Raw genomic sequence first — 288,358 nt, forward strand, 5'->3', positions numbered from 1 at the left:
GACACACCCAGAGAGACAAACTTCAGTTATTGTTTTTCTCCAGCTCAAGAAAGACATTTTTATTATGTGGATCATTTCAGAACTGCACAAGAGTTCACAAAACGATTGATGTCAAACGGGTCCGCACCAAAACAGCCCTAAAACAGCACTTTCCCAGTGATATCAAAATCATAGGGACTCTGAAGCTGAAACCTAATCTTGTTTCATTTTAGCAGAGAAGTATGTAAATCAGCTGGTATCAGTGGCATCTCATCACCTACTGTCTGTCTTCATTAAAGTCTACAAAAACCTGTTGGGGTTTTAGATTGAAGCTCATTGTGATTCAGCGATTTCATTGGTACAAATCTGCGCTCATTATACTTTTGCTAGCACATCTGTCACACACATCTCCACACCATCCTCAGGCTTGTGAACAGCTGGAAATAACTGTGAATCAAAGCTGAGCAGACTCCAGCGCTTAGTCGTACGTCCTTGATTTAGAAAGTGTGGCTCGTCTGTCAGTTTGACTGTAGCTTGAAGCAGGTAACCTGTGGCTTTGAATACAAATGCGGCCAGATTTGCCAGTTCTGTTTAAACACCCCCCTCCCAAAAGAAAATCTGATGAATAACTGTAGGCTACAGATGCTCACGATTGCCTGTGTACTGCACTGAGTGCACTGCTTGCATTTGTAAATTGTAAGACGAGCTGCGTTCTGAAAACTAGTGAACTGCTTCCACAGACATCACAGTCACACTCCAGACATTCTTTTAAAGTCGTCATGAAACAGGAGTTGCGTTAGTCTTTTCCTCTCTATTGTGACGTATATCTGAGTGAAGCGGCTTGTCGAACAAGAAAAGTTGCGGTTTGCTATTGCTGTGATCTCATGTGATTGACAGGTTGTCTCGCCCTCAAGCCATGTAAACCAACGCATTCTCATCCTAGGGCGTCATATACTGACGCTTTTGAAATTTCTTCAATATCCGACGCAAAGGGCACCCTTTAGCGTCAATATGAGACGCCGGTTATGGGTAGGTTTAGGTCTGGGGTAGGTTTAGGGTTAGACCGCTAGGAGGCGCCTCCTAGACTCATATTTATCTGCGTCTCATATTGACGCCTAAGGGTGCCCTGTGCGTCGGATATTGAAGAAATTTCAAAAGCGTCAGTATATGACGCCTTGGGATGAGAACGGGCTGTGTAAACACGTCATCAGAGAATAAGAATAAGAATAAGAAGAGAAGAGATGAGATGAGCTGCAAGAGGGATTGGAAATTATTGGTTTAAAATTACAAGGTCCACATGAATAAATGTCAATTTTGATTTCATGGAGACTTTGAGATATTTTGTGGATACAAAAGAAATTATGATTATTAGATTTATAATTTATTTAATACTGAAATGTATTGGTAAAAACAGTTTAAATTGACAGTAAACTGACAGTTATGGAGGGACAGGACATTTCCCCAAACACACGCCAAGCACTGCCAATCACAACAAACTGGGCCAGCTAACCAATCACAGCACATTTCTTATTTCGGAAGGGGCTTAATCGAAACCGCAGATAAACAACGCGTTCAGGACAGACTGGGAAGAGAGGAGCTATGTGAAAAATTTGTTTTTTGAACAATCCAGCATGAAAGCATATTCTAGTACACCCAAAAAACTAAATCAAAACTTCGTAAAAGGGCATTATAGGACCCCTTTAAGATTTTTGTAATTAAAAATGTCAAATAGAAATAGTTGGACAAAAATCCACAAACCGGATATCAAGAGCCTAAATGTATAAAATGCTAAATGCATAAAAAAAGACAATATAAATTAATAAAACACAATATATATCATTTAATTTTTATATTCTCATAATATCACATAGGCAGCTCTATCCCAGCCTTACTTGTGATTGGTCTATTTTTATTAGGAAACTAATATTTTATTTCCACCACAGTCGAATCCACCACATTTCACAATGCATCATTTGAGATGTGGTAAAAATGGTAAAAACTGCCCCTTGTGGCAGTGCTGATAATGCAACATATACTTGTGAACAATCAAAATCTGAACTGAATTAATCTTAATGAAACTGTCTTCAGTAGAGCTACTTCACTGCAGAATTTGAAGCTTTCTTTTACTTGAAGTTTACATTATTGGTTGCTATTTTCCTATACCGTGAAGCTGCTTTGAAACGATCTGTATTGTATAAAGCAATACAGAAATGACTTCACTTATACTAATATAAAAATATGAATACATTTTGCATTGACTGTGTAACACATTTTGAAATATGCTTGTGTATCAACAAGTGTTTACATTCGTTAAGTTGCATAGAGCAGAACTGAATTATTATAGGCTTCAGCAATGGTGTGAGTGCTCAAGAACGACATGACACTCTGGGCTTAAGTTCAGGGAAGGGAATATTCTGATAGAGATGAATGGGTGGAACATACCGTACTCTGCCGTCGCTGCTCTTATTCACATGGGTCAGGATTCATCCAGGCTCAACATTTGTTCTGTTTAGTTTTGGGCAGCTGGGGAATCGATACACGTGGGCCCGAACAAATCACTCCTGAGCGTATTACCACCGAGGATCATTTAGCACTGTCACATAGGCGGACACACACAGGCACCGTGAAGCGCATCTCCCTGTATAGTTTACACATACCCCTTGCTGAGGAATGCTGGGAGGAAAGCTATCTTTTAGGGACTCTGAAAAGGCTACGGCTCTTAGCAGGATGAAACATGGGAATAGCCACAGCGTGGTGTTGAGGAAGCAAGCCCGGTCTGAGGTAGAGATTAATAGGAGAGGGAGAGAGGAACATTACGAGCAGTCAGGGATAAATAGATGAAGCTTGTATGTGCTGTAAACTTTATTAATCTACCTCACCTGCACAAAAAAAGCAGCCCTGCAAAGAGCCGTTCATCAGAGGCAAACCGTATCTCCTCGCAAGGAGCAAAGCCAGGGAATCAGCTATGCATGTTACGGTGTTCCTCTTTTGGAAGGTCAAGTTATTACTTCCAGAGGGCACGTAACGTGAAGGAGCACTTAACGGTCAATAGGGGGGAAGTGCTATCTGGGATGAGAACATGTTCAGGGCAGGCTGGATAAGGCACCTCCTGTGTAATCCCCCGTAGGAGCACATAGACAGTAGGATATTAAGAAGAAGAGGTGGAATTAGAATGAATGCAACACATTAGTTAGACACAAGAGCTTGTAGAGTGGATCTTCAAGGAAGGGAAGTGGGGTAATTCCTCTCAAGAGCATTTAACATTTGAACCAGCTCTAGTTCTAGAGAGAGAGATGCTTGACTCCAATAAGAACAAATGAGGGGACAGGTAGGAAACTTTGAGGTGGTCACAGGTCAATGCGGAAAAACAGAGGGAGATCTTGCTGATGAGAAACAACTCAGACTAGCCTAAGATTGTTTGGTAGTTTTTAGAGTAGGATCCGCACCGATGCCACTAGTCGGATCACTGTCAGTGGCTTTTTAGTCGACTGAGAATGTTGAATCCGCAGTCGTTGGTTAGCGATACCAACTCTGATTGGCTGTTCAGATTAGCGAACCAGTGCTCAAGAAGGAAAACTAAAGTGACAAAAGCGAGCTGACGACATAGTCAAGAAGGCATACAAAGAAGGTTCTTCTAATTTTACAACTTCTGAGCATTCCAATATTCCAATATTTTCATAATGACATGGCCGTCTGGAACGAAGAAAGTGAAGAACAACTACCCTGATCCTTTTTTGGAGGGTCAAGATTCTACTTCCATTCTACTTCCGGAGGGCACGTAATGTGGAGGAACACTTAATGGTTAATAGGGGGAAGTGTTACCTGTGATGAGTATATGTTCAGGGCAGGCTGGTTAAGGCTTTTTCTGTATAATCCCCCATAGGAGTGCAGAGACAGTGGGTTTATTAAGATGAAGAGGTGGAATTAGAATAAATGCAGCTCTTAGAATGGATCTTAAAGGGAGGAAAGTGGGGTAAATCCTCTCAAGAGCATTTAACATTTGAACTAGCTCTAGTTCTGAGGAGAGACGCTTGACTCTCCAATAAGAACAAACAAAGTGACAGGTGGGAAAGGAAACTTTGCGGTGGTCACAGGTCAACGTGGAGGACAAAATAAAGGAAAATCGTGCTTAGAAAAACAGCTCAGACAACTTTCTTTTCATTTTTATTTATGTCCCTCTAATAATATCAATTAAAAAATATATATTTTTTAAAAACATGTTAATGATATAGTAGAAGATGTGTATTCAAGTCATTACATAAATGTGTTTTTATTACATATACAATGTTTCTAAACTCCAGTCCTCAGATCCACCTCCCAGTATGTTTTTGATATTTCTTTTTTTACACACTAACAAGCTGATAAGTTGAATCAGGTATTTTAATTAGTGAGACATCTATAACACCGAGCTAATAGACATGGATTAATAGTCACCAAATGCCAGATTTGATTTAATGGATTCTTTAAATTATTTTGGACAGCTTGTAAAAGAGTGTAGGACGTCAGATCACTGTGTCTATTCAATATATCTACAAATGCACCAAATTCAGTTTCACCCATCACTGCTCTGAAATCTGGAATCAGTAGAAGCGCAACAACATTTAGAACAACAAAAGGGGAAACTCAAAGGGAAAGCAATAATCACGTTCTCCCCAAAAAATGTATATATATGTATATATATATATATATATATATATTAATTACTTGTATTAATATTTTGAAAATAATGATACAAGTATACCCTCACATTAAATTTCAACTTCTCTTGTAATATATATATATATATATATATATATATATATATATTACTTTTAACGTGCAAAGCTGTCATCGGGGAAAGTCTTCACCACTGTATAGAAATGCTATGTCAATGCACCTGTTAATGGGCACTTTTTTTCAAATGAGTTCAGTTAATTCCCCCACAAAACCCCCCAAAAAACTGGGACCCCATAATTTACAAATTAAGCAATGGCTAGCTGCCATTCTACACTGCACTCAATTACACTGTACAGAGGTGCCGAGGCATGTCACTTAATAAAGCTAATACATGTCTGAATGACTCCAAATAGCTTAACCACTGCTATTTGAAGGAAATATCAGTGGAAAGTGCCATGCGTTAGTAAGAATATCGCATATTAATTGTGCCGGCAAATTAAAGACCTCACACATAAATTTTCACATTTCTAAGCTGAACTGGAAACTAGTGTAGAAAGAAGTCTTTATTTATGCTTTTTCACTACAAGAGAAGTTCACATTAGACCAGGACGGAGACTTGAAGACCTCATGAAATCCCAATCTACCATGTGTTGAAGTACTGTAATTCCAATTGAAGTTTGGGTGGGACATTTCAAAAGTCCCTTTTTATTAAATAAATAATAAAGCAAATAGACATTCAAAACCATGAACTATGATAAGCTAATGGTTATGATTAAGAAATTGAATGTTGTATTTTTTGATAATACTGTTGCTGCTGTTTTATAAAATAAAAATTGGTAGCACTTTATTTTACAGTCCTGTTCCGCATGTACTTACTATGTACTTATTTTTAACTAGGTACTTAACCCTGAACCTATCCCTAAACCTAAACCATGTAGTTAGCTAATATTCCCAGTACTTTCTTTGGTAACTACACTGTAAGTACACATACTGTAAAATAAAGTGTAACCTTACAGTGATTTTATAACTGTTGAAGGGATTTTAAGCATGGATGCCTTATTGCTTTAATAAAATTGATATAGAGAGCAACCAGGCACATTTAATACACTGAAGCAGATCAAATCCAGTCAGCCTACCATGAAATATTTTAATCTCCACAAGCCTTTCACAAAACTCAATTTCAAGGTATGATACAGAAATACAACTTCACTTTCATGTAAAAAAAAATTCCATGCGTGGAAAAGCACAAAAATGAAAATGTCTTAAAACAGCCAGTGATGAGCCAAATGAGCCTGAGGTCATGGGACAGCCGTTCCAATACTTTGCAGACTTAACAACTAGGTATTCTGTCAAAAATATCAGTGTATTAAGTGAGATTTCTAGCGACAAACTCACAGTGGATGAATAAAAGGTCAAAAAGCAGTCACCTATGAACATATCTTCTCTACGCAGCAGCCTCTAAGACACTGGCAAAAAATGAAAGTTCAAGTTGTTTTCTAATGCTCTGTACTCTCAAACTTGACTGAATGAATGATACAATACGATATCTAGTACTAGTACACTACCCATGATTTGAATCAGATCTGCTCTTCCATGTTCGCTACTACTGCTACCGTTACCATGAACCTTGACCAGGCAATTCCCACTCCATGCAGACCTGCACACAGTCATATCAGACAAGCGTGGTACACTGCTGATAAGCCACACCATTTATGCTTCAAGGACTTTTGTTGCACCATGGGATTTCATTTACCTTACCAGTAGACCCACAACTTCTCTTAAAAAAAGTCAGCAAAGCAAAACAACCCAAGAAGAAGCAGAAAAGGAGTCTGATTAACTTGCAATGTGAGGAAACACTTGACCGATTCTTTCAGGTTGTAAAATGTCATGAGGTGCGAATACTGTAAAACCTATTTTTGTGAATAATTATGAACTAATAATTAATGTGTAGAAAATACTTTTAACCTCAAAAAAATATTTTTTACAAATATTTTGAAAATAATGATGCAAGTATACCCTCACATTAAATTTCATCAAATTTGAACTTTTCTTGAAAATGCTATAAAAAATGTCAAAACCATGAAACCAACATGAATAAGAAAAAGAGGCTTGCCTGAATCACGAAGCACTGCCAGTGGATTAATGAAGACTGGAAGAAGGGAGAAATATTTGGTTTATCACAGTGATTACAGCTGTGATCTCTATCAAGTAGACAAAAGATGGATGGACTCTCACTGTGTGACACTAGTGAGTGGCATTCTGAACCCAAAAGACCAGTGTCCCCGGATATACACCTAGATCAGGAGTTCCAACAGCACGATAATGACCCCATATATCTAAAAATCTACCTTACTCTTCAGAGTCCAGACCTAAGCCCAATCCAGCTGGTTTGAGGAGAAAATGTACAGAAAGCAAAACATGTGGGACCTTCTACAGTTGATTTATCCACGTTTTAATATAACTGGCTGTAGCATTGTTTTTCAGAGAAACAAGTATGTGAACTCAGCATGTTTCCTAAATATCTGCAAACATATTATAGTGTTTTATGCTTTAGTACAGTAAAAATACAATTACATTCAGCACATTTAATGATTAATCAATCAGCTCTAATGTGTTGCCAATGCCTCACAAACAATGTTCCCGTTTACCATCTCAGAGTCAGATCCTGCCTTCTAAAGCACCCTTAGAAATGCTTTAAACATCATAGAAAGTCAGTGGAGAAAAGCCCTAGCCTGCACGTTGACAGGATTGGGTTACGTGTTCGTGACAGTAGGAACTGGGCAGTTTCAAATCGCATTTTTGTGACTGTTTTTGGTACACTGCAGTTTTAAGGAGAAAACACTCAACAATGGTGCTGACTGATGAATTTGCACAAGTTTTCTCTTAAAGCATATTAAAAACACCACATAGACCTACAGAAATCTTGATTCAAAAGTTTAAAAGTCTTTAAAAGTCCCTCTATTTCCAAAAGAGCATGAACAGTCCAAAAGTGAGAGACACTTTTGAGAAGACAAGCTAGTATCATGCACAACAGGAAACTATTGATCATGTTAATGATGAAGTGGAAAAAGAAGAAAGCCATGTATGAAATATGATACGGTTCAAATATGATCGGTTTACACTTTTCCAAACTTGGCACAGAATTTTGTTGTCAATTAAAATGTTATACCCATGACAGATGGTCTTACAACTATGATGAAAACGAAATATCTCAGAGCTAGCGGAGTGCAAAAAAATGATAAATGGACAGCGGTATTTGTAAAATTCCCCTATTGGCAATGAACTGTTTCAAATACATTCTGAGTCATTTCATGAAGATTATACGTCTTATATCCTCTCTCCTCTGTGAGCCCATGCTGCTGCTTTCCGATGCAGCTCAGGTGCCAGGCGGCTCGATTCTCACTTAGTTCTTCCTGCTTTCAAGCTGCTCTCATTGGAGCGTGGCGGGAACGCATCTGATGTTGAAATAATCCATTACATTTGATCCTTCACGCAGTGCCGTTCGTTGTGTCGGAAGATTTTACAGTACTTCCCAACTGTATGTTCAATCCAAAGGACATCAAAAGGAACGTCAGACCAGCAAGCATATGTATCACTGTCAAGAAACCATTTCTCAACTCCGCCGGGACAGTTTTTATGCCTACACTGCAGACATAGCAACCTCTGCGTGTTTTATATTCAAATCAGGGCGGCTCTGGTTTTAACTGTGAAGTATGGGAGTATTATGGTGTGTGCAAATGCATCTTTCCTACATTAATATGGTGCCTTAGTTAATCTCCCCACATCTGGCACACCATAAGGCGGTGCGCACCCGACAATGTGTTTGCTTTGCTCAAGTGGCTCTGAGCCGTGATTAATTGAACCTCAGTGAGAGGGTCCGGGCTCCACTAATGTAGTCACCTCATCACCTTCATCACCTCAGCCGCACAACTTGGCCCCTGAACTGAAATATCAATGCCCAACCGCCCAGCCACCCACAGCACTTTACAGATTAAAAAACGTTTTCATTCAGACAACAGGACAAAGTGTATAAAACTAGTTTTTCATATTGTCAGAGGCGAAAAAGTAAGGCATAACTTACTGTCAGCCGGTTATTATTGAAAATTAAACTGAGGCCAGGTGATCAGGACTTGTTAATTTTGCAATAATAAGAAGAAATGTTGATTTATGTTGGCATGATTTATATTATGCTTTCTCCATTACAACATATAAAACCAACTGCTCATTAAAAAAATTAACACTGCAACTATATAGTATTCATTTACAACATTACAACTTAATTTATGGACTAGCTAACATGTGCTAACAATGTAATGTCTTCTTCTATTTTAAGTTTCAATTAGGAATGCACCATTTATGAAAATTCAGTCCGATACCGGTAAAAGCCGATAATTGTTTTTATAATATATAACCAATAAATTGCTGATATTAAAATTATTTAACCATGTTAAATTATAAAAAAAATCCTTAAATTAATGTAAAAATCATATAAATTAATTTATTATTGAATACTAAAATGCTGAAATAATAATTATTAGTAAAACTAAGTAAGTGTTATGATGACAATGGTCTAATGTAAAAATTAAACTATAATCTTTCTTTATTTGAAATGGGGGGGGGGGGGTCACTTTTTAAAAAATAATTAGCACCATGTAACTTCTCACACACTGGAAACATTTAAAGTACACCTTTCACAACTAAATGCATGCAATGTCACATATGTGCTCAAAAGGCAGCCATTTTCTGTTTGTCACCTATCAGATTGTGTCGCAGGGTTCCCAAGTGGCATTTTTCACACAATATCTCAATCACACTTCATGAAATAGGCAATTACGTTTTCTTACATGCAATAAACTTAAGACTTGTTGCCATGGTGCTGATGGGAGCGATTTGGGAGTGTGCACGGTTCTCTCTGCCTCTCTGTGGGCTCAGTTGGCTTCACGCAAAAGGAACCAAACACTTAAGAAAATCACCGTCATCTCTGCAAGCAGGTCAAGTGGAAGCCTCTCCGGTGTGATTAGAGATGCTTCCAACAGTTATGGCATGTGCACGTTTGATTGATTGACCTGCACACTGACTGAGCATGCTGGGAGAAAAGCCTGCAGGTGGGTCAGTCCTGTCTGACAGCCCAATGTTCACATACTGCATATGCTCAAAGCTATCCAAGTGTATTTATTTGCTGCACTTTGGGATTTGATGCAAAATATGTTTATGACTTGAAAAAATGTTTCACTCAAACTATAAGTTTTCGATTTGAACAAACCCATAACAAAAAGTATTTAACTTTGATCCAACTTTCACGCCTCTTTTTAATGAATCATTCAAAAGACTAACATTTTTTAGGAAATACTGGTTTAAATTGCTTTGAAGAGTGAACTCACTGATTCCACAACTGAATCTACATCTCACACAACTTAAGCCGGGGACACACTTAACGACTGTAAGGCCGATTATGAATGCAATTTGATACTTACGACTGATCATGCCCAAACGCGCCGGGTCACGTTCAGTTAATGTTCACAGACTTTAAAATCTGCAGCAGTCGATGGAAACAGTCTGTAAGTGTGTTCAGTTCAGATGTTTCAGCTAGTCGTTCAGTGTGTCCCCAGCATTACTGGAAAGCTTTTCTTACTTTCACTCATGAAAATAAGTCCAAAATAATAACAAGAAAGCACTTTTTTATACTAGTTCAATTCACCATAAATAACTCTTATGAGACGCTTATTTTTAATGAATCGTTCAAAAGACAAACAGGCTGCATCCCAGACAGCAACATAGTGTCCGGCCAGATCCGGCCCACATCTGGTACGTGTGGAATCTGGGCCGACATTATGTTGCTGTCTAGGATCTGAATATGCCTCCTTCCCCATTGTAGGTATGTGAAAAAAACAGTATGTGAAAAGAGTAGGCTATATCTGAATTCACAGTCAGCGCCGTCATTAGAGGGGAGAAAACTGGTGACGATTCTCAGTATCAAAACAGGAATAGGTAGAATAAACAGACCTAATCACCATTATCTTGTTTATATTCAAAATGGACTCTTTGATGTCACCATAATGTCCACAATGAAGGTTGCGTTGTAAATTTCCATAAATGCGTGTGTGTGTGTGTGTGTGTTCAGCTCTTGTGGGCAGACCGCATGCTTTATGAGGTGGCAAATAAAGCAGAGAGACTTTGCAGCAGCCAGTAAAAAGGGCCAGTAGCTGTGTCATAAGACCAGAACATGGAGGCGGTGATTACGGCCTCATTGGGCTGTTAGCAGGAATGGGCCAGCCATATTTAGAGAGCCATAAAACAGAGGCAGGCTGTGACAGCTTTACAGCATGTGGTAATGCTTAATGGAAGCTCTCCTCCACAGGCTTATTACAGTAAAAACATACACCTCACAGCAGGTGATGCAGCCAAATAAACACTCCAACTTCTCTTTCAGTTTCTAGAAAGTTAAAAATAAGTTAAAATAAATAAAAATAAGGCATCAACGTAACATGTAGGCCTACCCACTTTCACTATACCAAAGTTCTCTTTTTTACAACACATTCCTATTGTTGTTTACCAGAAAACCGTGAGAAAGATTAGTCAAGTGGATACTGATGACAAGAAATTTTAAGTTGATATAACGCAGGCATGTTTTACAAAGTTTTTATTTATTTATTTATTTATTCTTGCATCGTCTCAAACCTCCTCCTTAACTGGTTTGAATGATCAGATTTTTTAATCCGTCTCGAATACGTTTCGGAATGCATTTACACCTGGTCTTTTCAGGCCCTAGATTTCATTTTGATTTAATTTCATAGATCTCATAATTCCCATAAACTCCTATTATGGCTATTATGTCAGCTAAACTTATGTCAATTAAACTTACCCTCATGTTGTTGCGTATTTGTTTGAATTTCTTCCGTCCATGAAATGGTGAATTTTCCACGAAGCTAATTCAAAGGAGAAAAGCACCATATGACTTTAGCCCGTGTTTGCGGCACCGAATGCGTCTTCTTCTTTTCTTTTTTTTTTCTTTTTTCTTTTTTTTACATTCTATGGTTTGCTGTCTGAACTATGTATTTCGATAAAACATAGTGAACCGAGAAATAATCACATGAAAACATGTCTCTTGCGTTGAGGGGTGCGTGCGAGACGAACAACGAAACTGTAGTCCGATTCCTAACAAATGACTCTTGTGAACCGGTTATTTTAATGAATTGTTCAAAAAGACTCGTTTACTGGTTTGAATCGGTATGGCGGAATGAACTCACTCAATCCATAAAAGGCTCTCCTAAATCCGTAAGAGCAACTAAATCTATTAAAATTAATTTAGAGCCATATGTACTTCGTTAATTCCTGATTTTAAGTGCTTTTTGAAGCTTTAGTTGCAATGAATTGTCCTTGGAAATGGAAAATAGCATAGTTACACATCTTATGAGTTCAATTAAAGGAACACTCCACCGTTTTTTGAAATAGGGCTTATTCACCTTCTTTCCTACATTTAGATAGGTGGGCAAATGTATTTTTGTCTCAGTGCATGCATTGTTTTAGTTTGACAGGGTCGGCGCTAGCTTAGCTTAGCATAATGAATGGAATCCTTTGTTGCCAGCTAGCATTTCCTGAGTAAAAGCGATATATATATATATATATATATATATATATATATATATATATAAAATAAAAAAAACACCTAATTACTTATTGTGGCCTGCGTATTCACAACAAGTACAAATAGCGATGCAGATCAACACTAGGCGATTTCCTAGGCAGATATTGACTTATATATTAAGGACTATATTAGGGGGAAGCACAGGCGAAGCACTGCTACTTCTGCACCCAAGTAGCAGTGCTTCGCCTGTGCTTCCCCCTAATATAGTCCCAAGTCAATATCTGCATAGGAAATCGCCTAGTGTTAATCTGCATCGCTATTTGTACTTGTTGTGAATACGCAGGCCACAAGAAATAATTAGGTGGGGGGTTTTTTTTATATCACTTTTACTCAGGACATGTTAGCTGGCAACAAAGGATTCCATTCATTATGCTAAGCTAAGCTAGCGCCGACCCTGTCAAACTAAAACAATGCATGCACTGAGACAAAAATGCATTTGCCTACCTATCTAAATGTAGGAAAGAAGGTGAATAAGCCTTATTTCAAAAAACGGTGGAGTGTTCCTTTAAAAGATAGGCTATACAGGTTTAGAATGACATGAGTGTGACAATGTTCATTTTTGGGTGAACTATTCATTTACTTACTGTGGCCCCTGAAACTATTTTAGTTTGAGGAGTGGAAACAGACCTTGAATGTGTGCACGTGATTGTGCGATACAAACAAAAAGACAAGACGTGATGAGTCTAGGGGCATTGTTCCCATCACTGCCAAAGGCATAATGAGTTTTATTTCAGATTTCAGCTTTAATCAAACTGAGAGAGAATAATAAAAAAGGGTTGCTAAAAGTGTTGAAAATAGCATTTTTAGACAAGACAATGAAATGTTCAAGTTATATCGGATAAGCAATGAAAGAGAGTAAACATGTTTGGATTTCTGTCCTCAGTGGAGCATGAAACTCAACTCAATTGCCAAATTGAGTGTTTATACGCCCTTCGTGTTGTGATTGGTGGGATTATATGAACATGCTCCTCCCGAACTATCATTTGGAACTCAATTTAACGGTTTATACAGATCTCTCACTTTCTTTCTCTGAACCTCTTGACTGGCTGTCTCATTCCCGGTAGGACCAGTCAAGGGTGAGAGCAACTCAACTGGGTCATTACCCTTTGGCCCACGACAGCACACACCAGACACAGATAAGTCTGGGCCAGCAGAAGCGTGAAATGCAGTTCAGATATCACTCATACAATGCAATCACACACTTTCTATCTCAGAGCGTTGGAAACAATTGATGGAAGAAAATGAAATATCTGTCATCATTTACTCACCCTCATGTAATTCTAAACCTGCATGAATTTCTCTTTTTCTTTGAAACACAAAAGGTGAAATTTTGCAGAACAACCATGCGTTTCCCAAAATCATTGTAAGAGTAATTAGAAACCGTACTAAGGTCTCTATTCGATTGACTTAAAATGTTTTTTGGAAATGTAGCCCACTCTGTTTTTCATGCAATGAAAGAGTCAATTTTACTGGCAAATACCAAAAGGACAAAAAAAAAAAAAAAAAAAGTAAATATGTCTTGGTTTCATCTGTTAGGCTAACATACTTTACTTTTAAGTTTTTGCTAAGGGTGTACTAATACTAAAATTCTGCATGATTATTTTTCTGTTATGGCCGAGAACTAATCAATGACTGAAATAAAAATGTGTATGCTATTTTTACACACAAATAAATAAATAAAAATGAATCATTGTAAATGCTACAAGTGAATTTAAGCATTACAACATTATAAAGTACAGTATGAAAATGGATATTCATTATGAGATTTGCCAAATTATATTTGTGTTATTAAATTATTACTGTTTTTTAGTGAGGGTAAGATTATGCCAAATCTAATAGGGGAAATGAGCATACATAAATCAGTTGATATGGATAAATGAAAAAAAAAATCTCTAATATAATATGGCCAATATCCAATGCTGATACAACCTTTTTTTTCTTCTTTTGTTATGTATCTGTCGCCCATGATTCATGCATTTGCTGAACATCTTGTTGTTTCCTCAGTATAACTACTGAACTTCAAAACAACAACAACAGTGTTTTCAGTGATGAGCGAAACAAGTTGATCAATCCATGCATCCGTGTAGAAATGCAGGTAAGTTGTTTGGTTGTCACTTTAAATTTAGATTTTCTATCATACACTGAGGTAAATTGGACATTGCGGATCACATTCAGTCAGACAATGCAAAATCACTTGAATGTTTTACATATGGAGACTGACATTTTATTTGTAATAATGGACATGACATTTAAAGTGGTGACAGCTCATTATTACACATGCTGTTTTATAATAACATCATATTAATTGAGAGAATACATGTGGAGTTTGTTCTTTTTGTGCTCCTCCATGACCTGTTCTTCTCTGTTTATCAGAGTGTGTTAATACCGCCTGCTAATGTGTTGCATTTACATACATTCTGCAATAAACACTAAAGACCTAAAAAACTGGCCTTTACACTCCATACAGTTTTTTTTTACAGATATCAGATTAGTTAATCAGCATCAAGCTGCTGCCAGATGCTGTGATACAAATTACAATCTTTATTTTCAATGTGTTGCCGGAAGAATGGTTTCAGCCCTCATCCTCAATAAAGCTTAATTCGAAAAGTTGGGTGATAATTTTACCAAGCACAACAGTATAAGACGGTAAATATCATGATTTTATTTTGGGTGAATTATTCTTTTCATATTGCATCACTTACGTATTGATAGATTTATTTTAGGATATTGTAATGACAATTTTTATATAGTATATGTATAGTATACATATAGAAATGTATGTATTTTATTAGCGACACAGAAAGTATACAGAATTTGTTTTCGCCATAAAAATATAAAGCTGAAAGAAAATGCAGTTAATGTATCAAAACATTTTTTTAGGATTTGTAAGTGTCATCTATTAAAGGGTTAGTTTTTATCCCATAATTTACTCACCCTCAAGACATCGACTTTCTTCTTTCAGCCAAATACAATCAGAGGTATATAAAAAAATATCCTGGCTCTTCCAAGCTTTATAATGAGAGTGAATAATGAACGGTACCTTAGATTTTGAAGCCCAAAAAATTACATCTATCCATCATAAAAGTAATACGGCGTGTGTATATATATGTATATATACATATGCCACAGTTTCTGTTTTTATGTGCCATTTTATTACCACAATAACAGACTAGTGTAAAAATAGAAGTTCAAATAATGGCACAAAAGTCTCCCCAAACTGTTAATAGAAAAGACTAATTTACTTTAAAAGCTAATTTATCTAACTTCTACCTCCAGTCCCATCTGGTTACTCCTGTCGACTGACTGCTACCTCGGGCATTGAACCCTCTTTAGCAGTGTGGACTCAGAGAAAGTCCCTTCTCTGTGTCTGTCTCATCACACACATTAACCTGAGAGATAGTGCCAGCGAGGTCAGCGCCAACCAGACCTGATGGAACAGAAAGAGCCGAGCACAAGCTAAGCTCCATTTGCCAGTATCAACCCATCTGAGCCACTGACATGCTCAGAGGATGTGATTCAGTAGCTTGCTTATGTGGCGGTGCTCCAGTGGTAATTAACTGCAGTAAATCTCCATATTGTCCAAAAGACCAGCGGTAAATGCCTATCTGTGATGAACAGTGTTTTTAGCATGCTGCCATGTGGTTGATGGGTGTTCAGCGTAGGTGTTGTGGTTGCTTACAAGCTCAAGTCAAAAGATCCCACTTTCAAGTCTCAATCTGGTTTCTAGATATACAGATATGGGTAATGACATCTCAAATTATGTATTGTGTTTAATACCATTCCATTGTGGAAATGTCTTTTTTTTTTTAAATGGTTAACTCTCTTGTCTTGCTAAGGCTAATTTCACAGATAGCGTTTTACAATTACAGCATTTTTGACAATTACAGCTTGTTTGCAAATGACGCACATTAGCTCAAATTATGTATTGTTTAAAACCATTCCATGGTGGAAATGACGGTTGTGGAAATGACATTTTTAATGAAATGGCTAACTCTTTTGTCTGGCTAAGGCTAATTTCACAGCAAGCGTACAAACAATTACATCTTTGCATAATTTTACTAAATTACATCTTGAGTGGATGCAAAATGTTATCTAATTATTATATCTGATAAAGAGATATTTACTTTGTTGTTGTTTTTTCTTCACGTTTCATGTTGCAAATATATCAATTAATTCACTGACACTAGTCTCCTTGGTAAACAAGTACACTCATTTTTGAAAAGTAAAAAAAAAAAAAACTACTGTACATTAGGGACAAAATAGTTTGTTGTTATGGAAATGACGGCACAACTGCGTGACAGTCATGATTTTTAAAAGAAACCGATATTATTTTAACAAAATTAATATTGAAATGGTTTATTTTTTTACTTGTTTAGATTATCATAGCTTTGACCATTATTCATTTTCAGTTTAAGATTACATGTCTGGGTCTGAGACAAGAATAAAACAATAAAATCAATAAAGAAACATTTTCATTTGTATATTCAGAGCTACATAGGCATTTTAAGTGGAAATCAATTTAAATCCCTTTTACAATCTGACCAAAAAATTATGCATCTCTTGATGGAAATAACATCAAGGAAAAATAACATTTTTGGAAGCTCACGCCAATAAACACTTCATCAGAGAAGAGATGTTGCTGCAAGAGGGAAGTTATTTTGATTAAAGATTACAAGGGCACATTAATAATAAATAAATAATAATAATGGTGCACAAACAAATAATTTATAAGCAATACTGAAATATTCCATAAAAAAAAAAAAAAAAAGAATTGTCCATTTTGATTTCATGGTGACTTCAACCCATGAGACATTAAAGTGCCTTTCAGAAACAATCAGAAATAGTGATGTTTGCCTTAGCAATCCCCACTTATGGCATGTAAGGGAATAACCATTTGACAAATTTAATAATGGTCTGTCGCCTTGAACTGACACTTGACCTTGGCGTAGAAGGCAGAGGGTTGGAAATAAAAGATAGATGTCGTAAAATAATGTGACGATACAGTTATTAAGTTTGGTGGCGTTGTTGATGTGGACGGGGAGGTCTATGGGACCGTGAAATATCACATATGGTCAAAGATCAAAGCTGTGCTGATGGTTTAAGGAGCCGGTCATAAATCAATCTTTTAGAACATTCACGCCAGACGGCCAGCTCTGTTTTGATGTTGTTTCCCTTGGGGCCAAAAAGCTAATCAAATTGCTGACTGACTTTTGGAAAATAACACATGAGGATGGAAAAAGCTCGAATCAGAAGATTATGTAGCAGTTATTAATGGGTCAGTCAGGATAATTGCATTTGCTACCTCAATTGTGAATCTTACACTAGCAGACGGTGTGATGAAGGCCGTTACTGCACCAGTGATTGAGCAGGTTCAAACGCGGCCTGATTTAATGAACCACTTATCTGGTAAATCTAAATCCATACGACCAATTACAGAGCTGCTGATTCACATGGAGTTTGAGTCATCTGACTTCTTCCAGTGAGATACACATTAAGAACAGTGAGCTGGTCAGAATCTTCCTTTTTGTGTCGGTTACATGACTGGAGGTGGCTGAACTCCATACAGATTTCAAGGTACAGATCACCGAAAAATTAAAATTCTTTCATCCATTACTCACCCTCATGTCATTCCAAAACTGTATTTCTTTCTTCTTCGCCATTACAATGAATGGTGCCTGGAGCTTTCAAATTTCAAAATGCAAAACCATTCATTCATTTTTTTTTTCTTAAACAGTTTTAACAGCATAAAAAAAAAAAAAAAAAAAATATTTGATTATCAGTCAAAATACTCAATCAAACAGTTTTATAGTTAACCTTTAAACGCATGCCTTGGGTCTTTATCGACCCGGGATGTCATTCACTACCCTTCCCCTCATTCATTTTTTAAAGGTAGACATCAGGTAACAAAATTCTTTTGTAATATTATTAAAATATCAGAAGAGTTTTATACTATCGCGGCAGTTAGAGATCCATCCGAACCGAACATGTAATAATGATTCATGCATTTAAGTGTTAAATCTGAATCTGTTTATCAGTAAATGGTTTGAATCTTCATGAGTGTATATCCCTTACATCTGCGCACACTGTGTGTTTAATTCTGTTTGCTATCGAGGTGGTCACAGTGATGTCCATTCAGAAGTGCTCTGGGCGATGTAAGCTGTATCTCTTATGAAGCCAGCCCACTGTAATGAGCTCATTAAAGTCATGAAATGTGGTTATGAGGCATGACCAAGTGGAAATTGAAGAACATCTCTCGCTCTCGGATTCTTGGCAAGCTCTCAAACAAGTGAGCAGATTCAAATGTTGTTCTTCACAGTGGCCCAGTCAAAAGTTTGGAGATGTTTGCCCTGGAGCTGTTGTGATGTGAAGCTTGAGAAAGCGACTTCATAAACAGCTCTGATGAGCCCTTGCATTTTCCAGGCATCAATGCCGGTAATCCTGTGTTCACAGAAAATGAGAGAGACACATTAGAGAGTGTGATTCAGAGAGAGGAAATGTGGAATGATACGCTGCACTTGACAGGGGGAAGACAGCCGAGGCCTGTATACATCACACATTATAGCTTTAAAATCGACTTATGATGGTAAACAGGATTTTCTTGCTATTTTACATTTTTACAGTGGTTCATTTAGCAGATGCTTTTATCCAAAGCAACTTTTAGAGTCAGCTAACTCTCATTAGGGTATTAGTTGAGTAGTGAAGTTCACAACGTAATTTCGGGAGGAGTGAACCCATAATCTTTCAATTACCTGCCGGAGCATATAAGCAGCCGCTCACCTTGCTCTGGCATCAGCTGTTTTGGCATCCCTCCAACTCCCCAATTCCACCAACATAATTTAGGCATCTTGCTACCATTATCATCATCCAAGCATTAGTAGTCCCACTGCGGGGTGTATCTGAGCTTGAGTTGAAGCTGCTTCCTTGACCCCTTCCATTGCGGACAGCAAGCCAAATACGCTTAACCTTATTAGATTAAAGATTATATGGGCAAAGGAACTCGTGAATTAGTAGTAGTATAGGGGTAGGGTTAGTACACTCTAAAAAAAATTGGTTCTTTAAAGGTTCTTTACACGTAGTAACAGTTCTATTTAGTACAGTATCGTCCTGAAGAACCCTTCATATGCTGAAATGGTTCTTTGTGTTAGAGTTCAGGGTTCTTTATTCCCACCTTTTTGTTTTTCAAAACTGTCAAAACCTCCTTATTACTGATTTTCTGGAGCTCAGCAATAACTACAGTAACTACACAGACTGTCAACATACTCTCAACAGGTAAATGATTTCTTTCTGAAAAACACTTAAAACATGTAGTATGAGCAGCTCTGTTCAGTTAAGGATACTCATCTTCTCTTCTACACAAAGTAAGTAACAGAGATATGGAAATTATGATCCATATTGTTTGATTTTTTTTTTTCTTCACTTTTTCCTTGGTAAAGGGCTCATTCTGTCCATTTTTGCTAATTTTGGCCATCATGAACATAATTGTTTTTACATAATCAAATGAAAGAGACACAAACTCTAAACTCAATTGTATATTTCAGATTCTGTCACGTACCATAACCTCATCATCTGAAGAGAGAAACTGCCACTCAGAATACACACATAATGAAGGCCATAAAGACATCATAGAGGATTGTGAAGATTTTTTCACTGGAACTTGGTCTTCATTACATCTATATCATGTTCATTGGCAAAGTTACTTACAGTACAGTCAACAGAACGTCTAAAGGGGACCATCAAAATAAAGTGTTTACCTTTTAATCTTTAAATGCATAAATGTTTCGCCAAACTTTTGGGTCTTTAGCGACCCGGATCTATATCTAACACGGATCTCTAATTCAAGCTCTAATTCTAATCTCTAATTGTCGCGATAATATAAAATTAAAAATGAAAGCATATTTTGTTACCTGTTGGAGCTTGGAAGGGTTCAGTTTGAGCAGATGTTTTATCACTGTCCTCCTCAGAGCTCATTTCCCAGAACAATCAGCATCCGTCTCGTATTCATTAATGTAACCAAATTATAGATAATTGCTTAAAAGAAGAAGTTACTTAGCAACTTACATTGCGATGAATGGGAAATCTAATCTATATTTTTCAGTCTGTTAGCATGCAGGTGTTTTTGTCAATCATAACAGGTCATTTATAGAAGATAAATTAAAGGGGTGGTATAATGCCCTTTTCACAAGATGTAAAATAAGTATTTAATGTCCCCAGAGTGTGTATGTGAAGTTTTAGCTCAAAATACCCCACAGAAATTTTTATATAGCATGTTAAAATGGTCACTTTTTGAGGGTGAGTAAACACGCGCCGTTTTTGTGTCTGTCCCTTTAAATGCAAATTAGCTGCTGCTCTCAGCACAAGGGGTGGAGCTTCAACAGTTTGTATCCTTGTACCTCACACAGACATGCACTGAAAATTTCAATGTTTATGTTCAAACCAGAGTCAGACAATAATGGAGAGACTCAAGAAGAATTGACAACATGTAGAATGCAACAGGACATTTCTGAATGGTTAGTTGATGAATTTATGTAGTTTATGTGTAGTATCTGACTTCTAGTCATTGATTAGCATATTCTGTCATGATAATCTATAAATCGCGTTCCCGGGGGAGGGGTTTATGTTAATTTTAGGGTTGGTGATGTCACTAACCCGGGAGGAATGTCCTGTAGTCCTTACCAGCTGTTTGTTGTAGTCCTTAAAAAAAAGGATTTCTTTAAAAGCAAATATCTTCCTTTGCTTTGAACTTTGAGCGTTGTAACTTTGCAGATGTTGTTTATGCTCAAACAGCAACATTACACACTAAATAAAGTTAAAAAAGTGAAATCATAATCAACCACCCCTTTAATATAATATAACAATACCAACCAAAAATGAAAACTAAATTACAACTGGTAGTGTACATAGGTGGACATGCAGCAGTTCTGCTACAAAAATGCATATTAGAGTATTACAATCAATGGCACACCAGTTAGTTTCTGTGTCTAATTACAGTGGTGGAATAAGTGTGTACATCACCTATGAATAGAAGAGTGGTTAAAATAGCCTAAAAAACATGATTTTGTCTGAAATCATGTTGAAATACAGTGTCATAAGTGTCATTTCCATATGACCTAAGAACTAAAAAGCACTGAACCTGAAAATCAGGATCCCTAAACCCCACAGTCGTGTTTCTCATCCACTTATCATGCCACAGCTCTGAGCTCAATTATTAACGCCAGTTTTATTCGTTGAAGTCCATTAGGTACATTTGTTGAATGCTAGCCTGCACTTATGACTAAATCTGTTCATATTTGTCATTATGCAACTGAGGCTTTTCTAAAGGCCCTAAATGAAGTCCATTTTCCACAAGTCCCTCTTACTTTAAAAGCAGCCAAATTCTATATTAATGGGTAAGTGAGCAGGCAAATTATTTTGGTCTTTGCATAGGATTGCATAGGATTTTTTCAAATCATGCTATGGCATAAATAGTACGAAATAACGAAATACCAGCATGTGTTGTATATCGCCATTTGGCCTGTAAGATAAGATAAGATAAGATAAGATAAAATATAATATGAATGAAACCACAAGACAACAAATGTTCATAAATGTAAACATTAATAAAACCGCAATAAAACAGAAAGTGACAAGTGTTAAATAACAAGTAATTGTATTTAATGTAAAATCATTTAGTAACTGTAAAATCATGTTAAGTAATTAAATAAATCTATTTAGACATACTACTCTTTTAACATACCGTTTATAGTAGGGAAGTATTCTATTTCACACGCACTGGGAATGTCCAAAGATTTTGGCCGTGACTACAGCACAGAACATCACAATATATATACCAGTTCTGCACCGCGACTCGACAGGGTGCTTCTTTGTTGAGCGAGATGAGGCACTTACATTTTTCCTGCATCTGTTTTGTTTTTCAACCCCTTGCCATTTTCACACCATCCCTATTAAAATCAATGGGTTTGTGTGTAAAGCCTGAGGCTTGAACATTTTCATTGTACCTTAATGAATAAGACTAGTCTACCCTGAAATATATAAACTAAGAAACATAATAATAGCCTAAGAGTGATTTAAGCAGAAGTTACGTTGATGGTCCAGTGGCTTGTTCCTCCATCTCGACTTCAGGCTTTCATATTGAGATGAAAGCATATTAGAATGAATTATGAAGCATCATGTGACACTGAAGACAGGAATAATGGCTGCTGAAATTTATCTTTTCCAAAATTATACAGTCATGGTCAGAACTATTGGCAGGCACCCTTGGTAAATATGATCAAAGGCTGTAAAAATAAATCGGAATTGTTGATCCTTTTGATCGTTCATTCCAAAAAATCAATTAAGTAAAATAATTAAAAGTGGGGGGTTAAGTTTGGTTTTTCTCCAAAACATGTTGGCCACATTCATATTCACATTTTTTAGCACACCAGGGTGACTAGGAAAATGAAATTATCCAGCCATGACTTTTTGTTTCACAGGAGTATAAATATGAGATAACACAAAGGCTAAATTCCCTTAATCATCCATCACAATGAGTAAAACCAAAGAATATAGTTCTGATGTGCAACAAAAGATAGTTGAGCTTTACCAAATAGAAAGTGGCAGTAAGAAAATAGCTTTTGAAAATTGAATTGAAAGAATTTAAAATTTCCATTTCCGCCATCAGGGCAATAAATAAAAAAAATTCTAATCAACTAAAGATATAACAAAGATTTTTGTGATGTTTTTAAATAAAAGATTTTGGGCCAGATTTACTAAACAGGGCTAATTAGCATGAGAGTCCAATTACATAAAAGTGCCAATGGGAGTGGAAAGTTCTGCGTGTGATCTACTGATGACGTGGAAATTAAAGAACACAGATGCAGCCGAATCATTTCCATAACGACCAACACAATCTACCAAGAGCAGCGCAAACTAGCATCTGGTTTAAGACATGCTTTTTTGGGTGGTAGATCTTAGTAAAAATCACCTTGCATGATTCATTTAAATACTCTCCTACCATAATTTTGCATCTAAAAGGGAAACAATACAAATGCATATGCAATAAATAACCCTGTCCCACACCTTTTCAGCACTAATTCTTCACTGCGTGTCTTTAATAAATCCTGACTGTAGTTCTTTAACGCTAAAAAAAGTGCTTGAGCTGGCGCAAGCTGTCAGTAGATCTGGCCCTAAAAGGATTAACAATGCAGATTTATTTTCACAGGCTTCTTTGTTCATAATTACCAAGGGTGCCAATAATTCTGACCAGGACTGTATTGTAATAATATTTTACATTACTGATTTTTATTTATTTATTATTATTATTATTAAATAAATGCATTCATGCTGAGAATTAGAGACTTTAGAAAAAAAAAGAAAAAAAACATTTTAAAACCCTTACGGACCCCAAACCTTTGAACTGTATTGTACTGTACTGTGTGTGGAGTTATATTATGTCAACTAGATTTTTTTAAAGTGGTGTGTGCTTGTTCAAAACTCACTGCCACAGGGTTTGTAGATGGTTGTCATGGCATTGCTTTATGGTTGCTATGGTACTCTAGGTGGTTGCTAGGGGGTTACTCACTGGCCAAAGTCCAAAGAACCGCTTCCATCAGATTTGAGATATAGCTTGATTTAACTTGTGTCTGCTGCATCACTTTTTGCCATCTGTCTTTCTTTTTTCTTTTTTTTTATTCTTTTTTTTTTTACTTGCAGTTTATTTTTCCCGTTTGCCTCTAACTGTACCAAAAATTACCATAATTATCCTCTTGAAAATGGGCATCTTACAGTTCATACATATTTAACACCAATACAAACCGGCATAAACATCTATATAGTGGTTCCATTATTGAAGGTTAAACTGTTATTGCTGTTATCACTGTTAAAAACCATGATAAATGCAGTATTCATGAAACAGTAGGTGAACAATCCCTAAGGTACTGAATGCACTGAGATTCTCAAGTGTGCAACCAGTGGAAATTTTGCTATCTCATAATTACGCTGAAGCTGAGAGGCCATCAGATTGTCTAAGCTGGAAAAGAAAAAGTCAGGAAACTGTGCCAAGAACATCTAACAGTTATATTTGTATAAATTAAACCGGCATGTGCATCTGAATGGGTGAAGTGGAAAATTACCTACATTCTCGAGTGTTGATGTCATGCTTAAAGCGCAAAGAAAAGGCTCATTTAATGGAGTTTGTGTGAATTTGTGCGTGCTGCAATTAAAAAAATCAGTCCTGAATGCATGAGCCTCAGTGAACTGCTGGACGCTGTAGGTCGGTAAAGATCGGTGACCACTCAATTGGTGCATCCCTACAATTTCTGTCACTGCATCAGAGAGTAGGCTTTCAGACAACACTATAGAAGAAAAGAGGTGGGAGGAACATTGCAAATGACAGTAACACTTCTCCAGCCAAGAGTCTGCTAACATCACAGCAGCGGACAAGGGTTTGTTTGGAAGACACAGAAGCCTATTAGAATTTGATAAAAGGCTTCAAATGAAGAGTATAATTACTGCAATGTTTGTGAAGTGTGTGATGTACGTCTGTGGCATTAAAGGTGTGAAATTGTCCGTAATGAGCAAGAATGGACGTCTTTTGTGGTCAGAAAGATTTAAAAGCTTGGTGAAAGCTTTAAAGACAAAAATGGGAGTTGTGTGTTTTTCAGTTCATGGTTGTAAAGATTATCTACAGTTCTAAAAGTTAATCAACTTATAGCAGATAGCGTTTTCATTATGACACTTTTAAATCCCATGGCATGGGTCAACAGATTCTATTTTTTTTATTATTAATTCGTTTTTGTTTTTTTTTATGAACGATTTTTAATATATGAAGATCAAATTAAATCTGCCTTTTGTTATTTGAAACTTCAAACTTGATAAAACTTTGAAATTTTATATTTCTTTATAATCATCATTTATATTTGCTAAATACATTTTATAATATATGAATTAGTACATTTAAAACTATGATAATCAAAACAAATTGTGAAATAAACAATTAAAAATGACGACTGTGCTAAAATGTTTGTGTGTGTGTTCAACAATTGAGATCCAGCACCAAACCACCTCTGCCTGTGTAATTCTGTGTACAACACCTAGAATAAAGTCATTTTAATTTCATTCCATGTGTTCCTATGATTATATACTATATAGAATGTGATTTTCATAGGTGTTAAAAAATAATTAATTTAGGCTTATACTACCAGGCTGTTAAATGCTTGGTTCTGATTGGCTGATGACCTCACTAAAAGGTGCACAATTGTTTTCAGGGAAACGCACAGCTATAGTTCCAGGTCTTGACCGCATTACAGTTTCATATCACTTCGCCAAATGATTTCATTTAGGCCTATTTCAAAGCTCCTAACAGTCTACACAGGGGAACCGTCAGGGTCCTCTCGGCCCTCAGAGTGGGCCTAAACTGTTATAAAATTAATATTTACAAATGTTTAAATAATAGTTTAAAAAGTAACAACTTTTTTAAATAAAAAGTCATCAGTTCTAATGTTATTTTAGGAATTTATAATTTGACAATAAACATCCTAATCTTTTTGAGGAAATAAACCCTTCAAATCTGCCTCTTCAGTGCGAGTTGTTTTGTAAAGACGTCCGTTTTCTCCATAATAGGATTTTTCCGCCTGACACTTTCAACTCTGTGATTGGTGGTCTAGCTGTGAAATTACAGAGGGCCAAGCCATAGCAAGTTAATGAGAGAAGAATTTCAAATAACAGGAAAATTGACCAATCGTATCGTCCCTCTAAATGGGTGGGGCTTGTTATCGCTGAGTGAATAGGCTTGTTCGACTTCATGCACCTCTGCGTAGACCGATCGGCGGATGACTTGAAGCAGTGCATGCTGGTTAGAAATTTTGTCCGATTTGATACAGCGCCAACGCCACGTGACTGTGACGCCATGTGGCCATCAAAGTACTGCGAGAGCAATTCGAGAGTAGCCGGAGAACTCAGCCAGCGCAGCTTCTCAAGAGCGGCTACACGAGCTCTGATGACGACACAGCTGTTCCACAATTGGCCGGATTCACCGCATGACAACGATCACGTGTGTTTCGTGTTTATTCTCCCACCTTTAGTTCCACTAAAGCTCACAAATCAGTTTTTTATAACAGTAAACACTCTTTTCATGTAGTCGCAATGTTATATTGTCATGTTTATCAAAATAAAACTGATTAAAAACTCCACTACATTGATATTAGTTATAGGCTTATGTTGAACTTTGTTCTTGTTCAAACAGACGCTGTATGAAGCAGTACATAAAGTACTGAATGAAAATGTCTCTGAAACATCTGTGTATTTGGCAAATATTGCATTTATTTCACTTCAGCTGTGGTAAAGTATGCAAACACCACGTGAGCGGGTCACTACGGGAACCAGAAAGTGTCCGACTTTATGTCTCCGTTTGCAGCTCCTCCCCGTCTGCACGCGGCAACTCTCACCGATCGTTTACATCCAGCCGCAGCCGATGTCGAACAAACCTTATGACTTGTTCCGTCCGCTGTGAGGAACTCAATCGGAGAAGAAGAAAAAAAACGCTGATAAAATAGCTAGCATTATTCGCTATGGAAACTGCAAGCAACATTAGAGTAGGACATCATTGCTAATTTATTATCCACACAGTTTTCAAGATGAACTTTTAAAGAAAAGCTGGAGTTAATTGGCAAAGGAAGACCTACACCAGAGCTTAATTTTGTGCAGAAAGCCAAAGCTTTTTAAAGTACTTCAGTTCAACCACAGTAATTAAGCGATGCCCCTGGATGACCGCATCAATCAAGAAGCTAAAGCTTTACTGCTGGAATTGTTTGCTGTTTGGGTAAGTTATTTATAATCTGTTACGTGACTGATTTTATTCTGGCCATTATATGTTAAGCTTTACTTGAGAAAACAGTTTTGCAGAATTATTGTTCAAACAACATTGATTCCAACCACAGGTCGAGAGCTGTAGGGCCAACCACACAACTTTATTCTGCTGTTTGCAGGAACATGCTTTCATGTCCTCGATTGCTGCATTCCTACAGTTTTTGTCACTGCATCAGAGAATAGGCTATCAGACAACACTAGAGGAAAAGATATGGGAAGAACAGAAAACACTGCAAATTACACTATGACAGTAGTTTTTTTGGAAGACACAGAAGCCTATTAGAATTTGATAAAAGGCTTCAAATGAAGAGTATAATTACTGCAATGTTTGTGAAGTGTGTGATGTACATCTGTGGCATTAAAGGTGTGAAATTGTCCGTAATGAGCAAGAATGGACGTCTTTTGTGGTCAGAGAGCTTTAAAGATCCCATCAGAATTGGAGTTGTGTGTGCGCCATGGGTGTCATAATCTTAACAAACATGTGTGCCATGTTTGTTAAGATTATCTAGGTAGTTCTAGAAGTTGACCAACTTTTAGCAGATAGCGTTTTCATTATGTCCCTCCCCTTGTTACCACCTGACATTTTCCGCTTCATTCATATGAACATCACTCTCTCCATTTACTCTCCTTACTCTAAAAGTAGTACTTAACCTATGAAATGGCAAATCTGCAATGTAGTTTGTAAAGATGGATAAAAATATTCAAAACACATTGACTTGCATACATTTTTAGCTCCAGAGAGGTACTGAGTGCTGGAGAGACACAATGGCTTAGAGACTGATGAGGCAACGATCTCGTGACACACTGGCATCAGACACGTCCATCGTTCCCCTTTGCATCACCCACAGCTTCACCTACTGTGCCAAAGCCCCTTGTCTATTCCCTGTCCATCATACCTTCACATGCATGCACACATTCCCTTGGGGCAGTGCCACCAACACACTCAGTCAGGGTTCACTGCTTCCCTCTGACTGCACCGTCTGTCTGGCCCTGCTGGAGATATACACACACACACACACACACACACTTATACACTTCAGTGCTCTTCTTTAAAATACATCATGCAGAGAGCTTTGAGCAACATACACTCTCTTATGACCTCAGCCAGCAGGAAGGAAGAGACACATGGGAGTGAGACTGTTCTGAAACTTCTCTATCTCTGTCTCTCACAATCACTCACATTCTTTTCTGTTTTCTACTTCCATTGGAGCAACAACAAATAATCGGTAATGAAAATAATCGACGATGGATTTCATTATTGATTAGTCTGTCTTTGTGATGTGTACAAGAACCTTCATCAGTGACTCCACTTTAGTGTAAAACACATGAAAAACATGAATGTACATTTAGTGTAATATTAATTGTAATAGTAATATATTATTACCATTTTTATTTTTGCAGAACAGCCATCCTAACACCAAGTGACTGAAGAGAAATACTGTAAGCAGCGCATATTTATTTCACAGGCTATGGTGGTAAAATGGCACACTGTCAAATCATGTCAAGTCACATCTATTTAAATAGCACTTAATTCCGATTGTTTTAAAGCAGCTTCACATTAATAAACATGAAGACTTTTTGGAAGGAGAGGCTTCGGGGGAACTGAACAGAGCGTTACATACAGACTGAGAAGAGTACCCTAGTACCCTACAAGTATTTAAAATGTAACAAGTAGTGTAAATATTTCCATTACTTTATTAAAGTAACTGATTTATTTTTGATTACTTATCTAAATTTCTAACTGTTCATGATTTTCAAACATTTAAACCATGCAGGTTAACCTTATTGTAGTAGCCTACTCAACACTGATTACTATCAGACTTTCAAAATCACTTGAATTACAGTTTTTTACAATCGCTATGACAATTTTTTCAATACTTTTAACAAATGTCCGAAACTCTTAACGCACCAACACACCTACAACACACAATTGGCAAAACAGTTAATTTCATGCTCAAAATCACACATTGTAAACTAAACTCCAACACTAATTTTCAAAATACAATAATACACTAGCAACAATACACTATGTCTACCAAAACACTGCAAACATGTCTCAAAATCAAATATTTTTTCAAAACACTAACATGTCTTCTCGTCCAACAGGAAGATTTAGTCAATCATAGCACAATGTCATAAAAACACTAACATCAGATGGAATTACAGAAACTGCATTATTTGATATGTGTCAGGTATGCCCTTATACAACAGACAGTATATTGTATTGATCATAGATTGTGTTTTGCACTGCAGTTTCTTTTGAAGCCTCTCTACATTTTTGTTTTGTTGGGTTTAGGTCTTTTGCTGCAGAAATTCAATAAAAAAAGATAAAAATATAAAAAAATCACGACTTGCTTTACGGCACAACGTCACATACATCAACAATATATGAAGCAGCCTCTATGGAAGACACTAGGATGCATTTCAGACGTGAATCATGGCAGAGTCGACGAAGAAAACGAAGAAAGCGCAGTCGGAAGAGTGCAGAGACGGCTCTGCGTGAGTGGTATTTACGACAGTAACGTTAAATACAAGTACTCTAGGGGTCGCTGTTTGAGAAAAACAGAAACTGCATAGTGTGCCTTTAACTGACAGTGGCAGATTACATCATCCCATCAGTGAGGAGGCATCCTCAAACATCTGGCTGTCGATTTGTCATGCAGATGCAAGCTGGAAAAAACTTAAAAAGAGAGCCAGAAGATCAAGCGCTTCATGGGATCTTCCACTCCCTAAGGAGAAGACTGATGCCTTCGGGAGAAAAAAAGGCAGAGATGGTTCTGAGGTAGAGCTCTACTGTAGATTCAACCCCTTCATAGGTAACATCTTTTTATAGTGTCATGTATTACAGATGTCTGAGTCATTTACACTTGAATTCACTATTTTTCACATCTCACTTTAGCTGACTACGTCAAGAGTCACGCCGTTCCAAATCCGTGTCAGCTCTCTGAAGCACAGCTACAGTTCCTTTGACGTCGCATCCTCAGGGAGACGCTTGTTAAACTCCAACAGCCAACAGGATTATTTCAGGTAAAGCAGCATTGGAGCTATTCACCCGAAAGTAAAGCCTTGCTTGACGTGGCGTTTAACATCTTCATGAGTAAGCCGTGCGTGTGAGCTATGTGGGTAAAGGGCATCTGAGGAACATTGTGACTTTACAAAAGATTACAGGTGGGCCATCTGCTTCTCAAACAATGGCAAGACACATTTTCCAAAAAGACCACACAGAATACGCATATAACAAAGCATTATGCACGACCGAGAAAGTGACGAGGAAAGGAAGGCAATGAAACTGCATCAGACAGAAAGGGAAAGTGAGTTAAAGTCATTCCCTCACGTAAAGCAAAGCAATATTGATCCAGTTGCCTCAATGAGATTTATGGCACTAAAACCTTCCAGTAAAGTCAATAATCATACTACACATATGAACTGACACTAATCCATATCCATAAAGGTAAATTCCTCTCAACATGACACTTACATTGTAAATTTGTTCGGACCACAGAGTTAGAACTCTGCCAATGGCAACATATTACAGAAAATGTGTTTACATGAATAAAACTATCACTTAAAACCTCATGAAGCATCTAGCTATTCATCGACACTTTATTTTATACTTACACTGTGTATATAAATCTCATTTCTACCTACAGTATCCAACTGAGATGCATCGCTCATGCTGCATGCCTCTATTTTCAGAAAACAAATGAAAATCTATTATTCTGGTATCAGGTATGAATTTCAGATCAAGTCATTGAAGAGTATCTATTACTCTGGTCAATTAAACAGAGCTTTCCTGAGTTACTGTGTTAGGCAGAACACACTGCAAAATGGACTATGCATGTTCTTGACATGAAGCCACTTCCAAATGGTAGGCATCTTAATTTTGTTGCCTTCTAAGGCAATGGTTCTCAACTGGTTTGACCTATGAGACCTACATTTAAACACTGAACACAAACACTGATGATTAACAGTATGAGGTAAGGCTACTAAATAGCAGCCACAAACTAGTATTTGTTAATACAATAAAGTAAGTTGGTATGAGCCATTACAGTCCTAAAAGAATATAGAATATAACAAAATATGTGAACTGACATATACTAACATATGCTTGACATCTCATCTGACAGCACTAAGCAACGAGACAGTTTGCTATAAGCTTCGGAACAGAGCCATTGTTTCCTGCCTAGCCTGACATACTGGTCTGACAAAGTTGGTGTGTCTGGATGCTGGCTGTATTCATCATGTATCCCCATGTAATAGAGCCGAGTCCCTGCTGGAGCTTCTGGAAAAGTAGAGCTGGAAGTTGGCCTAATCGGCTGGCATGGAACGGTGCTATCACCCCCAGTCATGTGCCTTCTGCAGTCCCATAAAAAAAATTGCCGTTTAGTGAGAGAAGGGAATCCATTTGTGTGGCTCCAACTATTGTTCTCAAACTAATTATCACAATCACATTCACAGCAGGTACCTACACAGATTATCTCAAATGCATCTTCCATGTACGTCTGTTACATGCTATTCACAGTGGTGATGCAGTGGTAAAGTCTTGTCTCTTGTCGTTTCCACTGTGTTATCGTCGATCATACTTATGGCACATCTATATTAAAAGATAAAGACACAACACTTAACCCCATTAAGCCAGACACTCAATCACTTGGGTGTCAGAAATCCCAATTTGATAAAATTGCATCAAAGGAAATTGTCCTCAAACCCCTCTCTGGAAAAAAGCGAGTCAATGTTCTATGAGGTTTCTAAAAGTCAAGCTCACTTTTCTGGCTAAATCGAGACCCAAGGTGACCCCAAGGTCTTTTACCTGTTGAAAGACACCTGCAAACAGTCTGAAGTTCAGGGTTATAAACTATTTTCTCTGCGAAAAGAACTATGTCACGTCTAAGTTCAGATACTCTTATTTTGCAGCTCATTTTATGTTGTTTCTGTTGTCACTATTCCTGTGGTTTATGCTGCCTACATATGCTATTGGAATTATCGTAAATATGAGTTTCTTAGTTCAAAATTGGACATGAACAGTCTTTCACGTCCTTTTTACCACTAGGAAGCTCGGGATACTTTTGATTCCAGAGTTGGGCGTGCCATAAACTTTAAACATGGCGGAGGAGAGAATGATTGCTGCAGTGATTGGTATTCTTACATATATGAATAATCAGTGTATTGTATGTTTTACACACAGAGAAAGTAACCTGTATTTGACCGAAATTCCAGAATCGTCAGCAAGCTGCGACGAATGTTTATATGGTTGTCAATAAATGGAACGCTAAATATAATTTTGGCTTTAATAAGATTTTCACAATAAATAAATTAGGCAAGAATGGTGTCCTCCATGATTCCTGTTATTGCCGACAACAAAGCACTTGAATGCGATAAGCTCGTAATCACAACTTCAGAAGTGGGAAGTAGGAAATTTCCGATAGCATGTGAAGGCAGCATTAGTTCCAGTTTTTCTTAGGAACCACATTGCTGTTTTTCTTGGGAACCAGTGTCTTGTCATTGTCTTTGTACACAAAGCTGTTAAATTGCATACATTGGTGTGTTTTACCATATGGCTGTTACCTTCGATCCACTGATCTTAGGCATTAGACAAAACTATATACAGGTGCTGGTCATAAAATTAGAATATCATCAAAAAGTTGATTTATTTCAAGAATTCAACTTAACAGGTGAAACTAATTATATAGACTCATTACATGCAAAGTGAGATATTTCAAGCCTTTATTTGTTATAATTTTGATGATTATGGTTTACAGCTTATGAAACCCACGGAATCAAAATCCCAGAAAATTAGAATATTACATGAAATCACACAGTAATTACACAGTAATACCATGGTCATTGAACCAGGTTTTGGTTCTTTTGGCAGTGTGGGCAGGTGCAAATCCTAATATTCTAATCTAGATGATATATTAGATGATATTCTAATTTTATGACCAGCACCTGTATATGGTTTTATATAGGAATGTATTCCTTTGATGGCAACGCTGAATTGTTAGCATTAGTACTTCAGTCTTCAGTGTCAAATTTGTTTACTGTCTTGACATTACCCCAAACCTTTGAAAGGTAGTGTATACATATATTTTAAATATATATAGGCCCATATTAATATATATAATAAATAAATACATACTTCATCCAAAAATATGTTTGTGTGTGTGCGCGTGCGTCCAGATGGTGTAAATCAAAAATAACTTGCTCCTTTGATCCATAGAGGTGAGACAGCTTACAAATAGAAAAGAAAAATAACCAGGAAATCTTACAGAATATTTAAAAGTTGGGTCAATGTGGGTTAAGGGACTTTGTTTTTGCCTGGGATCCTGGATGCATTGGTGCAAATCAATGACCAGAGCCAATTTCCACAATGTCACGCCTGCCATTTTTGTACACACTCTTATCTTTCAACATTCTCAGGATGAGAGTGGCCGGTGCATTTAAGCTCTTTACTTCTCAAGTCTTTAGGCTTTAGAGATGAAGGGTTCAGTCTGAATGGACCATTGGTGAATGTGCAGGGTGGATATAGTAAAACCCTTGAAAAATGTACATGTAATGTGTCTGCGGGATGCTGGATTGGTGTTAGTTGGATTGGAATGAGTACGGCTGGTCATATAGAACTGACCCTGATGGGATGACAGGGAAATATGCAAAGCCATCCCATCATGAGAGTGAAGTGCGTTCCTCCTGACACCAATCTCTTAGCTTCCCATGCAAAATAAACCATGGCCAGTTCCCTGCAGTTTAGGATTTTACAGTTTGTCAGTCTAATCTGACCCGGCTAAAACACGCTGATACAGCTGCCTGCCTTTAACCGCATGTTGGAAACCATTGTGCATATACCAATCACTGTTGGTTTCAAGGTGATTTTTAGTGGCTATATAAAGTCAGTTCCCCTTAAGTTCACACATGTGTCATAGCAGAGTAACCAGTTATAGTTCATCACATTAACTATAAATATGTTCCTGTCCATGTTTTGACAATCAGAAGTGTATAATACTTTTTTCCCTCTTTTCTTTCTGAATGCTATTGTTTTATCGGTTAAGCTCTAAACAATTAATTTTATGAAGTGTTCTGATTGAAAGTGTGCTTAAATTATCTTTTTTTTATTACTGTTTTTATAAATCAGTTAATTTTTTTGTGTGTGTGGCAGTGACAAAAGTTAAAGGGGTGGTTTTGATTTCACTTTTCTAACTTTAGTTAGTGTGTGATGTTGCTGTTTGAGCATAAACAATATCTGCAAAGTTATAATGCACAAAGTTCAAAGCAAAGGGAGATATTTTCTTTTAAAGAAATTGCTTTTTAAGGACTAGGCTACTATATCAGCCCGTTCTCATCCCAAGGCGTCATATACTGACGCTTTTGAAATTTCTTCAATATCCGACGCACAGGGCACCCTTAGACGTCTATATGAGACGCAGATAAATATAAATAGAGTCTAGGAGGCGCCTCCTAGCGGTCTAACCCTAAACCTACCCCAGACCTAAACCTACCCATAACCGGCGTCTCATATTGACGCTAAAGGGTGCCCTTTGCGTCGGATATTGAAGAAATTTCAAAAGCGTCAGTATATGACGCCCTAGGATGAGAATGCGTTGACTATATATATAAAATGTTATTTCTTTCTGTGATGGCAATGTTGAATTATTGCAGTGCCCCTGGGTGCTCAAGTAACATTTATTATTCTTAACATTTCTTACATTATCATTGTTAAAAACAGTTGTGCTGCTTAATATGTTTGTGATTTTTTTTTTTTTTTTTTGAAGAACAGAAACTATTTTAAATAGATTTTTTCTAACAATTTAAAGGTTTCACTGTCACTTTTGATCAATTTAATGCATCCTAGCTAAATAAAAGTATTGATTATTTAATTGATTGATTGATTATTATTAAGATCTTTCTGACTCCAAATGTTTGAAAGACATTGTAATACCATGATATATATATCTTACATTTTAAAAAATATATAATTCTTTGTTTTTTATTTAATTTTTTTTGCATTACGGTAATGAGAATTGTGGTGTAAATTTACTTAATTGTAATGAAAATACCGTAATGTAAGGTTGCATAAGATGCAGCCAAAAACATCTACTTTTACATCTACTTAAGAACAAGCATCCTTCCCAATCACAAACGTTGATACGCATACAAACACATTGAATCACACACCCTCCATATTAATCATCTGCTCAGCCTCCCCTGATTTTAGACAGAGCTTTTAGAGAATGATATGCTTCCTTAGCCAACTTGATATTAAAAGCTCAATCATCCCTGCAGGCATATGTCCATAGAGAAACCCCACTATGGCAGAGCTGTTTGCTATCCTTGGCATGTGCCTCTCTCACGACATGCATCCAGAAGCCCTCCCCTGCCATTACCAAAACAGACCCTCACTTGCTGGAGAACGTTTGTCTCCGTTTCCTCTTTCAATTGTCACAAAATTGTCACAAATCTCAGACAAGCGAAACCTTCAGGGTGCATCTCACACAACCTACATTATTATCCAAATTTCCACCCCAATTCTCATTACGGTAAGGCAAAATCTATTTTTATTACTGTAATGTGAAAAATCTGTGATACATTATTTAAACTGTAAAATGGTAGCATTTCTATTGCCTGTGGTGTATGCTGATTTAAATACAACAAAATAATTGTATTATAATTTTTTTTTTTTTCAGTAACAGATAAAACAATAATAAAAAACACTGACACATGTCGGTCATTTTGTAAAATCTTATATATTTGCATATTTTCAATAAATAAATGGCACAAAAATTATGTATTATACTGTTTAAAAGTTTGGGGTCTGTAAGATTTTGTAATTTTTTTTTAAGAAGTCTCGCCTGCTCACCAAGGCTGCATTTATTTTATCATTACTAACAGTAATATTGTGAAATATTACAATTTAAAATAACTGTGGTATATTTTAATATATTACAATTTAATTTTAGGTTGATATAACAATATATTACCAAGTTGAGCAAAGAGTTGTTGGTATTTAAATATTGGTATTATTATTTTTTTTTTTACATTGATGCTAAAATTACATTGTCAGATTTGTGACATCACTTTTTATGTAATGCTAAAACATTGCTGTTCACTTTCAAAAGTTGTTGTGAGGCTTCCTTTTCCCAGAAAGAATCTGAAACATGGTTATAAAATTTTGAGTTTTAAAATATTTTAAAATATAATTTACATTTATTTTACACACTTAAAGCAATATCGTATCGCATATTGAATATCGCATTATTTACCAAGTTATCGCATATCGCATTTTTCTTCAATATCTTGCAGCCCTAATGCATGTAGTTTATTAGATCCATGTCGTACAGTGTGATTTGTAATGATCTTATAGGATTGCCAAAATTGCAGAGTCTGTAGCAGGCATAAGGCAAACGGTGACCAAGAGAACTACTGAAAATGAAACAAGACAGAAACTAAACATGAATGTGCCAATAGCAGGGATACCTTCAAGGTCTCCAAGTTAAGGACAATATTTTCTCTTTCTTTTTCTCTGTTCTCACTCTATCTTTCTTTCTTGAAATGGCATTTTGAAATAAACAAGACGAGTACAATGCACGAATACAATACCAGTGAACCTTGGCTTTTTTGTTAGTAGCGTTTCTCAAGCACACAACAGTGAGGCTGTCAGTTGTCCTTTGTGATAATTGTGTTCCAGCCCAACGCTCAGCCTCCCGTCCTCTGTGCCTCCGCATGTGAGCCCTGCGGACTGCTTTGATCGTTTCGTGTTGTGGCTGTTACACATGGGAGCATACCTTTATTTCATCACGTAAGCTGAGTGTTGATGACTGAATCTTTACTGTGAGGAATGACAGAATGAAAATAGGGTCTGAGCAATACAAAATAACTTGGGCCTGAATGTGAATCTGATGAACGTTGCAATTCAAAGAATTTCAAGTTGCTGCGTTTCGGGGTTCTGTTGTCATCAGTGAGTTTTAATGGGTGATTTTCTGTATCTCTACATGACTTGAAGTCAAATGAAGTACTGAGTGTTTATTTTAGGGATCATGGAGGTACTTCCTGGTACATTCAGCACAATATCAATGGATTAAAGTAAAGAGTTAATATACTTTTCCCCACTGTGATCTACTTGCAATGTTAGTAAAGTTCATCATATTCTCATGGCAATTCGGAACAATTTCACATTTTCGTAAATTGGCAGTGAATTTGTATAAATTCGTCTGATCTCGTTCGCACATTTTTAAAGATCTCCTTACAGCCTGCTTACAACTGAGGGTTGTGGTGGTAGACCTTCAAGCTTAGTTTTTTTCTAAAAATCATTCATTTTCATACGACTAAAATTAAAATTGTAACGTTTTTACGTAAAGTTTTGTCTTTTAGTTTCTAGCTTTCATTTTCCACCAAGGTTTAGCTTTTTAGCAAAGTTAACCCATTAGCCCCTAATGGTAGATTTATGTAACTACGCAATATGGTTCTATACAGTCTCTTTTTCTATTCAAAATTAGCTGCATACTCTGACAAAATTAATATTTTTGCATGAAACATATCTAACACAGCTGGCGCCAACGCAAACCCTCTTTTTGGTGTTAAAAAACTACTGTCAGGATTTATTAAAGACACAGTAAAAAATAGCACAGAAAAGGCGTGGACAGGGTTATTTTTGTGGCTGACCTTATCACATATGCATTTGTAGGAGTTTCCCTTTCAGACTCAAAATTTAAGGGAGGAGAGTATTTAAATGAATCATGCAAGGTGATTTTTACTAAGGTTTGCGCTCGTCAATTTACTGGTATTTGCGCCATTATTTACCACCCCAAAAAGCATGTCTTAAACCAGACGCTAATTTGCGTCTGGTTTGCGTCTTGGTAGATTGCGTTGGTCATTATGGAAATTATTCGGCTGTGTATGTGTTCTTTAATGTGTGTGTCGTCAGTAGATCACACACAGAACTTTCCACTCCCATCGGCGCTTTTATGGAATTGCGCTCTCACGCTAATTTGCCCTGTTTAGTAAATCTGGCTCTATATTACACGTTTTACCATGGCTGATTCTTTTTGGAGGGCTCTAAAAAGCATTATGTCATTAGTTTTCTAAAAACAGCATTATAAGATCACAAAACAATCTGTGTTGAAATGTGCCAATTAAGCTGTTAAGATCAGACTGAAATGATCAGATAAATTGATATGCAGAGCTTGTTGTAGTTTATTGTGACTTGACGGGTTAAGTTTCTGATCTCCCAATAAGTATCACTGACATGTAAACATGGATGTGTGATATCACAAAATTGCAGAAGGTCAGAACAAGTCATTTTTTGGAGCTCAGTTTAAATTTGAACTTTTAAGTGGGCTGAGGAGGAAGTTTTGAGTTCTGAAAGTTACAATGTGTTTTCATAGTGCGTCAAGTTCTTTTATCTCAAAAGATCAAGGAAGATTAGATTTCTCAAATAACCCCTTAAACCACAGGAGAGGAATGAGCGTGGTTTCATTAAGCAGGTTAATTAAAAATATGTTCAGGTTCTGATGACTAAATCTGAATCAACTGTAGAAATTCGTAAAAGGCTGAAGAGAAAAGCCACCAGTTTCTGCATGAAAACTCTCTCTCTCGCTTCATTCACCTCCCCTTAATTTCACCTTTATTCTCTCTTGTTTTATCTATCTGTCTGTCTTACATGATCGACAGCTGGTTCTTGAGAATGGGGAGCTGGAACAGTGGAGGGGTTGAGCTGGAACAATAGAGAGAAAAGTGCAAATGTCAGTGAAACTGTCTGCTTCATTTACCCAGGACCAAAAAAGTGGCTTATTACAAAAAAATTGATTTATGATAAAGCTCTCAGGAGACCTTGAGGACCTACAATGAGCAAGGACTTCCTCCAGCCGAGTCAAGCTTCCTATAGAACAAATTATCTCTCCATTGAAGAGACTCAACACAACTGTTTGTTGCTTTTGACCTAAAGCTAATAACTGATATAAAGGGCAGAAATTAGGATAGTTCACCAAAAAAATGAAAACCCTGTCATTTAACCACCTCATGTAATTCAAAACATCATTCTGTTTGACTCCTTTCATATATGAAACACAAATCAAGTTATTTAGAAAAAAAAAGTAATTACACGCTGTCAAATTCAGTACACATTCAACATCACAGTAACAGTTCCTGGTTTATTTTGCATCAGACATAACTTTCATGAAAAACTATCAGAAAAACAACTCTCATTCTTTTCCTGTGTGTCATCATTATGTATGACTCCTTTCATGTGTAGAACACAAATAAAGCTTATTTGAACAAATGTTAATTACACACTGTTATATGAGTCAGAAGACTGAAATCTCACAAACCTAAAAAAAAATAAACATCACAGTAACAGTTCTCGGCTCATTTTGAATCATGCATAACTTGCATGACTCCTTTTCTGTACATCATCATTCTCCTTTCATATGACGAACACAAATAACAAAAAATGTAATAAATGTTAATAACACATTTAACTCTATGACTGAGTTAGCAAATAAACTGAAGTCTCACAAACCTGAAATATACATAACGGTTCCCGGTTCATTTTGAATTGAGGATAACTGAAATATGACACGTTAAATGAGGGACTAAGTTTGATTCAAACTGCAAACTTACTAACAAGTTAGAGAATATTTTGTAGACTAAGCATCACGTCAACTTTGTCATAATTATGATCAAAGCATGACTTTTTTTTCTTAAGTGGTGAAAATCGGGAATACCATTAGTTCTACCAGAAAGACTCGGGAGGCAAGAGAACGTATGAATAAGATTTATTTAACAGTTTGTATGCAACATGAAATGTTAAAGTTCTTTGGCGTAGGCCCCGTCCGTAATCCAAATCCAGAGGGTAGAAGACACTTGCAGTTCCTGCCTGAAGATGAAGGCAAGGGACGGAGCCTATACCCCAATGGATGGACAGGGACCGACCTGGTGGTGGTGGGGAGGATGGGGGTGAACGCCGGTGTCAGTTTCTACGAACGTAGTAATGGGTGTTAACCGGGCTTAAATACTCCATATGTCGAGTGGTTATTGGCTAGATCTGTGGTTAATGAATGACGTGATATTAGAGTCTTCCCGGTAGAACTTGCACTAGAGCTCCCATTTCTAAATGACTCATAAATGAATATGATGCGGCACACACCAAGGTTGAAATGTGCAAACATGAAAGAAATCACAGAATTTTGCTTGGATGAATAAATCATTTAAGGCAAAATAACCTCCATCATGTTTCAGGCTATGCTATGAGAAGTATGCCGCATTTTCTTTAAGATCATCATACAAGGTTAAGTCCTGAAATGCAGTGCAATACTGACCTTTCTAAAAGAATAAGGCTATTCATGCTCATCCCAGAATATAGTAAAATAAACGAAGGAACATTATTTACATCATATATCATCTACAATGGATAGCAAAGCTTCAAACCAAATTATTCCTCAAGAAGCCCTTGGGAACCCCCAGCAGGTTTAGCAGCTGGTCACAGATGTGAACCAACAGCATTCTTTGGCTTTCCCCAAACATAAACCCTTCATGGTCGAGAAAAGATGACACAGGAGACCATATTAGGCAATGCGATTTTGTGCTTTGGATTTGAATATGAGCGATTTGCCGAATGGCAGTCCTGCCACAAATTCCCCAACTCCATGAAGTTGACAACGTAGATTTGAATGAGTTTAGGGTCACAAAACAGCTGATTCAGGAAATTTGAAAGTAACTGAAAACATTTTGAGCATGTACTTCTGTGCAGTGTTGGGGGTAATCAGATTACTTTTTCAAGTAACAAATAAAGTAACACATTACTTTTTAAATTTACAACAAAATATCGGAGTTTCTTTTTCAAAAAGTATAAAATCGGAAGTGTAGATTTGTTGTGTGTGCTCATTTCAATTGCACAAAAACAGATTCAGTGTTCCTCAAAATGAATAAAAACAGTAAAATGCTATTTAAGAATATTATGCAAACCTGCGATAATTAAATATGTTAAATAGTAAAAACAAACTTTATGTATTTAATCTCACTTTATTAACACTTTATTATTTATGTCTTTGCTGCTGACCTAGGAGTAACACAATATTGTTAGGATTAACTTTTGAAAGTAAATTTCCCCAACACTGCTTCTGGAATACAACATCTATACTGTAAGGTGTGTGTAAGTTTATGTATGTGAGCTTCAACTTGAGACCAGCATTCTTACTTTTTCACTAATATAATTTGTTCATTTTTGCATGTGCTTTAATTATTTCATGTGTTGTTTTGTAACTGTTACTGCACCTACAATTTAGCATATAGCCCTTCGGCGTCTGTTCCTTCATGTGGTTTTGAAAACACGTCAAAGTGTTAATTGTCACACCTCCTCTGTTGCTCACATGCGCTACTAGTTGGCAGTCATTGTGACTGAGGTTAGAGGTATCAAATTTATGAAACATATTCAGAGTTTTATAGAAGGCATTTAGTAGCAAGTAAACTAGATGTCCATGAGCAGAACTGTGTATTTGTTTTTGCCTGTGAAATAATCAGTATTGCTTTTAGTTGGACAAATTACTGGTTACAAAATCTACATATTTTTTCTTAATGTGTTCTGTACAGACATTTGTAGTTGTGAATCATTATTGTGGTAGCCTATCATACATTTAAGAAATATCACACTCACAAACATGATGTTCTTCCTAATTTCATAAAGGCTGAGCTTAAACCAGCAGCATGTATACAGCAATTCAATAAACAATGAGTATTTATTTTAGACCCAATATTGGCAATTACTTAGTCCATTTTTGCTACGCCAACAAAAATGAAACCAAACCATGACGGATGGGCAGCTAAATCTGCAAAACAAAGTAGTGGTGCTTCAGAACGAATCAGTGTGTTTGAACTAATCAGCTGAGTGAGTGATTCAATGACTCACAATGACTCAAACAGTCACTTGTTTCATTGATTAATGAATCAATGAATGTTCACTTAGAAAGACAGTCACTTGTTTGTTACCTGCAGATCCCCACCACTATTGCAGTCTGTCTGGAAGAAGCAGAGTGACAAACAGTAAAAGTCCCAGAGCTGTCTGCTGACTGAACGTGCAAGGAGAAAAGTGCTACCTGAAAGAGTGACCGTAGTCTAATGATGTTGCTATGCTAATTGTTCTGGGCTTTAACAAAAAGGTTATAAGTTCAGTCCCAAATTGGTGTGAACCTTGGACTGAAGTTAATTAGATCGCAATCCTTCTCCATCACCACTGTGCCTTTCGCACTCATTTAACCCCAGGTTACTCCAAGAAGACTGTCCTAGCAATCAGTATACTGTCATTTTCACTGGATTAACAGCATTTGCTTAAAAGACAATTAGCTAAATGCATAGTAGAATAATATAGAGAATAATATGAAATCTAAAGCGGGTAAGGTAAAAGATAAAGGTAATCTATTTTTCTGTTTGGTTAGAACTGATATTTAAGACATTCGACAAAGGCTTCTGTCTTCTGCTTCTTCCATTTTTCTCATTACTTGTTCTCATAATGTGTCAACATCATTAGAAAGTTGCTCATCAGTGAATATATACAACCCCCTGTGTGTGTGTGTGTGTGTGTGTGTGTGTATAATTATTACTATAATTGAATGTAGTTTAAAAAAAAAAGAAAAAAAAAAGAAATTAAATGCATGCTATAAAAAATGATTTAGTAATTAATCCAATAAAAGTTTAAATTTAGCTATTTTCACAATGGCAAGCAAGATATATCAAGAATTGTTGTTGTATTCTCACTAAGCAGTACACCAACAAACTTTAAAAGCAGCAGAAAGTCTAGGCTTAGAACAGCTCTGGCATCCGGCTTTTGATTTAAATGAATTTTGCAAACATAGCTGCTCCATTTTTCTTTGTGGATGTTTCCCACGTCCTTTTACCCTTTCTGCAGCATGATGAAGATAAAGTAAGACAGCGGAAGAAGAAAATTGCAAATTATTGCTGCAGAGTCACTGATGAACACACGGCAGCATGTCTGCTGTTATCCTAGTGGAGAAATATACACCCAAACACCATTAATGGGGGAATTATGCGTGCCAACAGCCAAGTCATTTAATGACTTATACAGCAGTATAACATCTCGGAGCATTTAAAATGAGACTCTGGAGAGCTGTTCATATTTATGGATGCGTCAACATCATAGACGTATACAGATCACATAAATGTAAAAATACTTGAGACATTATCCATCGTGCTATTTGAACTGTTGCACAAGCAAAGGTGACAGGCAGCTTAACTGAGTTGTATGCTTTCATGCTCAACATAGAGACAGTCAAAGTGACACAGATCCATCTTGCATACAGGTTGTTGAAAAGTTGGAATGCTTGAAAAAAATCTTTTGAGGCTAGTGGCAGCAAAAAAAGCCCAAAAGAGCTCACTATGAAAAGCGATCGTCTGGAGCACCTCAGCCGGTGGTTTGAATATTTGTAGAAATAAAAATATTTTAATCTAAATCATGTAGTAAATTCATCATACAACTTTAAATAGCAGTAATGCAACAAGAAAATGTTTTATGGACAACATCACAGTACTCTGCCTGGGGACCTTCATCTTCAGGAAAATTGTATTTCTTAAGACTTTCCTTTTATCTCAGGAGAATTAATATATTCCCATGTTCATTCTCCAACCTAATGTTTCTTTTAAGTATCGACTTTGTCTGTGATGTTTCTCCTAAAAAGGCTTTGGAGAAATTAAAATAGACTCAAATGAGACAATTGTTGACATACAGTAAGACTGTAGGTAATTCGGCCAGGGATTTTTACGTGGGTGGTGGGAGAAAAACACTGACCTTCTGGTTTCGGACGGCAATAAAATCATAGACAAGCCCCTAGCCCCTGACCCCATGAGAAACAATTACCGTCCGAATAGGGTTTTAGACAAGGAATACGGACCCATTTCTGTGATCTCCTGATTCTTCTGTGCCTGTATATAATCTCCAGCATACTTACCTGCGATTTCTCCCTCATGTGTCTTCAAGTGTGTGTTCTCCTCAGCGTCACCATACTCCATTACACTGAAGTGTGTGCTCCACCGGACTACCAACCACCTCTATCTGTAAGACAAAGACTTTCATTAACGTCATTCAACAACCATCCATCAACTGCCATAATCAGTATCTACTTGCCTGTTTATCTTACCATCCTTCTCAATGTATATTTCCTGACACCTGGGGCTGAAAGTACATTTGGGGCTTAAGTCAATCTTAATTATTGACTTAAGATTTGAAAGTTAAATTACCATGGTTACTAAACAGATATGAGAGGATTTTGAGTTAGGATGGTTCCGTAATACAGCCCCTGGAAGTGTAAATGCCATGTGACTAATCATTCTACAACAATGACATCATGACAAAGTTGATTATCACCACCTGTTCCAAGTGCCTTCAGTACCAACTATTCTGAGCTGTGATGTGAAAAATATTTTAACTCCAATTACGCATTTAAAATCCTTCCAGTAAATAGTCAGGCACTGGTAAAATGGGTTTGTATTGTAATAACATGTGTGATTCATATTGGATGTTGCTCACAGTAAATAAATTGTCAGAATACATGCCCATCAGTGCAGAGTCTTTTGACTCCATAATGGTTTATTTATCAGCACAGACTAAAGGGTCCGTGCTAACCTGCCAAATCTAGTCCCAGAATTAATACTGAAATGTATCATGATTTGAAATGTTTTAATCTCCTTACTAAACACGTGTAACCCCAGTGAACAGGAAAGGGTCTCTCTCTATATTGAGAAAAGTGGAGAGATTATTTTTAAGAAACTGACTTCTGAAATCCAGGGCTCATGTGATATTGCCAGTGCTGGGGCTGCATTTTTGTGTTAAACCCTGCTGTAGGCTACTGTACGAAAACTCAATGCAGCTCTCTAACACCTTGCCGTCAGACAGAATTTAAGTTTCAAAGCTGTATCCCGACCAAATAAAGGTAGTGTAACCTGTGAAGTCTATTTTACTGTGCATGGAAATGGAATTACTGCCATTCAGATTGATGAAACCTTTAAAGAAGAACACAAATGTTTTTAGGGTTTAGGCCAATTAGTGATGTTTTTAGGTGTAATGTTTAACGTTCTAGGATTTGTGTGTGTGTTCTTGTTTAACCTACAGTGAGAGGACCAAATGTCCCCACAAAGATAGTAAAATGTGAAAACTTTGACATGATAGAAAACAGCTTATAAATCATACCAAGTGATGTTTTTTTTTTAAAATGTAAAAAAGCAGAAGGTTTGCTGTGATGGGTAGGTTTAGGGGTAGGGTTAGTGTAAGGGGATAGAAAAATGTGTATGGAAAGTCTACATAAAGATATAAAAACAGGTTTGTGTGTGTCTGTGGTATTGGTAACCCTATGTTATGGGACAAAATGTACTTATAGAGATGGGCGGATCAGCTCTAACTCGAATCCACTGTTAAAAACTAATCATTCACCATGATTTTCTCTCATTTAGATATCCGCACCCAATCGTCACATCACAATTATTCTACTCAGAGTTAAGCATGATGATATGGTAGCATATCACACTGCAGTATACCGCTTTTAAATGAACATTTATTTAAAGCAAAAGTTCCTCTTTGGCGAAATTACACTTCCTTAACTAAACCAGGGGTCGGCATTGGCAATAGGCAATTGCTGGCAAGTAAGCAAAAGCGAGAGATGTGTATTTAATTCAGATAAAGTACATCGCACCTGCATACAGATCTACATTTTGATGCATTAAAGCATGAGCGCTGCACATCACGCGCACACAAAAGTTATACTGATTGACAGCTTACAGCTTGTTCTGCTCTATTTGTTGCGCTTAGCTTTGAGAGAGAAAAGCAAACTCCACTCATGTTGGTCACTTCATGTGTTTCGAATCCTGAAGTTCAACACACAGTAGTCTTCATTAAAAGTAGCGAAACTACATTTTTATTACCAGTGTTGATGCCTATTATTTAACACAATTATAGGTGGGTGATATGATCAGTCTTCTTTCATGATATGATTAATTTTAAACGTCAGTGAAATTTCACAATTATCAATAGCCTACTTAAGCCTACTAGGTTAATTAATGTAAGTAAAAGTCCTCAAAACTGTTACAGAAGACAAGTAAACAGTCGGCAATACAATAAGAACAAAGAAACTAAATTACAAACAAAACCGACAAAAAAATACAACAGAACAAAAATACAAATTAAATAAAAGGGTGGTTGATTATTATTTCACTTTTTTAACTTTAGTTAGTGTGTAATGTTACTGTTTAAGCATAAACAACATCTGCAAAGTTATGATGCTCAAAGTTCAAAGCAAAGGGAGATATTTTCTTTTACAGAAATCGCTTTTTAAGGACTACAACAAATGGCTGGTAGAGACTACACGAGCTTCCTCCCGGGTTAATGACATCACTAACCCTAAAATTTACATAAACCCCGCCCCCGGGAACGCGATTTATAGATTACCATGAAAGAATATGCTAATCAATGACTAGAAGATAGTTAACTCCACATCAGCTACATAAATTCATCAACTAACCATTCAGAAATGTCTTGTTGTCCACCCTCCGTGCCGGGAGCAGCAGCTCATTTGCATTTAAAGGGACACACACAAAAACGGAGCGTTTTTGCTCACCCTCAAAAAGTGACAATTTTAACATGCTATAAAAAATTTATCTGTGGGATTTTGAGCTAAAACTTCCCATACACACTCTGGGGACATCAGATTTTACATCTTGTGAAAAGGGTATTATACCACCCCTATAAATAAATAGTGCTTTAGGTTGTTCATGTACTAACAGTGATATTCAGATAAGTAATAGCACAACAGAAATGAAATAAAGTAATCAAATGTAAAATAACACTGCTGGATTCATTTTTAATGCTTAGCTCAAGGAAGATGAGGACGATGAAGACAATGATGCAATAACATAAGGTTTACTATAATTCTCAGAGTAAACAGCCAACATGAGAGTCAGCATGCTAACACAAACAATACCAGACAAGGAGAGCAGGTGAGGGAACAACTTAAGAAGGAATACAAATGAGGATAATTAATCACATACAGATGACATATATGAAATAATGATAACGGTAACCAAGGAGACAAACGAGTGGTGGGAATCTGAACAAAGAAGACACGTGACAAATGAAAATAAATAAAATAATGGTCCATGAAAATGAAATTAAACTGAACAGAATGGTGAAAACATTAAATATAGACTAATGCTTGTTAAAAGAACAGTTTATTCATTCAAGAGCAGTGAGTGATTTTATCACTTGTTGTTTGATTAACAATAATGACTGCAGCAGATTTATTAGGATGCTGTCATTTTAAGAGTTAACGTACAGACCAAATATACTGTTACACACGCACTCTTTCTCAGTGTTTACATTCACTTGAGACATAACCTGTTGTTGCGTTTTTATGAGGATAATTGCCAAAACAGCATTTTGACATATTTGTATGTAGGCTATTTGACCGTTTAGGCGCGTATCTGTTCCGCCCTGTCTCGGAGCTCGCACACAAGAGGCCGCCTAGTTAACAGTATCTCTTTCGCAGCTTAATGCGCTTTTAATAACACGGTTTAATGTAAAGCACGTCCCGCAGATTAGCATCAATATACCACTTTTTACAACTCTCACTTATTTGGTTGTTTTAGATGTCATGTTTGGGCTTTAAGAGAGGAACGAAAGTGCACCGTGAAGGAAAAGAAGGTGTGAGACGGAATGCGGCAGCGGCGCAATAATCGTTTCACATCGATTATCTTGTTTTCATAATCGTTGGAAGCCAAAACTGATATTGAAATTCAATTACGATTAATCACACTTCCCTACTATCCAATGAGACCACGGGAGAGGATTTGTGAATGGTAGTGAAGCGACGTAACTGTCCCTGTCCCAAATGGCACCCTAAACACAGCCTTTTCAACGGCTCTGGCTCATGCCATACACAGCACCAAATAAAGCAATAAGCCCCGCGAAGCCGCGATTTACTGTGAATTTAGAACAGCTAAGGGGTGTTCCGCATAGTGCCTAAAACCCCCTTAGCTGTTCTAAACTTAAAACATGGGTTCAAGGGGCTTATTGCTTTTATAAAACGGTTACTCCATAAAAATATTCATTTTAATATTTTATTCATAAAATAAACACCAGCAACAAAAAATACAACGTTATAACACATTTATTCCTCCGCCAAGCAATGTAGTTCCAAAGAGGTTGCCAAGCAACACATGCAGCAACAAAGAATCACAAACGGCAGTTGCGCAATGCGCAGTAATACTATGTAAAGCGGTCACAGGTGTATGTTTGTTGAGTAATATACATAAACAGTATATAAACTGGACACAGCGACCCCATTGTATTCAACGGAGACAGTGAAGTCAGTTAGAAGCACTCACTTCCTGATGGCTGAGCGTACTGCGCAGACTCAAACTGAGCTTGACGATGTAGATGTGACGTGAGCAACCCGTCTGTCTGCTAGTAGCTGTGCCCAGAGAAATCTGAATCATTCCCTTCTGAAACTTGCAGAGACGGAGAGTGTGAGTAGGAGGTGTCCATGAGCTTGGAGCAGGATAAACTTTTGCTAAGTATTCTGATTAATTACTTTGTCATTTTGCCTCCACGTCCCCCCGATTGCCCGCAAGCTTCTCCTCCTGTCCATACGGTAATTTCTCTACTGTGCGACAGAGAGTCGCGTGGTTATGACGCAATCGTTAGCCTATTTTTACAAAAATTGCTTCTACGGGGCCATAACGTAAGATACAAGGTAATAGAGCCTTTTATACATTTTCGTGTTTCTTTAGAAATAAATATTGGACAAATGGAGTGTTTAAACGCCTCAGATACAAGATTCGCTGTCAAAGTGACGCCAAAATGAATGGGAGTCAATGGAATGTTAACAGCAAGTGAGGGTCCGCTAATCAATGGCGGCGCCGGGGAAGCTTCAATATTTTATGAAAACCTGCCCCCCTGGTAATATACAATGGCTATATCCAATAGATATATACTTTATGAATGTATAATCCGTTTAATTTACTTTTTAAAATTCCGTAGTAAAATAGGCAGAATTTGAAATCTGAGACTTTGTTTCAAATCAAAAGCAACAAAGCTTACTATTATTGGATGGAAGGAGCCCTAATGTCCCGCTCTCATTCATCAACTGAAAATAGGATAGACTCGATTCTTGAAATTTGAAGGTCCAAAAGCAGTGCTTTGCAACACAGACGGGGTGAATTTATGAATGAAAGTGTGAAAGTTCTGTCACAAAACGATGTTGTTACGTATCCTCGCGCTTTTTTAAGTGGGTATACGGAAATCCTTGACCTTTCCTAGTGGGTAGCTAGGCCTATACTACTGCGTATAGGCGTACCTGCTTATAGGCCTTTCGCGTAAAATATACGGTTTGTAGGCTACTGTATAAAAACTATTACGTCTATGGAGAGTCCCCACTCCCCACAAAGATAGCGAAACCGTGTGTGTGTGTGTGTGGCCTACCGTTCGGTTCCTTCAAGCGCAGTTCCAGTGTGGAAAAGTAACACCAAAGCAACATCAGTACAAACAAAAGTCACACACCGCCATCTGCTGGCCAACTAGCCTATATCAGGAGATTCAAAGTCACTGAAACCTTGTGCTAAATCTTTCTTTAAAAATGTGAAATGTGAAAAAAGTGAACAAGTGCATTAATGTCTTCGAGTGACTCTATTATTACCAGATGAGAAAATTACAAAGTGTAGCTGACAAAGCCATTTCTCTCTCCTCTCACACGGACCTCCCATCTGAATGAGATGACAAGACAATTACACCGCCAAGATTGATCTTTCAAAAGGCTCTTCACTTCTTCGGTAATTACATACTTGATATGACGTCTAATGAAGATATTGTCAAGTTTGCAATGTATTTAAGGGGAAAGGAAAGAAAGTAACCCCTCCGACTATTTCTTTTCTGTCTCACATAAGATGCTGCAGTCTTTTTTTTAAATATACATATATTTATGTAGCTATGTATGTATGTTAAAGATGAATACACTATTTTGGTATACACTGCAAATTATTGTTTGTAAATATAGTATCTGCCATGCAGAATAGACCTATAGACTAAGTTCACAACATCCATTAGATCTTGCTTCTGTAAGAGCATAAAATTAAGCCTCATTCTAATTAACTAACTCTAAATAACATTTTTGGGTTAAATAAAAAGTTTCTACATCAGACCAAATGTAGATAGTTCACAGTTATAAAACATCATTTATGTCTTCCTCAGGGCTACTGTACAAAAAGTAGATTTGTTGTGAATGTCCATTAATAAGACGCTGCTGTCTTGCAAGTATTAGCCTTAATTGCATTCATTACACAACATAATTCAGAGGAGATTTTTTCCTCTCTTCTGCTTCTTTGATTTCACATATGGAATCGTCCAGGAGATTAATAAGCTTACACTGGATTTATGTGTGAAAATGTCAGCTGCGACTGCAGACCTGACTGAACAAACAAGTCACATTTCCATATTTCATCAGTCTGTGGTGTAGCTACCTGCCGTGGCATCAGGCATTATTGGGTTTTTATGTCTCTAGCTTCTGAAAAAAATAAATCTGATGCAGCATCTCACTGCTACAATCTCATTAGGAGTGAATGCAAATGTGCTTCCAACCAGTTAGAGACATTTTGAAGGTGGGAGTAGAGCATGTGCTGGATGGGCTCTAATGAAGTACGGCATAGGAGAGGAGACACTTTCATTGATGGAACTGACTCATTCGCATGAAGAGCACTTTATCTCATTAATCTTAACAAAAATACATGGGAAAATAACCACAATTTACCACATAAATACTCATACAAATCTGTCATGATGGACAGGAGAAGAATGAGAGCTGGTGCGAAGAGTTAGTGCACTGTCAGGTAGATTAATGACCACGGATGAAAACAAATCATGTAGTTATGGTGTCAGCTAGACCCCCTTTTGCCTTCAGAACTGTCTTAATTCTTCGTGGCACAGATTCAACAAGATGCTGGAAACATTCCTCAGAGATTTTGGTCCATATTGACATGACAGAATCACGCAGTTGCTGCAGATTTGTTGGCTCCACATCCATGATGCGAATCTCCTGTTCCACCACATCCCAAAGTTGCTCTGCTGGACTGAGATCTGGTGACTGCATTTGAGTACAGTGAGTAACTCATTGTCATGTTCAAGAAACCATCTTGAGATGATCTGAGCTTTGTGACATGGTGTGTTATCCTGCTGGAAGTAGCCATCAGGATGGACATGCAGCAACAATACTCAGGTAGGACATCAGCAATAATCAGGCTGTGGTGTTTAAACAATGCTCACTCGGTTCTAAGGGGTCCAAATTATGCCAAAAATATCTCCACACCATTACAGCACCTCCATCAGCCTGAAACGTTGATACAAGACAGGATGGATCCTTGCTTTCATGCTGTTTACTGACCCTATTATCTGAATAGTGCAGCAGAAATCAAGACTCATCAGACCAGGCAACGTTTCTCAGATCTTCTATTGTCCAATCTTGGTGAAGCTGTATGAATTGTAGCTTCGGGTTCCTGTTCTTATCTGTCAGGAGTGGCACCGACCGGTGTGTCTTCTGCAGCTGTAGCTCATCTGCTTCAGGTTTGATGTGTTGTGCGTTCAGAGATGCTCTTCTGCAGACCTTGGTTGTGACACGTGCTTATTTGAGGTACTGTTGCCTTTAGCTCACACCAGTCTGGTCATTCTCCATTCTCCAAGGCATTTTAGCCCGAAGAACTGCCTCTCACTGGATATTTTCTCCTTTTATACATGAAAATCCCAGTAGATCATCAGTTTCTGAAATATTTAGACCAGCCCATCTGGCACCTACAGCCATGCCACGTTCAAACTCACTTAAATCACCTTTCTTCTCCATTCAGATGCTCAGTCTGAACTTCAGCAGATCATCCTGACCATTTCTACATGCCTAAATGCATTGAGTTGCTGCCATGAGATTATTTATAAATTATTATAGCCTATATAGACTATAATACATTTGAGTAAATATGTAACCATTATAACAATTATTTAAATGATAAAAACAATTTATAAACAAGTTATTTTCTAAGTCCCTGAAAAAGTGTGAGTTCAAATTATAAATGCAGAAAAATTCTAGTTGGAGAAAACTAGAATAAATAGGCTAATCAAATGGTATTTTACATTTGCTAGAAGTGACAAGTTTTTTTATGTCAAAAATCAAATGATTAGTGTAGCTTATTATGTGACACTGCGCACTGAACTCTAGAATAGTGTAATTGTTGAATTAGGCTACACAAATTCATCAAGACCTACAGCATGCACTTCATTCCAAAGCATCTTCCCAATAAAATATAAATGACTAGGCCAACTTTCAGTTTATAGACACTTAGCTAAATAGGCAGATGCATTTTCAAGGCTTATAGCGCCTCCTTTAGGAAGCATAGTGATTTACATACATTTGTAAAACTGTAGGCCTATAATTATCTTACAATTGTGAATATTAGAAAATTAAATTCAAGATTAATTTAACCAATTGCAAAGAGGCTGGTGTCCTGGTGCTATTTGTTTTATGGATTAAAATTTACTTCAGAAATAAAATCGTAAAATAAAAGGCAATAACGAAACAAAGAAAAACAACGTAGGCTAAAATGTTTTTCCAAACCTGTATTACAAAAATATGTGAGGAACTGACAGCGTCAGTCATCGTTCACGGTTTCCATAGAAAGATGAAGAACGTTAACCTAGAAACGCATATTTTACTATTGTACATTTTCCTCAAACCCACAGAGCAAACGAAAATGAGCGGAACCATTGTTTCTGGGTCTAGTGTTACCCGTGCCATTCCACTGCTGCGCTCTTACAGCAGGCGGCGCTGAGCAGTCGTGAAGTAGTTTGATGCTGGAAGTGTGACAGGGCCATTACGAGAAGACCAAGAGGAACGACATGGCACTAAACTTGACTATCAACAGTAGCAACCCACCTCTAGGTAAGTACACATGCGATGTGTTCAATATATTACAAGCTACATTGCATTTAGCCGCTGAGCTCGCGCACCGGTTCAATGGACTGACACGCAGAACATCCTCGTGCCGTCGTGGCATAATCTAAAATTAACAGTCTGCCATTCCCAATGTTCATTAGGCTTTACTTGCCTTTCACCGCTTTACATTTTAATAGATTCAAAGCTAGATCTTTTACTGTAATAGTTTGGGTCTGCTTCCCTAAAAGTGATTCAGAAGTGTGGCTAATTTGTGCATGTTTTGTTTTCATTATGAGGGTAAGAGGGAGTTTTGTGGGTTTTGCAGTGATTACAGGGCAAAACCAAGGTTTTCTTGGTTTTAGAGCCTTTCCACCATATAGTTAAGATATAGAAATGTTGTTTTAACTGCAGAATGGTATTTATTATTTGGTAAATGAATTGAAGTGCGCCATCCAGTGCTTGGGGAAGCTGTGTCACTGGCTGATGCAAGTCATTTGAAAGAGCTGTCTGAATCTGTTTACTCCACACCTGTCTTTGAGCAGCAGGATGATCTAACTCCTTCTGTTATAAATCTTTGATTGTATATGTGTAGTAAGGTGAAATCTTTTTAATGGTCTCATGTGATGGATTCAAATTAGAAATGTTGAATCTTTGCAAAACCAGTGGGAAATGCGATAAACCAAAATTGGTGTGACTGGTTTTATGCAGTACAGTAAATGGGTGTCTCAGACATTTGTTGACAAACCTTAATTAGCAAACCTGATTTTCATCTTAAATTAAATTCCGAGAACGAACATGCATAAAGCAGGAAATACCATGCATAAAATGCTTGCATAAATTAATGCAGATATGCAAGTCCTGAATTGAGGCAATAGTATCCAGCTGCAGCGCCAGCAGTTTCAGGTTCAAGTTCAAAGCTTAATTTTAAAATATCAAGATATGTATATGAAGAAATGCTGTAAACAGTGCTTATTGATAGTAATTGAATCCATTTTGTATTTAACTAATGTAACCCTGTTTTAATTTTTTTTCCATTTACTGTATTATGTGATATTATTTCCTTCATGTTCATATTGTTACAATCAGTACTAAAGATAGAGTATAAATATTTTGTATTTAATCATGCCAAATTCAAATAAATATTTAATACAAAGCCTTGAAGAAGTTGATTGTGGTCAAGCCAAGCTCCTATCCGCATCTGTGCCGCTGGTTTTCGTTCCTGAGCCTCTCAGGTGAAAACAATCATTTTAAAAACGTATAATTAAGCTCATAATTAAATAGATGTAAAATTCATCAAAAGAGATTTTTTTTTTTTTTTTTTGTCATGGCATTCCTGCAGAAAGACCTCCAAGGTTTTTTGTTTGTTTTTTGCTTGCAGTCGCGTGCAGTCACTTGTGTAACCACAAAAATGATTTGCACACAATCTAGATGGACCAGTTTGGTCAGTTTCTTTTGAGGTCATCTCATAATATAACCTTATAATGAAAGCAAATCTGTTTCTGTTACATTTGAGGTTGGGCGTTTTATTTTCTGCTCTCTCAACCCTTCACAATTAAATACAATTTGCAAATTAATATTATTGTGAGTTGTGACTGTTCAGAGAATTTGTTTGCATCAATTAAATTTTTTCAAATGCATTAGAAAGGGCAACAATGCAGTATAAACAAGGATGTTATTTTTAATTGCATTTTGTGTGTGTGTGTGCATTTCTGTGCAGAATTATATCACAGGATTTGGAAATAATTGCAACTTAGATTTGTGTTTGCACACAGCAGGTATTAGATTTCTCTGTAATTCACCTCTCTGCATGTAGGGGCGCTGTTGACTGCCGAACACGTGAAGGGCAGCGTCAATCTCTCTGTGAAGGAGGGCAAAGACACCATGCTCCGTGTCTCTGAGTGAGTATATGGCCTGTATGAGACTACAAGTACAAGTGTTTTATGGACACATTAGGAGGACACACCACGTACACAATTTTTCTTGTATTTTTATTTATACACATTATTCTGTCTAATTTCCCATTTCTCTCATTCGGTGCGTCTCCTTCAGTGAGGTGCAGTTCAGTGACGTGAACTCCATCACCCGTTATCTTGCCCGAGTGGCTCCGGCATTGGGACTGTATGGTTCTAACATGATGGAGCAAACTGAGGTTAGATTTGGGAATCATATACTACATTCCACTGGCTCTCTATTGCATATTACAATCATTTCATCGGTTAGCAATGTTGTTGATTATGTTCTGTCTTTTGCAGGTTGATCACTGGCTGGAGTTCAGCGCCCGTCGTCTCTGTGGTCAGTCAGATCCGTCTTCTGCTCTGGCAGATCTGGATAAAGCTCTGGCACTGAGAACATTCCTGGTGGGTCACAGTGTGACACTGGCTGACCTCTGCATCTGGGCTGCTCTTAAAGGTCAGTCATCTGGCTATGAGAAATATACATATATACATGCATATCAGGGTTTCCGTTGTCCGGTAATTGCCGGACATTGGCCGGGAAAAAAATGAAATGTCCGACAAAATTAAATATCTCCGGTCAAATTGTCCGATTAAAATTGCCTAATAATCCCGCCCCCCTAACACAATCTGAATTTGAGAATAAGCCTAAAATGTATAAAGCAAAAATACACCGACCTTTGGCTATATTATAAAGGAACAGGCTCTACCGTTTGAAAGTTATTAAACATTATTACATGGCTTGGTTGAATTCCATTGTGGAATGCGGTCTGTTATTTCTTGATATCAGACCGCTGCGAAGCACTAGCGGCGCCAGGATTTTGATTGTAGGTGGGCCTCCAGAAAACTGGATAAGCCAAAAAATAAAAAATAAATAAAAACGGGTTCCCCTTCATCTCCATTTCAGCGCTTTTCTGGACACTGAGGACAGCGACTAAAATTATAGGCCTATTATTTTTAGTTTATTAACAGCAACAACAGCTGTAAAGATGAAGTTGACGATCGCCATCTCCGTAGTGAACGCGCCTATAGAGAGGAATGCACATCATGGATTACATAATCAGAGAGTAGCCTATTTCTTTTCGTTTTAAATTGTTAAAAAGACATTTCAAGCTTTCTTAAGATATATTTCATGTCTGTGAGGCCTACGCGCTGAGTTTCGTTAAATTAGGATGAGATGCGCTCCCGTTCACGAGCAATGCAAGTGACCGCGCGGGCACCGTCATGTAGGCCTATCGTCTGCTATATTAAAAATTATTATTATTTTATTAAATTTAGGCAATTGGTTGATACATTTTTTTTATTAAAATTAAGATACAATTTATACAAAACGAAATTCACTTCAAAAAAGGCTTTCTACAAAACAAAAAACTTAATTAAGTGGTCAAGATCATGTCTGACCCACTCCATTTCTCTCGATATTGCGCATACTATCTTACACGTGCGGTTCACTTTTCATAATCCACATAAATTAAAAAAATAATATTATAATATTTGAACAAATATTAAACTAAATGAGCTTATTTAATGGCTACAACACGTATAGTAGACCTAGACTCTCTATTTGTACAAATTGCTGCACATTCATTTTATTCTGAATTTTGCACATAAGTTGAAAGGCATTTGTTTGTGCATGCATAGCAATTCTCGCTGCAGAATCGGATCAAGACGAAGCAGCGAAGTCGCCTTGCGGAGAACAAGGTTACGCGGCTTATGCGCATTGCAAGTTGTGGAGAGACACTGGGAAGTTCGCTTGAGTAAAAACAATAGGCTTCAGATAGTTTATGTGGGGAAGGGGGATTGGCAATGGTTTGTTAAACTATGAATGTGAAACCATAGTAAAAACAATTGGCGTTGATTGACGCCAATCGGACGTTCATGTTTTTTTTCCATCTATTTGAAAGTTAGGCTAATAAACATGTTGCATTCTATATGGCCTGATTATGTAATTTTTTAAGTTAGCCTGCCTCCAGTTTTCCTCAACTTGACTAATTAAGAGGCGATATTTGACCGGCATATTATCAAAATGTCCGGAAAACGAAACCTCTGCCGGTCACTTTGACCGGCACCATTTTTTTCTAGCGGAAACTCTGATACATATATATGAAGAGTTCAGATGCAAAAGCCTCTAAGTGCCATCTGAAATTTTCTTCTAGAATGATCATTTTTATAAAGCTTGTATATTTAAGTTAAGTAATTTCACTTAAATGACAATTAAAGGTAATTTGCATTGCCATTTAAGTGAAATTATTGAACTTAAATATGAGCTTTATAAAAATGATCATTCTAGAAGAAAATTTCAGATGGCACTTAGAGGCTTTTGCATCTGAACTCTTCACATATATATATATATATATATATATATATATATATATATATATATATATATATATATATATATATATATATATATAAATATAAATATAAATGTGTGTGTGTGTTATGTGTGTGTGTATATATATATATGTATATATATATTTTGGCAAGCCGTTCAGGAAATAATTATATTTATAATATGAAGTCTGAATATATAGAATGAAAGTCTGAATATATAAAACGAATGTCTGAATATATATGGAATGAAAGGCTTGAATATATATATAGAATGAAAGATATAGAATGAAAGATATAGAATGAAAGTCTGAATATATATAGAATGAATCTCTGAATATATAGAATGAAAGTCTCAATATATATAGAATGAATGTCTGAATATATAAAATTAAATTCTGAATATATATAGAATGAATGTCTGAATATATAAAATTAAATTCTGAATATATAGAATGAAAGTCTGAATATATATAGAATGAAAGTCTGAATATATATAGAATGAAAGTCTGAATATATAGAATGAAAGTCTGAATATATATAGAATGAAAGTCTAAATGTATGTGAAAGTGTGAATATGTGAAAAGAAAAGTGTACATTTGACAATTCTCACTGAATAATGTGTAGCTTTTTTTTTTGCCTTATCAATTGTGATTCATTTAAAAATGTCATTCCCTGAAATTTTCCAATACTTTGGTGAACTGTTGACTTTTTTGCAACAGTTGGTCATACTCCAAACAACATAAACAATTTGGAGTCTACATCACGTCATCTCGAGGATCATATTTCCATTCTTGCAACATTCTTAGCACTTATGGGCAGTCATGTTCAACAAAATGTTGCTGAAAGAACATTATGCATCATTCTCGAAGGAATTTATGAATCTTATGAATTCACCGCATTCGCTCTTCCGCGATGAAATAGCTAATTAATTTCTTCATCAGTAGAACGATGTTGAGTACGGTTGCCAGTATTTTGGCCCGTACACACATTCGCCAGGGTGTTAATTAGATGATCGTTACTTAAAATTGCTGCTACTAAATTTCGTGCGGATTCGCTCATTGTTCAAAATGTGTATAAAAAATAGTAGATGAATAACACAAGATGGCGCTGATAACATCAGATTTTCATTCCATATATTCAGACTTTCATTCTATATATATTCAGACTTTCATTCTATATATATATTCAGACTTTCATTCTATACATTCAGACTTTCATTCTATATATATTCAGACTTTCATTTCATATATATTCAGACATTCATTCTATATATATATATATATATATATATATATATATTCAGACTTTCATTCTATATCTATATTTCCTGAACGGCTTGCCATAATATATATGTCCAAAATCAAGACAACTTAACATTTGTGATAATTCTCAAAAGGAAATGGCGAGTCCCAGGTCAAGCCAAGCTCCTATCCACATCTGTGCCGCTGGTTTTCGTTCCTGAGCTCTCAGGTGCCGTTCAGCTCTGTGGGCAGTAAATGGGCCAGCAAGATTGCCACCAACAAAGCCACTGTGAGTTTGTTACCAACCCAGGGATATGTTTTTGGCTTTCTGACAGACTACTGCAGACTACTTCTTTTAAACAAAATAAAAAGTTTGAAACAAGTCACATTTATGTTTTCAGCTAAAATTAACTTTGCACATGGAACATGCCTTTAAGTGTTAATAATGTTGTTCTTTTGCATGATTTTTTTTAGCCTGTGGACAAGGAAAAAAAGCAGGATGTGGGAAAGTTTGTGGAGCTCCCTGGTGCTGAGATGGGCAAAGTAATTGTGCGGTTTCCCCCTGAGGCTAGTGGGTAAGTAGTGTTAATGTATACAGTGAAGGTCTTTCACAATATACTAACGCTCAGAAGATTTTTTTTTTTTTTTTTAAGAAGTCTCTTTTGCTCACCAAGGCTTAATTTATAGGCTAGATGCACAAGGTGTCACCTGTGAGCTTCGGGATGCGAGTGTTGCATGTTTATTTCCATTCATATTCTTCCGGTCTTAGCGACGTTTGCATTTACTGTAAGGAGAAACTTATAATTGAAACTTGCCTGGATACACCAAATGTTTTTTAAATTAAAGAGAAATTGGTGGTCTATCAGAGACAAAAGAAAACATAATTAATAGTATTGTGTACCTCTGTGCAGTAATTAATCTGTATTATTTAATATGTTATTTGATTGTTATAGATTTGCATATGAAGTTCATTGTTTGTATTTTCCCTGTGCATTTCTATTACTGTATTTATTGTTGTGTAAGTGAAAAGATTAAAGAGCATCTGGTGTCTTTAAGCAGCACATACAATGTTTTACTGAGTAAAATATACACACAACTCTTATTGTTACTAAGCTATACTGTTTGCATTAACTACAGTTAAACAATAAATTAATCACAACTATTTAAGATTATCTTTTTACAGCCCTTGTTTTTATCTGTTGATGCAAAGAGAACAGGGTGCAAATGTAAAATAAGTGGGGGCTATGTTGATGAGGCAAGTTGATGTAAGTATGTGAAAAATATGTGCAGAACTGAGAAAATAATATTTATGGAGATCAGTTGTAGCCTTTGTCTCACAGGGCAAATGTGTGAATGTTTACGTGATATTTTAAAACAAATCTAATGGTTATTCCTGTAGTTTTAAGCTTTCACTTGAGTAGTCTGTTCTCAGGGAAGCACAAAACATATTTTTCTGATCCAGGTAGGCTACAGGTTTCAAGTGTATAGGTATAACCTTTTAAGATATTTTATACATGTTTCATTTAGAATGTTACTTAACAAGTGCAAGTAATACGAATATTATCGAGAACTAAAATATTTCTTTATGGGTGTGGATGCATAGCTAACTGGGCTGTGTAATGTCTTGCCTTGTTTTTACACACATTGTTTTGCTATATTTTATTTTTTAATGTAGTTATATTTACATATTTGTATATTTACAGTAGGCATAATTGGTTTTGGAATAAGACATTGTGTATGTGTATGCACTATGAGTCCAAGTCAGTTTTCTCTTCATGGACAGAAAAGTGTCCATCGATTCTATCGTTATTGTCTTTCTAATCTCCGGCACTATGCACTGGCATCAGGCAAACCTGGAAGTGTCCATGCACACACTCGCTAGATAGAAAAGCCTATATGGTGGTCATATCATATGCAACTAACCCATTTGATAAAAAATAAACTTTTTCAATTTAAAATAACTTTTCTATTTTTATACATTTTAAAATGTTATTTATTCCTGTCATTGCAAAACAGAATTTTCAGCAGCCATTACTCCAGTCTTCAGAAATCATTTTAATATGCTATGGAGCTCAGGAAACATTTCTTGTTATCATCAATGTTGAAAACAGTTGTGCTGCTTCACATTTCAGTGGACATCTGCTGATGAATAGATAGAAACAACATTATAAGTGTCATTTTTGAAAAGAATGAATTTATTTCAACAAAAAAATCTTAAAAAGGAATTGTAGATTAGTGTCTCTCTAAATGATCTTTCCATCTCCTCAGATACCTTCACATCGGTCATGCCAAGGCAGCTCTACTCAACCAGCACTACCAGGTCAATTTCAAGGGCAAGCTCATCATGCGTTTTGATGACACAAACCCTGAGAAGGAGAAAGAGGACTTTGAGAAGGTATTTTGCCTCGTTTCATACACTATTATTGCCCATATCCTCCCCCCTCACTAATTAACACTGTATTTGAACTGAACCTGGATCTTTGGCATGGGCACCAAGGCTCAATACATGTCTATACATGCAACTTTTACACTATAAATGTAACAAATTATTATTAATAACTTCCAAAGAATTATTTTTCGACACCCCTGGCTAAGCTAACACTTTTTCTACAGGTCATCTTGGAGGACGTGGCCATGCTACAGATCAAACCAGACCAGTTCACCTACACAAGCGATCACTTTCCCACTATTCTGCGTATGGGGGAGAAACTTCTACAGGAGGGCAAGGCCTACATAGATGACACTCCTCCAGATGTCATGAAACAAGAAAGGGAGCAAAGGGTCGAGTCTCAAAACCGCAGCAACTGTGAGCATCACCAGTTCTGGTCTTATTATATGTCACAGGAAATGTAATTTGAGGTATTATAATGAACATGTTGTGTCCGTTTCTCCTCAGCTGTGGAGAAGAACATGCAGATGTGGGAGGAGATGAAGAAAGGCACAGAGTTTGGCCAGACCTGCTGCATGAGAGCGAAGATTGACATGAATTCCAACAATGGCTGCATGCGTGACCCCACACTCTACCGCTGCAAGAACGCTCCTCATCCTCGCACCGGCTACACTTACAAGTGAGTGGACATCATGCTAGTGTTACTTGCATACTAGCTATTTTTAATCAGTCTTGGTCTTGTCAAATGTCGTTTTTAGTGTAGTGTTTTTTTTTTATTTGATTTTTTTTATATATATTTAGTCAATCAATCATAAATTTAGTCAAGTTTTATTTGACTAATGCCCGGTTTCACCGACAGGGCTTAGATAAAGCCAGGATTAGGCCTTAGTTCAATTAGGGCATTTAAGTAGCTTTTATAAACGTGCCTTAGAAAAAAAAAACATTACTGGTGTGCATCTTGAGACAAAACAATGGCACTTACATAATTTAAGATGTATCAGTGCAAGTTGCTTTCAGTTAAAACAGCTCAAACATGCGTTTAAGTCTGGGACTAGGCTTAAGCCTTATCTGTGAAACTGGGTGTAAAAGTCTTAGAATTTAAGTCTAGTTTTAGTCAATGAAGACTTAGTCATATTGTAGCCATCGTTTATAACGGTTAAACTGATATTTACAATTATTTTACTCAAAATTGTAATTGTGATTACTAATCATGATCGTAGTCATTTAAGTAATGTTTTTAATTTTCATCAAAATTATTGCTCTCCCTCCTATAGACCATTTCAAGGACATAAACAATAACAAACTCTAAAATCTAAACACTTTAATTTCCAAAAGAAGGTTAGTTTCGGGTCAGAGGGAGGACCCAACTACCGAGCAACAAGGACCTAATTTTAATTTTGATATTTTAAATAGCAGGATTAAATAAATGATCGCAATACCACTGTACATCAAGCGCATCCCGCCATTGTTTTGAATGCGCTCAACAACTAACCGGAAACATCCAAGGAACAAAGGCGTCACTTCCTTAGACCGACGAATAGCTGTTGAAATGGTCTATAAGCACAAATAAAGAGTGTCAGTTCATACGCATGATTTATTTTGCTCATCATTGTATAATATTTTCTTCTTTTTTGTTGAAGAACATTAACGAATTTTACACTACATGCAGTGTGTTACCAAATATGGCTAAATGACGCTTCCTCATTGATGTTCCTCTTATATTTTCTTTTTTTCTCCTTCCATCCAGAGTGTACCCCACGTATGATTTTGCGTGCCCCATTGTGGACAGTGTTGAGGGGGTGACTCATGCCTTGCGTACCACTGAGTACCATGACAGAGACGACCAGTTCTACTGGGTAATAAATGCTATTGGTCTGCGTAAACCGCACATCTGGGAGTACGCCAGACTCAATCTTAACAACACTTTGCTCTCCAAGAGGAAGCTCACCTGGTTTGTCGACCAGGGCTATGTGGATGGCTGGTGAGTATCATGAGAGTCCTCACTGTCTTTACTTTATAGAAAAAACTCTTTTGGATTGTATGGTAAAATGTTTTTCTTGCTCTCCCCATCTTTCCTTTCTGTAGGGATGACCCTCGTTTCCCCACAGTCAGAGGTGTGCTCCGTAGAGGAATGACTGTGGAGGGACTCAAACAATTCATTGCTGCTCAGGTATGTGTATTTCTTGCAATTAGAATGACTTTTGGCCAAGAATACAAAAGCCACAGAGTTGTTACCATGATTTTATCAAAGCAATGGCTGTTCTTTGCTGTGGCACTGGTAAAATCACTCTTAATTGCACACTTTATAAAATAGCACAGACAGCAATTTTATGAAAGACATCATTGGTCCATAAATGTAGCTAGTATAGCTATTAAAACTTAACTTTATAGTTATAGTGTTTCCCCACATCTGCAGTCTTTACAATTCAGATTTAATTCCTTAACCAATTTGATTCACATCCTTTTTTCTTTTCTGCCCATTCCACTGTGTTAAAGGGAGGCTCAAGATCTGTAGTCAATATGGAATGGGACAAGATCTGGGCGTTCAACAAGAAGGTAAATATTAAAATCACGTCCAGGGTCCATCATGGCTGCACCTAATCTCCAGCTGGTCCTTGTCATCCCATTCATTCACTAGTTAAATACCTTGAGCAGCTGGCTTACATCTCTACATTCTTTCAGCCATAGTTTGTCAAGTAAAACTTAAATTTGAAACTAATTTTCAAAACTTTAGCCTCTAATCTCTCCAGTCCCTCGGTACGCACCAGATATTCCGTTCACCTTTTGTGCTTCACTCTGCTTTTTACGTTTGCACGTCACCCTCCCTCCCACTTTCTCATTCTCTGTGACTAACTTAAATGCACTTGCATTTACTTGTTTATTAAAATAAAATAAAAAAATGGAGTAATTTCTTAATATTAATTAGTAATAATTAAAACAGGAGTTACTTGTTCTGTGTTGCTTTTAATTGTGATTTAATGTTTTTATTTCAAGTCTTTATTGCCACCATCTTTCAAAAGCTACACACGTTTGTAATTCTGCATCTGACCTGCTATCTACACCTCATTTCCTGCATCAAGCATGACCTGAGCTCTTTAACACTCTGCTCATTAGCTGTAAGCTTTAGTCTTCACTTCTTTTCTTGATTTGGCACCATTCATTTTTTTCACCCATTTTTTATTTTATTTTATTGAATACTTGACCCAAAAATGCAAATTGTTGTAATTTACTTTAGTTTTTATTCTTAGGTGAATTATTTATTTTAAAGGGCTAATTCACTCAAAAATTTAAGTTCTGTCATCAATTACTAGCCCTCATATCATTCCAAACCCAACCCCAGTACTTTCGTTCATTTTCAAAACACAAATTAAGTAATTTTTTTTTTAATGAAACCTGTTTCTGAAAGTCTATTCTAACAAAACCTTTGACCCTTCAAAAAGTTCATAAAGGCATTGTAAAAGTAATCCATATGAATTGAATGGTTTATTTTCACATATAAACATTGATCAAAGCACATACTAAAATGATGCACAGAAGTTGAACACATGAAAACATGCATGATTAACATGTGTGGCACATGAGAACAAACCTCAACCTCAAGCATGGGTGTTTTAGTAGCAAGGAACTTTAAAACCTCTTAAAGGGGTCCTATTATGCTTTTTCACTTTTTCAACTTTAGTTAGTGTGTAATGTTGCTGGTTGAGCATAAAAAGATCTGAAAGGTTACAAAGCTCAAAGTCCACTCCAAAGGGAGATATTTTATTTCATAGAATCCACTTTTCAAGAACTACAAAGAATGGCTCGTTTGGACTACAACATGATTTTTCCGGGCTTTATGAAGTCATAATGCTCCTCATTTAAATACCCCCCACCCACGGAATACTTAGAAAAGCAGACGAGGCCTGGGTGATCTCCTGCAATGTTATAGAGACGCTGTTTTTTCCACATCTCATTTGTTTGAACTTCCAAAGGCTGACAAACTTAGAATGGTTAAAATTTATTTTAAATGCAGTTCCTGAACATTATAATCCTGATGCTTCCCTGTGCTCTGCACATTTTATGGAGAATAGCTTCCAGAACCACAATGCAGGCTACACATAAAAGCTTCTCCTAAAATGGAGCAGTTTCCACTTTGTCGGGACAATCTGTTGTTAATGAATCACAACTTATAAGTATGACTTATTATTTGTAGTTGCGTTTTCTATTAACAGTTCTAATTATAAGGTTTATGTTGTTGCTATATGCTCTCCTGGTAGCCAACATTAGTGTTGATATAGTGTTGTTTACTATAGCTTTTGTAAGGCTGTTCACCGCCCCTTAGGAAAATTGAACTTTTTTTGTGATCTATTACTGTTTGTATAACCATAGTTTTCTGACAAATGTCATGATTAAATGGTGGATAACATTGTATCAAGAAAAACATACCACTCTGAAACGTCCTGTGAAATCCGTGCTTGCTAAGTCTGTGCATGAAATCCGTTCTTGATGATTCTCATGTTTGTTGACATTGTCAGGGTCTGAATCGGGTTTGAGATTGACGCCATCCTTTATATTTACACTAAAGCATAACTCGCGGTTAGGGAGAGGCGGGAAATTTACCGAAGCACTGAATGAAATTTGAGAATGAAAGCACTGCCAATCACAACACACTGGGCCAGCTAACCAATCACAGCACATTTCATATTTCGTAAGGAGAGGTGTTCGGGACAGACTGGGGAGACAGGAGCAGTAATAATGTAAAATATGTGAAAAATGTGTTTTTTGAACAATCAAGCATGAAAGCATATTATAGTACACCCCAAAAACAAAATCAAGACTTTGTGAAAGGGCATAATAGGACCCCTTTAATTTGTTCAGAGAAATTTTAGCCATTGCCTCTAGGGGGTCAACTTCTGGTTAGAGTTCCCTGATTTAGGTTTGCACAGGAGCGGTAATCGAGTGCTTGTGATATCATATCACATTGAAACACTTCCCGTTCTGTCTGTCTCTGAGCTCTGTATCCCCAGTTCTACATTAAACTGCATCTCACTCTTCTGTTTACAAGCTGCCAGTTAGCTGTAAAAAGGTACTCCTACTCCTCTTCCTCTTCCTCCTTCCTCTTGTTCCTCTTCCTCGTGTTTCCCCTGCCCCTGTGTTGTCTGCTCCTCCTTTCCATCTAACTTTCTATTTCCTGATCTATGGCTTTCGCAAAAGTCTGGATTATTCATCTGGCAGATTGATTCTTCACTCAAACCTGAAAAATCTCTCATCATTTAGACGTCCCAAACCTTATGATTTTCTTTCTTCCATGGAAGACACATATTTTGCAGTTTCCTGGCTGCTCTTTTAACATATAACAAAAGTTTGACCTCACAATCTGATATACCTGCTGTCTTTTATGAAGTCAACATGACTATGAGAAATCAGATCGCGTCTCCTTTCTTTCTTTTTAGTCTGACTAGAATAATTACATGGGGGGGAAAAAGCCAAATATTGGCCAATATATCTGCCTTGTCGATATATCGGTCAACCACTATTTACTTGTATGTTAGTTGTTGCTGTTATCAATGTTGATCGTTAAGAACTGTACAATTTTGGTGGTATTGTATCGCCTACTGAAATAATTGGTATTTTGGACAACCCTGGTCTGTAATCTTTCACCTCGGATTCATTGAAGGCACAGATTTCTTCTCTTTTTTTTCCTTCTGACTTCCTCTCATATGCTGCAGCTTCTATCTGTGTTTATCGCTCATTTCCAGCCCTCATACAGCTTCTGGCAGATTCTATAGAATGTGAAAATACATTAATTTTGAGAAATTCATGGTGTTCAAACTTATTTAGCTTTAGTGCTCCCCAGTGACTCATTTTAAACTTTTTACTCTTGATTTCAACTCTTGTTGTGAACTCCCTCATTTCCCAGTCAGAGAACATTGATAGTTACTGTTGATGTTATAAACCTACTTAAATAAAGGCTCCAAGCAGTTTTGGGCAGTAATTATGCACCTGTGTGGCTATTACAGTCTGTTTGGTACAATGTTTGGCTTGCCCTGCTCTTCATATCACTCTTCTCTACCTGTCCTTGCTCATCCTGTTTCATTATTCGGTCTGACCACCATTCAGAGCAATGTGAGAGCAAAGAAGCTTGATTGACATATCTAAAGAATCATTTGTTCCCCCCTCTCTCTCTCTCTCTCGCCCTCCCTGTATAGGTCATTGACCCAATAGCCCCAAGATACACTGCCCTACTAAGCTCACAGGTTGTGCCAGTCTTCATTTCTGAAGCTAAGGAGGAAATGAAAGAGATTGCCAAGCATCCCAAGGTAATAGAATCTGCATGCACGCACCCCTAAAGAACTTGTCAGTACCATAGAAAATATTCTCATTAATTCATATGTAGGTAGGTAATATATAAAGAGAGACGGGTATATAAATTGGGCCTTGTCATTTGAGTCACATCCTATTTCGTGGGGATTTGCAGAATGCAGATGTGGGAATGAAGCAGGTGTGGTACGGGCCAAAGGTCTTTATCGAGGGTGCTGACGCAGAAACTTTCACTGAGGGTGAGACCGTGACCTTCATCAACTGGGGAAACATCATCATCACCAAAATCCACAGGTAAAACTTAAAAAAAAGACCCCTTACTTTGTGTGCTCTGGCGCCAACTCTTGTTACAATTTAACATGATTGTTTTCTATTTTAATACATTTTAAGATGTAATTTATTCTTCTGGTAAAAAGGCTAAATTTTCAGCATCATCCTTCATTTGCATTATCCTTCAGAAATCATTCTAATATGCTGATTTGGTCGTCAAGAAACGTTTCTTATCCTCATCTGTGTCTAAAACCGTTCATTTAACGGATCATTTTATGTGTCATTGCTAAATAAAATATTTCAAGGGCTGCCCCCTAATAGTTGACGAGAAGAGACTTAGTTGACCAAATGTTAATTAATCAGCTAGTCGCAGGAAAAATAAAAAAAATAAAGTGGCAAAGTCACACAGTGCACAACGGACTGATCATTAACACGACTGGTCCATGTGGTAATTATTTCGGTCAGGAAATCCAAACGTTCACCTATCATTCATCGACCTCATACATGGCTTATCATTTGAAACATGTTAGTAGTAGCCTAATGTTAGCCACACGGCTGCTTGCTCTAAGGTTAATGGTAACAGATAAATGTGTGCTATTATTAGGTGCATATCCAAGTGTTCATGTGGAAGCTAAATTAGTACCGCGACATGTTTAACTTAACGTGCTTGTCTCTCAATTGCCACTATCCTGAGATGACGAGTCAACTTCATCTTTGCAGCTGACACTGAACCTGAAAACTCTTGTTTATTAATAGATTATTAAAATATTGGTAACACTTTATTTTGATGGTCCCTTTTGAACGTGCTGTTGACTATAAGTAACTTTGCAACTATATGTCAACTAACTTTCACTGGAGTATAAGTAGACTGTCTGCTTAATATCTGCAAACACTTTATTGTGATGTTCCTCCAACAGACACTCTACTGACTATAAGTAATTTTGCAACTACATGTCAACTTAATCTAACCCTAACCCTACCAGTCTATTAATACTTAACTAACACTCTAATGAGAGTTAGTAGACACGTAGGTGCAACTTTACTTATAGTCAACAGAATATGTTAAAGGGACCATCAAAATAAAGTGAAACCAAAATATTCAGTCAAGTCTCCATTCTGTTTTTTTGTTGACCTTCATAATCACTACTTTTGCCGGTGAGCCTCGGCAAGTTTTATGCATGCGCTTGAGCTTAATTTATATTTTAAAGGCTCATTAATATGGTTTAGTATTACACGGTCATGTGGAACTACTAGTATGTAAGCAATGGTACACAGGCCTATATTATTCTTTCTCAGCCCTATACATGTAGATTTACTGCTGATGTCTTCTGTCTTGGTGCATGCAGGGACAGCAGTGGAGCGATCTCGTCTCTAGACGGTCGTCTGAACCTGGAGAACACTGATTATAAAAAGACCACTAAGATCACCTGGCTCACTGAATCCAGCCGTGCTCCCCTCCTGCCTGTTGTGTGCGTCAACTACCAGCACCTCATTACCAAACCAGTCTTGGGCAAGGATGATGATTTCAAGGATTACATCAACAAGAACAGCAAGGTGTGGTACTCAAGTCTGTTGTGGGGTGTTGTCTCTGTTTCTGTGGTTACATTTGTGCCACAGTTGAGCAGTTTTTTGGGGGTGTGAACAGCAAATAAATAAATAAAAATCACATTCTCTCGCTTCCAGTTCTGTTCTAGGCTACTTTCATTTATTATTTGAATAGAGAGTTCAAAAGGACAGCATTTATTTGAAATACAATTTTTTGAAGCATTATAAATGTCTTTACTGTGACTTTTGACCAATTTAATGTGTCCTTGCAGAATGAAAGTATTAAATTCTTTAAAAAGACCCCTAACTTTTGAACAGTAGTGTATAAACTGGTTAAAATCTGATGTGTATTAGTATTTATTTATTTTTCAGATAGAGGAGAAGATGATAGGAGACCCTTGCCTGAAGGACTTGAAGAAAGGTGACATCATACAGCTGCAGAGACGGGGTTTCTATATCTGTGATCAGCCGTATGAGCCAATCAGGTTGCACCTCTAATCTGTTTAACACAGTATTATGAATCTTTTGTAACTATAAACATTTAAATATATTTTTTCTGGTTTTATACTTCGTTTTAATTCTGTACTTTATTTGATCTATTCATTTAGCCCCCACAGCTGCAAGGAGAGTCCCTGTGTCCTGCTCTATATCCCAGATGGACACACAAAAGAGATGCCCACTGCTGGCTCCAAGGACAAGAGCAAGAGCCAGACAGCCGCTAAACCTGTGAGCACAGAATTGGATCCATTTGTTCTCCTAACAAATCAAACATTGAACAAAATGATCACTCTTTTCATATTGTTCTTCCTCCAGGTGAAGGCTGAGTCTGCTCCTCTGAGCAAAGCCAAGCTGGCTCCTGTCTCCAGCCCTACTCCAGCAGCAGCAGGAGACGCTTCCTCTCTATTCTCCAGCATTGTGGCTCAGGGAGACCTGGTCAGACAGCTCAAGACAGACAAGGCCCCTAAAGAGCAAGTGGACGCCGCATTAAAGCAGCTTTTGGCCTTGAAGTCTGAGTTTAAACAACTGACCGGACAGGAGTACAAACCTGGTATGGCCCCACCTACTTCCACCCCAGCACCGAAGAGCTCTGCCCCCACCCCTGCAGCAGGAAGTCCAAGCCCTGCCTCCACCGGTTGTCCGTTCACTCGTGTTGCTGAGCAGGGCGAGGTGGTCAGAAAACTGAAGGCTGAAAAAGCACCCAAGGTCTGTTGGTCATTCAGTTGCTTATAAGGCTCTGCTTCATTTAGGGTGCTATCTTAAGGGGCGGTCTGGTGCGAAATTTTACAGGCCAAAAAGTCCATTGTTAAAGTCACCTTGAAATCACAATTGACAATTGTGGAATATTACAGTATTTATTATAAAGGATTTATTCGTGTACCCTCGTAATCTTTAATCAAAATTACTTCCCCCTCCATCTTGCAACGACATCTCTTTTCTGGGTTCATGTTTTCCGGTGCAAGGGTGGAAAAATCTGTCACTCGCATGAGATCACAGCAATAGCAAACAAATTTGATCCAACTTATCTAATCAATTCACAATTGACAAAATCAAGTCCGCCCTACATTTGTTTCACTCAAATATGTCACAATACGGAAGAAAAGAATATCGCAACTTCCATTTCATGCTGACTTTAACAGTGTATTGTCACATAGAAGTCAGTTTCAAATTAAGCAGATTTCTCTTCAGTCAATGTTGCAAATTTGCAAAAGCAACTTGAAATAGTGAAATGTTCTCCACCCTCACGTCCTTATTGCACAGATTCCTATTGAAATTTCCTATTGGATTTTATCCATGTTATTTTGCAGAGCAGAGATAAATGTGCCTGCATCTTAACAAGGTAGCTGCCTCTCTAAGAAGTATACGGTAAAGCAGCTCACAAGGCTTTAGGTCAGACATCATGTTAGGAGTTTAGTCTTTCCTATAACTGTACCATCTTTTTTTTTTTTTTTTTTTTTTGGTTTATTTTGGGGTTTCACTGCTGACCACGTCATCTTCATTTTACAGGAGCAAGTAGATGCTGCAGTAAAACAGCTCTTGGCTGCCAAAGCTGAGTTCAAACAGCTCACTGGTCAAGACTACAAACCAGGCATGGCTTCTCCCACATCATCTCCTTCACAGCCCGCCCCTTCATCTGACTCCTCCCCTGCTGCCATATACGGGCACGTGTCTGAACAGGGGGAGGTGGTCAGAAAGCTGAAAGCTGAGAAAGCATCAAAAGTGAGACTATAATTACATCTTGCCTTAGATTATGGTGAAATTAATATTTCCTTCAGGATTTTGTTTTTGCACTGGGGCCACCCTAAACAGTACTCAATACTTTTTTTTTCTAACATATTTTTTGTTTTATTGTACTCAATATTTGTTGCAGATATGCATCTTTAGCTAGCCACTAAAATAGTATTACAAAATGTTTTATATATTGCAAATAATTGCTTTATATTATATATGATTATATATAAATATTTGTTATTTAATTTATATAAAGTTACATCATATAAATTATTTATTTAATTATGTATGTTTATAGTAAAAATATAATAGATTTTTATTTTTATATATATATAATTTTTATTTATTTATTTGCTATGGTGATTTCAGGAAACATTGTGTTTAATTTGTAATTTACTTGTTGGTAAAGCACCATGATTTTTTCCCCCTCCTCAGGAACAGGTTGATGCAGCAGTGAAGCAGCTTTTGGCTCTGAAGGCAGAATATAAGCAGGTGACAGGGCAGGACTACAAACCTGGAGTTCCCCCCGCTGGTGCTTCTCCATCAACTCCAGCTCAGCCTGCCGCCACCACCCTTACGCCGTCTGGCTCCTCTGACAGCTCTCCTAAGTCTATTCATGATCGAGTCACTCAACAAGGAGAACTTGTGAGGAAACTGAAAACAGACAAGGCACCCAAGGTTTTTGACTTATCTCAGCTTTGGTCAAAGTTTTTAAAATATTACATTTTTAAATGATTCTAAGTAGTATTCAACAATTGTTCATATGTTTACAGGATCAGGTAGATGCGGCTGTGAAGCAGTTGCTGAGTCTTAAAGCTGAGTACAAGCAGCAAACTGGACAGGAATACAAACCAGGCGTGCCTCCTTCCTCTGGTCCCGCCCCTGTACAGTCTAGCTCCACCCCACCTCAGTCCAGCTCCTCCCCTCAGGCTCAAGCACTGTTTGCAGACATAGCCCAGCAGGGTGAGCAAGTGAGACGGCTTAAAGCAGAGAAAGCTCCTAAGGTTTGTTTGAATTTTGTTTGCTGACAAGTTTAATAAATATTACATTTTTGAAGTGATTTTATCACTTCTCCTGATTTTAGTGACCTCTCCTGATATTGTAATTAAATTTTTTAGGATCAAGTTGATAAAGCAGTGAAGACTCTGCTTGAGCTGAAGGGTCAGTATAAAGCCCTCACTGGAGAGGAGTACAAGCCTGTGACTACCCCAGGAAGCTCAGGGAACACAGGGGGGGAAGACAAGAACCGTAAGGAGCGGGAGAACAAATCTGAGAAGCAGGGAGGAGGAGGACGTAAGCAGCAGAAGGGAGGAGAGAAACCTCAACAAGGTCAAGACCCTGGAGCAGGTGGAGCAGGAGAAGGCCAAGGGCCAAAGAAACAGACACGGTGAGAGGCAAAACCGCAAAGTAATCCATATAGTGTCAAATGCCCTTTATTTATTTCCTTTAGACATGAGGGGCTTTTGCACCGGAGGAACCTTTTCATAGTTCCTAGAACTATTGGTGAAAGTACCCGGATGTCGGCGTGTTTGCACCACAGGAACTAGGAACGATTTTAGTTCTAGGAACTCTTTTGGAGGAGCTAATTTAGCTCCAACTTCAGAGTAGGGTCTAAACCAGCACTATAGGAACTATCCATGACGTTAGTGTACGGACTGAACGCACGTGAAACACCAGCACCTGCCATTTAAAAAAAAGCTGTGTAAACACAGATCATAGCCTATATATTTACTCCACAAACTAACTATACAAACATGGAAAACAGTGATAGATGGGCCTCTAAACATTTACGCTGAGGAGAAAATCCAAAGTGACTTTTGAGGGGACCAAGACAAACATGATTATGTATTTCTGCTCAGCTAGCAACACTGAACATCAACCACACAGCATAGGCTAATAACTTTTCATATATTGTCTACTTTCTATGTATAACAGTTCTATCTAATAACATATTAGACAGGACTGTTAGACAGATCGTAAACTAATGAACACAGAGAATGCGAGCATTGTTTGCTCTGGTGTTCTCAGCGCCGTCAAAATAAAGGTCACAACAACAAGCTCGGCTTGCGTCACTTCAGAGTTCCTACTGACGGGAATGCAACAGGAAAACGTTCCTATGGGAACCATCAGTTCTCGGGGAACCATCCTGGTGGTTAGTTCCTAGAACTAAGTTCCTAAAACTATCCGGTGCGAAAGCCCCTATGGATAAATACTTAAATGGAGGCTTGAGAAAGTTCTGCAGTTGTTTTAGTACTGCCACAACTGGTTTTCTCCTCCAAGACTAAACCCAGAAATACAGTCTCTTTTGTCTGAATACGTTTTCAGACTACAAGCTGTGTTCATGGACACTTCACTAAAGGCTATTCAATTATGTATTAAGTATACTTTGCATTTACCAGCAGGATCTATAGATTCACTCACTTATTTTGTGTTTCTTAAATGTAGGCTGGGACTGGAGGCAAAGAAAGAGGAAAACTTGGCTGATTGGTACTCACAGGTACACTGTGCTCACATGATTTTGTAAACCGTAGAAGAACTATCTTTTCAAAGTTATTTTTATTCAGCTGTTTAAAAATGTTTGTATTTGCTGTTTTCAGGTGATCACTAAGGCAGAGATGATTGAGTACTACGATGTCAGCGGCTGTTACGTGTTGAGGCCCTGGTCTTACGCTATCTGGGATGCCATCAAAGATTTCTTTGACCGGGAGATCAAGAAGCTGGGTGTGGAGAACTGCTACTTCCCCATGTTTGTCTCTCAAGCTGCCCTTGAGAAAGAGAAAACGCACATTGCAGATTTTGCTCCAGAGGTGAGAAGCTGGAAAGAATGTAAGATTAGAAGTTTAGGGTCAGTTAATACTTTTTTTTCAGCAAGGATGCATTAAATAGTTTGAGTCACAGTAAAGACATTTATAATGATAATATTAGTGCACACACATTAGGAGTAGTGAGTAGTGAACACATAGATTCACACACACACACACACACACACTTCAAACTGTGGACACACACCCGGAGTAGTGGGCCGCCATTTTTGCTGTGGTGCCCGGGGAGTGATTGGGGGTAAGTTGCCTTGCTCAACGGCACCTCAGTCATTTCCTGTCGGTTTTGAGAATTTAATTCACAACCTTCGAGTCACCAGTCTGACTCTCTAAACATTAGGCCACGACTTCCCCCTAAAATAGGGCTGTGACGGTGGCAGTTTTTTACCACCGCGGTGATTAGGGGGTTGTTTTGAAATAAGAAAAACAAAGAAACAACACACTAAAGCCTGTAAAGCATTGAAATAAATATCAGTAAATAGTGGTAACTTAAATAATATAATAAAGTTGAATCTTTAAAAAAAAACGTTACTCCCTTAATATTTCCACACAAAGACGCGTGATTTTTTTTATATATATATATATATATATATATATATATATATATATATATATATATATATATATATATATATATATAATGTGTTTATAATCCCCTTCGGAAATGGGAAAAGAAACAAGAGATTCCTTGCAGGGATGAGTCACGATTTTTGAATATTCGATTAGTTGATTTAATTATAGAATATCTAATATTCGATTATTCTCTAAAATAAAATGTTTTCGGTGTTGATGCGGTGATGACGCGTTCATGTAACCAGATGACGCTGCCAATAACGCACATAACAGCTGTCACAAAGAACCGGCAAAAGTAATGATTATGAATGTGTCAAATATAGCAAGGAGACATTTGAATTGTTTATTAATAAAGTGTTTTCTGTGTCAGTGTCGGGCTGCAAAGATGAAGTTGACGATGCTGACTCGTCATCTTCGCAGTGAACGCGCCTATAGAGAGAAATGCACACTTCATATGGAAAACATAAGTATATGCTAGTCGGTTTATTTTCGTTTTGAATTGTTTTGTTTAAAAGTAGACAATTCAAGCTTTCTATATGGAATAACTAATGGAATATTGTTAAATTCGCTGAAAATTGGGTGACCAGATCGCAAACCAGAATTCAAAGCCGACAAAGTTTAAAGTTTAATTGCTAACCTATTATTTATTTTGTAAACAAAGCTTTGTGCTTCACTCGTGTCATAATATTAATGTTAAACAGCATTCACATACAAAAAAATTGTTTTGGCGCCCTACCCTAAAAATTAAAATAATACGAAATTTTACTTGAGAATTAATTCAGCATATTAGAATGATTTCTGAGGGATCATGTGACACTGAAGACTTGAGTAATGGCTGCTTGAAATTTAGCTTTGCCATTACAGAAATAAATTACATTTTAAAATATATTATGATTGCAAAAAGTTATTTTAAATTATTTTCTTTTAAATTGTGTTTTTAATCAAATAAGTGCATATTTTTTTAAATTATAATAATGGATGATTGGAACAAGATCATGTTATGGTGGATTGTATTTGGGGCTTTTCAGTGTGTGGATAATAAATATGTATAAATAGCCTTTCAAAGATTTGTGCTTTTTATCTGCAAATGTCTTTAGGTTGCTTGGGTGACAAGATCAGGAAAGACAGAGCTGGCGGAGCCCATCGCTGTACGTCCCACTAGTGAGACAGGTGAGCAACTGCAGCTGTATCTGAAATGGACTGGATTCTTATCTTTGTATTATTTTTTCAATACATTTGCATTCTTCTTACATTGATGCAGTGATGTATCCTGCCTATGCCAAGTGGGTCCAGTCACACAGAGACCTGCCAATCAAACTCAACCAGTGGTGCAATGTTGTGGTCAGTTTCAGCATCAGTCGTACACTTTTACAAACACGTCTCAATTAAAGGCCTGTGTATTTATTCAGTTTCTTGCTGTTCTCAGCGTTGGGAGTTTAAACACCCGCAGCCCTTCCTGAGGACCAGAGAGTTTCTATGGCAGGAGGGACACACAGCGTTTGCCACCAAAGAGGAAGCTGTAGAGGAGGTTGGTTAAATGTGATCAGTCACGCCTCACTCACAACTTCATATTTGCAATTTGCAGCAAAAAACATGCTGATCCTGAAATAGTTGTAGCATGTTTCTGACCCACTCTTTTAACCATCATGTGTGCAGGTGTTGCAGATTCTGGACCTGTATACACGGGTGTACGAGGAGCTGATGGCCATCCCTGTGGTCAAGGGCAGGAAAACAGAGAAGGAGAAGTTTGCAGGAGGAGATTACACCACCACTGTGGAGGCTTACATCTCAGCAAGCGGCAGAGCAATTCAGGTAAGCGTATATCGAAATTATTTTACTCCTAAGTGAAGAACTAAAAAGAACTTTGCCGTGAGCATATCAGGGCCTTTATTTTACAGTCATTGTTTAGTAGGGCTGAGAATTGCCATAGACCTTCCGATTCAGTATTATAACTATATTTAGCTGCCATTACAAAATGTACTGCAATACGTTTATTTAATTTTTTTATGCATTTAGCATTTTATGCATTTTGGCTCTTGATGTCCATAATGTTTAATTCTGTTTAATTACTTTAATTGTTTAATTATAAACAAAATTGAATTATAAAAGTACTGTTTAAAATAATAATAAATAAAAAAATTGATGATACATTTGTGCATAATAAAGTATTTTTTACAAATATAAAAAAAAATACAAGGAGTAAATAACAGAGAGACATTCCCCTCTGTTTACAATCCCTTAAGACTGAATGGACTGTTTACATATAAACATAAATTTTCAAAATGCTTGTATAATGCGCCAAAGGTCAATACATACTAGAGCATGTGTCTGAGACTTGTATTTTTAAATTCAAACTTATTTAGCATGCAATGGCATCTTAAAAACACACATACGCTACAAACCACACAAGACACAAACGCAACATTCAAAGACAACTAGTGCATGTTTATGTAAAAAAAAAAAAAAAATGGAAAAGCCCTGTGGATTACAATGGAAGTCGGCCATACCTCTGCTGCAGAAAGTTACTTTTTTCTTATTGTATCAGCCATTATATCATCATCTCATAGATTTTTCATTGTGACAATTTAAAAATCGTTTGTCTCAAGAATGGCTTTTTTCCTCCCAACTCTATTGTTTAGTAGTAGTGCTTGCTAAGACAAGAATCACTATTACGATTGGTTATATTTTGGGTTAGGGATGTGAAACATTTTAAAAGCACTCGGAACACCTTAACATCCAGAAAAATGTAAAAATGTACCTGCAGGGTGTGTAAAAGAAGTATTGTAGTAGTATCAACGTACTGCAGTAAGATCTAAAATTCCTTATTGCTCTCTCAGGGTGCCACATCCCATCACCTGGGCCAGAACTTCTCCAGGATGTTTGATATTGTTTTTGAGGACCCTAAGAGACCAGGCGAGAAGCAGCTGGCCTACCAGAACTCATGGGGAATCACCACTCGGACCATCGGAGTCCTGACGATGGTTCATGGAGACAACATGGGCCTGGTGCTGCCACCCAGAGTAGCATGTCTACAGGTGTGCTGGAGATCCATCATTTCTTGTTTATAATGGATTATAGCATTGTATGCAGACTTACACTCTGATTTGCAGGTCGTCATCATTCCTTGTGGAATCACAGCCACTCTGCCAGAAGCAGAGAAAGAGCTTCTGTTGGCCCAGTGCTCTAAGTATCTTTCCAGACTACAGGAGGCCAATATCAGAGTCAAGGCCGACCTGCGGGATAACTACTCACCTGGCTGGAAGTTCAATCATTGGGAGCTGAAGGTATGTAGGTTCTTCATCTACATGAAATAAACAATGCTTTAAGTATTTCATGTAAATCTATCTGACAGTATTCGAGTAATAGCTTAACTGAATAAAGCAATCAAATGTAAATAACACACTGCATAGTCTTCACTGTATTTTGTGCTTTGTCTGACGTCCTGTTTTCTGAATGAAGGGTGTGCCCATAAGGTTGGAGGTTGGGCCGAAGGACTTAAAACAGGGCCAGTTCGTAGCAGTAAGGAGAGACACGGGACAGAAAGTCATCGTGCCAGAGGCTGATGCCGTGAAGAGAATCCCAAACCTTCTAGAAGAGATCCAGAACAATCTCTTTAAACGGTACAAACAAACTCCTGCTCTCTAGTTCTTCACCTAGTATCACTACATTTGAGATCTGCCATTTCCATCAGAGGCAGAATGATTTACTATTTTCAACTTGTCACAGGGCCTCTGATGATTTGAACAAACACATGGTTGTGGCCGATACGATGGAACAATTCCAGAAAGATCTGGACCAGGGAAGGGTAAGTAAACTGTGTGGATCCAGAGCTCTTTGGATACTATTTATTTTCAATTAAAACCAGAAAGGTGCCTAATTTATGTCATTTCTTACAGATTGTACAGATTCCCTTCTGTGGAGGCATTGAGTGTGAGGACTGGATTAAGAAGATAACAGCCAAGTAAGAGACTAATCTATGCTTTGGGGTTGTTTTTCCTAGATAACCAGTATTTAGTTTAGTATTTTTTTCTTTAAACATTTCAGTGCCAAAATCTCCCAAATATGATGATCGTCTGCAATGGAATTATTTTCCTACAATATAAAGGCAGCTATATATTTTAATGTATAAAGACCCAAAAATATTACATGTGATATAGGACACAGGAGGTCCTTAAAAACTCTTAAATTAAGGGGCCAGTTGCATAAATTAGTCATGTTTTTTTTTCTTTAAGACCATTCATAAATGTCAGTCATTTACATAAAAACATACATTTGTCTAATTTGATACCAAAAAGTAAGATTAATTGCCCTTTAACTAACTGCTAGTTGGTCATAGTAGTACTAGTTTATGCAACTGGCCAGATGTATCAAATTTAAGGCCATAAAAAGTCTTAAATGGTGTAAGAAGTCTTAAATTTGGGGACAGAAAAACAGGAATGGCAATAATGCAGTGATTTAAAATTCAGAGGGCAGTGATGTAATGAAATAAATGTGAGCACTGCACATTTCAAAGTAAAAACGTGTGCTGTGGCATCTTTCTTTGGCTCGTGGTTTTAGAGAAATGCAATCAATGAATACTGCACATTTATGCCAAGCAATTTCTTGATTATCATCTACTGTTGCTGAATCATGACTGTTTACTTTATGCCATTTATATCTCTTAAAAATGGTTTAAAGGCTGAAATGGTAGGTTTTATAGAACATTTTATCAGGCTATTTATTAGGCAAAAGATTTCATTTGTATTAGACTATTTGAACTAAAGTTGAACAAATCATAGTTTTTTGTCTTTCTATGGTTTAATATGTGACCATAGATCTTGCTCTACCTCGCCCAAATGGCATTTTATTTGTGTAAAGTAATAAAATATATATTTTTTATTTTATTAATACATTTTGATTTAAATATTTTAATTTCTTGTATATTGTTACTACTAAAGGCGAAACTAATTCTAATATTGGAAGTTGGTAGCATTCAAAGTTGACAGCTTTTTTATACAGTTACTGTTTATTTATTTCTTAATATCAAATTCTGTAATAGTGTTAAAAATTGATACATTACACGTTAATACATTAACCAAAGATACACACACACACACACTTTTTTTTTTTTCATGGACCCCAGGAAGCCCTATTTAAAAACCTCTGGTCTTGAACACTAGAATATAATTATATCAATTCAAAGAATAAAAGATAAGATAGAAGTGGGTACTCTTAACACACACTTTTTCCTGTGTCTTCAGGGATCAAGACCTGGAGCCTGGTGCACCTTCAATGGGAGCCAAGAGTCTGTGTATCCCCTTCAACCCGCTGAAGACCCTGCAGGCCGGCCAGATGTGCGTCAGCGGGAAAGAGCCTGCTCAGTTCTACACGTTGTTCGGTCGCAGTTACTGAAACCGTCTGTCATCCCAAAATAGTGGCTCCCCTTATCAAATGCACTAGTAGGATAACTGTAAGACATCTGTCATCATCTCTAACCACTCTAAATACTGCTTATTACTATATTTTGGAGGAACCCTCTATTTTTCTGGTCACAGATTTACTAGCTGACAGGCAGAGTTTTAGGCTGAGATTTGATGTTCTATGTGACCATACTAAACCTTTGCACATCTTTGTCCTAAATAAATTGCTGACAATTGTAAACAAAACATTATCTGTAATAAAGGGATTCTTAATTTCTATTGTTTTTGTGCTCTTTGTGACTTGTCTGTTATGTTTACATGAGGATCAGAAATTAAGGTGTTTTCTTGATTATGTAACACTCCATAAACCAAGGGACTCTTCTTTATATACATAAACATTTACTACACTACAGTAGTGGCCAAAGGTGATGTCAGGAGGGGATAGTTTTTAATGTCCTTACAAGTTCAATTAAACCATCAAAAAATAAGAAAAATATAATTTTTTTTTTTTTTTTAAATATGAGGGAAGAACAAAACAATAAACTTGGTTTATCCATTCCAAATCCGATCTCCCACCCCCATGATGAGAGATGTTGATGTAGTGGCTTAAAAGATGCTGATTCTATTATGTGTGTGGATGGAGCATAACCAGCATCAGATTAAATATTTATATTTGGGTGTTTTTTCATTTTATTATGATAGAAAAGTATGTAGGACAGGAGGCAATGAGGGAAAGAGAGGGGGACCGGATCAGGAAAAGTTCTCAAGCCTGGGCTAGAACTCAAGAAACTCAAAGTGCAACTGTGCTGTAGATCAATGTTCTAACCACAAGGCTATCGGAAGAACCTAACCAGTGTTGGTTTTGTAAATATTAGAACCTCATTGTGTAAGAAACACGGGGGGAACGGAATCCGACAGCAAAAAATCTAGCTGTCGAAATCCGTTCCCCCACTCCCATGATGAGAGATGCTAATGTAGTGGCTTAAAAGATGGTGATTTTATTGTAAATGGACTGCATTTATATAGCACTTTCACAGACCTATGGCCACCAAAGCGCTTTACATAGCCTCACATTCACCCATTCACTCATTCACTCATACACCGACGGCGGTGTCAGCCATGCACGGCGCCATCCAGCTCATTGGGAGCAGCTGGGGTTAGGTGTCTTGCTCATGGACACCTCAACACTTGGTCAGGTGGAACCGGGGATTGAACCACCAACCTTCCGGTTTGTAGACAACCTACATGAACCACTGAGCCACTGCTGCCCATTGTGTGTGTGGATGGAGCTTAACCAGCATCAGCTTAAAGATTTATTTTCGGGTGTTTTTGCATTTTATTATGATAGGACAGTATGTAGGACAGGAAGCAAAGAGGAAAAGAGAGACTTGAAAACTTCTCAAGCCTGGGTTAGAACTCAAGTCACTCAAAGTGCAACAGTGCTATAGATCAATGTTCTAATCACAAAGCTATCCCAGACAGCTAGCTTTGGTTTTGTACACATTAGAACCTCATTGTGTATGAAACATTGGGAGAACAGAATCCGATGGCAAACAATTCAGCTGTCGGATTCCGTTCCCCCATACTTATGATGAGAGATGTTGATGTAGTCATAGTTCGAATTACAGGGGGTACTGGGGGGTACTATACCCCCCAATGAAGACCTAGTACCCCCCAAAGGGACAGAAATATCAGGTTTGGGGGGGTCAGATAATTTTTATGATATTGTGAAAAAATATAATTACAGTTACAATACAAGTCAACTCCTATTTTCACTGTAGGAACATTTTAATGTAAAGCGATTTCAGACACCCCTATTGTGGACCGTACCATTTTTAACCACTGTGGCGCTAGAAGCAACAGAGATATAGCCTGGCAAGCCAGACTACATCAAGATGTTTAGTCTGGCAACTGACCATAGACACGCTCAATTCGAGGGGCGGGATAAACGGCTGTCTTTCAAATTCCCTCTGCACGCAATAGGACAGCGCTACAACCAACCAGAGCGTTTTCCCAACAGCTGAGCTAACGTTAGATGATAGATTCAACTTTTGCCATATCTGACAGGCAAAAAAAGCATTTCTAAACAAACGTGCCGTAAATAGGCCTACTTCACCTTTGGCTTATAGTCAGAAGTTATGCTGTTTGCGTAGATCACGGAGCACGCAGTGACAACCGCGCCCACTACGGTCACATATTATGACGGTCACAGAATCTGGTGTAACACCGGCAAAACTACGAACACATCTTCCTTTTTAAAGAATGACTTAAGTGCCGTTCTTTGCTCTTTTCTTAAAGAAAAACTTAACTCCAAGTCCTCCAGAGTCGCGGCCAAAGCCGATTCGAAAGACTGTTCGCCAGCAGCCATTCTTTGTTTTCAAGCCAGGGAACGTCACATCTCTGTCTGTCGTCATTATGTTAAGCCCGCCCCGCCTACTCTATACGCGTTGTGATTGGCCTGACCCAATTTGGGTTTTTGCAGCTAGAAGGTCTATTGAGAGTGTCTAGACCCACCAGGCTGCAAAATAATTTTTGCTGCCGCTAGGGTGCGTCTAGTTTCTAGGCTAACAGAGATATAGAACGACTTCAACTTCTCAAGCAAGTGTCAACGTTGAATGACAAAACGCTAGTTTCATAAAGTATCATTCTTTTCAACATTCCTTATTTGTATATTCAAAAATATTTAAAATAATCTAATTTAATACAGTTATAATTTTTCAATGAAAATTATTTAATTTTATTTGTAACAGCCTAGTGTCTAATTATTTTAATTGAATATATTTATCAAATTAAAGAATTTGAAATGAAAGATGGAGCATACATTTAATAAAATTAGGGGAAAATGCCCTTTATAAAGGTACAAAAAATTATTCTGAGTGTTTTCAAACAGTGATGTAATGAAACAATTTAAGTTGTTTAGGCTATTAAGGAAATGTAATTTTGCCAAAAGAAGAACTTTAATTTTAAATAAATGTTCATTTTAAATCAGCCTACTTCAGTGTGATATGTGGTAACATATTATCATGCTTAACACTGAGAACTTGAATAATTGTAATGTGATGATCAGATGCAGATATCTAAATCAAAGAATATGGGCGGTTTGCGGGTGGATTATTTATTTTTAACAGCAGATTCGGGGGACTCAAAGTGCACCAGATTAATGAATTTATCTTTAAAATGTACAAAATTTTCTTACGGGGGGGCATGCCCCCGGACCCCCCTAGAGATACCAAGCTCCACCAACAAAATAATGTGGGAAACACATTAGGCTATATGATGATCTACAAAAAAATAAACATTTAATTATCTTATTAATAAAATAGCCTACATTATTAGGATTTTACCACCTCCCCCTCATTTTAAGCCAGGAAAAACCCTGAAATAGGCAATAGGCTTCTTGTAAAGGTATTACTTTTACTTGTAATTAGAATGGTATTTCAGTGCTCTTAACTTCTAACTTTGGGGAGTTGATCAAACCAGTTCTCTTTTGGAAATATAATAACAATGAGATATTCTATAGCCTACTGATTATCAGTTTGTCAATGTCGCATGTTTAGACCTTGTATGTGTGTTGCACAACACATGTTGCACTTGGCGATCACGGTGGGGATTGATATGGTAGTGGACCATGATGGTCATAGAAGAAGTGAAGGAGCAGTACCCCCCAATTATGGTGGGTTAATTCGCACTCTGGATGTAGTGATTTAAAAGATGCTGATTCTTTGCTGTGTGTGCATGGAGCTTAACTAACATCAGTTTGTAAATATTAGAACCTCATTGTGTAAGAAACATGGGGGGAACGGAATCCGACGGCAAAAAATCCAGCTGTCAGAATCCGTGGTGTGGATGGAGCTTAACCAGTATCAATTTGATAAACTTCTTCCTTAAACTTCCACATCATAATCCTCTCCAAACTTCATAACAATGCAGATTAAGTTAACTGGGCGATAGTCATTATACTCTTCAGGACTGTTTTTATTTTATTTTGGAACTGGTATGATAATGTGTGAATCAGTAGACCTCTGAAAAACGTCCACCCATGCAGGGGCTAGAAGCTGATTCATAGGCAAGCAATTCATCACCTGTAAAGCAGTATTTTCCAACGAGAATTTGTTTTACAAACATCATAAAGGTTATTTATAAAAAGCATTATTTAATTTTTTTGAATAAACATTATTTATTATACATACTTTTTCACTCAAATGCAAATACTGAACATACGAGAGAGAGAGAGAGAGAGAGAGCGAGAGAGAGAGAGAGAGAGAGAGAGAGAGAGAGAGAGAGGCAACTACCAAAATAAAAAAGTGTCAGTGGGTAATAATATAAAAAAAAGAAAAAGGTATAAAAATATTAAATAAATACTTTGCAAAGGTCACTAAAACTCTCACAAAGTCGTTATAACATTCTTTATAGCTTTCTTATTCATAGTGACTCTAATAATGATAGGCAGCCGCAGTAGTGTCCATGTAGCCTTACCTCAGTCAACAAAATCATTAAGTTGGGTTTTATTTATAAAATTGCATTTATGAATGTGAAATTGGTTTAAAAAAATACAAGTAATGAAGGTTATGAGAAAAATATAATAATGAGCCGAGATAATGTAAGTTACTGTGAATCTCGCGAGACTTTTGCAGTAGGATGGTTACCCTTCTAGACACAGCACGTGCTGGGCGTGATGTTAAACGTACAGGTGCGCACTTCACTCTCTCCGCCTCTTCGCGTGACGTCAGATTTGTGGAAGAAAATTGCGGAAATGCTACGTGGATAAACTATTATAGGCAATCAGCGTTTTATTACATCTATTGCTGTTTGTTTATGAGGGTAAGTGTGATTGTCGTTTTATTGCGTATAAGTCAGTTTAACCACAAGACGTTTGTTTACTGTTAGAGAATGTATCACACGGTTTATTTACTGTTAATCTGTTTACTGTGTTGGTCTGTTAATCTGACCTCTACATTGTTGAAAAGGCAAAGCAACGTTAATAAAAATACGATTAAGTGATAACTGATTGATAAAAAATAATAATAAAAAAAATCATTTATTTGTGTCAAAAAGCAACTTTTTGTAATGTAAGCTATGATTTTTAGTGGTTTTCAGACTGTAATATTCTTTATATAACATCATATAGCGCTTATAAGAGATTCAATTAATATTTAAATGTAAAAAACTTACAGAATTTTTACATAACATAATTATTATTGGTTATTGCTGTAAAAAATTAGTTATGTAAAACTGGAAAGTTAGAAAATACATAATATTTTATATCTTTAAGGTGTTTACAACACATGGAATAGAAATACAAACTACATCTCAATTCAATTCAATACACTTTATTGTAAATTTGTCTTGGACTCTGGTGCCCACATACACATACACTGACCAAAAACATAACAATCCATAAACCATACACAAGCACATAAAAAAATGTAAATAAATAAAAAGTATTGCTTATTTAAAAGTCTAATCGACGTAGGTACAAAGGATTTCTTAAAACGATTGTATCTACACATAGGCAGCCTATATCGTCTGCCAGAAAGCAGCAACTCATAAACAGTACTCATAAATAGCAACTCATAAATCGCTTATCTAAATAGTTGTATATTTTCGTTTACTTTTGCACAATTTTTTTATTCTGTTCAACTGTTTTTATTAAAAATGTTAAACTGTGTTTAATGAATGTTCTATAACCAACAAGATACAAGTGCCTATGAAAGCTTGTTTTCCACCACAGAATAAAAAAACAAAACAAAAATGTACTTTATATCTCACAATTCTGACTCCCCACCCCCCATCTAGGGCTGTGAAACGATTAATCGCGATTAATCGCATCCAAAATAAAAGTTTGTGTTCACATAATATATGTGTGTGTACTGTGCATAATTATTTTGTATATATAAATACACACACATGCATGTATATATTTAAGTTTTTTTTTATTTATACATAAAATATTTATATTTATATATAATACAAATTATATATACAGTATATTTAAGCAAATATTTCTTAAATATATACATGCATGTGTGTGTATTTATATATACAAAATAATTATGCACAGTACACACTCATATATTATGTGAACACAAACTTTTATTTTGGATGCGATTAATCACGATTAATCATTTCACAGCCCTACCCCCATCATAATTGCGAGTTTATATCTCACAATTCTGACTTTATATCTCACAATTCTGACTTTATGTCTCGCAATTGCGAGTTTATAACTTGCAATTCTGACCTTTTTTTAAGAATTGTGAGATAAAAGTCAGAATTGCGAGACATAAACTAGCAATTGTGAGAAAAAAAATTATTTACCTTTTTTTCCACAATGAAACCAAGCTTTCATAAATACCTCATATGTGATTGTCCTGTAGGGATTAATAAAGTGTAAATAAAATATAATGTTTATGTAAAATGTAATATTTTACTCCACAGACATTCGTTTCTCCCTGTCTTCAGATTCCTCGGTCCTCTTCCTGGAAATCGAAGCAAAGCAACTGAGGAAATGTCTTTGGAAGGAAGCATGTGTCATCTAACCTGCCTCTGAAATACAATGGGAACTCCCTGCAAACTGCACACTGCCAAAAGCGTAGCTTCAAAGACGACAACAACAGAAATTAGGACAATATAGAGGCAACCCCTGCTGATCCTGCTACAGCTTGATCGAACAACTAGATGTAGACACAACTGTAAAAGTGTCACGGGTGTTATTGGATTACGTTGTTGTGTGTAATGGGGGAATGTATGTTGGACCTCTATGGTGAAGATGGTTTTCAAAGTTGTGAAGGGTTTGACGAATGGTCCACGTTCAGTTCTGCGGACTGGACAGAACCCCAGCAAGATGATAAAGGGGTGTCAGGCTTGGGCGGATTACAGGACAAAACCAGGAAGGAGGAATTATCAACCATACCTGTGACAGAAACAGGAACTTTCCAGTTTCCTGAAAACGTACGTTTTCTGCAGTTTTGCATATTTAACTGTGTTTACATGATACTAAAATCATTTAGAGGTGAACCGTTATGTCTGTGCTAAGTGTTATTGTGATATTAACGCTGTTGTTTTACAGGCTGAAAATGGTGACAAGGTAAATCCCTGGTTCTGCTTTCAAGTTGAGGAGGCAGAGAAAAATCTTATCATGATGGAAATCCCTACATTGTCCCAGCTACAACAGAGCACATTAGACATGCCCTCTCAGTCTGCAGCAATATCAAGGTACAAGTCTATTGCTTTTGCTACTGTTCACTATGAGATCATGAAACCCAGTTTCATGTGTGTCATTACAGCAGCCATCTTTACTTTTTTTGTTTTTAATTTGTTTATTCACAAAATCAATTATAAATGCACATCATACAAACAATAACTTGAATATAACTTGCCATAATCTTTAGATTTGCCTTTTATCTTTAGATTAGGTTCCAATTCTCACTATTAACTACGACTTTTGCCGCTTATTAATAGTTAGTAAGGTAGTTGTTTAGTTTAGGAAATGAGTTGGATTAAGGGATGTAGAATATGGTCATGCAGAATAAGGCATTAATAAGTGCTGTATAAGTACTAATAAACAGCCATTATCCTAGTAATATGCATGCTAATAAGCAAGTAGTTAATCGTGAGAATTGGACCTTTAACAAAAGTGTTACCTATTTTATTATTATGAATATGTTTTAGAAAAAATACAGTGAAGCAGTTTTGCTAAGGCGTTATAAATATTTGAAAACTTTTATCTGACAACCAAAAAAATAGAAACATACAAAACATAAAGCTGGAAATCATATCGTATAGAGATTCAGATTGTAAAACTTTATGAATCTTTACAAAGTCCTGATATTTGTAAAAAAAATTATCGTTTTATCTTGGAAAATCATGATATTATTATTATTATTCATGCAGATGTATACACTCATTAAGCATGTATTCAAGCTGTATGGAAAATATCATTTTTACTTGTTAGTTGAAAAACATTTGGCAACATTTCTCACTTTCGTTTAATTTAACCTGGATTACTAAAATAACTAAAACAAACTAAACGAAAACTTTCTTATCTTCTTGTACAGTGACCTTGAGCTTGGGAAAGGCGCTTTATAAATAAAACGTATTATTATAATTATTAAAAATGACAAACACAAAGCCAAATTTCTAAAACTTTAACTAAAATTTAAGTAAAAACAGAAAATGTAACATTTAAATCTAATAGTATGTGTGTACATTGTCATAATTTGCCCTGATTGCAATGCGCTCAAACTATTTTTGCACAGTAAAATGTCTGCGCAAAAGCCTGTTTTAAATGATGGAATGTCATTGTCAAAAGTCTCTCTCTCTCTTTCCCATCAAGCCAAGCTGCAAATTTCTGGTGTCATCTACAGTCTGGGTCAAGAATTCTGAGTCTGTCCGGTCCCAAACCTAAACTATACTCCCATGAAGGCCTGCTGAAATCACTTCAGCTCAGACACCCCGACGCACGCGCTGACTCACAGGTGCGCAGAGAGTGACATGGCTGTGGACGGAGTATTCAGATTTAGCAAATCACTCGACCCGCATCCTTTGTGCTACAGATATGATTGATACCTCATGTGGCTTGTTGAGGGGAGACTTTTGTGGTGCTGTTAAAATAAAGCAGCTTTCATTTTCTATTTTCAGACCACAACTCTGTCTGATCTTGAACTAGAAAATCCAGAAGACCCTCCTGGAGCTCTTATTCAAACCAAGGTTGGTGATGACATATCAGTATGATTTCAGTACAATCATTTTTCAAAGAAAGTGTTTGTTTGCTTCATATTCTTCATAACTGGTATCAAAATAGTTTAATAGTTTGCCAGGTCTTCTTAGGTAAATGTAAAACCTATTTAAAGAGGTTGTTTCACATTATTAAGCAAGTCACAGTTGCAATATGGGGAGGAAGAAAGATCTTTCTGAAAAGCATGAAATGTCTTGCAAAAGGCATACAAACAACTAATATTTGGCAAAAACTGAATAGAGATTGTCAGATTAAGAGATTGAATCACAATAAGATGGCAGTCTACCAAAATTATGGACTGCTAACAATAAAGATATTTCAATATTTACAGTAGGAAATAAACTAAGAATGATTTTTACACTCCTTAAATGAATAGTCCAATCAAAAATGAAAATTGTCATGAACACAAAATATATTTTGAGACGTTGTTTGGACATTTCATAGATGTCAAAGTTAACCTAAATATTTTGGTTTCCAACATTCTTCAGAATATATTTTCTGTTCCACAAAAGAAAAAAATCACCATCTGAAAATGGATGAAAATCACTGATTTAGAGGAAATGAATTAAAGGTAAAAAATGAACAGGTTCATTGACCTTTAAACTTTTTTTTTTGTAGCTGATGCCATCATCACACTGTCAAAATTCTCCAGGATTCTTCTATCAGATCTCACGCCAGTGGCTCAACCAGTACAACGTGAACCTGCGGCCCAACCAGCACAAGAAAGATCCTCTGCAATAAACATCACATGTACACACACACACACAGTACCTGGGTAAACTGTCTCTTTAAACAAAGTACAAACTTTGTCCTTTTTTCCTTAATATATACACAAACAAGCACAGGTAAGGTCTTCACGCACTTTCACAAATATATCCCGGTAAAGCCTGCTTGACAAAAGCACAGGGATGTACTATGCACACTAGCTCAGGAAGAATTTCCTAACTTACTTGACATACACACTTACTACTAACGTAAATAAGAGGCTGTTAACATAAGCATTAGAACAGAACTAACAAGTGCCTAATGAGAACAAAATCAAACCTCAAGTATATGAAGTTAACAGCCATATCATTATTTATATATTCAATTGTCTGTTGCTGCCTAAGCTCATTGCTTACTGTTCTTAAATCTGTTATTTTTATTGAGAACTGATATCTTAAATGTTTGAATGTATTTGGTATATTTATATTGGAAATATTTAAACAAGAATAAATTAATATACAGCTCTAATAATTTGTCCTGCACTTTAGATCAGTTTGCCTTTTATTATTATTTTTTTTTAATTTTTTTTTTAAAAGGACTGAAAAATGTAACTCAAATGTTTAATAAAAAAGAGAGGTTTAAACTCTTATGGAATGATATTTATTTCTGGTTGGGTGTGTCAATGAGTCTTAACAATAGATTATTACATTTTCTAGTACATTACATTTTTCAAGTCCTAGTGGCTTTTTAGACTCAGTACATCAAATACATCAGTAGTAAACAGATTAAACATTTTTGTCAGTCACAATTTTTGCATATGCTTTAACAAAAGTATATCTTATAACTCAGTCAGGGTTTTTTTCATGTGTCAGGGGAGGCGCGGAGCAGGGTTGGGCGATATGACGATATCGATAGATTTTTCTATATTTTCTGTATGTAAATATATCCGTGCAGAGCAGGACAGCTTAAAAATGATAGAGCAGAAAATAAACATGGATGCATGAAAAGAAAAGCGGGATATGCTTGATGATTTATTAAAAAGCAGAATAAATACTGTACAGTACTGAATTCGGTACTGACAGGGAATGACATTGTGGCTTGAATGCTTAAATATACACATCTATGTATCAAAATGGCCGTCTTGTTGAGTATTCACCTAAACACAGTCAGTTATGTCTAAATTGAAAGTAGAAAGGTGAAATTATTATTATCCAATATTGGATTCATTCATAAGGTCTTAAAGTGACAGCAGCCTCATATAGGCCTACCTGCTGCTGTCTATGTCGTTTATGTTAATCAAATAACAAAAGAAAAGAAAACCATTCACTGCTCTTGACTGAATATCTTACATAGCTTTATTATGAATAAAATGTAGCACATCAAATGTTAAAGGGCTTCCTGTATGTTATGTTAGAAGGGATGCCTTTGACTTTGTAAACTCCTGTGACTTACTATAGCTCATTTCAGTTTAGGGCTAATTTGATATCAAGCTTATTAATTATATCAGCACAATTTATCACCAAATTAGTCAAGTTTAATGTTCATCAGTTTGAACAGTTTGCCTGGTTTAGTCGACTGACACATTTAGCTTTACGTGGCACTCCTGAGTTATGTGAAGCTGAGTCTGTCCCACTTCCTGTCATTGTGCTTGTGTACAAACAGAAAACAGAACTACTCTATATTTGGTCAAACCTAGCAAATAGGAAGTTCACTACTAGTTAAAAAGGTCACAGAAAAAACAAGTTAACACATTTGATCTGAGCATCCGTTCCCACGCTAAAAGTCCTCACTGCAACACAATAGTAACCAAGAACTATTCAGGGAGAACTGATTGATTACTCAGTCTTACCATCTGTTATCAGTTCTTGAACAGGTCTCTTTATATAGATGTGTATGTATTATTTTTGGAAACGTTTTGCATTGATTTGAATCTAGAACATGAAAAGCTGATTATGTGAACATCAGATATGGCAGAACCACATTTACCCTTAAATGCACCATAAAATGCTTTGAATAAAAGCATCTTCCAAACACACAAACTTCACTTTCGGTAGTTCTAGAGAGCAATGCATCACCAAACTGATACATTTGACCACCTTTATTTATAAAAAATAAGCCTTTTATCAGCCACATGCGTTTGATTGTGTAACTACGTGTCTTTATGCAGGCACAGTCCGTACATGTCTATGATTCTCACCTGAAAGCGGACAAAACATCCTCTTTTTTTTTGCACATCAGCACCTTGCTCTAACCATTTCCTCTACAAGTGTCTGTGGCGTCTCGCATCATTTCACCGACAATTGCATAACGTTCTCCTGAAATCACACTTTGGCAAAATCTTTTCAAAATCTCAAAGGTCTCTTTGTTTATGGCAGGTTCATATTGTTTTGAAAACTTTTATAGTTTCAAATGAATGACTCTGAAAATGTCATTTGGTGTAACCAAGTAATAAATAAGGTTAAATAAGGTTAAAGTATTTAAATTATTTTATAAAACTTTTTAGAAATGTCATGCATTATTAACTTAAATTATAAGAGACATTGACATCCTTTCTATGATATAATTTCCTGCTTTATGTTAGTGACACCATTTGACTTTGGCAGAAAAAGTTTTTCAAATATTAATAACTACTTAAGGTTTTCACTTCACTGTATGTAAAGATGCGTCCCATTTGCCATTGTTCGACTTTTTTTTTTTGTGGGCGAAGTCCAGCAATTTCAATAGGAATCCATGCGATGTGGAATTTCGAGTGAGCGGAAAAAATATCCCAACGCAGCTACGCAACGAATTAAAGTTGGTAATTTGAATAAAAGAGGTTGGATTTATGCAAACACAACTATTTGAGAAGTCTGCTATACGTCACCAGAGAGAAGTTGTTTCACCGTAAGAAATCGAGTAATGACATTTTGATAAAAGTCAAAACATATTCAGGGATGAATCTTTCACAGTAAGATCAATGAAGTGTTACTGTAATGATATCAAAGGTATGGATGATTCATTTTAATATAACAAATATAACAGGAACATTTCATATTTGAATTCGGTAACACTATTTTAAGGTGACGTAGTTACACGTTACCACATGTACTTACGTAACTCTATAGTAAGTACATGTAGTTAATTAATATTACTCAGTAAGTAAGTACAATGTAACTGCGTCACCTTAAAATAAAGTGTAACCAAATTCTAAATTCTATTCATTCTTTAAATGTTATACAGGCTTCAGGAAGAGGAAAATAAAGTCCCAGTTGAGAAAAAAAAAAAAAAAAAAAATCACACTAAAGAAGAAGATCTTGAGCTGCTTCGTAACCCTTGCAGGCCTTTGCTGATCCTCTTAAGAACACTGTCGCTGGTGAGAACGTAGAAAACTGGATTTATGGCACTGTTGATGGTAGACAAACCCAGAGAGATCGTATAGGGTGTGTAGACACTTCTTTCAAAGTCACATTTCCCCTTCAAAGAGTGATTGATGGCGCGTAGCAAAAGGATCACATGGTATGGCGTGAAGCAGACCAGAAAGAACAAGACGACAGCCACGGCCAGGTTACGAACTTTGACTTTGGTCCGTAGCTTCAGGCCCGTGCTAGCTTGCACGTTAACAAGGATGGCCAAGTTGCAGACTATTAAAATGCACAGCGGGATGAAGAAACCGATGAAGAAGCGGGCATAGTTGAGTGCCGTCACAACATCAGAGGGGTTGCTTGGCTCGAAGCACCGCTTCTCCTCCATTTTCTCCGAGTTGCCCTCTGTCATGATGAAAACCGGCATGTGACCCACAGCAACGACTACCACAATCACAACAGTGATGATCACGGCATGCCTCATCTTTCTCAGACCTCGAGACTCCACGGCGTAGACCACCCCGACGAAGCGGTCCATGGAAATGCAGCACATCAAGAAGATACTGATGTACATGTTGTTGAAGAACACATAGCCGGTGACCTTACAGGCCAGAGAGCCCCATTCCCAGTGATGGCCTCTGTTGATGTAAATGGCCCAGAGCGGAAGCGTACCTAGATACATCAGGTCACATACTGACAGGCCGAAGAGGTAGATTCCTAGAACGTTCTTCCGACACACTTCAATGAGAGTGAAGAAGACTGTGATCAGGTTAGCAGGCAGACCTACTGTGATGACTATACTATAGAGAGCCACAAGTGGAAGTGGGTTTTCTTCATCGTAAGGCGGCTCACAACCGTTTGTGTGGTTTGGGGGTATTGTTGTACTGGTTGTGTTCATGGTCACTGGGAGGCTGAGACTATCCAAAAAGATAGAAAAAAGAATAGTTAAATTGGCATTCATTTAAAGAAACATGGGGTTAGCAGCAGTAGTATGGCAATAGTATCTTAAACAGTGCTACCTTAAAGCTACACTGTGTAATTTTTTTAAGTTGATTCTTTGCAAAAAACACTTTGTTCTTTCAAAATGATATGTACTCATTAATGTGTAATTACTTCTACCAACTAATCAAGTATTCTCGTAAGCGTAGAATCTGCCATTTAGAATACGAGCGAGTCGCTCGAATGGTGGCAGCCATGTTGCGCCTCCATCTTGAAAATACATTAGCCAAAGAGGGACATACCTGGAAATTCAAGCTTCGCCTTTCGCGTTTTGACACTCAGTGGCACCGTGACGAATGCAAGGGGGAGATTACTCGCGACTGCCGGCAGATTTGAAATAATACGGCCACCGTAGGAGTTAAAACGCCCTCGGAATGGGAGGGGCTAGAAAGAAATATTCAGTGGGTAGTCATAAACAATTTCACCGCTAGATGGGAGAAAATCCTACACAGTGTAGCTTTAAGTATAATAAATACATTTTCAGAAGCATGTTATCGTTTTCACTCAGATTATTTCCCACGGCCACAGCAAAGTCAAATATTATAAAATACTATATAGGCTATATACAGGACATTTTTATATTAATCAATGTATTATTATATTGGACAAACTAAACTCACAATTTTTGAGATGGCCATTTTAATCAGAGTTAAGGTGCAGTCACATTGTTCAGGGAATTTTCGCAGGTGAAATCCAGTCCAGAATCACGCAATTGCGAAATTTAAGTGAGGGGAAAAGATTTCCTCTCACAGATTCTGCAACAGGTTTTTGTCCAAGAGATTCACCGCATTACTAGCAGAAAAGCTGCTTGGTTTGAAACGGAGACTTCTCTGCGAGTTGTGCGACATATGTCACTACACTATTGACAATAGACCACACACCTTTTATGCCTGCAAAATTTTGCTCAAATTTCACTAATGGGACCACACCATTTAGTTGAACTTACAGAAATAATTGAATGAATTATGAAGCCACTAATCGTCACGTGACCTACTGAAAATATGGCGACCACCATGAGGGACCCACACCATGGTAAATAAAACAGATTATTAGGATACTGATAAATGATTTTAAACATTTTTAAGTACTATTCATTTCTAGATGTGTAGCTTTTAATGAGGAGAAAAAAAGAAAGAAAGAAAAAAAACCCACTACACCCAGCTTTAAACAATGACTATTATCAAAGTCTTTTTATCCATCTTTTAACAAAATCATAAACATTCGATCCTGATAGAGAAATGAATAGAAAGTATATAATATCAATATAATATAATATTTTGACATCATAACAAAAGTATGATGTCAAAATGTTCTATAAGTAGCTCTTAAAAGATGATATGCTGCATTAAAAAGCGTTCTTTTGTAGCATTTTTTAAGCTTCAGAACAGTAGCTATCTGTAGTTTTATCAAATTCGATTTTACAATTCAACAACATGATGTATTAGTTGTTTCCCTTGAAGTGGTAAGTTGAATCCACAACTATTTTGCATAACGAATAAAAGTTACCTCTTCCAGGTGATCTCGGAAACTCTACTCAGTCTCAGTGTTCATATCATCAATCTTTTTTCCTATTTGTCAAATTATATTATATAATACAAGACCGAACGCTCTCTTTCATCCCCACGAATGCGTTAGATCCGTCCAGCAACACAGCCAAAAGGAAATGAAGTGATAATGATGAGCAAGTGTTCAGTTACTATCTGCAGTTACGTGTGAGATGCTGTAACTCACGTACAGTGTAGACAGAGGGTAAATAGTAGGCTATGCAAATAGTATGCGGTTTGTTACCTTTGTATCAAATACGTTTGAGACAGCAAGCCATCTGAGTAACATTTTATTTTACATTTCCTTAAAAAGGCGACGTCGTGGACATTATTATTATTATTTTGGTTTTTTTCTTCACATTATTTTATATTTAAACACGTGGTGGCTGAACTTACTCGCTTTCCCTTACTCTTAAGTATTTATTTTGTTGCATTTGACCTAAGACGTGCTAAAACGTGGTCCTAAACACATCTGCGTTTACTATGGGGTCATATTTGAATAAGGCAATCTCTGATTATTAAACATTAGATAAACACCCAAAACATTTTTCTCGTGACTATATTTGGAATGCATGCATACAACTGCTCTTCAGTGTTAATAAGGTTCAATCCAATCACCCACTAACGTAAGACAAAAGGTTCCTCCAGAGGGCGCTGCAGGGATACAAATGTTTTGTGTGTGTGTGTGTGTGTGTGTGTGTGTGTGTGTGTGTGTATGTGATGTGTGTGTGTGGGGGGGGAAATGGCTGCTTTACAAAGCATTAAAGTTCTTTAATAATGTATTCACATAGGTCCAAACCCGTATGACTTTGTTTCGCCTGTGGAACACAACATTATCATCATATTATTATTCCTTGCGACTTAATTTGGACTAAAAATGGAGGGGAAAATGAATATCTTGTTAATAATAATTTGATTGAATCTTCCAGTATACTGATACTCTAAAATAATAAAAAAGGCATACATTCAACAATTACTTTTATATAATATAACATAATTCTTATAACCTTTTATATTATGTTTTGTGTTATGTAATTTTGTATGTCAAACCACATGCTTTTATAATTTGATTACAATCTGTGATGAAATTTCAATGTAGCCTATATTTAACTTTTTTGTTATATTAAAGAATTGAATACATCAAAGACTTTTAAACTGTTGCAAATCCGTCCTGGATGTGTTGCTGTGGTGACGCTTTACGGCATTTGAATCATGGCGGAGTCGCTGAACGGTGTACAGTTGAGCACGGTAAATATTTGATTTTAACCACTTCAGACACAAATGCAATCGCATGTCACGAGTTTTTCAATAGATTGTGCTTTTAGCAGGGAAATATATATGTTGAATCTGTGCGGTAAACCTGCAGATTATGTTTTATTTACGATTTAATGATGAACATTTTGGTCAGATACCAGATTTTGTTGACATGATTGTTGTTTATCATCCAGCATGTAAACCAGCTCTATTCTACATCATCGCATATTCTATGGCATTTAGTACGTTTTGTGTCTCTTTAAATTTGTAACATGAGCTGTTAATATTTTGTGTTAAATGGTTGGTAGAAAATGATGGTATGTTTTTTAGTTACATTTTCGGGCTGATGCTTTTAAAAGTGTAATTTGTTTACGAAACGACGAAAATCATAAATAAAGATCCACTCTCACTTAAATTGAGTTGAATAAGACCTTTTGAGAGACAAAATTTTTACCAGGTCTTCGGCCTTGTGCATTTTTTTCCACACCTTTTAATCATAGACTGTAAAAAATAGCTTTTTTTTAAATATATTTTCATTATTTATAATCAGAATATTTGATAATAGTTTTTTATTTGATATCTGCTAGTACATAATGTAGTCTTGCATATTTTAACCATATTTAATATGTGGTTAACTAACTTAGACTTCTTCAAAACTTATACTCACTTATACTTATACCCCACCACACACACACACACACACACACACACACACACACACACAAAGAGAAATATGTTGATTTTTGTAAAAGATTGGGAAGACTGTGATCAGACTCATCATAATTGTTAGATTGTGCCAACAACAATAAAGAAAATCTTTAAACTAGTTGTCAAGCTTGACTTTCACCGTTTTACAGTGTTTTGGAGAATGTTTTGATCGCTAAAATGTAATTTTTGAACACCCATATACAATTATAAATTCCATATTTCATCATATGATCATTTTGTATTTTGTTATTTTACTATATTGTTTATGCTCTTTCTCTTTTGCCACCAGAAATGGCAGGAGGCTTCAAACAGAGGGGCTGCTATACTCAGCTATTTGGGGGAGCAGGTCCCCCTGATTTACTGCCTAGAGAGAGAGCCACAACCAGGAGAGGAGGAGCAAAAGGTTGAGGAACGCCTCCTGTATCCTCTGGAGTGCTTTCTTTTTGGGGAGGACCCCTGTGTGGGCTTGGAGAAGCTACAGCAACACAACAGCAGCTCATCAGCTCAGCAGTGTGGACGTGTCTTCAAAGAGGGCGAGACCGTCTACTCCTGCAGGTTAGAATGGAGACCGTTTAATAAAGTACTTCACAGTTTATACAGTCACCATCAACTGAAAGTGACATGTGAAGGCCGAGTTTGGTAACCCATACCCGGAATTTGTCCTCTGCATTTAACTTATCCAAGTTAGTGCACACACATTAGGAGTAGTGAGTAGTGAACACACTCACTGCAAACCGTGGACACACACCGGGAGCAGTGGGCAGCCATTTTGCTGTGACGCCCAGGTAACATACATCAGCAAGACTGATTGATGGGCCGGTATTTCTGTATTTGGTTGTTGTTTCGATGCGCATTGTTCATTGGACAGCCTTGGTCAATGGACAATGCACACTTTGCTTATTCAAGTTAGTGGCGAGGCCAGAATTTTTAAAGTGAGTGGACCTTGGTGAAATGGGGTGGACCTCAATGCCTACTCTCAAATGACATAATTTTACAATTCATGGGATACAAATAATTAGACAATGAGTTAAATGTGATTTATTTTCAGCCAACAGTTTCATGAAAACAACAAAATCTATTATAAACAGGCTTCAAATAACCAATGAATAGAAAAGGAACAATAGATGAAGGTAAATAATTATAGAGATAGTGTGTAAGGCTGGGAAAGGCTTCCCCTGGTCTTGGACTTGGATTTGGCACGGGATTTTCTCACTGCTTCTGATTGCTTTTAGACTTGTAGGGAGAAGCTGCTCATAACTGCTGGTCTAGGATCAGTTTGCTCTGTAATAATAATAGCGCATTGGCGATTTGGCAAATGATCCTGTGCGTATCATCTGTGTTTACACTCTGGAGAGCATCAAATGTTTATTTTTACAACGTGCTTTTTTAGCATTGAGCAGTGTAGCTAATGACAGACATGTCTGTTGAGTTCTTGAATGCAGTGGCCAATCAGAGGTGTTTAAGTTAGAATCCACTAACTGCTCAAAGGCGGAGTTTTGTCCAGTTCTGCACGCTCACAAATCCTCTCATTAGAACAAGGTGTAGACATATTATATACAGTACAGGTCAAAAGTTTGGAAACATTACTATTTTGAATGTTTCTGCTCATCAAGCCTGCGTTTATTTGATCAAAAATACAGAAAAAAAATGTAATATTGTGAAATATTATTACAACTTAAAATAATAGTTTTCTATTTGAATATACTTTAAAAAATAATTTATTCCTGTGATGCAAAGCTGAATTTTCAGCATCATTACTCCAGTCTTCAGTGTCACATTCTAATATTCTGATTTATTATGAGTATTGGAAACAGTTCTGCTGCCTAATATATTTGATGAATAAAAGGTTAAAAAGAACTGCATTTATTCAAAATAAAAAAAAATATTTTCTAATAATATAAATCTTCTTTACTATCACTTTTTTTAATCAATTTAACACATCCTTGCTGAATAAAAGTATTGATTTATTTCAAAAAAAAAGAAAGAAAAAAAAAATTACTGACCCCAAATTACTGACTAGTAGTGTATATTGTTGTTACAAAAGATTTCTATTTTTTTTTTTAAATTTGCTTTTTTTATTTTTATTTTTACTTTTTATTCATCAAAGTATCCTAAAAAAAAATATCACAGGTTATGAAAAAATATGAAGCAGCAGAACTGTTTCCAACTTTGATAATGAATCATCATATTAGAATGATTTCTAAAGGATCATGTGATAGACTGGAGTAATCACAGCCACGCTGATATAGAGCCATATCGCATGGTTATGAGTGTGATATTGTGCTTATAAACAGTATGACGGCACAACTGTGTAAATAAATCAGAAACAACAATGGAGTGTCTTTAAAAACCCTCTTCCTTCTTCCGCCACGGATTCAAATCTCAGGTTGACAATTTAACAGATGAGCCTAAGCCACTGTTACTAACTCTAAAATGTCACTTTAGAAATAGCAACAAGAAATGCTGAGTCGCTTCATTGAAGCTTCTTGTATTATGTAGAGTATAATGAGAGAGAGAGATCGACTAAGCAAGTTCATTATCTGCTTCTAGCTGATATACTTCAGGTCAATCTTATATTCATAATCCTAAATTCGGTTTGAATGTGTGCTGAGGAAAGCAATATCTTTGTCTTTTTCCTTTTAACAGTTAAGGGGATTTCCCATGACAGTGGGCTTCGTGTTATTGTTTACAACCGTGTTTCAGTCACTTTCACTATAAAAGTCTTTGCTACTGACTTCCTCATAAAGACAGTCTTTACAACCATCTAATGTTGTACTGTAACTTTCACTGAAGTCGAAATCAAAATCACTAACGGACCCTTTCTCAATATAAATCGCATATTTGAGGTATAAATAACTATAAATATTTTTTTTTTATTATAATATATATCAATTAAGTTTTTATGATGAGATTATGAGGAGCCCTGTTCAATGTATAGGTTGCATTCGACAATATTGCTTTCCTTGCCTTGAATCATCCTTATATGTATCTCCAGGGACTGTGCAATAGATCCCACCTGTGTACTCTGCATAGAATGCTTCCAGAAGAGTGTGCACAAAAGTCATCGCTACAAGGTACATGCACTCATCATCATCTTCATTATTATTATTATTATTATTTATTTTTTTACTTTTAATGTTTATGATATAGTTTTTTAAAATGCAATTACAAATTACATCAAAATTAATTATTTTTTATTCTTATATATTATATTATATTATATTATGTATTTGTTATTATAATTATAATTATTTACATTGCGACCGCAGATGCATGCCTCAGCAGGAGGAGGTTTTTGCGATTGTGGAGACTTGGAGGCTTGGAAGACCGGACCCTGCTGCTCTCAACACGACCCTGGCACTTCAGTTGCTATGGAAACGGTACAGTTCATTCTCCAGAAGCTTATCGATGTAACGATTGTTGTAGATTTTTACTGTGAACAGTATTGTTGAACTAACTTCCTGCCTTGAGGTCAGAGGAGCTGTTCTGCCCCTGCGTTCGCTAACCCCCAACCCTCCCTCCCTCTGTGGGAAAACGGAGTGTGTGGGAAAGTGACACGCAGGAGGGCTGTGATGCAAAACCAGCTGGAAAAAACAAACAGACTACAGGGATAGAAGAATAAGTAAAGTCTTTCGTGAGAGGGTTTGTTGTACAAGTAAATAAATGTGTTGGAATAGACTTGGTGCTAAATCCCAGTATTCCATCAAAAGCTAGGATGCACTGATATGGGATGTAATCATGGCAGATTTCTAGCTGTGTGCCTGGATTTTGGCCTGGAAAGCAAATGGTCTGTTTCAGTGGTCAGATAATTCAATAGATCCGCCGTGATCAGATCAGGGACCAGATCCACACTCACTCACCACATACTCACCTTTGTCGGAAAACAGCAGGTGGCTTTTTGTCTTTGACACCCTCAGGCGAGATCTAAACATGCACATAATGAACATGACAGATTGGCATTAAACCAAAACAACAAACATCATATCCTGCTCAAAGGGTCTGCCATGTTTTGTGTCTTATCTTTTTTGCTGCACAGTCAATTTATGAGCACTTTCGGTACCTGAACTCTATTATTGGAGTGACTGGCTTTTAGGAGATGTTAGAGATTGTGAAAATTGAGGATGTTTAGAAGGTTACTGCAGTAGGCCTCTGGGAACTTGACTTCTTGCCAGATATCAGACAAATATACAAATGAGAATAAACAACAGTGATGTTATTTTTGTGATCTTCCCTCTGTGAGCCTGCTGTCCCAGTATTTAGCAGAATTCCCAAGCTGTTCTTTTCCACACCGTGAAAGTGAATGGGGACTAGTGCTATCAAGCTCCATAAACAAAAATAAAGGCATCATCAAAGTAGTCCACATGACTCGTGCACTGTATTTCAAATCTATTAAGGTCATGTGAGACATAGGCCACAGTTTAAATCATTCACTGAAAATCTTCTCATCCACTCGAGCTCTGAAATTCTCATTTTCATCAAATTGACAGGCAAGGGTGTCAGTACGTAGCTGAAAAAAGGAAACGAAGGGTCTGCCTATAACCAGAGCCGTTATCCAACTGAAAGCACTGGATTTCGCCAAAGACCTGACCATACCCGCCAGCGAGGCAACTCATTTCTTATTTCGGCTACGTACTGACACACTTGCCTGTCAATTTCTTCAGTGCGGCGTAAGAATGATGCAGTCTTGCCCAGCGCTTGCCCTCTGACTTCAGGGAGAAACTGCTGTCTTTTCAGCGCTAAGTGATCGGGTTAAGGAAAAAACATTCACATCCCCTCGTAATGCAATCAAACACCTGTGTTTTTTGACATGCTAATGCTTTTAATGTACATAAAAAGGTGAGAAATCAGTCATTGTAAAATCTACTGGAAATGACTACAGCTTATTTTTATGGTATGTCATAAAGTGTTTATTTCACTATTTATTTCATAAAGTGTTTATAATCACTCCGCCCAAGTAGCAGTGCTTCGCCTTCTGAGAATATAGTTCCCAGTATGTATACGGTTAGAAGATGGCTGTGTCTCATGTGACCTTGTTATTTGTACACGCTGTGACTATACAAATCACAACATGTAAATAGGACAATGTTGGCGTTATTTTGTCACTGATTGGGAGCAGTATGCTAGCTGGAGCCATTTACCTCCAGTCTTTGTGCTAAGCTAGGCTAGTGGTGGGTGTGTCAGACGCAGTTCCGGCACGCACGGAGATGAAAAGGGTATGTATATGGACTTATAAGCTAAAGTCCCAAAAAGTCGGCGTGTTCCTTTAAGGGATGTAGAATATGGTCATGCAAAATAAGGCATTAATATGTGCTTTATAAGCCAATATCCTGGTAATATGCATGCTAATAACAACTAGGTAATTGTGTGAATTGGAGTTGGACCTTAAACTAAAAGGTTACCGAAAATTATTTTTTAATAAATGCGTTTTCTTCATCTTATAATCAGGGTCATCTTATATTTGGAACAATACGGTATTAGATTTTTGTAGGTGAGAAGAAAACATTGTATACAAAAAGTAAAAACGAAAGGACTCTCAATGACAGTTGGCGTTATGTGTGTCACAGGATGAGTGTGTGATGGATCCAGGTCTTCAAGGAAGGGCTCAGACGCTGTTCCACCTGTTGCTGCGGTACACGGCAGACATGCTGGTTTGGGAAGAGAACAATGAACTATCAGAAGAGCTTAAGCCAAAGTGAGATATGCAGTTACATGCTCCAACTTCAGCAAAAAAAGGTTAAAGGTTAATGTTATTTAATATTGTGTTTAGAGTGAAAGAAGACACCTACTTCTGTGTGCTCTACAACGATGAACATCACTCATACGACCACGTCATCTACACACTTCAGCGAGCAATCGCCTGTGACCAGAATCAGGCTCAAATCTACACTGCACTCATTGACAAGGAAGTGAGTTTTCTTGGCATCCGCTTTCCACATGCTCTTATGTTGTCAATGCACAGACTTTTCAATAGTGCCGTTATTATGATGTCAGGGGCGGAAAGCAGTGAAGAGAGGTACCCTCAGATCCTGTCAAGACGCCAGGGATAATATCAAGGTAAACATACTTGTACACTCTATATACACTCATTTGGTTGTTTGTAGATGTAACGACTATTTCAAATTTGTTAACTCGTGTTTGAGTTTCCTGTGCAGCGTAACTCAGAGCACATTATCCAGAGACCTTTGCGGGTGGAGATTCTTCACACTGCTGTTATGGCCCATCAGACCTTCGCCCTCAGACTCGGCGCATGGTTCCAGAAGATCATTGGCTACTCAGGTAGACCATTTAGGACTCGTGCACTAAGGACTGGTTCTTATTCATAACTGTTCCATTTTTAAAACGATGCAATACTTTTCACAACAGTTACATTTACACGGCATTCGTTTCATGGCTGTAGTAAGCCCTTCTGAATCTATAGTGCAAACATCGATTCAGCCCTTCTGAGGGTGTGTTCACACTTGGCACACTCTGGTGCGATTGCTCTGATAGTGCAGTTGGTGCACACCAAATGAACTCTGGTGCAGTTCGACTGAAATATGAACGCAACATGGACCAAAGACATGTAAACGAAACAGCAACATGACATGTCGTCACAAGATGCGACCCTAAAAAGGACAGAATTCTTGAGCATACAGTAGTTTTTTACATAGTTGCAATTTGGCCATCACAGTTTGGTACAGGTGTCAGAACCACGTCTCGGATCTTTGTTTGTGTGTGTATAATGGAGGAATTCCTAATATACTTTAAAATATAATTTATATCTGTGACGCAAAACTGAGTTTTCATCAGCCATTACTCTTAAGTGTCATTAGTGTCTTCATTAATTACTCTTCGGTCTTCAGTATCACATGATCTGTCAGAAATCATTTTCAGCATTTTCAGGATTTCTATTTTCAGGATTCATTGAAGAATAAAAAGTTTAAAAGAATTGTAGCATTTTTTCTAACATTATAAATCTTTACTATTCTTTTCTTTTTTAAGTTTTTATTCATCAAAGAATCCTGAAAAAATGTATCACAGATTATAAGAAAATATTAAGCAGCACAACTGTTTCCAATGTTGATTATAACTGAGTATCAAATCAGCATATTAGAATGATTTCTGAAGGATCATGTGACTGAAGACTGGAGTAATGATGCTGAAAATTCAGCTTTGCATCACAAAAATAAATTCTTTATTGAAAGTATATTAAAATAGAAAACCATTATTTTTAAATTTGAATAATATTTCACAATAATTTGTTTTTTTGGTATTTTTTATCAAATAAATGCAGGCTTGATGAGCATAAGAGGCTTCTTTCAAAAACATAAAAAATAGTAATCGGTACTGTATAACAATAATCTGTATGTATTTATACATTTTAATATATTTTTTTCCTTAAAAGAAATGTAACCAGGGTTTTGAGACCGGCTTTTATGTTGCTTATTTTTATAAAAAATGTTGAGGTTTTGTCCTTGTCGTTGGTTCTGTAGTTAGCCTCAGGGAGGTGTTCTGCCAGGTGGCTTTGGAGCCGGCCGCAGACAACGATAAACTCTGCTTGATCAGTCGACTCATGCTGCATGATGCCAAACTTTATAAAGGTAAATATTGCAATCTCTACAACAGGGGTGTCGTGATATACTGTATTGATTATAATCCTGATATTTAAAAAATGAAATATTGTTATTTTAATAATGGTTTAATAATCATATGATGATTTGACACGTAAATGGACAAAGACATCCTGTAGCTGAACAAAATGCAGATATAGAGACATTTTGACTGATCAAACATAAAGAGAATTAACACACCATTGCGACAGTAAATGGTTTATCTGTGTTCTTCAAGCCATCTCGAGTATTTTCATAAAGATAATGTATATTTATAATGCAGTGCCAATTGACATAGCCTTTATCTCCATATAGAATACTATAAAATTATATAATTTCTGCCTCATTCTGTGATAAGAAGCCACATCAATTCACAGAAGTTATTTCAAACTGGTTTCCATTAAGTGTAATTGTTCCTTTTGAATGCAGTGTGATTCTTAAAAAAAAGGATAAATTTGACCGATAGCATTATTATTTAAAATATTTCTATATTTTATTATATAATAATCTATAATAATTATCATTATTGTGAATTCTTTTGACCATGATAATCATGTAGTGAAACATCTGGTATCGTGACAGCCCTACTCTACAATTAAGTTATGCACGTTCAAAAGCCTGAAAACATTTAAAATCTGGTTAGATCTTCTTAGTACTGTCTCTAAATCTCTCTTTTTTTTTTTTTTACTCTCCTCAGGAGCCCGCAAGGTCGTCCATGAGTTAATTTTCACTAGTTTACTGATGGACACCGAATACAAGAGGCAGTTTGCCATGAAATTCACAGAGGTATCATTTTACAGCTGCATATCATTTCACATATATTTTAATGTTTAAGTAATATTGTAGTTGTTGTTTTACGCTTGTCACATGCTTGGCATTAGCAAAAACAGCTGAGATGAGGTCTAACGTGTGTACATCGTGTTTCAGCACTACAAGCAGCTTCAGGAAGACTTCATCAGTGATGACCATCAGAGGAACATCTCCATCACAGCCTTGTCTGTGCAAATCTACACTGTTCCCACGCTGGTATGATGAACGTCTGTCTGAAAATTACAGCAGTCGTGTGTCTAAAATGTGCAGCGTTTTTCTGTTTCCAGAGATCCATTGTGTTCATTGCATTTATGAGTTTCCTACTCATAAATACAATTAAAATGTAAAAAGTAATTACAAGGAAACTCAGTTTTTTTATGTGTTAGCATACAGAATGTGAGAATGCAGTCTGATCAGAAATCAGGCAGATCTTGTTCTTGTTCAACTATTGCACACAAGTTGTATGGACCATAATGCATATTAAAATCTAAAACCTTTTTTTTTTTTCACTATAAAGAACCTTTTGTGCATTGAAAAGGTTCCATGGATGATAAAGGTTTGTCATGGAACCGTTGATGCTAATAATAACCCTCTGTTTTTAAGAGTATGCTGTAAGTAAATGAAAGAAGAACATTCATTTAACTCTATTTAAAGGTTGAAGGCATGTAACATTGTTTTCTTTTTTTCAGGCTAGGCAGTTGATAGAGGAGGGCAACGTCATCAAGGTCATTATAGACACTGTAATGGAGATGATGCGGGAACATCTGGACAGCAACCACCGCTTCCACTTCCAGGGCCACAACCCTGACAAGTTCTTCCGGGTTCAAGTTATCTTCCATGACCTCAGGTCTACACACAACCCTTGAATTACGGAACATAATAACAGCTCTGTTTAATTTTGATCAGTTGGCTCAATTCAGATTTTAACATCATCAGGTACATTCTAATCAGTAAGCCCTCTGTGTGGACGGAGGCGATGAGGGTGAAGTTCCTCGAAGGTTTCTGCGTCTTTCTCCGCTTCCTTTGCTGTATGCAGGTGATGCTTTCTCCCATCAAAAGGTTATTTGCCTGAAAGTCTGTTGTTTGGTTAGATCTGTAGCTTAATTGAATCTCATTCTTTGATGGCAGGGGATGGAGGAGGTGAAGAGGCAGTTCGGTCAGCATGTTGAAGTGGAGCCGGAGTGGGAGGCGGGTTTTACCCTCCAGATGCAGCTACGCCACATTCTTGCCATGTTTCAGGACTGGTGTTCATCTGACGTGAGTCACGGCTTGTCAGAGATCTTGCTTTTCTGTGCTGCTTTTTAGGATAAGATACATAAAAGTAATTGATGATAGGGAATATTGTATGTAACATGATTATATAGTATGAATATATTAAATAAATACACTACCAATTAAAACTATTTTACATCGTTCCTTTCAAACTATTTTGGCAGAACATCTGTGGACATGTATGACTGTGCCGTGAGCTCCAAAAGCCCGTTTGACTGCATTCCTTTTAAAAAACAATAATCTGTTTTCATTAATTAGATTTTGTGACATGCTTTTAATAATTGTTTTTATATATTTATTCAAATTTGTGTACAGTATGTATACACTCTAATGTATAAAAGTAAATGTAGTACAGCTAAAATATAATTTGACTCTGATTTAACTACCATTTACTACCATTCAAAACTTTGGGGTCAATAATATTTGTAAGGTTTTTGAAAGAGGAAACTAATAATTTTTAGGATTCTTTGATAAATAAAAAAGGATTTATTTGAAAAAGTTGTTGTAAATTTAAGAACTAGTGACCTGTTACAGATATAATAACCGTCCATTTCAATATTACATACATTTAAATAAAATATATCTAACCATCTGGACAGTTTCATATTGAATAAAAATGTATGTAAAAAAAAAAAAAAAAAAAAGTCAAATATGTCAAGCCAATCACAACCAATTGCCCACCAAAATCAGACAAGGTTTCTCTCTAGATTTTGACATTGCAATGCAAACTGGTAATTGACATAATGAAAATCCAAACTGTTAATCACTTCAGACTCTACGGCCAACAAAGGAAGTGCGGATGGTCTTTTTTTTTTCTTTTTTTGTCTTCAGCACATTCACTCATAATTGACAAATATTTTCAAATGTTTCACTTTGTGCCACCAGCTGCAAAGTGCAATGTGAGTGCAATTGTCAAGTCAAACTATTTCTACTTTTCTCAGTTACAAAAAACACTATGGTAAAACAGATTGTGCTTTATTACCATCAATTATGTTTTATAATCATACTCATGGAAAGAATCAATCATGTAAAAATCAACTTCAGGTCACCGATTGACTCCCTGTAATGCTGAGACCAGGTGCTTGAATTCTTCAGTTTACTTTTCAAGCCTTACTATTGCTTGACTGATTATCTTACAAATTGTTTATCCACTAGTTAATGAATGACCTGAAAATGTGACACTGTGTGGACGTGTGTGTGTGTGACCCTGGTAAACCTTACGTTGTGGGGACAAAATGTCCCCACAAGGACTGCAATACTATAAATCTTTGACATTTTTGGTCCCCATGAGGAAAACAGCTTATAAATCATACTAAATTATGTTTTTTGAAAATGAAAAAATACAGAAAGATTATGTGAGGGTTGTGTTTAGGGGATCGAATACAGTTTGTACAGTATACAAATCATTATGTCTATGGAAAGTCCCCATAAAACATGTGTGTGTGTGTTCTTTACCCACAGGAGCGGGTTCTGCTGTTGGCGTTTCAGGAGTGTCACAGAGCTCTAATGTCCTGCACCAACCAGCCCTTCCGCAGCGAGCCGGCGGACAGCTACATGTGCAAGCAGATCCTCCACTCACGGCCGTACAAAGTCTCCCAGGAGCCCGTCTCCATCCACCTGCCCATCTCCAGACTACTGGCTGGTTAGCAGAGTTGTTGAATTTCTGCATCAAAAGTCAGAATTTTCGGGGTTTCTCGCTGGTGATGTTTTGAAATGACACAGGAAGTCATGTCTGCGGTTTCTTCAAAAATTCTTGCATGAAAGAGATGATTTACTATTTTTTCAATGCAACCCATATTTTTTTCTACCAACATTCTTTTATTTTACATTGTTCCTTGTTCCTTGTTACATGATTGGTCCAAACTATTTTGGCAGAACATCTGTGGACATGTATGACTGTGCCGTGAGCTCCAAAAGCCTGTTTGACTGCATTCCTTTTAAAAAACAAAACTAAAACAATAATCTGTTTTCATTAATTAGATTTTATGACATGCTTTTAATAGATTTTGTTTTATATATATATATAAGTATATACTGTAAGTCTCTTATGCTATGTATTTATTTGATAAACAGTCATATTGTGAAATATAATTACAATTTAAAATAGTTTTTTTAAAATGTTTAATTTAAAATATATTAAAATAGAAAATAGTCATTTTAATTGTAATAATTTATTCCTGTGATGGTAAATCTGAATTTTCAGCATCATTACTCCAGTCTTTAGCATCACATGATCCTTATATTTTATATTTATATATATATACTTATATTTATACTTATATTTAGAAATCTTTTTGTAAAATCTTTCATTTATTTATTTTGTCTTATTTATTTTTAAGGCTTTATTGTCACTTTTTATCAATTTAATGCATACTTGCTAAATAAAATTATCAGTTTCTTTTAAAACAAAAAAACAACCACAAAAATGTAGAGACCCCAAACTTTTTAGTGGTAGTGTATTTCCATATATTATTTGAACTCATTGATCATTTTTTTGTTACTTCAGTAATCTCTGGCTGTTATCTAACCCCAGTCTGAATCTGCTCTCAGGTCTGTATGTGCTGTTGTGCCAGACTGGAGCAATCCAGTACCTCCCTGACTTTGTGGATCCTGTGAGTATAGCATTCATGAATAAAATTAACCAGTAATGTGTGAAGTTCTAGTACTGTGGTTTATGGGTGTGTGTGTGTGTGTGTGTGTGTTTCAGGTGCAGCTGAACTTCACTGAGCTAGCGGATCAGCCCCTGCGCTGTGTTGTGTTGGCGGCTCAGGTCGGTGCCGATATGTGGCGCAGAAACGGCCTGTCACTCGTCAGCCAGGTGAGGGCGACACTAATTCCAAAAAATGTTTTAAAGCTTGGTCACACATCAGATGTCACTAAAAACATCAAAGTAGACAATATTTGTAAGTACAATAGTTAAATTCTCTGAAAAACCTGAATAACATGTTCAAAATCTGAACCTAAAGTCTCCAAATAAAAACTGTTGGATCATCAACTGATTTTGATGATATTTCAAACACATCCATAGTTTCATTTTAACATCTTGTAAATTTGGATGTGGTCTGAAATGGCTCTTAATGATTTTTGTGATGATGCAGTCGATATTGTATTTAATTTGTAAGAAAATATACATGAACGTATGTATTGTATATTTCAGACAAAACACACTATGTAACACAATTCAAATGCACAAATTTAAAGGGGTCATATGATGCTAATTAATGTTTTCCTTTTCCTTTAGTGTGTGATGTATCTGTTTGTGCATTTATACGATCTGCAAAGTTATAAAGCTCATAGACTCCTACAAAGAGATTTATTCTAAACAGAGAACACTGATCCAGATCCACTGTGAAACATTCTGCTCAAATCATGCTTGCAAAGTTGGTTTCGATCGACCGGCTTGATCATCTGCATTTTCAGAATCTGACTCGGGGCCGAAAAGATACGGTAAAATCGATGACGTTATTAACTGTGTGTTTACAGTTGCTTAAAGCTGAAGCTCGCGATTATGGTAAGGGCGTTACATTTCCGACACATGCTTGAGCTGTTTGGCCAATCACAATGCACAAGGTCAGCTGGCCAATCAGAGCACACTGAGGAGTTTTGGAAGAAGGGGTTTTGTAGAAATAGAGGAGCTGCAATAATGTACAGTATGTCAAAAATAATAATTTTTTAAACATTAAAGCATCTTAACCTATACCAATAATCTAAAATAATGAACTTTTAAAATAGCTTCATAATAACCCCTTTAAATACACAGGTTGTGTTCTGTAATTTATGTATTCTAACTTTGGCTGATGTTTGTTGGCTCTGTTGTTAGGTGTATTACTATCAGGATGTAAAATGCAGGGATGAAATGTTTGATAAGGATGTTATGATGCTGCAGGTATGTGCATAAAATCATAAATGTGTAAATAAAATGTATATTATAAATAAATAAAAAATATATAATTCTAAAATGTATAAAAAATATATTCATATTAATGACGTTTTCTGGCCAACCACAGATTGCTGCTTCCAAAATGGACCCCAATCATTTCCTCATGCTTGTTCTTTTGAGATTTGAGCTTTTCGATATTTTTAATGGCAACTGCTCCAGTAAAGATCAGGTGAGTAAGTTGAGATCAAAAATTAGATTTTTTTTTCCTCATAAATAATTGTTGATTTTGATTGGTTTCTGTGCCTTTTCATCACACAGGAAGTACTGAAACAGTGGAATAGGTTAACAGAGCAGATGCTCTACCTGATAATCGTCATTGTTGGTAAGATCTCACAACATGACCTTTTATTCCTATTCCCACCATAGTTAGTTATGGACATTTTTACAGTTTGCTACCTTTAGTTGATGTGTTATCAGTTGTTTTATGTAAATGGTTTCATTGGAGACACTGCCTTTATTGTTTTACCTCATGTATATATATTTTACATGCAAAATATGCAGGTGAGCGGTACGTACCTGGAATAAGTCATGTGACTAAGGAGGACGTGACTATGAGGGAGGTTATCCATCTGCTCTGTATTGAACCCATGGCTCATAGCAGCCTGGTCAAAAGCCTGCCTGATAATGTAAGACATTTAGTGCATTTATACTGTATCTAGTGCATATATTTCATGTTATTTAATTTATGTATTAATTTATTGCTAACATTTTACAAAAAGCTCCCATTGTTATAGTTTTTATTAGACTAATGTTAGTTTAAATGTTAGTTAATATAAAGTACAACTGTTCAATAGCAGTTTCCATCCAAATTTGCAAGAATGGAATATCGCTTAAAACATTTTTGAAACAACGTTTCCATTCCATATGTTCAAGAGGAAAAAAAATCACTTCTTGGGAAATTGGTGCAAACTATCTTTAATGAAAATGGAAGTTGCTGCAGTCGGGGAAACCACTATGGCTCTTTTTTTGAGTAGATAGATGACTTGTGCCTCAGAGCACTGACAAAATACTATATACTCTGTCATGCTATCTTTCGTTCAGATGCCTGGTGTTTGGGAAATGCAATCATGTGAGACATTTCTGAGGAGGAATTAAACCAAATCATTCTGAAGAGACACTTTGGCTCAGGCGTTTCAGAATGATCAAACCAATATTTGAGATGCTGTGCAATGAAATTGGTCTGCTGGTTGGTCCAGTTTTCCAATCGCATCCAAAAATGTGTTTCCATCGTAGTTCATGCACATGTGTTCTTGTCGGATAAAACATTTACAGGGTTCAAGCAAAAAAAAAAATTACATTTTGAAAATGTTTGAAAACTGTTGTGCTTTCAAGGTTTGAAATAAGCTTGAATTTTGAAAATCATCCTTGAAAATGCTTGTTTTTTTCTTAGAACGCCTCGATTAAAAAAGAAAGAAAAGAATTACTTTTGAAAATAGTCGTGGATCATTTGCGCATCATTGCATTGATATCACATGAGCATTTGCGTCAGATGTAGTGTTGGGCAATGTGCTCTATAGTCAAATCGTCCTATAGGCGATACACAATATTATCGCTGTTTTTATTATTCATATTAACTTAAACAGTTAACTAAGTTAATGAATAAACCTTATTGTAAACTGTTGCCTATTTAGTTATTCAATTATTCAGCATTACAGTAAAATTATGGTAGCCATTATGGACTGAGATTTACGTACATTAACTTACTAAATTACATTGTCTGAATGCGTGTGGAGGTTATAAACTAAAAACTTTTATAAAATTGTATCTGTTCTAACTAAATGAGTTTTTTTTTTTTAATGCATCACAGGAAAGCCATGAAACAGTGCTTGAAACGGTTATCTCCAAGGTTGCCACTTTCAAGTGAGTACATTTCACCAAATGTTTGGTTGGTTATATCAGTTATTACACTGTTAATACTAGTTATTATACCAGTTGTTACACTGACCGCTCTAAAGTATATTCCAAACAGCACTCTCTAACATTTAACTCTTTGTTAAATGCGCTTTAGGAAACCAGGTGTGTCAGGCCATGGCTTGTATGAGCTGAAGAAGGAATATCTGAAAGAGTTTAACCCCTTCTTCTATCATTATTCCAGACCACAGCATAGTAAGGTATATGATGCGTCTGTTATCTCATTGTCTCATTCAGTAAAACACATTAGTCTTGAAACAGCAGGATGTTTATTTGTTCATGTTAGGCAGAAGAGGCTCAGAAGAAAATGAATCGAGAGGGCAGTAATAAAGGTATGTAGATCTGTTTTGTACTGAAAACAACTGTACGCGTGTAGTGCAGAATAAAAAATGAAATGGATTAAAAAAAAAAAAGTGCTAAACAAAAATGCAACATTTGTTTATATACAAGTAAGATTAATTTTTTTTTTATCATCAATTATATGATAATGAATATGAGCAGATCTTTTGAGTCATTTTTACTATAATTGTGAATTTTTGCACCTGAATGCTGCATTGACCAATCAGAAGCCAGGACCGGAACTGCCCATTTATGATTTTTCAACGGAAAATTTGACTTGTCGTTGATATCTGATGTTCCTCTATTTTAGCCCTCTGCCCCCCAGTGCCCCCTCACTTTTGTCCAGCATTCTCAAAAATAGTGCATCTCCTCTGCTGTGACGTCTTCATCCACGTTCTGAGGAGAATTCTCCAGAAAGCAGTGGAGGACCGTTCCAACCGATGGACTGAACCCATGATCCAGAGGGTATGACTTTTTTTACGGCTTTTGTATTTCTAAGAACATTGTTAATTACCTGGAATATCATTGGCTGTTGCTGTTTTGACATGGGGATTTTTAACATGCATGTATGACTTCAGGCACTGCACCTCGTAGGCCAGGCTCTACTGGAGGAAAAAACCCAGTTGGAAAGCAGCGGTGCTGAAGAAGTGACCTTTGACTTTAGTCTAAAAGCACAAAGTAAGATGTTACCCTTCATCTTGGCCTAGCACAAAACCTAGTGTGATGCTTTGCATCTTTACATAGACGGCATCCTAACGACACCGTTATACTATGAGATATGAGAGCGGCGTTAAGATGAATATGTAAATATGTGCTGTGCGCTTTCCTTTAGACGTACAACAAAATGGCTGTGGTGAGAAAACAGCAGTAAAGAAAGCATCTGATCATAGTGATGTGGATATGTTTGCACAAGCTCTGCAATTCGAGTCAAGTCATATTTTTTTATATACCCACTTCATACAAAAATATTGCTTTAATATTTTTACAGTATTAAACATGAATAAGCAGTGTCAGTGTCACTTTTAATTAGAATTACAACTTTAATTTGCACTGTGTTCATGCTTTTACGGACGTCTGACCATGACCGCCTCAGAGCACAGAGCCTTTGCTAATTATATTGCGATATGAAAATAAAGGATACAGAAATTGTATCAAGTATTTAATTAAAAAAGAAATTTCCTGTACAGCTGTGAAAATACAATACTAAGGGTACGTTTACACGACAGCGATGTACTAAAAACATTGCGTTTTTCACGTACAGTGAGGAAAATAAGTATTTGAACACCCTGCTATTTTGCAAGTTCTCCCACTTAGAAATCATGGAGGGGTCTGAAATTGTCATCGTAGGTGCATGTCCACTGTGAGAGACATAATCTAAAAAAAAAATCCAGAAATCACAATGTATGATTTTTTAACTATTTATTTGTATGATACAGCTGATACATCCGTTTTTAGTTTCTGCAGGGGCGTAGTTTGTGGGGGGGTTGGGGGGGAGATAACCCCCCCAATATTTAAATCTATGCATTACAACCCCCCCAATATTTATACCATGATCACATGAAAAGGAGGCATACCCAAACTTCAACCCCCCCAATGTTCAAACCAAATCTACGCCCATGCGCAATGCATATATTTATTTAATTAAATAGCAGCCTTTCGCACTAAGCCAAATCACAGATTTACTGTTTGATTTTATTTCAGTATATTAATCGTTAGCCTTACAATGAATGCCTTGCTGTATGTATTTGCTGATCGATGCAGATGTGTTTGTATTTTCAGAAACTGGTTCTGAACATGGCAAGTCTTTGTTCCACTTCCTGAACAGAATGAAGTCTTTACCTTCTCTGGAAGCTCAGAATGACATGATCACATGGAACTTGCAGGTATGAAGATGATGATCATTTAATGTGTATCTGATTGTTGGATTCATCGATTTGAAATGAAAGACCTGAATGTCTCCACTGCAAGATGTTTGAGGTGGTGAAGTGTCTTCGGGAGAAATCCGGTCCTGTTGCTTCATTTGCAGTAGATCACAGCAAGTCAGAAGAGGTATTGCGATTCACACAGATTCAAGCATGCTGGAAATGCTTCCGTGTCTTCGAAGGGTTTGAAGTGTGTTGTCTCTGCTCAGAGCGTTCAGGATAAGGAGAAAGTGGAGCGGAAGAGAAAGGCTGAAGCTGCTAAAGCACACCGGCAGAAGATCATGGCTCAGATGTCGGCCATGCAGAAGAACTTCATAGAGTCCCACAAGATGCTTTACGACAACGTTCCTGAGAGCTTGAGTCAGAGCGACACCGCCACGTCTGTGGAGAGGTCAACACTTCCGCTCATCACTTTCTCTTATACCTTGTTATTCATTTTCTTTTTCTTCTTTTTCTTTTTATTCAATATTTCACTGTTCACTTTTGTTTATATTAAGGTTCCATTTATTAACATTAGTTAACTACATTGTTTACAAATACTTCGAAAAATACTTCGAAAGCATTTATTAATCTTACTTAATTTATTAGTAAATGCAAAAAAAAAATCAAATGATTAAAATCAAATGTTGGACCTGAGCTAACATGACCTAACAATGAACAGTTGTATTTTTATTAACTAATATTAACAAAGTGTAATAAATGCTGTAAATGTATTCCTCATTATTAATGTTAGTTATCCATTGTAAAAAATAATGGCAGCACTTTACAATAAAGGTGTAAATATTTACACCTTATTGTAAATATTTAACATTATTTTTAAGTTCTATTATCATACTCTCTTTCAGGTTTCTATTTTCGTTTCCTTCACTTTTCACTTTTGCTTTTTAGTTTTTTTTTTTTCACTTTCTTGCTTTCTTTCACTTCTAGCCTTTTTCATTAGTGTGGCATTTAATCATCCTTTTATTTACTTTTCCCCTTGTTCTTTCTTTCTTTCTTTCTTTCTTTGCTGCTTTTCTACCAATTACTTGTATTTTCCCCCCTTTTACTCATTCTATTTTGACTCTTTAGTTTGTTTCAGTTTCTCTTCTACTTTTTCTTTCACTTTTTTTTTACTGTTTCACTTTCTTTTGGCCTTTTTTATTGCACTCATTGCACTTACATTGTTTTTTATCATACTTTTTTCATTTCACTCTTTTCATCTCTTCTTCAACTCACTTTTATTTTTTCATTTGTTCTTGCTTTGCTTTTACTTTACTTTCCTTCTTTTTTTCATACTTTTATTCACTTTTGTTTTGCTGTAGCCTTTCACAGTATTTCGCTCTTTCATTCTTATTTCTTAATTTTTGCTTTTTTTTTGCATTCTTGCTCTTTCTTTTACTTATTTTTTCCATTGTTCTTCCCTGTCAATCTTTCAGGATTTAATGTTTCACTAATTTAATTTAATTCTTTCTTTCTTTTTTGCTCTTTACTTTTTGCTTGTTTTTTGCTTTCTCTTAGACTTTTTGAATTTATTTTGCTCTTTCACTTTCCTTTTCCCTATATTCATTTTTGCACCATTGACTTTTATTATTATTTTTATATTATATTATCATATTTTCATTATTCATTTTTACTTTTGCTTTTTTTATCCATAATTTTTCCTTTCGCTCTTTAATTCCTTTCACATTTCTCTCTTTTGCTTTTGAACTTTTTACCCTTTCATTTTTATGCATTTTCATTTTTTTTTCTTATTATTATTTTATTCAGTATTTTCTTTCATTCTTTTGCTCTTTTGTCCCCTAAAGCCTGCCTATCACTATAGCCTATACCTATCATTTGATATCATTTCTGCTAACACAAATGTAATCTAAATGAATTCCACGGTGTGTGTGCAGCTGTGGGATGGATGTGGATGAGAGCCGAGTGGCTGTGGGTCCTCAGCAGGGCTTCTGTTCCTCAGACTGGGAGGCTTTGACCTGTATCCTGTGTCAGGAGGAGCAGGAGGTTCAGGCTCAGGCAGCAGCCATGGTCCTCACGGCATGTGTGCAGAGATCTACAGTTCTCACCCAGAACCGTGCGAAGACGCTCACCACCAAAGGTATCTCTCGAGTACCTTTATTGCTATGAAGCTGCAAGCGTTGACACAATGCATGTATAAATGCCTTGACACGTTATGATGATTTAATGACACAATGATGAAAGGAATTATGCAAACATTGCTAATGTACTGTGAATCAGACTGATTTCTCTTCTTTTTTTTTTTTTTGTCCAACAGAAGGCTGCTACCCCGTGATTATGCCCGCTGATCTGGCTGTGGGCACACACACTGGCAGCTGTGGACATGTGATGCATGCCATCTGCTGGCAAAAGTGAGTCAGTGCTTAAATAGTTACTTAAAGGTGCTGTATGTAACTTTTTCTCTCTACTAAAGCATACTAATACCATAATATGTTTGCAGATATTTAGGAAACATGCTGAACATGCACATACTTGTTTCTCTGAAAAATCTCTATAAACGAAAGCATATTAAAACGCGGATAAATCACCTCATTAACTTACGTGTAAGTATCCTCGGCTTTCATTGTCAAATGCACCTGTTGCGTGTCCTCAAACTGGCAACCCGCGTGAGCGTCGAGTCTGAGGAGGGGGCGGGGAAAACGATGATCTCTGATATTTTGAATTTGGATTGCTGTACCATTTTCCATTTACTATTGTCATTCTTACAGACTGCATCTTTAAAGTGTAACTTCGCCGATTTTCAAAAAGCCTTAAATTTGACTTTTAAAAGGCCTTCAGATACCATCTGAATATATATATATATATATATATATATATATATACTTAATGCCTAACAATTACCTTATCCATATTTCATTCAATTGCAAAACTCAAGTATATAAAAGTCTCTCTATATTTTAATGTTTTTAATCAAGTAATGATTCATAAAAAAGGAAAACTAAAACTTGCTCACTCTCTCTAAAATTAGATTTTAGTTGTCAGTATATACCTTAACATTACTACAGTAATGATAGACACACAGGTACAGTAGGTCTTTGTTATTGTCCAGATTGGCAGTAACAAACCCACCTTTATTGTCTTAATAGACTACTTGCACAACCACTTCCATGTTCTAGTTATTACAACTCGAGAGTTTCTGGTAACAGCGTTCAGCACACCTACATACACAAGAATGCAGATTATTTCTACGTTTTATGGCTGTCAATTGATTAAAACAATGAATCATTTTCTCTGCATTAACATGAATTATCTTGAACTTGCTGAAATGTTCCTAGAAATATATTTGCTTTCCAACTGTGCATTCTGAATAATAAATAAATATCATTTTAGGTGTCGTTTAGTCAACTTGAAAATATTGAAAATATACATAACCAGCAATAAATGAGTTGTACTATTTCAAAACGGATACTAAAAAAAATATATAGTACACCTTACATCTTCATGCCTTTTTGTCTGTTTGCAGGTACTTTGAGGCTGTGCAGAACACCACTCGGAATCGGCTGCATGCAGAGCTGATCATAGACCTGGAGAACGGCGAGTACATGTGTCCGCTCTGCAAGTCCCTGTGTAACACGGTCATCCCGCTGATCCCTGTGGAGCCCAGCAGGATTAACTAGTACAGCACCTTTAATAACCTTATTACATTCAATATTTGGTGTTGATGAGTTGAGTTGAAATGTTCACTCTCTCTGTTTTCTGTCTGACAGTGAGAATGCGGAGTTAGTTGGTCAGCATCTCACTCTTGAGCGCTGGGTTCAGATTATTTCTTCTCGGATCAGAGGGCTGAGAGCCACATGGGAAGCGGGTGAGACCCTAAACTGATATGTCTTTTCAATTTCTTAATGTCATTAACACTTTCTTTTTAATTTGGATGGATTTGTGTGTTGGTGTATTTACAGACAATAACAGTGAGGCAGCAGCGGAGGAAGCAACAGCACTTTTTGACGAGTGTCAAGCTGATTTCAGATCCATTCTCAGTTTTGGAGTTCAAGAGCCGTGAGTCTCTAAACAGACTGATCTTTACTCAAAATTACCATATTTACTTAATATATGCTTCTGATCCTTTATGTATTTATTTATCTTAATGAGAAATACATGATTTTGTTGGTTTTATAGCCTAATATGTTGGTCATATACAGTCCTTGTCAGAATAATTGGCATGGTAAATATTGGATAGATAAATCTGCATATAAATTCAGTTTACCAAATGTAAATCAATTGAATGTGTGGGGAAATCACATTAATGTACAATGTATACAATATATATATATATATATATATATATATATATATATATATATATATATATATATATATATATATACATATACATATACATACATACATACATACATACATACATACATCAATTAAAAAATAATATAATATATAAATGATTGATTTCTGAAGAATCATGTGACACTGAAGACTAATGGCTGATGAAAATTAAGCTTTGCATCACAGAAATAAATTATATTTTAAAGTATATTCAAATAGAAAACCATTAATAATTTTTTTTAATAATATTTCACAATATTACTTTTTTTTTTATATAAATAAATATTTATTCATATTGACATTATGACAAATTCATGTTGTCACTAAATATGATGATCTAAAATCCCCATTTCTGATCAGGCCGAAGTTCTCTCGCAGTATCACAGAGATGTTGGGGGTCTGTGCGACTACAGTGCACAGGGTGGGTCTGCAGACGCCTCCCAATGACCTGTGCCCGTACGTGCCTGTCATGTCCTGGAACACTTGTGCCTACACCATCCAGGCCATCGGTAATGCGCTCCTCCTTTAACGTCATAACTGGGGCCTTTGTTAGGCATTGTTGTTTGTAAAGCTGCGTAAAAACAGTGGCAACATTCACACCCATAACCATATTTAAGTTTCACTCTGAAGTGATCAGTGCATCAGCAGTGTGAATGACACTTCCAGCTGTGTTCTGCTGCTTTGTGAATGTAGCCATTGTGTATTGTGAAAAGTAGTATACAAATAAATTTTATTTAACTCCAGAGACTTCATAGATAACTGAGATGCATACTTCACTTGACTTGTGCGTCTAATCTGATTTCTTTCTGTCTTTAGAGAACATGTTACAGGAAGAGGGAAAGGCTCTTTTTGGATCCCTCCAGAACAGACAGGTCTGGATTGGCTGTACTGATATTGATCGTAGTATGCACCATTTAATGTGGGATTGATTTCTAAAACTGTGTTGTTCTTCAGCTCTCTGGACTCAAAGCGCTGGTGCAGTTTTCAGCAGCTCAGAGGCTGAGGAGCAGTCAAGCTGTCATACAGAAGCATTTTGCTGATATGTTAGCAGGTCTGTTGTGTTTATGAGAGGATGGATATATTTGGTGGTTTTGTTCATATAATGTTCATACAATAATTATCTTTGCCTCTTTCTAGTCCTGGTACCTGTTCCAAATGTAGAAAACACACCATCAATATTAGAAGTGGATTTCTTTCATCTACTGGTGAGTGTTTTTTTGTTTTTGTTTTTGTTTTTTTAACTGGACCTTATAATTAGTCAACATGAATCCATATCCATCTGCTAAATAAATAAAATGCTAAATGACTGAAAGGCTTTTTTTATGTTTATATATTGTTTATTTTAAAAAGTGCAGATACAACCATCTGCTAAATATATAAAATGCTAAAGGAAAGGCTATATTATTTTTGCCTATACATAGATAGATTATTTATTGATTCATATGATTGTGCATTTATATTAATTTTACAAAAGTGCAGATCCATCCATCGTCTAGATCTAAATAAATAAAATGCTAAATGACTGAAAGGCTACATTTTTGCCTGGAAGATGATAAACAAGTACAAAAAGAAGTCCCATAGACTTGCATTGACCCAAATCATATCTAGAGACTTGGGGAATTGCTCTTTTGCTCTGAGCCAGAAAATATCCAGCCAAAATACCCTAGTATCCACATACCAACATGCTAAAAACCACACAGAACAACTTAGCAACCACGTCAACGCCCTGGCATTATGGAGGCGACTTCTGCACGGGCACGTACCATTAACAATTTTAGAAAAATGCTCTTTTATGCACTTAGACTTCAAGCGATAATTGAGAGCATCTAGTTACGTTAGTTCTAAGTGGTTGAACATTACCATTGAGTTGTTGGACTGTATGTTGTGATGTTCTGCTCAGGTGGGGCTGGTTCTGTCCATCCCAGCGTTGTACCAGGAAGAGGCCGTAGACCTGCAGCCTTCGGCAGTCAGCACAGCGTTCAATCACCTCTACCTGCTGCACCTGGTGACTATGGCACACATGCTGCAGATCCTGCTGGCCTCACACGGTACACACACACACTGCTGGATGCCAGTTGACACAAAAGTATGACATTTTTGCAAAATCCTTTGCACAGCACTGTTTCAGCAATATTGTGTGTGTGTGTAGACTGTGCTGTGATAGGAATGGCGGAGGAGGGCGACGAGGCCCAGGCTGCAGCAGAACTCTTCTCTGTTGTGTATCAACACACAGACGGGTGAGTTTAGACACGTCATGTAGGGGAAGACGCCCACTTCCTCTCTTGCTGTCTCTCATCGTCTCTCTCTTTCTCAGGTTGAGGCCTGGTGTTTCTGGTTTCACTGTAGAGAGTGTAAAGAGAGGTGTCCTTCCCTTCCTGCGCTGTGCAGCACTGTTCTTTAATTGCCTTACAGGAGTGCCCCCTCCAGAGGAGCTGTCCAGTACTGCAGGTCACTGCACTTCATTAGTTGGATTTAAACGTGCCACACTTAAAGGTGCTGGAAGCGATTTCTGAGAAACCCTGTTGAAAGTGGATCGGACCTGAGTGCCTAAACACATTTGTAGCCAGTCAGCAGTAAGGGGCGTGTCTACTCATGAGGGGGGAGGTGCCTGTGTTGCACAGCGTGTTGGTGAATTTGGGGGCGGAGCTATCAAGATAAGGGTGTGATCCTTTTGGGTTAGGGCATGTTTGTTTCTGGTGATTTCAAATATCAACAGTATTTTTCAGAAATCGCTTACTGCACACAAGTTTATCATCCAGGATATCATTCAGTGAATGAATTGGGCAGTGTGCAATATTGTGAACAGTGTGTGTGTGTGTGTACTGCGTACTGGATTGATTTCTAGTAGTATAATTGTATGTCACTGTGCACACAGCAGCAAACTCCACAGTGCTGCATCAGTATAAATTGTATAAAAACAATTATTAATCATAATTCATCTTTGCAGAATCACCTGATAATCAGCTCACTCTGCTGTGTAGTTACCTCTCCTTACCATCCAACCTGTTTCAGCTGTTTCAAGACTACAGGGATGTCATAACTACCTTATTAAAGAGGTAAAGACCAGATGATGCAAGCTCACAGCTTTATATATATGTGTATTAATGAGCCATGTCTACATATTGCCTACATTTTTGCTAATGAACTTCATTACTTGGTATAATAATAATAATTATACAAATAAATGTATAATAATAATAAACAAAACAACAATAATAATATATTATTGTTGCTGTTTAGTAGTTTATTATAATTAATAATAATAAACAGTAATATATTATTATTATTATTATTATTATTATTATTGTTTCTGCTGCTTTATTGATGATCATTATAATAATAAAAACAAACAACCAAAGTAATACAAGTAGTATAATAGTTTTATCATTGCTGTTCAGTTGTTGTTAATTAATTAAAAATTATTGTACAAAAAAAGATTATATATAACAATAATAATACATATTATTTATTATTAATAATAATTTAAAATGTTGTTTTGTTTATTATAAGCAAATAATAATTAAAAGAACTAATGATTACATTTTAAAAATACATTGAACAATTAAAATTTATTATTGCTGTTTAGTTTTTGTTGATAATTAAAATAAGAATGATGATGATGATGATAATAATAGTTAATAATTGACAACAATGAACATTCCTAAATCCATATCTATCAATTGATTGAGTTTGATTCTAAACATTGCTTTGTGTCTCAGGTGGTGTGGGAATACAGCCATATCCAAAGCCCTCAAAGGAGAAATGCACATCATCAGGTTTGATGCCACTCGAGTTCTCCTCCGACTGATAGTAAACTCCCTTCCTCTTTATTAAAGCACTCATTTCTTTGAATTCCTCAACTGTTATTCAGGTATCCTCACAAGAGAAATAGGCTAATAGATCTTCCAGAGGACTATAGTTTGTTGCTCAACCAAGCTAGTCACTTTAAGTAAGTACTATTAATAAAGGATTGTCTAGAATGTCTATTGAGGGAATTGAATATTTTCTGCAGATTAATAGGATGTTTCCTGTCTTGACTATATTTTTTCTTCCATAGATGCCCAAACTCATCAGATGACGAGCGGAAGCACCCGACTCTGTGTCTGCTGTGTGGGGTTATGCTGTGTGCGCAGAGCTCATGCTGTCAGGTGCAGCTGAACGGAGAGGAAGTGGGAGCGTGTACGGCCCACGCCGCAGTCTGTGGGGCTGGAGTGGGAATGTTTCTCAGGTGAGAGGAGAAAGTTTACTGTGTGTATCTTATTTTACAAAACAAATGTCTGTTAAGTAGGGAAGTAACAGTACACAGGAGTCACGGTTCGGTATGCACCTCGGTTCAAGGGTCACGGTTCGGTACAGTTCGATACCTGGACACGCATCACTGCACTGTAGTAGTGAGACTTCCATTAGTCACGACACAAACCATCACAATGCCAAATGATTTTGTCTCATAACAGCAGAAAAAACTTTAAATACTCAAATACTCATCATTTATGGTCATATGATAAGAGTAAGACATCATTCGAAACTGTAAAGTTTTTCTGCCGTCCCGGTTTCCTTTTCATTAAGCTTGTGGAGCGCGTCACGAAAATGAATCGAAACTCAGTGTATAGGCTACTGTTTTGGGTTAGTGCATAGATCGTATCATCTTCTTCTGCTCTTCTTCCTGTTGTGGTGGTCAGCAAACAGCGTTGCATTACCGCGTGCGCCCCCTTCTGGATTGGAGTGTGGATCTCCTGTGACTGACTGTTTTCGTCTTCTGACTGTATGCACCGAACCGTGACGCCCGTACCGTGACGGTTATAAATACAAATAACTATTGCTAATAATTCTGTTTATGTCTTTCTGAACAGGGTTAGAGAGTGTGAGATTGTCTTGATGGCCAGTAAGACACGGGGCAGTCCCTATCCAGCACCTTACCTAGATGATTATGGAGAAACAGACCCTCAGCTTGGGTAAAGTTCATTGTAGTGAATGAGTAGTTGACATATAAGATGTTTTCTATAATGTGACTTCTTTTTTAATCAATATTAAGATATTTCTTTAGCATTTTAGTCAGAAATATTCAGATCAGATCAGAAATATTATAATTAGCATTTATAATTTTTTAGATAAATATTGTTTCTTGCTATATTTTATTAATGCACATAAGTTGATATACTACCTTTCAAAAAATTTGGGGTTGGTAAGATTTAATGAAGTCTCTTATTTTGATTTGATCAAAAATACAGTAAAACAGTAATTATGTGAAATGTGAAATCACAATTTAAGAGAACTTTTATTTGAATATATTTTAATATGTAATTTATTCCTGTGATATCAAAGCTGAATTTTCAGCATCATTACTCCAGTCTTCAGCGTCACATGATCCTTCAGAAATCATTATAATATGATGATCTGCATCAAGAAACATTTCCTATTATTATCAATGTTGATTTTTTTGTTGTTGATTTTTTTAATGAATAGAAAGTTCATTATAAATTTCTTTACTGTCATTTTTTATCAAAAAATCTTATTGACCCCAAAACTTTTGAATGGTAGTAAAAAACTAAAATAATGTCTTCATAAATCTTCCCTTAGCTTTAGAAACACAATATCATAATTTAGCATGTGCTTTGTCTGTATAATCTTTAATAGCACTAATGCTAATCTGTATTTCTGATATAATTCTTCCCTCAGCTGTAGAAATACAATATCGTTTAGCATGTGCTTTGTCTTGTTTATTCTTTATTATCACCGATGCTAATCTGTATTTCTGCTATAAATCTTCCCCAGGCTTTACACACAATATCATCATTTAGCATGTGCTTTGTCTGTTTATTCTGTATTAGCACTCATGCTAACACGTATTTGTTTGGACTTTGCTAGGCGTGGGAACCCACTCCACTTGTGTCCCGAGCGCTACCACAAGCTCCTTCACATGTGGCATCAGCACTGTGTCCTGGAGGAAATCGCCCGAAGTCTGGAGGTCCTCAACGTCATGTTCCCCTTTGAGTGGCAGATGCTTTGAGCTCCGAGGAGTAGCAAGACACGCCACATTCGGTTAGCCTGCGCATGACATCAGCCTGACTGCAGGGAGTAATAAACACCCTCACATCTCTTAACTACTGCGGTCAGTGCATTATGGGTAGCCACACTTAACAGGCCCATACAAGATATTTACAAAGTATATTTGCTTTCTCAGCTCTTTATTTATTTGGCTTTGGTTGCGGATCTACACTCATCATAGCACTGCATATTTTTCTTTTTGCTCGTTGTGGTGTTTTTGCATTTGTTTTCAGGTTGTAAAGATTAATTGAGGGGCTTGTGTCACTACGAAACTCAAACGTGCTTTTATACCTCTGTGAATTCTAGTCCTCTCACCCTGCCACCGCTTGTTTGCTCTTTCATCTGTGTGAGAAATGTATTCATGTGAATGTAATATATCTCTATACTGCTTTATTAAGCAAAGACGCCCTCAAAGTTAAAAATAATATCCAGTGTTTCTGAGCGAGACGCTGTTTTGTAACTTATGTTCTTAGGTGAATCTCACAAAAACATGTCTGGGTCACATGCCACCCTGAAGTCAGAAGAAGAAATAAATATGTTTTTTGCATGAAGGCACCTGTGTTTAAGGCCACTACCATTTTTCTATTTACCACAGTCTTTTTTATTTTTTATTCCAATTATTGTCATTACAGTAAAAATAACTAAAATGCATTAAATAATTCAGTATAAATGAAATATAATGAATGAATAAGAATTTAGAAAGTGAATGCTAATAATATACAGCTACAGTTTTTTACAGTAATGAGATTTGTTGCAGTAATGTGAAATTGGGAAGTAATAATCTAGATGCAAATGATTTTAATGGTCCGAAAAATAGGCATTATTTAATTTAAGCACATTTTCTTATTTCTCTTGATTTCGGGCTGAATTATGAGCCAGGCATATTCTTGACGGATTTCATGAGATTCACTCATGCTATGGATGTCACATTGAACATGTATATAAAACAATGTATAATTAGATTATGCTATTTTACTATAAGAATGCAGCTGTGAATTAATGAATAAACATAAAAAGGTCAATAATCACATGTAACAATGCCTATCGGGTAAATTCAAATATATCACTTGTCAATATGTATTAAATCAAACACGTGTTTTTCTTGAGTGTCAGTCCAAGTTCAGCGTTTTCTTTTCCCCCACACTCATCGGTTGTTTCAAGCTGTAAGGTGCTTTTAAACTTCTTACTTACATGAAATAAACTCCTGAGTGACGACATGTCCATGCTGACTGATCTCTGTCTTTACTTCACATTCTGTCCTTCTTATTCTTAACACGACCGTTTTTACTCTATTGTGTCGAGGTTTCCCGTCTCATCCGCTTCCAGTTATTTTAGCTGTACACAAACTGTTCGATTTACTGCTTGATATTGCGAACTTATTATCATATCATTTTAATTTATTATCGTAATCATAAACACTGGTTTGTGGTGCAAATTATTTTACCATTTACTGCATTTTGTTATTCCTCCAGGTATAGCAGCTATTGAATCATATGTCTCGCACATTCACAGAAAACAGCTTTCACTTCCGCTTTGCTACATAAGGTGAATAGACTCTTGTTTATTCAGGTTTTAAAATTATATTTCAATAATTCATTAATAGTGATTGATGTGGGTATATCTATCAGATATTAAAAACACAAGCTAAATGTTTCTTTGGTGCATGCTTTGAGATTTCCTAAAAGCAAAAAAGTCTGCTTTTTATTTTTGAAATATGTAGTTCGTAGAGATCAATGCAACTTTATGAATATATGAATAACACTTTACTTAAATCTGTACATTACCATTCCGAAGTTTGGGGCCTTTTTTAAGAAATTAATTCAGAAAGGATGAATTAAATCGGTCAAAAGTGTCAGTGAATACTTTTACAAAAGAGTAATAAATAAACCTGAATATCATGGTTTCAACAAATATTATGCAGCACAACAGTTTTCAACATTGATAATAATACTAAATGTTCTTTAGCAGCAAATCGGCATACTAGAATGATTTCGAAGGATCATGTGACGTTGAATAATTGAGTAATGACGCTGAAAATGTCAGCTTTGACATCACAAGAATAAATTACATTTGAAAATATATTAAATATATTTAATATTGTATTTATAATGTATTCTTTATATATACATACTTCAAGCACAGTGTTACCAAAACATTTCAAATGTTTCAAGTCAATGAACTGCACACAACCCTTGGTACCAACACTTTAAGGTTTTAATGATGTATTAATTAAATGTACATGTTGCATTAATTGTCACTACATATTCATGATCATTTTAGGCATGGGTGTGCTTAAAATATACATCTGAAAAATGTTTTAGAGGCTGTTTGTATCATGTTTTCACAAGTGATTACAATACCTGGCTTTAGGCACGAGACCAAGGCATGAAACAAGAATTCATGATGGCTTGTGAGTAAGCCGACTTTTTTTGATATCTTGGAAATATTGAAAAACAAATTGCTTTATGGAAATATTGAAACTCCCTAATTAAAAACCTACAGTGAACAGTGTTTCCTCTAAACAAATCCAGTGACGCTCTTCGATAATCACAATTCATGTGAGAATCTCTAAAACACACACAAATGAAACTGTTGCATACTCGATGAGAGGCAGTTAGAAGGTTTTAAGACTTTGAAGGCCCCATGATATTTTGCCTTATGTTCTTTCACATTAAATCACAATAGAACTTCAGTATGTTGTGATATCACTCTGTTCTTGCTTTACAATGCCATCTAAGTTTTCACCTAATCATTTTCATAATCTTTAAGTCACATAGCATCAGAGTCCAGTCCTCTGTAGCTTATGTAATGTTTCTCAGCAGAAGGAGCATTTTGGAGGGTTAACTGCTCGTGGGAAGAGGCTTTGGAGGCACATTATCTGGACCATAATGTGCTGTAGGTGGTCTATCGATGTTCGGATCTCCATTGCTGGCTGTGTTGATCTGATTGAACTTGCCCAGGTGTTTGATGATGTTGAAATTAGTGCGAGCGGTTTCCACAAAGCTGTTCTCCAGGAGCCACCCGTCAGACTCGCACTCGGGGTCCCCCTGTCGCAGCACGTTCTCCAGGGACGTTTGGAGGTAACGGACCCCAGTAAGAACCGAGAGCTGTCAGAGAAGGAATCGATGAGGTTGTTTTGACTGATAGCAGTCTGATACTTTTTCCTATAAAAAAAGTTGATTCAACTGAAACTATTGTATAATTCACACTGTTTGAAGTGCTACATGAAGCTTCACATGCATTACATACTGAGGGATTGGAGTGACTGGTGCATAGAGCAGATTATAAAAGGAGTGTACAATCCCAGGATGGGATTAGGCCACAGAACCGGATCAGATTTTTAAAGCTAGGGTGGGCAATTTCGGAGAGGCTAGCAATAGCAAGCTAGCTTTTGAAACACAAGATCCTACCCTCCCTTCAGAGTGTCTCCAAAGCCATGCCTCCTTCAAAACACATGAACGCGCACAGCCACTCTCTTAATTACGGTAATTATGACATGTCGTGAACCCAGGAAAAACACGTTGTTTAGGTTCAGGAGGAATTGTAAAAGTTGGCTGTTTGTTTGTGGCGCGGAAGACGCTGATGATGTGGGATGTGTGTAGAGATATGCAAATACATACGCTGATAGGCAGGTAGGACATCCTATCATTGCATTCGGACCGAATGCAATGATTGGATGAACATTTTTTGGACTGTCAACACTTAGCCAATCAAATTCAAAGACTGGTGTCCTGAATCCAACGTTTTGTAAAGGTGCAGTCACATTTTTGCAGGCGAAATCCAGTAATTTCAATAGTCATCCATGTGATCTGGAATTTTCTTTGTGAGGGCGAAACATTTCTGCACACAGATTTCACACTCGAGTTGGTTACAAATTCACTGCGTTGGCCAACAAAAAGCTGCTTGGTTTTTAAAGTGCCATCTTTGTGAGCAGTGTTTCATGCTTCTCTACACTTGGACCTTTTAGCCCATGAAATTTCACTAATGTGACCGCACCATATTGTATCAGTTAAGCTTAGTTATCTTACTGTATATTACTGTAGCCTGAATAGAGTACCCATTAAAAGGCAGATGGAATTGCTAGGTGGACTCATTTGACCAGGCCGATGTGAGAGAGAGAATGATCAAATATAAGTTCTTATTTTCAAATTAAAAGTCATGCTTAAACTTTGCAAATGTTATAATATTGAATCCTTCCCTAATGTATTGGCAAAGCAATTGACACAACTAACCTCAAAGAGCCAGATGATCAGAACAGTGAGGCCGATAGAATGCATGATGTCTGCGTAATAATCTAGCAGAGCCTGACGACATCCTCTCATCCACAGGTTGAGCTCCTCTGTCTGGTAGTCGTAGTTGAAGTGGGCGGAGTTATTGGTGATTTGGTACTGAATGCACGGCCGAGGAGAATTGACATTGCAGCAGCTGAAGGGAACCCCGTCCATTAAGTATTTTCCCTCCACGTTGCTCCTTAGACGGCTAGAAAAAAAATTATAATTATAAAAATTATAATTATATAAAAAATTATAATTGCACAAAAATCAGAAGACATTTCGATTTATTTCATTATTATTTTAGTGCCCCTATTATGATTTTTCAGATTTTACCTTTCATGTAGTGTGTAATAGCTGTTTGTGAATGTAAAAGGTCTTCAAAGATTCAAAGAGTTATAACCCAAAAAAAAGAACTGATTTTGCCTGAAATAAGTCACCAGTAATTCCAGTCTTACTTCTTACTCAAAATTACACAGGTTTGTAACAAATTTGCAAAATGCCAGTCTATGATCTTCATTGGCTGCCAGTGAACAACGTCTACTTTGACCCGTCCTCAAACACTAGTTGTAGCTGAGACTGGGAGAGTTTGGTTTGTGTTGTCGGGAAGATGCTTTTTTTCTACGCTCGAATTGAAAACCGACGCTATTGTTTCTGTTCATATCAGTTTGAAGGGCTGAGGAAGATCTGGAGCTGAAATTCAGATATGGTAATAGTGTTTCGTTTCCACACTCTATAACCAGTAGACCAATCACAACAGACTGGGTCATCAGACCAATCAGAGCAGAGTAAGCTCTCGGAAAGGAGGGGTTTAGAAAGACTGAATCCTTGATTGAACCGACACTGTGAGAAAACAGGTGATGCTGTTATTCATATTATGAGAAAATGAAACTTTTTTTGACCTTGGATGTATGTGAACCTATTGTAGGAGACCTGCCAATCTAAATTAGGAACCTTTAAAATAGCATAATAGGGGCATTTCAACTAACTAATTACATATTAACTATTTATATAACGGTATTTGTTTCAGGCCCAACTTACTCTACCACTTCCCGTTGAGACATGTCCAAGTATCGGTTGCTGACCCACTGGATCTGGAACCAGTCTCTGTAGCCCTCGTTCCCACAGCACTGAAACTGAATCTGCAGCAGGTCCACTGTGTGCTTCAAGAAGCAGCGGCCTGGTGTGTCCGTGTCTTTGTAGTAACGCATAGCGTCACGTAGCCCCAACGTTAGCGATTCCTCCAGCTGTCCCAGCATGCTGTAGCACATCAAGGCACCCACGAGCACGCTCAGAGTGAAGAAAAACGTACAAATGATGTACGGGAGCATCACCAACTTCCAACGTAAGAACTTGTTGGTGTCCACACAGTCATAGCAGATCTTTCCTCCCAAAAAGTTAATCGCACAGGCTATAAGTCCCACGGCAATTAGCATGTTTGGCACGGATTGGAGCTGACGCTCGACCATTAGATCCTGCCGCTTGTTGATTTCCACTTTCAAAAAGATGCCCAAGCTAAAGAGGATGATTCCAGTTACAATGGAAATCCAGTTCAGCACCCACAAAACCTGGGCCAGTTTGTCTCTCTTGGTTTTGGTGAATCTAACCGGCAGCACAGCCATTTTACAGTATGTGTGTGGGAACTGGCTCAAAATTTCAGAGAACCCTACACTTTATATAATTGATTTTGTGGAAGTCTAATGGAGTACAAAAATCAAATAGCTAAATTAGAAATTTGAGATGAAAGTCATTGAGGTGTACAAGGTTCTTACAGAAGATGACATGAATGGACTAATGCTTCTTAGCTATTAGCTTCTTAGGCTAACTTAGTGAGTGTCAATCAATAAAGGACCTTGAACTGCAATCGCCAAACAGCATTCATGCAGCTCATTCATTTAAATAATGAGAAGAACTAGATATAAGTTAAAAAAAGAATTGGGCAAAACAAAGCCGTTTTATATTTTGATTTATCAAACTCCCTGGAGATGCCATGTGAGGTCCATTAGAAACGTAGTGAAGCTGAAACTATTTCCATTTTGTTTTGCAAATGTATGCCTGAGAGGCAAAAAAAGAGAGAAAACATACTTAACAACAGCTGAGACAATATCGAGAAGAGCATTATTGCATACCTTTAAAAGTCTCATAAAAATAGAAGGATAGAGATTGAGTCATATTAAATAAAAATTTAGGATTTAGATTTTGCCTCATGAAGTATATATTCAGGTTACATTTTTGTGCAATAATTGTTATCTACGGCACAGTTACCATGCAAATATTTTCAGCCATATAACTCTTCAAAAAGCTAAGAACACTCCCGGCTTGAGTACTGAAAGCTCAAAATAGCAGGCGAAAACAAAATAAGTTCACCTGACCGGACAGGCACAGGGCTTGTCCTCAGCCAGGAGTGGTGAGGGAGATGATCCCTGCACAAGGGTAGTAATGATCAGATAACTACTCACCCATCCATGTCTCTCCACCCCTCAATGGCATCCCGACCTACTCCAAGTCATTTCTTTCCATCAGATGTTAGCAGCTTTTGGTTAACAATCTGAATGCATTGTTTGCAAATGAATACTAATGTGTGTGTGTGTGTGTTAGTGTCTGCCGCAGACTCAGCTGTGACCTCTCTCGTAATTCTGTCTAATCAGTAATCAGCCCAGTTGGATTTGGAAGAGTGCCTTCTGCCACCAGCACAAATCTCACTGACTGGAGTGTGTGTGTGTGTGTGTGTGTGTATGTGTATTAGTGTGTTAGAGAGTAAAGAATGAGAAAAGGGTTATTGAGCTACTAAAAGTCTCCAACTATGCTTGCATGTAGTTACATTTTTATATCCTTCTTTTTCTTTTCTTTTTTTTTTAATGACATTATTTACATATATTATTTATTATATATGTATGGTAGTGCTGTCAAATCAATTAATCGTGATTAATCACATCTAACATAAAGTTTGTAAATATTATATATTGTGTGTGTGTGTGTGTGTGTGTGTGTGTGTGTGTGTGTGTGTGTGTGTGTGTGTGTGTGTGTGTGTGTGTGTGTGTGTGTGAGTGATTTATCACGATTAATCGATTTGATAGCACAAATTTTATGGTATTTCATATATATCCCATTTAAATACAAATATTATATATTTTCATATTACTTTATTTTGTAGTTTCTTTTAAAATAATATAGACCTGAAAGATATGGAGAAAAAAAATTGGGATTACTTTTGAATCTTTTCCTATAACACAGGTAATATATACATTATATGTACCAAAACACACATATGTGCACAAGATCTTTGTTTATTTTTCTAAAAATGTAAATTATTGATAAATAATATTGATAAATAAATAAATACATTTTTATTTTAGAGAACAAAACAGAACACAACAGAACTGAACAAAACAGTCCATTTATGGATTAGAATATGTTCTTCTATACATTAAAATTCCCTTTTAGAAGTGGGACTCCTGACTCTGAGGCTGTTTGCTTTGTTGTAAACAATGGGCATTCTTTATTTGGCCGACTCCTGTTTTATGCATATTTGATGTAATACCACATGTACTGACAGCAAATGAAATCCAAAGGATTATTCAGGCCTAAAGGGGATTGAGTCAGGGGAAAGCACATACTAACTAGTCAGCAGATCTGAATGCAGGACACTGGGTGAAGGGTGCTTTATCTGGTGAGTACTGGTTACCACAATGTTTATGAGTTATGAGCTTGGACAATTTTTCACTTACTGTATAGATGAATAACTGTTAAAATACACAAGCTTTTATACTGACTATTTAGCATATAGTCTATTTAGCATACATGACTATTTAGCATACATGAATATGCACAAGTTAAAATAGCTTTTTTCTCCTTTCCATGAACATGGTTTAACTAAGGTCGAACTTTTAAAGCCAAGATTGGGTAGTTGATATCTTTAAGGTTTCCGTGTGGAAACACTTGGAAGGATCTTTATGGAAAAACAGGATGATGCTAAACACAGAGGTCTTGTGGAATAAAGCTTTAACAGACAACAATATCAAGGGCCTCGTTGGCTGCTTACGGGGCCTTTGTGCAGAAGGTAGGACTTCAGTGTCTAATATATTGTACCTGTGTCTCGGTCTAATATGGATCACAATGATGACACATTAATTTGTTTGATGTGTTGTTTCCTATAGGTGAAGGGGATACGAGTGAATGTTTGGCCCGTTTTAACTGCTGGCTTCAGAGTTCAGCAGAACTGGCCAAGAAGGAGCTGTTAATGCTCTGTGAGTAGATGAAATCTTATTAAACGTTGAGGTTTACCGCTTTTGTTTAGGGTGTTCAGATAAACCTCACTTGGCTCTTCTCTGATTGTAGGTTTTGGTCGATGTAAAGGCTTGTGGATGTTTGTAGATGAAAACTCTGTTGCTCTAGTCCATAAACTGGTCCTCAAGTTGAAGAACCTGCTTTCTCTGGTCCACCTAGTGAAGAAACAAAGTGAGCCTCTACACTCGAAACAAGGTCAGTCTTGGAGTCTCTGTTCACTTTATTTGAAAACCCACAGGCAAAGTCACCAGAAAAATATACAACATTCAAAGGCTTGGGGTCAGTAATATTTTTTTTTATGTTTATGAAAAAAGTCTCTTATGCTCACCAAGGCTGCAATTATTTTTTCAAATAAAGTAAAAACAATGATGAAATAATTTAAAATCACTGTTTTATTCATTATTAATTTTGTGTTTTATGTATTGCAAAACAAAAGAAATGCATATGTAGATACCAAAACAATGTTCTGGGAAATTTTTTGTGATATTTAAAAAAATCCAAGGATGTGAATATGTTTGTAAACAACAGTACAGTATGACACTGTTGGGATATGAAGTGCTCTAACAAACTGGTTTTCAATCTCTGTTCACGGGTGTCCCATGTGGGGTGTGTAGGAAGCAGGGCTTCATATATATGGGGTTGTTGGAAACAAGAGCATCATGCCATGAGGCAACACATCCTGCTGGGCCGCCTGGTGCAGTGGTGGAGCATCACTGGACTTCTGCCCAAGTACCCAGGTGATATTCTGGATAGGGGACTTTGTTTATGTAAACGAAGTTTGTGTCTTTACAAATGTCTTTACTGTCACTTTGACCTATTTAATGCAGCCCTGCTCTAAAGTATTCATTTATTTAAAGTGCAACTACTATATGCTATCTTAAAGGTTCCTAATTTTGTTTTGGAGGGCTCCTGTAATAGGTTTACATGTATCCAAGGTCAAAACATTTCTCATAATATACATTGCAGCATCACCTCTTTGCTCACAGTGCCTGAAACTGCTTGATAAAGAATTCAGTCTTTCTAAACTCCTCCTTTCTGAGAGCCTACTCTGCTCTGATTGGTCAGATGGCCCAGTCTGTTGGTTGATTGGTCTACCGCTTAGAGGTTGATTGGAAATTAAACACCTATTACCATATTTGAATTTCAGCTCCAAAGGCTTCCTCAGCATTTGAATGCACAGTGATACAGTAAACAGTAAGGATGGCGTCGGTTTTACCGTATCAATGAGTCCTCATCCTTTGGAAGCAAAGTGGATTTTCACAGCTCTTCCAGTCTCAGCTACAACTAGTGTTTGAGGGCGGGTCAAAGTAGACATTGTTCACTGGCAGCCAATGAAGATCATAGACCATTAAAGGGATAGTTTACCAAAAAAAATTAAATTCTGTCATCATTTACTCACCCTCAAGTTGTTCCAAACCTGTATGAGTTTCTTTCTTCTGTTGGAAAAAAGTAAAAGTTGGAAAAGTAAAAATATTATGGAAGTCAATGGCTACCGTCAACAGTCTGGTTGCCGACATTCTTCAAAATATCTTCATTTTTGGGTGAACTATCCCTTTATATTAAATTGTATTATAGGCTATTTAATAGCTTTTCAGCTATTTCAGCCATTTTTATTTCTCTTTGCTTTGTCTTTTTTTAGAAGCCCATGAGCTGAAGAGGATATCTCAGATGTGGCGTGAGATGGACCACAAACAAAGGAGAACATGTCTGCAGTTGAGGTAACCACTTTTCCACTCTGACAAAATCATGGTTATTTAGTATTTAACAGTAATGAATGAGTTCATGCTCTGTCTCTCATCAGCAGTTATGCTGAGGATAAGTACCGATGGAGTTCTCTTATTCAGGGTATGGTAGCTCATATGGACAAACAACACGGGCCTATATGGGTTTCAGAAGACTGTGCCTACCAGATGTACCCACCACCATCTCTAGAAGCTTTACTAAAGCTGGTGCTGCTGCCTAATATTGACATGGTGTCTGTCCAAGCCATTGTATCCTGCTTGTTTTTATTTTAATATTTTGATGTTGAAATGTTATGTTATTCATTAATTCAAAATTCTGTTACCCATAATATATGTTTGTATATCTTTTCCATTTTTAGTTTATAAATGTTTTACTGTTTATATTTAGCTATTAAATAACCTATAATAGACTTTATATACTTTAGATAGCATTTCATATTCAAAAAAAAAAAAAAAAAAAAAAAAACTTTTTTCACTAGGGCTGCATTAAATTGATCAAAAGCGACAGTAAAGACATGTATAATGATACAAAAAAATATATATTTCAAATAAATGCTGTTCCTTTGAACTTTCTATTAATCAAAGAATCCTGAAAAGAAATGCATGGTTTCCACAAAACTATTAAGCAGCACAACTTTTTTCAATTATAAGAAACATTTATTCTGAAGGATCATGTGACACTGAAGACTGGAGTAATGATGCTGAAAATTCAGTTTTGCCATCACAGGAAAAATAGAAAACAATTATTTTAAATTACAATAATATTTCTCAACATTACTGATTTAGTGTATTTTTGACCAAATAAATGCAGCCTTGGCGAGCATAAGAGTTATTAGATTGGAAACACTATACGTATATGACTATAAGTAACGTTGCACCTACATGTCAACTAACTCTCATTAGAGTATTAAACTGCCTGCTTAATATCTGCTAAAACTTTATTTTGATGCTCCTCAACAGACATTCTACTGAGTAACTTTGCAAGTGTATGTCAACTTATTCTACTAACCAAAACCATATCTAATACTCTAACAGGAATTATCTGACATGTAGGTGCAGGTTACTTATAGTCAACAGAATGAATGTCTAAAGGGGACCATCAAAATAAAGTTAAACCTATTATTTACAAATATTCATGTCTCACTTTTGGTTAACTTTCTTTAATAAGGCTCCAGGTAATGTACTTTGTCCTGGATGTGTCTAACTTCCTGCAGTGTGAGGATGATCTCCTGCAGTCATTCTGCCATGTTTTCAGTATCCCATCTGCATTTTCCCAACAGATTTTGGGATTTTGGCTTCTAGATCACGGATTAGTAACAGTGAGACGCTTTTTAATACCATCATTCAGTGTTATCAAAAATTGTCCTGGCATCATATTGCATGGGTCTAAACTCCTTGTTTGCTGAACATATGGCACTTTTTATTCCCAGGATTCAATGGATGTCTTATTGAGCCCAAGAGCTTGTCCTCCAGCACTGTCATGGCACCACTGTGCTGTTCTGAGGACCTTGTTGAGGACAGGAGAGAATCAAGCAGCACTGAAGTATCTATACAGCATCACACCAGCCATGGAGAACATTCATGATATCAAACTCTGTGTGGATGTATTAATACAGAACAAGTAAATCACAATGATTCTTATTCTGCAAAATCGTCCTGTGTTGTGGTGAGCATAATTTTGCCAAGTACATGTTCCTGAATCAACATCTTTGTTGATCCTGGAACGACATTCCAATCAACCAATGAGATTTGAAGTTTAAAGTTTGTCAAGTTTAGTCATACAACCAGGGTTATGTGCTTCGACATCAGTGTTATTCACCTGCCATTTCCCTAATGTTGGGTTTTTAGGGGATAGGGGATAGGGGATGTTGTTCCAAGTTCAACAAAATAGATTGATCAAGGAACAGGTCTTACTTAGCAAAATCACAGTGACCCCTATATTGCGAATAATTATGGGTTATGATTATTTTTCAGATGTATCTCTGCAGCCTGGGCTCTTCTCAGAGGACTTCACACTGAAGATGTTCATTTGTTCAAACACTTCATTCACGTCTGTGAGAATTGTGGGATTTGTAGTCATACGTTGGCCACACTATGCGAGGTGATACACACACTCTAAAATATTTCCAGGATTTTTCACAATAATAATATCCAGTGATATTTCACAATATAATACCGTATTTAGACTTTAGACTACAGCAGCTTACTGTGAAGTCATTTCACAATTATTTACTGTAAAAATGATACAGTAACTTACTGTGAAAGTCATGCAACTGGTAACCTGCAATTTACTGTAAATTTACAGTTAAATAATTAACAGTGCAGCAATGATTTTCTCCCTAGGGTATTTGGTAAACAAATCTGTTCTTTGACAGCCATCTAATTTTCATGGCAGGGTATGGCTCATCTCCATTTGACGGAAAGCCAAAATATGCAGTTCGATAAATCACAAATACTGAATCAAGAATTGATTATAGGTATAGGTCAACGTCCAGTAAGACCTGAACCAGGTAAACTATGCTAAAGTATTCATCTCAAATATACTGTAAGATGTTAGATGTAGTCCTCTTATTCTGTGTAAATGATGGGGTTTCAAGGACACACTCCCCGTCCACTGTCTGCATGGCTGTACCAAACGGATGACCGACTGACCCCTGGAGATTTTGTCAGGATTCTCAGACAATCTATTTCTGAAATATGTCCACTACCAAAGAAAAGAAGGTAAGAAACAAGCACTGTAAAAAAAAAACTCAACTCATTGATTTTGTTCATTTTCAGCAGTCAGTACTTCAGTCTTCAGTGTCACATGATCCTTCATAAACATCCAGACACAATTATTATTATCAATGTTGGAAACAGTTGTGCTGCTTAGTATTTTTTATGGAAACTGATATTTTTTATAACGTCAGCAGAACATTTTTAGTGTTTTTAGCTGGGAAGTTACATATGGACAAAATCTAATCTCTGCATGTTTTCTTGTTTGAGAAGCCATTTCACTGGGATATATGTACGTCACAATAAGAAAGAAAAGACTATTGCAACTTCTGTTTCATGTGAATTTGAATTAAATTTGTCATTCTGTTATGTTGCTATATGATATTCAACTGACAAAATCATCCCAAAATGATGACAATTCTAGCAGTGTGAAATGTTTTAAACATTCCGTTTTTAATCGAGCAAAAGTCTTTACAGATGTTACTACATTGATGATGATACTGTGTTTTGTTGTTGTAGGCTCCTGAGCACACTTAACCTCCACCCTAACTGCTACAGTAATGAGGACAAGTACTCTTCCAATCACTCAATTCCAGAGATCCCAATGGAGAGTCATAACCTTTTATCACCCAATCATGGTGAGTCATTGACATTTATGACTGGTAGTTTTTTAATCAATTGAATTTTTCCTCATAATTTAGAATCTAGTTAAAGCGGTCGACTCATTCCACACGACAGAATAATCACAGAAGAGATCATATCTGTATCTCAATTATTAATCTCACCCCTAGACGGTAGTAAGATTAAATGAAGAGCAAGTGGAGACATTTGCTTGTGTTTTGCAGAATTTTCCTCTTGAGTAAAAGACCCCAATAACCTCACATGTATGTCCTATAGAGTTTCAGAGGAGATCTTAATGTCACACACTCAGAGATCTGAATATGAATTTAAATAAAACTCTCAATGTCTCAAGTCTAAATAATCTGAGCTATGCTGCACACTTTCTATTTTATATAGTGTATACTTAATGTTATATTTAGTTTTTTTTTTTTTAAATAGCAGTTTTTTTGGTTTTATTTATTTATTTTTTTGGGTGGTGAAATATCTCAGACAAATAAAATATATTGATGCTTCTGAAACATATACAGTAACTGAGCTACAGTATGAAAGAACAACCTTTAAGCAATACAGTTGTTCTCGAGGATTGCTTGTGCCTCAGAGTGAGCATTATCACTCGTTTTCCACAGAGAAGTTCATTTATCATAAAACTGCGGATGATGCCGTTAGCATCAAGCCCAAGAATCGGACTGAGACTGAAGAGTGGATTATTTCACCAAGAGAGCCGAAAACAGAGTATGAATATCTGCAGGATTCTGACAGTGTTGAGGCGTCAGGAACCCCCAGCTTTCTGGAGCTGAAGCCTTTAGGGGTGAGTGACATGTTAATGACTATATCGCAGCTTTTTATTTAAAGTGTAAATCAACTCACATGTGTACATGAGTAAAATACAAATGTATGCATTGATAGTATTCTTAAAAATGTATATAAAAAAATTTGTATTAAATAAAAATTCTGACCATGTAATGTAGCATCAATAAATGTGATTTGGATCAGTTCATTCATTCATTCATTCATTCATTCATTCAATCATTTATTCAATCATTCAATCATTTATAAATATCATTAAAATTTTCTAAAAAAATGTGACCATGTATTGCAACATCATTTAATGTGATTTGGATTGGGTTCGTAAAAATAATTTGTTTATTTGTTAGTTTGTTTGTTTAATATGAACATCAGCTTTGTTAGTGTTCTTTAAATATTCAGAAAAATAGTATTTGTTTTAAAAAAAGGCCATTTATTTGCAGCATCAATAAATGTGATCCGGATAAGATTAACTAAAAATAAAAAAAAAAAGTATTAATTAAATAATTGTATTAATTAATTTATTCATTCTTGCATTCATTCATTCATTCATGCAATATGAATTTATACGAGCAGTACATATATATATATATATATATATATATATATATATATATATAAGCATTAAATCATTGAAACATTCATGAAATGAAATTTATATAAATAAGCATTTCATGAAAGCTCATGAAATATATAGTATATGAGCTTTCATGAAATGCTTATTTTTATTTATTCATTTATTTTATTACAATATTCTTAAAATATGAAAATATTCTTAAAATATATCATAAATTAGTATTCATAAAAATCTGACCATGTGTTGCTTCATCAATAAATGTGGGTTTGGTTCAATTTCAGTACATACATACATTTGTTATTTTATTATTATTTGTTTATTTTATATATTTAGCCTATTTATTGGAAATAACAAAAGAGATGGGAAAAATGATTTAAATAAAACATTGCTTGTTTTATGAACAGCAGCTTCAGTGGTGTTCTTTGGTAGTGTTATGAATAGTATTAAAAAAAATCTGGCCATGTATTGCATTAGTAAATGTGATTTGAATCAGGTTGAAGACATTTATTTATTTATTTATTTATTAATGAAATGAACATCACTTAAACCGTTTAGCATCTGTTAACCAAGCTTTGACTGTTGGTGTTGTCTCTCTCCCGGGTGAAGGAATCTCAGGAAGGCTTCTGTCGTGACCCTGAGGACGCCGTAGACCAGCCAGAAATCCTCACTTCCTGCGGCTTCACGGATATGCACGACGTCCCGGCTCATCTCCAACAGACTGACCTCTCAGCAGATGATGGAGAACCCTATCAGGCCTGTTCCCTAAGAGCCCTTAAAGGCTCCATCATGGATCTGGACCTCAGCCTCATCCGTCTCTCCCAACCATCCCGTCAACTCCAGAATCCCATCGGCTCCCACTCCAGGCTCGCCCGCACCCCGCAGCTCAGTCTCTCTCAGCAGCGCAGACACAGTGAGTCCAGGGTCTCCAGCACACAAGAGGCGGTGTGTTTCCGGGCCGGCTCAGACCGGGTGGGTCACTGTAAACGGGCCAGCTGGTGGAAACAGGCACTGGAGACAGGCACTCAGATTCCTGCATTAGAGCAGGGTTCTCCCGTCACACCGGCTGTAACAGGTACTGTGGCCCAAAAGGATCAGACATTGTGACATTTACTTTGAAGAATGATAGCGCACATTAACTGAACGTTAACTGAAATAAAACAAAATATACAATAAATTGTTTTATTTCAGCTAAGGCAAGATTTCTTATTTTCATTGAGTTTAACTTAACTGATGTACTAAAATAACTAAAACTAAAAGTGAAATAAAAACATAAAACAAAATGAATTAAACTTTTACTAAAATAAAATGGAAACTGGAAATATGGATAAACCATGAATAAGAACATTCTGTCTGACACTTTTTTTTTTTCTTTTTTTTTTTAAGGACTGACAAATTGATTAAGAAAAACAACTGGCTGCTGCTTTTTCATTTAAAATGAATAAATAAATGTATAATGAATAGTTATTAATTCATCATTTTGTTTCTACATTTAACAACTGTGATTGATTATTATTCACTACATTTAACTACAGTATTACAGTATTATATACTACATTTAACTACAGTACATTTTTAATTATGGATCACACAAAAAAAGTTTTACATATTTTTATTTATTTGTCAATTTGAAATTACTGTTACATTTAATAACTTAAAAAATAATTAAAGTTTTAAATAAAAATGTCTTTTTAATTTATAAATTCTTTTGGCCCTCTAGCGGTTGAAAAATAAAACTGCATGCATTTTGCGGAAGAACATTGTTTTGGTTGTTCGTCAGCTCTGTGGATGCTCTGTTTCTTTCTCATAACAAAAAAAAAAAAAAAAAAAAAAAAAAGAACGATTATCCTACTGCTCATAACATTCAATAATATACCCAGTTTAGATGGAGGATCTCAAGCTGACTAGCTGAAGACATTACTATAGCTATATCCATTAATAGACACAGTACTTTCTTGAAAATAAATTCCAGCACAGCGCTACAACAACCATAATGAAATGCCCCTTCACAATAGATAATGCTTTACAATGAACTCTGTTAGAGAACTACAATTTATCTGTTCAATAAAATACCTTACTCACCAAACGCCATCTCCGTGTCACTTTTACAACATTTCAAATCCCTCAGTTCTCGCCATCTCTGAAAAGCAAAGCTAATATTGATTCTTGTTTTATTACGAGCTCTGTCACATTCTCTTTTCCCTAGCAGACTCTCTTCTGTCCTGTCTTTTGTAAATGAGTGATTACCCGTAGGTTAGAGATTTAAATGCTCCACATCAGCCTTTCTTGATCGTGCCAACTAACCTCTGCCAGTCCCACACCATACACCATACACCATACACCATACACCATACACCATACACCATCCCACCCGGTCTAAAATATGCACAATTATAATAGACTTACCATAGTGAATCAGGATCACTCATTATTTCAAATTTTGTTAATTTTGAACAAAAAAGTTACATAGTGTACCTTTAAATTGACAAGTTTATTTTACTCATTGTCCTTCTCTGGGCCACTAATTTAATAACCAATCTTCTTAGCCTCCTCTATAGAACAGCGGACATCTCCTGACCCACGACGTCCCCCACCTCATGGGCTCGGAAGCTTCTTAGACTTTCCATCCAATCCACAAGTGGAAAAACGAGAAGTCCAACAGGTATGACTTGCTCATTTACCTCTGATTTGTGTAAGAGGCATTTTCAGAAACATCCTAGATCAGACTTGTGCCCACATAGTGGCAGTATTGCATCAGTAAAGTGGGCTGATTCTTGCGTTGCAGCTGTGCATTGCATAATCATTTTCTTTCAACATAATCACTTGATTACTGAAAGCCTGTCCTTGTAATTAGACTGCTAAAAATGAACACATGGAGGCTTTGCATGTAAATTGTTGGTCTAAATTGTTTGCTTCTGTACAAAGAGTGAGTGTTGGTGAGAGTTGAACTAATCAGTCTCACAATCTCATCTCATCTTATCTGCTTAATTAGTGATAATGCATAATTAATATTCTATGCTCTATGGATATGTAAGTTACCCTTTGGAATGTTTATTTCAGGCCCTGCAAAGTCGATATATTATTCAATGTTGTGACATCAGTATTGTAGTTACTATACAATGATTCCATCATTAATCGTGGCCAAGCAAATCGTATCTGATTTATTCATGGACTGTGATGATTGTTCTTCTAGGAGCTGTTAACAGAATACATATATGAAGGTTATGGCAAAAAAATGATCACCTTTTTTCTTTCAACTGGATTATTTCCTGTTGTGACAAATGAGAATGCCAAAAAAACCTCTATCAAAGACATTTAATCATGGCCTTTATCAGCTGTATTCTTTTATATGATTTCTGCACTGATTAATGGCACCAGGATATTGGTTCTCTCATCCCATCCACACACATTCACAGGAAATGATGAGAAACACTTTTATTTTGAAAAACAGCTACATTTATTTTATTTTATTTTATTTTATTTTATTTTATTTTATTTTATTTTATTTTATTTTATTTTATTTTATTTTATTTTATTTTATTTTATTTTATTTTATTTTGTGCTTTCAGGCAGTGAAAGGTGAATTAACAGGTCGGAGAGTATCTTTTAAAATGACCATTAATCAGATGGATCACGGATCAACTTCACATCGAGGCCGCCGAGGAAAGACAAGTAAACGAATCAAACGAGCTTAAAAGAAAAGGAAAAAAACGTTTGCTGTTTGCATATGTAGGAGACGATGGGTGTTGTATGGCGAGTTGTAACATCATCAGTTTAACCAATTAGAAATTAGTTATAGGGATCAAAATAAATTCATGTAAAGTTTTTTACAACCACATCACCTTTAAAAGTTACAATTTGAGATTCTATGCATTTTTAATGATGAATCTTCTATTCAGTTAAATGAGAGAATGCTTTTTCAAGGCACAGTATTTACACAATATTGTGCAAAGGTATTTGGACACCAAAGGAACTCACGTTTATTGCTAATATTATTTGTACACTGTAAATTATCAATCAGTCATGGCAACTTATGTTTTTAGATTATCTCTTGTAATAACTCTAACAATTATTATTATTTTTTTAAATATAAAGTAAGTTATACGAGATTCAATAAAAATTTAAGTTGAAGTTACTTTTACAACCAAGTTGATTATACTTAAAAAAAAAAGAAAAAAAGTTAGGTCATTTTTTTTTAACAGTGTAAAAACACTATATAAAATGGTTTCTTATTGTCCTGTCCAAGTGATAACACAATATTGTTTATGTTATGATGCTCTTACTGTACAGGCAGTGACAGTGCTTTCACTGCACTTTACAGAAGGCCTCTTTGTAACCAACCGTTTCACTTATGTGCACTCATTGCTTCAATGGACTTTCTGGCACTGGCTGTTACTCAAAGGTAAATGGACCCTCATATAGTAATTTCCTCTGCTTGTTGCCGTTCTGCAAGAATGGTTTCTTGGCTGCTCTGCGCCTCACAAATCCACTTTGTATAAAACAGCTGAAGCATGTACAGTACAGTACAGTGCCGAGTGACTCTCAAATGCTGAGCAAGCACCTCACTGGACTTCCTTCTGCGCCTTAAGAAAGCTTTATGTATCTACTGTTATGCAGTACATTTTCATGTCTTAGATAAAATATTAACTATTGTACATACAATCATATTTTTCTTTTACTTATTCTTTCTGTTAAAGGAACACTCCACCGTTTTTTGAAATAGGGCTTATTCACCTTCTTTCCCACATTTAGATAGGTGGGCAAATGCATTTTTGTCTGAGTGCATGCATTGTTTTAGTTTGACAGGGTCGGCACTAGCTTAGCTTAGCATAATGAATGGAATCCTTTGTTGCCAGCTAGCATGTCCTGAGTAAAAGTGATATAAAAAATAAAAAAACACACCTAATTACTTCTTGTGGCCTGCGTATTCACAACAAGTACAAATAGCGATGCAGATTAACACTAGGCGATTTCCTATGCAGATATTGACTTGGGACTATATTAGGGGGAAGCACGGGCGAAGCACTGCTACTTGGGCGCAGAGATATCACGCCCAAGTAGCAGTGCTTCGCCCGTGCTTCCCCCTAATATAGTCCTCAATATATAAGTCAATATCTACCTAGGAAATCGTCTAGTGTTAATCTGCATCGCTATTTGTACTCGTTGTGAATACGCAGTAATTATGTGTTTTTTTATATTTTTTATATTACTTTAACTCAGGACATGCTAGCTGGCAACAAAGGATTCCATTCATTATGCTAAGCTAAGCTAGCGCCGACCCTGTCAAACTAAAACAATGCATGCACTGAGACAAAAATGCATTTGCCCACCTATCTAAATGTGGGAAAGAAGGTGAATAAGCCCTACTTCAAAAAACGGTGGAGTGTTCCTTTAACTTTAACAAAAAATTAAAAAGAAAAGAAAATTTATTTCGAAATAAATCAAACGTGTTTTCCTTTTCCTAATTGAAATGTTTTTTTATTTGTCTTTTGAAAAATGTTTAAGCTTCATAACCATAAGGGGTTTCCCCCCACTTTCAATTATTTTACCTCAATGAAAGGTTATATTTCTGCAAATTTTATGAATAAAAGATCAAAAGGATAAACAATGCAGATTTATTTTCACAGGCATCCTTGATCATATTTATCAAGGGTGCCAATAATTCTGACCATGACTGTACATGTGTCTTTCCTGTTACGCAGCACCATTTGAGGTAATAAATAAATATGTTTGTAAATTTAAAGAAGTATTTCTATAGCAGCAGACAGGCACAGCTGGAGAATTATGTAAATGAGTTAAGTCTTGGGGTCAGAAAAAAAGGTATATATATACACTGCACTGTTTTATTAATTTTATTAATTTATATTAATATTAATGAACTAATATGATAAAATCACGTCCTGGTGCATCCTTTCATTTTTGAAAGCTATTCAGCATTTATTCTTTTTACCTTGTGTGGAACACAAAGATTCATGCATCCACCATATTTCTAAAATGAACTATTTTCATTTTCAGACCTTTCATTGAATTAGTTTTGTGTAGTATTCTTGAAGCCGGAAGCCAGAAGACTGTGTTATTGGAGTTGTCATGTCAAAAGGAACACAGGTCTGTTCTGATTCAGAACTGTGCATTGGCAAACTGAATAGAGTTAATATGGCTTGATTTTTGCTGTCATGCTTTGTAAACTGGTTTTGTATTTTTATGTGCAATTTTTGAATAATGTAATATGATATATTTAATGAATATTTGAATTAACGTTTATTTTATTTTAGTGTCTGTGTTTAGATGATTGCCATAATAAAGTCACAAAAAGGCTTACATTTGACTTAACCTTTCAGTGTTATTTAAAAATAAGTAGAATTTTGTTATCAAGCTACTGTAAAGCTGCCTATTCAATAAGTAGGCCTACTGTTAAAAGCCCTACACTAACTGTCTGACTTAGCTTAGGTAGGCCTATGATTTGTAAATTTACGTGTATTAAACGTGTTACCCGATTTTTTAGCATTTTGTATTGATTAGCCTTCCATAAAACTACTACTAATAAGTGGTGTGGGATTCTGATTCTTTTTTCTCCAAAAATGCCCTCAGCTGTATCTCTCTGCTCGCCTGTGCTGCAGAGTCCGACTGCGCAGCCGCAGCAGCGCGAGAGAGAGCTCGAGCCGCACCGACAACACAGCGCGGACAAAATGCCAATGGATAATTTAATATTTGCGCAATGCATCCTTTATTTTTTAGCCTTCGTCTTTGGCTTTATAGCGATAGTACCTCTGTCGGAAAACACGGAGGATTTTCGTGGAAAATGTTTGCTTTTTACCCGGGGTATGTGGCAGAATGAGAACATCACGGTGTCTAAGCAGCGCTTCATCATTGAGGAATGGGGACCTCAGTCCTCCTGCAGCTTCATCACCGCTGTCGCCATCGCGTCCCTCATCCTGGCCTCCGTGCAAGCCTGGAGGCTGCTGCTCTTCATCTGCAAAGGCCACGATGAGTGAGTGATTCTTCATTTCATCGTTTAACTTGTTAATTTGATGTCTCACGTGTAAGCTATTAAACCCGTGCCAGTGCGATGATTGGGAAGCATGGATGCAGATGTGATGTCATATAGCAGCATATTAGGCTACTTTAGTTAAATATTTTATTATATGGGACAGTTGTTCAATATCATAACAAACTTATACTATCTGTGATTATGGATGGTTTTATTATGTAGGTTTTATGGCCTAATAAAGTCTAATTGAGCTGGTAGTGATAATACATTTGAATGATTTAGTCACAGAAAAGTTAAAAAGTCATTGAATGAATTTGCATACTGATTAAGATTATATGGATTAATTATTGCTGTCTGATTTTAGTCTCTAGCCTGGCATCAAAGGCCATGTGGTTTACTTTTAATAGACATGCTAAATATCCTACTCTTTTAATAGTAGGATATAACTAAATTACAGTATACTTAAAGGGTTAGTTCACCCAAAAAAGTATCCTATAATTGATCCTAGGTGTATATGACTTTCTTCTTTCAGCCAAACATAATTGGAGTTATATTAAAAAATATCCTGGCTCCAGCTTTATAATGGGAGTGAATGGTACCATTTTTTTGAAGCCCAAAAGAGCGCAGCCATCCATCATTAAAGTAGGCTAATCCACACTGCTCCGGGGGGTCAATAAAGGTCTTCTGAAGCGAAGTGATGCGTTTTTGTAAGAAAAATATCCATAATTATAACTTTATAAACTTTAATCGCTAGATTCCAGTAACAGCCGTCCTCGCGTTGACGAGAGAGTTGAGTACCGGTGTATGACGTAGGAGTAGTTTTAGCTTAGGTGAGAGTAGACGCCTCTCGCGGTTCAAACAAATAGTTCTGGGCAACAAACTCAACCTCCTCTGACATTTCTCTCTAAAAATTCTCATTTAAGACTTCTAATTCATGACTGGTGTTTTGTTTTGATCTATCCTCTGCGTTAATACATCATGCGTCGGGTCAGAGGTCACTCTTCCACCGGAACTAGACTAACGTACGGCCGTATAACTTTATAGTTTATAAAGATATATATTTGGATATTTTTCTTACAAAAATGTGTGTAAACGCCACATCCTTTTGATTTTCCCAGCAAAAACGTCCAAAGTCCTTTACATAAAAAACTGTCTACAGAGGTTTTCATAAACAACCTTTTTCATTAAAAATAACAATGGATTTTTTAACATATTCTAAACCCATATTTGTTTCCTACATGTAACACAACAAGAGACGTTTGGTAGAATGTAAGAGCTGCTTTTTTTCCAGATAATGGGAAAGTACAAGTATATGGGGATTTATGGTAAAAATACCATAGAAGTTGTCCATGTACTCCAGGTCTTTTATGTGAGGAAAAGGCCAAAATATACATCAAGATGCTTTGTGCCAATGGTGTCAAACATCATTTGTTCTTGCACATCTCATCCCAGACAGCAACACAGTGTCAGCCCAGATCCGGCCCACATTCGGGCCGTGTGGAATCCTTGTGTACCAGATGTGGGCCGACACTATGTTGCTGTCTGGGATGGCTAATTGGACAAGCAAGCTTAATTGACATTTCAGTCTTTCCAATACATATATATCTTCAGGACACTTGCAATAGAAGTTGTGTGGGGTGCTTGCAGATTTTTTGTGCACTTTGGAGTTAAACAGTGTGAATCACTGTCCTTTCATTTTATGGAAAAGAGCAACTCAACATTCTGCAAAATATCCCCTTTTGTGTCCCACAGAAGAAAAAAATAGTACATGTTTAGAATGGCAGGAGTGTGTAAACAATGACTTTTGTTAACTATCTCTCTTCTATTTATATAGCTCAATCTTCAATGCCTTCCTAAACCTGCTCATCAGCACATTCGTAGTGTTTGCTGTATTCCTGTCCAGCACAATAGTAAGTGTGGGTTTCAACCTATGGTGTGATGCCATCACAGAAGGAGGCAGTATGCCCAGCAGGTAAGCATGATGTTCAGTTAAGCCTGTATTTATGTAGATAAAAAAACACTAAAACAATGTGAGATTTATGTTTTCAGACTGCCTTTATAGCGTGGAAAGAGCCCCAATTAATTGTGTGGGACTTTTTTCTCTGTCAGAGGAGGGTTTAGTGACATTAAAATTAGCCAGGGGCTTTTTGCCTCAGTTCACTTCAGTGACTCTTAAAGTTCAGTCACGTTTCAGTGTCCATAAACTGCTACAGTATTTGAATATAAACCCTGAGTGTGTGTGTAACAAGTAGCTTTGTTCTTCAAATTTTTATGAACAGAATCCTCTCAATAAATGTTGATTCTTCAAGAATCTGTGAATCATTTCTAACAATGACTACTGTTTATTTCTAGCTGTGAGGATCTCCAGGACACTGATCTTGAACTAGGGTTGGACAACTCTGCTTTTTATGACCAGTTTGCCATAGCACAGGTTGGTCAGTTAAGAATACAAACTGTGTAAAATGACTACATGAGCGCTTTATATCAACAAGGTTCATTATGTTGTCTTTGGGGGATAGTTAATCTAAAAAATGTACTCACTCTATTACAATTACACTTAATCACTTGTGTGACTTTTGTTCTTCTGCGGAGCACAAAAGAAGATACTTTGAAGATTGATTTCCATTGTTGATGGAACTTGAGATGCACTGATTTCTCAAAAAATCCTTTTTTTGTGTTCCACGGAAATAAAGTCATACACATTTAGAATGAAATGAGAGTAAATATGACAGAATGTAAATTTTTTGTGAAACAAACTTTTAACAAATTTATGTAGTACACTAAAAGCGTAAAACTCTTTAAGCGTTTTGGCCGTTCATTTACACAATGGTGTTTTGGTTGCCTGAAAACGCAAACTTTTGTAAACGGGATTCAAAGTGCAAGATTTTGAAAACGATACCATTATCGTCTCTATGTAAACTACAAAAACGTGAATTTGTGGAATGGTGACGTCATGCGCATGTGTATTACGTGTTCAGTTTATAGGCGCTTAGTGTTTCTTTACAAAGTGGCATCGCCAACTACTAACCTGAAATGAATAATACAGCGTCTTTAATCGTTTTCGTGGATCCATGTGAACGGGATCGTTTTGACAACAATGTCGTCTGTACGCGAATAATGCAAAGGAAAAACTTCTCCATTTTTAGTTCATCGTTGTCGTGTAAACGAACCCGTAGTCAGATATCTGCAAACACTAGAACATTTTCACAACAACCTAGTAACAAATTAAGACACTTTTGCAACCTCCTATAAAAGCTGACATTCTTTCAAAAATCAAACTGTTCAAATATTTTAACTATAAGGCCTATATATCCTTAAACAGACCAAACCACTCCAATAGAATGATGCAGTGATGAGTTATTTATTTTTATTTTTTTTACATCATTCTGGCTCCCCTTGACAAACATCCAGTTGGATTTTTCCATTGGCTTTTGGATTATTACAGAAAATAAGCTCTGTGGCTAACAAAAGTTTATGATTCTTACCATATAACAGTGAAAACACAGAATGTGTTTTAACCACAGACCTTATTTCAGGAATTTAACCAAAATCCCATTCAAAAAACCCATTGACTTTAGGATGATGGACCCGAAAGTTTCTCTATTAACCTTCAAACTGTTGTAGACTTCCAGAGAAGGCATCTTGCAAAGTTTGTTTTGATAAATTTTGCTTTTCACACTGATTATTACCAATTTTTATCATGAATATAACCGTCAGGCCTCCTCTGCTTTCCTCTAGTTTGGGTTGTGGGCGGCCTGGCTGACTTGGCTGGGCATCACAGTCATGGCCTTTCTGAAGGTCTACCATAACTACCGTCAAGAGGACCTGGTCGACAGCTTGATCCACGAGAAAGAGTTCCTACTCGGACGCTCATCACGCCGGTGCTCAGATGTGGTAGATGAGAAAAGTGGCATGATATGATAAACTCAGCATTTTGCAACGCAACTATTATAGAACATTTCCATTAATGTACTGTCAAGTAAAATGTATTCATAAGCTTTTAAACATGGCTCATTAGTTGGTGTACTGCATCTCAACTTTTGATTGACCTCAGTTGAGCTTAATTGAGCCAAATGCTTCTGAAGAACATTTTATTTGACATTGGACGATGACTGAGAATAGACATTCATGTGCACTCGATTGTTTGGACTGAGGTCACAGATCATTTACCCACATTTTTTGATGTTGAGCTTAAAACACAAGACCCTGAACAAAATTAACAGTGAGCATGAATAATGTAAAAGGATAGTTCACTCAGAAATGAAAAATCTGTCATCATTTACTTGCCATCATGTTGTGCCAAATCCATAAGCCTTTCCCAAAGATGTTAAATCCAGCGAAAACCTGTCTCTCCAGCGAAAGCTTCAGAAAGTTAATGACAACAGTATAAAAGTAATCCATATGAATTAAGAGATTAATCCAAATCTCTTAAAGAGACATAATCACTTTATAAACACTGATCAATGCACATAGCACATCAAAAATGATCAATAGAAGCAAACCTCATTGGTTCTCACACGTCACATTTGATCCATTTACCATATTTGATGTGATTTATGTACGTGCATTGGTCAATTTCTATGTAAATAAAAGCCTAAATTAAATCTATTAATCATATAAAGCAATCATATGGATTACTTGTATGGTGTCTTTATTAACTTTTCATTGGAGGGACAGAAATCTCTTCATCTCTGTTTCAAAATTAACAAAAGTGATATGGGTTTAGAATGACATGAGGGTAAGTAAATTATGACAATTTTCTTTTCTTTTTTTTGGATGAACTATCCCTTTAAGGAAGTGTGCTTAAATAAATGTTCTTATAAATCCTGTGTGACATACAATCAAAGTCTTACTGACAATTGTGTTTTTTCTTAACCAAATGCTTTCCTTAAATCAGTTCTAGATATGAGCGACAGCTTCCAGTCAGTCTGTATTCCTTCAGCGTTAGCTGAGGAGTTGGATTTAGTACATACATTGTAGCTCAGGCAATACTAGAGTTAACACTATTTAAAGTGTGTGTGTGATCCATTTCAGGTTTTCTTTACTTAAAGATCATTCCCTTCCAGTACTGCCTCCATGTGTAAGACATATATAATCATGTATATGACTGTGATAGTATCTTTCCTATGTAAAGGGATTTAAAACATGCTTGCATGTACATATATGCTATAAAAATACACAGGTGAAGAGGAAGGCTCTATTAAGATATTGAAGTGACTGTCTTTGGGACATGACATCACTCAGATGAAATATGTGAGATTTGGAGGGACTATTTAATGATTTGCTTCATTCAGTTTACTTACTTTCCTAGAATCTACAAAGTTTATGCCATAACACTCTACTAGTTCACTATATGTTTTGAAGTATTATTGCGCATGCTGGAATAAATTTTGATGTATGCCTTTTATTTATAGGATTTATAGGATTATATTTTAGTTTTGCTAGTTAATGGTGTGTGAGCATGAGTCGTGATTCGCTGTAACTCTGTAACACACTCAGGCCCGCAAAAAAATATGCAGACATTGTTTTGTGCATCATTTTTATTTATTGTGTCATAGTGTGAACACATCTCTTCGACATTATAGGCCTATATTTGTTTTAGGGCTTTTATTTAATAAAAGCAGTGATAGCAGTATAAACAGCAATGATGATGAAAATACAAAGCAATTGGTGATTTTTCTGATCATGAAAATAAAATTCAGTCTTTAAACTAATGACCATTTGAAGCTCTGTTTGGTTTTTAATATTTACATTTGTGAAACAAAAGAAAGGAAAAAGAAAAGCAGTGAATATACTGCCAAAAAGCACCTCTATTGAAATACACATTACAGAAAAGGAGCATGTACTCGACCTGGGGCAATTTTATTGCTTCAGTGATTGGCTGGCCCAACAGTACAACATATTTAGTTGATTTCCCTTTTGTCGTCTGAATACCCCTCAAACGGGTACATTAAGCAAGTGTGCCAATTAACTGTCTATTGCATACATTTAATAATCAGTGCACAATGCACATATAAATAGCAAATAATACATAATGTAAATGACACCCATATAATAAAACATTTGTTCTGTGTCTGACAATATCAGGCGCTTCTATCAAAGTAACTCACAGTGATTTGATGCAGGTCACAGATGATTTGTACACCTTTAACTTGTTTCTCTTCGTCACTTGCACTGATGAATTTAATCCAATTGTATTTTCAATCAATATGATAAAAAAAAAATCTAATATTTGGGTTTGGTAAGCAATGATTTTGAAAGAAAGCTCTCATGTGCACCAAAGATGCATTTATTTGATCAAAAATACCATAAAACAGTAATATTGTGAATAATTATTACAAATAATATTACAATTTAATATCACTGTTTTCTATTTTAATATATTTTAGAATGTAATTTATTCCTGTGATGCAAAGCTGAATTATTCCATTATTCCAGTCTTCAGTGTCACATGATCCTTCAGAAATCATTCTAATATGTTGATTTGATGCTTACGTAACATTTCTTATTATTATCAAACAGTTGTGCTGCTTAATATTTCTGTGGAAACCATCCTTAGTGTCACTTTTGATCAATTTGATGCACCCATTATGAAAAAAGTATTAACAAATCTTACTGACCCCAAACTTTTGAGTGTGTGTGTGACTAAGGCTGTCATTCCGCCTAATATCTCCTTATTTACTATAGCAATACATGCCAAACTGTTTGCTAATCGAGAAAATATTAAGTATGACAACTTATTTTTGACACCAGAATCCAAAGACTATTGTAATTCGATTTTTTTTTTTTCTCCAAATGCTCACCCAAAAACTAGAAAATAGAGACTGCTGCTATAATGGAATATTAAAAGACTAAAAGTATAAAACTTAAGTGGAATAGTAAAAAAAAGACAGAAAAAGAAAATTCTTATACAAAACAGATTAAAACAAATAAATGCACCATAGGCTTAGGCCAAGATGCTGGTACAGGTTCATGTAAAATATAAACTCAAATGCTGCGGGCGTCATAAACCATTCAACTCTCTAAAATGGCATTCTTTCATTTGCCAGTTAAATCTGGCAGTGCATGAGACAAAATATGGCCAACTCATCCTTGAACAGTCTTGTATCTCTTTTCGGGGAGAATTTGTGGCAGATGGAAACGTTTGTGCTTAACAACTTTGCCCTTCGTTTCAACTCGTAAAGTAGATAAATGCTAAAGGTGTCGACATTGTGCCAGTTCTTCTCTTTTCACGTGTACATTATATATAATATATTCTTTAACAATGATTAGTGTCATTCTGTTAATACATGTTGATAATGCATAAAACGCATATTTGTACTCTAAACATATTTGATTATTAGTAAAATAAATAGCATTGTCTTGCATTCCACAGACACATTCAACCACATTATGTACAGCAAGTGCATTAAAAATAAAATAATTAAATAAATGAAATAATTTCTGACATTAAAAAGCTGTGATACATTGATTCATAGAGAACACGGTGTGCACATTCTGTAGAGCCCGACTGATTTTGGGTCTGATCCAATGGCATAAGAGTGTTCATGATAAAGAAAAGTAAACATGTTTGAAAAAATAATCTAGAAATGTACTCTTTGTGTTCATGTTGGTTTCATATGGTTTGGAAACTTTTATAACATTTACAAGAAAAGTGTATATTGACTGACATTAAAATGATCATATGGTGTAACCATCACGTAAAAAGTAACGACACATTTTCCTCAGACGAGTGTTCAACATTTTAATCATTACTTAAAAAAAAAATCATTTAAATATAGTGTTCTTTTTTTAATTCCAATGAAGTATTCATTCAGTAAATATCATTAAGGTTTCGGGGAGTTGTACTACATGACATTGTACAAACTTAACCAATAACAAAATGTATATTCAAGTCAATATGTATTAACTGCATTCTTAATATTTTTAAATATTTGAATATGTTTTAATTGCATTTGCATAAAAAATGACTAGATAATGTCATTGATCTAATATTCAATTAAAATAAAACGACACCAAAACATTAAGATGTTTTTGAAGCTGGCATGAAAATTCTTGAATAGGTTGGAGCATAAATAGATCTATAATATAATCCTGTCTTTATTCGTGTAATACAAGAAATTAAGTGCAACGGGTTCCTAAATTCACCCTTTGAATCAGAAAGCCCTTATATTGATATTTGTATCTTATGAAAAAATAGTGAGGTAAATATTTTAAGCAAAGAATGCAAAGTACAACACTAGCAGGAATTGATCCAGCCATGCATTTAAACATTCTTTAAGCACATGCGATATGCGTGTGTCTAAAAGTGTCATCGGAATTAACCCTTAAACGCACCTCGGGTCTTTATCGACCCGGGACATCATTCACTACCCTTCCCCTCATTCATTTTTTAAAGGTAGACATGAACCTTCTTGGAGTTCCTCAATCTATTAATTATAAACAATATAACAAGAAAAAACATTATAAAAAAAATTCTGTTTTCTAATAAATTTTTTGTAAAAAGTTTACAGGGTCGCTAGTGACCCGAGGTATGTAATAGTGTTTAGTGTAATGGGTAGATTTTTTTTTCTGCGCAACAATAATTAAATCTCTTATGACTCAATAAGTGCAGTTAATTTTTATTCCTCAAGGGGACAATGTCTGATACGCAACGATGTTGTGATGTTTCACTCGTAATTACCACGGGCATAAAACAAAAGAATATACAAGTGTCATCAGCAAAACTTGATATGGCTCAGCGATTTACTGTAGAGCAAGTACTGAACGCAATCAAATATTAGTCTCACTTGATGGTGGAAGAAGCTGTCAGCAATCAAAATATTGATTTTGAAGACGTTGAAAATGATAGTTTTGAGAATATGTTCGTGAAAAAGACAGATGCTGAATGTACTCGGGAAATGAGCTCTGACGATAACAGTGATGATGGTAAAAAGCATCTGCTCAAGTTGAACCCTTCAAAGTTCCAAAAATTAATGAAATAAGCTTTATTTTATTATTTTGGAATTATCAGGAGAGTTTTATGCGATTGCAGCAGTTGGAGATTTATCTGTGTAAGATATAGTTTCGGGTTGCAAAAGACCTGGTAAGGTGAAGCACTCATGCATTTAAGGGTTAAAATATAACTATTTGTGACGGTAAACATGGCATTGTGCATGTTGGCCTACTCACCGTTACATGTCGTTCTTTTCAATATTGCTTATTAAAGTCCAATACAGGTTCTCAGTATATCTCGCATGATAATATTGACCTACAGTACCAATATATCAGTCGGGCTCTAAGTGTTATAGACGGAATTCATTCATTCATTCGTGTTATATTTTGACAGTCCTGTATAAGTCTGATTGATAAAGGGCTTAATTACTATTGCTGCACAAGTATTATTTGGAAAAGGACTAACAGATGCTTTAAAACATAATTGCCCAGAAAAGCTATACAAGGACAAATAGCTACATATACAGATTTCTGATTATATACGACTCAGTATAATGAGGTTGTGGCAATGGATATGCCACCATAAAGGGCAAAAAAGCACACCATCACTTAATGGCGTGGCCTTCAATCAACTACAAAATAAAAGAGGCGGATGTTGAACATCCTCAAAAACTTTAACTGGTGACCAGTCTGAATATATAACAGTGAAAATAAAGCAATAAAAAAACAAGGACCCTTTTATTTCCTCCACAGTCCTTTAAAACCATTCTGACCTTTCGTGTTTTTTTTCTGCTCGTTGCTGCCCTCTGTGGTCGGTTATGGTCATTGCATGGTCAGCCAGATCCAGCAGGCCCAAACAATCTGTTTGAATTGAAGCAGGTACACAGCCAGTGCCGTCTGCAGCTCCTCGCAGGCACGCTGGGGTCTTCGGCGGTCCGTGCAGTACAGTGCTAGACCCAGCGCAGACAGCAGCAGGAACAGGCAGGTGAGCAAGGCCAGGTGCAAATGGCTCTGGGGGGTGTCGTACACTGGAGCACAAAAATCAAAAAAGATTTGGTGTGAAATGCTAAATTTGTTGGCTGCGCAACTGCTTAAAACAGTCATTCTTTAAAGGTGCTGTAAACATTTTTTTTTTTTTTTTTAAGGTAGTTAGCTGTTAGCTTGTCTTAGAGGCTATTTTGCTAACGTTTCTTAAGGGGCTGTTTACACGAAACTGTTTTCAATTAAAAACGTAAAACTTTTTATGCGCTTTGGCCGTTCGTTTACACGACAATGGCGTTTTGGGGGCCTGAAAACGCAAAGTTTTCTCTGTGTAAACAACAAAAACGCGAGTCTCTGAAGACGATGACGTCATGCGTATTACTTGTTCAGTCTATAGCGTTTCATCTAATGGCCTGGCAGCAGAATACAGGGGTTTTTATTCGTTTTCACGGATCCGTGTGAATAGGGATTGTTTTGACAATAGTGTGGTCTGTACGCGGAAAACTCAAAGGAAAAACTTCTCAGTTTTAAGCATATCGTTATCGTATAAACAAGACAACACTGAAATTACATGCTGCTTATTTCCTGCTTCATCTCTGATTCGTAAATACAAGTTTTTTAGTAAGAAATTAAACGTGAACAACCTCTCAAGTTGTATATACAACTAAGAAATACAAGATCATTTTGATACCCTAATTTTCTAGTTGGTGGGCCATAAACTTTAAACATAGCAGAGGAGAGAACTATTGCTGTACTGACTGTTAAGTTTTATTCGTTTTCCCACAACATCTCCATTCCTTTCTCTTTCCGTTACAGTCACTGATCAGCCACAACATTAAAATCACTGACAGGTGAAGTGAGTAACATTGATGGGATGGCAGCAGGATGCATTATGGGAAGAAGGCAGGCCGGCAGAGGCAGTGTTATGCTCTGGACAATGTTCTGCTGTGAAACCTTCAAGTGGATGTTACTTTGACACATACCACTTACCTAAAGATTGTTGCAGACCACCCCTTCATGACAATGGTGTTCCTTGATGGCATTGGCCACTTTCAGCAGGATAATACACCCTACCACTGTAACGGAAGCCCACTAGAGACTGATGCTAGAGACTGTGGTCTTTAGCGTCCTTGTTAGCACACCCGCCTACCATGCTGGAGACGCCGGTTCGAGTCCCGCTCAGAGCGGGGTGAGTAGGACTGGAGGGGATACATTTGGTGCCGTGACCCGGATGGCAGTGAGGTTTAGGGGGGTGAGTGTAACGGAGGCCAGATAGTAAGAGCTGTGTGAGTTGGCCTCAAGAGGCCAGAGACGCCGGTTCGAATCCCGCTCGGAGCGGGTCTAGTAGGACCGGTTACACCACACTGAAAATATTGTTCAGGAATGGTTTAAATAACATGACAAATAGTTCAAGGTGTTTCCTTGGCCTCCAAATTCCCCAGATCGCGATCCGATTGAGCATCTATGGGATGTGCTGGACCAACAAATCTGATCCATGGAGGCCCAACCTCACAACTTGCAGGACTTGCTGCCAATGTCTTGGTGCCAGATACCTGTTTTGGTATCTGGGACGGAGCTGTTTTGGCATCACGAGGGGGGCCTACACAATATAAGGCAGGAGTTTTTAATGTTGTGCCTGATCAGTGTATATTTACGTTTATAAATAACCATTTGATTACTACTGTAATCAATACACTATGAAAACAGCACTTATTTGACTGAAATTCCAGAATCTTCAGCAAGCGGACTGTGAATGTACAGTGCAGGTAATGTTTGTATGGTTGTCTGCGAATGGGGCACTACATTTTATTTAAAATATGCTGGATATTGACAAAATATCTTCATTACATTTTGGCTTTAATAAGATTTTTCCAAGAAATAGGAAAGAATGAACCTAGTGTCCTCCATGATTAGTAACACGTAATTATGATTTCAGAAGTGGAAATTTTCTGAAAGCATGTGGGCAGCATTATTCACTGGCTAACAGCACTCTTTTAACCAAAGAAAATTAAGAAAAAGGTCTTTTTCTTTGGGTTTTACATGCACAAATGTCACATTTTTGGCAAAGGCAAACAAATCTTAGTACAGTTCATGTGAATTCTTAAACCACAGCAAAGAGTTACTAATAAACTTTCAGGCTGTTCTGAGTCCCAGATTGCATGCAAGAAAATGTCATGCACGTTTTCATGCATTTTTGAGATCTACGACACTGTTCAACACATTTCTTATCTAGTATTCTTACCTCCTAAACAGTCATAGTACGGAATGTCTGGAAAGCCAACATAAAAAGTAATAATGAGTTTTAGGTTTGAGTTCAAGTTAGTCAAGGTCTTTGTAAAGCTCATAAACATTCATATAACTAAAGGTGCGGTCACATTTACCATTGTTCTGCGGACGAATTCCCGTCTTTTCAATAGTAACTTGAAATTTGCTGCGTTGACCAACAGAAAGCTGCTTGTTTTGATAGTGATGTCTGTATGAGCTGTGCTTCATACATTGCTACACTATTGACAATAGACATTGGATATTTGCTCATGAAATTTTGGTAATGTGACTGCACCTTAATTCTACTTGTTGATTTCTGACTTGTGATGCAGCCTCGACTGAGCCTGGTTTCTCCCAAGGTTTTTCTCTGTATTCTGTCACCTGATGGAGTTTGGGTTCCTTGCCACTGTCACCTCTGGCTTGCTTAGTAAGGGATACTTAATATTCAACAATATTATTGATCTGACTGCACTGACACTATTGGATGAGAACTGAACTGAGCTGGATGATGACATCACTGTTTTCTGCAAAACTGCTTTAGATGAAAATAGATTAAATGAACTAATGTAATAATTGATTATCTTTACAACGGTACTGAATCAACTCTGAACTGACTTCAGTACCGCTGAACAATGACACTATTTTCGTAGAGCTACTGTACAACCAAAATGAACTTGACTCTAGCATATGAACAACAGGAAGCACATTGCCTTAATTTTTCAACAAGGCCTTTCGACAAGACTAGAGCTCTTGAGAGACAGACAAACTGCACTAAAGCGTAATTCTTTAAATTCAATTCTTTGTTTCATTAACTTAACAGTCTTGTTGGCACAGATGCACACTGCCTAATTTGCATGCAAATTAGAAAGTAATTCACTTGGGCATGTTTGTGCATCCCTTCTTATCTTTTTTTTTCAGAATGAGGGAATTCATTTACCTCAGCTCTAAGTAAGAAAAATCTTTTACTAACCTACTTTTATTTGACTATTTTACAATTTTTTACTTGAAAGAACAGTTGAAAACGACTCTGGAGATTTTAGGGACTGCTAGAGCAGGTTTATTTGAACTCTCTTACCATGAACAGTGATCTCCGGCTCTCTGAAGCGAACCCGCCTCTCGTTTTTTCTCCTGCGTGAAGAGTCAGACTCTACATTGCTCAAGTTGGACCTTTTCAGGATAGAGGTGGGCAGTTTTTCATTTATGACCTGAAATCAGAAAAGATAAAACTATTGACTTCTAGAATGCTTGATAGACATAATATGAAGTCGTTTCTAAGACCTTTTGACATTAACACACTTTCCACGTGACAAGATTCTTTGCAGTATGACATTTTAAAAGCACAAAGTAGTCTAATGTGATTGACACAAGAAAGGATGTTGGTCCAAAAACATTTGCTATGTGAGTAAATCACATTAAGCTGAGATGTGGGTATAATTGGGTATCGTATGAATTTTAGCGATTCCGGTTCCCAGTTTAGATTCCAATAAGGTAAAAAACAAAACATTATGTTGCAGCTGAATACCATGAACAAAAATCAGCAGCCTACAGAACTTTTGCCTATGGTTTTAACAAAAATACCACAAGAAAAACAACTAACAAAAGCACAAATAAATACAACTGAACAAAGTTCAGAAATTGAAATCAAATGTAATCAAATGTAAAATAACACTGCAAAATAATACTTCATAAAATATAATGTATCACTGCCTTTTAAAGTTACAAAAATTATTTAGTCAGGATTAGTGAGTGATTTTCTTTGTCTTTTGTTTTTTAAGATTAATGACACAGACAGCAGCAGAAAGTTTAGCCTGCTGTCACTAATGTACGGATCCAATATACTGGTACACATGTTTTAGTAAACAAGTAAAGTAAACTTTCTCAACTGTTTACTTTCAGATAAAACGACTATGTTTACGAGAATATTTTGTATGTGTATTGGTTCAAGCATAAGACGTGAAAGAGTGCTCAATTCAGTATAATGCACTTTGGTGTGTCCACCAAAGCGCTAGGCGAAAACGCTTGAGAGCGTTTGGGCAGTGCAGCTTTTTTTCAGCTTTGCTTGCTATGATATCGAATTACCGCAAAAGTTTTACTAGCATCTCATTTTACAGATAGTTTTTTTGTGTGCGTGAGCTTGTGCATGTGCAGCATAAAAAAACAGCGTGCCAGTGATGAATTTAGTTCTCTTTCGCATCTTCTTGCGCTTGAATGGTTTGGCACACACAGGAATCAATAAGCGTAATAGAAGTGCGCGTGCCAAGTCCACTGTTCTTGGAAATTTGGAATTTGTTCTCGATACCCAACCCTAGATATGGATCAATAATGTGATGAATCAATCTATTATAAAAATTTAATGATGAGTATGTTTTTCATATGGCATAAAGTAAAAATTGTTAAAACAGTTCTGATACCATAATGAAGAAGAAGAGGGATAAAGAAGAATCTGATCATATCAGACAAATTAATTAATAATTTTGAATGATCAGTTTCTTTATCATGGACACTTGTCAATGACCACTGGATTACCTTAGTTTTAAGAGTTTCCTGTTGTATATATGGCTGTTTTCTGTGTCGTAACTCAGAGTGTCTGTCCTTATGGCTATGAGAAATGCCACTCAGAGCGTCGCTAAATGATTCTCTGGCTGAGAACCTCTTGGAAAGAGTTGACACACACTCTCCCAATGAATCTGTAAAAATCAACACAAAGAGCACTTTACAAACTGCAAAACAACATATTTGGCATTTACTCAGCAAAATAAGCAACACACATTTGTTTCTACAGTCTGCATGATGAAATTAGTTTAGAAGAGAATAATTTAGCATTGAAACTATGACATAGTGCCACACAGGTGATATGTTGTGGGGAAAGCATTTTCTCTCAAAAAGCTGACTTGGCAGCTGAGTTTGACGTACGTGACACATTGCTGCCCTATACAATACATTTTTCATCGTCCAGGAAAAAGGCAATAGGGAAGAGACAGAACGACACGTCCCTCCAGAAAACTAGCAAAGCATTTCTGCTTACAAAAATGCCCTGGCCTCAAACTGTCAAAGACATGACCCAGCTTTTCAGCCAGAGATCTACAACGCCATCAGCCACTGACAGAAAGTGCAGGCTTGGAATACATGTTTACTCATTCGATTGATTTACCTCCGCAGTTTTTTAATCGTACAGTATGTACAGTAGACTTAGATGCAGTGCAATTTCCTTGCTTCCTCACTGAGTGGAAATAGTAAATGGCCCTATATGCATAAAGTTCTTAAAAGAGATTTCATTGAAAGCCACTGTGGATATTGTGATGTGACAATCAGAACACTTTGCTTAGAATATGAAAGATTGCTGGCTTGAATGGGACTAGAATGTACAGGAATGTAATGGACCAAAATTGCAAAGCAGATGTGATTAATTGAAGGTTTATGCAAATTTAACATATAGCAAACTATCCAGGCAAGTTGGTTATAGCCACCACTGTAATTATTAAAAACGATAAAAACAAATCAAACTAAAATACAGAAAGCTTTCATTTTAAAGTCACCATGAACTCAAAATGGACAAATCTTGTTTTATATGGAATATTTTATTTTATTTTAATTCATGTGCCCTCATCTTTAATCAAACTAACTGCCCCTCCCTCTTGCAGCTCATCTCTTCTCTTCTCTGATGATGTGTTTACTGACGGGAGGGCGGGACAACCTATCACTCACATGAGATCCACCAATAGCAAACCACAACCATACAATCAATTCCCCATGGACTAAGTCAAGTCCTGCCCTACATACCAGTTTTCTACTTTAATTTCACATTTTATTCAATGTGTTGCTTGCAGATAACTGTTTGTAAAATTTACTATCAATTTCTGAGTAAACATTGTTTCTAGAGCATTTTTTCCCAGTGTATGCATATCATGGTATATTTTTGTTAACTTTCTAATTATTTACGTAATGTTGACAATTTTTTAGTGGCATGGCTGAATGGAAACTGAAGACATAACTTCATGTGGAATCAAGAGGACTTATAAAAAATAGTTAAGTTACTTGTATATTCTGTTTTGCCAATCTCAGCATAGACAGTGGCTAGCAGCTCCAGACTCCGGGCTGTGATGGGGTGGTCATTACCAAAAGCCCGCTGGTGGATTTTAGTGGCCTAAATGGAAAAAGATGGAGAAATTACAATTACTTCAACATTTCCTAAGATTTCTCCTCTTTAAAATCCTTCTGTCATTTTGCATGTACACTAAAACACAATGTACGTACCTTGCCACTGTATTCTAAAGCAAGATGGGGTCTGAAAACAATGAAGAGTGACAAAAACGTTAGAAATTATGGTCAAAAATGTGTGTGTGAGTGTGTATTTGTGTAAAATACTGATAAATAAACTGATGTTATTTCTAGTACTTTTTTCACATTAGAAAATAATGGTTAAATGCATTGCATTGTGAGATACAGTATTCTTTTCAGGGTGTCCATGCATACAAAATGTACAGTGTACCAGTGTTGGGGAAAGTTACTTTGAAAAGAAAGGCATTACAATAGTGTGTTACTCCCTAAAAAAATAATTAATTGCGTTACTTAGTTGCTTTTTATGGAGGATGCAGCTCAAACTTTTCAGCTGTGCTGTCATTCTGGATTACAGAAGAATAGGACACATGAGAATAAAGTTCAACACTTTTACTACAGCAATAAAAACAAAGAAAAAAATGAAACAGTGTTTTGCTTATTGGTATGGTTGAATTGGATCATTGAAGGTCAGCAGAAAAGACACTGGTTAAAAAAGTGAGATTAAATACATAAAGTATATTTATCTTATTTAACATTGTATTATTGCAGGTTTGCGTTATAATCTGAGTTTGCATTTCAATGTTTTAATTTATTTTGAGGAATACTGAATCTGTTTTTGTACAAACGCTCACATTTAGTCTAACTTCAATAACCATCATGTTTACACACAGCGCACACAACGCCTCTGCACTTACTCCTGATTTCTCTCAACATGGGGACAGGAGAGCTGCCAGTTAATGAATGGGAAAACAAATAACTTGCGTAAAGAAAAAGATTTTATAAAAGATTTTGTTGTAAATTTAAAAGTAAAGCATTACCTGATTACTGTAATGTAATGTGTTACCCCCAACACTACAGTGTACAGTACATACTGCATAAAAAAATACTATACTGTAAATAGTATGGAAACATGCAGTCTAAACATCACCGAACATGTGTCTGCCTATTTACTGCACGTGTGAGAGAGATGCATGCACATGTTGTATATTATCGATCAGCAAATCTATATATTTGATTACACCTTGGGGACTCGGTTGACCCTTTTCTATTACCTCAGCCATAAAGAGGGAGAGAGTAACACTGTATTTACAGAGAAGGTCCAATATCACATATTTCAACATATTATACAAGATGGATCATTAATATTGATATGTTTTGAGCAACAGCAAGAACAATCCATCTAATGGAATACATCAGAGGAGATCAAGCAAAACCCATAATACTTGCTGTACAAGTATATTTGCTTGGTATCTTATAACTTGCTTGGTATCAATTTTATTTGCTTATCAAAAACGTATCACAGCAGGTCAGTATATTTATAATCATAAAGGAAAGTGTGAATGAAGTGAGACTGTCAGGCAAACACTTGACACTCGCTGGATCTCTCGCCCTCTATAAAACCTTCTATAACTAGTCTCTTGACACTGGAGAAACTCTTGACAGAGAACATTGTCACCTCATGGAATAGCACACTGCTTACTGCGCAGTATATATTAAATACTGCCTACTGTTCTAAAAAAAGTAAATTGAAAGGTCAAGTTGTTGTATACATTGCATTGTGGGATGCAGTGTAGCCTCATTCTGTACTTTATAATTTGGCTAATGTAGCGCACTACCCTTGTGAAAAGAAGTGCACTTAATTGTAAAGAATGTGCACTTGTAGTGTAGCCTACTTCAAATCTCAAATCTATCTATCTATCTATCTATCTATCTATCTATCTATCTATCTATCTATCTATCTATCTATCTATCTATATATATATAGTACAGGTCAAAAGTTTGGAAACATTACTATTTTTAATGTTTTTGAAAGAAGTTTCTTCTGCTCATCAAGCCTGCATTTATTTGATCAAAAATACAGAAAAAAATGTAATAATGTGATATATTATTACAATTTAAAATAATTGGTTTTCAATTTATTATACTTCAAATTATCATTTATTTCTGTGATGCAAAGCTGAATTTTCAGGATCATTACTCCAGTCTATCACATGATCCTTTAGAAATCATTCTAATATGATGATTCATTATCAAAGTTGGAAACAGTTCTGCTGCTTCATATTTTTTCATAACCTGTGATACTTTTTTAGGATACTTTGATGAATAAAAAGTAAAAAAATAAATATATAAAAAAAAGAAGCAAATTGTTTAAAAATAGAAATCTTGTAACAACAATATACACTACTGGTCAGTAATTTGGGGTCAGTAATTTTTTTCTTTCTTTTTTTGAAATAAATCAATACTTTTATTCAGCAAGGATGTGTTAAATTGATTAAAAAAAAGTGATAGTAAAGAAGATTTATATTATTAGAAAATATTTTTTTATTTTGAATAAATGTAGTTCTTTTTAACCTTTTATTCATCAAATATATTAGGCAGCAGAACTGTTTCCAACACTCATAATAAATCAGAATATTAGAATGATTTCTAAAGGATCATGTGATAGACTGGATGTCACATGTGACACTGAAGACTGGAGTAATGATGCTGAAAATTCAGCTTTGCATCATTTTTTAAAGTATATTCAAATAGAAAACTATTATTTTAAGTTGTAATAATATTTCACAATATTACTGTTTTTTTCTGTATTTTTGTTCAAATAAACGCAGCCTTGATAAGCATTAGAGACTTCTTTCAAAAATATAAAAAAACGTAATGTTTCCAAACTTGACCTGTACTGTCTATATATATATATATATATATATATATATATATATATATATATATATACATACATACATACGCACACACATTTATATTAAACAGTATGGCAAATAATAGAATAGTGCACTTTGTAATTGTCAAGTTAAAGTTTCCACTTTATAGTACATTTTAAATCGAGATTTTTTATTATATTTGTTTATGCTTTAAAGAAGTACACTTATTTTGATGTGTTGACTAACATATAACAAGTACTTGGTAATAATTCTAGTAACTGCAGTGTATTATTAAATTACAATATTACAAGTAAATATATTTTAAGTGTGTCAAAAAGCACTCTAAACTTAAGCTAAGTTTAAACTAATACATTTTCATTAAAGTTGCAATACACTTTTTAAAACTATAAAGTGTACTTTTTTTTTCCAGAGAGTTATGCATCCAGAAAAGTCACATATCATGCACAGTACATCCTGTATAAATAGCTTGAGTAATGCGGATGTACGCTATTCTGATGGTAAAGATGATTCATAAGGTTTGGTACACTTGAACATTTGTTACAGGAGCCTTAGGCTATGTAAAAAGCAAATACAGAAGAGTTTTAAATGACAAAGACATGCATGATGAACTATGATGGCACCAAAGATAACAAGGTGCATCCTTTATCTAAATCCTCTGTGACTCATACAGTATATATACCATATTTTATCCATATAGATTCTGGTCTGTCTATATTTACATATACTATTGGGAAGCGGTTGTTATAAAAAAAAAAAAAAAAGTAGAGCACATAGGCATAAAGCTCTATTTGATCCCACAGGCCTGGCACCTTTGCTTAATTTAAGCACAGATACAGACTGTTTCAGAATGCCACAGCAATAGCCCACCTCAGTCAGGCTCGGTGAGGCATGCGGATCCATTACAGCACCCGTCACAACAAATCTGGGCACACGTGTGCTATGATTCCTAAAGGAGGTAGTGGAAATGTGCGGCCCGTGCCAGAGATATGACACTCTATTCTTTTTCAATGGAACTCTTGGCATGCGTGTGAAGAATTTGGATAGGTGATGCTTTGCCCTCAAGGTGTATAATGAGAATGTCCCAAGGGATTTCACATGGAACTTTTTCTTCATGTGGTCATTTAGCACTACGCAGTCCATATTGCAGGACTATTGTTTTGTAAAATGACTTTAATTAGCTTTTTTGCATATAGGTCAGGAATTCAATATTGAATCCTTCCCATGTGCTTTGAATGTCAAATTTTTTAATACTCTTCTGTACTTCTCTCTTCTAAGTTCATGAATGTTTTTAAAACCCAATACATATGTCAGTGTGGTTATTATGGTCCTGCTTAATTAATAATGACTAGGTGTTGGTTTGCACTGTTTTGGATTGTCCTCAAAGGACATTTGATCGGACACAACATGGCAAAGCTCTCAGCTACAAGAGCACTTCCTGCCCCAACACTGAAAGATTCAAGAGGCAGAACCACTTCCTATTCACTCAATAAGGCTTGAGCTACATTTTGTGTCAAAACTATCAGACATTCAAGTAAACTTATTTGTTACCTGAAAAAGTAATACAAGCTCATTTTGGGGGTATCAGTGGGGTGTCAAATAAATAAATGGACATGAAACATTGATTTGAGGGTCAATAATATAAGAATGTCCACTGTCCATGGTTAAGAAAGGGAAGAAAATCGTATATAAAATTATATATACGTTTTTGCACCATTTTGCACCACATGACTTTCTAAAAAAAATTCGAAGAAATATAATATTAAGCCAAAGCACTTTGTTTTTTCTGTTCAAGAATTTCATTTTATAAATGAGTTTTATTTCTTTATTATCTATTTTATTGTAGATCATTAAATCGTTATACTTTGTGCGCAAACACTGCCTGTGAAGTCAACAAGTCAGCTGCCAAAGCTTTCAGACACAGTCATTGTTAAGTAATTGTGTGTTTGTATGAAATATGTGATGTTTTAAAATAAATTATAAGGTAAAAAATGGAGTGTCCTGACATTGACCCTTAAACTGATATTATTAAAAGGAGAAATAACGAGGTCACATTTGTTCAGGGATTTTTTAAGCTGAAATAGCAACAACTTCAACCATGACTGCTGTCCTAGTTTACCAACAGATCTTGAAGATCTATCCTGTTCAGGTTTCAAGAGTAACCTGAGCCAAAGTGTTTAAGGCATTACATACAAATGGTGTGGATACCCCCACATTTCTTTGTCCTGTGAAACATTATCTTATTGGAGCAGCAATAAAACAATCTCGTTCTCATTCAAGTTTAATGCCATTCCCTCTTCTGTGGCATCAACAACCTACCTGTCTCCTTCCCTGGGACAATCAGGTTAAATGCTTTAAGTCCCCAACAATGGCCAACTGGTGGTCATAAATGTCCTCAAGTGTACGTGGTAGTGGCTTACAAAAGACCGCCTCATCATTTTAAGCCCCTGGAGGAAAGCGGACACCTCTCTCAGAGTGTCCTAGTAACATCTGAAACCTTGAGACTCACATAACACAAGTCACCTTTCTCTTCCTCTCTCCGTACGAGCGCACACTTGAGCCAATATAGTAAGGGATTCCTAATGCAGCATAAATAAAAACTTGTGTACATCCCAGAATATTAACTGCGCTCACAGAATATGAACCAAATCAGAAGACAGTAAAACATGCAGTTATAAATCAGGTATTAATGCTGACCATCATTTTTTATATTTTAAATAATTAACATTTCCTCTTTAATAAAACCATTTAAGCTGAATGTTACCATATGAAACGGTTCACTCTTCATATTTGTTTATATTACAAAGAAAAGTTACTAGAGCAGCAGTCAAGTATTTCTTGGATGAGACATAAACAAGGCATGTAGTGTGGACAAATCGTACAAATAAAATGACCTTGTGTAAAACTGGGCCAAATTATGTAAGAATGATTGAATGCATCTTCCCAAATCATGTATCAAGACCATTAAATGTCCTCTATCATAAATGTCCTCTATCAATACACATTGACTTGTATTTGGCATGGCATTTAATGTCAAAATTAGACTGGTAAAAAAAATCTATCATGCTGAATGTATGCAGTATCATTTTCAGTTCACTGTCCTACCTCTTGCTCATGATGCAGAGCTGAGCCAGTCTCTCAAGATCCTGGGCCTGAGAAGCCTGTTCTGATAACTCCTCTTGAGACAGACATCCTGAGCTTCCCAATGTCCCGTCTTCCTGAGACCCTGATTCAAACAAAGCCTGTCAGAAACCTCACAGACAATGCAAAAACACTCACAGAGACACTCGTATGTACAGAGACAACAAGACAGTGACAAGACTGAAAAAGACAGAGAGGGAGGGAGGGAGGGAGGGAGAGAGGGAGGGAGGGTGAGAGAGAGAGAGAGAGAGAGAGAGAGAGAGAGAGAGAGAGAGAGAGAGAGAGAGAGAGAGAGAGAGAGAGAGAGAGAGAGAGAGACGGCCGATCACTGCCACCACACCCACAGATTCAAATGCTCTTACAAGGATATGAAACATATGAAAAACAGAAGCTTAGAAAGACCAACTAGAACTGGCAATTCCAAGAAAATTACTAAATTATATTTTCTGCCTGAGTATCAATATTGAAATGAAGACCTGATTGTAAGCTTAATGTTCTGGCAATACATGAGCAATTTCACACGAGTAGGAGTGTGATATGGCTCTATATCAGCACGGCTGTGATTGGGCCATAGACACAAGGCCACAGGCCGAGTCCAGGAGGCGATCACAGACGCGCTGATACAGAGCCATATCACACTCCTACTCATGTGATATTGCTTTTATACAACAGTTTGAAGGAGCAAGTGTGTAAATCAATAAGAAACAGCAACAGAGTGTCTTTAAAAACTTCCTTCCACCACGGATTCAAATCTCAAGCTGACAGTTTAAAGGGATAGTTCACCCAAAAATGAAAATTAGCCCATGATTTACTCACCCTCAAGCCATCCTAGGTGTATATGACATTCTTCTTTCAGACGAACACAATCAGAGTTATAATAAAAATTGTCCTGGCTCTTCCAAGCTTTATGGCAGTGAATGGTTGTTTCTATTTTGAAGACCATCAAAGTGCATCTATCCATCATAAAAGTGATCCACACTGCTCTGGGGGGTTAATAAAGGCCTTCTGAAGCGAAGCGATGTGTTCGTGTAAGAAAAATATACATTTTGAACACGTTACAAAGTAAAATTTTAGCTTCCGGCCATACGCAGTCTACTTGCGCCTAAAGTGCAACTTACGCAACTTGTGACGTCGGAAGTAGTGTAGTTCGTCATGGCGTAGCGTAAACATCAGAAGTACGTCGCATTACTCGCATAAGTTGCGCTTTAGACTTAAGTGAAATCCATAGAGTACGGATACCCTAGTGTACGCGTAAAAAATGAAGTATTCTTTGGGCTTCATGTCTACGACGCTGCAAAAGGCATGAGATGCGAGCGCAACGGCGGTCAAACACATCTATCTAGCACATGTTTACATATAAAACAATGAAAAACCACCGTAGTGGAGTGCAAAAGTGAACAGCCCCTAAGAAATGCACTTCTGTATTCAAACCTAATTTTACTGGATCAATACACCTATTAAATGTTGCAGACACAATATCGCTATACATAGAAATCCTTTGGTGTATCCAGACTGCATGATGGGAACTGAGTAATGCCAGAGGGTAGAAATCACACAAAGTGCTGACTCAGGCAGCGTCTCCATGGTACTCAACAGCTCTTTAATGAGGTAATGTATAGCGTGGTCATAAATCTCTCTAGGCTCCTGTACTCTCTGCCCATGCTAGAACTCTATGCTGTCTCAGCAGCAAGCAGAGAGCCAGAGGAAAGGCAGACGTCCACCATGGGAGGAGATCAATGGGTCTCCTTGATCCATAAATACTGGTTCATCTCACGGCAAATAAAGATGAACCTCTGTTAAATATATTACTGCTCTCTGACAGGACCTTGGGGACAGGTTTGGTTGTTGGGTCAATTTTCAGTGTTTTGTGGAAGCAGACTTGAACCCTTGCGATTTATTTGCTGCAGATTTGTGACTAATCTGTGGCAAATTTATGGCAATGTTTGCCAGAAGAAGGTTTGAAAAGGACAGAGATGATTATTTTCTGAAATGTATTTAATGTACATAGGTGGTAAATAGGTTTGCATACACTAGTTTTTGCCAAAACGAATGAACCCAGTCCGATTCCAGATTCAGTTTATATCAACCCCTAAACGTTGCACTCCGATTCACATATATGTAGGCTATTACGAACAAAATATAATTCAGATCAAGCTCAATCGAATCGATTGAGGTGCAAAATGAAGGCTTCTCAGTCCGATTGAGCCATCAATCCTATTATTTGGGTGTATGTAAATTAGGGGTGTAACGATATTCGAACCGAACCGAAAAACCGCGATACAACAGCCACGGTTCGAACCGCGATACTCTCATGTCGAACCGAACGCGCCCCGCCCCCTGCTGCCCCGGCCCAACTCTCACATCACTTTGTCACAAAACTATTTTTTTCTTCCTTGACATTTGATTAAATAGTTATTAATGAGTACACTTTTAACAACTAATAAGAGCTGTAGTTTTACTAAATATTATTTACTAAATAAAATGCATGTCACGTGATTTGGGTGATCGATCACGCTCGGGAGTTTACATACGCACTTCAGGATGGCAACTCCGCGGCATATTGAGATTGAAGACCCTCCGGTCACAACCACTGACTGATACAACAGCAGCAGTGCTGATCACGACACTTGAGAATGATCACCGACACCGTCATCATCCAATATGATGACATATCACAGCTTTTTTTAATCATCGTTTTGAGACAAATCATTGTTTGATTTGCGAACATAATCCTCTGCCGTCTGGTCGCTTCCGCTTCAAGCCGGACTCGTCTCGCGCTAACGGTAATTCTCACTGTCCACGTTTTGATTTCGGCAAATCAATTTTGCCGAATGCAAACAACGTGATTATTGTTCATGAGTCCAACATCCAGCCACGCAAGAAAACATGAAATCTACCTGAGGGAATAATATGCTCGCAAAATATTTCTGATTATTATTAATGTTTAAAACTGTTTTGTTTTTTCCCCCAGGATTCTTTGAAGAATGTAAAGATCATAATAGATTTATTTGAAATAGAAAGCTTGTGTAACACTATAATTTACTGTCACTTTTGATTAGCCTAATGCATCCTTGCTGAATAAAAGTAGGCAATTACTTTCTTTAATTTCTTTCCCAAAAAAAAATTCTCTTACTAACCTCAAACTTTTGAACTGTAGGCCTATGTATAATGTTAAAAAAGCTTTCTATTTCAGATAAATGCTGTTATTTTGAATGGTGGTTTGTTTGTAATGTGACATTTTGTTTGTATGACATTAAAATTATTTTTAGAATTAAATTGTACATAAATAGGTTAAGCAATACAAATGTGTTTGTCTGATAACCTTTTAAACATATACTTAGCTACAGTTTGCAGACACTGAAATTATGTACATTGTGCGATACAGTACAAATATTTTGAGTGTCCCTCGTTTTCCTATAAAGAATCACGATTGTCCCGCATTTTCCTTTTCTGAAGTTGGCAACCCTACTCAGGTGTGCAGTTTATTTCTGACTAGTCAGTGGAGGCATTTATTTCATTTTAGTTAACTCAGGTGTGCTAACTGCTCTAAAGAAAACGTGAAGCCACTGTATAAAGTTAAGTTAATAAAGTTAAAGTTAATAAGTTAGATTATTGTTGTTGTTAAATTAAGTTAAAAGTGAATCTAGTGTTATTATTGCTGGTGCCCTGCCATGAACCCTGCCCCCACAGCAAACAGAACCGAACCGAACCGTGGCTCCAAAACCGTGATATGAACCGAACCGTGGCATTGGTGTATCGTTACACCCCTAATGTAAATGTATAGCTAATGAATCATTTAGTCAAAATACTGATTCATTCAGGAATGAAACAAGCAAAATATGAAAAATGTAATTTGGTTATATAAGATGTGTCTTCTTATCTTATATAACCCTTAATAATGATCACTGTATTGTAACCGTCGCATCTTGTGAACTTTTTACCGGTGAACAAATGTCACATTTGTCAGGTTTGGTTTTTACACATTTGAAATGTGTAAAAACCAAACCTGACAAATAATAACGCCATAGCCATTTTATGTCGTTTGCCCTTTGAAATGAACATGTACACTCTTAAAAATAAAGGTTATTGATTGCCATTGATGGTTCCATGAAGAACCTTTAACATCCATAGAACCTTTGCATTTCCCAGGAGGTTCTTTACAGTGGAAAAAGTTTCAGAAAATGAACCAAAAATGGTTCTTCTATAGCATTCAGTGTGAAAATTCCCTTATGGAACCTCTCATTTTAAGAGTGTATGTTCCCTTTGAACTGGAATTTCACTTACGATGGCACAATACCCATTGAAGTGTACTTCACAGGGCACTTGCGGTCGATCGGAATCCACGTAATATCTTTGTAAGTAAGCTATTAAATAATTCACTGAACCAATTAGTTCATAAACAGATTCATTCAGCAAGGAAAGCTTTGACTTTGCTTGGAACTATTTTTGTTGATGGGGCAAAAATACACAAAGTTTGTTTGTTGAACAGTTGTCAAAAAGTAGTGCACACTCTCACAATCATGCTGCTGACCTGAACACAGCTATGATGATAATGTCTATTGTGAATATACTGATCAAGGAGACACATGTCCACTCAACAGCATCATACAAATATATTTATGTAAAGCCATAAAAAGTGGACCTGCCTGTGCTGGCCTGCAGTGAGGTGAGCTCGATCAATGCCACTTCGTAAAACATCTTCTCCGCCTGAATGAACTGCAGAGCTTTCCCATCTGATTTAATACGGGTCAAGGATTAGACATGCTTGTCACCATGAAATAGACTTGATCACACACACCCGCCCAATTACTCCAGCTCAGTGAAATCCTGATTTGTTCAGCTGCTAGCATCACCAAAGACAATAAAGAACATAGGTGTTCACTGAAAATGTTATGTATTGCCTAAACAGAGAAACAGTCAAACACACAATCCCTATTCTAGCTCAAGGCCTGTTTGATATTTTGATTGGTTAGTGTTTGTGTCACCTTCTCATTTTAGCTCTATAGAAAGACACAAAGCTTGCAGCAGTTCTATAAATAGTCACTAAAGAGTTTGTTCAGTGTTTTCAAAGGCATGCCATTACTATCTCTTCGTAAGAAGATCATATTTGCCCTTAAGTGTCATTACAAAAATACAGCCTGAAAGGAAAATGTTCTTAAAATAGCCATGATTGACCTAGATATTGGCAGTATTTCTTATTTGTATGTGCAGTGATTTGCTGATGTGATATCATAAAGTACAGATGAAACTCTTGTTGGAATTGTGATAGTTTGCTTTAGCTACAGTATTAATTATATTAAACAAACAAACGTCAAAAAAGTAAAACAAGTACTGTATATACACTATCATTCAAAAGGTTAGTAAGATTTTGTAAAAGAAATTTATATTTTTCAGCAAGGATATATATATATATATATATATACACAGTATATGTATATATCTGTATATCACAGTTTCCACAAATATATTAAGCAGCTCAACTATTTTCTTTGATAATAAAAATATTAATATTACTTCACTTAATATTCAACAATATTATTGATTTGACTGCACTGACTCTATTTGATGAGAACTGAACTGTGCTTGATGATGACATCACTGTTTTTCTGCAGAACTGCTTTATAGATGAAATTAACTAATGTAATAATTGATGATCTTTATAACGGAACTGAATCAACACTGAACTGACTTACGCTGAACAATGACACTATTTTCTTTTAGAGCTGCTGTACAGCTGAAATGAACTCTGTTTAAATCATTGAATTATTTACATTGTAAAGATGAAACCATCTGTATTTTATAAAGTGCTATATAAATAAAAGTGACTTGACTTAATAAAAATAAATGTTTTCTAAGCACCAAATCAGCACATTAGAATGATTTCTAAAGGATCATGTGACACTGAACACAGGAGTAATGATGCTGAAAATGCAGATTTGCCATCACATAAATAAATGTAATGTTAAAATATATTAAAATAGAACACATTTTATTTTAAATTGTAATAATATTTCACAATATTACTGTTTTACTAGATCAAATAAATGCATGATTTGTGAGCATAAGAGACTTCTTTCAAAAACATTTAAACATTTTACCAACCCAAAACTTTTAAATATTAGTTTACATGGTCTAGCAATAAACTTAAAAAAAACTGAAGTTTTTTTCATTTACTGATGACAATGTGTGTGTCTCATTATAAGCAGTGCTAAGGTATGTTGTCCCTCTTAAAATGATCTTTTCCAAGAATGGCCAGCATATTCCCAGGTGTCCCGGACATATTTTTAGATCCCAGCTGGCTGAGGAACATCTGAATTTGCTGACTAACCACATGGGGATCAGTTTGAAAGTGATAAATCTATTTGTGGTGAATGTGATGCTAACCGTTGAAATAGCTGTGGAGGTGAGACCAGGAACAATGTATTCTGTGTGGATTTTGTAGTAATTTTTGTCATTCATTTAGCATTGCCTTCCTCTCCATTTGATTAAAGGCCAGTGTCTTTATGCTTCATATTTTAACAAATATTGCTTAGTATACAATATATAGTCAGTCAGTGTTATTTTAGTATCATTGAGATAATATTATACACATTTATTATTCTTTTAGTTTTAGGTAAAGGTATAACATTTATTTTCGTTCAAAATGAACAAAAATGTAAATAATTCGTCAATACATCATCAATTCTTCTTCCAAAACGTGTTTTTGTCTTACCCTGACTCACTTTGACGTGAGCTGGTGGTACCAGCACGTTGCAGGTACTCTGACTACCCACACGATACATAGTGTATAGAATAGTGCAATTCATTAATTGTATGTGTCGCGCGTTCTGAGCTTTTATAAGCTGTATGATGTGCATGTGTGGATGATACCACAAAATTAAGTTTTGCAAAAATAAAATAAACAAACCTCATGAAGGACTGCATGCCCTGGGACCCCGTTCATACTCCAACCCCCCAAAGTTCAAACCAAAACTACGCCCTTGCAACCGAGGGAGACAACCATTGTCCCATTTATTCATGTTTATTTGATGCTATAAATTAACTAGAAGGAAGAGATGATTGGTTCACGAGCAGCTTTAAGAGGCTCTATAGCGATCTGTCACGACACATTAAAGAGCCACAAAACGGTATTTATTGTTTAAATTTCTTTAAAAAATGACCAAATTTGAAAGTTGAGACTGTGTTTCATATCAAAAGTAACCTGGGGTCTCATTTATAAACATGGCGTACGCACAAAACGGGGCTGAAAATGTGCGTACGCCACTTCCGACGCATAAGTTGTGATTTATAAAAACAAACTTGACGGGAAAATTTGCGCACCTGCACGCAAACTCTGACCCATGCGTAGCCTACGAACGTTTTGGAGATGCAGTTTGGCGACACCGATGGTGAGCTGGAGTTAAGTCTCTTTTTGGTCACTTTTAGACAGAAAATCTAAAGAAAATTAAACATATACAGAAAGATAATACAAATATAGCCTACTTTCACTCACCAAGCCTGTCACTTGAAGCAAATATCCATCCCTTCTTAAATGTCCGCGCCAGCGAGCGCATTGGGCCGTTTAGTGAAACTGACGCAAATAACAGTTTAAATAAATAAAATAATGATTTAAACTATGTTTTACTTCTGATATAAACATTTAGATTAAATATGCCATTCAAATTAATGGAGTTAAACACTTTTTATATTCAAATTCAATCAATAGAAATATTTGTTGTGGATGCGATGTTTTTGAACACTTTTCCTGTGGCCTGCTGCGTTTTAATGTTTTAACCACAGAGATAATTGCTTATCATGATAATACCAGATTGTCTGAGAAAATAGTTTCGTGCAAATAATGCCCAAGGCCTATCTGTTTCCATTAAAAATATAAATCAATTAAAAATACAATTCGGCCAGTGGAAAAGATTGAGAAAAACTTTCTCTGAAATGTATTTTACACTATTTGATTTATGTATTCAAAAACAAGGCAAGGATAGGCAACTACTTGATTTTTATTAATGTAATGTGTCTTGTACTGTTAAACGTTATCACATGGATGAATAATCATATGCAAATGATATGCAGATGAGGATCTGCATAGTAAAACTAGGCGTTGCAAGCTCCATATATGGTTATTTCGGGGTGGAGACGCATGTGCGCACAATCTTCCGCTGACTGGGATTTATAAAGTGAATTCTGCGCAGGTTCTGGCGTACGAACGGTTTTATAAGTCTGAATATTTTTTTACGTACGCCATTTTTGGCTTTAGGGCGCACGTACACTTTTAGTAAGGTTCCTACGCACAGTTTTATAAACGAGACCCCTGGTCTGTCCTGTCTGTCCTCTGTGTCCTCTTTGCTCGGCGATGTATTTTCCACTGTGTGAGAACATGGTATGTGGCGTGAGAGCGGTGTGGCTTGTCGGACATAGCAACAGTAACTAAATGGGGCGGGTCTTTGCAAACGGTCAATTGCGTACGTACGTCACTTGCCCGTGCGAGTCTCATCATATCCATTAACAGAGAAAAGTTGCTCCGGGTACCTTGTCGTGTCTAGTGTGGGAGTGGCAGAGGTTAGTTGTCACAAAGGTTGACATAAGCCGCTTTCCGACCAAGTAGTTACAGGAACTTAGTTCTAGGAACTGTCCACTTCTAAACAGTTCTAAGAACTACTCTCCCCCAAACTCGGTTTTGCTGTTTGCGTTCGCACTGGCCAAGTGGCCATAGGAACTGGTAGGAGGGGTAAGGGAGTGACGCAAGCACGGTGACTTTTATTTTGACGGCGCGACGGACCTTTATTTTGGCGGCGCTGAGAACGCCAGAGCAAATAATGCTCGCATTCTCTGTGTTTATTAGTTAGCGATCTGTCTAACAGTACTGTTTAACATGTTATTAGATAGAACTGTTATAGAAAGTAGACAGTATATGAAAAAAAGGTTATTAGCCTATGCCGTGTGGTTGATGTCCAGTGTTGCTAGCTGGGCAGATAAACATAATCATGTTTGACTTGGTCCCCTCAAAGTTGCGTTGGATTTTCTCTTCAGCATAAAGGTTTAGAGACCCATCTATCACTGTTTTCCATGTTTTATAGTTAGTTTATGGAGTAAATATATAGGCTTTAATCTGTATGTTTACATTCTAGCCGTTTTAAAAATGGCGGGTGCTGGTGCTCCGCGTGCGTTCGGCCAATCAGCGAACACTAACGTCACGGGTAGTTCCTATAGTGCTGGTTTAGACCCTACTCTGAAGTAGGACCTAAATTAGTTCCTCCAAATGGAGTTCCTAGAACTAAAATCGTGCCTACTTCCTGCAGTGCGAACACGCCGACATCCGGGTACTTTAGCCAATAGTTCTAGGAACTGTGAAAAGGTTCCTCCGGTCGGAAAGCGGCTATAGAGTAGCTAAATCTCCAACCTCCGGGGAATCACCTGTTTAAAAACGGCAGAACAGAGGAGAGTTGCTGGGGAAAAGAGAATGTGACAGAGTTCGTAATAAAACAAAAATCAAGATTAGCTTGGCTTTTCGGGGATGGGATTAGAAATGTTGTAAAAACAACAGGGAGATGCCGTTTTTATTACTCAACAGGTCAGTAAAGTATTTTATTGAACAGATAAATTGCCATATTTAGCTCTCTAACAGAGTTCATTGTAAAGCATTATCTATTGTAGAGGGTCGTTTCATTATGGTTGTTGTAGCGCTGTGCTGGAATTTATTTTCAAGGAAATACTGTGTCTATTAATGGATATAGCTATAGTAATGTCTTCAGCTAGTCAGCTTGAGATCCTTTGCATCTAAACTGGTTATATATAGCTTTAGAAATAAAGAATGCAAAGAGATGCATTGGCAAGGCAGATATGTGCATTACTTATTACTATCCCAGCTCTGGTGCTTTAGAGGAAATACGCAGCACTTTATCAATACATAAATATACTAGCTTTGTCCTTTTGCTTGGCATGTATATTTCCTGCAGTCTCAGCATGACTGTGGAAGCAATTTCTTTTCTTTTTTTTAATGTCAGAAAATGAGTACATGATGAAAGTTATGCCTTTCATCTTCCTGAACTGCAAGCCCTTTGATGGCATACATGTAATTGAAGAGATATGATAGCATGGTGTCATTTAATATGTTTTTAACTTTCATGTGGGGTTGAGGTCTGAAAAACTAAATGTACTGTTTGCTACAGTGCTTTGGAAGAAGAACATTTACTATATTTATTTACGTTTGCAACGTTTGTGGCATAAAATCTTTCCTTTTACACTACAAAAAGTTGGGGATTGGTAAGATTGGGAATTGGTTCACCAAGGCTGCCTTTATGTGATTAAATACAGTAAAAACAGTAACATTTTGAAATATTATTACAATTTAAAATAACTTTCTTTCTATTTGAATATATTTTAAAATGTAATTTATTCCTGAATTTTCAGCAGCCTTTACTCCATTACAACCATGATCCATTTTTTTCAGGTGAAAAGTAAAGGTATAAGAAGTATAAATTCAGAATGTATTTTAAATATAAATCATTTGTCCGATTATACATGTCTACACTGTCACTGTCGCTTAATATCCTTATTCTTTTAAAACAAATCTTACTGACACCAAACTTTTGCAATTTTCTGTGCTGGACTGTATGTATGTGGGCAGTTCTGTCAAAATAATGTGGATCAGATTTAATACTGTTTGTAAAAACAATTGCCATTGCAAGCAAGTATATGTGTTTTCCACCCTAATTAACCATTCTGCCTTTTACTGATATACAGGCTTTGCGTGAGCACTGGTCCATATGAGGATAATAGAATGGCAGAACATTCCAGATAACATCTCTGTGTAACCCAATTCATCCCCAGCTCCTCAAATCACCTATTCCAAATTCCCTTGTTGTGCATTGATTGAACAGACTAATGTTTTGCATGTAATTAAATAGCTTATTCAATTAAATGATAAAATCTACAACAATTATTTCTCTTTTATGTAATTACACAGAGATCACATTTTTCACCAAGTCCCACCACTATTTACTGCTCAAGATCATAGAAAATATGTTAAGACCAATTCACATGTAATTGGAATTTAATTGGAAAAGAGGTTATGAATGATCTTGGTTAATGACTTGTAAATGACCCGTTTGAGCTGAAACTACCAGTCTTGAACCCGTTTAAACTCTATGCTTTAGTAATTGAGAGGCCATGGGTTTAAGAGGGAATGTATGTCACGTAACACTAGCCTTGCTGTTAATGGCAGTCCGTGGATGAATAATGACAGGGGAGCTCATGCTGGGTCTAAGCAGGTTAATTAGCTGTGATGCTCTTTCGGCTGAGATTCGATAAGTGTCCACAAATCCTCTTAGGGAAAGACCACACTGAAGAAGCTACAGTTGTAAAGGCCCTGCATTAACCAAACTGCACAACTGCACAAACTGCATACGGTAAAACATACAGTGTTTCATTACATGTATGTTTGTTGTGCAGATCAAAAAGGATTTAATACTTTGTGTTCAGTACACAATGTGAAGCGAGGATTGATACTTTATCAAAAAGGATACAATTCTTCTCATCAATGTAGAGTTCAGCAATCTGTATGAAGGAATTAAGAGAGAATATTGTCTGAAAAAATTCAAAACTTCTAGTGCTTCACAGAATAAAAGAGAGAAAGCATGTCCAGAGAGAAAACAAATTTTAGAATGAAAGAAAAAATGTCACATTTTGATTTTTTTTTTCATGAGAATTAAGCATATTCCCTCTATCCCTTATTACCATAATAATTAACATATAAACATAAATATATAAAATAAGTACATATATAAAACAGTAATAAATATACAGTATATAAAGATTGATTGGCTATGCAGCTGGCTTTAGGAGAAGCAATAATAAAAAAATAATAATATATATATATATTTTTTGGGCAGCTGTTAGCTTCTCTTAAAGTCGGCTGCATGGACCAATCATTCTTTTGTTCCATCTACGTAACCTATTGATTTCTGTCCTGAACTGGCTGCAGTGTGCAATGGGAATTTCCCTAGCCCGCCACCTTCCCCAGCACCACCTGCCTAGCTCTGCTAGTTCTTCCTACTTTCCTTGCAGCAGCTTGTATCTTATTCCCTCTATGTATGTGCATTTTTTGGAAGTAGCCTTCACTTATGCCAGCAGCAGCAAATCTAGTCCGTCAAGACAAATATGTATTCCATTCTTATCAATACAATTATTTTCAATGGTCATGATCTATATATATATATATATACATACATACACACACACACACACACACACACACATATATATATATATATTCACATTACAGTAAGGCATTTTTTGGCAGTAATCTGGATTAAGTGCTTAAATAAGTGTTTAAATGTCATGAAAATGATGCCACAATGCAAAAAATATGAATGTTCTTAAAATTTAAATAATTTAATTTTTTTTCTTCTTCTTTTTTGCAATAAAATTTTATTTTCTTCCTTTTGAATTTAGCCTAAAATATGACATACACAATGGATTGTCAGATTCACTCAAAATGTAACATTCTAGTTATTATAACTTTCAAAATGTCAAAATAAGATGAAATATTATTGTTAATGTTAGTGATAAATATTAGCAAATTCTAAATATGTATTTTTCGTATGGTCAGAAGCGACTACGTCTGGCCAATGTCACAACACACATTCCAGTACTCTTGTGTAAGAGCCACTGTTTATATTCTGGACATTGCTTGGGACCCTTGACAGAGTTTAACAGAGTAACCCAAAGTGAGAAAGCAGGGATGAGTGTTTTTATCTAAAGGACTGTCATCGAACAGATTCCATTACTGAAGGGAAGTGAACACATAAAGAAATATGTATACAAGCTGCAGACATTATCGATAAATTGCCCTGATGTTTCATGTAAACACATGATGGACACTGAATAGCTATTGCAATAGCTTGCAACACAATGATAAACAACCCTTGCTATAAGCGTCAAGCACGTCTCCTGTGTGCACCAGCAAACAAATGTGACCACACAATCTTTGCATATGAGAGAGTGTTTTTGCTGTGCTGGCTCATGCTGTCAGTGTACAGCATTAATGTTTCAGAATGCATTTGCCAGTTTAAAATATGCATTGACTGAAAGCTAGTTTTAGGTTAGTGTGCCATCGAATCATTCAAATACTACATGCACGAGAGATGTTTTTGCATGCAAACTACAGCTTCATGTGCAATCAACAGTGCATTATTTGCACATGCATGCTATATAGCCTACCAACAATTTTGCATGTAAATTGTCATCTCCTACATTTGAATCCCATTTGAATGGGTTCTATCCCACAATGCATCATTACAGAGCTCCATCCTGCAGGGCTCACCTGATGCAGGCAGTTGGGAAGCGAGTGGAAGCTCTGCACATGTGTGAGTCCCAGCAGGCAGCTCAGAAAGCAGTGCAGAGCAGCTTCAGAGTCTCCTTCCTGCTGGAGCTGCCTGCCCAGTTCAAACAAACCCTCACGGCTCCCGTTCAGCATCCCGTGCCTGGGATGTCCCGCCAGAGAGACCAGCCGCGCGCGTTCATGTGCCAGACAGCCGCTGCACTTCCGTGTCCCATCTGAGCTGAAGCACGAGCATGGGGAAACACAGACGGGCACTGCAATCTCAAAACACGAACAGATCACTCCTCTGCTCTCCGTAAGAGTCAAGGGCAGGAGGCGTGTGTGCGTGGGAGGCAGGAAGAGAGGGATTGTGGGGGGAGGAGAGGAGACACACCGCCTACACTGCATCAGGACTGGAGGATCTGTCGCTTGAGTGACGCTGCTCGTGGCCTATTGTTGTACAGCAACAGCTCTGATGATGAGTCGTTCTCTTCACACTTTGGTGACACTATTAAGGAATCTTTGCAGATGTTATTCTGAGAGATGAATTGTATGTTCATGGGATACATAAAAATTAAAAAATTAAAATTAAGCTTGCTACAGGAACCTGTATAACGCATTTAGGGGTTGAATATATGGCTATTTAATGGCCTGTGCTGATACTGACTAGAGATCAGAGTAGCAGGTGGATGATATGATGTTAATATTTAACACACACACACACACACACACACACACACACACACACACACACACACACACACACACACACAGAGACAGACAGACAGACAGCAAGGCTGTGTTTATTTGATTAATCACAGTAAAATATTGTTACAAATTAAAATAACAGTTCTCTATTTGACTATATTTTAAATTAATATATAGATAATTTATTCCCATAATAGCCATTACTCTAGTCTTCAGTGTCACATGATCCTTCAGAAATCTTTCTAATATGCTGATTTGGAGCTCAAGAAACATTTCTTATCATTATCAATGTTTATTAACATTTGTGCTACTTAACATTTTTGTGGAAATCATGATGCATTTTTAGAAGACTTTGATGAATAGAAACATCAAAAGAAAGACATTTATTTAAAATATAAATATTTTGTGACATAAATGTCTTTATGTCACTTTTGATCAATTAAATGCATCATTACTGAATAAAAGTATTAATTTCCTTTTTTAAAAAAAAAAAAGGTATAAGTAAAAATATTGTAACACATGAAGTTTTGTGTTGATCATTTGTTTTAATGCGTTTTATAGAACAGTTCTGGCCTCCATGTGGCTCAGAGTTTCTCTCACAACTGAGCAAATGAAAACAGCTGCAGTGGAGCTGGAGTCGAGTGATTAGAACGCTTCACTCAAACATGTGGATCCAGACTGACTTACCTCTGTTTGCTGCTGGGCTTTGGCAACATGCAAAACTTGATGCTTTGGCTTCTTTGGAACTATTTTCATTGGCAGAGAAGGAAAATATCAAAGGGATATAGTTCACCCAAAAATGAAAATTTTGTCACCATGTTGTTCCAAACCTGTATAAGTTTCTTTCTTCTGTTAAACACAAAAGAAGATAATAAAAAAAAAAAAAAAGGTAATCAAATGATGGTATGCTGATGAATATATCATAAATAGCATTACAGTTTAATGTATCTTATCTTTGGTTAAAATTGTTTATGACAGCATACATCTAATTATAAGGTTTATAAAGATACTTTATATACATACAATCTTTATAGAAAGTGTTTGAAAATGAAAAACCGAGAAGCATTAAATAAATCTAGCATGATAAAAAGGCACAACACAAAGTGTGCTCAATGTACTGTGTATCTTACATGGGTGATGGTGCCTTTACTGTCTAAACAAGGACAGCTAATATTTATTTGCAGGGTGGGGTGACTTTAAATGTTTACTCTTCTCTCAGGGTCTGGTTGTAAATGTTGAGCTTCAGCCATTATGTCCTCTAAAACTAATGCAGATTATTAATCTTGTGTCCATAAACCATAATTGTTTTCTATCTAACAGAAACAAGCCCAGTCAATGACATCACCCAGATATCTTAACTACCTGGATCATCTGGTATTAACAAAAAGAAAAAACAATCTCTGATTTACGTTTCTCTCTGTATTTTACCATGATTACCTGTGGCAATCGCCACACCTCTCTGGAATTAAAGGGATAGGTCACCCAAAAATGAAAATTCTGACATCATTTCTATACACAGAGATTATATATATTTTGAAGATATGTGGGATGGTGTGATGTCATGTGATTGACAGGTTGTTCCGCCTTCATGCCAGTAAACGTCATCAGAGAACAGAAGAGATGTCACTGCAAGAGGATGGGGAAGTTATTTTGATTAAAGATTATGAGGGCGCTTGAATAAAAAAATAAAAAAATGTTGTGCATGGATAAATCATTCTGTCCATTTTTATTTCATGATGACTTTAATTGTTTGATCAAAATCATTGCTAGGGACAATTTAGTAGCCGCTGGATATGTCCCTAGCATCCCTACTAAACCCTTGCTAGGTCCCCATTGTGACTACTTGCTCATGCTGTGATCCTGATACACTTCTGTAGGCCATTTTTCACTACACTACACTATATCTTCTATAGTTCTCCTTGTATTATTCTAAAAAATATATATTTTGCTTTGACTTTATTTTTTAAAGGGATACTCCACTTTAAAATGAAAATTCGGTCATCATATACTCACCCTCATGTTGTTTCAATCCTTTATGAATTTATTTTTTCTGCTGAACAGAAAGGAAGATATTTAGAAGAATATCAGTAACCAGACAGTTTCTGGTCTCATTGACTTCCATAGTATATTTATATTTTTTTCCTACTATGGAAGTCAATGAGACCAGAAACTGTCTGGTTACTGATATTCTTCTAAATATCTTACTTTCTGTTCAGCAGAAGAAATAAATTCATAAAGGATTGAAACAACATGAGGGTGAGTATATGATGACAGAATTTTCATTTTAAAGTGGAGTATCCCTTTAAGTAAATGCTATGACCTCCGTCAAAATCCATCAAATAAAGGTTGCTCTTTTCCTGCACTCTGGCACCCTCTGGTGAAATGTTTAAAAATCGCACTAAAATTAACTCGAACCTAATGGTATTTTTTTATTTACTTTTTTTTCTACGAATAATCTGTTGCAACCCTAAATATAAAGATCTCAACTGTCATATTTATTACAGGTGTCCTCTAGCAGAAAGGAAACAGTTAGCATAGTCACAGATGATAATGCTTATCGTGGATAGCCTACTGGGTAGCCTAGTATTTATTTATTTTTTTTCATCCTGAACACATTTTTATATTTCAAGTATTTTGTCTCTCTTACACTTCCAAAGCACAAAGAGGACATGTGTCCACTGCACCACTGCCACCATCAACTTCCAGGGGTCAAAGGGCAGTGCAAAAATATTTTATACGGTGAAATATACGGTGTTTTGCATGTAAGAGTTTCCATGATGAAAACATTGTTGACTCTGATGAGGACTAACGTTACACTCCGGTGACAAGTACCGCATCGTCGGTTCGAGGACAGGTCCGGGGTCGAGGGCGAAGCAGAGGAGGTCGTTCAAGAGTGCGGGCAACCAGGCAGGGCTGGACTGGGACAAAAAATCGGCCCGGGCATTTTGGCCCAGACCGGCCCACTATGATCATAAACCCCACCCATCTTTGCACGCCCTTAATTATATGCATACCAACTCCTATTCATTAAAACCACTAATGCCATGTAATGAGTGAGTATAGGAACGAGTGAGAGTTAACAGATGAAATAAGTAAAAATTTGACATTTATTAATACAGTTGAACTATACTTCACAGTGGTGAATCCTAAAACAAGCTATAATCTGCATTAGCATAGCAATACAAGTTTTTCTTACAGGATTTTTGGTAAAACTGTGGTGGGTGGACCTCGGTCCTTCTAGGGGGGTTTGGGGGCATGCCCCCCCGTGAGAAAATTTTGTGCATTTTAATGTTAAATTCATCAATCTGGTGCAGTTTGAAAGTTCAAAATTAAAAGTGCCAACCCATATTCAGTGTGCAAATTAAACAAAGAATAACTGAAACCTCTTTTAGTTACAGTGTCTGTCTACATTACACCTACTACATAATAATAGTTATAATATTAATCCAATGACAGTAATAATAGCCATATTTTGTAAAACAAATGCACTAAAAAATAAAGGACACTTTCATAATTAGTTTTGTACCAATTTCTATACTTGAAAGAGATAAGCACATGATCTTTTATTTTGACGCAAACTGCATCAAGTTTTTATTTTGGCGGAAAACATGGTTTACAAACGCCTCTCATTAGATTTCTAGTGAATTGCGGTAATCGTCAAATATGCAGATGTGGAAATAATCTGTAACTGGGTAATGGGTTCCTACACTCATGACATGGCCTAACGTTAAGTGTTTTGAAAGTAGTTCTGCTTACCGCAGGCTCTACACTCTCTCATCTCTCTCCTGATCCTCCTCACTATCATCATCATCACAGGAGCTGATGAAGGTCAGAAAACATATATTTTGACACATTTTACAGCGTCTGCTTTAAGGGCCTGGTTCTATTTTTTCAGGCTATTTCTCTGCACATTCCTTGCGTTTCTTCTCCATCTCGCTGACTATTTTGACAGATACACACTGACACTGCTGCACGCTCGCTCACTCGTTTAAAGTTGTGATTGGGCCAGCCCAGTGTCAATCAAGAAAAGGACCAATGGGCCGCTGATCTACGTGTTTCATTGGCTGGTCTGTCAGAAAAAAAAAAACTAACACTGACTTTTTTGGACCAATGCATTACACCGGCACAAACCCAGCGCTGCCAATTAAGCAAAACAAAACCAAACGAATGGGCCGCCGATGTACAAATTTTATGGGCCGTTAAAAAAAATAAAAAATAATTATGTATATGAGTATGAGATGTATTGGCCCGAAAAGCACGTCGGGCCACAGGGAAAATGCCCGGTATGCCCAATGGCCAGTCCAGCCATGCAACCAGGGTCCGAGGAAGTAGTTTTTGCCTTGTTTGCCTTCGCTGACTGCATATGCAGGTGCTTTGAATTTTGAATGCTCTTTCTCTGCCAAAATTTTACTCTTCGTAGGTTCCGCGCCTCTCTTGCACACCTCAAATCAAACGGGTGCGCGCACATATGGGCAGATCTAGCAACAGGGGTGGTTGCGAGAGTGAGTGACAGTCGCCCAAACCAATCAATTGTTTCGTCCCGAATGGAAATAATGAGCTGTGTTTATTGCAGATTAAAAGGTCTACAGTCACTCGATTTTTTATACTCTCTTTTTCAGAGCACTTACATTTTAATTATGTATCGGTATATAAAGACAGTTTAAACAAATTTGAAAAAAAGTATTTTATAAAAATCCTACCTACCCTACCTTTAAGGACATAATGAAGAGTTGCACACAGACAGTCATGGAAGTTTTTGGCATAACAAGAAATTTTACTTTTCTTTTTTATGCTTCTCCCATGCAAAAAATGACGATACAGTGCCAAGGTGTTGTGCATTGTTGCCAGGGCGTTGCTAAGCAGTTGCTAAGGTGTATATTTCTTCTATCAAAATATAACTATTTCAAATCTATTCTATAACCCTCCGGTTTGAACCAGAGTTTTTGTATATATATACATACAAAAAACATTGTTACTTGAAATAAAAGAAAATGAAAATATAACTATTTTAAATATATTCCAAATATATTTTGTATATCCCTTGGGAGTCTGATACTTATACTGTATTAAAGGGGTGGTATAATGCTCTTTTCACAAGATGTAAAATAAGTCTCTGATGTCCCCAGAGTGTGTATGTGAAGTTTTAGCTCAAAATACCCCACAGATATTTTTATATAGCATGTTAAAATTGTTACTTTTTTGAGGGTGAGCAAAAACGCACTGTTTTTGTGTCTGTCCCTTTAAATGCAAATGAGCTGCTGCTCCCGGCACAGAGGGCGGAGCTACAACAGCTTGTGTCCTTTTACCTCACACAGACATGCACTGAAAATTTCAAAAACTTTTAGCTTTTTATGTTCAAACCGGAGTCAGACAATGATGGAGAGACTCAAAAAGAAGTGACAGCATGTAGAAAGCAAAAGGACATTTCTGAATGGTTAGTTGATGAATTTATGTAGCTTATGTGTAGTTATCTTCTAGTCCTTGATTAGCATATTCTGTCTTGATAATCTTTAAATCGTGTTCAGGGGGCGGGGTTTATGTAAATTCTTGGGTTGGTGATGACACTTACCCTGGAAGAATGTCGTGTAGTCCTTACCAGCTGTTTGTTGTAGTCCTTAAAAAGCAATTTCTTTAAAAGAAAATATCTCCCTTTGCTTTGAACTTTGAGCGTTGTAACCTTGCAGATGTTGTTTATGCTCAAAGAGCAACATTACACACTAACTAAAGTTAGAAAAGTGAAGTCATAATCAACCACCCCTTTAAAACTTCAAATGCCAGAATATATTATAAAATATACTTCAAGGGACAATAAAATGCATTTAAAATCATAATTTTTTTACAACAGCCCCCCAACAGCTGGGGCGCCTTTTACCCCAAATACCGTACTTTTACATATCCTCCCGTTATTGAAAAACTGTTGCTTTGATTGAACAAAACTGAAAATCATTAAGAAGACCGTTGTCTCAAAATATAGTCAATAATTTTGATTGATTCTCATTTGCTACATATATGTACAACATTTTAAAAAAACGTTAAACATTAGATCAAATTTGCGCAGAATCAACTTTGCGGTGTTGTCCGCGATCACGTCAAGAATCAGCCAGATTTCCACGCGCATCATTGGCGTATGTTGAGAAATGTGCTGAGCTGAATTTTGGTGCCATCTAGTGTTTTAAAAGAGAATAAAGCCACTGCACCTTTTACCTCGTCACGTCTTTAGCCCCGTTGTACCCTACCTTTGGAAGCATCTATATGTCTCTTTGAGTATATGTCTATCAGTATTGCATGCCGTGATGTTGAAATTTTTTTCTTGGCAAAATTGCTTTTGGCAAGTTGGATGGGGAATATTTGTGAACAATATTTCTGAAGTCATTGAAATGGATTGAGCTGTGGGATTTGACTGGGCCACTATAGTCTATAGGGCATTTTTGGATTTAAGCCATTCCACAGTGACTTCAGCTCTGTGTGGCTGGTCTGCTGGAAGATGAATTGTTTTCCAAGTGCAAGTGCTCTTGGGACTGCAGCACTATTTCCTGCAGGTTTTTCTGCATCCATCAATTTTTCCTTCTATCTCAATTAATTTTCCAGTCCCTGTTGTAAAAAAGCATCTCCAAACACAATGCTGCATCACCCTGTTTCAAATATGACTCTGCCAGAGATGTGATGAGCTTTATCAACAAGGGTTTATATCCTTTCCATTCATGTCCGATTTATGAATAGTGCATGCTATTCTTCAATTTCTGTAGATGGCTTCCTATTTTAAAATCTCTGTTTTCTGACATTTTCTTACATACTTTTATGGATTTTGTTTCATAATTGTTCTTGCAGTGTGCTTTGGATCTGCTTGGAATATTCTTATTCAAGGTACACATTTTTGTTTTCCATCCATCCATCCATCCATCCATCCATCCATCCATCCATCCATCCATCCATCCATCCATCCATCCATCCATCCATCCATCCATAAACAGGATCTAGTTAAGGATTGCTTTGTGACAAACCCCATCCATCCATCCTTATAATTTGTTTGTTTGTCTTGGTTTGTCCATCCATCCATCCATCCATCCATCCATCCATCCATCCATCCATCCTTAATTTGTTTGTTCATCCATCATCCATCCATACTTAGTTTGTTTTTTTATCCATCTAGCCTTAATTTGTTTGTTTGTTCAACTGTTTGTCCATCCATCCATCCACCCTTAATTTGTTAGTTTGTTTGTTCGTCCATCCATCCATCCATCCATCCTTAATTTGTTTGTTCTTCCATCCATCCATCCATCCATCCATCCATCCTTAATTTGTTTGTTCTTCCATCCATCCATCCATCCATCCATCCATCCATCCATCCATCCTTAATTTGTTTGTTTGTTCTTCCATCCATCCATCCATCCATCCACCCTTAATTTGTTAGTTTGTTTGTTCGTCCATCCATCCATCCATCCATCCATCCATCCATCCATCCATCCATCCATCCATCCATAATTTGTTTATTTGTTCGTCCATTCATCCATCCATATTTTTTTGTCCATCCATCCATCCACTTATTTGCCTTTGAGTCAAACACATATGTATTTTTATTTTTTTATTTCTATAGTCAAATAATACATTTTTGTCATTGCCTCAATTTAATTTTTTTTGCTCTATATGACTGAATTAGACATCACATGGTAATAAAAAAAGTAATAATGCTCAGGATGGTTATATTGCCAACCAGTGTTCACTGAAGGAGTATGCACTTCAAAGCATCACGTTTTCAACTGGGAAATCTTGTACAAAGCATTAAATCAAAGAAACTAAATTACTCCAGCCCACATTTTCTCTAATTTACAGGTTTTGCCTTGATAGATGAATCCTTGATTGAAGACAAATTAAATATAACTCTAAAACAGCTTAATTTCTCTAAAGTAGCTCATGCATTGAAAGTCTTGCGATTGCAGCGGGAATTAACTCTCATTGCAATTGGGTTGTAATAATGATTCTTTAGCTTGAGGGAAATGTCTTACTCTCTTTGGATGACATTCTAAAGCAATCTCACTTTAATAAAAACGACCCACCTGCCTATTCAATTATCATTAATCAGAATCAATAAAATTATATTTCTGAACCTTATCCCATGTTGCATTTTTCCACAGAAAAAAAAGAACATTGTACTTACACAAAATTATTTCTTCATTCTGAAATAATCTGCTGACGCTAAAACCTTTGTAACAACTCAACAAGGGGAGCGTAGCATTTGCTTCTATAGGCTGAAGTATCACGCTGTAAATTTTCATGAGCTCTCATCTTTTGCTTTCCAGTCTCTTTTTCATTATGTCTCATTCTTTTTTTTTTCCCATGTGAGGATGAATGTTAAATTTAATTAAGCAGAAAATTTGGTCAGTGCTTTCTCTATCAAAAACGGGTCCTCTGGATTTAACAGCCTAGAAAGGTCTGACTCATTATACATGTGAGCAGTTTAGCCCTGCGGCCTGCCCTACAGGACAGCTCTCATCAGATCAGTGAACAGTGGCAAACAATGTCTTTATTGATCCTGCAGACTTTGCCATCTAATTTCCTTCAACATTTTATATGGTTTAGAACACATGAGATGAGAACTTTATAGATCCGCTTCATAGAAAAGTCATCGGGCCAATAAATTGTGCTGATAAAGCAGTATATGCATTATGCATTTGTTTACTCAAGTAAGAAGACAGTATGTTTGACATTTTGTTGGTATAGATTAGCACTACAATATGCAGTATGCTTATTTTTCATTTCTGCCTTTTAATTTAAATTGCACATTTTTTTCCCTTCTTGCATGCTCTTGACTGACCTTTTCTAGGCATGTACAATTATCAATAAAACGAGGGAAAGGCTAGCGTGACCTCATGGTGATACCTTCCATCTTTATGTTCATTCTGTCATTCGGTTTTACGTGAAAAAGCTTTCAGGGCCCTCAACAGCTGCTCAGCTTCCTCCGGTTAAGGAGGAAGGTAATGGGTAGTTGATGTGGCAGGTCTGTTAATTAAGACTAAATTTGATTTAGGCTATAACTAGGCCCACAGATCAGGTCGGATCTGATTAAAGGACACTGTTTAATGAATGCACTTGGGAAAATAGTCACATGGCAATAGATTATTTTAACCAAACAAAAGCATTACTGCAGTTGTTGCCTTAAATGTACAGGTAAGGTTTGCAGATTTATATATAACATATTTCTTTTATAAATACAATTATAAAATTTATATCGGTTTATATAATTAATAATTGCATTGGATGCCTCATGCATCAATTTGCTCTCCAAGTGAGAGGTTTTTATGGTTCAAATCAAACAAATTCAAACTGCAGTCTTAATGTAGACTTTCAAATCCTACACATTTTCTTTAAAATCCTACACATTTGGCAAATGCTTTTATCCAAACCATATTACAATGAATTCAAGATACATTTTATCGGTTATCTGGGAATCAATCCCATGACCTTGGTGTTGCTAATGCCATGCTCTACTGCTACAGGGATAAAGCTTTTGCACTGACCTTAGATGTCCCTTCTATTCTACAAAGTCTTTCAACCTCCCCTCAGTATTTTCTCAGAATTTGCTAACAGTTTTCTCCAGGTATTATAGACCTCCTATGGGTGTAGTTATCCTGCCCCAAACTGATATCTCACAATCTTTTCATTCTTTTTTCTTTTTAACCCTTGACTAAATGTTTCTAAATGAAACCGGATAATTCTATGTGATGGACAATGCTGTAAAAATAACCATAATTAGAGATCATGCCACTGTGGGAACAACTGGCAAAAGAATTTTGATCATCTACAGCATCTATCGTTCTCGCACATCTGTTGCCATAAATCTGGTATTCAAATTGAATTTGCGATGCGTGTGATCTGAGAAATGAATTGGACCATCTTTTGCCATTTACCAAATGCCATCTGTACTGTTCAAAATCGCCAACCCTCAGAGGTGTAAATTTTCCCTTAGAGACAAAGTAAATCACTTTTCCATCATCCCTCTAGAAAGGAAATTTGCTTTGAATTACATCCAAAATTTCTTACAAGGAAATATCAGCTCATTTTCAAGCCTGTCATTTATGAATCCCGTCTGAATCTGTTTCCCTGTCTGTATCTGCATCTCTGCTCATGCATTCATTTTTATATGGCCTATTCCTCTAACTATAAAACTGGGTGATTGTTTTAATCCTCCTGTTGTATATGACAATTTTACCATGAGCAAATAAAATACAAATTCCATCTGCAGAAACGCTGACAGATTCCCCTTTAGGACAAATGTGCTCAGCATGCTGTAAAAAATCCATGATAATTATCTTGCAATATTAGATTTAGCACTGGAGGACACTCCGGGAAGCTCGTTCTGTTTGCTGTTCTAATTTCAGGGCTCTGCTTCTTTGTAGTCTTCAGGGAGCACATACTGTACATATGGCGACTGGAATGAATACGCATGAAATAGCAGACAAAGTGGAGTGAGTTTAGCTGCTGATGGGCTCAAACAAACAGTTTCAACCGAAACCAATTTATTAGAATGAACAATTTCCTCCAAAGAAACCTCCAGTGAATTACTGCATAGCATCCTCACTGAAACATCTTTTCTCACTGCTGACTGAAAGGAAGCTGCATGGACTTGAAGAGGTTGAGCAAACTTAAAGTGTAACTTCTCAGATTTTCAGCCCGCTTTGTACTGTTACAGAGTCGATAGTATATGTAAATGAACATTGTTTACTTGCTCTCCATGTTACCAGCTTTTATCCACTGACGAGAAAGCGAAAGGACGCTACAAGCACATAAAAATGTGATGGAACTTTCGAAAAAATCAGAGGAAAGCTGAATGGGCACAGCGGAGGTAAGGGACATTAGGAAGCTGTGGAGATGTAATGAAGCTGAAACAACATAAGGAAGTTGAGGGGACATGGGGAAGCTGAGCTGACCTAATGAAGCTGAAAGGACATTAGCTGAAGGTTCTTGAGGAAGCTAAGAGGACATTAGGAAGCTAAAAGGACATGAGGAAACTAAGGGGACATTCTGTTATAGTTGGTGCATCACTGTTTATACTGTAGAGACTTAAGGAAGCTGAGCAGACAAGAAAGCTATATGAATATTCTGTATATAGTATTCTGAATACAGCAAGGAAGCAAAAAGAATATAAGCATGAATAGGGGACATTAGGAAGCTGAACATAAGGAAACTGAAAAGACATACAGTAATAAAGTTGAGAAGACTTAAGGAAGATAAGCAGACAAACTACAATGATGTAAGTGTAACCCCTCTGGTCCTACATGACCCTCTCTGAGCGGGACTCAAACTGGCGTCTCTGGCATGGGAGGCGGGTGCTAACAAGGATGCTGAAGGCCGCAATCTCTAGTGTGCCTCTTGGGATCAGGGGAGTGAGGTTTACTCTCACAGCTCTAACTAACCAGACATGAGGAAGCTTAGGGGACATAGGGGAAACTGAGGAAAAAATTATTTTATTTTTTGAATATCAAAAAAATATATTGTAACACCTTAGCAACCTATCAGCAAGATGGTGAATTGCAAGCGCTAGTATCGCAGTAGACGTAGTATCGTCTACTTTATGATTCAGGAAAAGTGATAGATATTTTATACTTATTCCTGTGTAAAATGTAGAAGTACAGAGTGTTGTCACTACATCAGTACTGTACAGTAATATGAAAGAGTATATTGTGGCTAAACTTAACCTCACACAGAGCATGAGAGACAGAGTGAGCCTTCAGAAACAATAGAGCGTTACCTCTCCCCTATAATTGCATTCCTCTTCTAAGGTCACCTGAGGCTATCAGCTACTGCGTGGAATGTGCATTATAGGAAAAACCTTTTAAACTATTAATGAGGGTCTCTGGCAATACAGATAGATAGAAACGACTTGCAGCAGTGAGAAATCATGCACACTAGAAACCACACTATTTTCCTGAACTCTGCTTATAGAGTTAGAAGTCAGGTGGAAGAAATATCCAGCTTTTTCAGCTGTATGTGACTGTAATGGCAGTGTGGAAAATATGTAATTTGCCTCAGGTCCCATGTGAACCCAGCACCTCTGCTGTGGGAATAACCGGAGTGGTGCCATTCTTGTGAAATGTGAAGACAGAGAATGTCAGAAACTCATTTCAGTCTTTAACTTAACAGAACAGTAACGGCCTGGAGTCTGGTTGATGGGCAGCGTTGGTGGAAAAATTGAACAAATAAAAAAACTGTAATTGCTAGTACTTGGCAGGAGAGATCAAAGTTGTGGATCCAAAAAGCCTTTAATGGAAGTGAAGTAAAAATCTGGTGGTCAAGTTCCAGATAATTCACACTCTGAAATGTAACTGGACATGTGCTCTTCTCAGTTCCAGTATAATGGAATGTGATTGGCAGCGCAGGACCTTTAGCTGAAATTGATTTTCTTTGAGCACTTCTAATATTGCCATCAGTCCTGAAGAGGGCAGGAGAGGCTTCATTTGAAGACGTGCACATATCCTGCCATGATGCAGTCTGAACCTTGAGAGACAGCATGTGGCCAAGGATGGAAATTTTAGTTTCAAGCAATTTATATTCTCAGTGGTGGCCTTCAGAAAATGGCCTGGATTTCAAAACCTCAAAAGGAACATTATGAAGAAAAAACTCAGTTCCACGTGGACTGATCTCGCCTCATAGCAAGAAGATCCAAGGTTTGAGTCCCATGAGGCCTTTCTGTGTGGAGTTTGCATGTTCTCCCTGTGCTGGTGCTCTGATTCCCCCACAATCCCTTCAGACATGCAGCATAGATGATTTGGATACACTAAATTGTCCGGTGTGAGTGTGAAAGTATTTATATCTGTGTGTGTCATCGATGAACTATGCAACCCTACATAGAACAAAATAACTAAAAGTAATATTTGTACTTCTGAACACCTATGGATTAGTGTTCAAACAATCAATATTATGTTATTAGAAGGCCACCATTATCTTGCCAAGAGCAACATGTTCCTGGGTCAACGTATTTTGTTGATCCTGGAACAACATTTCTGTCCAAAAGTGTAGTCCTAACCATATCCCTAACCGTAAGTTATCACTAATATCAGAGGGAAATGACAGGCGAATAACACTGATCTAGAAGAACCTAACCCTGGTTTTAAGCCTAAACTTGATATTCTAAACTTGGAATGTTGTTCCAGGATCAACAAAGATGTTGATCCAGGAACACGTTGTATTGAGAACCATGGAACACTGATTAACGCATATACAGAGATATGTTGAGCTCTGGTTCTTGGGTGATGCAGGTTCGATTCTGGAATGCTTCATGTCCTGATCCCATTTCTTTTTTATTAAAAGTACTTTTATATAAAAAATATAAATAAACTAAGCTTGATGTTGTCAACTCTTTGTTAAATGAGATACAACAAATTATACAATAACATATTGTTGAATATAAAAAACATAGAAGAAAGAAAGAAAGAAGTGTGCTGTGCCACATGAACATCAGATTTATGTCAGTATTGGAGAGATTTGTACAAACAATGGAAACCTCTTTTAGATCATTAATTTGCAATTGTCTTTGTCTGTTTCTGCAGGGTTGCTTTTATGCTCTAATACAGCCTTTCCAAGTGAGACATTTTATGCTACATATGACAAACATACCATTTGCATGCCTGAAAGCTATTGTCCCTTCTAGACAATTCACCATACCAGTAAAGCTCTGACAATAGCCTAAAAAGCATTCCCAGCAGGCAGCAATAATGAGCCGGAATAGGACTGTATGTCAAAATGACATGGGGCATAAAAGTGCTCCAATCATTCATGTTTAGTTTTGAACTGAGAGTAATCAAGCACAAGCCCGTTTTGAATAGAAGGCTGTGCAGTAAAACAGAAGACAGTCTTATCTTGATGATGGAGGGTCAGTTATGCTGGTAGGGACAGCCAATGGTTTTTCTGTCTAAAGACATACTTTTTCTATTTATTTAAAAGGAACCAAAAGAAAATATGTTCTTTGTGATGTGTTTCTATTGGTTGCAGTATTACCACGACCTTACATAGGACAAGCGGTTTGGAGAATGAATGAATGGATGGATATAAATTTAATATACAGTACATACAGGTAATCAACATGATTGCAAGATTTTCATATTGTGAATACCAAAAGTAAAAAAGACTTTGAAATATACCTTTTTATTATTATCTGTGATGTTGTTCATTCTCATAACCTTCTACCAATCCCTAAAGAACATTTCTTGAATGTAAAGATGCAGAAACATATATTCTCACTTTTCTTTCACATACAAAATATTGGCCATTTAATAAAGACTGTCTTAACCTTAACAGGACAGTACTCTGAAGAATGAATACATTTAGATCGGGGGTCACCAGAGGTCAAGGATCCCTTGGTGGATAAAACTCTCCCACCAGTCTTCTATTGATACGCTTACCAGAGTCAAATACCACCTTGCTTTAGTAGGAAATACTTCTTAGCAAACTTTCAGTCATAATAGTGTGGAATTGTATTGCTCCCGGTGAAGGATTTAACAAGAAACACCGGGACCGGAAATGTGAAGGATAATTCCGCTATGAGTTTGGCGAGACTTCCACGTTCAGGAAAAAGGTGGATAATCTATAGTTTTCACAAAAGCCCTGGAGTTGTCAAAAGTCCCCCCCCCTTCCCCCCTTCCCCCCTTCCCCCCTTCCCCCCCTTTCTTTCAGTTTCAAAATAATTGGTGAACCTCTTGCCGTAAGGCCACAGAGTCCCTGGTGAAGACCCCAGATTTACACAAAAATCACCTGCTCACAAATATATCCCTTTAAAAAAAAAAAAAAAAAAAAAAAAAAGTCACATCATTTATTAATTTGACTCGTCATTTAATCATTTTATGGTTCTTCCCAGATGTACCCAAAAAGAGGTTTTGCAAGATTTACACAATTCTAATACTATCATAGTACTAACCTTGAACCATGGGGGAAGCGAGATATTATTTATGCAATTGTCTGAAACATATCAGTGGAATCACTCCTTTCCCTTACAAACTGCCTACAATCCTCTACATGATTATCCTTTACACTGTAGCACCATCATATCTCCCACATTTTCCTTGAGAAGTAAATATGATGTCTCTTTACATGGCATCCATCTTTTGATTCATTTCCCCCGAGCCAGCCTGAATGCGCCAGTAAAGACCCAGTGCAGATATCAGCACGATCACATTCCCACTCATCACTAGAATCTATTACAGTAAAAACATTCACTCCCTCTTAAAGCCATTTTTCTATTTAACTGCACAAATCCTGACCACAAACAAAATAGACAGAATAAAAGGAGAAACACTGCATTATGGCACAGGTAATTCAATCTAAACTAATGTGGCTGGAGGATCGAGAGACTCACCCAAATGTGCTGAAGGGCCTTTTATCAGTGCAAACCTTCTATTTTATTTGCAGACAAGGGCAATGTTTCTGTTTATAATAAAACACTTTCAGCAGGAATGTTTTTAGGGCCAGAGCCCTTTTTGCAGTGTTCAAATTATTGGTGCATATTTTGTACATACATCTGTACGAAACTCTCTACTCATCAAGTCAAAAACTTTCAAACTGACATTCATCAGCTCTGCCAAACAGAAATCAACATTATGCCAAGACATTGAAGATTCTAAATTGCGAAATGATTTTTGATTCTGCAGCGGTTATGCCGTGACGACGCAATATTTATGGTGAAAAGGTGTCTCATGCATTCTGTGTGCATTCAGTGATTTAGATCAAACTTGAGCTGTATGTTTTGTCATGGTGACTGATCACATGCACGTGACTATTGTGAGTAGTGGTCATAGTGCCACCAACTGGCAGAAAGTGTGCCACTACAATAGATGTTTAAAGTGCCCCTATTATGCAATTTTAAAGGTTCCCATTTTTTTTTGGAGGTCTCCATAAATAATAATAATAATAATAAAAACTATTTGTCTCACAATATACATTGCAGCATCACTTCTGTGTCTGAAATGGTTTGATTAAGGATTCGGTCAGATTGCCCTGTGTGTTGTGATTTTTCTACCACTTACAGTGCGTGTCAGAAACGAATATCTGAATTTCAGCTCTGGATCTTCCTCAGCGCTTGATATACAGTGATACGAACAGTAATGATGGCGACGGTTTTACCGTATCAATTCGAGCTCAAATCCTCATTCTTTAGAAGTGCATGCAAATGGATTTGCTTTCGCAGTGCAGAAAACAACATCTTCTCGACATCTTCAACACAAACCAAACTCTTCCAGTCTCAGCGACAACTACAGTGTTTGAGGGAGGAGTAAAGCAGACGTTGTTTGCAGGGGGCCAATGAAGATCATATGCTGGCATTATACAAATTTGTCACAAACCTATAGGTTTGTGCAGTAAGGCTGGAATTACTGACGACTCGTTTCAGGCAGTTCAATATCGGTTCTTTCTTTTGGAAGAGTCAACTCTATTTGTTATTTACTTTGATCTTTGAAACTTTGCAGACCTTTTACATTCACAAACAGCTATAGCATTTTAAATAAGCCTCTTATTTGCAGAAGTAAATACCAAGATAATTAACAGTATTTTGCACCCAGAAAGGTTTATTATTATTATTTTCGAAGAGGAAATTAAATATAAATGGATAATTTTACACACATCAACAGTTTGTCATTTGCAAACCAATTTAATCCAACATAAAAAAATAAAGCACTGTTAATAAAAAAAAGTATTTACTGTAGAGGTGCGACATATTGATAATTGCATTTTCTCAATATGAGGTGTTGTTTGAGATTTTGTTTGGAGAAGCACTATAACAAATTGATTTATCATAATGTGAACAGAATGTAAATACACAACGCATTCTCATCCCCAAATCGTCACTTTCCGTCACTTTCAGACATTCTTCAATATCCGACGCACAAAGCACCCTTTAGCGTCCATATGAGACGCTTCGGTTATGGGTAGGTTTAGGCGTCATGTAACTGACGCTTTCGAAAGTTCGTCAATATCCGACGCACAAAGCACCCTTAGCGTCAATATGAGACGCTTCGGTTATGGGTAGGTTTAGGTCTGTGGTAGGGTTATGCGTCTCATATGGACGCTAAAGGGTGCTTTGTGTGTCAGATATTGAAGAAATTTTGAAAGCGTCAGTATATGACGACTTGGGATGAGAACGGGCTGAAATACAAAGTTCTGTCATGAAACTCTAGATGGCACAGGCTAATGAGTCCTTAACTCAATCACTTGCAATCATATTCTCTAGGGAACAGCTGATTGGTTCCTGCTGTAACGGTAGCCAATGAGCTCACATGCTTAACCCTCAAATACTTGATTAGCATATGCTTTAGCAGTTGCATCACGCTTTCAGAAACCCTCCACCTTCCCCAGCTCCACCTGTATAGAGTAATTCATGTACGCTATATTGTATACAGCAGCAGCATGTCTTGCTCACAGCAGCGTGTCGTGTGTGTATTAGCAGTAGCAAGTCCTGTATTTGCTCTGCAGCAGCAGCAATAAAAGCAACAGCATTGCAGATTTATTGCAGATTTATTTATCCAAGACTAAATATATCAATATTTTTAATACCCATTACCATGCCAATCACACCGAGAGTTGTCATGACAGAAATGTGTTTAAGGCACATAGAGGAACTAATGCTTCCATACAAAGAGGCCAGAAGCAGAAAGATCTTCATTGAGATGATCAGACCAGATAATCAGAAAGTTTTTTTGTCTTTCTGTGGTTGAAGAGACACTTGAGCAACTTAGCATTCACCTGCAAAACAGTAGTTAAAAGTTAGTTTTAAAAAACTATTATTGTACAGTATCAGTGACCACAAGGATTGAGACAATGTACCGTTCTTTGTCAGTATGGCAATGTTTTCCTCAAGGATGCCGATGTTCAGGCAAAACTGCCTAAACTTTTCCTTCAAGTCATCAGTTATTTCTGTGGTACGGCCTGTAACCGTGACACATTCAGAGTCTGTTTAGCATCTTCGTTTCAGCTATATTGTGAAATTTAGACGAAGTGAGCTCTTACTGTGGAGTTTGTTGAGAACCTCAGATTTCCCTTCCTTGGTCTTGATGGTGTGAACGATAGCATACTCATCAAATTTGGCATCAACCACGCGCATGTCATTGTCATTTCCCCAACCTGATAGAATCAGACACATTTAGGCCAAAGATACAAAAGTATGATGAAAAAGAGCAATCTGACTGTTAGCTAAAGAGCAAAAGCAGGATGACTAACGCTTGTTGTAGAAGACAAAGCGTCCAGGAATCTCAGTTTTCTTGGCAAGATTTTTCAGCCTGAAGCAGGAGCCATCACTCCTAAGAAACAAGTTTTAAACATTTAAAATTATTTATTTTGTAAGCATGAGAACAATCATCCAGACTATTATAATTTAAGGCGAGATTCCATCCATCCATCTCCTGATTTACTGTATATAATATTGTCCTGGCTGACAAGAATTTTGAACATAGCTTTAGTGCATATTTAATTAATTATTACAGTTTATCTTAATCACTTTGCCACATTTTTCGAACAGTCTTACAATTCTCTAAACTGCAAGGTCAATTGTCACAACTGTTTGCTGGAACATTATTTTTAGATTTTTAGATACAGATTTCAACAGATTGGTAAAAAATGACTAGGAAAAGTCAGTACTGTAAAACACAAAACAAAAATGAACATTTGTATTCATACAGTACATTTTTGTAGAAATGTTTTATGTAAACTGAAAATTCTCAGTTGCTTCTTTTAATTTTACACACTGTCTTCCCCTAACACCAACTCGCAGACTTTTATATCTTCCTATTGCTCTTCCATGGCAAGCAACTGTGAATTTTTAGCTTTTGGGTAACACATTTGTAATGTGTAATGTAATGTACATTCATTACAAAAATGAGAGTACTGTATGAATACAAATGTATGTATACAGTCCTGCTGTAGCCACTGCTGTTTAGAGTTATGATTTTCATACATGTTCAAAAATAGTAGTGATTGTTCTAGCTCACAAGATGAAACAATGTTGAGAAGTTGTGAAGAGTTTGACAGTTTCACTGAGAATCAACTCATGACTTTTGATAAACAAGCCATGTGCACTTAGTTATTGTGCAAATTGTAGACAATTGTACTTACTCTTTTTTGTGCCAAAACACAATAAGATCAATTAAATGAAATTAAATCAGGTCAATTAAATCAATAAGAAATTAAAATCTGAATTTATTGTTTTGAGAAAAAAAAAATCTACGTAATTCGAGAATTGAGCCAAAGCGATTGAGAAAAACTGTATTATTTAAACAACATTTCAGAAAATGTTAGTTAATCTATCATCAATTATTTTACCCTATTCACATGTGGTGTCTTGCCTTAACACCTCAACAAAGCTAACTTTAGCTTACTTTAGATGAGTGTAACTGAGGTCAAGGTCTCCATCTTCAGTAGGCACCAGCATGGCAGTTCCCATCTTCATGTCAGCCTTGTAAGTTTTGACAAAATGTTTTGCATTTGTAGCAAAGCCAACGAGATACCACTTTCCTGCCATCTGAAGAGGATGGAGTTGGAAAACATGAATATAACACGTCTATAACTCGCTGTCACTGGTAATATCGAGATAATTTAATTTACAGTATTTTGCAGTAAGATCACAAGATAAATGTTTTAACCTTTCCGAGGTTGAAGTCAGTCATGGGCATAACTTGAGCAGAGGCAAAAACCGCGAAGAAAAGAACGCAAAGTATTTTCAATTCGACAGTCTTCATGGCTGTATATGTGTAGGGTTCACTTTCTGTATGAAGTTCAGAAGGCAAATTTAGAGAAAATGAATGGCAACACCTGTTTTATTTCGCATGATTACCCTCCTTAACTCTGAGTCCCTCCCATATCCACAGACAGCTGTTTCACAACATGCACATGTGGATCTTTCCAGGTATTTGTGGGTGTTCAAGGGTTATTATGTTATGTTATATGTTATGACCCTCTGACTGATGCCCTCATTTTGCCTTTTGAATGCATGCCAACATAATTGTTGAAGATGATGCATCAAGCATCCTGAAGTTCATGTTGTGGCATAAATAAAAATATTTGTAATAAAATGCAATGCAAAATATCAAAATGCATTATATCCAAATCAGCATTTGGTCTTGTGCAGTCTTTGAACTGTATGTGCCTTATGTTATGTGCTTATGTGGTAATTGTAAATAGCAGGTGCTACAGAAACTCATTTTAAGATGATACATGCTCTTTTCTGTGTTTGAGGTTTTTCCCATGAGAAAATGATTTCCTTGGATGTATTTTGGAATGATGGATGTACAACATGTTCACCCCTTGTGGACAGGCAGAGTCTTGTTTTAAGATTTACACCACACTAACCTCACCAATATTCTCTTGCTTTGTTTTATAAGTACTTTTTTGTTACATCTAGAATGGCTTGAAGAAAATCACCACTTTTGAAGCTTATATTCGAAGATATTCATGATTAGGGGATGCATCCACCGAAATATCTATGGTGGATAAAGTCCTGCTTATAACATTGAAAATGATATTGAATGCTGTAGTATGTCTATTGTTCTTCAAACTATTTTTAAAACTCAAAAAAATGTAATTATTTCATTCTCATTGGAAATAGGAAATCTGCAAAATGACATTGCATTGCTTCTTGCATGTTTTATGATGCTTTCAAAATGAAATGTCCAGCTAGTGCCCTTAAACTGTTCAGTTTGATCAAAAACAGATTGCAAAATAAGATAACAAATAATGAGAGTACAGAGAAAAGGGACACAACTGAACAAAAGGTGCAGAACTGAGTGTACAATCCAATGTAACATTCCAAATAAAATCTAAATGCAGATAAACCAAGTTCAAGGAGAAACAGGATCAAAACAAAATGAGGTAACAAAATAATCAAGGGAGAAGCGTCCCATTCAGGAGGTGATACAATTATCAGGTATGAAGGTCCTTTTAAAATAAATAAATCTTTAATTAAAACTAGTGATGGGTTGCTCATGAACTATTCATTTTGAATGACTCAAAAATGTCAAAAAGGTTGTCTTAGAAAGTGATTTGTTCATTGTTTTTGTTCCACTCATGCGCAACAGGAAACAGAAGTTATTAGTTCACCTTCCAAGCTCAAGTTGTTCGTTCTTTCGTCACATGACAGCTGCATAGGCTATGTACAGGAAAGAGAAATCAATTTCAACTTACAGCTTTTGTCCCCCAAGGGGCAATTGTTTTTGCGGCAAGACATTCGGACTGACAGACCATAAAATACAGAAATTACAACATACAAAACCAGAAAAATACAGAAATACCACAAACCACATTACTGACACACTGACACAGAACCTGATTTCACCAAGTGTGTTCCTGGATAACATCTGTGTTGATCCTGGAACAACATTCCAATCAACCAATCATATTTAAGGGACAAGTTTACAGTTAATGTCAAGTTTAGGCTTAGGTGCTTCTACATCAGTGTTATTCACCTGTCATTTCCCTAGGGATAACTTATGGGTAGAGTAAGGCCCCGTCCACACTACTGCGTTTTCGTTTAGAAACGGAGAATTAAAACGAATACGATCTCCGTCCACACCAGCGTTTTAGCTGCGTATTAGAATTGATCTCCGTCCACATTAAAACAACTGAAAACGCGGATCACGTGACCATTCACCAACACTGGGCATGCGCGTGCCGGTGTAAACACAACTTCATTGATAAAATTATCCCACCATGCGCTGGTTCTTCCCGGGTTAACCCAAAACCGACGCTCCATGTGGGTCGATACCGCCGTTGCACACGGAAATTGTCACAGATCGCTCGAATAATAGCTTGCCTCCGGCGCATGTAGGCAGTTATAGTAAATGCAGAATTGACTTGCACAACAGCTGCTAGCAAAGATATACGCCATGACTGATGACACACTAATCATCATCGTTTCTAAAGTCCTCCGTTTTGACCCGTCCAGACTAAAACGCCCTTCGGAGATTCAAAGCGAAAAACGGGTCGGCAGCGTTTCTAAACTTCTCCGTTTTGGGTCTCCGTTTTTGCCGTTTTAGTGTGGACGGGAGGTGCAAACGTAGCAAAAGGTCTCCGTTTTTAAACGAAAACGCAGTAGTGTGGACAGGGCCTAAGTTTAGGGGTAAGGATGTGGTTATGATTCAGTTTTCAGACAGGAATGTTGTTCCAGGATAAAAAAAAATATGCTGACACTGGAACACGTCTAACCCTGCAAAATCAGGACGTGCCCCTACTAACCACCTCCTTTACCTAAATTCAGAAGGGAAATGGCTGTGGGATGAAATGAGTATCTATATATTACTCTTAACTGAAGGAAATCTAAATCGCAAGCCAGAGGATAAATCTTGAACTGTCTGAGTAAAGGGAGTGGGCACTAACTGATAAAATAGATTTAGCTTTCTGCACCACCTGTCTGTACTGGGGTGTGTTTCCCGTATAAAGACGTAACTTGTTGCTTAAGTTCCATAGTTAGCTATTCACGAGCACGACTGTTTCCTAGAACCGTATTGTTGCAAATTGGTCGTTCAACCACGTTGGTTAATGATGTAGGTGGTGGAGTAATAACTACTTTTATGAATCTGTTTGAGATCGAAAAAATGCTAGATGTTTTGCTATAAATTACGGACATGGCATCAGTGGACTATTTATAATTTTTCTCAGTTATTTTGCTTCATTTCCAGATTCAATCATAGGCTCGTTCTTACTTAGTAGAGCACATTCGCACATGCGCACTATTCAAAAACGGTGCTTTAAATCTCTTGACAAACTAAGGCCCCGTTTACACTGCCAGTGAAATGTGACCCAATTCCGATTTTTTGCTCACATGTGACACAGATCGGATGTGTTCTATGACAGTGTAAACAGGAAAAAAACGCATGCATTCGGATATTTCCAGATCGGTTTCAGGCCTCATTCATATGTGGAAATAAATCGGATATGTGCCAATGCGACTGTCATGTAAACAGGCAGATCGGATTTTCTGAGGCATTAGGCAACGTCTCCGCGGTTTAATGACGAGAGAAACCCAGACGCGCTTCTGCAAAGGGACTGATGGCCAGACGAAACGTTGTCATCGTAGGAGAGGAATGTGGAGAGGGGCACGGGAAGTGTTTTCACATGATTGTAAATTTAACGAAAATGTTTGTTCATTTATTCATTCATTTCAAGCAATTAGTAATTTATTTGTAATAAACGCTTTAAGTGGGCTATTTAAATTTAAAAAGTGCTAGGACTATTTACATGTTCAATTATATTTTTAAAACATACGCGCAGATTGTGATGTAATATTGTGTGTGCATAGAAAGAATTTGTCCGCAGCCGCTCAAAAAAGAAAAAGAAAATTGTTCACAGCTGCTCTACTCCTGAGCGCAACTCACTGTCAGTGTTGTGTAAGTACAGGCTCTAGGCAGTTTTTTTTTGTGTTAATTTCTATTTCTTGTCGCTGTGCAAGCTCTTTGTATAACAGTGAACAGCCCTTAATGTATGTGCCGTAGATCGGTCCGTTGCATTACGAATGAAAGCAGTATCAATAATGTCAAATATGTGATGTGCAGTCAAGTTCGGCTGTGTGTATGTTGTTTTAACGAGTGTTCTCACCGACACGCTTGTGATTCGTGGAGTTTTAACGAGTTTTATAGACATTGTTTCTTATTCAAAAGTGGTGTTTGGCAACTTTGCATATCGCAGAGCATGAAACATATTTTGTGTTAGTCTATTTGTGCAAGAGAATTTAACCCTTTAAGCATGCGTGATATGTTTCAGATAGTAGCCTATGGCAAGTGTAAACACATGAATCGGATATGGGTCACAATTTAAAGAACGTGTAAACAGACAGTCAAAAAAATCGGATATAGGCAACAAATCAGAATTGGGCATCAAGACCTGCAGTGTAAACGAGGCCTAAAAGACGTAAATGACATTTGTACAGTATGTATTCTAAATAAAATATATAGATTGTACTGAATGTCAGCTTGCTTATTTGACTCAAGTTAAGGATTTATTGAGTTGTTTGTCATGCTAACAAGAAACTATGCTTCTAACCACAGGCCAAGAGCTGTCGTTCCAAACACACAACTTTGCGATGCTGCTTGCGAATGTTCGTTGGAACCAAGTTTTCAGATCAACTATGCTATGCTGAAACTATGCATAGTTTGCTAACAATGCTTTAGGGAAACACACGCCAGGTCAGTAGGATTACTTTGCTCAATGCATAAGATTTTACAACTGACCTTCACTATTTTGGACAGAGCATTTTTTTAAGCCTTGGTAGGTACTAAGATTGCTGTACCAACATTCTAAAGAAAATGTTAGTATAAATGTAGATGTGGTAAAAGAGCATCATAAGAGTCTTATCCACATGACATGTTGACTATTTTGAACACAATACAGTTGTTGTATTTTTTTTTTTTTACAGATCATCTCAGTATTAGAGGTTAGTTTCAACTTTTTGTCAATCAGGCTACCAAGGTTCTTATTGGATTCCACAACTTCAACCACCTGTCCCTTGATAATAGTACTCTGAGGAACAGAGGGCTTGTGTCTAAAATCCGTTTCTTTTGTATTTGCCACATTTAGTTGCAGGAATGCTCTGTCACACCAGCATACAAAGTCATCAGTGATAGGACTGTGATAATTTTCATCAGTGGAGGACACGTAAAATAGCAGAATCATCTGCAAAATGTAAAATATATCTGTTGTCATGCTGTCTACAGCAATCGCCAGTATAAAGAATGTAAAGAAGTGGTGAGAAAACCCAGACCTGCGGATGATGACATCTCAGACAAACACCCGCTCACTCTACTCTCTGCGTTCTCTCTGTTAAGAAGTCAAGAATCCAGAAACTCTTTTAAAATAAAGACCAACATACAGGGTTGAACTGTATTAAAAGCAGATGAAAAATTATTCGAATGGTAATGATATTTTGTGACTGACTATCAAGGGGAAGGAAAGGCTTAGTGCCAAACACCAGTCCCGAACAGATGAAATAACTTCTTGTGGTGCGTAGATAAAAAAAAAAAAAAAAAAAATCTGAAAAAAGATCCGCTCACGAAAATTGACCAAAAATCTCACAAGATTTAAAGCTACAATATGTATTTTTTTCCGCCGCTAGAGGTCGCTTACCGCTTACAATAACAAAGGCGTAGTTTGATGACGCATAAGCATTAAGTGGAATTATGGATCTTGTCGTCAAGCTGATGTATCTAATAATGTTTATGAATGAGTGAATACATGTTTTGATGATTTTAACATGACTGTGGTATGAAGCAGGGCGTGATTTCTAATGAGAGACAGATATCAGCGGATAAAGCCCCGCGGATAAAGAAATATGGACAATTAATTCTACCGAACTACACGCAAATGCTTTATTACTACTCACACAGGTCAGTTTATTTGACAAATTAAACTTGTGAGGTAACGCAGCACTGTTTCACTTGGTCTAACAGTTACACTATCACACTAAACTGCATTTGAGTGTGTTGAATGTTATTCTATGTGTTAGTTTGATGGCTGTATGAGACTAGCAGTAAGCTAGATCAACATTAGAATAACATACAGATCATATTCTAACATTTCATCATGTTGAGCTATATAACATTGATTAATTTTATGTACATTTGCTAACCTGTCTTATAAAGCACATGCAACACTCTTGACAGAGACACGAGTTGGAGTTAGTCGTGGACGTGGAGCTCTCGGCATCTCGAAAACGCCACGCTGATATTGATCCTCGTTTTAGTTCTCCTTTTGTCCCAAAGTGTACTTAGCATGGTCCATAATGTTTGAACGAAACAACAACAGCGTGAGCGTGCCACTAGACGTAACGCAGTTGACCACGTCTGTTGCCATGGTTACTATGGCAGTATGAGGGGAAACCGAGGGTAACGCGGATATGACGCCATTGACTGGCGATTCCCTCACACCTGCTCACACGTCCCGGTTACTTGGTTAAAATCGCAATTTTTTCACGATTTACAAATAGTTGGAAACATTTGGTATATTTTAAGTAATCAACTAAACAAAATATATAACACTGGCCTAGTGGTTTTTGGATATTTTACTGCAAAAAATCTTACATAGTGCACCTTTAATTAAACAGAGGCCACAAATAAAGTGCAAAAGTGCAACAACAAAAAAGTGCAAGGTGCGCAAAACATTTTCGGGTTCAACCCTTCATCAGTGCCACATTTCGTGTATATTGATTTGTCCTTATCAGAGCCCTTGTGGACAGGACAGGTTGTACAAGATGATAAGTTAAGTTTTGAATTAATCATTAATTTCTTATAACTTGTTAACGCGATTCAAAGATCCAAGTCAGGAAAATGATCTGATCTTCCCTATCACTAGTTGAAACAATGCACTTGCCAAAATAACTCCACAAATAGTAGAACATACTACACGTGAATATTTAAGTGATATTATTACATTTATATTAAGTGTCCAAACACATATTTGGACAAAATGTATATCCAGAGAGAAAAACTCCTATGATGTGTTAAACATGATACAGATCTGGCAAAAGGCCTTTATGAAAGCATCACACTTCAAAGCTGCTGATTGTCCAAGCTCATTTATTCTAAACCAAACTAATCCAGGCCAGTTTAGATATGAATGATAGGCTTTAAACCCTGGTCTGGAGGTCAGTGGGTTTCAGTCTGCATCAGATACACATGCTTTTGGAGCCTCAGCAGGCTCTCAGAGACTGAGCCATATGAGCACAAACAACAGATGCAGCCAGAAGCCAATCGTGAAATCAATTCTTTTTAAACCATTGCTTTATATGCCTAAATAAGACAGCAGTTTTTCAAGACAGCTCTGTTAGAAGTTTGCTAATAAGAGTCCGGTAGCTGTCCAGTGTTGCCACACATGACTCAGGTTTATCATTAACTCTTCGACAAACCCACACATACTCATGCACACAAAAACAGACAATCATTTTGTTAATTTCTGACAATGTTCACATTAATACAACCAACTTTTGTTTTGTCATAAAGTGTGCATTCTCAAATTTTTATGTTTTTTTATGGTTTTAGTTCAGGTTAACTAGAATATTGTTAGAGAAGACAATAGAGTAATTATTGAGCTCAAATCAGTGTTGATTCAGTTCAGTTCAATAAATGTGTAAAGTTCGTCAATTGTGAAATAAGATCAAGTCAGCTATAAGCGGCTCTACAGAAGACAATAATCATAATTTAGCTATAGAGTCGGTTCAGTGTGGATTCAGTTCAGTTCAATAACAGTGCAGATGTTGCAAAATTCATCAGTTATAAAAGACGAATCAGCTATAAAGAAGCTCTGCAACATCCAGCTCAATTCAGTTCAAGTTTTGTTGATAATATTACTGAATATTAATTGTCTTTTAAACCCCAACTGAGTAAGCCAAAGGCAAAAGTGCTTTCATCGGGTGACAGAAATGAAACAACAACAAAAACCTTGGGAGAAACCAGGCTCAGCATTACAGTGGCCAGGAAAAGAACGTGGGATGATTATTCAACCACTTTCCCTGACACACAATACAAAAATGTTAAACTACCACAATTGTCATTTGATTTCTTTATTTGCACTGAACAACTGTAAAATACTATCAAAGGATGTAACAGCTGAATTTATCTGCATCACTTTTATATGGGATTTAAGTTTAGAGCTACACTGTTGATGAAAAAACTTTTGCAAATTATTTACTTACAATTTTTCTCATAGAAACATTAAGGTTTCTAGAAAAATGTTTGAGCTATACAATGCTGTGCTAAAATGCAGAGTAAGACCTAGAGCAACTTTATGGGCTAAAAATGTAGTTCTAACCAAATCCCTACGCCTAAACATAACCCTACCCATAACTTATCCCTAACATCAGAGGAAAATGATAGGTGAATAACACTGATGTTGAAGCACATAACCCTGGCTGTATGCCTAAACTTGACATAAACTGTAAACATTCCAATCAGCCAATCAGATTTGAGGGACAACTTACTTGGCAAAATCACAGTGACCGTTCGCCCAGATGCACACATCTTCAATATGGTATTTTAAACAAAACTGAGTTGTCAGCTTACCACCTCTGTGTCATTTTCTCTTGTAACAACACAGTGTTCTGGAATATTATTATTATTACTGAAGGCTCAACTAAAGTACGATACTTGGTTGGCAGCTCTATAGGTGCTTGAGAGGGCATCTCTCTCTCTGTGTGTGTGTGTGTGTGTGTGTGTGTGTGTGAGTGACAAGCAGTAGGTTGATGGGCCATTGTGTAATAGGAACTGACTATAATTTGATTCCAGCTGTCTTTGCCTTCGTGACCTGGAGTCATGCTGATCAGATTAGGAAAAGGACACCAGCAAACTTTTGAAAATCTATGACTGCATCTCTGTGGGAAGGACATCTTCTTTAGCCTACTCACTGCGGTTGGGTAAAGTAACATAAGACATCCCATACTTTACTCTTGTTACAACCCAGACTCACTTGAGACTGGCTACATTCTGCAGAACTGCAAAAACATAGCTGTACATACATTTGACTGCAATTTCTAACTGAGATGAACACTAGAGGCAGTAAAACACCTACATCTGTTGTTCCTTTTCACACAAGAGGGCAGATTATCGATTAAGAAAGACTTGTTTTTTTGTGTGGTTCCTCACACAATACTATGTTATGACCTCAAAACACTTTTACCAAAATGCATGATTTGTAAATGAATACATTTTGATGCATGTAATAATGCTTACCCTTACTAAAAATAAGTTTATTCAAGTGTACTCTTAGTGTTACTTCTTTTAAAATATAAAAAAAATATATACTTTCAGTCTACTTTTTATGTACTTCTCAGAAATATACTTTATGTATAGTATCTGAGTATCTTTTGTGTCTAGTCCACTATAGTGTACATAGGAATTTAACTTCAAATCTACTTTACTCTTTCCCCGCCATTGACTGCATTTTCCCGGCATCCATGTTTTAACTGTTATACGGTAGGGGGCGCTATTACGCATCTTCTGAAATAGTACAGAATCTCCAGATCAAAACACAGGTGAAGAAGAATCAGAAACAAGTGATAGAAGATTGTTTATGCAAATGTAAAATAGCATGATCATCAAACATTAAACATCATATAAGTGTAAAACTGCCTAACGTTACAGAATGAAATGTCGACCCAGGAAGGGTTAACGAATGTGAAGCCTTGGGGGTGTTGATGGACTCGATCTATTCTATGTTTTGATCATCGTTTGGAATCCGATCCGGACGTAGTCTTTGACAATGCACTGTAAACCCCTTGGGTAGGATTGGTGTGGTGGGGTACGTGCGTATTAAGTTAGAATCATATGCATGTGAAAACTGCGTATCATATGCATGTAAAAACTAATTTTCGTGAATTGGATCTGAGCAACGCATTTCAGATTTTGTAGAAATGTAGACAGAGTCACGTATTTGCAATGAGCCTGGTTTGCAGCAGTCAGTTTATGTAGTGATACACTTTGTCTTTTGCCTTTAGCGTTATTTTCAACTTTAATAGTCAACATGTACTTTCTTTCTTCTGTGGAAAGCAAAAGGAGATATTTTGAAGAATTTTGGTGACCAAACAGTATTGATGTCCATTGACTTCCATTATATAGACAAAACATTTGTATAAAAAAAATAAAATAAAAAAAAGGTAAACTATCCCCTTAAGTTCGATTAGTCATTCAGGCAATCTAACTGGTATAGAACATGTGTAGTCATGCACATTCGTGTGTTTGCCAGAAAACATGAGTTGAGTTAAAATTCAGTGCCACTATTTTTGGACACATTTTGGACATCTGTTCTCTGTGACTGTTTGTAATGCTGGCAGGATTCAAGGCAAACAAAACTGAGACATACTCTGAAACATTGATTATGGCACTCACCGCATCAGTGCTAGCCATGATTCTCTTAACCATCCCATGAATAATACCCCTCCCAGATTTAGCAGATTCAGCACTAGTCTGAATTGGGAGAACGTTGTTTCACTCGCTTTTCATTTCATATCCCTCCAAGGACACTTTTGGATTTTATCGCAAAATGCTTTGAAATGAAATGGAATTGTTTGCACCAAACCACTATTTTCCGAGGAAGTAAGCAATTGCTCTATGCAGAGGGGGAATTATCACATTCTAATAGGCTTTTCATATCAGAAAGTAAAAATGTTAGACGTACTGGCATTATTGGTGTGTCTGTACTGGATTGTTTTTAAGATTCCTATGCCCTCTTTAAAATGATTCTACAAGATATCTGTAATTGGTTGATATAGAGAATAAGGTTTTTGGACGGCGCCAAGCCTGGAACAAGAGAATCTTGCCATCTCAGCCAGCAAGTGTTGTCTCTCCATCTCCGTCTCTGTCTTACCATCTTTCTGTCTCCATGTCATAGTCCATTAATGCCGAGTCACTCTCCTCTAATCCAGCACTTGCCTGGCCAGCAGAAAGAGCTGATTATAGAAGAGAGGAAAGGTTAATTGAAAGACATTGTTGTAATGGTATTGTGTCCAAGCAAAGCAACAAGAATGTTGATACCGCTCTCCCCCCGCAGCGACGCTGTAATGAGTGACATTAAAAATAATTATCTAGGACACAAGCAATCCCCTCTATAAATGAGTACTTAGCTTGTCCTTTCCTCCACAGGGTTCTGGGCCTCTGTTTAGGACTAACAGTAAGCAGCTCATTTACAGGATAAAAAATAGAGATACAACAGTCTGGTCAGCTGACCTTATGGCTAAAGAGAAAGGAGTTGATGATACAGTATATTAGCATGTGTTTTATGTGACCTCAAATGTGATTAACTGACCTCAAATATGTAAGCAAAAACAAAAGCTAAGCTTTATTCATTTAATACATTTAAAAAGTCAATGGTGCATTAAGCAAATGCTGGTTGGCCAATGGTGAATATATATATATATATAAAAAAATATTTTTTTTTTCTTTATTTTGGTACTAAATATTAAGGAATACATTTTTTATTTATATTTGACATTTTTTGGGAGACATAAGTCAAAAATGTCTGGGTAATACAACTGTTCTGCTATCATAATGGAAAAAAAGTATTTTAGCATAATATTTTATTGGTATTTCTCATAATATATATATATATATGTTTGGACGTTTATATACTGTTATCAAGGTGTAAAGACAATTATGTTATACTATATACTTGCTGACATTTTTAGAGTAATTACATTTTCCAAAACCAAATGAAATAGCATGAATACAAAGTATACCTTTTTTTCCTATCATGGACACTTTTATATGTCATATAGCACATCTATTAGCAAACCTTTAGACTTCAGGGTTTGTTCAAATCCACAGCCCTAAGCATGAGAAATGGCATTAGTGACACTCTCTAATATATAAGAAGTCATTTGGTACTTATTCAACAAATTCATCAGACATAACAATGCCATTAATTGATTTTGCATTCAGCTGAACGTTTTTCATATTTAAATGCTGAACATAATTTATCAGTGGAGACATTTGCATTGGCCATTTCATTCTATCCACGCTTTGGGATTCTACTAATGAAGGAAAAAGTATGAGACATGGGGAATTAAGGCCTAATATTGATTTAAAAAGCTAGGAAGGAGAAAGAACATGAAAACCATCTGCATTAGATTGGCTCTGACTGTGAGATCACCCCCAGAATTCATTACTGAAATTACATTAATGAAAGAACACTGATCACTCTGGCCAGAAATGACATGGGTTCAGGTCATGAACATGAGCCTGTCATGCAGTATTCTCATAAAGCAGGAGCAGAAATTATATAAAAGAAACCAAAATGGACAGCGGAATAGATGAGTATTAAAACAGAATGCCAGCAGGAGATAAAAAAAAATCCATGGCAGAGCAAGACAAATCATGTTTTTATCTTTGTAATTCCACATGTAGATACACAGAGTAGCTGTTGCTGTAATGACTCCTTAATCTTAACTTTGTACAGTTTTGACTTTGGAAATGGTCCTGTAATAACTTGAATATGTGATTAGAAATGATAGAGGGGAGTGAGGGTCTTTATTTCACATCTCTCCCTAGATCAGCCATCATGAATTCGATCCTCCTCATTTTATAATGCAAATCTCATTATCAAGATTTAATGGCCTTGACGGACCTCAGTGGCCATAAACTAGCCCTTAAATGCAAATTGCATTTCAATTGCACGATAAATCACTACTTTAATTTAAAAGTTCATAAACCTTCACACTTGTTGAAATGGGATTCCCTCCTCATTAGATAAATGAAATTTGAAATGTCAATTTATAAACATGTTCAAAACATATTTTTAAGTAAAATATTCCTCTAGTACCATTAAAACAAAGCACAAATTTAAAGATTTAAATGCAGAACTTCTTCATAAAGTCAGTTCCTTTTAAAAAGACATATATGTTATGCAGCCATTAGTTTCAGTCCTCAAATTTGATCGGCCAAGCTGATATGAGGTTCAACAGCACTGGAGCTTTTCACTGAAGGTATCACTCTGCTTGTGTCTGTGCATTCCAGACAGACCATCTAGTAGTCCTTACATTAATGGTGGGGATTTTTGGCCTACTTTTTCTGCAGGTTACATTGTTACGCCAGTAGGTGGCAACAAGTGTCTCTCTTTATGAGTAATTCATTGAATCATTCACTCAAACAGATTTGTTCAAAAATGCTGATTCATTAATTAACAAAAACATAACTGTCTTTGTAAATGAGCCATTGAATCATTCACTCAACAGATTTGTTAAAAAAGTCTGATTCATTCATGAACGCAACAAGTAACTGTCTATATTAATGAGAGATTGAATTATTCACTACAGATTTGTTAAAAAATCCTGATTCATTCCAAAATAAAACAAATAAAGGTCTTCATTAATGAGCCATTGAATCATTCACTCATCTAAATTGTTTAAAATGCTGATTCATTCCTTTCAGATTATTCATTCAAAAACACTGATTCATTCAGGAATGAAATAAGTGACTGTCAATGAATGAGCCATTGAATCATTCGCTCACACAGTCCATTCATATATTATTTGTTATTAACGTCTTTTTAATGTATTGAAATCACTGTAACACACAGCCTATCATGGTTTATTATTTAGACAGGGCCGGCGCTCCGCACACGCACATCACGCACTGCGCGTAGGGCACCAAAAAATCTGGGTCGTGAAAAATCATCACAATAGGCTACTAGTATTTAACAAATAAAATATGTCTAAAGCATGTTAATATACAAAAGCAATACAAAAGTAATATAGGCCTAGACCAAATTAGTCGAGAAAAAGGTGAATCTCCTGTGCCAGTCTCCCTCTGGTGCCCCCCCTCCCCACCTCCCCACCTCCCCACCTCCCCACCTCCCCACCTCCCCACCTCCCAACCTCCCAGTGGTCTGTTCGATTATGCCTCAATCAATGTCAAATTTGGCAGACACCGACCTCAGACATCGCGTCGAAAAGCACCAAGAGTCGGGGGCGGGAAAAAGAAAAAAGAAGAGACAGCGGGATGATGCTCGCGCCGAGTCGCGCGTCGCTTGCATGTAAGACAATGTTTTAAATAAAAATGTTAGTTTTGTAGCCCTTGCGTGTATGCAGTGGCGTAACTTTGTTTTAAAAAGTGGGTGGGACACTGTGGGTGCGGGGGGGAACACAATGCTTAATCATAAAACAGATATAACACTACGATGTCCAGCAATCGATTTAAATAGGCTAGTACATTGATTGGGTTTAAGTGGTCGTTCAATGAGGCCTATTATATGTTGATCAGACGAAAGTAAGCGTGTATTTAAGTGGTCCAGGGGTAGAATTTTTGCCAAGCGTGTCAGAGGTTCTGAGTTCTAATCCGCACTCATATATATTTTTTTTTTTTTTTTCTCATCAAAACCGATTATGTTTTTCAGTGGTTGTATATCAGGCAGGGACACTTTTTTTGTGCTTTTTGTTTTCTAATTTCACCGGAACGAATAGAGAGTCTCCACAACGGATTGAAACGCGCGTCTGAGTGAAGGCTGTTCGCGAGCCAGAAACAAACATAGTATCCGCGCCACTGATCGCAGCGGCAACGAGCACTTTGATCAGTTGATTTAAAAAAACAACACATTTCAGCGCTAGATCGCCTCTTATTTAAAAAACGAATGAAATGAATGCTCTGCTGGTTAACTGGAGATGTTTTGTTTGTTTGTATTGGTACATTCGTGCCGCGAGATGTTTCAAAAGTGGTGGGGACAATATCGACCTTAGAAAATAGTGGTGGGGGCATGTCCAGGGGCGTCGCTAGTAGTGCAAAAGATCCGGGGCTTTTAGCCCTGCATGTTGAGTCTTTTATTTTAAAAACTTTGAAACTGCAATAAGAAAAAAAAAACACAATCTCAGTGTTTGTATATTTTCATATTCACAGAGTTGTCAAATTATGTACAGAATTATTATATTGTGCCTCAGCAGACCTTTGCACTTTTAACTTTCTGTGTTTACATTGTTCAGTTCCAAATCTGTGTTTTTAGTAATTGTGGTATTTGGTATTTATATTTTAACCTTTATATAATTTATTTCTTTTCATGTTTGGTGCCATTGTTAATGTAAAATTATTTATTTGCATTTATTTTATTTAGCGGGGCACCGCCAAGCATTTGTGCTTAGGGCACCCAAATGGCTAGCGCCGGCCCTGTATTTAGATAACGCTTTACAATAAGATCTCATTTGTTAACGTTAGTTAATGTATTAACTAACAATGAGCAATACATTTGTTACAGTATTTTTTTAATCTTTGTTAATGTTAGTTAATAAAAATACAGTCATTCTTTGTTTGTTCATGTTAGTTCAGTTACATTAATGTTAACAAATACAACTTCTGATTTAATCATGTATTAGTAAATGTTGATATTAACATTAACTGGGATTAATAAATGCTGTAAAAGTATTGGTTTTTCTTAGTTCATGTTTACTAATGCTAACACATGAAACCTTATTGTAAAGTGTTACCATTATTTATTATCATTTGGTGATCCTGAAAAGGGGTTCCAAAGAATAAAACTGCATACGGTCTCAATTTACAAAAGGGCTGAAAATGATCCATAGTACAGCAAAACATCCACTATAATATATGGCTCCCCTGACAGACTGAAGTTAAAGTTTCATGTTCACTTGACACCACCCTCATATACGTTTAGGAAGCCATGTCAGGTCTACATAGAGATATGAATTACACATGCATCAGTCAAGCTTGGCCTTATGGGTACCAGAAAGGCTTCTGTCCAACTGCAAACCTCCCCAGGGACCGCTCAGGGAAGGCTGTGCAACCAGATATCCTTTCCAGCGCTCACAGCGCTCCGTCTCCCAGCAGCTGGCCAACACGCTGGTGCCATGTAACTTAATTAAGCTGTGGATGGTAAATCAGAATCTAACCCGTGATCAAACAGGCTCAGTTTCTCGTCCTGTTTGGTCCCTCCTGAAAAGCCATAAATCTAGCGGTGAATTAGAGCACGAGGATAACATAAGCAAACCCACCGGAGATGAAGCCAGGCAGTAATTTCAGTGTGAACATTAATGGCACTGAAACAATTTCTTTGTTCTGAAAAACAAAAACTCACATCTTGAGCAGAAAATAGGCTTGTTGGTTTGATGTTTCTGTTCTGCAGTACCATTTGGATGAGTTTTTAAAATGATATTTGAGTTACAATTATTAATATAGATCATCTTTGATTTGATGTACTGATAATGTTTATATATGTGACATAATTCTAACATTATATTTTTTATGGGAACTTTTACTAATTTGATCCCAAAAGACCACAAAAGCTTTTTTGAAGAATGTTTCAATTGTTTTTGTCCACATTGTGAAAGTCAATGGGGGCCAAAACTTTCAAGCTTCAAAAATGAAAAATAAAGTGCCTTTATTCATTCTCAAAATAATTGATCAAAGCATACATACACAGACTTGGTGACGCAAACCTTAAAACGTTAAACCTTATTGGTTCTCAATTGTCACGTTACCAAGCATCATGACGTGTGAGAACCAGTGAGGTTTGACGTTGACTAACATTTAAGGTTTGTGTTGCCATATTTGATGTACAGTATGTAGAACACAATTGTTTGATTCTGACAAGATAAAATTCACAAAGCATATCTTAAAAAGAACTTGAACTGGGACTTACAGTGTATAGAATGACTATGAAATCTAACCCATTGTCAATGGGCTTAGGGTTCTCGACTCAGTTTTAACAAACACTTTATGCCAAAAAAGGTTCTATCCAAGGATAAATTGCTTAATACTTTTATGTTTAACAGGTTATAATGTTGTTTTCTATTGATAAGTATGTTTACAAGCTGCTTAATCATTTTTTTTTTAATTAAAATTTAAAATGAATTAAAACAAAAGTAATTAATTAAAACTAAATCCACAAAAATATTCCATGATAAACGCTAAATGTTGTAAATGTGAAGCACCTGACAGAACCCTTTAAGGTAAATCTCACAGCATAAAATTCACAAAGCACATCTTAAAACAAACTTACCTCATCTGAATAGTGACATACATCAACAGAATGACTCAAAACTCATGAAATCGAATCCATTGTAAATATTTCTATGACTTGAGACAGTCACAATATGAAAAAGACATTGCTAATGCAGCTGATGTGAACCATTTGCAGACAGACAGTGAACTTACTGGGTTAATAAGACTAATACTGTGATCAATAGCATATACAGGATATAGCATATTATATTATGTTTTCTAAGAAAGAAGGTTGTTGCGATGAGCTGGATAGAATAGACTTGGAAGTGATGATGCAGTCAGATGGGAACATATTGATTTAGGAGAAAAATCTAATTCATGAAAGGTGGCAGACTCATGAATTGACTTTATTGATCCACTTAGAAACAGTGTGCATGGAGCAACAGACTGAAAGGAAGAGAAAAATAGAGATCTAAATCCGAGGAGGGCAGTATTTTGTTAACACTGACACATATACACAGTCCTTATTTTCCCCAGTGTTCCTACTTCATCTCCTTATTTCAGTGCTTGTCTCTAACCAATCCAGCTAAACCTTAACAGGGTGCAGTAGCCGTTCCTTAATGCATAATTACATCTTGTGTGTCAACACAGCAGAAACAGCCCATAAATCTACTTTTATTCACTGCAGGGTCCATAGAGTGGTATTTTCTGGGCCTGTTGGGTCTAGAATAAAGCCAGGGAGTCAAGGACAATGACCTTTGAGGTCAAGCTCCACGGCCACCCCAAGCATCATGCTAAGCTATAAAACACAATAAGCTGATACCCATAACCTCTTGGGGCTCGGAGAGAGTTTGCAATTCTTAGCTGAGACGCCTGGAGAAGAATAAATGACAGCTAGGTGAACATCTATGGTGCTGCCTTACAATGAGGTGATTCATCCCAGCAGATCTTCTGGCATCTGGAGATACCTGATTGAACTGGTTGAAGGATTACTTAGGTGTCAGGATGAGTTCCCAAAGGCTGGAGGTCAGACATCTGTCAGGAAGGTAAACAGTGGATCAAAGAACAACCTGGTTTTTGACAGTTTTGTAACATCCAAAAGCTTTACATTTTGATTAAGGAAGGAGCTTATAGAATGATTGTGTCAATATGGAATTTATGAACAGGTTGTTGTTGTGCACACAGATTTGTCTGCTTTGGCATCAGTGCAAAATGCAAAATGACATATATATATATGGTAACATATGTACATGGTAAACATATATATGGTAAATAGTCCAACGCCGTGGTACAACGAGTACACTCAGGCCCTTAAGAGAGCAGCCAGAAAAATGGAGCGCAACTGGAAGAAAACTAAACTAGACGTTTTTCGAATTTCGTGGAGAGAGAGCACGATTACGTACAGAAAAGCCTTAAAAACTGCTAGATCTGTTTATTTTCAGACTCTCTTAGAAGAAAACAAACACAGTCCTAGGTATTTATTTGACACAGTGGCTAAATTAACAAGAAATAAAGCTTCTACTTCTGAAGTTTCCAAAGAGCATAGCAGTAATGACTTTATGAACTTCTTTACTTTCAAGATTGATAATATTAGAGAGAAAATTATAACTATGCAACCGTCTACTACAGTATCGCATCAGGGAATGCATTGTAGTCTCCCTGAGGAAAAAATTCCATTCTTTTGTTGCAATAGGAGAGGAAGAATTGTCTAAACTCGTTAAATCATCTAAATCAACAACATGTATGTTAGACCCTACAGTATACCGACTACGCTACTGAAAGAACTGCTTCCAGAGATCATAGATCCTCTTCTTAATATCATTAATTCATCTTTGTCACTAGGATATGTACCGAAAACTTTTAAGCTGGCTATTATTAAACCTCTAATTTAAAAAAAAAACACAACTTGATCAAAGAGAATTAGTCAATAACTAGTCAAATCTATCCTTTTTGTCAAAGATACTAGAAAAAGCAGTATCCTCACAACTATGTTCCTTTTAGAAAGAAATGGTATCTGTGAGGATTTCCAGTCAGGATTTAGACCGTACCATACTGAGACAGCTCTCATTAGTGTTACAAATTATTTGCTCTTATCATCCGATCGTGGTTGTATCTCTCTATTAGTGTTACTTGATCTTAGTGCTGCATTTGATACCATTGACCACAACATTCTTTTAAATAGACCCGAAAATGATGTTGGCATTAGTGGAATTGCTTTAGCATGGTTTAAATCATACTTATCTGACCGTTATCAGTTTGTAGCAGTAAATGAAGAAATGTCTTATCGATCACAAGTTCAGTATGGAGTTCCACAAGGCTCAGTACTAGGACCATTGCTGTTCACTCTGTACATGCTACCCTTGGGAGATATCATTAGGAAGCATGGGATTAGTTTTCACTGTTATGCCGATGATACTCAGCTCTATATCTCTTCGCGCCCCGACGAAACTTGCCAATTCAAGAAATTAATGGAATGCACAGTTGATGTAAAAATTAGACTAGTAATTTCCTATTACTTAATTCTGAAAAAAAAAAACACCGCACGTACTACTAACCTAGAATACAGTCTAACAATTGATGGCTGCTCTGTCAGGTCTTCGTCGTCGGTTAGGAACCTGGGTGTGCTCTTTGATACTAATCTTTCATTTGAAAGCCATGTTTGTAACACCGCATTCTTCCATCTTAAAAATATATCTAAATTATGACATATGCTTTCAATGCGTAACAGTTAGTTCATGCATTCATGACATCAAGGCTAGATTATTGTAATGCTATTATGGGTGGTTGCCCTGCACGCTTAATAAACAAACTACAGCTGGTCCAAAACGCAGCAGCTAGAGTTCTTACTAGAACCAGGAAGTATGACCATATTTGCCCGGTTCTGTCAACACTGCATTGGCTACCTATTAAACATTGTAATTAATCAGCAATATTTTAAAATTTATACAAAGTACTAAATGGTTTAGCTCCCCAGTACTTGAGCGAGCTCTTAGCGCATTATAGTCCGGGCCGTATCCAGACCGTATCCAGACCAGATGGAGGACCTGCACCTAGACACGACCACAACGCATGATGTAGCCAGCCGGATCCAGGCCGTATCCAGACCAGATGGAGGACCTGCACCTAGACACGACCACAACGCATCCCTGAAGTGTCAGCAGAGATTGTGTCAACTAGACTCTCATCGAAGGCCTCACCGACACGACAGCCATCAGCACTGATCCTCAACAACCTGTCTCCATCCCGGTGTGATGACTCTGATCTTAAACCAGATGGAACTGGATAATATTCTGACTGTTCCAAACCAATCTGACTTCTGACCTATAATGCTGCCTGAATCATAATCATACACTGTTCATTCATTGGCCAGAGAAGAACTGGCCCCCTGACTGAGCCTGGGTTCTCCCAAGGTTTTTTTCTCCATTCTGTCACCTGATGGAGATTTGGTTCCTTGCCACTGTCGCTTTTTTCCACCTTTGTTTCCATTGGCTTTGCTTGCTTAGTTGGGGACATTAAATTTAACATTTAATTTAATATTCAACAATAATATTTATCTGCCTGCATTGACAGTATCTGATACAAGAACTGAACTGAGCTGGACGATGACATCATGGTTTGCTCCAGAGCTGCTATATATATATATATATTACTTTTAAAACAAAAATGAAACATCACTGAACTTACTTAAGCTGGACTGTGACTCTATTTTCTTATGGAAACAAACTTTTTTTGCATTATTTTCCTGTTATCTCTGTAAAGCTGCTTTGAAACAATCTGTATTGTAAAAAGCGCTATATAAATAAATGTGACTTGACTTGACGTGATGGTAACACTTTAGTTTAGGGTCCAATTCTCACTTTTAACTTGTTGCTTATTAGCATGCAATTTGCTAGGATATTGGCTGTTTATTAGTACTTATAAACCACATATTAATGCCTTATTTTGCATGACCATATTCTACATCCCTTAATCCTACCCAATGCCTAAACTTAACAATTACCTTACTAACTATTAATAAGCAGTAATTAGGAGTTTATTGAGGCAAAGGTGATAGTTAATAGTAATCTATCCGCCCTAATCTAAAGTGTGACCATATATAGTATTTTGAGAGCGTAGGGAGACTCGATTGCTCATTTGCAGGGCGGAAGTGGGCGGAGCTAAATAGCTCTTTTGGCACATTTTGCTTGTCGAAACTCTGATTGGTGGATTTTTAAAAAAATAAAATAAAAATAATTTGAAAAATAAATAACGCCGGCTGACGGCTTCAACAGAAGCAAATACTATCCATTAACAGCCTCTCACAGCAGGACTGTCTTTAAAGGTTTGTAAGTTAGCATTTAAAACACATTTCCCTAGAAGGATACAAAAGAAGTTTTTACTTCTGGAACCAGACTGTTGGAAACAGTGTTGTTACTGTTAGCTGAAAGTAAAACTATTAAAAAAAATTTAAAAAGCTGAAATAAAATAAAATATAAAATTACATGAAAATAATAATATATATTTTTTTAATTTTAAAAATAAAATGTAAAGATTTTAATTCAAATGAAAAAATGTTGCCTAGGCAACTAACTGAAATAAAATAAGTTAAAGTTGAAGTGATAAATTACTCAAATTTAAATAAAAGTAAATTAAAGCTAAGTAGAATTATTAAAAAAAACAATACAAATTACAAACGTTTTTTAAAGAGATTGAAATTTAAACTAAATATAAAAATAAAAGCTCATTCAAAATATTAATAAATACTATGATAAATAATGCATAAATAAAGGTTGCATTATGAGTGCATAAATAATACTAAAATAACACTGGCTTGAGTCCCTTCTTCAGTGTAAGATAAATGGACAGACATTTTTTCATCCAATTTATCGTCTGGCAGATGAACGTCTGATCCTTTAGTAAAATAACAGCCCACCTTACCTCAACAAGCTTATGATTGAGTTATTGTTGATGCCTATAACACAAATTGTACAAGTACTGAGGTTTATTCAAATTCCTAGAATAGGCTGCGCTGCTAATATATATTTAATTGTTATGACCCTTACATTTGTATTGTGGACTGAATATCGGCAAATCATTTTAGAGAAGTGCTATCAGTGCAGCAAGAAATTAATAATCTGCATATTTGCAATAAAACATTATTTTGTTAGTGTATGAATAAATTGTGAAGCATATGGCTCTGCAATGGCAAGTGTGTATTTCTGTGAAGGCAAAAACCTCTGTGAGATCAATGGAGTTCTGAGTTGGTCATTTAAATCACCTGAGCTTGTGCTCTAGAGTAAACATGTGTGCTGCCCGAGACACAAAGGCTAAGAGATTTTATAGCTAGTGTTTTCTGGATGAGGCCCCCATTCTAAACAATAATGACTTTTTAATGCGGAGCTGTGATTACGTTGTCATGGTGAAATATGGGGCCCTTGGGTGGCTTGGTGAGGAGGGGGCCACACGTGAAATACTACAACAGCATAGATTACAGCACCGACCTAGGTGAAGCAATCTTCATAAATTCAAATCTAATCTTTGTGGACCCTGGCCATGTCAAACTGAGGACTCTGTTGTTCTTAAAGGGTACATAACACACACAGTTTCTATTTTGAGTACCTGTAGTATTGCATCCTTCAAATCTCCAAAGAGTCTTTAGTTTTATCAGATTTATAAAAGACAAATACAGTTGTACCGATTCTTTCCGAAAAGAGTCGAGCTCCTGGAGGCGTGCCGTGGGCGGAGCTAAAGAGTCACGAGCACTTTTTAGAATAAACAAATGGACACTTATGGTGGTCAGCTAAACAAGTGTATTTAAACACACACGATACGTCATCTCATTATCCCTGGATAACATTTGATTCACCATACGTTCGTGTTGTTTACATTATATGCACTTATTCCAACAAAACACAGACATCTGATGCAGTTTTACTTGCTGTCTGTGGTTCCGACTCATGACCGGGATCTTTTATCGCTGGGACCGCTCCATCTTTCAGTTTCAAATGATCTGCAAATCCAGCGAACTGGGCCTTGTTTATAAAACATTCGTCATGAAATGCCGGGAACAAGAAACACACTTGCACATGGAAAACAAACTGCATCCACTGTTCCCTTAACGCTGGGTTCTTTGGGAAGCTGAACAAGGTTCTCTTTCCCTCACAACCAAAAACTCACTTCTTTTGTGACATTTTTGATTTCGTGGTCTAAAAACAAAACTTCCGTAACCCGAATGAAGCACGTTGATGGGCGTTGATCTTGCTCTCACCCTTTATGACATCATTCAGGGCCATACTCAAAAAAAAAACTTTCCGAGACTTATACGATCCCTGAAGGAGTGTATTTGGCACAGAAATACTCTGTCATACGTCCAACTCGTTTTTTTGAAACTTTGGCAATGTTTAGCATGAGAATCCAACTCTTTAACAGTGTAAACAGGTCAGAATGCTTGAAAAAGCATTAAACATCCCCTTTAAGGGAGAGAGGGAGCTACAGACGATCGGACATGCAGAAGATCACTGCTCAGTAAAATGATGTGGAGACAGAGAAACTGATTGAACTGTTGCTGAGAGATCATATTTATAAGTGATCATCTAACTCTGTGAAGGAGAAGAAACCGACTCTGATAGAGAACCTAAACAGACTGGAATAGAGGCGAAGGGGAAAATGCATGAATTGTATATACTAGTTTTTGCATTTTCTGACAGAAATGTGAGTGGTGCCTGTCCATTGCAGGTTGTGAGTGTGTGAGTGTAGCTTTAGTTGCTAGGGTGTTCTGGGTTGTTACTGCGTTATTGCAATATTCAGAACAGAATACTGAATGTCTTGTAGATTGCAACGTCATTTTCTGAATTTCTGAGTCGAGGTAGCAAATGGTGCAATATTGTAAACTGAAATTAAATAGGGGAAGTAGAATTAAAACAAAATAAGATTTTAAGAAATTATTATTATTATTTTTTTTTAATGAAATTATGTTTTTATTTTTTCATTGTGATTTTTGCATAAACACTATCATACAGCTTATGTGAAGTGTTACTATAAGCTCAAATAAAATAAAATATTAAGATGAAAAACTGTAAAAAAATTGGCATGGCAATTAAATAAAACAAGTTGTAGTTTAAGTACAAATTAGTAAACTAAAAATGACAAAATAAAGCTAAATAGAAATGTAAAAAACGAATAAAAAAATACAAAAGTAAATAAAATTACTAAAACTTTTTTTTTAAAAGATACAATACAATAGTATATAAATATTACTAAAATTAAACTGAATTCGAGGTATTTCCAGAAGCATTATATTTTAAAAATGTATAATTGAAACGTCAAATTGTATATTGAATTGTATACTGTATGTTTCACTATTATTTCATAAATTATTATTATTATTATTTTTTGGATAATGGTGAAAGAACACTTTATTAAAGGGCTCATGACATAATAAATCAAATTTGCCCTGATCTTTTGACATATAAGAAGTCTTTGTACCATTAAAACATCTTGTAATAGTTTCATAGTTTAAACTCCTCATTATAAACAAAGTGTTTTATTTCATCAAGCTCCAAAAACATCTCGCTTTGCGGGGATCTGAGACGTCAGACGGGCAAATACCTTATTGTTCCGAATATAAAACGTCCCTTATTGTCCCTTTTGGAAAAAGGTTTTTTGAGGACCAAATCTGGTCTTTCATAAAGAAATTTTTTTTCATAATGCATATTTTTCATATTTAATTTTTTTTTATATTTGAAGTATGGTAAATACTGATAAAATATACCAACAATCACATTTTAAAATAAACACTTGTACACACTGTAGTTCTCATTTCCAGTAGATTTCACAATGACTGATTTACTGATTCATTCCAAATGAATTCATCCTAAGGAAGGCCCCAAATTTCTGATCTCTAGCACATCTTCAGCGTAATTTTAAGGGGTTTTCTAAAATGTACCGTTGAGGGAAAACTGCAATTGAGCATTGGAGAAACAGCCCACATGAGCAGGGTGGGGGTTGAAGATGTCAATTGCTCTGACACCTCCTCACGCTCAACCCACTGTCCATAACCAGGAGTGATCACCGTTTGATGGGCCAAAACTCCACTCCACGCTCGCCATTTCTTATTCATGTCACCGACCTGTCACGCAGGGTGCTTCGTCTCCGCAAACCCTACATGAGGAACACACTGGCAAGAAAGGGATGAATATGGGTGACATCATCCACATGAAATATTCTTCTGTTAAAGTAATGGTTCAAAAATGTTATTGTAGTAATATGATATTCACATTGGTAAATGCTGACACTAGTTGTGTGGGAGTTAGCAAGAGAATATTTACATAATCACATTACTTACACAAATGCGAGACAGGGAAATTAAATTTTCCAGTTGGGGGTAAAATTGTGCACATGATTTTGTGGTAAATAATGACATGCAATTTGTCACAGGCGTATGCTGTGGATAATCGAACCTGTGCATCTTGTCCTGCAAACAAAATATTCAGATCATACATTAACCTTTTCACCAATGAATGCATCACATTAACCTTTAGCCAGTCAATATGTCATTAAATACATTTATTATTAAGAGACAAATCGTCAGAATAGTATCTTCATGACACATTGTACATTTCCCATAGAGTACAAATTGATAGTGAATTTAAAGGGCTCATACTGTATGTTTTATATTTGTTTTGTTTTTTATACCATTTTCCACCTTTCACTGACTCTTAGAATGAAATGGTCTGTTGTTTGCTGCTCTGCCTTGAAGAAAAACTCGCTTTGCATGTTTAAACAAGTAGCAGTTCTTTGCGGTCAATATTTTTTAACTGCCCAATCCTTTAAAGGGATAATTCACCGATTAGCATTAAGCTTTGTATCAGTAGAAAACGTACTCGGTTACTAACGTAACCTCGGTTCTCTCTAGAAGAGGGAACGAGTACTGCGTTTTTATCAAAACGCTACGGGAAAAGTCTCTTTTCACGAAATACTGAAGCAAAAAATTATCCTTAATTTTCATACATGTAAAGCGCGTTGCAGCAGTAGTCAACTATGGCGAGACGGCTTGCTCGCTCATTGGCTGCTCTGCGGCAACTGCATAAGCCTATCGAGCGAGGCCTGAGGTGACGTCAGGCCAATGAGGGCGCTTCGCGCCCTCCTTGCCATTTCCCGCCGAGACGGGTGTGGCTAACCTCTATAAAAGGAGCTCGAAAAGGCTGATTCACTTGATTTTCATAGCCGAAGCGAACCAGAGTGAACCGTACGCACGGCAGAGAACGCAGTACTCGTTCCCTCTTCTAGAGAGAACCGAGGTTACGTTAGTAACCGAGTACGTTCTCTTACGAGAGTCCTCTCGTACTGCGTTTTTATCAAAACGCTACGGGAACCCCTTGTAAAACGCCGTGCGTGCTGGGATAAAAACACCGATCACTGGAAGCTAAGCCAGATGTACAGTGCATAATCACCAGATAGACTCACAAAGAATCCGGGATTAAGGGATGGGGGACCTTAATTCCCTAAACTGTAACGTCCGCAGACGTAAACATGACCTCACAGAGAGAGTCTAGAGACAAGAGGGTATTCCCTCCGTCCTTATATGGTCGCGCCAGCAGACGCGAATATGACATCACATAGACAGGGTGGGGAACCTGAACTGAATGTGGGAAATGTGGGTCTTACACAATTCTGCCCATAAGACAGTAGGTAGCGCGTTGCGCATGCGATTTCAGTGTTCTAGTTAAACAGCTGAATCGACTACACCGATAGTAGCTTAGCCTGCAAGGCGGGAACTTCTAGGTTGTAAAACCTGATAAATGTAGACGGCGAGGCCCAGCCTGCCGCCGTACATATATCCTGTAAGGAAATCCCGCTGGACCAAGCCCACGAGGAGGCAACGCCCCTCGTGGAGTGCGCTCTGACTCCCAACGGGCACTGAATGCCCTTGGCAGTATAAGCCAGCGCTATGGCGTCAACTATCCATCTGGATAAGCTCTGTTTCGAAACAGCCATTCCCTTGGAACGTCCACTGAACGAGACAAAAAGCTGCTCAGTCTGTCTGAAGACAGCGGAGCGGGACACGTAAGCTCTTAAAGCCCTAACAGGGCAAAGAAAACTTGAGTCCCCTTCCTCACTTGACCCCGGCAGGGCAGACAGGGAGATAACCTGAGCCCGAAACGGCGTGTTGAGGGACTTTGGCACATAGCCATGCTTAGGTTTGAGTATGACTTTAGAGTCATTAGGTCCAAACTCTAAGCACGCTGGGCTCACGGAGAGCGCGTGCAGGTCGCCTATGCGCTTCACCGAAGCGAGAGCCATCAAAAACACTGTTTTGAAAGACAAATGTTTGAGGCTAATAGATTGGATAGGCTCGAAAGGGGCACCTTTCATGGCCGTCAAGACTGTAGAAAGGTCCCACATAGGAACTGAAGGAGGTCTGGGTGGATTCAGCCTCCTAGCTCCCCTGAGGAAGCGGATGACTAAATCGTTCCTTCCTAGTGACTGACCCAGCTTTGTTCCGGAGAACGCTGTAATAGCCGCCACGTAAACTTTGAGCGTGGAAGGGGATCTGCCCTTATCCAACAGCTCCTGTAGGAAGGAGAGAACCTCCGTCACCTCACAATCGAGAGGTGATAGGCTCCGAGCTGTACACCAGCCGGAGAAAACCGACCACTTTGAGGCATAAAGCCGCCGAGTCGACGGCGCTCTGGCCTGAGTGATGGTATTTATCACTCCCTCTGCGAGGTCAACGGATATCCGTTGAGCACCCACGCATGAAGGGACCACAGCTCTGGGTGTGGGTGCCAAATCGAGCCCCCGGCCTGCGAGAGGAGATCTCTCCTCAATGGCACTGGCCATGGAGCGAAGTCTGCTAGCTGCATCAGGACTGGAAACCATGTTTGGTTCCTCCAGAACGGTGCTACAAGCAGCACTGGGCATTCTGTTTCCCTGACCCGCTCTAACACCTGTGGCAGGAGGGAGACGGGGGGGAAAGCGTATAACGGGCAGCGCGGCCACATCTGGGACAGCGCGCTGTCGTTCTTGGAAAAGAACACGGGGCAATGAGCGTTTTCGCGGGACGCGAATAGGTCCACCTCCGCTCTGCCGAATCTCTCCCACAACAGCCGGACTGTTTGTGGGTGTAGAGACCATTCGCCCAGGGGAATGTTGTTCCTGGACAGTCTGTCTGGGCCCACATTCTGGAGCCCAGGCACATGCACTGCTCTCAGCGAGCGCAAATTGTGCTGAGCCCATATTAGGAGGCGTTTCGCCAGCCTGTACAGGGATGTGGATTTCAGACCGCCCTGGCGATTTATATAGGACACCACGGCCGTGTTGTCCGAACGGACTACGACGTGTTGGTCCTTGATATGGGGACAAAAACGCGTCAGCGCATTGTGCACTGCCAGCATTTCCAGGCAGTTGATGTGTTGGAGCTTTTCTCGTTCCGACCACAGGCCGAAGAACGGTCTGCCCTCGAGCAGCGCTCCCCATCCCGAGGTGGATGCATCTGTCGACACCATCCTCACTCTCGAGGAAGTCCCCAGGCTTACACCTGATTGGTACCAGCCGTCCGCCAACCAAGGTATCAGGGCTGTCACACAGCTTTGATTGATCTTGAGGCGTAACCGGCCGGACACCCACGCTCCGCGCGTTACTCGCGCTTTCAACCAGAACTGCAGCGGGCGCATGCGGAGCAAGCCCAGCTGGAGAACTGATGATGCTGAGGCCATGAGACCCAGCATCCTTTGAAACTTCCTGAGCGGGGTGAAAACGCCGCGGCGAAAAGACTTCGCCGCGCGCTGAATGTGCAGCGCGCGCTGTGGCGACAGCCGCGCCGTCATAGACTGCGAGTCCAGAACGATACCCAGAAACGAAATCGTTTGACTGGGGTTCAGTGAACTCTTCGCCCAATTGACCGTGATACCAAGATTCTCGAGGTGATCGAGTAAAATGGTTCTGTGCTTCACGAGCTGAGATCGTGATTGAGCTAGGATCAACCAGTCGTCCAAATAGTTCAGCACTCGCATGCCTCTGAGTCTGAGAGGAGCGAGCGCTGCGTCCATGCATTTCGTAAATGTACGAGGTGCCAGGGACAAGCCGAAAGGCAGGACTGTATACTGGTATGTCTGACCCTCGAAGGCGAATCTCAAGTATCGCCTGTGATGTGACGCTATCTGTATTTGAAAATACGCGTCCTTCAGATCTATCGACATGAACCAGTCTTCTCGGCGAACATGCGCGAGAATTTTGCTGGTCGTGAGCATTTTGAAACTGCGTTTCACTAATACTCTGTTTAGCCGTCTTAGATCCAGAATGGGTCTGACACCGCCGTCCTTTTTGGGGACTAGAAAGTATCTGCTGTATAGCCCCCCTTCGCTTTGAGCTCGGGGAACACGCTCTATCGCCCCTTTGCTTATCAGTTTTGATATTTCGGCGCGAAGTAGGTGTGCTACTTCTGAAACCACCGTAGTCTGGACGCGCGCTGTGAAGCGGGGAGGGCGTCGACAAAACTGTAGCGAGAAGCCTCTCTCTATAATGCCTAGCACCCAGTCCGAAACCCCTGGAAGCGCTGCCCATGCTTCTGCATGGCTGGCTAAGGGCTGGATGCGAAGCGCGCTCTGCTCGCCGTGCGACAGAGGCGCTTCGGGGCGCGATAACGTAGGCATTATGCCTGTGGCATTCGAGGCGGGGGGCGCGCTTATTACAGCGGGCAGAGCGCTCGTCCTCGACCTTACTACAGCGCTTGACTGAGTGAGGGAGGGCTGAGCGGGTCCCGTGGGACTCATGTCTGCGAGTAAATGTGGGCGGGAAGCGGGCACATTCACTGCTTTGGGCGCACTGTCTGACTGAGCAGAGCGAGCGCGCACAGGTCTCGTTTTTACAGAGAGCCTGTGGCCTGTGAGACATAGTGTTTGTGCAGGCACTTTCACTATGTTGGAAGCGCAATCGACCTGAGTCGATTTTATGTGCGCGAGCCCTAAGTGTAGGGCTGTGCTTGTGTGTAGAGATGGGCACTGAGGAGTGGGCATAGACACTACACTTATAGCACCATCGGCCGTGGCCGGGACACCAGAAAATACACTCTTTTCGGGATATATCTGGGTAGCCGTAAAAACGGCTTTTGTGTGCAGGCAAGCGGGCGGCTGAGCAGGCTTGCATCTTGCAGAAAACGCTGGAACAGTCGCAAGTCTTGGGACTGAAACAGCGGCGCGCTTGGGTGAGAGACCGGCCGCAGCGGGACTCACACACCTGCGCTTTCCTAGGCGAGCTAGGACTTCTTCGGGGCTTCCGGCTTCACCACAATCCTCGATCGCGGCCCGCGCGGAGCGGGGCGTCGGCTGGTTGAGCGAGAGCGGGGCCCGGAGCTGCGCTGCTGTCGCTGCTGTGAGGATGCGGCCGAAGGCGGGGGCTGAGGCTGAGAGCTCCGCGGAGTCTGTTTTTGACGACCCGCTGCAGAACCAGAGCGCTTCGGGAGGAAGTGCTTGAAGGCTTGAGACGCTTTCTGGGCTTCAGTAAATCTCTCCACGAACTCGGAGAGAGAAGAACCGAAAAGGCCAGCGGAAGACAGCGGGGCGTCGAGAAACGCGTTGCGCTCGGAATCAGCCATCTCCGTGAGCGTCAGCCATAGATGCCTCTCAGCAACAGTGGCGGAAGCCATACACTTTCCCATGGCTTGTGCAGCAGACTTGGTAGCGCGGAGTGTTAGATCTGAAGCGCTCCTCAAATCCGCGATGCAGATAGCCTCAGGTCCCATCTCGTCCAACTTACGGAGGAGATCACCCTGAAATATCTGCAGTGTAGCCATGGTGTGTAGCGCTGACGCGGCCTGCCCAGCGGCGGAGAAAATTCGCGCGAGCAGCGTCGACGTCATGCGGCAGGCTTTTGAAGGCAACACCGGTTTAGTCCGCCGTCCAGCAGAGGGCGGGCAAAGGTGGGTTGCTATCGCCTGTTCCACCGGCGGAAGTGAAAGGTAGCCTCGGTCTTTCGCATTATCCAGAGAGGAAAATGCTGGTGACACAGACGAGCGCGTTCGCGCAGAGAAGGGCGCGTTCCAGGCCTTCGCAACTTCTTCATGCAGCTCAGGAAGAAAAGGAGCGGGCTTTGAATCCGGAGAAGTGCGCTCACCAGGGAGGAAGCTACCATCCAGCCGGGTGCGAGAGGGGAGCTCCGGAGCAGACCACTCGAGGCCGAGGCTCGCCGCGGCCAGCGCGAGTACTCGCATGAGCTCTCTCTCAATGTTGGCTCTCGTAGTGGGCTTGCGGGCAGCAGGCGCGAGATCCTCGGAGCTCGCCCAGTCCTCGCTGCCTGAAGCTAGCAGAGAGCAGGAATCCTTTTCCCCCGACGCGGCCTCGGAACCGACTTCCTGTGATGAAGCGGCGGCAGACTGCGGGCGCTGAGCATCAGGAAGTGATTCGGGAGAAGCCGGTGAAGCAGGCGGGCAAACCGGCGAGCTTAGTCGGGCTGGAGCGGGTTCCGGGACCCGCTGCGAGCGGCGCTTCTTACGGCGCGGCAGCGCGGCGGGGAATGCAGGCTCTGAGAAGAATGCCAGGCGAGTCCGCAGAGTCACCATAGGCAAAAGCTCGCAGTGAGGGCAGCCGCCGTCAGCGAGCGCGAGCGCTGCATGGTCCTCACCCAAACAGGAGACGCAGATGACATGGCGGTCTCCCTCGGTGAGTGGGGCTCGGCACGAGCCGCATGAAGGCATCTTTAAAAAGACGCAGCTCTTTTAGGGGGTGAGTGTCGCAAGGCGAACACACACACACACACACAAGAACAGTAGAAGGATAATGAAAGGATATGCGTCGGAAAGCGCAGCAGGTACGGCTGTAGAAGGCGGCGTAGGCCAGCGGCTTCAAGTGGCTCGTCCCGCTGAAGTGCTTGCCTCAGACGACGCTTGCTTCCTCGTGATCCAGCGATGCGTGCGCTTCGCTGAAGAGATGAAAATCAAGTGAATCAGCCTTTTCGAGCTCCTTTTATAGAGGTTAGCCACACCCGTCTCGGCGGGAAATGGCAAGGAGGGCGCGAAGCGCCCTCATTGGCCTGACGTCACCTCAGGCCTCGCTCGATAGGCTTATGCAGTTGCCGCAGAGCAGCCAATGAGCGAGCAAGCCGTCTCGCCATAGTTGACTACTGCTGCAACGCGCTTTACATGTATGAAAATTAAGGATAATTTTTTGCTTCAGTATTTCGTGAAAAGAGACTTTTCCCGTAGCGTTTTGATAAAAACGCAGTACGAGAGGACTCTCGTAAGAGAACCTGTAGTATTTTTGAATTACCGTGCTTCCCTCCCTCATATCCCCCTGAGACGAGAGATTTATGTATTTTTTGTCTGGAAAAAATCCTCCAATGACGCAAAAATCATCATTTAGCATCATCGGAGGATTTTTTGGCCAGAGGCTAAAGACTACAGCCAGTAGTAGGAGCTGTCCCGCATGTTTTCAACCCGCCCATAGAGGGTGGGATCTCACTCACAGAATGTATAAATAGTGTCAGCCATCTTTTTTTGGAAGGTAAGCCAACAGGCTCTTGTTCTGTGGAGAAAGCTGAGTATGTCCAGCCGTCGAGATCGTCCAAAATGTCCGGGATTCGGCTTTTGCTTTCAACAGTCGCCATTCATTGTTTACATGCAGACCTTTTGTTTCAATCTAACTGAATTCATTCCGATTGGTGAATCTGAATGTAGTGTTTACATGAACGCTAAACAAGTGATCGGTTGATGTGCGTTTTAGCATTGCTACGAAAATTCCCGCTCCTCCGTGAGAGATAGCCTACGAGACCGGTGCGTCTCACAGGTGTCGCTCATCAGTAATCACGCCACCGGCCTCGCGCCGTTCTCGTCACCCGCCTCGTCCTGCTCGCCACAGTAAACATAATGAATGGCGACTGTAGAACGCAAAAGAATCCCAGAAATTTTGGGCGATTTCTAAATCCCGGGGAGACTCGTCACTCCTCAAGATAAAACGCCGTCTTTTAAGTTTCGAGTCAACTAGTAGCCTAGCCTAGTGGTAGGCGTGGCTTGGGAGTGGCCTCGTAGGGCAGCGAAGCAAGTGCATTCTGGGAGTTGTTGTCTTTCATCCACATGAGCCAAAAATACATTTTCTGGCTTTTCTCAGTCTAGAAGGCTCCAAATTCAAAAATAATTTCAAATTTCTCCTACATAAATGACCCATTTTAAATACACATTCATCTTTCTAGAGGTGAAGTATCCCTTTAAAAACAGCCTCTCTGCATTATATTGGGACAGAATAACAAAACAATCCACACTGATCAAGGACATTGTTAAAAATCAACTTCAGCCATTCTCTGGGATGCTTTAATGCAGAGCAGTAGGTGCCACAGTCAGAAAAAACATATGGTTTGATGAACTCTCCTATCTGTCCAACTTATGTTATTTTCTCATCCAGTAGCAGAATATCTAATGTGAGGAGGACACTATCCATGCGACTGCCAAACATGCACACGCACACACACATTTTTCGGATTTCTTTCCCTGCACAAACATCATGAATTAATGAAACGTGCATTTGGCCCCTGTGGAAGCGAAGGAGAACAACATCAGAGAATTGTGGGACTGAGCCAGTGTCTCCTTTATGTTGTATTGCAACACTCTCTCAAAAAACATGACAGGATGTCAGCATAGTCCTAACTGAAATACAGCTGGAATTGGTTTAACTTATTAGCATACGGCATGTCTTTAAAGCAATCGGAGTCTAGACCACCAGGAAATCAAAATGAATTCACGGTTTATTGCAGCCATAAAAATTAACACTGCTGTTTTAATTTCTAAGCGAGCATCTTAATAAACAAACAGCAATAAAACAACTTGTTCTCCGTGCATTTAACCTTTAGCCGTGAGCCATTAGCCCTCCCTAGAGTCAAGCGCAGATGCTCAATGACTCTCATTGCCTGAATAAAGTAACCCTCTCATTAAAAAATCATACCAGCCACACTTTCTCTAATAAAATAGCAAATCACCTCAGAGGCGCTATGACAGCATGACAGTCTGTGGGCAGATTATGAAAAGTTTTTTTTTTTTGCCATGAACCTGAGATACAGTGTCTGTTTTAGCCACTGTTTCATTCACTTGTCATGAAGGGACTCAGAAAGGTATGAAACTCCATATGAGAATATAAACATTAATTAAAAATGCCTGATGGTATGGATAGGGAGCAGTTGTGAAGAAAAGAATTATTAAAAAAACAAACCAAACCGAAAAATAAATAAATAAACAGGATTGGAAAATGAGATGAGAAATTGCTCAAAAAGCTATTGTCATAAATGTAAGAACTCATTTAAAATAAGATAATCTATCCTATTTTCCTTAGTTTGAAATGATTTTCTTTAACTGAACAAAAATAGACAAAAATCTGATAAAATTGTGCAATTACGAACATCTATCGCATTAATATATACAGTAACACTATATAAAGCGTACACATTGTTCCATTTAAAGCATTGCTTTTTTCCTCACACAAACACTGTATGAGAGATCAAACTTTGATTACTTTACAGTTTATTTGATGATAGTAAAGTACATTTTAGGAATGCCAAATTCACATTATTCAATGTCACAAAGGAAGCTAGATTATACTTAATTTTATACCAAATATAAACTCATATGAATAGCTACATTCACCTTCTTTACAATTACTTTTTCACTCCTAAAGATAAAGATAATTGGTATATGGTTCCATGAAGAACCTTTAACATCCATTGAACATTTCATTTTATGTATATATATATATATATATATATATATATATATATATATATATATATATATATATATATATATATATACAGGTATATTGAACAAAGTTAAAATGTTCTTTACATACAGAAAAAAAGGGTTCTTTTAGAAAATGTTCACTGAAAGGTTCTTTGGGGAACCCAAAAATGGTTATTATATGGCATCAATGCAAAAAAACAAAAAAACATTTGGAACCTTTATTTTAGCTAAAGAAGTATTGATAGATTGTAATCATTGATTAGATTTTCATAAATGAGTACATTTAATAAGTTCAAGAGCTTAATAATGATGGCCAGTCACACATGAACCTTAGCGATAGCGGCCAGAAACATTTTTAGCATTAAATGGACAGCCGAACAAGATGTGGAGGGTCCTGTCAGAGCCAGTCAAGTGAGAGTGACAAAGAGACAGAGAGAAGAAGATCCTGAAATGGGTGATCAAGAAAAGGTGGGGGAACCGTGAGCTATTACCAGCCAAGTGAAAATAATCAGGACAGACGTGGTAACCTCAAGAACTGACAGGGGAATTACATGTTAAAGTGCCTTTCCTCTGAGCCCTTGTTTCGAATGACCACGGCCTCATTCGTTGTAAGTGGCCAAAAGGTTATTTCAAGTAAACCACTTGTGCAGAAAGTCATTTTGGGTCTAACACTAATGGCTGGGCGACGGAAGTACTTTCACCAGTAATGGAATTCCATCAATCAGGTGAAGAAAGCAACAGATCTTCACTGATTATTTCTCTTCATCTGTTTTCATCACCACTGAAGCATCCTTACAAAACTCAACCTGAGTTCCACCGAATGCATTAGGAGAGGAGATGTGTGGTCTCAGGGCATTTGTGTATGTTCTTCTATCCAAACCAAGGTGAACTGTGTGATGATGTCACCTCAACCCAGTATAGGGCAGAGTCCTAGAACATGTGCCAGACTTGGATGGGAGCTTCCCTTTGTCTCTGGACACAACTAATGGCAAGCTGGCCTGAATATTTAAGCTACTGTAAGTGTTGGCCTGTCAGCTTGAATCAGCTCAAGGATGATGATGAATGCTCAATGTCTGCTCCTCTGTGATATGACGGGACACAGAGTAAGTGTAATGGTGTATGTTGTTTTAAGGAGGCGTTCAGTTGAGGATTAGGAGACCACTGTGAGGGTGAGGTAAAGGTTGAGGCAGCCAAACATCACTAATACTGGGCTATATAAGGTAAAGGTAAAGGAGAGGATCTTTTTTCATCCTGCTTTAAGATCTCGAGCATTCAAGGTTTTTATCGTTCATCAGCTAGAAAAATAAATAATTCTGAAAGTGATCCCAACTTGGGATCACTTCCAACGATATTGTTTCGCTGTTATCTTTATAGTTATGGTGTGGAATCTACTATTCATCTACTGTATATTTAGAAAGATTTTTAGAACTATATCTTTATCTTTATCGTTTTCATTATAGCTAATCGCCCTTCACATCTGGTTGATGAAAAACGCACACATACATATTTTGATTTTAATAAGGATGTTAATTAGATATTTAAATGTCTAAGTTGGCTTTTAAAACTGATTTATTTATTTTGTCAATTCAATATTGGGAATGAAATCACATTGGATTTCCTTCTATATTATTATCGAAGGAAAGTTTTATTGAATATATAACACTGATTATCATCTTTTCAAATTTTCATATAAACATTGCATTTTTTTTTGTTTAAATTGTGTCTTTCAAATGATTTTTTTGCATCATAATTTATTCATGTATTTATGCTTTTAATTTACTTAGTTTTTTATCTTTAGCTGTGGCACAAAATACACATTTGATCAGTCTGTTGACATTTGCTATATTTCTGTTTATTTACTTTTTCATTTTATTTTATGAATGAAGAAAAGGTTGTAACACTAGTGATGATAATAAGTGTGACAAATCTGCACATCTGAACTCTGAATTTTGACCTTGTTTTTTTTTTTGTACTTTCCATGTACAAGTTTTTAACAATGATGACAGCAATGAGGAAAAATCAAGAGACAAAAATTCTCGTAAAGTAAAGTAATTACTTTTTTGTTACACCTCGCACTAATTCTTATTGAATTATTGAAAATTATTATTGAAAATGCTTAACAATTATTGAATTGTTAAATTAAAACATATTAACAAATAAACAAATAAATTACTGTAAATGTAGAAGTAGTACGTACCTGATGAAGGGGAAAATTAGTTTTTCCAAGCACACAAATTCAAAAGAAAAAATAGGTAAATATTCTGGACAGATGACCAGTCATCACAGAGGAAATATTATCAACCCATCAAACTATTCCAATAATTATTTAATAAACTATATAATATATATAGGAACAGTGGTGTAACTGGGATAGTGGATGGACCACCCCCCATAAACTTTTAAACTAATTATTAAATAATACAATGTAATATGATCTGAGCTTGGGCCACCCAAGACAAAAAGTCTGCACATTCCATTAGCTTTGAATGTTAAGATTTAATTCAAATGCTTTAATTAAAAAACACACGAACGTCCCTACACTCCTTCCCAGTGTCACTTCATGCACAAAAGAGGAGGTTTACAGTCTGGTGTCCTCATTGTGCTAAACTATCAGTATCGTTCCCTGGAGGCCTGTGCCCTCTGAGCACCAATGACAAGGACAAAGTAACAGAAATGGCATGGTGCCACCCCCTGTCTGCCTGCCTCTGATAAAGAAAAGACATTATTAGAACCAGTCATTTATCTAATGCGGCAAACTCCATCTCGGGCTCTCCCAGTGGCATTACCTCCTTCTCAAGAGTATTCACTCATCTCTGCCACACATTCTCACACTTCATTTTAGATAGCATTGTGTCGTGTAACATTTAATTCAGCATTTTTTTCTCCCCTAGAAGTATTTCTATTCTTTGGTCAGTAGAGCCTGTGATAGCACTAATGAGGCCACGGTTGTGAAGAGTGTGTGTGCATCGAGGTGGCTTTCAGATACGACAATATTGTCTGGCGGGTGAGAGGGAGATGACATCATCCTCTGTCTCTGTTCAACATCCCCTTGTGTGTTTGTGTATGAAAACACTCCTGTTAAATTATTCAGTGCCATCCTGCCCACTGGTACAGATTTCCGTAATGATTTGATTTAGATGGTTGAACAGCCATGTGTGGAGCGAGTCTTAAAGGAGAGAGTTGTAACGGTGGTCCTGCTGTACCGTGGTACACAATATAAAACCACTAGTGTATACACAGTATAATTTTCCAGGCCGAACACCATAAAGCATGACATCCTTTAAAGTCACCATGAAATCAAAATGGACAATTCCCATCTTTTATGGAATACTGCAGAGCTCAAGATAAATGATTTATCTGTGCACATCATTATTTTATTTTTTTTAATTTATGTGCCTTTATTATCTTTAATCTAAATAACTTTCCCTCCATGTTGCAGCTCATCTCACCTCTGATAATGATTACTGGAGGGCGGGACAATCAATTCAATTCAATAAAATAAATTCCAATCAAGCCCCATCCTATATCTATAGTGTTTACACTTATTATTGACCAGTATAACAATAAATGTTTAAGATTTAAAAAAAAATTTTTTTAATGAAAAACATTGCCTACCCTAGCTTTAAATACACACACAGGGTAACAGACTAACAAGAAACAGGTGAAAACAACCAGGACCATAAAACAGAAAACAGGAGCAGAGGATAAACAAGACAAAAACTCTAAGACACAGAAAGCATTATACTAATATAAATATCAAAATAGTTAAAATATGTTAAAATAGAAAAACTAGTTCACTTGCTTGTATTTTCTAATATTTTTTGGCCTTTTATAAAATACATTTATATGAAATACATACTGTATATTAAGCCTCTTGAAGTCGTTTCTAATTAATTCAGGCTATTGTCCACTTTCTAAGAAAAAATCCTAACGGAAACAAAATCTCATAAGTGTAACGCGCACCACACAAACAGCACACAAGACGCTTGACTAAAGGGCCATTCATACCAAGGATTTTAACAATAATGATATCTATAATATAAATGATGACTATTAATAATTGTTCTAATTCTATGAGAATAGTGAAGTCCACACCACAACTATAACAATAATCACACATAGGAACAATACCATTGGAATCGCTTTTAAAATAAATACTGACATTAGCATGTTGCTAAGCTAACGGCCCAATACTCTAATAAGCACAAATAGGCTAATACACAGCACACATTAATACTGAGTGAAAAAGCTAATAGTTTTTACTTAGACTGAACCAATTAAAATGGACATTTCCCTTTTTTTTGTCCATCATTTTGAAGAAAATATTTTGCAATGCTGCCTTAGAATTTAATCAAATTAAGTATCACAGAAGGTAGCATAATTTGCATTAGTTTGCAATAGGAATACATGTATGATACATTTTACAAATGTCACCTACTGTAGGTAGACATCTGCCAAGGATCTGTGGGAACATCACGTTTTTTTTAATTTATTTTTTATTTTTTGGGCCCATACTATTCTATTCACACCACTGCTCCTGATGGCTTCCCAAGCACAAGGTACCTGTGACATGAATCTGCTTTAGTGGATAAACCACATACCAGGTAAATATAACTGACAGACTATATTTTATAGGGCACAACCTTTGCTCAAAGAGAAATCATGAGTTTGATAGCTCTTTATCAATATTAATGAACCTCACAAATCCAGACCTGAATCTGAATCTTGCTCACGGATAAGCCTGCTTTAGACAAGTGTGCCAAGTCTTTTGCTTCAATTCACAAAATGTTCTTAGAGCCATTTATGAGCCGTTTATGCTAGAGCCATTGAAAGATCTTGTTTCCCATCAATAACAAGAGCATACATAAGACTCATCGATGTGAAGCATCTTTGAACACATTCAGTGGAACCAGTGGCAAGTGGCCTTATGTGACAAAAAGCATTGGAAAAGATCACAAATGAGGGGCTCCATCTGTGGAAATCAGAAGTATCTGTTTCTAAGCTGCTTCATAATGGATTGTGTGAAGAGTACATTGGTGTGTGCGTTGCTGGCAGTATTATTGGTGTAGTCAACCAATAGTTAACGTATTACAACGTATTATAACGTATATATATAACGTATTATATATATAACGTATTACTTGCAAACATTTAGGATAATGGAAGTACACAATTGAAAGAAATATATAACACTGTGCAAGTAGTTTTTGGAAAAATTCTTACATATTGTACCTTTAAGGCCCAGACACACCAAACCGACATCAAAGAATTAGCAGCAACGAAAGCCAACTCTGGTTTACCCTGCATCTGGGCAAAAAAGTTGCCCTTGAACACAACAAAGACCACAGTCAACAGCTAACTTGCACGTTTTGCACCTGAATCGTTGAGGAAATAACTCTCCATACCAGCAGGTGGCAGTAGTCTGCATTTGTCATTCAAAAAGTGAAACTGGAAGATCAGTGCATCCCAATTTGCGTACTTATGCACTGTTCTATGACGTTTAGTTGTATAAAAAGTGCAAGTAGTGTGTTCACTGAAAATTCTAAATTAAAAAGTACACTTTAAATATCTGGATGATGCACTTATCAGAGGGGATATCAGACTGAGATGTTGAATTACAAGATAACCTTATAAAATTCATACACTACACGTATGAGTACACAAGTACATGGTGTATACTGCATAGTGTATTGTGCGTCACTTGGGACGCAACTATACATACTGCGAAACAGTATTTGCTTACCTCCTTGCTTTCTAGCTTTCTTTCATCACAGTTTTTCTTCTTGACGTGAACTAGTTCACTTATCAAAGTGGTCTCTCTCACGGACGGGCTTCACCATCGATTCAACATGCTCAATTGGCTGAAAAGCCGCCGATGGGGGACTGACTAGTGCCAATGGTGCAGAACACACCGCACAAAAAACTAGCTGACAGACGCTCAACAACAGTCTGACATCGGCTTGTATGTAATTTGAAATACCTCCATCCTCTAACCACCTTTTCCCCCCTTGAATAAGGTAAAGGTAAAAGGGACTTAAATGCGGAAAACTTTTATAAAAGGGTTCATTTGTCATTCAATGGAACTCTGAAGGAAAGTACATTATTCAGTTGCTTCACATTAAGATGAGTTAAACAAACAAAGAGCAAAAACAGCAGATCCCCGTGAGGACTGAGAAGATTTGACACGGCACAGCATGCAGAGACATTATCAATGTCTGAGCCATTAATCCAGAGATCCGGGAAGCCTCCTGGGTTAGGTTTTTCTGATCGTCTAGGTTATGAATCAAAGATGTAATCTCTGTTATTAGAGGTTACTCTTGCTCATATTGCATATAAATGACATGTCAAATCGCACACCTTGTTAGGCAAAGTTGTGCTCTTACTTTTCAAATCAGATTTATGATTATTGTTGGACGACACTTACATTTAGGGACCAACCAGAATATCATTCTATCACTAAGAAATCAATCACCAAGCAACCCCCCAGAATACCCTAGCAACCACACAGCACAACCACCACCCAGACCTATTAGTGACTGTGATTCAATACACTAACTACCACTAGATAGAACATGCTTTTTGTTTACAGGCAAGATTTATTTTATTTATTTTTTTAAATGCAAAAATTTAGTTTTTACTTAGTTTATAAATTATTTAGACAGAGTGGATAGACACCACCTTTTAATGAATTTAAATGAAAATTGTCTATTTAAAAATAGAGTTTTAATGAACTTTTATTTTATTTATTTTTTATTGTATGTCCAACTAACTTAAAAGATGTACCAAAATGAGTAAAATATGTAAAATGAGGAAAACATATTTACTTATTGGTAAAATTATCAGTATAACAATTACTTTTACTTTTTACAAGTTACATTTATTCATACTTCTTGATTATTTAACTTAAATAAGCCGATTTTACTTATTTTTGTATATCCATTGAACTGGTTTAAAAAAACGTGTGCAAACCTTACAAAAGAAAATGCGGCAAATTTATTTGACCTTAGTGACTCATCAGACTTTTTAATAACACACTAAAGAACAGCTTTTATTTTTGCTCACAGCATTCCAGGGATTCTGTAGATCTGTAAAAAGGCAGAATACACAGATGCAGCATGGGTAGAGAGAGTGTTTTCCTGTGCCCGGGTAAGAACCCACTCAGGTGTGAAATTGAAGATGAAACAGACATGCAGTTATAAGCACCAGGTACAGCGTGGCATTTTGGTTAGACAACTGTATATGTTTAATGCACAATTATAGTAGAAGGCACATCAAGTAAAAATACTACAACTTTAGTTTTAGTTTTAAAAAGTTAGTCAATACTTAGTCAATCCACTGAATAAAATGATATTTATTAAAATGAAAAAGCAACAATGACCATATTGGTGTAAATAGCCAGAAATATAATTTATAACTATATAATATAATAATATATAATATAAAACACAGAATCCCCCCCCCCCCCATACTTTTTTAAGCAAAACTGAATGTGTGTAAGCGTGCCTGTGTATTCAGTTGGGGGTGGGATACTGAAAATTATGAATTATTGAAAAGAATTTGCTCAGGCTGAAGGTCAGAAACTGGGAGAAGGAACTCCTCTTGATTAAAAATTCATGTTTGCCGAATTGTCTTCCAAGCTTTGTGCTGAGATGACGGAGATTTTTTTATTGAGTGCGCTCGATTCCACCAATGACGAAACAGATCTGAAGAATGAGGCCGGGTCAGGCAACACTTGCAAAATGGTTATTGTGTGATAAAACCATATCATGGTCTACTTACAACTCCCATATTACATTTTTAACATAATGCATGGAAATAAAGCAATCGTGTGCTGTCTCAGCACCACTCTCTTGCGTCAGCTCAGTGAAACTGAAAAATATGTCTATTTAAAAATGGTGGTATACAAACAGAATTTGCACAATGGAGTGAAGGCCCCGGGTAAAAACCCACCGGTGTGAAATTGTTGTGAAACAATCTCTTCAGAAACTTCCTTCTGACAGCAAACTAAATAAATAACAGAGATAATGAAACGCTTTAGTTGAACACCTTCATAAGATTCTGTTGAAGCCCATTTCTGCATATTAAACAAACAAACAAATAAATAAATAAAGGACTCTATTTCTCACAAACCCAATAGTCTTCCTAGCTTTGTTCGGGAAGCAGACACACTCTGTCAGTTTAAATCTAGACTAAAAACACATCTCTTTAACCTGGCATACACATAACACATTATCACTTTTCTATAATTCACATGTGTTACACATTGTTAGGCTGCATAAATAAGGTCAACCGGAACTGGGAACACATAATCAGGCCGGTAGGCAAAAAAGAATTGTGTTAACACAACCTATTTTTTTATATATATATATTGTGATGGAAACAGGTTTTTATAAATTACATATCCATTATTCTTCAAACATGCCATATTCCATTCAGTCTATATATCAAATAAAATGTTATGTCCTGTTTCTGAAAAAATACATGTTATTTATTTTAAAATCATACAAATGGTTACATTTGTATGATTTTAAAATACATAACATGTATTTTTTCAGAAACAGGACATAACATTTTATTACTCTCATACTCTCAGCCAGAAATACTTGTTCTTTTGCTTTGTGAAAATGAAGTAATGTATGGTCATGGTGGGTTTGGATTTGATCTGTCTCTGTCTTCTAGTTTGGTGGAAGAGAGACTCTGTGGCACTGTGAATGAACTCGAATGAAAGCGATTATGACTTTGATGAATGTTATTCATTATGCGTACATCAGCAGCTTTGAAGAAAAAGGACAAACTTGGAGAGAGAAAGAGAGAGAGAGAGAATGAACATTTGTGTAAGAAGGCAAGACAGATGAGTTGAAATTAATGAGGAAATTTTGTGATAAGAGAACAGACACTGACTGAAGAAACAGAGAACATAATTAAGGGATTTTTGAACTCTGTCAAAATAGAGGATATTCTTCAAATATTTTGCAATTATCCTAAATATGCTTCCCTTGTATACTGAGAACCACAAGGGGGAGACAACCATCCAACCATCAAGACAAGATCAACAGGCATCAGGCTCCTACATTTCAGTCACACCACTGGTGTTAGAACCATTATGGATTTGACATAAAAATATATAATATAATATAATATAATATAATATAATATAATATAATATAATATAATATAATATAATATAATATAATATAATATAATATAATATAATATAATATAATAATAAAAGTATTGTTTGAGACATTTAGCTGCAAGTTAGCAAGATTATATTGTTTTTTTATATATTGTTATGTCCATTTAATAGTTTGTATTTACTTTTTGTACAGATTAAACTTTTTTATCCAAATGTCAACATATTTTCCCTGATTTCTGCACAGTAACATCTTGATCAATGTCTAGTGTGAATATTAGCATATACAGTTTCACATCATGTCATATGAATGCTAATCATATAATTAGACAATAGATCAATCATGTAAATAAATCAATAATAGATCAATCAATCTTGCTTCCAGGGAATAAGATGCCACATATCAGAGTCCTGCACGGGTCCATTTTTGGAGACCCGCCCCCGCCCGTACCCGCAAAGTTCAGCACCAGATCCGACCCGTCACCCGTGATAATATCAAAATTAAATCCGCACCCGCCCAGACCCGTTAATATTCGGCCCGTTACCCGACCCGTGCCCGCGATAAATCACACACAAGCTAAAATCTATTGAGCGGTGGGGACGCGTTCATAGGGTGCGCTGCCAATAACGCACCTAAAAGCTGTCACAAAGAACTGGGAAAAGTAATGATTATTAATATGTCAAATATATCAAGGATACATTTCAATTGTTTATTAATAAACAAGTGTTTTCTGTGTCAAAGTTGAAGTTGACGATGCTGACTGACTCGCGATCTTCGCAGTAGTGAGCGCGCCAGAGAGAAAATCACATTACGGATTGCATAAGCAGAGAGCAGTCTGCTTTCTTTTTCTTTTATTTTTTTTTATTGTTTTGTTTAAAAGTAGACATTTCATGATTTCTGTTTCTCAGGTCTGTGAGGCAAGTAGCTTATACGCTGAGTTTCGGTTTATTTAAGAGACGAGCCTCAAGTTCACGCGCCCGCGCCACCGTGTCGTGATTATTGCCTGCTATAGCCTATTTACCTCCTATTTATTGAATCCAATAAATTGGTTGATGAAACATTGATTAAAATTAAGATACAATTAATACGAAACGAAATTCACTTTAAAGAAAGGTTTTCTACATAAACTTAATGAAATGTTCAAAATTATGTCTGCCCACTGCATTTGTCTCCCGATATTCGGGATCATCTTATCTTATTCATGCTTTTCACTTTTCATATAATCAACATGAAATTTAAAAAAATATATTATTTTATTTAAACATGAATATGAAACTAAATCGTTTTTAATGACAGGGCTACAACACATACAGTACAGAGAAATTTAATGTCGGAGCATTGCCGGTGAGCATTGTGGAGGGGGAGATAGGCTACGATTTTCGATCATTTATCAATATTATTTTGCTTGATATGCCAATTCTTAATATTTGGTGTTTTTAATGTTTGTTTGAGATCTCTGTGAAAGTTTTAATTGTAGGTTCGTGGCCCTGAGTGTCGCGATTTCGGTTTCATTTCGCATATTGCCTACAGCCCTTATAATCATAGATGACGCCACCGGTTTTTATTTAAAAGAAAGACATATGTATATATGTTTGTATGTAGGCCTATATATGGGCAATTTATATACACAATACTTACTAAAATATAATTAATATCATTTTATTGCATTTGTATTAGTTGTTTGAAGAGTAAAAAAAAAATCGGTAGGTCTTAACACAAGTTCACTACCGGCAAGTCGGTCGGACTAAAAAGGGGAAAAAAAAAAATTGGGTTGGTCCTAAATTGACAGGGTCGGTCGGGTTACTGCAAACAAGAATATTTTTAAGGACGGCCTGACTAAAACACATATTTGCGTATGTGTAATGGTAATTTAGACATACAAATATTGCACATATTTTTCATCCATTACCCGCCCGCAAGGAGTTCATTATCCGCCCGCATCCCCGCCCGTGAATTTTAGGAATGTCACAATCCACCCGTTTTAGCCACTTTTATGCGGGTACCCGCGGGTACCCGCGGGTACCCGACCCGTTGCAGGACTCTGCCACATATTCCCATCTCACTAGTGTTAGTATTGGAGAAACACCACACACACACACACACACACACACACACACACCAAACACACACACACACACACACACACACACACACACAGATGCACTGGATGGATGGATGGATGGATGACCAGATAGATGGATGGATTTTGAGTGGTTGATTAATTGGAAGATGGATGGATTTTTTGAATAGCTGACTGAATAGCTGGAGGGTAGATGAACAAATGAATGAAGAAACAATCAAACAAACAAATAGATAGTTGAATGAATGAACGAACGAACGAACGAATAAAACTTAGGTGATTTTATTAATGAATATGAATGGATAGTTGGATGGATGGATGATTGGATTGATTCTTTGAGTGAGTGATTAAACTGAAGCTGGAGGGAATAAGTGTATATGGATGGTTGAATTGATGGATGATTGGATAGATGGATTGGAATTAATTGGAAGATGGAGGTTAGATGAATAAATGAACAAACGAATGGATAACTAGAATGAACAAATGGATGGATCAATGGTTAGATGCTTGCATATAGAATATCCATGGGCTCTGCACACTCCTAACTCGCTCTTATGAGTCTTCATCTCCTCTAGAAGCCTGAGGTCAGTAAGCAACGCCTCGTGGCACCTTCACAGAGAGGCACACAATCACTTTCCAGAACGTTTTTGTTCACTGTTCCTTACTGGAGGAATGATCTTCCCAACCCTATCCGGAATGCAGAATCCCTGACAAACCCTGCTCTAGCTTGTACTATTCTAAACTATTCCTGAAACTGCCAGAACTTCTCATGTTTACTGTCTCTTTACGATGAATCGCTTGTTGTATTCCGCTTTGGATAAGAGCGTCTGCTAAATGACTAAATGTAAATGTGGATGACCAAATGAATGGATGAATGGTTGGATGTCTTAATGGATGCTTAGAAACATAACATTCTATATAACATGTGTGGCGAGCAGGACGAGGCTGAGGGCCGTGGGAGAACACTCATCAGTAATCACGCCACCGGCCTCACGCCGTTCTCCCAAGGCCCTCAGCCTCGTCCTGCTCGCCACACATATTATTCTGAATAACATTCTGTAACTTAACCTGACATAATGGAAAAAAAAATCACAAATTTGGTAAAAAAAAAAAAAAAAAAAAAAAAAACGGTTCACAGTGATAAAAAGAATAAACTTCTAATCCATAACCGTAGTGTAAAGTGAAATTCCGTGCTGGTTGAGCAGATTTCCGAGCGGTGAGCCAAACAGCAACACCTGTGTCCACTCTTCTCTTGCTTTATCTCTCCTCGCCAGCCTCGAGTTCCACCAAACAACCTGTAATCCTCTTAACTTCATTCACATAGCTCCATCTATCTGGAGCTGCTGCATTTTAAATACAAATTTAAATATCCTCATGACTTTCCTTGCCTGTTTCCCTAAATGCATTAGCAGTCATTGTCTGATTTCAGAGAGATTGTTTGCTCTGTTTTTTCTCTTAGACTGTGTGAAAGCGCTGGATCAAAGTCTTCCTGTCCGGAGTTCTGGGAAGCGGCTGACTCAGTGCTTGGACTTTCACGCACTTGATCATTTTGGGGGTGGAGATAATATGATTTGAATTTGATTTAATCGGCTTGCCTCGGACAAGTTGTGTCTGGGGAGGAAATTGATGATGTCTGAGGTATTAAAGTGCCATGACGCATAAATATATGAACACAAACGCGCACATACAGATGAGTTTGTCTCGTTTCTCATGACCTTGAATGTCCTCAGCTGTAGAGGTAGAGATAGCCAATGTACTTTACTATGGGAAATGAATGACTCTTCTGGTCTCTCTTTCCTTCAATTCTTGTAATAATTTTCTTTAAAGTCAGCATGAAATCTTTATTTTATTAATACACATTCCTGGTCTTATTGGGAGCGATTCATCAGCACCCCCCCCCCACCCCCCCCCCCCCAACCCAACCAAAAAAAAAAACCTTATCAGAATGTAACGGCTTACTCTGAAACAACTTCCTTTTCCGCTGACATCACTAAGCCCTCTTATTTCTTTACCACTCCCCTCCAACCCATGTCATATGGAGACCACTTCACACGACCCAGTCAATTACTGATGACTTTCTTTTCCTGAATATCCTGTTTCAGTTGAAAATGTGTCACAAATTGATGTTGATGTTAAAGAAGGATTTTAAAGGATCATATAGAAAATAGTAATTGTGTGACCGCAGCCGCAGCTTTAGCATTTATTTATAGTTTAGGGGGCGGGACCCTTCAGATTCTAGAGAGCGTTTGATTGGACAGAATATCTGATGCGCTTAGATAACCTTAAGGCTAACATATTCATTATAAAAACCAAAAAAACTTCAATTTAGATTTTGTGGGGACTTGAATTCATTTCAGCCATTTAGCCAATTTATACTGTTTTACTATACATCACTTAAAACATGTTGGCTGCATCCGAAATCGCACACTTCCCTACTATACAGCAGGCGAAAAACAGTGTGTGACAAAAGAAGTATGAATTCTGAAGTATGAAGTATGAAGTCTGAATTCACAGTACTCCAAAAGAGTAGACAAAAAGTACCCGGATGACCTACCACTTCCGACGAGATTCTGAAGTGTGCATTCGATGGACAGTTTACTATCCCATGAGGCCACGGGAGAGGATTTGTGAACGGCAGTGAAGTGACGCAAATGACGCTGGTAGGTCACATGATAATTACAACATGGCAAATGTAGTACGTCCAGATTACATTCATACTCCACAGACTCATATAGAACATACTTTTTTAGCAGTCGTGAAGTAATTAATTATTCAAATTAAGTACCTACTCCAGAGAGTATGCGATTTCGGATGCAGCTGTTCTCTCCAAACCTCCTCTCTCCAAAGTCTGAAAAGTCTCCAAATGTCTGAGGGTGAATTTAAAAATATCTTGAAATATTTTTCCGCTGTTTTACCTTTTTTTAAAGCTTGTTTTGTCTTATTTTAAACCATTTTAATTCATCTTAAGGCTCCCTTGGAAGTTTGCTGAGGGCCCCTAGCATGCCACGACCTCCAGTCGAGAACCACTGATGAATTCTATTAATTTTTCAATGCCGTGGAAGAAAGACTGTTACTGGAAACAACACAGTCTTTGGCTTATTGTTCTTGATGTGGGTGTACAGATGTGGCCAGTAGTTAGATCATGCATAAGTTCCAGGTCTTCCCCCTGGAAAACAATCAGCTTGTCTTTTGACCCAAACCTGCTGGACTCGGATCCAGACATTGGCATTGACTGCCACTTGCCCCTTCTCTACTACTGGTGCCCAGTGCCACCTGCACCCTTGATCCACTAGGGCAGCTGCCTCTAATGACCTTTCACCCAGCAGCTGCGCTCAGAACAGTCAGCACAGATATTATCACTGCAATCATGGGGACACAGAGAGCGAGGGAGAAACTGGGGCCCTTGATGTGCACACTGCTCCATTCACTACACCTGCCACCTTTAACACAAAGCCCTTATCTGAACAGGTTTCCTTCAGTATGCTGATAATGATGAAGAAGAAGAACAGCCCAACCAACAGTCATTGAACAAAAGTGGTTAAACATATAATGAACCTGCCGTCTTGGTGCTGGGTAACTGATGACAGGTGGGGTGAACTATCCCTTCAATTATCTCTACATTTACTCACCCTCATGTCATTCCAAAGCCCCATGACTTTTTTATTTTTATTTTTTATTTTATATGACTACTGGGTGTTTTAGTATAATTGAGATGCTATTATACACTGAAGAAAATGTTTATGGTAGAGAAATGAACATTCAATTCATGGGCAACAGCTCTGATGGACATTCCAGCAGTCAGCATGCCAATTGCACGCTCCCTCAAAACTTGCAACATCTGTGGCATTGTGCTGTGTGATAAAACTGCACATTTTAGAGTGGCCTTTTATTGTGGCCAGCCTAAGGCACACCTGTGCAATAATCATGCTGTCTAATCAGCATCTTGATATGCCAGACCTGTGAGGTGGATGGATTATCTCGGCAAAGGAGAAGTGCTCACTGACACAGATTTAGACAGATCTGTGAACAATATTTGAGAGAAATAGGCCTTTTGTGTACATAGAAAAAGTCTTAGATCTTTGAGTTCAGCTCATGAAAAATGGGGGCAAAAACTATAGTGTTGCGTTTACAATTTTGTTCAGTGTAGTTTTAATTAGTATTTTGAATTAGTTTAGTTTTATTCGCTTTTTTCATTTTAGTTAGTAAGTTTTACCCATTTTGATTTTGTTTAAATATGTGCACAGTATATATTTTTAATAATGTTTGTCAGTTGTAGTTTTACTTATTTTATGGTAACACTTTATATTAGGGTCCAAATCTCACTATTAACTAACTATGCACTAAGACTTTTGCCTCAAACACCTAATTACCGATTATTAATAGTTATTAAGGTAGTTGTTAAGTTTAGGTATTGGTTAGGATTAGGAAAGTGGAATAAGGTCATGCAGAATAAGGCATTAATATGTGCTTTTACTATAAACAGCCAATATCCTAGTAATATGCATGCTAATAAGCAACTAGTTAAATGTGAGAATTGGACCTTAAACTAAAGTGTTACCTATTTTACTTAGGAGAAATGCTACATTGGCAACTAGCTGAAAAAAATAAAATGTAAGTTTTTGTTGTATTTAATTTAATTTCAGTTAATGTTTATTTTATTTCAAATAACATTTTTTTTTATGGTTTTATTTTAGTTTTAACTACAATAACCCTGGTACTGACAACCCATCAGCCCCTCACATCCAGTTATATACTAGACAATTGTATTAGGGTTGCATTTTCCTAAATAAAATGATTTTACTCTACAGAAGCCACATCATGTGTTTACATAGACTTATTTTTTTAATGGTGCATTTATCTATTAAGAGAAACACAATGCAGGAAACAGCATTTCACATTGTAACTTTTTAAACTGAATTAAACAGTTTAATAAGAAGATACTTTTTAAAGACAGTACATTACGCGTTTACAGACAGGATCCATCTTGGAAAACAGTCTCGACTAATCGAGTCACGAACGCCGTGATGAACTATTCTTTTAAAGTCACAATGAAATAAAAAAAACTGACTTGTGTTTTTATGGAATATGGCAGTATTTATTATAAATTATGAAATCTTTTATCTTCTCTGATGATGTGTTTACTGGCACGAGTGCGGTACAACCTGTCAATCACATGAGATCACAGCAATAGCAAACCACAACCATACAACCAATTCCCCATGGACTAAATCAAGTCTCGCCCTACATTTCTTTCTTGAACAAGAAGCTGTTTCACTTGTATATACGTCACAATGGGGAAGAAGACTTTTGCATCTTCCGTTTCATGCCGACTTTAATCTACCAGAGGGCCATATTTTCCATTTCACTGATGCTGGCCAAAAAAGCAGAGTAAATGTCTGTGTTTGTGTGTGGGCAGTTCTTGCTGTCCTTCAGTGTCCCTGTGTCTGCACATGTGTGTGTGGCAGCGGGGGTGCTCGGAGGGTGAGCACATTTTCATATTCAACAGATATACAGGTGAAAGGCCAGAGACGCGTGACTGCATGAATAAACATTGTATCTTGGCCTGGCACAGTTGAGTCCGGTGAGCAAATGGCCTAAGTAATGCAGTCACACAATGCAACCAAAACCAGTGAACCAGAGAAACGTGGATGATTTTCCTTTTTTGAAGAAATAAAAAGGTGCTTTAAATGTACTGCTAGGCCCCTATTAGCTTGTCAGCAGAAAAGGAATAAAAGACATGAAATTATCTCTGCATGGTTGACTGCTCAGCCCAGACATCTGTTATACATAGGGCCAGTTAATTTGATACAGGGTCAAAAGAAAAAAAGAATTTTGTTCTAATTCTAAAGAGACAAACCCAATAGAATGTTGCAATAGCAACCTAATGTGGAGTGAAATACTTACACTTTGATTGTAAAAAGACATCTGTTGGGCTTGATGCAAGTTTAACACGACTGGCACACAAATACTGTACCTCTTTATTCAGCAAATTTGACAAAATCCAAATGATTAAGCAGTTTATTAAATACAGTTGGATTTTGTGTTCCGTTCCATGAGGATGTGAATGTGATCCATCCTTTCTTGTAGATAGATTAACTTATCTTCATAATTGCTACGAAAATATTCAGTACAGTAATCTAGACATTATTTATAGTTTCTATGTGGTTGCTGAAGTACTTGGAGGGGATTTGAGCACATTGCTCAACAATACAATGATGAAATTTCATACAGTATAAAGACGCATTCAAGTCCATCTTAAATGTAAAAAAAAGCTGGTTCAGCTAATTGCATTTAATGTCAATTTAAACTATAATGCATTTGTATTTAAAGTCATAGAACCGCGTACACTAAATGAGGCAAGGGTGTAGAGTTACATTCAAGCTATTTTAAGGCATGAAGAAATTTATTTTCAAGGAAAAATAAATGAGTTTTTAAATGAGTTTTAAGAGATACAATTATTGACTAAGTACAATTAACATGCAATTTAGTGTCCAAAAACTTGCACTTAAGTATATTCTTTTTAGAGAGAGGTCAGAGAGAGTTTGTCTATCCAGCATTTTTGTTGCTGTTTTCTCAGGCATTTTGAATTCACACCAAAACACTTTAATGGTAAATTGGTATTCTCGGCTTTACTTGATCTGGAGAAGGCCTGCAAAAGGCTGGCAGATGTGTTTCATAGACCAGAGACAGCACAGCGCATACTAATGTCTGATCAGGCAGAAGTCTGCAGATCTGAGCAAAATAAACACAGGCACCCTTTGACCCGAAATACATGCTCAATTCATCTCCGACAGAACTGAACATAGTGGTTACCTCCCAAGATTTGTGTACTAAAATATTTCATCAAGAGAGATAGAGAGATGTTTATGTGTGAAATATAGTGATAATGACAGGAAAATCTATGAAGTTAGAACTAACCATCGTAGTTCTGTTTTATGATTGTAGGAGATGAACTATCATATCTACTTTAGCCCTTTCCTCAATAAACTAAATAGGAGTGCGGATTCATCTGGCAGCTTTGCTTTATCCAGCATGGGTAATTACGAGTGTCGATTTTTTATTTTACTCTACCGTGTGGCAATGGATTGAAGAGCAATTGACTCTTTCTTTGTACAGCATTACAAAGAAATCTGAACACGGGACCATTAACCGCAGTATCGTCAGTGTCCTTCTCCGTTCTATTTCATTCACATTGTAACGCGCACACACACACACACACACACCAGTGACTGTCACTGTCCATTGGGAGTTTAAAGTAATAGCACTGCTCAATTAGGTGCCAAATGGCTTTCCAGGGATCCGTATTTTACCTTTAATGCCGCATACAGCTGGGGGAGCAGCAGAGAAGCAAGATTTCCTGTCAGAGAGAGACATAAGCTTTATATTACATTTAAGTTATTACTCCTACAATTCAACAGGAAGACACATTCATGCAATATGGAATGTTTCTTACCTCCATAAAGAGTGCAAAATCGAGTCATTGTGTTCTTAGTTGTGGCCATTAGCAGGAAGTCATGCATACACTTGAATGGGAGGAAATGGGAAGAGATTCATTAATATGCAGGACCCGTGGTCGCCTTTGAGAACCGGTCAAGACTGAAATTACCTGGGCAACTGTCTGGACCTGGTTATCAGAGGTCCGCCTTGAAGTCAATTTGTGGTTTAATTACTTTGTCATGCACCTCGAAATATTACTGTGATGTTGTATAATGGGATAATTCAAGCATAATGGCATATTTCTTACATTGGAGCCATTCAGTGAGACATGGAAATGGTACTTAATAAATCCAGGTTTATTCCAAAATCTATTACCCTCTGGGTTATTCTGTAACTTTTCAGCATATGTGCACAATTGTATCAAAATAGACTACAATGATGTAGGTCATAACATTTGTGAGCATTAAAAAAACCATATAGTCGAAGTCGAAAAACATACTGCCGGAAGTTATTTTAGACAATAAAGTTTTAAATGTGGATATTTTTCTTACATGAACATCGATTCACTTTAGAAGGCCTTTATTAACCCCCACAGAGATGTGTGGATTACTTTTATGAAGGATGGAAGCACTTTGATGGACTTCAAAACATTCACTGCCATTATAAAGTTTGGAAGAGCCAGGGCCCGGTTCCCCGATAACGCTCACTCTTAGCGTGCTAAGAAGACTCAAAAGATATATCTTACCAAAGTTGTTTATGTTCCTAAGTGTGTTCCCCGAACCATACCTTAGGAAGCTGCTTAAGATATACCTTCTTACGTGCGACGTTACCGGGTACTGTCTGTGGTGATGGTGCTGAATTGGTTGATATCGATGGCTCGAGAATCATTTATTCTCTCGTGCAGGGGCTGTTTATGTGAGAAAGCGGTGTTCTTTATAAAAGAAGCACTTCAGAAATAGTTGAAATTGCATTTATTAGGACTCATGGGATATTATAAAAAATAATCCAAACTATAATAGCCTATAATAGCCTAGCCTACATATTTTTAAATTGTATCATATATTGCTGCCATAATAACCATTTCAAATTTGTACGTGCTTTCTTCTCTTTCCCATTTTTGTTCGCTGAGGTGGAGCTGCGATGAAATATTGTTCTTGGAAATACTTTCCAGCGTTTCAGTAATAAAAGTGTAGGCCTACATCTCGGTGCTCGGCAATGATCAAAAAGGGTTTAAACAGTGGATTTTGAATCTCTTCTTGTAAACTCAGAGATGTGGATTCAGACGGCAATTAAATTACCACACGACCTGTTTGTCAAAAAACAGTAGGTACTAATTTCAGGGATTTTTACGCGGGTTGGGTGAGAAAAAACACTGATATTATGGATTCGGACGGCACTAAAATCACCGACTCACACCTATAAATGTTTAAAATACCATACAAGCCCATGAGTCAAGTCAAGTCAAGTCAAGTTTATTTATATAGCGCTTTTCACAATACAGATGGTATCAAAGCAGCTTCAAAGTATTAAATTAAAATAATACATCAGTGCTTGTTTCTAGTGGAAAACATCCACGTTTGGTAATGCTGATCAATAGTATTGTTGATTGATTAATTAAATTAAATTTCCCAAATATCCCCAACTGAGCAAGCCAAAGGCTTGAGAAACAATATTAGCGTCCGAATAGGACTTAACTGACAGTAGCCTATGCTTTCACTGGCCTTTAAAAGCGCTTTTTAATTTAATTAATAATATTGTATAATAATATAATTAAAAATCTAACAACAATCAGTGTAATGACAATTTTATTCTTTGCATGAAAGCACTTGAATTAACCTAACTGAATACTGTCTGGGTGTATTAAAACTTAAGAATTATATTTGTATAGATCTGCAACAGTGATAAGGTAAAGCTAAGAGTGGTCCAGACCAACCTTACGAAAGTGTGACTTACAGAAGACATACTTAGCGTACGAACGTGTCGGGAATCGTGCCATAACGTTAAGAGAGAGGTTAAGGAATAGGTTAAGAACTACTTAGCGATAAGAACGTTTTGGGGAACCGGGCCCAGGACATTTTTTAATATTACTCCGATTGTATTCGTCTGAAAGAAGAATGTCATATACACCTAGGATGACTTGAGGGTGAGTAAATCATGGGCTAATTTTCATTTTTGGGTGAACTAACCCTTTAACAGAACAGTTTTTGTAAAGGTACATTTATAGAACAAAAGCAAAAAAAAATTTGATTTGAAAAAAAAGAAAGTGTTTTGCTTCAGGCGGAACTGACAGAACAGCAGTTTCTTTCAGTGTTTCCCCTCCGATTGGACTAAAACACTGTGTTCGTGGTCATCCAGTTTGAAATGTTGACAAACACAGAGGTTTTTCAGGTTTTTCATCATGCTGCTCTCTCCATAATTACGATTCTTTGCAGCCTACAGCTGGATCATTCACCGGAAACTGAAAGTCACTCACTCCCACTGAACGTTTACTCTTTCCACACCATTACAACTAAAAGTTTGCTAAGAAGTATTTCCTACTAAAGCAAGGTGGTATGGGTATCCATAGCAGACTGATGGGAGTGGCCTTGGACAGCAACACGCCCAGTGCATTATGGGTGTTGAAGTTTTCAACCTATTTGGTAAAATGGAAGACAACAGCCCTTTCCTCTGCTTCTCCAGTCAGATAGCATCAATTTCACAAACGTTTTTGCCTTTCTACTGTATAGGCAGCCAAGTTTTATTGTCCATTCTTGTGCATTACGCAGCTGTTACGCACCTCTTTATGAACTTTTTGAAGTATCAAAGTTTTAGTTGTATGGGCTGTCAATGGATGGACAGAAAGCTCTCAGATCTTCATTTATGTTTTGAAGATGAACAAAAGTCTTACAGGTTTGGAATGACATGAGGGTGAGTAGTTAATGACAGAATTAATTCCTTTTTGGGTGAACTATCCCTTTAACAAAATAAAGTACAAATATAAAAATAAAAATAGCTGTAAACTTTTATAAATATATATATTACGTGAAAGCTGAAAGAAAAAATTGGCAAGGCCATTATACACAAGTTAAGTCACCCAGCGTCCTTGAAAGCTGATCGTCTCTGTCAGAAAGCACCTGGACTTTGAAAACCCAAAGGTGAGCCGTGTGTGTGTGTGTAGTTTTAGTGCCTAGTTTTCAAAGTCCAGGTGCTGTCCGACAGAGACGATCAGCTTTCAGGGACTCTTCTAAAGTTACTTCTGTAACTTTACTCACTTGTACATGATGTCCTTGCTAATTTTTTCTTTCAGCTTTCAGAAAGAGCTTGCCAATAAACTTCATAAAACAAAAGTACAATCAATCTCTTTTTATTCAAAAGAGCACGGATAATCCTTTTTCAATGAAATAGCCCCTTTAGTGCCGCATATACCCAATATACTTGACATTCTGCCCTCGGAAGAGATTAAACAGCACGAATAGGCAAAAAGATATTTCCCAGAATACAACAGCTCTCAAAATGACACAGCGTATGCAGAATGTAATTTCTTCTTATTTCTTTCCATCAGCTGGGCAAAGACATATTCAATTTGACACAAATGATCTCTTGTACCCTGACTGATCATCCTGGGGGTTTGATCCGACCATCTCTTCTTCAAACTGTCTGTAACACAGCAGCTTGTCTATAGGTGCGTCTGATAAAAATATTAGATTTTTTTCTTATGAAGTCAGGGGTTCGACAACATATCATTCCAAACTAGACCGCACAAGAGGATCAGCTCTGTACAAAATACATTCTCTCTGAAATCCCTACTGAAGACTCATCCATCCATCCACCCAAGACACATCAAAAATGGGTGTTTTTTCCGAACCCCATATCCAGCACGTCTAGATCAATAATGCCTAGAAAAGTTTTTAAAACCCAGCAGACACCCTGGACTCCTTGAATTTACAAGAAAGATCTGGCGAAATCTCATTCATGTGCCGTAATTTATTTACAGCCGAACACAGTGAAGTCTTACTACACTGAGCCTCAACTGCGAGAGCCATGAGGGACGGCAAGGATTAATGGTGCTTCTTGGGTCATGGGTTTTCAGTTCAGCAGTCACCTGTCAGATACAAAAGGAAAGTCTCAATAAAATACTTGATTTAAGCCTTTGCCTGTGGCCACAGGTCGAATTTGGCTTTATTCCACCTCAGCATTACACTCTGCAAACATGTACAAATGAAGTATTACTAATGGCAAGTCAGAGCATTTTGTTCCAGATGTAGCTAAATATGCTTTAGCTTTGTTTTACTGAGCAACGATTAATCAGAACGTTAGATTCCACAAAAAGCTGAAGAGACAGATATGGAATGTCATTACAGTTCTTTAAATGTCCAGCACTATTTTTAAAGAAACAGTTTACTCAAAAAATCTACTCATCCCCATGCCATTCCAAAATCATTTGACTTGTTTTCTTTTGTAGAACTGTAGAACTGTAGAAAAGTTTAGCTGAATGTTAAGTAGCTCGTAATGCTCATGTGCTCATGACTCGATTTCAACTGCAAAAATTTGCAGAACAACCGAAAATCAAAATTCATTTTTGGGTGAACAATCCCTTGAACTTCATCATGATCATGTAGGATTCATGTCCCTACCTGCTTTTTTGGATGTTTGGTAATACATTAATTCCTCAATATTACAATGTCATAATAGTTTCACTGTGGATTTTGACTGATGATATGGTAATTACATGCTATAAGGAGTCTCTACATGCAGAGATAAATGTGCTGCTGTCTAAGAGATGGAAAACCTAAATGTTTGTGTGTCTGGCCACAAATCCATCCAAGCCCATTTTCTTCCACGGTGTTCACCCTAGCAATTAATTATGCGTTATATCTACGGTAGGCTAAAGTAACCTTGTTTTTTTACGAGGAAACTCATACATGCTGACCTATGTGTGAGTGGTCTTCCCATATAAGATGCATGTGTTCTTTCAAGGGCAGAGGACAAGAAGAAAGATTAATGGATGTTTTAAATATGTCATCTTATGGAAGGACATGCCTTTTAATAATCCTTCTGCATAACAGAACAAGAATATTGTGGCAGTACTATAGGTTATAAGATCTGTATCCTAATATGGTATGCATAATGTCGTATTCTACTATATTCTATACTTTCTTGTGGCAGTTTTTTTTTATGTTAAAAAAAGAATGTTTCTTGCTCCAAAAATAGTTATATTTTTTTATGACCATTTTCCACCCGCTGACCCTGAGGTTGTCTTTGATACTGTACTTTTAAGATCCACAACAAGAAAGATTTGAAAATGAATACATGGACCCGTAACATCACCCTAAAAGCATTTTAATAGACCAATTTGCAGAATGTGTAATGTAACTATGAAAATAGTTATGGACAGAGCTCATATATAAATATATAAACAGAAAACAATAATATATAATTATAAATATGAAATTTGATGTAAAAATATATTTTTTATAAGCATTAAATATGTTATAAATTTTAATCAGCATTTAAACTTACATTTTAAATGCAGTATATTATAAATGTTATAATTTCTATATAGCTACAAAACACATATTTTATGGGGATATTCCATAGAAATAATGATTTTTATACTGTACAAACTGTATATTCGATCCCCTATTCTAACCCTAACCCTACCCCTAAACACTATTACAGCATTTTTACATGTTCAAAAAACATAACTTAGTATGATTTATAAACTGTTCACTTGTATTAAAATGTCATGATTAGGTAAACAAATGGGTACATTTTAAATTTCACTTAACTTCTAAACTTTAAAAAGGAAAAACGGGCAATTTATTAAGAAATATTCATTTCATTCATAATATTTCTTCTGGTTCTTTCGTCATACTTGGAATGAAAGGTGGAATGCATTGCTGTTTTGCATGCATACAGAAAATCACATTCAACACGTACATACCGCAAAAAAACTATATGAACAGAAAATTAGCATGCCTAAACAAACCCAATGTAGACATATCTTTGTAGGACTTATAGAAGGAATTTGGTCACTAAATCAGTAGAAACTTTCCTGAAAAAGCACCCCAGAGCGAGGAGGATGTTGCTTTCTTCCAAGCAATGACAACTTACAAAATGAGTTACGAAAGGACTCATTACAAGATGGCAAAATTTACTGCACTGCATTTCAAATTCATATCTTTACTGGGAGGCGTATATCGACACTGTGTGCGATACTCCTCTAAGGAGCTTTAAACTGCAGCAAAGTATGGGCTTCATTATATCTCCTCCTTCCTCTGCTCATTCTCATCACCAATGAATATAGTTATAAGAAAAGATTTACTGGCCAAAGTTGTCGAACGAGGTGAGTGCACTGCAAATTGGCTATGAAACATTGGGCTTCAGATGAGCACCGACAGCTTGTTGTGAATGACACAATGAAATGAATTTGTACTGCCAGCTCAAGGCGCCAACTAATTAGCCTAGCAAGGCAGCTTTTATTTCCTGGCTTTGTCACTGAGAGTTGTTTACCGCCGAGTCCCACAAGAACGGCAACTTATATTATCTTGTGGCGGATATACGGTAGAATTATGTGCTGCTGCAGTAGGTGTGATACAAAATACTGTAGAGTAGAAATATGAACAAGAGAAAGGCACAAAGACACAGTAGATGTTGCCAGTGATTGAGCGGAGCATTGTGGGATAAGTAAATTTATTTAAATTGACTTGTGGTTATTATCACTTGATCAGAAGTTACTCATCAGATTTTCTCATTACGATACAGAGATGAATTATCAACCTAACCACAAAGGCGTTTATTTTTCCACAGCAGAACACACTTTAGACTTTATGTTCACTATTTTCCACAGCTGCGGTTCATAAATCATAAAGTACTGTCAGAGCCCTCTCTCGTCTGATGCTAGTGAGTTTTTGCAAGTTTACACAATGGGCCAGACTAAACATGTTACAAATCATGCTAATGATCGAGTGTATTATGACATTCTAATGCCCTTTCGTGATATAAGAGTGGTACCAATTGGTATGAGATTATTTATAGTGCTTACAGGGCAGGGCAGGGCAGCAGTAGATTTATATTCCTCAAGCATTTTTTTTTCTTAACCTCTAAAGCTCAGTATTAAACTTCTGCACTAAGCGATTTCTGAGAAACACTGTTGATTTTTGAAATCAACTCAAACAAACACATCCCTCCCTTCATTGCTCCACCCCCAAATACACAAGCACACAATGAGAGAGTGGGTGTCTCATTATCATAGCTGAAGAGAAGCAAAATAACGCTTCGCAAAAAAATAAAGCGAAGATAAACGAATGACAAGGAAGAACTCCCCTGGCAAACTAACGAACACGATGTGATTACGATTCAGGCTGAAATCAGAAATCAGATTGTGGATCGGTAGCATTCAAATATTTAATCCATTTCCTTTTGCTTGAAGATCAGATTCATCAGGCCAGTAAGCAAAGGGTACATTTTTGCCATGTACCGCAACCATTCATAACACAAGGTTTGGAAGATGGATGGCCTGATTCATTTATAGCCGCCTTTACACTACACAATAACAATGTGTTGATTCTTTCAATGTGCAACTGACTAAAAACATTTTTTTTATTCATGCTTAATCTAAATGTTAAATTCTCTGAACCGAGAACAAACAAGTTCAAGGAAATTTGTGGTCTCTTGTCAGTTGTTTCCTTTTCAAAGTTAGTAGACCCAGCAGTCTCACACATCTTTTGTCCTCATTTACAGGTAGAGCGAGTAAACCGTGCCTCTCTGTCTAAAGAGACCCAGCAGACTCTTCCATCAGAGTTTGCTGACACAAGCCTATGGTTCGTATACTCACACAACCACAAGGGCACTGCCAAATCACTGCAGGATGGATGGCCTGTCATAGAGGTCTACATAACAAAAACGTCTTCATTCATTATATACGTTATACACATGCACAGACACTGTGATGAGCACATAAATATGTTGCTTGTATTGGGTATCAGGACAGACACAAGTATATCTCCTTCCTATGGAAGCTTGTAAAAAAAGTAAGTTCGACTTTTTAATTCAGAATTCTGACTTTTTTCTCACATTTCACCCTTCGCCAGGAGTTTGATTGACAGGTGATCTGACCAATCATAACGCAGTATCCGCCATTTTGTCCAACAAACAAACCATACAGGCGAGTTAGTAGATTAACGTCGTTGGACTTCAACTTGAAAAATGGTGTCTATTGACGTCTTTTCCTGAAACAACATACCTTCTGATGTTCATTCATGTTTATTTCGTGCCATAACTAGCAGGAAGAGATGACCGGTTCATGTGCCGCTTGAACTGAGGCATTAGAGCAATCGGTCATGACACATTGAAGAGCCACAAAACAGTATTTATTGTTTGAATTTCTTAAAAAAATGACAAACTTTGTTTCATACCAAAGGTAACCTGGTCTGCCTCATCTTTCGGTGCGTAGCAACTTTATATCTCGTAATTCTGACTTTATTTCTCGCAACTCCGAGTTTATATCTCACAGTTCCGACTTTTTTTCTTTCAATTGCAAGTTTATCTCACAGTCATGAGAAATAAAGCCAAAATCGAGAAATGTAAACTCACAATTCTGTCTTTTTTTTCTCAGAATTGTAAGATATTAACTTGCAATTGCAAGAAAAAAAGTCGGAACTGTGAGATAAAAAGTCATAATTTTATTATTATTATATGGAGGAAACAAGTTTCTATACCTTTGCTTTATCTCTCACATTTTAAATAATATATCTAAAACTCCAACTCATTCCAACACTATTTTAAAAAAAGAGACATGATAAGGCATTCACACTACACAATTGGGACTCTGTTTAATATGTCTTTTGGTTTCAAATGCAAGACTGATCATGAGCTTTCCAGTCATTGAGCAATTATATGCTAGATAAATATGACATAAATGTTATGGAGTGAGGGACTTCCCCAGCACACATAGGTAATGTTGAGTTTGCACATTGCTAAAAGCCTTCATGGTTGTTGATTTCTATCCACAAACTTTCATCAACATTTCCATGACCTCTATAAAAGTTTGGACGCTCGACAAGCATTAAAATGGGTCAAACTGAGTTCCTGAACTTTTGGAAACTTTGTTTGGCTGGAAATACAAGCTAAAAGAAATACAATCAAAAAGAATGATAATCTGACTTTCACTGTTCTAATATTCTTAGGTGGGATGGGGTAGGGACCAATGGTTGATTTTCTCTAAAGTCGATGAAACATTTTATTGAACGATTATCTAAAGATGACACAAAATGAGAATACTTTGTAACTTTCATTTTAAATACACAATGCTATCAAAACATCATCACAATATATGACAAATATAATGTAGGTTATAAATATTAAAAGGTTGTATTGTGCTCTCTGAACAAAGATTTTGTTCATAAATGTCAGTTTTTTATATTTTGTGATTCCATACTATTTAAATATAATGTCAATTGAATGAGCACATCAGAATCTGGCAGAAGTAGTAGGTCATCCGGGGACTTCTGTTTTTCGAATACTATGTATTTGGACATAGGCTACCACTTTTTGTTGGCGTACTCTTTTTCGCATACTAAGTAGTAGGGAAGTATAACATTTTGGACGCAGCAATTGTGTCACTGCAGCTGCCTTTAAGCTCTGGTTGAGACGCATATTTATGACTATACATGCGTACTGGCTGGTCCAGACTGAAAAATTAATGATTAGAAACAAAATTCATAGAGTAGTTGTTGTCAGATGTCATTGGTGATCTCAAATATGAAATTTAAAGGAGCCGTATGTAAGATTGTGGCCAAAACTGGTACTGCAATCACTTTCAAATTACTGTAGAGCGGTGTATGTTATGTACTGTTACCATGATTTCTTAATGTCTAGTGACATATCAAGGCCATTTTATGATTAATTGAAATACATTTCTTACATACAGCTCCTTTAATCATAGGCTTGGTGAACAGTTTTGGAGAATTTGATGTTTCCCCATTCAAAAAGATAGGAGCTGTACTTATAACTGAAATAGCTGCCCAAGAGGCATTTCAAAATGGCAGACGAGTGCAATGACTTGCCTCAAAGGGACTTTGATGGAATATATCTTAGCAAGCTAATCAGTTAACACAAGAAAAAATCTTTACGCTATATAAAAATATTTGTAGCATTGATGCAAAATTATGTAACAGAACACTATATAGATTGACAGAAAAGTGTCAGAAAAATATACACTTCTGATCTGAAGTCAAAGCCAACCAAGAAATGTTTGATACACGTATGTATGTGGATCTTTTTTCCTGGGATATAGTAGAAATGTTCAAAAGACAAGTTATCCTGGTGCTGAATACAACTTGTGTTAAAAAAATGTAGTTTAAAAGGTGATGCAGACAAAATTTGCAGAGTAACTACCCCCTGGGAATTACGTTAATGGCTCTGGCAGGACAGTGGATATTTGAAATAATTTCTGCACCATTAGCCTCACCAAACATGCTGTTTTGAGCCGGTCAGGATGCTCAAAGAAACAATTCTCAATTCGCCAGCGGGAGAGGGAAAAATGTGAGCCCCGTGGCTATTATCTTTTTTTCCATCGCTTTAAAACGAAAACCAAAATTCATTGCACCACTAAAAGCCCTTTTGATACTGATCTTTCACAAATACTTTTGTGCAGTAACTACTTCAGCATTGAGTGCACAATGGATTACCTACAGTAGCAGTACCTTTTGTGGCAGATGCTTCTTAGCTGAGGGGTCTTCCTGCCGAGGAAGAGAGAGATGAGGGGGTGGGTCACAGAGGGTCCAGAGAGAAAAGCAAAAAAGCTTTGATCGCCCTTCCTTCCCTCAGGCGGTGTTCTGCTTGAGCACAGGTCATTACCATAACTAATATATTTCTTGCACCCCCCTCCCACTATGCATCAGGTTTCTGTGAGGCTGTCATGCCTTTGAAGAACAAGTGTGCACACATTTTGTTACATTTGAGTAATGCACCACAGTAAAGCCATCTTTAAATTACTCTTTACTATTAAATCAAAATTTTTCTCAAATTTACATTTCAAGACAGTTCAACACTCGTACTTCAGCAATAAAAAAAGAAACACAAATGTGATGTTTATCTAAAGTCATTTTTGCTTAGTATGGTTGAATTGGATCATTGAAGGTCAGCAGCAAAGACACTGGTTAATAAAGTGAGATTAAATACATAAAGACTGTTTGTATTATTTAACTTTTTTATTCATTTTGTGGAATACTGAATCTGTTTTTGCACAAGTGAGATGAGTAAATGCATGCTCACATTTAGTCTTGAACTACAATAACCATCATGTTTACAAAACGCACACAACACCTCTGCACTTACTCCTGATTTCTCTCAACATGGGCACAGGAGAGCTATAACAAGAAATGGGAGAACAAAGTAACTTGCGTTAGTTATTTGAAAAGGTAAATTGTAAATTTAAAAGTAATGTGTTACTTTACTAGCCATGTAAACTCTCCGGGCCTACTCAACCCACTCTGAGCTGGACTCTAACCTGTGTCTCTGGCATGGGAGGCGGATGCGCTAACAAGGACATTAAAGACCACAGTCTCTAGCGTCAGTCGCTAGCGTGCCTCTTGAGGCTAGGGGATTGAGGTTTACACGGACAGCTCTTACTAGCTTGCCTCCATTACAGTTACATGATAAAAAGTAATCGGATTACATAACTTGTGTTACTTGTAATGTGTTACCCCAACATTGAATACTATTGTGTAAAGTTCTGATGTGAGGCAACTGTTGAAGTCACAGAGCAGAAGCGATCCATGGGGATGGCCTCAGGGCTGAAGAGATAAGAAAGCAGGACCGCTGTCCCTTCATTCATCTGTATTACACTGGAGCACAGCGCTGAACCATCCATTTGCCTCCCTGAGTAACTCTGTCCTCAAGAACTCCACTGTTGTTTCTTGCTAACAGGCAGAACACAGCACATTAATGCCCGACACATGCATTATTGATGGAGGGCAGGAGCTGATAAGCTTGTTGTAGCTGCAGGCTGCTTCTTCTACACAGAGGGCCAATTAAAAGCAACCCAATTCATGGCCTCATAAAGCTTTTGGTTGTTCAGGGACGGCTGATATACTCACTCAAACAGATGGATGTGTAGAGGTACCCAACAGAGGCATCCAAGTCTAGTATACATATATACACACTAGTTGTGTTGCAAAGTGTGCTACCTAGGCAAGATTTATAGGCATCATAGGCATACTTCTGACCCAAAGGCTAAAGAAGTTATGATGACTTATACCTTGTTTTGAGAAAAGACAGCATTGAATCTTTCTTTCACAGATAAGGCTATCCCATCTTTAATTCAGTACTGTGGCAGTTCCTGTAGCTCAAGGCGTATTGCATGATGCTAGCAATGCCAAAGTAAATGCACTTTTTTCTCAGCTTGGTGTGTTGTGTGTATTCAAGCATCAAATCTATACTAGAATTAACTAGCATTTTTCAGCATACAGTGCTAGCCACACCAAGGTCATGTGCTCGATTACCAGGGAATACACAATCTGACAAAAATCCCTTGAATGCATGGCAACTGGCTTTGCATACAAGTATTTACCAAATAAAAACAAATAAGAATTAGCAGTAGAAACCAGCTTTATCTAATTAAATGCACTTTTATTTGCATATGCTTTGTGGGTTTTGTGCTTGTTAGAACACCAAACAATAGCTTAGCAACATCCTAATGTAACCCCTCCAGTTTTACTTGCACTGCTCTGAGCGCGTTTCGAACCGGCGTTTCCGACATGGGATGTGGGTGCGCAAACAAGGACACTAAAGACGGGCTGGCTCTATGCGCCTCTTAAGGCCAGAGTGAGGATTACCTGCACAGCTCTTTACTTGCTGGCCTTCATTACACCCACCCCTCAAAACGTCACTCTCATCCGGGTCACGACACCAATGTAAACCCTCTGGTTCTAATTGCACTGCTCCGAGCGGGATTCGAACCAGCATTTTCTAGATGCATGGTAATTTGCTTTAGATATCATATTTAAAAAATGTAAATCGAGTTTTATCTAATTTTACAAAAAATCTTTATTTTCTTTGAACTAATTTGCTTGGGAACATGCTATCTTCACTGGAAACAACCTGTATTTGAATCAATTGTGAGTGGATTTTTCTTTTGATTCGAGTTTCTTGTGAATTTCCTGTGAGAATTATTGTGACCATTGCTGGGTTGCTGCCCACGAAGACCATTTCAAAGTCTTTCTTGAGGTTCCATTTAAGTTAAGATGCTGCCTTGAAAGGTAGAAGCCTATGTAGACAGTGAGGTCTGTCAGACAATTTGAATTTAATAGGTCTTCTACTAAAACACACACGCACACAAATCCATAAGGTCTGGCCCTTTCACAGTGTCCAGTATGATGCATTATCACCTGGCTCCCCGTCTTTCCTCCTCATACCTCAAACCCAAAACAGGTTGAGGGAACGGCAGTCCCTACGGACCACTGTTACTCCTGACACAAGCAGCTCACTGACAGCTCCAACATGACCTCTGACCCAACAGCACACTGGGGCCTAAGCAGGCGTGTGTTGGGGGAGATTCTTTGGATATGTAGGGCTGATCCCTGAGACAGGAATCTCACTGGGCTTTTGGACCTTTAGGGAGCATGGGGGGTTGAGGTCTGAAGTGGATGGAAATGTGTGCGTATATGTGTAGGGGGTCCATGGTGCCTGTAATTCGTGGAGCACTGCATAAATCATAAAGGGTCAGGGAGTCACAGCAGTCATTATGGCGTTCCCTTGGAATCAAGCCCAGGGCCAGATTATCCATCCCACAGAGAGACTATCCTCAGTGAAGAAAGAGCCTTTTCCAGATCACTACCAGTGAAAACAAACAGCACTTTGATTACTTAGACATCTCAGAGAAAGGCGACACACTGAGAAAAACTAATAACGGCATGATACACTCTAGCAAGTGAATTTAGCCGCTCCTCTGAATCATCAGTAACTCTTCATTTTAAAATATTCATGAGGTCAGATTGCTTACCAATTCACACACTGAAATAAGCCTCCACTTACATTTGTACAGCTAGCTTATCAATGATTCGGAGAGGGCTCTGCTAGTTTTAGATCATTTGGATTGTTAAAGTGTACTGCAACATTATATGGCATAGATTGCTAATAATACTGGATCATTCTTATGACTCGATCATTACAGTGCTTGCAATAGTATTATTGGTGCTTACTAAAGGAAACATCACTACTATGATTGCTCATACTTAGGGTTATGGATTTGAATAAATCCCTGTTGCTAAATATTAAACTTTGGTGTGTAATTCTTACAGAACCATTGCTACAGACATGAGTGATTAAATTGCAGCTTGTTGAGGAGAAGTGTTGCTTTTCTAAATGACTGGACAATTTTTGTTTGCGAATACCATAGTGATGGGCTGTTTTGACTTGGGCCAACATGCAGTCACCTAGCAACAATTTAGAACAACCTTGCAAGCATGTAACAATTTACTAAAATTACACAGAATACCTTAGCAACCATTGCAGAATGCATGGGCATGCTAACATTTTCTAAAGTACTACTGTTCAAAAGTTGGGGGTCGGTAAGCTTTTTAATTTTTTTTTTAAAGAAGTATTTTATGCTCACCAAAGCTGCATTTATTTGATCAGAAATACAGTAAAACATTAGAGTTATGAAATATTATTACAAACTGAAATATCTGTTTTCAATTTGAATACATTTTAGAATGTAATCTATTCATCTGATGGCAAAGCTGAATTTACATGTCACATGATCCTTCAGAAATCATTCTAATAAACTGATTTGATGCTCATTAAACATTTCTTATTATTATCACAGTTGAAAACAGTTGTGCTGCTTAATATTTTGTGAAAACCAAAAAAAAAAAAAAAAAAATCAGGATTCTTTGATGAATAGAAAGTTCACAAAAACAGCGAATTTAAATATTTGGTCTATTCAAACAGTAAACGCTGCACAATAGCAAGTGGAAATACTGGTTTAATTCAGCCATAAATGTTTGAACCAGAAACTGAGTCAGAAGAAGAAGTGGAAGAATGAATTATACAGGCTCGTATACAAGTCGACGTATCAGAATGGTAATGTGTTTTATGTATTGCTCTCTACAAATTCGGACAAATAACGGTAATTGATATGGTTAGCCTTTTGCTCGACTATGTTATCATAGTCGTATCATATCATGTTATCAAACGTCAGTGAACGTCAGTGGAGAAAGCCATATAGTTCCTCATAACATCGTAATATACATATACTGTACATAATTCACCAGCTATATTGCTAAATGTACCCCATTTTTCATATCAACAGAAACATATACCGGGATAACCTGGCTTCTCTTATGAACAAGGTAGGCTTCTCTTGCTTACAAGGTAGTGACGTCAGAAACACCAGCGTTTTCAAGACGGTCTTTTGTTCATTGCAGTTTTAAGGAGAAAATACTCAGCAATTGTGTTGACTTATGAATTTGCCCATAGTTTATCTTAAAGCATTTTAAAAACACCACATAGACATCTAAACAATATTAAAAACTTGATTTTCACTACAAGGGGTCTTAAAGAGAAAAGCTAAGAAGTCAAGGTGTAAGAAATCTCCAATCAACAGATGACATTGTGTTAGCTAATATTTGCATGCTGTACTCCAATGGTCGTCTTTCTTTTCTTTCTTGCATTAATTTGCATATTGATTTCTTGTTACATTTTTGCTCTAGGACGCAAGCTACCTCTGATTACACAGAAAACCTAGCTATGCTTAAGGATATCTTCATGCGTTTCTACCAAGCCAGGATCCACTTGTAAGTCTCCCTGAGGTGTGAGCAATGAATGTGAGTCTATATTAGTGTGTCTGTGAGAGGTGATGGATGTAACTGTTAGATACCACAAAGGGTGAAGACTCAACTTACCGGCTGTCCTTACAATCGATGGGTTTCCTTGGCCAGCACAATCTTGACTTCCTCCTGAAGCGGCTAGCTTTCAGTTTCTCAATCATGTTAGATTTGACTTAAAATACATCAAGGGAGCCAAAGCCTAAAACCAACTTAGCAGCAAGCTAATTCCAGTGAACATATACCCTCAGTCTACATGGACGTTTTGTAAAACAGACAAAAACTTGAGTGTTTGTAGCTGACTGCTGAATTAATTGTCAAGGACACAGTATGATAAATACAGGCAGTCCCCATACGACTAAAGTGGCCCATATTCATCATTCATTGAAACAGCCTGTGTCACAAGAAGCCCTCCAGGGAACTTAGATCTTTGTGCTTTACTATAAAGGCTACTGTACAGTACAGCGAGAAGAACAAATAAATATAAAAATGATCTACTGGTGTTGTTGTAATGATTACAGATTTGGAACACCCAGCAGAATCATGAACTTTGTGGGCCTTCATAAATACACGTGAATGTGTTTGAGCTCATATGTGTGAGAGACATTTTAAGTGTGTGTCTGCGCTTGGAGGAGGGGAAAAAGTGTGGAATTGACTTTTCCTTCCACGTGGAGAAAGGTAATCACTCATTCTGAGTGGCAGGTGTGTTTTTGTTTGCCGTGCGCAAGGCCAACACACACACACGCACACGCACACACACACACACACACACACACACACACACACACACACACACACACACACACACACACACACACACTTAATTCTGTTATTTTAGCCTTCCTATTCGTAATAATTAAGTGTTCTCACAGCCCAGTGATCCCAGTTGAAATGATGTATGAATTTTAGGGTATTTGCACGCTTCTGTGAGTGTTGTGTTGTATCCTTCGGGGCAGGGAACTATTTGCAAATTTCACTCAGGGTACAATGAGATGTGTGCTGGAACATTTGCTTTGCTTGTCACAGTGGGGGTCTACACTGACATTAAATTGAAATCACATGCTGTAAAGGAGAAACTTCGACCAAATACAACCTAAAAACAAAATTAATCTCTTTTTATGTCCTCTACACAGGCACAGATTCTTTGTGATAAAATAAAATAAAATTTCATTTTGTTTCTTTAAATGGGTTAATTTTATTTATGCATGTATGTACAGTATGTACATCACATTAAAATGATTTTGAAAGCTGTTTATCATGTATTCATTTATTGCGTGTTATGTAGATTTGAACAATATTACTCGTGTCCCAAACCAAAACTTCAATTATTACACAATAATATTTAAAAATGTTAATATTTATTGTGTGAAATTACCCTATTTACAAAATGACAACTGTCTGCAGTAAAATCAATGTAATTCAGTTTTTTTGTGTGTTATTTCAACTGTAATTTTATAAAAATGTAATTAAATTATTATTTCACAGCGTTTTCAAGATAAGTAAAATGATATGCTAGCTATGAAATTAACTTTAGTGAAATAAAGTTTTATTCCCAAAATAAAATGTTAAATAAAAACGGTAACACTTTATTTTACAGTTTCCTTAAATATCTTACATGTACTTACTTACTTAAATGCAACTAACCCTCAACCAAATCCTAATCCTACCCTAACCCTATAGTAAGTACATGTAGTTAATTAATCAGTACTCAGTACTTAAATGTATAATTACACTGTAATGATGACACCTTAAAATAAAGTGTAACCAAATGTGATTCCAAACACATAATATTATGAGATGAAAAACATAATTTGAGATATTTCTTAAATAAAAAAAGAATTTATTTTTCTACATGGCCAAAAGTGCTCATAGTGGAAGGAACACAGGGAAAACTGACCTTGATCTGAGCAAAGTCAGTCATGGTCAAAGTCAGAGCAAAAAACTCCAGCTTTCACCAAATAAAAATAATCTGAGTACAAATGTAATCATACACTACATAACAGGCGAGTACAAATCATAATAGTTTAGTCCTCACAGCAGGTCTTCGCTTGTGTGCGACGGAGGAATTCCTGCCACTATTTTGACTCCTTTATGCATTTTCTAAGCTCTTAACGAGTTCTCAGCTGGTCAAAATGCCATCATGTGTACACAAATACAACAGCGCATTTAGCCCGGCACTCAGCATGTGTGGATGTTTGGTAAGTTAGGATGCAAAATTTACACCACAAAAGCCGTTTTTGTTGTTGTTGTTGTTGTTTTTTCTTATATTGTTTTGTATCTTTAGGTTCAGTATTAAAAAGGACAGTGTAAATGCTAAGCGAGCCAGGGCTAAATGTAGCCTATATTTTTATTTTTTTGGTTCGGACCTAAAGAACGAAGAGAACTGAAGTACAAGAGTGAAAACACCCTGTAGGTCATTTTCTGATCAGTTGAAAAACCTGAGATGTACACCTTATTGAACGTGGCAGGTGATTCACAGCATTGTATCATGCTATACATAAAACCAATGTTAATCTGAGGATTAACATCCTACTTTTCTGTTAATTTGGTTTATTTATGTACAGGTATGTAATGCTACACACAACATCTGTCGCTCAGCTCCATGTGTATGTACTGAGAGACGCCTGACAGAAGAAAGGGAGAGAGATTGAGGTTTTTCTTAATGCAAACGCTTTCCATTAATATTTTCAATGGGTAAGCCTTGAACAGAAGTGCTGCATGTTTTTGCTAGATAGAGCGTGAAATGAATCGTAAGGAAACAGCAATTCAGTGCGTCTCAGAGAAACGAGAGATGCGTTTATGGTCTTTTGAGATTAAAATGAGAAGTGTACTGTTTTCTTCTGCGCTCACAAATCACTGATAACATATTTACTCAAGACACGTTTCGGGGAGAGAAAAAGACTCTGTGTGCATGTCTGACAATATCCATATCCATATGTCTGTGCGTTTATATGTGTGTGTGTGAGTTAGGACTGAGTGCTATTCAGAATTGCATTGAGAATGTCTTTTAAAATGAATTTCGATTGACTGTTTAACTCCACTAATTCCTTTACTTACTCAGACACGCTTTACAAAAGATCCTATAGAATGAACTAAAGATTTTCTGTGAATAGCATATTTTTCTGTAAAATGTGATCATGAAGTGCTAAAAACTGACTGATAGTTTTGCTGGAATAAACTGTGAATCTTATTATAGCATTTTCTTTAAATTAATTGTTACATTATGAAGTAGCGTGATTAACTGCAAATCAAGGTTACACTATTTTAAGGTGTTCTTGTTACAGTGTAATTATACATTTATGTAGTATGTAATATTAATTATCAACATATACAGTAACTACTATGTGGGTTACGAGAGTTAGGGTTTGGTTTAAGGTTAGTTGCATGCAATTATACATAATTCACTGTTATTAATACCGTAACATGTAACAAAGTCGCTGTAAAATAGTGTTACCAAAATCAGAACAGAGGCAAATGCTTTTCACAGTCAACTTAAATAATAAATGCTTCATTTGATAATGATAACGTTAGTATTAGTGAACAGAACCGCCCTTAACATTTCTAACACGTTCGCTAAAGCTAAATTCACATTAAAGGACATTTCTAAATCTTTTTCTTTTTAAGAACCTTATGTACAGATTTTTGAGAGGTTTCATGAGAGGTTTTTGAAAATGCTCTCTCAAGTGGATACATTTGAAAATATGTTTCAATGTTCATATAATATTCCTGCAAATATTACAGAAAATGTACGCACAATTGCTGTCCTATAGCAAAACATGAAGGCAACTGCATTTTTTATGATGCTATGATGTTTTATGCATGTGCTGTAAGATGATTCCAGCATATTCAGATGTTTTAGTGTGGACAAGCAACTTTTGGAAAACGATGGAAAATGCTAGTGTGAATGGAGAGCTTTTATATATTATATATTTACTTAATGCTAGCAAATTTCATAATTAAGACTAACACAGTTTAATATACAACATGCAGGAAAGCACATAATAATAACAACTCATCTTCCTGTTATTCCAATTCAAATACCAGTTCAACATCATACATGCGTTGTGGCCAAATAAAAAAAAACACATTCTCTAATTAATAAGCAGGCAATTCATAAATATTGTTCAACCCTGGCGAGAATGTTTGTATTAAGAAATAAAGAGTCCCAATTTGTATATGTGTTGTCATACAGTACAAATGGCCTTATTTCAATATTATCTATCCTTTCCCCACATTATGAGGAAATCCATAAACTCTCAATTTCCAACAACACTGCCTGCCTCAGTGACACAATCAGCCATAAACAACACCCTCTGAATATTCATCATCAATTAGCTAGTTTTTATTTTAACCTCTTAGCTAAACAAAAGCTTATGTTGAACATGCTCAAGGCTAAATGATCCTACTGCTAAACACCAATACATTTTACATCGCTTTTCAATGTCAGGCTTCTTATCCTGGTCAGTTTCCAACATATGCTGTGGTTAGCAGCTGACACCTTTCATCACATTGGCCATATTTTCAAAAGTAGAGCAATGACATAATATATGATAGCCATGCCGAGGTCTTGGACTAAAGTTTAAATAGTGTACATAAGAGAACTTGGGAAAAGTTTGCATTTGGTTGCATGTAACACCCTTATAAAAAAGAAGTACACTTCAACACACCTTTAAACCTCTGGTTGTGCTCCCGTCACTTTGACCCAGAGAGGATTTTCTTTGATGGTTAATATTATCGCATTTGACTAAAACTTACTGACTTTGCTCACACAGGGTATAACTAAACTTTAAAGTAAATCTTTATTACCACAACTTACTTACTTTACTTAAACCGTCATGAAAGTGCACTCTTTCAATATTATATCATCTGCAATTGTCTTTTAAATACACCTTTAAGATTCAAAGTACACAAGTTCACATTCTATACAATTAAGCACACTTATTTTTCTCAAGGGTTGGCTTGTCATAATTTACAATCAAGTTTTCTTTCTATTAGTGCAATATTTATCAACCTTGTGCTGTTGTTAATGGTGTCAGTGAGTTCAAGTGTGGCTCTTCTGTTCTGCATTTGTCGGCACACCTTTCCATTCATTCACACCAATACACACATGCACTCTAGGGTACATTTTCCTCTTGTAACTCTACCTTGTAAATTCCTGTCAGATTGTAGGATAGGATCTGGATTAAAACACAGTCAGCTGATGGTGTAAATAACAATTCACAATGATAATTACAGAGTTGCTGGCTTGTAAATGTGTCAAAGCATCCATTATCCCAGTTCAATCCATGACCTTAAGGCACAGGTATGTGCTCATGCTCTCTTTACTGGATTCTGGAATGAGAATGGAAAAAGAAAGAAAGAAACTAGAGGCATAAAGAGTGCTAGTAAGAAGGAAGGACAGAGACGTTGTTACTGTAAGGGACATGTACGGACAGCTAGGCAATAATAAGGCAGATTGAGCCGGGTGGGGTTTCAGGTTCTCTTCCAGGTTGAATAACTGTGTGTTCAACACCTTGCTCCTATAATCATACACCTAGCACAATGTTTACGGGCCCCCATGAATCAAAGTGAATGGACAGATTTACTCTTTCTCCCTGAACAATAACTCCACCCAGCAGCCGGGCCAAAATCATATGGGTATTCAAAGTAGAGCTGCCAACTTTGCGCTACAAGTGTCCATATTCAAAAACTAAGAATTAAACTGTACATTTAAACTACAATCATTCAGTGGTCATGGGTGGTTCTGCACAGAGTCATTCTGCAGAATGCTGTCAAAGCTGCAGAATGTAACGTTTTCAGCTAGCAGTAAGAGTTCTGACATTATTTACCTATACCTTGATGTCATTAGCTATGTTTCCATCCACCTATTTTTATGCGCATTTTGGGATATCGCATAAACTGCTGCATGGAAACGCCAAGATGCGCATAAATTCTAAAAATGCAGATTTAAAAAAAAACGAATGCTCTCGTTTGAGTCAGATAAATATTTTATCCGATAACAAAACATGCGCATAAACTATGATGGAAGCAAGTTTACCGAAATCATGTGACTTTGCGTGATGGGACGGCATAACTGGACTAACCAGTGGACTAACTAATGACTGTGTTCCCAAACAGCAGGCATCTTTCTCCAAAATGCGTATATTGCATTTCGTCTGCAGCAAGTAATATATTATACACGAAAATGATAATACCCAGTGGCTTCTCTTACTTTTCTTAGTGATATTTAGTGTCAGTTTATCAGGAAGTGCCGATTTTGTTCTTTTCAGCTCACTGGATGGAAACGCTGCTTTATTCGCAAATGTTTTATGTGATATGCGTTAAATTCGCAACTTTGAATGGAAACATAGCTACTGAGCATGTCACATGTATGTAACAGTCATGTGTCCAATCTATTCTCTGCTCTCCGCCTCAATCTAAAACTTTTTGTAATCTTTTGAGGTATTAACATCCTTGCTATCCTAAGCCATTGCGATATATGTAAATTTGCGATATTTCGATATATCGTGCAGCCCTATCAAGCAGCATAACAGACTGTTTTTGTACAGCTAAAATAACTGGAAGTGGCTGACAGGGAGTCTTGTACTCTTTTACTACGTAAAAAAATATGGTGAATAGCTGGTGTCACTTGCATGGGCATACACCACATAAAGAAATAAAATAGGTTTGAATGCAAGTTCATGTTGACTTCAAACCCGTTCCTAAGGATTCTAGTGCTTTTGCCCCACAATCAGTTTAGATGCAGGCTCTGTGTGGATCTCTTCATGAGTGTTAGAGGCCAATTTTTTGTCTTCTGGTATTGAAAACCAATAAAAATAACCCATGAGATAAGTCACAGTAGCTGCTGGGTTGATACAATATAGACCAAGGTAATAAAAACTAAATATATAAGACCGTTCTTCGCTGCTGTCAATAACCTTTCTTCATGCTCAAGCTTGAAATGTGAAGATTGAAAAAACAAAGTCAGAGGGTTAAGGGATGAAATCTCCCAGCAGTCATGTCTGTAATAGGCCTCTGTTGTCCACAGAATTAAATGCAGTCCAATGGCCCATAAACCATCATACCTACCAACTGGGTCAGGGTCAGCGTTCCGAGCGGCGCTCCGTATGGAATCGCAATTGCAATCACCCACACACTAGGCAGGGTCTTTCCGCTCCCCTCAGTCTCCATGAAAATGCAGGATTGGCGTCCAGCTGGGGGTAATTTGGCCTGTATCTGATTATCCTCTGGGTGCATGCACTCTCTAATGGGCCATTCCCACAGAGCCTCCTTCCTTCTCCAATATTCACAAACGTGGATGGCTCGTACACTTCTCCTGACCTCCGGATGTCACGTCTCTCACTGTCAGTCCTACATGTCCGCTATCTGACAGCATGTCTGTGTATTTCCCCTTTCAGGAAGAAGATTGGCAGTGTCCTCTCGGTCTGACCCCTAGAGTGTTTGCTTCAGACCCCCCTCATGAGTTCACACATGCAGCTTACCAACATGTGAAAGTGAAAGGATTCATTTAGATTGTGCTGAAAGCGTAATCCAGAAGACTTGACAGTGTCTAAACTGTCTGTTACATATACACCGAGTCATCGCTTAACGGCTTATTCTTGCCAAGAACTGCTAATTTATACAGGAAGGAGTTGGCTGACCAACATTTAAAATAACCAAGAACTAGTATACTATTATACTGAAAGAGTACTGAATCTCCTGATCAAAGCAGGCAAAGAAAAAGCAGAAACATGCGATAAGCAGATGCATAAAAAATAATGCGATCATTAACATTAAACAGCATATAAATCAAAACTGCCCAATGTTACTGAATGATCAACGTTCTGAATCCGATCCAGACTTAGTCTTGGACAAAAACACGATTTTCTCAGCTTTTTTGCTCAAAATGTTGCTTTTTTTTTTTTTTTTTTTAATGAAACTTACCCACATTTAAGTGTTGATGAACTTTGATGAATTTCATATTAAAAAATATTAATAAAAAATGCATGCATTTTATTTTTCCTAATTTAATTAGAAAAATATTCTAACAAATTAATGAAAATTCTGATTTTTCTTTATCATGAATTACCTTTTTTACCTACCAGGTTTTTACATCTAAACCTGTGTTTTAGGCAGTAGCGGTAACATGTTTCTGCTTACAGAGACTCTCTTACAAATGATTTTCCAGTGAACTAACATTCTAAAATCCATATTGATAAATGAGCAATTTCATTTTTGTAATTTCATACACATCAGTCAACCAGAGCAACTGTTTTATTACACGTACTTCCACAATTGATTACAGCTTCTGAATAAATGCATTTAATATAGATTGTTCATAAATAAAAAATAACAAGCAAATGCTGTTATAAATTTGGAGATACACTGACATACAGTAATCTGATATACACTGATGTCAATGCGTGCGTTTCGGATTGAGATTAAGAATTGGCAAACCAATATTTAGTGCTTTTTTATGTACGTTCAGCAGGCAGTTGTCGACTGCTCTCCCAGAGCTGGTTACAACCATAATATCATACACTAAACACCTGCTCAAGTATATTTTGACTCATGATACAACTATTTCTGTGCATTTGTAGGGAAACTCAGGTGTGAATGTTAATCATAGTGTTAGATGTTGCGGTTAAGTTTCAGGGGAAAGAATGAGACCAAATTCCCCTTCAGACGGCACTGTATGTGCCTGAAACTCAAACCCTGTGTTATTTAAGATGATGCATTCCAGTATTTAGGAAGCATTATTTGTGGGCAGTGTTTCTGGTAAAACCTGGCCTACGAAAGCATACTTGGTGCAAAATATTTCACCCTGTAGGCCCTAGTTGGCCATTTTTGGTACTGTAATGAAAATGTATCTCAGCAACACTGAGGTGTGTGGGTATTTTCAGTTAAAAATACTCAATATAACTTTCCAACCTGCTAGTCTTTTTTGAGAGACTCAAAACTTTTTAGCATTTAATTTTAAAAGCACAAACAGCAGTAAATATTTTGTTAAGGTTTTTAGACTGAACTATTTATATATTTACTAGAGAGAAACTTAAAGTTGCCAGCCAGCCCTAGCATTTTTAATTGTTTTCATAAAACTATGAATATTTGTCTGAGCATACAATATCAAAAGACAAAAGCCTCTGCTTAAAAAAGAAATCTATGCACTCTTTTTTATCAATCCTTAAATGTGGCAAAGCTTAAAGACAGACAGACAGACAGACAGACAGATAGATAGATAGACAGATAGACAGATATCTTGAGCAAAAACTTGAGAAAATCACAGAAAATTCACATTGGATTAAGAGCAATGATAAAAAAAATAGTTGGAGTAGATCGAGTCAATCAACACCTCCAAAACTTCACAGTCTTATACATCTTTGTGGGTTTCGACAATTCATTCGGCAACGGTAGGCATGCAGTTTTGATTTATATGCTGTTGAATGTTTGATGATTGCATTATTAATGTGATTATGTGCTTATTATATGTGCATACGCAATGCTTTTATCACTTGTTTCTGCTTCCTCTTCAACTGTTTTTCGATCTGGAGATTCTGTACCAATTCAGAAGATGTGTATAGCGTCCTCTACTGTGAAACAGTGAAAACATGGATTGCTGGAAAAGTGTGTGAAATTTCATCTCTAGTTTCATGTCCTTCATTCAGCTCGGTCTGAAGGATGCAGTGTATCCTTCGCATCATTCAATCACCCAAAATCCTTGCACACATTCTACTTCACGAAAAAGAACTGACGAAAAACGAGTCGGCACTGAGCTTGTCTGAGATCACTATGAAATGTAAGACAAAAATAATTATTTCGGAGATTAAGGTTTTTAAGGCTTTTATTTTGGTGTAAATGAATCACTAACATTAAACTGCCATTAATGTAAGCCACTGGGAGACCACAGACGGCTGTCTTTCACTGTATTACCTTAATAAAAAGCCAGTTAATATAAAGATTGTTAATATAAAGTGCCGTGGACTTTGAAAACTTTTTATGATCTTCAAGGCTTTTAAATACTAAAATATCCACAATTGTATGTCGGTATGTGTGTAATTAACTACAAAAATAAATAAATAAAATAAATAAAAATAATAAAATAAGTAAGATACGGAATATATAGAAGTGAAGCAAATGAGTAACATAGCATCAAGGAGTCCATTTACACCTCTAAATATTCAATATTTCTGAGCAGATCTAGTTGAATATGACGATACATAAGGCTTAATAATCATGTTCCAACTTCCCCAAATAGTTCCCAGCAGGCGCTTATTTAACACTCAAAAAAAGCTTAATGAGTAGGTTCAGGAACACGGCTTTGTTAACACAGTGACCCAGATAAGAAGAGTATCATCATCCAAAACTGAAGAGACTATAATTCATTAAAATGACACGGAACATGCTTGGGCAACTCTCAGTGCCTGAGAAAAGCACAGTTTTTATCTTCATCCAATAACATGCAGCTAAAAGTGCACTGGGTTTATATTAAAGTGTATTTGCTTGTAGGCCTGACACTCATGCCATCGGGACCAGAACATACGCCTACCTTATGCTTCATAAATGATTTCAAATATCAGAGAAGCTCAGCAATAAACACACTCTGAAATCCCGAAGGCTGGTCTAGGTTTGACACCAGTGACGTTAAATGCCATTGGCTCTCACTCATCTTGTGACCAGTTTAGCATATTTTTTAATGAGATTTAAGGAGGCAGAGGGAAATTAAGTGTATTTTCTCTGTTCCTTACATGAAACATGCGGCTTAAACTCTTGGAATGCAGCACAGGTTGCACAGAATAATATTACCCATTTTAATTTTTAAATTGTGTAGTGGTTCAGGTTTTGGGGTGGAGCTAGGGGCTCAAAAATGTCTATATAATTATGACAGTTGTAGCGATGGTGGCCCATTAACAAACATTTATTTTTACTTTTATATTAATTTTGATTTGTTCGGGTGCCAGCCAGGCATTTAATCCTGGCAATAAGTAAACTCCAGATAGCTTATTAAAAACCACCAGCTACATATGAAGGACTTTTAAGAAAGGAGAATCAAATTAAACTTGTAGAAAACGCCTCGGTTACGACTGTAACCTCGGTTCCCTGAAGAGGGAACGAGCGTTGCGTCGAGAATGACGCTATGGGGAACGCTTTGCGTGATGACGTCTTGAAGCACATGTAAAATCAGTCCAATGGTGTGGCGGAACGTCAGAGGCGGGTGACGTCACGTACCAGGAAGCTATAAAAGCCGGCCCGAAACAGAAAACGAAAGCTTCGTAAAAGTCTGAAGTCGAGCTGACAGGCATGAAGGAGATATGGCAAGGCGACGCAACGCTCGTTCCCTCTTCAGGGAACCGAGGTTACAGTCGTAACCGAGGCGTTCCCTTTCAAGGGAACTCCCGTTGCGTCGAGAATGACGCTATGGGGAACGTCTATACCAACGCCTCCATAGCTACGAATGTCTGTCCTGTGTGTAAACTAATAGAGCAGCACTAGGATGACAAAACATGAGACCCTGGAGCAGAGTCTAGATCCAAAGAGTAAAACCTGACGAAAGTGTGCGGTGAGGACCAGCCTGCCGCATCACAGACATCCTGTAGTGAAACTCCTGAAATAAGGGCCTTAGAGGCCGCCATACTCCTTGTAGAGTGCGACCGGACAGCCAAAGGAGAAGGCTGCCCAGCCGCCTCATAAGCAAGTGAGATAGCCTCGACCACCCACTTGCTCATCCTTTGCTTAGACACTGGACCTCCTTTGTTAGGGGACCCAAAGCACACAAATAATTGATCACTTTTTCGCCACAGGGCAGCTCTGTGGACATATGCGTCTAACGCCCGCACAGGGCAAAGCAAATTATTAGCCTCCTGGTCCGCATTTTGAAAGGGAGGAGGACAGAAGGCCTGCAGAACAATAGGTCTGACCACATTAGTGGGGACCTTGGGGATATAGCCCGGTCTCGGATGAAGAAATGCTTTGATCATACCCGGAGCAAACTCCAAGCATGACGGAGCAACCGACAACGCTTGGAGATCCCCAATTCTCTTGAGAGAGGAAATAGCAAGAAGGAAAAGAGCTTTCAGCGTTAAAAACTTCTCAGGAACCTCCTCAATAGGCTCAAAGGGGGCCAGGGACAAGCCTTGTAATACAATGGACAAGTCCCATGGTGGCACCCTAGAGCGAACTGCAGGCCTCAGCCTCCAAGTGCCACGAAGGAAACGAGATATCAAAGGGTCTTTCCCCACAGACATTCCACCCAAAGGAATGTGGTAAGCACCTATGGCCGCCACATAAACCTTTAAAGTGGACGGGGTCAGACCTGCAGTGAACCGGTCCTGCAGGAACTCCAGCACTGTACCAATTGGGCAGTTAACTGGGTCCAACCGACGGTCACTACACCAAGAAGTGAAGACTCTCCACTTCAGGGCATAAAGTTTCCTCGTGGAGGGAGCTCTGGACTGTAGAATGGTCTCAACAACCTCAGTTGAGAGACCTGACTCTATGAGCTGGGCCCCCTCAGAGGCCAAGCCCACAGGTTCCACAGTTCTGGGCGGGGGTGAAATATTGAGCCCCCTGCCTGGGACAGAAGGTCTCTCCTGACGGGTAACTCCAGAGGATGCCCGTCGAGGAGGGAGACCAGATCGGGAAACCATACTCTGCCCGGCCAGCGCGGGGCTATAAGAAGCAGGCAAACCCGGTCCCTGCGAACTCTCTCCAGAACTCCCGGGAGCAGAGCAACTGGGGGAAAGGCGTACAGACGTAGCCTCGGCCACGTCTGAACCATAGCATCCAGTCCCAGAGGAGCTGGATGCGTGAGGGAGAACCAAAGTGGACAGTGAGACGTCTCTCGAGACGCAAACAGATCCACTTGTGCTTGGCCGAACTCCCTCCATATCAGCTCCACCACCTCGGGGTGGAGCCTCCATTCCCCGGGCCTCGGCCCCTGCCTCGACAGAGTGTCTGCTCCTGTATTCTGGACCCCGGGGATGTAAGCTGCCCTGAGTGACAGTAACTTCCCCTGGGACCACAAGAGGATATGGCGTGCCAAGTTGGATAACGGGCGCGAGCGCAAACCCCCTTGGTGGTTGATATAGGCGACTACCGACGTGTTGTCCGTGTGTACTAACACATGGTGTCCCCTGAGATCTGTGATAAAGCTCCTCAGAGCCCGGAAGACAGCTAACATCTCTAGGCGATTGATATGCCAGGAACGATGATGGTCTTCCCACAGACCTTGAGATGAGCGACCCTCCAGGATCGCTCCCCAACCCGTGAGGGAAGCATCCGTCGTTAGCAGTTTGCGACGACAAGGAGCTCCCAACACTGGGCCCTGGGACAGGAACCAAGGTTTCTTCCACATAACCAGGGCACGTAAGCATCGCCGCGTGACCCTGATTGTGCGAAATGGGTTGCCCCTCGGGGAAAACCCCCTGGTCCTGAGCCACCACTGCAGGGGCCTCATGTGCAGTAGTCCAAAAGGTATCACGTTGGAAGCTGCTGCCATGAGACCCAACAGTCTCTGGAACTGTTTGACAGTGAGTAGCTGGCCTAGCTTTACACCTTTCACAGCTGCAAGGATGGACTCTATACGTGGCGGTGACAGGCGCGCCTGCATCGACACTGAGTCCCAAACCACGCCTAAAAAAGTGGTCCTCTGGAGTGGAGAAAGCACACTCTTCTTGGCGTTCAGCCGTAACCCCAACTCTTTCATGTGGGCGAGAACAACATCTCGATGTTGAACCGCCAACTGATGCGACTGAGCTAAAATCAACCAATCGTCGATGTAGTTCATGATGCGAATACCCTGGAGGCGCAGCGGCGCCAGAGCTGCATCCATGCATTTGGTGAAAGTGCGGGGTGATAAAGCTAGGCCGAATGGAAGAACCCGATATTGGTATGCTTTGCCCCCGAAAGCAAACCTCAGGAACTTCCAATGACACGGACGGATGGAAATATGGAAATATGCGTCCTTGAGGTCTATCGTGACAAACCAGTCCTCGGACCTGATCTGTGGCACGATCTGTCTCAATGTTAACATTTTGAACTTGAGCTGCATGACTGACTCGTTCAGAACTCGAAGATCTAAAATGGGACGCAATCCCCCGTCCTTCTTTGGAACTATGAAGTACCGGCTGTAAAACCCGGCTTCCCTGTCGGAGGGAGGTACATATTCTATGGCCCCTTTCTCTAACAGAGTGTTTACTTCCTGTTCCATAACCAGAACCTGCTCGGGGCCCACCACTGTGGGCAGGACCCCCATAAACCGAGGTGGGCGTTTCTTGAATTGTATCTGATACCCTTTTTCTACGGTCTGCAGGACCCAACGAGAAACATTTGACAGTAGCTTCCACGCTGTCAAAGATTCTACTAGAGGTACCAGCCTCTCGAGACTGGTTTCTGGATTTTGTTGTTGTCGAGTAGTCAATTCGTCGCCCTGTAACGGCGCACCGGCAGGGAACGACCGAACAGACTGCTCTAACACCCTCCTCGGAGGGGGCGGGCATCCCGAGGCCACTACGTTTCCGGGTGGTCCTTGAGATATGTGCTCGCCGGAGACCGCTGCGCCCTGTAACACCTGAGGCGGCAGGGTTGGCAGAACGGTCCCCTGAGGGTACCGAAGAGAGACGGGCACCGTAAAAAGAGGTGTTAACCGCTCTGCTTCGGGGGGGACTACCCTCATTAGTCCTGAGCCCTCGGACGTCAGGATTTCTTCCCAGCAGCCTTCTTGGCAGTAATAACGGTCCGCAGATCCGCTCTACCCCTCGAAGACTGCTGGGTTTGAGCGCGCCCTCCGTGTCCCCGAGATTTTTGTGGGGGAGCACGGGAGGACACACTCTGCTTTTGAGTGGCACGATGATCAGCGCTCTTTTTAGAGGAGTGAGGCTGCTCCCGCTCAGCAGCCTCAATGAAAGAACGGCGGGGGAGAAGTTTCTGGAGTGCAGCAGCCTGTTTTGAAGCTTCTTGCGATTTAGCTACCGCACTGTTCACTGCATCTCCAAATAGCCCAACAGTAGAAACCGGCGCATCTAAAAGAACATGTTTTTCTCTATCTTTGATGTCACTCAGATTGAGCCACAGATGCCTCTCAGTGGCCACCAGGGCTGCCATAGACCGCCCGACTGATTTAGCGGTCTCCTTGGTGGCCCTGAGAGACAAATCTGTGGCTCTACGCAGTTCGGCTACTGTGTCAGGACCAATACCCCCGCCCTCCTCTAAATCACCCAGTAATTCTGCCTGATAAGCCTGCATAAGGGACATCGTATGCAGACACGCTGCAGCTTGACCAGCGGCTGCATACGATTTATGAATCAGGGAAGATGTAAACTTTACTGGTTTAGTGGGGAGTGTAGGAGTCTTCAAGGAAGATGCCGTTGCTGGAGAGAGATAGTTCGCCAACGTCTCCTCCACCTTCGGCATCTCCCCATAACCATGCTCTTTATATTTATAGATGGAAGAGTAATGGGATGTTTGTGGTGTGTATACTCTGTATGACATTGGTTTTCCCCACGATCTCGACACCTCGGTGTGGAGATCGGGGAAAAACGGAAGACTCCTGCGCTGAGGCTGTGCACGAGATGGCAGGAAGCGTTCGTCGAGTTTGCTTTTCGAACGAACGTCCTGCCTATCCTCTGGCCACTCAATAGAAAGTCTGTCAACTGCTCTAGTAACTACATCAAGCAGCTCTTCAAATGCATGAGACTGAGGTGGCGAATCCTCAGACTCAGCTTCAATACTGACAACATCCAACTCCTCAGAGCTGGATAGTTGTAGTACTGGTGCCTCTATCGGGGGGGAAGAAACCGCAGCGCGTGCTTCCACACCCTGATGAGAGGCACTGGATCTGTCAGTAAGAGGCTGAGATAAGGCAGAGCCCGTCTCAACATCCACTGACAGATCCATTTGCGAACCCCAGGTCTGAGATCGCCGCCGAGCCTCAGCCGCGGCGGGACCCGAGCCCTGGGGAACGTGGTCGGGATTGAACCGAGCCAACCGGGATCGGAGCGTCCGCAATGGAAGCGCACAGCAATGCACA

The 288,358-nt window shown here is 37.3% G+C and overlaps 9 protein-coding genes across 17 annotated transcripts; 5 read left to right on the forward strand and 4 right to left on the reverse strand.

Moving 5' to 3' along the window:
• The first annotated feature begins 52,919 nt into the window (after positions 1 to 52,919).
• On the forward strand, positions 52,920 to 80,400 carry eprs1 (glutamyl-prolyl-tRNA synthetase 1). Its single transcript, XM_084096566.1, has 34 exons — positions 52,920 to 53,076; positions 54,884 to 54,968; positions 55,120 to 55,219; positions 55,323 to 55,479; positions 58,753 to 58,886; positions 59,072 to 59,172; positions 60,866 to 60,992; positions 61,211 to 61,403; positions 61,494 to 61,665; positions 62,734 to 62,967; positions 63,072 to 63,156; positions 63,483 to 63,542; positions 67,175 to 67,285; positions 67,444 to 67,580; positions 68,903 to 69,110; positions 69,474 to 69,586; positions 69,710 to 69,827; positions 69,915 to 70,304; positions 71,106 to 71,318; positions 71,766 to 72,008; positions 72,104 to 72,334; positions 72,449 to 72,717; positions 73,776 to 73,827; positions 73,928 to 74,137; positions 75,820 to 75,892; positions 75,984 to 76,063; positions 76,149 to 76,250; positions 76,379 to 76,534; positions 77,560 to 77,757; positions 77,833 to 78,006; positions 78,182 to 78,342; positions 78,449 to 78,527; positions 78,619 to 78,683; positions 79,963 to 80,400. The coding sequence occupies exons 1-34, from the start codon at positions 53,034 to 53,036 to the stop codon at positions 80,111 to 80,113; spliced, it is 5,025 nt and encodes a 1,674-aa protein (XP_083952692.1). The 5' UTR covers positions 52,920 to 53,033; the 3' UTR covers positions 80,114 to 80,400.
• A 4,434-nt stretch (positions 80,401 to 84,834) lies between these two features.
• On the forward strand, positions 84,835 to 90,221 carry LOC311072077 (uncharacterized protein). Of its 2 annotated transcripts, none has more exons than XM_084096819.1 (6): positions 84,835 to 84,942; positions 86,584 to 87,072; positions 87,191 to 87,336; positions 88,457 to 88,598; positions 88,762 to 88,830; positions 89,477 to 90,221. In XM_084096819.1, exons 2-6 carry the CDS (start codon positions 86,857 to 86,859, stop codon positions 89,597 to 89,599), a joined length of 696 nt encoding a protein of 231 aa, XP_083952945.1. In that variant the 5' UTR covers positions 84,835 to 84,942; positions 86,584 to 86,856; the 3' UTR covers positions 89,600 to 90,221. The 2 variants fall into 2 exon arrangements, with proteins under 2 accessions (XP_083952945.1, XP_083952944.1); XM_084096818.1 differs by having other exon boundaries at positions 84,837 to 84,942; positions 86,560 to 87,072.
• Positions 90,222 to 92,266: 2,045 nt separating this feature from the next.
• On the reverse strand, positions 92,267 to 95,549 carry gpr132a (G protein-coupled receptor 132a). Of its 2 annotated transcripts, XM_084096817.1 has the most exons (3): positions 95,410 to 95,549; positions 94,146 to 94,287; positions 92,267 to 93,821 (listed from the first exon to the last, which is right to left on the reverse strand). In XM_084096817.1, the coding sequence occupies exon 3, from the start codon at positions 93,800 to 93,802 to the stop codon at positions 92,837 to 92,839; it is 966 nt and encodes a 321-aa protein (XP_083952943.1). In that variant the 5' UTR covers positions 93,803 to 93,821; positions 94,146 to 94,287; positions 95,410 to 95,549; the 3' UTR covers positions 92,267 to 92,836. The 2 variants fall into 2 exon arrangements, with proteins under 2 accessions (XP_083952943.1, XP_083952942.1); XM_084096816.1 differs by lacking the exon at positions 94,146 to 94,287.
• A 1,083-nt stretch (positions 95,550 to 96,632) lies between these two features.
• Positions 96,633 to 126,733, forward strand: ubr1 (ubiquitin protein ligase E3 component n-recognin 1). Of its 3 annotated transcripts, none has more exons than XM_084096911.1 (47): positions 96,633 to 96,695; positions 97,699 to 97,964; positions 100,405 to 100,483; positions 100,679 to 100,789; positions 102,974 to 103,101; positions 103,177 to 103,315; positions 103,401 to 103,463; positions 103,562 to 103,685; positions 104,882 to 104,989; positions 105,696 to 105,784; positions 105,926 to 106,024; positions 106,498 to 106,655; positions 106,745 to 106,844; positions 106,937 to 107,065; positions 108,542 to 108,722; positions 109,631 to 109,692; positions 109,788 to 109,898; positions 110,901 to 110,966; positions 111,088 to 111,189; positions 111,279 to 111,342; positions 111,522 to 111,646; positions 112,828 to 112,880; positions 113,029 to 113,131; positions 113,218 to 113,263; positions 113,581 to 113,735; positions 113,849 to 113,948; positions 115,050 to 115,153; positions 115,239 to 115,319; positions 115,402 to 115,583; positions 117,067 to 117,269; positions 117,447 to 117,540; positions 118,653 to 118,805; positions 118,897 to 118,994; positions 119,089 to 119,185; positions 119,828 to 119,976; positions 120,284 to 120,339; positions 120,422 to 120,518; positions 120,605 to 120,672; positions 121,368 to 121,515; positions 121,617 to 121,704; positions 121,782 to 121,915; positions 122,415 to 122,523; positions 123,187 to 123,243; positions 123,339 to 123,416; positions 123,525 to 123,695; positions 124,318 to 124,419; positions 125,333 to 126,733. In XM_084096911.1, the coding sequence occupies exons 1-47, from the start codon at positions 96,660 to 96,662 to the stop codon at positions 125,472 to 125,474; spliced, it is 5,208 nt and encodes a 1,735-aa protein (XP_083953037.1). In that variant the 5' UTR covers positions 96,633 to 96,659; the 3' UTR covers positions 125,475 to 126,733. The 3 variants fall into 3 exon arrangements, with proteins under 3 accessions (XP_083953037.1, XP_083953036.1, XP_083953038.1); XM_084096910.1 differs by having other exon boundaries at positions 96,635 to 96,695; positions 103,550 to 103,685; XM_084096912.1 differs by lacking the exons at positions 96,633 to 96,695; positions 97,699 to 97,964 and adding an exon at positions 98,064 to 98,194 and having other exon boundaries at positions 103,550 to 103,685.
• Positions 126,734 to 127,704: 971 nt separating this feature from the next.
• Positions 127,705 to 132,436, reverse strand: prph2la (peripherin 2-like a). 2 transcript variants are annotated; one of them, XM_084097057.1, is made up of 4 exons: positions 132,243 to 132,436; positions 130,825 to 131,838; positions 129,745 to 129,991; positions 127,705 to 128,619 (listed from the first exon to the last, which is right to left on the reverse strand). In XM_084097057.1, exons 2-4 carry the CDS (start codon positions 131,403 to 131,405, stop codon positions 128,353 to 128,355), a joined length of 1,095 nt encoding a protein of 364 aa, XP_083953183.1. In that variant the 5' UTR covers positions 131,406 to 131,838; positions 132,243 to 132,436; the 3' UTR covers positions 127,705 to 128,352. The 2 variants fall into 2 exon arrangements, with proteins under 2 accessions (XP_083953183.1, XP_083953184.1); XM_084097058.1 differs by having other exon boundaries at positions 127,705 to 128,676.
• Positions 132,437 to 133,385: 949 nt separating this feature from the next.
• LOC311072159 (protein ELYS-like) lies at positions 133,386 to 144,687 on the forward strand. 3 transcript variants are annotated; one of them, XM_084096946.1, is made up of 17 exons: positions 133,386 to 133,453; positions 133,662 to 133,843; positions 133,941 to 134,030; positions 134,122 to 134,265; positions 134,685 to 134,807; positions 135,710 to 135,788; positions 135,872 to 136,061; positions 136,988 to 137,131; positions 137,243 to 137,433; positions 137,787 to 137,913; positions 138,208 to 138,322; positions 138,410 to 138,533; positions 139,047 to 139,165; positions 139,775 to 139,956; positions 141,136 to 141,601; positions 143,073 to 143,188; positions 144,096 to 144,687. In XM_084096946.1, the coding sequence occupies exons 2-17, from the start codon at positions 133,750 to 133,752 to the stop codon at positions 144,219 to 144,221; spliced, it is 2,430 nt and encodes an 809-aa protein (XP_083953072.1). In that variant the 5' UTR covers positions 133,386 to 133,453; positions 133,662 to 133,749; the 3' UTR covers positions 144,222 to 144,687. The 3 variants fall into 3 exon arrangements, with proteins under 3 accessions (XP_083953072.1, XP_083953073.1, XP_083953074.1); XM_084096947.1 differs by having other exon boundaries at positions 135,875 to 136,061; XM_084096948.1 differs by lacking the exons at positions 143,073 to 143,188; positions 144,096 to 144,687 and adding an exon at positions 141,913 to 142,334.
• Positions 144,688 to 147,160: 2,473 nt separating this feature from the next.
• tmem179ab (transmembrane protein 179a-B) lies at positions 147,161 to 153,228 on the forward strand. Its single transcript, XM_084097417.1, has 4 exons — positions 147,161 to 147,514; positions 149,349 to 149,486; positions 149,867 to 149,945; positions 151,253 to 153,228. The coding sequence occupies exons 1-4, from the start codon at positions 147,213 to 147,215 to the stop codon at positions 151,433 to 151,435; spliced, it is 702 nt and encodes a 233-aa protein (XP_083953543.1). The 5' UTR covers positions 147,161 to 147,212; the 3' UTR covers positions 151,436 to 153,228.
• Positions 153,229 to 155,245: 2,017 nt separating this feature from the next.
• On the reverse strand, positions 155,246 to 183,638 carry cUnh14orf180 (chromosome Un C14orf180 homolog). 2 transcript variants are annotated; one of them, XM_084097415.1, is made up of 10 exons: positions 183,107 to 183,638; positions 181,308 to 181,338; positions 174,435 to 174,521; positions 169,753 to 169,873; positions 163,949 to 163,979; positions 163,730 to 163,838; positions 162,221 to 162,381; positions 160,770 to 160,899; positions 159,672 to 159,698; positions 155,246 to 157,476 (listed from the first exon to the last, which is right to left on the reverse strand). In XM_084097415.1, exons 1-10 carry the CDS (start codon positions 183,509 to 183,511, stop codon positions 157,271 to 157,273), a joined length of 1,308 nt encoding a protein of 435 aa, XP_083953541.1. In that variant the 5' UTR covers positions 183,512 to 183,638; the 3' UTR covers positions 155,246 to 157,270. The 2 variants fall into 2 exon arrangements, with proteins under 2 accessions (XP_083953541.1, XP_083953542.1); XM_084097416.1 differs by lacking the exon at positions 159,672 to 159,698 and having other exon boundaries at positions 156,092 to 157,476.
• Positions 183,639 to 200,903: 17,265 nt separating this feature from the next.
• Positions 200,904 to 203,584, reverse strand: LOC311072228 (lipocalin-like). The gene is made up of 6 exons (XM_084097092.1): positions 203,428 to 203,584; positions 203,164 to 203,306; positions 202,010 to 202,089; positions 201,800 to 201,913; positions 201,617 to 201,718; positions 200,904 to 201,535 (listed from the first exon to the last, which is right to left on the reverse strand). The coding sequence occupies exons 1-6, from the start codon at positions 203,521 to 203,523 to the stop codon at positions 201,525 to 201,527; spliced, it is 546 nt and encodes a 181-aa protein (XP_083953218.1). The 5' UTR covers positions 203,524 to 203,584; the 3' UTR covers positions 200,904 to 201,524.
• Positions 203,585 to 288,358: the final 84,774 nt, after the last annotated feature.

Source organism: Abramis brama (assembly GCF_963993115.1).
Source record: "Abramis brama genome assembly, chromosome: 21".
NCBI classification, from domain to species: domain Eukaryota; kingdom Metazoa; phylum Chordata; class Actinopteri; order Cypriniformes; family Leuciscidae; genus Abramis; species Abramis brama.

Excerpts from the sequence above, each read along its gene's own strand:
- eprs1 (XM_084096566.1), top strand. The coding sequence starts at position 53,034 with ATGGCACTAAACTTGACTATCAACAGTAGCAACCCACCTCTAG. Across the intron at positions 59,173-60,865 it reads TTTCCCCCTGAGGCTAGTGG|ATACCTTCACATCGGTCATG; the intron begins GTAAGTAGTGTT and ends CCATCTCCTCAG. Across the intron at positions 72,335-72,448 it reads AAGCAGAGAAAGCTCCTAAG|GATCAAGTTGATAAAGCAGT; the intron begins GTTTGTTTGAAT and ends TAAATTTTTTAG.
- LOC311072077 (XM_084096819.1), top strand. The coding sequence starts at position 86,857 with ATGGGGGAATGTATGTTGGACCTCTATGGTGAAGATGGTTTTCAAAGT. Across the intron at positions 87,073-87,190 it reads CTTTCCAGTTTCCTGAAAAC|GCTGAAAATGGTGACAAGGT; the intron begins GTACGTTTTCTG and ends GTTGTTTTACAG. Across the intron at positions 88,599-88,761 it reads ACGCACGCGCTGACTCACAG|ACCACAACTCTGTCTGATCT; the intron begins GTGCGCAGAGAG and ends TTCTATTTTCAG.
- gpr132a (XM_084096816.1), bottom strand. The coding sequence starts at position 93,802 with ATGAACACAACCAGTACAACAATACCCCCAAACCACACAAACGGTTGT.
- ubr1 (XM_084096910.1), top strand. The coding sequence starts at position 96,660 with ATGGCGGAGTCGCTGAACGGTGTACAGTTGAGCACG. Across the intron at positions 97,965-100,404 it reads GAGACCGTCTACTCCTGCAG|GGACTGTGCAATAGATCCCA; the intron begins GTTAGAATGGAG and ends ATGTATCTCCAG. Across the intron at positions 105,785-105,925 it reads TTGCCATGAAATTCACAGAG|CACTACAAGCAGCTTCAGGA; the intron begins GTATCATTTTAC and ends ATCGTGTTTCAG.
- prph2la (XM_084097057.1), bottom strand. The coding sequence starts at position 131,405 with ATGGCTGTGCTGCCGGTTAGATTCACCAAAACCAAGAGAGACAAACTG. Across the intron at positions 129,992-130,824 it reads TCTCAACGGGAAGTGGTAGA|CCGTCTAAGGAGCAACGTGG; the intron begins GTAAGTTGGGCC and ends TTTTTTTTCTAG. Across the intron at positions 128,620-129,744 it reads TGATCATCTGGCTCTTTGAG|CTCTCGGTTCTTACTGGGGT; the intron begins GTTAGTTGTGTC and ends CTTCTCTGACAG.
- LOC311072159 (XM_084096946.1), top strand. The coding sequence starts at position 133,750 with ATGATGCTAAACACAGAGGTCTTGTGGAATAAAGCTTTAACAGACAAC. Across the intron at positions 135,789-135,871 it reads AGAACATGTCTGCAGTTGAG|CAGTTATGCTGAGGATAAGT; the intron begins GTAACCACTTTT and ends GTCTCTCATCAG. Across the intron at positions 136,062-136,987 it reads TGGTGTCTGTCCAAGCCATT|GTAATGTACTTTGTCCTGGA; the intron begins GTATCCTGCTTG and ends ATAAGGCTCCAG.
- tmem179ab (XM_084097417.1), top strand. The coding sequence starts at position 147,213 with ATGCCAATGGATAATTTAATATTTGCGCAATGCATCCTTTATTTTTTA. Across the intron at positions 149,487-149,866 it reads GGAGGCAGTATGCCCAGCAG|CTGTGAGGATCTCCAGGACA; the intron begins GTAAGCATGATG and ends GTTTATTTCTAG. Across the intron at positions 149,946-151,252 it reads ACCAGTTTGCCATAGCACAG|TTTGGGTTGTGGGCGGCCTG; the intron begins GTTGGTCAGTTA and ends GCTTTCCTCTAG.
- cUnh14orf180 (XM_084097415.1), bottom strand. The coding sequence starts at position 183,511 with ATGCAGTGTAGGCGGTGTGTCTCCTCTCCTCCCCCCACAATCCCTCTC. Across the intron at positions 163,980-169,752 it reads CTCTGCATCATGAGCAAGAG|ACCCCATCTTGCTTTAGAAT; the intron begins GTAGGACAGTGA and ends CATTGTTTTCAG. Across the intron at positions 163,839-163,948 it reads CTTTAGAATACAGTGGCAAG|GCCACTAAAATCCACCAGCG; the intron begins GTACGTACATTG and ends TTTTCCATTTAG.
- LOC311072228 (XM_084097092.1), bottom strand. The coding sequence starts at position 203,523 with ATGAAGACTGTCGAATTGAAAATACTTTGCGTTCTTTTCTTCGCGGTT. Across the intron at positions 203,307-203,427 it reads CTGACTTCAACCTCGGAAAG|ATGGCAGGAAAGTGGTATCT; the intron begins GTTAAAACATTT and ends CATCCTCTTCAG. Across the intron at positions 201,914-202,009 it reads CTTTGTCTTCTACAACAAGC|GTTGGGGAAATGACAATGAC; the intron begins GTTAGTCATCCT and ends TGATTCTATCAG.